The 270,363-nt window shown below is 39.2% G+C and overlaps 5 protein-coding genes and 1 long non-coding RNA gene across 17 annotated transcripts in view; 3 read left to right on the forward strand and 3 right to left on the reverse strand.

Moving 5' to 3' along the window:
• The window catches only part of CPNE4 (copine 4), a 230,188-nt gene extending 230,134 nt beyond the window's left edge, over positions 1-54 (forward strand). For all 3 annotated transcript variants that reach the window (XM_042043748.1, XM_042043746.1, XM_042043747.1), the window contains one exon: positions 1-54. This exon is cut by the window's left edge and continues 555 nt beyond it. The gene's annotated coding sequence lies outside the window, so the exon portion shown is untranslated.
• A 6,203-nt stretch (positions 55-6,257) lies between these two features.
• On the forward strand, positions 6,258-32,819 carry MRPL3 (mitochondrial ribosomal protein L3). 2 transcript variants are annotated; one of them, XM_042043989.1, is made up of 10 exons: positions 6,258-6,382; positions 8,153-8,331; positions 9,193-9,284; positions 10,077-10,175; positions 14,050-14,149; positions 16,016-16,076; positions 21,812-21,920; positions 23,615-23,692; positions 24,706-24,783; positions 32,210-32,819. In XM_042043989.1, the coding sequence occupies exons 1-10, from the start codon at positions 6,306-6,308 to the stop codon at positions 32,357-32,359; spliced, it is 1,023 nt and encodes a 340-aa protein (XP_041899923.1). In that variant the 5' UTR covers positions 6,258-6,305; the 3' UTR covers positions 32,360-32,819. The 2 variants fall into 2 exon arrangements, with proteins under 2 accessions (XP_041899923.1, XP_041899924.1); XM_042043990.1 differs by lacking the exon at positions 6,258-6,382 and adding an exon at positions 6,624-6,694.
• Positions 32,820-84,995: 52,176 nt separating this feature from the next.
• Positions 84,996-167,773, reverse strand: NEK11 (NIMA related kinase 11). The gene is given in 16 exon segments (XM_042044119.1): positions 84,996-86,284; positions 104,485-104,545; positions 109,892-110,016; positions 125,963-126,098; positions 126,959-127,052; positions 128,666-128,785; positions 132,445-132,530; positions 133,035-133,113; positions 133,194-133,343; positions 140,228-140,354; positions 140,807-140,871; positions 145,934-145,981; positions 145,983-146,041; positions 151,089-151,254; positions 164,334-164,589; positions 167,687-167,773. Coding segments are annotated over 15 exon segments (1,857 nt in total). The 5' UTR covers positions 164,504-164,589; positions 167,687-167,773; the 3' UTR covers positions 84,996-85,913.
• A 271-nt stretch (positions 167,774-168,044) lies between these two features.
• Positions 168,045-173,182, forward strand: ASTE1 (asteroid homolog 1). Its single transcript, XM_042044118.1, has 4 exons — positions 168,045-169,417; positions 171,016-171,226; positions 172,249-172,444; positions 172,697-173,182. The coding sequence occupies exons 1-4, from the start codon at positions 168,104-168,106 to the stop codon at positions 172,989-172,991; spliced, it is 2,016 nt and encodes a 671-aa protein (XP_041900052.1). The 5' UTR covers positions 168,045-168,103; the 3' UTR covers positions 172,992-173,182.
• A 3,892-nt stretch (positions 173,183-177,074) lies between these two features.
• ATP2C1 (ATPase secretory pathway Ca2+ transporting 1) lies at positions 177,075-239,559 on the reverse strand. 8 transcript variants are annotated; one of them, XM_042044112.1, is made up of 28 exons: positions 222,010-222,105; positions 221,024-221,174; positions 207,328-207,438; positions 206,294-206,410; positions 204,654-204,743; positions 201,862-201,897; positions 200,915-200,976; positions 200,446-200,554; positions 198,511-198,666; positions 197,881-197,949; positions 197,085-197,160; positions 196,510-196,576; positions 195,323-195,447; positions 193,983-194,080; positions 192,412-192,507; positions 192,214-192,303; positions 191,391-191,495; positions 189,519-189,675; positions 188,073-188,243; positions 186,985-187,082; positions 185,397-185,447; positions 184,454-184,620; positions 182,837-182,905; positions 181,032-181,148; positions 180,444-180,591; positions 179,718-179,813; positions 178,791-178,932; positions 177,075-177,904 (listed from the first exon to the last, which is right to left on the reverse strand). In XM_042044112.1, exons 2-28 carry the CDS (start codon positions 221,027-221,029, stop codon positions 177,768-177,770), a joined length of 2,766 nt encoding a protein of 921 aa, XP_041900046.1. In that variant the 5' UTR covers positions 221,030-221,174; positions 222,010-222,105; the 3' UTR covers positions 177,075-177,767. The 8 variants fall into 8 exon arrangements, with proteins under 8 accessions (XP_041900046.1, XP_041900051.1, XP_041900050.1 ...); XM_042044117.1 differs by having other exon boundaries at positions 207,328-207,457; XM_042044116.1 differs by having other exon boundaries at positions 220,946-221,174.
• Positions 239,560-259,308: 19,749 nt separating this feature from the next.
• On the reverse strand, positions 259,309-270,190 carry LOC121671861. 2 transcript variants are annotated; one of them, XR_006018644.1, is made up of 3 exons: positions 269,693-270,190; positions 266,029-266,230; positions 259,309-260,292 (listed from the first exon to the last, which is right to left on the reverse strand). It is a non-coding gene; the product is annotated as an uncharacterized LOC121671861 (long non-coding RNA). The 2 variants fall into 2 exon arrangements; XR_006018643.1 differs by lacking the exon at positions 259,309-260,292 and adding an exon at positions 265,247-265,370.
• Positions 270,191-270,363: the final 173 nt, after the last annotated feature.

Here is a 270,363-nt window from a genome sequence, read left to right on the forward strand (position 1 = left end):
AACTGTATTTTGCATGTTTAAAATAAAAACAACACAGTTTTGCAGTTGTCTTTATTTCTCTCTCTGCCAAAAGGCTGCCTGCTTTCAACTTCCATATTCCAAGGAAAGGGTAATGAAGTGTTTCAAGAGATACCTGACCTGAAGCATGGGCATTTCTAATGTTAGCACATTATAGCATGGGCACCAAACAAGCCCACTCAGTCTGTGGCCTGAGTAGTAACTTTTCCAAAGCCTGACAAACCCAGCTGTCACAAAGTGTTCCGACCATAGCTGTAAACAGATCTGGCTTGGAGAGCATGATCCATCAGGATTGCATGTCTTAAAACATGCCTACTTAATCCCAACAGTCTGGCTGGCTTTCAAACAGGATGTATTTTGGCTATCCAAATTTATAATTTCTTCTGTTTGGGAATTCTTACTTTGTTTCATTTGTGTTTTTTAATCTCACATGCAGTATGTGTGTGGCACATTTTCCAAAAGAAATTTTGCACTGCCTGATTTTGTGACAAGCAGTCATTTGTAACTTCATCCTCACACAGATCACCTGTGTGTGATTGAAGAACTGGTTTTTTTTACCAAAAGAATATTGAAGCCACCTTTCTAAAAAAAAAAAAGAAAAAGAAGAAGACACACAAGAATGGAATGGTGGTGTATTGCACTTTGCATTGAAATATTTATGTATATAAATGAAGAAATTAGATCGATGTTACTTTTTGTGTTCGAATTTTGGCTGCTTCTTTTGCTAAAAAACAATTGTGAAGAATGGAGACTTGTTAGAAACTAAGGAGAAAATTTGACAAAAAGTAATCTGTGTGTGATTGTCCAAAAGGCACAGCTTTGGATGAGTTGTGCTCCCACTGACTTGAAAGCATTCTTGTTGCTAGTTCCTGAAGAAGCTGTTTGGGGCCAGTGCTGAATATTTCGGAAACCCTCCCCTGTGAGCAAGGGGTTTTGGTTTAGAAATACATATTTTTAAATGAGTTTGCTGCTAATGTAGTAGTCTAGCTCCCTGATTCTTCTTTAGAAGTAACTTCCATAGGATCAGCTTTGATTGATGATTTTGTACTCTTAAAGGAAGGCAGTGGGATAGCCAAGATGCATGGGGCTGTCTCCCCAGCACATTCAGTTCTGCCCCATCTCTATCCTGCACTGCCATCATTCACACTTGCTTGTAAAGATTTCTTCAGCGAATCAGACACTGAGCAGCAGCCACTATTACTTGGTCATGGGTATAAATTGTCTGGAGATGTCCAAATTGATAGATCTCAAATCCACATTTCCATGAAATGGCTGACTCTTCATTTGAGAGCTTACTCTGTCAGGCTGCACATCTCTCCCTGTGTGGGTGTATTTCATCCAGAAGCTACTGTGATCTCCCCTTACATGTCATACACCACTCTGCCAATGAATCTTAATTCTTACATACCACACCTCTAGTTTCTTATTCCCACTTCCCCCCCTATTTTCTTTCCTTCCCTATTCTCAGAAGGAGTGTTTTCTAGCTGTTAAAACACAGGACTGAAAAACCAATGGCTCCTTGTTCTTTTCTCCTCCAGTATCTCATTTTGTTTTCTTGGCCAAGTTTTTTAAATTTTCTGCACCTCAGATTTTTCATCTGTAAAATGAAGGTCACTGTCATGTATCATACATATCTCACAATAGTACTGGGGGCTTTAATACTTGAGAAGTGATTTGAGATCCTTCCTCAGAGGCATGATGGTGCTCTCGCCATCTAAAGAGTATTACATTACCCTGGGACCAGCATTTAGGGATGTAATGTGCAGTTGAGAAGTTCAGCCTTTTCTTTATCATTTGCCAGACTGAATAAAAAAAATAAAAGAAGAAAAGAAAGCTTTCAGCAAGAAAAATTAGGAATCACATAAATCGTTCTTCTGGTACATGTGATCTTTGACTAAACTGATTTTTGAAGTGTTTATGGTTACACAGAATGGGGCAGTTACAGCTCTTCATTACCAGAGGTGTTACAAGGTGCTTCTGTAATGTAGCATCATGGAAAATGCAGAAAGCAACAGGTTATTGTATGCTGAGCTATAAGAACCATCAGTCATTTTCATGTGTGTAGGTGGCCTATATAAGTGTCTCTAGAACCCCAGCTGCTGCAGATCTTTCTGTTTACTTTACACAAGCCTGATTATAAATGCTGTCTACTTAAAAACAAATCATTATCAGTGGTTGATATAAGTCAGCAATTCTGTAGCAGCCCTCAAGTATTTGGAAAGATACCTTCATGGTATTGAAAAATCAATTGGAGATCTTCAGTATGTACAGATCTCAGCATGTAAAACAAACACATAATAGTGTGGTGAGTTGGTGTAGGATGCACAGAAGACAAAACTGGCCATATGGTAAAAGCTTTCTAATGAGGCTTTGGATGTTACTTTCATTGCTCCAAGCCACTCTCTGCAATAAAATACTAGGGACTTTGTGCAGGGTAACATCATTAAGTATATGAATATATCTCTGAAATGGGGTATTTTTCTCCTATTTTATCTACTTAAGGTTTTAGCTAGGCCATTCTGCCTTTAGGCTGAACTGCCATCAATTTCTCCTGCAGATTTTTTAATGCAAATTTAAATTTCTAGTGCCTTTCAATGGATCATTTTAAATTCTGAAAACTCCTTTAAAATAAATTACATCTTGTCTTTTTGAGATAACCAATGATCTAAAATATATTCTCTGCCAACTACAACCCTGCCTTCCTTTTTATCTCAAATCCAATTCAAAACCCAAAAAAATCACAGAAAACTCAAAGAGATTCATAATCCCTATTAGCCCAAAACACATTAACATCTATAATTCTTGAGCCAGATACTGGGATGAGTTGTATTTTTAGTTTGTAAGGGAAACTAAGTCTCTAGAGGTTTTAAAAAGGACTAATACACTGCTAAGTGTTTATTACCCTAAGGTAAAACCATGGTGAACAATGTAGTGTTCTACTTTTTTTCTCTTTTTTTGATGGAAGGGTCTACAGGTATGAAAGGGAAATTATAATAATAGTATTACTTTAAAATATCTTTTCTCTTAGTCTCCAGATATCAAAGGCACATAACTTAAGACAGCTAAAGGGTTTACAGTTTGGTATCTTAGAGACCTGCTGTGGGTCGTGGGGAGCAGTGGTCTAAGCCAAGGCTTGCTGCAGGTTGCCAAGGTGATATTCCAACAAATACACAGGGAAGGCCCCAGTTCTGTGCAGATCTGCTTGACAGAAGCCCTGCAGCTCTGCAATATTCAACTGCATCCCTTGGGTTTACCCACACACCAAATACTGTGATAGAACAGCACGTGGCTAAAGTGAGCCTCATTATTGTATTGCCCTAGGGTCTTTGCTGGTGAGCTAAAGAGAGCTCCCTCCTTCAGTCTGGTTCTTGGCTGCTAACACAGGTCATGGCTAACTCCCAGAAAGAACTCAACTCATTATTCAGATTGACATTCCTCACCTGGGATTATGGGTCTTGCAGTCACACCTGCTATGTAAATCTTACCCTATGTGCAGTCTTTCCAGCATGAAGGAGTTACTAGACAAACTCCCCCTACCCCTGAGTAGCATGGACATTTCAGTCACAAAGTATTGCTACATTTATATTCACTGGGGTTTTTTTTTCTTGTTAATGGGAAGGATGAGCTGGAAGATTCCTGGGGTAAGTTTACACTTCTCAGGTTATTTTTTTCCCTTTTATTTGCAGAAGTGCCATTTTGCCACAAGAAAAATAGAGTTTATAGCACCACCTGTTCTCCTTCACACAGAGGTCTTATTTGTACCTGCAGTCCTGAGCTGAGGAGCTGCACTATGCCACAGACAATTTCAGCAATTAGAGAGCTATATGAGTGATAACAGTCACCCCAGCTGCATGTTTGCTTGCAGCATTCACTGCAAATCATCAGCTGGCTGCACTCCCACCCCCTCGTTTTTGTTTTTTCCATTTTCACTGCAAAGTTGGGGAGACCCTCCAAACAGATCAGGTGAAACTCAGGTGACCTTTCCTGTGAAGGCTGCCAGTTCAAAAGTGGTGTTTCCACTTATTGCAGTTCTGAGTACTACCCAAGGCAGCAGACTGGTGGGAAAGGTTATTTTGTAATAGGTGCTCTACCTTTCTGTTCCTTTCCTCCAAAAGAAGTGGTAGTCATTTCCACTGCTGTGCAGAAAGCCTTTTACTGCTGTGTTCAGGAGGCACTTGAATTCTTGTCGCACTGATTAGAGCAGGCAGTTTGCCATCTGACTGCATCCAGTTGCAGCCATCTTGCTACACCCACTCCCCCTTACACACACACACCTGATGAGTTCATGCCTCTTTAGCACCATGACAAGCTGCATGCACCTAAAAAAACAAAAAAAACCAACCAACCAACCAACCAAAAAGGTTGATTTTGCATCATGATAAAAAGGGAAAAAGTACAGCACTGAAACTTTTCTCTCAAAAATGTGTGCCCCCGTTTATTACTTCCAAGTTACTGGTGCATGAAATCCTGTGTCACCTCAGCTGTGCAGGATGCTACATGAGAAAAGCATCATTCTGTAGCAACAAGGCTCACTAGGATCAAGGGAGCCCTCTTGTCTGATTGGGAGCATGATCTTCCTATGTGCCTTGGTTCCACATCTCTGAAATGGGGACAAACAGAATTTTGCTACTTCCTGGGGACTGTGGTAGGGTTAGCACCACTGTAGGGTTGCCACAGTATTCAGAAATTGGGACATAACACCTTTATCATTTTTAGACCCTTTCTTCCTCCTGGTATAGCGGTCTCTGTCAGAACAGCAGCATAAGCTACCAATGGACCCCATTAGAAAACACATCTGCATGAAATTTAGCAACATCCCTGTTGCTGTTCTTGATGCCAGGGAGAGAGCAAAAAGATGCAGTGATGTCTGTGATAGCGGAGATTAACCCGCTTCAGAGAGGCAATGTCAGTTGGACTGTAAACTTGGGAGATGCATTTCTGAACACAGTGTGGCTCGTTCCTAAAAGGGCAAGAAGTAAACACAGGACAAGGAGTGTGTGTGAAAGCTACTGGTAATTTTCTGGATCACAGTTTTGGGTGTGAACACCAAAACCACCCAGTTATAAGCCTCAAGGGCAACACCCACACATATGTACCTCAGTGGTGGAGAAGATGGAGTAGTGGGGTAAAGAGAAGCAAGGACAGATTCCAGCTGACCATGCTGAAAGCTCATGTGTCTTTATAAAAAGAGATTTCCGCCAACACCAAAAGGGAATCTTTGCTATCCTATCTACTGCACTCTCGGCTGTGCTGGTTGCCTGCTCAGAAAAGGAAAAAAAGGGTGAATCAATTCTGAATACTGATGAAAGCCAGACCTCCCTAAAGCCAGAATGTCATAGGTACCATCCCTGTGCCAGGCTGCCCAGAACCCTCTGCCTGACCCACCTACTTTACCGTAACCTTCCCTGGCTACACTATTAAATACAATTCCCATAAACGCTGTCCTCCCGCCCAGCCACTCGCTCACAGCCCCTAATCATAGAGCCATGGGATCATCCAGGTTGGGAAAGGCCTCTAAGATCATCGAGTCCACCCATTATCCCAGCATTGCCAGGGCCATCACGAAACCCCGTCCTTAAATGCCCCATCTACACGTTTTTTGAACACTCACAGGGACAGTGATCCCACCACGTTCTCTGGGCAGCCTGTTCCAATGCTTAACCACCCTTTCCGTGACTAAATTTTCCCCAATACCCGATCTAATCTTCCTCTGCCACAACTTGAGGCCGTTTCCTCTCGTCCTGTCGCTCATTTTCCTGGGAGAAAAGACCTGACGTGGTTAAACCCTGCGCCCCGCACAGGTTTGACACAGCAGAGTCGCTTCTTCCCAGACACCACCACATCCCCGAAGGCATCTGTTCAACACCCGCAGGAAGGTTTTGAGTCCATCGTCCCGCAACCCTGTGTGCCTAAGTAGTGTTTGCCAGCGATAAACCCCACCAGCCGCTGGCATTTTCCCGTTTTAGACACGTGTGCGTTGGATTTTACTGGCTGGCGGCTGGAACACAGGCAGAGGAGGGATGGAAAGGCTGCGGGGGGGGAAAGGCTGTCCATGGCTATTTGTGCATGTCCTCGCCCTTGGGTGAGCTATTCCCCCCGAGTCAGAGTAGCTCAATCGGTCACGGGTGCTGCAGCCCCAGCCTTTGGGGTGATTCGGGAGTTTTTATGTCGACTCTTGAGCTTGGCGCCCGCGGGGCCGGAACTGTCTGTGCGGGGCAGCACGGAAGGTTTCCAGCGGCGGACGCGGCAGGGCCGGAAGGCGGCGGCGGCTCCGCCGGGGTGGCGGCATGGCGGGCTGGGGGCGGCTGGCCCGGCTCGGCGGGCGCCTCTGGGCGGCGGCAGCGGCGCCGGCTCCCGGACACAGGTAGCGACACGGCTGGGAGGGGAAGGGGCTGCTGCGGGGGAAAGGGGGGGGAAGAAGAGGAGGCAGGAAGAGCGGGGAGCAGAGTGTGGCTTGGCCCGTGTTGCAGCCCCGAGCAAATAGAATCGTGGAATGGCCTGGGTTGGAAGGGGACTTTGAAGAGAATCTAGTTCCAACCCCCCTGCTGGGGGAAGGGACGCCTTCAGCTAGACCAGGTTGCTCAGAGCTGCATCCATCGTGGCCTTGAACGCTGCCAGGGATGGGGCATCCGCAGCTTCTCTGGGCAACCTGTTCCTGTGCCTCACCACCCTCACGGTAAAGAATTTCTTCCTAATATCTAATCTAAGCCTACTGCCTTTCGGTTTGAACCCATTCCCCCTTGTCCTGTCACTACATGCTCTTGTAAGTAGTTTAGCCTCGTCTTTCTCGTAAATTCCCTTCAGGTACTGGAAGGTGAGGGGCACCTCAGCGGCCCTTGTCCCTCGGCGGCCTCTCCCTGCCCCTGGGCGCCGTCTCTGGTCGCCCTTGGAGTGGCCTCTGTGTGCGGCCTGGAAGCTTTGCTCGTGCAGAGGTGGTGGTGCCATGGGTAATGCTGGGCCACTCCAGCCGTAGAAAGTAGCCCCAGCCTTAGAAATAGCCCCAGCCTGCGTGGGAGTTATGGCAGGACAGGAGTGTTCGCCTCCAAAGCATCTTCGCAGCATTGTGATCGACTTGACCTGCCGTGCTTTGGGTCATCTTGGCCTGCTGGCCACGTGCATTCACTACCTGTATTATTAAATACCCTTTTGTTGGCCTTGCAGAGGACTGGAGAGCATTCAAGCCTTTTTTAGCCCTCGTAAAATTTATGGCAGGACACTGAGCTGTTTAGCAGTGTTGTTGGGGCTGGAAGGGAGCTGCGGAGCCAAGTTCCAAGCTGAGTTCTTTCTCACAATGTGGCCAGCCCTGAGGTTGGTCAGGGCATTGTGGTTTTGGGACTTGAAAGCCTCCAAGGACTGAATCAGCACAGTCCCTCTAGACCTCAGTGCCACTGTTTGATTGTCTTCAGGCTGAACATTGTTTCCTTATGTGAAATCTGAATTCCCCTTTTCGGTTTTATACCACTTCTCATTCTCCTGGCATGCACCTCAGTGAGCATGGCCTGCCTTGATCTTGTCAGTAGCTTTCTCACAAATTATTCCATGCCACTTCTGAATGGGACTGTGCATTTCTGCTTTTGAATTTCATTGGGTTCCGTGTTGGCCAGAGGGACACCCTTGAGCATCATCCACTGCTCCCTTCAAACTTATGAAGGGAGCACTCATCCTCTCTTAGAGGCCACTGATAAACATATTAAACAGGACAAGTCCTTGAATAGACTCTTGAAGAAATCTGCTTGTAACTGGTCTTCTAGTAGAGTCCAAACCATCAGCTGTGACTCCTTCAGCCCAGTGATCCAGCCAGGTTTTTGCTCACCTGATAGCCTACCTATCCATGCCATAACATCCCATCTTGGATAGAAGGATGCCACAAGAGATTGTTTTAAAAGGTCTTGCTAGAGTTAAGATAAACAGTACCTACTGTTATCTCTTTATTCATGGATCTAGCTGGGGGGTTTTTTTATCTTAAAATGAGTGGTTGGTTGCTTTGTTGTTGCTTTCTCCCCTTCTGTATAATTCAGAATACTTAGTCAAATGACAAATAATTAGGTGCTTTATAAATTAGATGTAACGTACATGTTATGAGACATTTTTTGTACTGATAAGATGCTTAAAACCTTTTCCCACCACTGGAAAGGGGGCAGCTGGGCTTTGTGGTCAGACACATCAACAGCTCTACATGGTGGCATGAGCATCTTTCTGAAGAGAATGTGGAGTTCCTCAAGAAGGCAACTGCAGAGGAGTACAAAGCTCAGACAGCCAGCAAGCTGTGCCCTCTGAAGGATGAGGCATGGCCACTGAATGAGTGGACACCAGGTGAGAAAGTATCTCTTCTGAAATACCAGATTCATGCTGAAATTATTATTGTTGTTGCATTCAGTAACACCAGGATTGTGTCTTGTGAAGTATTCTCCTTTTGGCTTTCACATCAATCATTCAATACATCTCCTAGTAAATAAGTAAATGTAATATGTCAGTTCTCTAAAAAGCATTTAAAATACTACAAGGTGTTAAGAACCTTTTAAGAGCTTTTAGTTCTTAAGTTTGGTCTTTTAGTCCAGCATTTGGCCTGTCCCACTGCTGTACAACAACAAGTTAATAGATTAAGAACTCGTCAAAAAAGTCTCCTTGGAATATAAAGTATATGAACTTGAAAATGTTCTTGTTAATATTGCTGGACTCTAAAGAAAAAGTGTTGTATATAATACATCCCACTTCTGGTCTGTGATTATAAGTTCTTATGGGCTAGAGCACAGTATTTAGTTTTTGAGCTTTCAAAAGGGTCACATCATTTGTGTGGCAGACTTGACGGGTTGCCTTTGCAAAGACTGGGGTGGGAGGAACCTCCTACAGTTAACTTTTCAATAGTTAGAGCCAATATTAGAGCCAAGTATTTCAATATTAGAGCCAATTAGTTGGCTCTAATACATGGACATTGTATTTCTGAAAAAAAACCAAGCCAAAAGTAGTTGCATTTTCTATCAAACACAGCTGAAACAGATGGAACTTTACTGCTGGTGGGATTAAAAACCCCCCACCTACCCGCAGGGACTTATTGGTGTTTTCTCTCCTTCACCTCCTTAGGAAAGATCAGAGGTAATGGGACTTTGCAGATTATTAGATGAACTCTTTCAATTATTAAGTGTGAATTTGCATCCATGTTGTTTTGATTTACAGATTCCATCAGAGTTGGTGTTGTTGCAGTAAAACTGGGAATGATGCCAATATGGACCAAATCAGGAGAAAAACGTGCTGTCACACTACTTAAGGTGAAATAAATCATCATGAATTTCATCTCCTATACTGTATTCAGATTGTAAACCAGGTGTTTCAAGCAAAAGTGAAACTTAGTACTTGTACAGAGTAGGAAGTCCTGAAAGAAAGTAAAGATTTCTTTCACTCCTGTTTAGTACCCCATGCCCATTCTGTTTATATATGAACTTTCTAGGAGTGGTCTGCCTGCTGCCTCAGCTATTCGAAGGCTGCAGAGCTGTGAGTGGTGTTACCTAGGTGATGCAACAAATCTGGGGTTAACTATCCCACTTCAGTTCTTTTATTTTTCTACCTGCAGGCATGTTGGGATTAGTTTCACCTTGGTTTCTGAGCCTTTGTAGCTCTGAAGCTGCTTCTTCATATTCTTTGGCAGCTGCTGTTGTGATGAAGCCTTTTGCTGACTGGTTGCTGCCATATGAGGAGCCACTGCTGTGAAGGCCATCAGGTTTACAGGGCAAAGGAGCAGGAGTCTAAAATGTGGGCTCTTACTGTATGCTTTGCATGCTTACAATAGGGATTTTGCAGATCTTGCATGCAAAAGGTGATTATAAAAGTTTATTCAATTTCTAGAGCACTTCTAGAGAAATTAGTTTGCATTCTACTGGGTTTTTTTCTAAAATAAGCCTTCAGTTCATTGGAAAAGCAATGTCAATGGTAAAAACGTAACACTCTCCTACTTATAGGCTGTATCTTCTGTTATGAAAACAGAGACTGACTTCCTTTATTACTGTTGCCTTTAAGTGTACACATCTGCTTATACTCAAGCAAACACTTTTTCTTTTCTTTAGGTTCAAGATTGCCATGTTTTAAGATATGTTTCAAAGGAAGAGTCAGGTGGAAAAACAGCTAAGCTGCTTGTTGGAGGCAAAAATGCATCTCCTTTTTCTGTAAGTGAACCACTTTGGGTATTGTGCTTGTTGTTTCTGTTGTGATTACAATACAAAAGTAGCATAAGTAGACTTCTCTGAAAGATGAATTGGCAGACAAGCGTGCTTTGGAACTGATCTTTTGTCATGTTCACCTTTGCCTTTTCCTAATGCTAGTGTAAAGTCTTGGTTAAGAGAATAGCAAGAAGAACTTTTTGAAAGTTTTGCCTCTTAATTCTCCAGGAAAGCTGTGGGTTTAGGAATTTGCTTTGATGTGCAGTGTCCCATGCTGGTGAAAGGGTTTGAAGGACCATTAGCAGTGTAGAAATGCGTGTTCACCGTGTCTGTGAAGATGCAGTTGAGATGAGGACTGCAAGATGCACACTTTAAGGGCCTGTTGTAAACTTACCCAGCATCATCAGTTGTTTACAAGACTATGTACTCTAGCTTACTCTTCTGTACTGTCTTTTTAGCTGTAGTGCTATTTTTTCCCCAGGTCTGTTGACATTGTTGAATTTGCCCATAGTTCTGCTAATAAGTAAGTTTAAGACTTAGATAGCTTCATGATTGTAGCTCATCACCAGCCATATCAAAACCACCCACTTGTTTAGACATCCCAGTTGCTTGATGTGGAATTCCCAGATACCTTCAGTAGCTGAGATTGTCTAGCAGAGCTGTCATTCCTCAGGATGAGTTATAGATCAAGCAGGAACAAAGCATTCCCCCAAAGGATTGCAGTTTCTGTGATGCATTCTTTTTGTAAAATACAATTTTTCACTTCTTGCAGTGTCCTGACATTCATTTGTCTGATTTAGGCCAGTAAAAAAATCCCAGGGCTTGTGACTGCTAAGCAGATCATCTCAGTTCGTGATTGTGGCTTTTTGAGGACATAGATTTCCCTTTTTCAAACAGATGGTTGTCCAGGGCCTCAAAATTAATCTGTGTACTTGTTTCTGCTTTAGTAGAGGTGAGAGAAGAAGGACGTTTTTTCATTTGATGGATGTGTTGGCTTTTTTAATATATTCTACTGATTTTGAACAGGCTTATACTTCAAGGTACCATTCTTTTTTCGGTGGGTTTATGCCACATTTCGCTATTACAGCTTGTACTTTTCAGGTGTCTATCCTGTCACTTCAGTCCATTTCCACTTTCCAGGTATGACATTCTTCCTGGAAAAATGACAGCTGTGTTTTTTCTTTCCTGTTACTTTGGTCTAAGACATACAAGAGTCATGGGAATAATAATTTTCAAGTTGTATTTTGCCCATTAGACTCCTTAGAGTTGATCTGTTCATGAAGATGATGTTACCAGTACTCCAGTATGTTGTCAGAGTAGAAACATGCCAGAAGTAAAGAGGCATAAAGAAAACTTCTTTTTAAACAGCCACTATGAACTAAGAAAACTTCTTCAAAACAGAACTACCTGAAAAGTCAACTCAAGAGTGTTTTAGTAGTGTGAGTTATGTTAAAGACTTTCTTTGGGCATAACTTTTCCCACATTAGCTCCTATTAATTTGGTTGAGCTTAGACTCATTTTAGTAAAGGAATTAATTAAATATCCTTTGAGTAATCTTTGGTGAGGTCCTGGCGTGAGACTGAACTGTGTATTATTATTATTATACTGAGTTCTGTATTATTATTTTTGATACCATCATTGTATAAACTAGATAATTCCTAAGGAAGAATTTGGCATGCTGATTCTAAGCAGTTTTACTTGTTAAGGTGCTAACAAGTGATGTATTTCTGTGGTTCAGCTGCAAGATTGGATCATTGTTTTCCTATGTTTATCAGCCTTTTTATGTGTTTCTTTTCTCTCTGAATTGTCAGAAGTGAGAATTAAAAGAAAGGTGAATGATATTGTCTTGTATTAGCATAAGCAATTTCTCTTTTGTTAATTCCTCCTAGGAACATCTGTCTTCCTCAGATTCCTCACAGCTAGTGATTTTTAATTAAGTCAATCAAAAGATTCCTTCAGTAATTTTGCTAACAAAGAATTTCCTGTATTTCTTTGGAGTGTCAAATTGCTTTAAAAACCGATAAGGAGTATTGCATTTTTAACAGCTTTATTTTTCCTTTCTTTCTTGATGTATGTCACTCTGTTATAGGTGAACAGATTTTTCATGACTTTTTAATTCAAAATTATGCTCAAAAGTACGGTTCTGTCAGTACATAAACTTTTTTTTTTTCCAAAAATATTTTATAGACTTCCTATAATACTGGAAGATATTGTTGGTGTTTTTAAAAATTAAGAGCATCTGAGAATTCACTCAGTGTTCTCCTCTTCAGTATTGCTTTTTAGGAAGGGTTTGTAAAGACTGCAGTGTTTTGTTTGTAAAAATACACCTCTCTGACTTGACTGTTTGAAGAGGAGGTGCTGTTACAGTAGAAAAGTGCAAGGCTACAGCCTAGAGTAGGACTCTTGAGATGTAAGTGAATTTTACCCTTTGACTTCACAGCTTTTCTTCAGCTGTGGTAGCTGTTTCCAGCCACCCATGCTGAGCACAGGGCTCCCCTTGGTGTAGCTAAAGGCAGCAGTTTTACATAACTGGAAATAAAGGACTGATATACAGGCACTTACTAGAAAGGCCATCTCTTTATTTTTCATTCTCACATATGGTTCTGCAGATTAATACAGTTGCTCCACTGATCCCTCAAATATTTGTGGTCTTAGGAAAGATTTTTTTATGTAGTCGATTTTGGTTTTTTAAAGGTATTTGATGTATTTTGTACTGTGACCTCAAGTTAACAAACGTCTTGAAAAACACTTCACTCTCAAAGACAGATTCATAAACTTAAATTTTCTGGGTTTTCTAATCAGGGATCCCCTCATCATCTTGCTTCCTCATTCTTCATAAAACTTCCTCTGTTCTTTTAATACTTTTCAACAAATGTTTGAAAACTAAAGAAAGGACTGCATGCAGATTTTCAAAACTGTGTTTTCAAATAAGTAACTAAGTAACATTTTTAAGTTGTTCACACTATTTGGTCTTAAAATACACAAAATAATTTTTGAGAGAGAGGGAACTGCACAGAAGTTTGGAGAGAAGCAAACCTCAGAGATGAGATTATCCAAGTGTGACAGAATTGTTAGATGCTTAAATTGCTTTCTACCGGAATTCATTTGAAGGAAAATCAGCTGCATCACTCTTTTTCCTGTGGCCACAATTTTCCTGCATCACTGTTTCTGTTGCTTGGTTTCATCTCAGTGGTCTGATGTTCTGTGAGACGTCTTGTTTAAAACTGCTGAGAATAGTTTTAAGTACTTTTAAATTTGTCAGACTCATCTGAAAAGAAGATCCCTGCTTTAGTAAGTCAGCAGTGGTTTGACACTGAGTGTACTTGCTATATCTTAAAAATACTTGGATCATAAACTTGTTGTCATTAATTTTTCTTTTTTTGCCCAGAGACTGAAAATTTTCTTCTGTGGAAATTTAAGCATTTCTAGAAGTTTCTGCAAGAAGAGAATTTGTTTCTATGGTTTTCTTAGTTAAATAAATTCTATTTGTTGTGGTGTGGAACTAAGTCATCAGAAGCTTTGAAAAAGAGAACAAACTTTTAAATTACTACAAAACTCCTTGTAAGCCATGAAAAGAAAGTAGTATCTTTTATCTACATTCTAAATGACTGGTTTCCCTTTCCTGATCTTTGATATCTTCACATATTTCTTGTTTATATTAGGTATATGTAGGGTAACTACTTGAGAGAAAATAAAAGACAGACACAGGAGTTTTAAAATAAATTTTATGGAGAGATAAAACGCAAGCCTCAAGATGAAATTCTGGTATGATATATCTGTTTCTCTGAATGATGTTGACGGTCTGTAATCATTTTCTGTGCTAGGTTGATCCTTGGGTATTTTAAGATGCCTTCTTTTTTATGGCTGCTTTTTGTTACAGAAACCAGAGTCTGCACATGAAATTTTTAAAGAAGCTGGAGTGCCACGGAAGCAGAAAGTTACAACATTTAATGTAACAGATGATGCCATAATTAAGCCAGGTAATCTTTTTGAGTTACCAGGTATTATGTGCACAATCCTTTAACATCTGCCACTTGTAGACCTAAAGGAAGTTACGATGTGTATTTCAGTTTTGTTTTTTATAGAAGTTGCTGAATTCTTTGTCATTAAGCACAAGCAAACTTTTTTCATAGGGAAAATTAGAAAATGGGTTTTACTTTTTAGTTGATGAGATGTAGGCTTTTTCCTGGATACTGTGTTTCCATTGATTAGTAAATTAGTCCAATCCAAATTTACTGATCTGAACATTGAGTTAAGAAGTAAATGTATGTAACCTTGACTGACTTGTTGGGCATAAATATGGATACAGTTACAGGAAGTTCTGTGTTTATCCTAATGAGAGAGACACAAAATTTTGTGGTAGTGTTTCTCAGGACCCTGAAATAGCAGGTTTTTTTTTTCTTCTTGCTGCATTCAAAACTAGGACGATGGCTGCTTTTTCTGACAGGTTGCAAAATAAAACATACTGAAACATGTTTTATAACAAACATTCTCACTAAAGAGCAGTATTGGAAGTCTGGAGATCAAATGAAAAGCTTTAAGTTTCTGAGGTTTTATTAGGTAGTGTATTATGTTGCTTTTATTTTGTGGTTTTTGGTAGTTGCAGGTATTTTCTGAAGACTTATATAGAGTAGGAAATTCTAATGTAGTGCCATTAGTGGAGCTTTTTGCAAGACCTTTTTAAGACAGTGCAGATAAAAATCAAATCTGACATAAAGAGGTAGTCTGGACTGATAAATGGAAGCAATAGCTTGAGATAAAGCAGAATTGCAAGTTTTTGATAAACTGGTTTTGCAGGGTGTGTATTTTGTACATAACATCCTTTATGTGCATGGGTTTGTGTCAGTTGACAGTTATCCCAATGTGTGGATTGTGTAAATATAATATGAAATAATGTGGGGGTTTTTATGCTTGAGACTTTCGAGAGGTTTACATCATTTCAGTTTGCATTCATACAGATCTGAGAAAACATGAGAGCAATTGAAAAAACATGAAGCAATTAGAATTTCTTTTTTTTTAAATGGATGTATAACAGACTAAAATAGAAACTGAAATATGCAGCCACATGGATCTTCAGATTAAAGTTCATTTATAATGAACTAAGTCGCCAGATTTGCTTTGTTGGGTTTTTTTAAGGTGGTAAATGAAAGAATATTACACTTGGATGAAAAAAAAACCACTGAAGACAAAACAAATCTAAAATTAATATTTTGATACTGCAAGTACTTAAGGAATTAGTGTAATTATAGTGAGGTGAGTGATGTCACTGACCTACAGTAGCACTGTTTCTGCTAAAGGTTAGTGTGCAGACAATTTCCCAGTGGATGAAGCTGTACTTTTGCCACAGTCTTTAGTTTGGAAACACTTCATCTTAATAGAAGCATTGCAAAATTTTATTTATTCTTTTATTCTTAACCCCATTTTTTAAAGTAAGTGGGGGGGGTTGTGGTTTTTTTGGTTTGATTTATTTTTTAAAAAACCTTGTGAAGTGCTAGTAGTTCTAAGTGCAGCATAATCTGTTTTCTTGCTAAGCATGTGTATTATGAGTCTTAACTAATTAGACACTGGGTTTTGGTGGTGTATGAAGGGCAGTGTATCTGACTAAAGCCTTGACCCTTCCTTCCTACTTATCTGAAATTGGATTAGGACCTGAGAAGTGTGCTTAAATAGTAAATACAAAGCATCTATTTCAGTCAGTGAGGTTCATAAAGAAGAACAAATAAGATGTAAATAACAAGTTTTGTTTCCTTTCCTGTGACTGTAATGTACCCTGGAGGATAATGACTGGCTAGTGGTTTGAGGATTTCAGCACTTAGTTGAACATGATCTCTGCTCTTCTTTTGCAGGTACTCCTTTGTATGCGGCTCACTTCCGCCCCGGGCAGTTTGTGGATGTTACTGCAAAAACGTAGGTTCCTGGGGATTTAATGTGTGTTAAATCTACTTTGGTTTGAACCCATGGCTCACAAAAGCTGAAGTACAATTACAAGAGTGGTGACAGGAAATTGACACCCATTCACTCATTGGGTCAAAAATATGAAAGTATCTTTCTTGATGAGGCTTACTCTTGATTTTGAACAAGGCAGGTAGACAACTAATACTATTAAGGGTCAGGTTCTGCCACATGTGTTGTCTCTCACATCCACTTGATTAGCACAGGCAGAGATCTATAATGCAGTATCTCTGGTATGTGAAAATGGAGAATAAATGCTGAAAGGCATCAGTTCCCAAAAAGACTGCTTGATTTTAATTTGGTGAAGAGATGTGAAGAGAGATGTGGACTGAAAGGAAAGCAAAAAGATAGTCAATACATTTAGCAGTGTAACAGAGCTGTCACATTCTTTTTTCTCCTTTTCTGTCATATTCCAGCTCATGTCCTTGCCAGCAGTGGCTAATGATCTTTAATGTGGGAGGAATGATTTCCTCTCAAACCACTGCAAATGCCAAATTAGAGCTCAAGCAGTAGAGGGTATCAAAAGAAAAACTGGCATCTTGTGGCAAAGATATGGTCATGGCTCTTGAAGTACATCTGTGATTTCCCTTGACCAAGGGAACTCCTGTCTGCATATTCCAGTGTCGTGATACAAAGATAATATTTTCCATTACATGCTTTATTTTCTCTGCAATGGAGATAGTACTGCAATCATCTCACATATGTGTGAGACTCATGTCCAGTACTACTCACAGGGTTTTGTATATAAGGGGAAAACAGCCATATCAATAGAGCTGAGTATGCAATTCTAATACTCCTTACTACTTTTATGAGGGCACCCTATTGAGAAAAGCAGTTCAAGGAATTGACTGGAATTAGTATTTTTTCCATGTCAGACTTTCTTATGCAATACTTAAATCTGGCAATTATTCATTCTGCTTCTAAGTTGCATTCAGTGAGCATCCTGTAAGAGACCATAGCTTGTTTGCAAAACAAAGCCCATGATCATTAGGAATACAGAGTGAATTGCAGCCTTCCAGTACCTGAAGGGAGCCTGTAAGAAAGATGGAGAAAGACTATTTACAAAAGCATGTAGTGACAGGATAAGTGGCTTCAAACTGAAAGTAGCTTTAGGTTAGGTATTAGGAAGAAATTCTTTACTGTGAGGGTGGTGAGGAACATCAGAAATTTTGTCACTGCCAAGAAAAACGCCAACAGTAGTTTTGTTGGAAACGGGCTAGAATTGAGTGGTGATTCTGGAGTGTTCATGGCTTATTTAAGTTTTGCTCAGTTGACAGGGTAATCTGAGGCTGAATCTGAGCACTCCATTTGCCTGAAATGATTTGACTAAGTAGTTGGAATACTTTTCCCTTGTAGCATCTAAATAATGGTCTTTTAAATTAACTGCATTTGAAGAGTTACTTGCAAAATAAATCGTTGCTTAATTAGAGTGCTTTATTTGAGCAGCTTTCCAAATGAAAGTTGTCTCATTAGGTACTGGCATTTTACTTGTATCAAACCTGGAAAATGAGGGTTTTTACAGAATTGGGTGATTGACCTGAACATCTGCTTTCCTGCTGGTGAGACCAGAACAACTGTAATTAAACTCTATTTTTAACTCTACAGAAAGATTGTTTTCCTTTCATTTAACTCTTGTGTGTCTTAGTTTTTCATATCATCATTGCTGCCTGTGATTCCTTTCTGGGAATCAGGTAATGCTTCACTCAGTGAACCCAAGTAAGCTAAGTCACTAAATGGCATCTGTTGAAGAGCAGGGGCATTACGCGTTTCAAATCTAGCTTTATAAGTCTTGTGCATGTGGCGTTTTGTGTTCAGATATGGTGTCTCATGGTACTGTTAGAACAAAAGCACACAGCCCTTGATTCAAACCAAGACAACAAGTAGAAGATTTCTTAGCATGGTATCACAACAGGATAAGTTGGGTGTCAAACATTCTACTTCTGTGTAGGTTCTTGGTTATCATATTTCAGATACTGTAGATAACTTGATTTTCTCTGAGTGGATTTTAGTTACTTATTCTGTGAAGTTAATATATAGTACTGGATTAACATTCCACTTTGACAGATCTTAATGTTTTTTGAAAAGTTCAACTGGCTGATGTTGAGTTTCAATAATTATTTTTCTTTTATTGGTGGCACTCACTGAATGTATTACACCTAGTAATTTTTTAAAAGGGCAAAGGGGGCAATTAAACAACCTGAAATTAAATGAGTGATATTAATAGCTGACACCTGGTGTCTGTTCAGAAATCAACAGGAATATAATCTTACATAATATTCATTATTTTTGTCAGAATAAAAAAAGTTTAAGAAAACTGTAAACTGTATAAACCCTTCTCTGATTTTCCATAATATGTCTTGAACAGCATGCATCTTAAGTTCTCTTCCTAGTTTAAATAAGATACATACTAGCTTCAAAAGCACTTTGCATTTCATTCAACGGGAAGAATGTAAAATCTTTGCATTAGAACTACAGATAAATTTTGAATCATGGAAAATTTACTCAAATTTTTTTGCATATAGTGGAGAAATCCACCACTTGTCTGAAAACAGATCTTATTCACATCAACTTAGGCTGTAAAAACACTGAAACACTGTTCTTTAGAATAGTTGAGGTATATTGGATCAACTGCGTAGTTGGCCAGTTCTAAATTTTATTATAAACCAGATATTAGTAGTTCCTTACTTTATTTGAAACTTTACATTCGATCTGGATAATGGTGTAGTTCTTATTCTGATTCCAGCTTTATTCCAGATAGAGCATGAGTCGAGTAAGAAATATACACTGTGCAATTGTTTTTCTTCTTGGCATATATTTAAAGAACATTACACTTTTTTTCCTTTTTTTTAATCAAAAGCGCCAAAATGAAATAAACCTGTAGCTGCTTCTTATTTAGTTATTTCAGTCATGATGGCTGTGTCATATTGAGTAGAAAATTAATGTCAGAAAGTCATAAGGTAAAACGCCCTTGTAGGTAATTGAGTGCTTTTTACAAGCAAAAAGTTAAACTAATCTGAAACATTATTGAACTAATACAGGGAAAAAGCCTTGATAGGTAGTAAAGAATTGCACATTATAAAATACTCTAAATTTCAGCATTGCAATATCTTTCCTTGACTTTAGGCAGAATATTTCAGAGGCTGAAGATTCGTTTTCATATTCCAGATTAACAGATGCAAGAGGACTTTCAGGTTTACCAGAGTGCTCTTTTTTTAGTCTGGTCACACGTTCTATAAATTTGCTAAGGCTTTGATATTGTAAAATCTGATTCTTTGTTCACAGAAAATATGTATGTAATTGGAAAGACCAAGAAGCAACTGAGCATTCTCTATTGCATGAATCATTTAACACTAGCAACTCTTTATCTTGTGATATAATCACTTCTTTTTGAAAATATCTTATAATATTTGATGTATTAAACTCTTTTTTTCAAAATACATCTCTTGCATGTATAAAGTATTTGTGTTTTAAATTTTTAAAAGCCAAATTTACAGTATTATAAATTGTTCATGATAAAAAATGAGCAATCTGAGTGAAATGTTGGTTTCACGACATCAGAGATATATTCTTTGTGACTAAGGTTGACAGTAGTGTTTACTTTTGAAATGGTAGCTTTCTGTGGTTGTGTGGTTTTCTCTGAATTGCAAGGACATTTCTGCAGGTAAAGAATTTTTCATGCTCCATCATTTACCTGCTCACTCTGGTGACTGCACAGCTGCTGTTATGCAACCTGCTTGCAGCTGGTTTTGGAGACTTTGCTAAGTCCATCTTCTAGCTAGAGATGGCAGAAGTAGTCTACTTGGAAAACATGGCCACTAATAGGTAGTTTTATAGAGAAAAATAGCATTTTGGCAGAACAGATAGGAGTTTTCCTATAGCTTAGTTTCTGCATGTATTCCGTAGTTACTGATCCCTAGCAATATGAAAACACAAGTTTTGAGCCTCTCTTAAAAGTGTATTTTTCAAACCATTTTTTACAACTATTGCTGTTTACTACTGCAAGGTTTTAAAATAAGCTGATTCTCTCAGAAACTGGTGCTACAAAGCCTTGCATCCTTTGGATTCCTGTCTTGTTTTCCTGATCCCAGGTAACCCAGGTCCTCCCTCCTGCAGGTGCCTTCATTCAGCTTCCTCCCATGGCCCCGACCCCCTTCATATCCTCATGTCCCACCACTGTCTCCTGGCCTGGAAGGGCTTGTCTTGCTGGTGACAACCACTTGCATCCCTGGCCAGCTGTCAGGTCAAAGGAAGATACCACTACTTTAATTAAGTTTTAGCTTTTCCTTAGCCGTAGGTAAGGAGCAAAAAGTAGTCAGGGGCTTCTAACCAGTAACTTCTTTATTCAAACAATTACACATGTTTCTTTGCCAAATTTAACTGGGATTGACCCCTGGGTTCTGAGCAGGGAAGGGAAGACCAGGAGACAGACACCGTGGTTGCACAGCTCTTGTTCTGTTGCAGTTCTGTAGCTTTAGAGAGTCTTTAAGGCTGTTTTTGACTGTGGTTTGATGTGTTCAAGGCAACCAGGACAGGAGTTAGAGGAGAGTTATTCAAGTGGGAAGACAAAAGTTTTCATGAATGTTGGTGTTGTCTGTGTTTGTATGTTCTCTAGTTTTTCATGGCAGGGAGCAGGGAGTCGGCCAAGTGCAGTTCCTGCGTAGAGCGTGCTCTGTGCATGCTCATACCCAGCTTTATCTTAGATGCAAAGTGCCTATATATTTTTATTTTTAATGTAAAGTGCATTAGCAGAGAAAGGATTTCTGTAAATCAGAGGAAAAGGATCCTCTTGCTAAATCAATCACAGGATATTCTGAGTTGGAAGGGACCCACAAGGATCATAAGGTCCAACTCTTTAAGTGAAATGTCCTTACAGGGATGGAACTCACAACCTTGGTGTTAGTAGCACTCGCTCTAACCAACTGAGCTAATTTCAGGTTAAATTAAATAATCAGTGCAGCCATAAACAGTGTGGTCAGACTTCTCCTTTTGGACACAGACAATGCCAGTTTAACACACACTTTATTTGGCTTTTCCTTTGTGCAGTGATAAGGTGATTTTTACTATTGAGTCTGTTCCTGCAGTAAAAAAGAGAATTCCAAAGCCAGTAATGTTGTCATGTGGCTCAAAGATGAAGGTCGTGGACTCTGAAAATATATTTGATTTGTTAATGTGTTTTAGACATTATTTGTTAGATGAGTACGGATCACAGGAATTACATGTTGTCACTATACACAAAGCTGTTCTCAAGAGATGAGTTTGTTGTAATATGGAAAAGAAATGTTCCTTCTAGCTGTCTCTTTCCTGTCTCAATGCTTAGGCCTGACATTAAGTTGTGGTATATGGTATTATTTGGGTTTTTGATTGGGTTGGTTGTTTGTTCTGCTGCTCACCCGGTGAAAGGTTTGTTACAGTAACTTTTATTGAGGACAGTCACTGCAAGGAGCATTTTATGTTAGTCTTCTTGCCTATTTGACTCTCTTCTAGTGCTTCATATTCTGTAAAGCAATCTTCAAGCATTGTGCTAAAATATGTTTATGGTAGAAAATACAGATTTTATTTAAGTATATTATTCCCTAAGCTAAGCATTGTTAAAGGTAAAAAATCATGAGCCTGACAGAAATTATTGGTTATTGCTAGAAACTTTATGTCTGACTAACCCAGGTTTATTTCTTAATTATTTTCATTTTCAGAATTGGTAAAGGATTTCAAGGTGTCATGAAAAGGTGGGGATTTAAAGGTCAGCCTGCAAGCCATGGCCAGACAAAAACTCACAGACGACCTGGAGCAATATCTACCAATGTGAGGATTCTCATTTCCCATTAAAACATTCTTCAGTGTTTTTAGAACAGCTTACTAAAGCTGAACAAATGTACAATAGCTAGCTGCTACATTTACTCTGTGCTAGCAGGGAATCCCAGCAGCAAAGGAGGTTCAGAAACCTGTATAAGGAACAATGCTGTTCTCTTAGGCCTCGATTTATGAATATTCTGTATTGATGGTGAGTACACGTATTTTAACTGAGCAAATTGGCATATTTTGTAATATAGTGAGAGGAATAGTCTTAATACTTCAAAGAGAATTCTAAGAAGCTTTTATCACAGCATTTATAGATTGGAAAGGATTTGCTCGTTATTTTATACTGCAACTATTGTACTGTTCTTTGGAACCCTGGTTCCTTTTATCACCTTGCCTGGCATGTGTAGCTGCCTAATGAACTGATCCCCATAATTTAGTAGGGAATTATTCCCAGAAGTGTGTAAGCTTCTATGCATTTCTAAGCAGAGTACAGAGTCACATTTTTACATTTCAAACTATAAATAATATTAGTATAAAAGCTCTTTGAGCAGGCTAATTTCGGACTTTGTCTTATAAAGGCTGTACAATATTTAGACGGAGCTAAGAGGAATTTTTTGTGAGCTAATTAAGATCAACTGAGTCATAGTACTGAACTGTCTGTAAATTTTTTAGAGAAATTAAAATACAAAAAGAGATTAATAATGCTCAAGAGAATAGTAAAAGCAAAAAGGCAATGGTCAGTGAAGTTCAAGTAATTGAGAATGTAAAAGCATGCATTACTCATTTATAGTCCTCAGTTTCAGCTGTAAAAGAGTTCTACACCTAGCACTTGTTTTGACTGAAAAATGTAAATATTTGAACACTAAATGCTATTTTAGCAGATGGTATTAATCATTACAAAATAACCCCTCTTTACTCTTCTTTAAAGTAGAATTTCCTAAGCAATAATGCTGGATGTAATTTCACAAAGTATATAGAATGAAAAATGGTATTGGAAATAGGTATGATGGGAAGGAAACAAGGTGAAATGATGCAATAGGGGAAAAACAATGCCTTGATGGTACTTTCCCATCTATGGTTGGCCATCTCAGACATTTTTGTAATCCAGGACTGTTGAGTACAGAATCCTCTCCCTAGAACTGCATTGCAGCTGATTTCGTAAAATCATGATTTTTCACAAGTATTAAAAAAATCCGAAAACATTAATGAATAACAGAGAGATGCAAGATACAAATCCCTTGCTAGCAGTGGAGAATTGAAAATTATTGCACTTTTCCTACCTTTTTTCCCCTTTGTTGCCTAGTTTATACCCAGCCAGTCAAAAATGTGATTCAGAAACTAAGGAATAGCAGAGAAAGGAATTAGAATTTCCATTCTCAAGAATACATGTGTTAAAAAAGATCTGATTGACATCAGTGTAAAAACTCATGGATTAGGGGAGGAGGGAAGCTACAGTGTGTGTGCATCTGTAGATATAAAAAATTTGTGATTGAGGTCAAGTATTTCAGAACACATGTAGAGTAAAACCTAACCTCCAGCAGGAGGTATTTAAAATGCTTCTCAGGTTTCGATTTTTTTGATATTACATGTTTTCAACATTGGAAATATCAGCATATTTTCTCTGGTGCTCCTCCTCAGTTGGTAAGTGTACTACCTCTTGCAGTTAACGTGGTGGTTTTGGCCTTGTTTTTGTCTAGAAAGCTGCCAAAGTTTATCGTGGAAAGAAAATGCCTGGTAAAATGGGTAACATCTACAGGACATCTTTTGGATTAAAGGTGAGTTCTGAGTATACCAGTGTGTGTATAAGGTGGTGGCATTGCCAAGCAGTGGTGTCCTGTCTGTCACCTCTGCCAGGATAATGACAGCAGCTGCTTGAAATAAGCAAGCTGGAGAGACCAGAGCAGAAAATGTGTTCTCCTGTCTTCACATGGGTTACAAATAACTTACCTGAACATCCTTTGCATTTGTGGTACCCTGAGAACTGGGATTTCAGGTGATGCTTCTGCAACTAGTGTGTGTTTCATTATGTCCCTTGACTTCTGCCTTTGAAGAGGCAGAACAATCAGGCTTTTGGTGACTTCAGTTAATGTTTTCATGCCTATTCCACTTGTTCATACCCAACCCAAATCTGGGTTGTTTGAAGCTCCAACTTGATCATGGTCTTTCATGTGCAAAAAGGGGGTTATAGTTTCTCTCCAGATTCAAATTTGTACAGAGCTGCAGCTCCTGGTCTATTAAAGCTACTCTTCTCTGTCTCTGAAGGCAGTTTGTCCAAAAAGCATGTTGACCTCTAATTTACAAAAAAAGTGCTGCTTCTGTTCTCTGTTTACTACAACTAATTTTTTGTAGCAGAAAATATGTGTGTTCAGTTGAGCACCTGATTGAGTTAAGAAATTAACATACAGTCACAGGAACATTTTCATGAGGACATGTATTTTATTTTGTCACCTGTGATGGTTTTCAATTTTTCGTGGTTTTCACCATGTTGCTGTTAGAGGGAAAAGACACATGGAAGCTTTGGTTGGTGTTGCACTGAACAAAGAGCTGCTTTACCAAATACAGCCTGATCACCAGCCCTTTGAAAGTTTTCAGCCCCTTGCATTAGGAGGTTCTGCACTCCAAGTGGCATGTGAGTGAATTTTGTGGCAAGTTTAGTCTGCAGAACATTTTCTTTCCCCAGAGTACCACAGCTAATTAATTAGTTTGGGCTTTGTTGTACTACTGTTTATAAAACTGGGAGTAGTCTCTAAACAGGGCTCAATGTCTGATTTTTTTTTCTGTTTCCTAGGTGTGGAGGATCAATACAAAACATGACATTATTTATGTAAATGGATCTGTTCCAGGTCACACCAATTGTCTGGTGAAGGTATGTTTGCTAGTTTTAATACTGGGATTAGTGACTCTTAAGCTCTCTACAACTCAATTTACAAATGGCAGAACACTGGTAGGGTGCAATTTCATTTCTTCTGAGGAATTTTGTACTGTCAAATTAAAGGAGAGTGGAATCAGTTCCATGAAAGAGAGTGATCAGTAGGGGCAGTGGCTCACGCTCTAAACCACTTTTTAGCTGTGCACTGAGGTTGTGCATCCATGTACCTTATCTTACACCAGCACAGTTGCTGAAACCCTGTGGTAAGTGTTTCCAGGCTATGTCCATCCCCTTTGAATGCTAACATGAGCCAGTAGCACAGTGGTGAGATTTCCAAAATATTATTTAAGGGTTGTATTCATGAGCAGAGATACACAGCAAGTCATGCTTTAGAGGTTATTTAAAGCATTCCCATACCCAGTAGCAGTTACCTTCCCAAGAAGCGGTTGAGGTACAGGAAGAGACAGCTGGAGTTCACAATAAAGGTCTGAGTTCCCTTTGAAATCAGTAAAAATGTGTCACTGTTATTTTCTGTGGCAGTTTACAGAATTAATTTCAAATTTTATGGAGATTGTTTCAGTTTTCCATAGACAGTCCTGAAACAATGAAGAGTCTAGTTCTTACAATGTAAATAATTAGCATCAAAGCAAGGAAAGTGCTTTTTAAGGGTCATTTTCAAAAAGATTTTTCTTTCTAATTAGGTATATTCTACACATGTGCAAGCACCACTTACTTGGAGGAAGTTGTTTCCTTTCTGACTGAACAGAGTACAGGGTATCAAATGTCTTTGCTATGAAGGACTATAAAGATTTTAATTTACATGTACCTGTGTATCTAATAGATAGTTTTAAATCCTTGGAAGCATTGTAGGGATTTAAATGATTCAGGACTTGAAAAGTTAGAGTTCATCAAGTTCAGATGTTTCCAAAGAGTTTGTCGTCTTCTATTTCATTATGGACATCCAGTTTCTGTTTCTTAACTGTGGAGCAGAACTTCACAGCTACTGAGCTTTACATACAGCAATCCTACTTGTCAAATAGCTGTTCTACCCACAGAAGAATTGTTTAATTTGTTTCTGTCACTGCAAATAAGGCCTTTTTTCCTGAGCGAGGTGTCTCTAAACTGTTTTTATTGTAATGTCCCACCCAAGCCTGGAGAGTACATTGTGTGTTTCTCTTCCAAGGTAGTGAATATTGGTTAAGAGATGTCCGGGAGATGTAATTTTCAGGACAACTTCTGCAAAATTACTGGGCCTGACATCAATTACATAGAATTAAGAGTGTAGTTTGGCTGGCTTTTCATCCACAGATTGGACTGAATGACCTTTTCTTCAACTGTGTTCAAAGTATTTTTTCTAATCCTGAGGCATGAACCTGATTGCTCTATGTCAGTCTGAAATTTAATTAAGTGGGAATTTATTTTAGGATGTTAGTTTTAAATTATAATGTAGGTGTACAAGCAGTATAATGTAGCTGAAAAAATGAGAAATGTTTGATGCCCAGACTGAATTCTTTGATCTTAATAGTTCTTTTTAAGCAAGTTATCCTGGTCATGCTGTTAAAATCCACACTTGGTGGCAAATGCTGGTACATCTCACATGTTTTATGTGTAAGGATACAACATCTTATGAAGCCTGTGAACACCATACCTGTTTCTACCAGATTATAACTTTTATTCTAACTAGACTCAATAAACTGATTTTTTTTATTTCTGATTTTAAGTGAGTTAAGAAAACAAACATTTATTACACGCCTGTAATATAAATTGTTTTTAAAAACAAAGCTCTGTGTGTTAATAATGCGCATTCTTATGTATACCATGAAGATCTCATTCAAACAAATCGTTCTTCACTTGCTGATCAGACACTGCACACTGTGCTTGGAGAAGAACATACATGGGAAGAATGAGGCTTTTCTTCTCTTAGAGCTCCTTTCTTAAGATAATAGAGTATATGAAAAATCTTGACCAAAGTGCTCCAGACTCAAATTTTCATGACATTTAATAATAAATAGCACTGTTTGAGATAAAGACTAAGCAGTAGGTATTATTGCTATTAACAAATAGGTTTCCAAAAATTGCTTCCACTCTTATTTGGAGATTGGAGGCAGTATGTAGGAAGCAACAGTTCATTCCAGTTCCTTGAGCTGGTGGATCCATTCTGTGGCTTTTTCCTTTTAAGCCATATGAATTACATTACATTCATTTTTTTCCCTTATTTTTACAAATATATCTCCAAAGAGTAGAAAAAACTTAGTTATAAAATCGGGCAAAGCTATACTATTTGGTTCTCTAATTTCTGGGGGCTTTTTTCTCCATTTAATCTTGCTCTATCATCTGTGTTGCTTTTAGCTTGCCTAGTGCCTTTCTTCCAGGATGTTTTCTTGTTTGCTTATAGACATCGACTTTCAATATATTGTTGTATGTTTGTTTGGGTCTGTAGTTGGGGAGAGGAATTATGGGATATTAACAGTCGTACTTACTGTTCATTCCACTGAATACCTGCCTGTAATTAAGTAGGACTAATGTCTAGGGAATTTGAATCCATCTGTCTTTGAGCTCCAGAGTGAAATATTGCATAACACTTTCCTCTTTGTGTGTCTCCAAGAGGAAAGCATTTGTGTTCAGTGCCCACTCTGTGTTGCTTGGTAACCATTAAAACCACAGTGCACCTTTAAAGCATATATTTATTTATATTGTATTTTTGGAAACTTCGTGATCAGCACTGCATTCAGACAGAGATGAAGGACTTAAATTTTTCAAGTTTTCTTTTCAGCAGAATAAAATTGCAGAATACTAGGATTGATGGATTTGTGGTTTTCATTAGAATCAGCTTTCATTTGATATTGCACACTGAAGTATGCAGGTAAATAACTGACATACTTAATGTTTCTAGCTAACTGGAAAACTAATGAAAAAAGCTCACTTTAGCATGGATGTCTTTCTCAGTTGCAAGGTCTGATAAAATTAAGAAACCTTAGCAGTGTGGTGGAGTGCACAGAGTTCTTCTGTTACAAGGGTAACATTGCAGAGTAAGCATTTGTAAGTTTGTGTGTTGGGCCTGTCAAGATAGCCTACCTCAGGTAACACCTGTTTCTTTCTGGGGTATCTTCTTAGATCACAGGGCCTATAGTTACCATCTGTAATAGTTTTCTCTTTCAAAAGGTTGTGGCTCTGGATTGCTCTCCCAAGTATATTACCAAAAAGTTCTCTTTCCTGTCATTCAAGAGAGATGCACAGGACTTAACTCCCTTTTTAAGTAGGTGCCTTTTAGTGGAGGGGGTACTGTAATATGCTATATTATCATTCAGGATGTTATAGTTTATCTCTGATAGTGTTTTATACCTGCCCTAATTTTAAGGCACCTGATTTTTTTAGGACATTGAGCATTGATCACTTTGAGTGTATCATTTGTAGTGAAGACAGAAATTCTGGCAAGTCTTGTAGCCCATAGGAGTTGCTTTGCAAGTCAGATACTGAACTGGCCTGTTTGTATGCTAGACCTGAGTTAAATTGAAGTATACAAGTTGCTTTAGTATGATGTTCCACTTGATCTAGTAACTTAGGTCTTGAGATTGCTTATTTTTGTTTGGCTCCTTTTTATTTGGTTTTTTTGGTGTGTTTTTTTTTTTTTTAAGAGAAGTCTGTAGTGATTTGCATTCTTCTTATTTTATTTCACAATTCCCAGTATGACTGTACTATGTTTCTAGCTGTTGATGCCTGGCTTGGGTGTACTCTGCTAAAGTTGAGGACACACAGAAATAGTGTGATTCCTTCAGTTCTTTCATATTCTATGTCCTATGCCTTGGGCCTCATTGATAGAGTTATGTGGAGGTTTGGGGATTTTTTGTATGGTTGGGTTATTTTTTAAGAAAAAATAAGGCTGGTCAGAAATGGATATAATTCTAGGGTTCAATTTTCATGTCTAGCTTCAAAAATAGCAGAGAAGCTGAGTTAGCTGATGTATGACACCTGTGGAGCTTATTTCTAATCATTTTCTATATTTAAACACATTTTTCTGTTTAGCAAATAGCTTGCATTCTTTGCTGTGGCTGTTAACACAGCCTGAAACCCTGTAAAACTACAGATATGAGTTGTGACTTAAGCATCAGTTTTTAACTTTTGTTTAAGACCACATTAAGCTTTTTGTGGTGATAGATTTCTGAGTTTGTATTTGTTTATGCTACCCATTATGCTGTCAGTATAGGGGACATACATAAGTGCAGTTTTATTAATTGTCTGCAAAACCCTTCATGACTGTTACAAGGATTTAGTGACAAAATCCCGACCAGCTCCAATTTCAGCTTTCTCTAGAATTTTTTGTAATAAAATGACCTGTCAGAGAATATCCTGTAGTGTATATGCCATCATCTGTACATACCATCTATCTGTAGTACAGTCTACTGTAATACACAGTGCTATTAATATAGCAGTTGAGTAAGCCAAGCATTTGTTATATGAGTTATACTGCAAATGCTTTTATGGATTGCAGTAACAGTTTGGACTATGAGCTTGATTCCTGCTGTGGGTAAGAGCTAAATTCACTGTATTTTAATAACACAGCATGAAAATTTAACTCCTTTATTAGGGATGTTCTCAGAAGGTTACTAGGAGGACAGGAAGAGATGTGCTGGGTCACCTGCACTTCTTTTCTGTGTACATGCTTATACAGACAAGTGTAGCTGCTGCTGCTGCACACCATTGAATCCTTTTATACTGTCGTGAAATGATGGTTCAGGAATCTGAGGTAATAGATACAGGAAACCTTTGGTATGCTGGGCCTTTCATAAATGTAAAGGGAGTAATTAAATAATCCTTTTGAGAAGACAGATATACCATATTTTAGTTGCTAATCAATACTTTCAGGTGTAGAATGAAGTTGAGTTCTTTGTTTAAATAGGAATGATAATACCTGGTAATAAAATAATAATATCTAACTTTTCTAAATTTCAAGGAGAAAGGGGTTCATTGAGTGTGATAGTGATACTCTAAGATAGCACTTTTTGACTTAAAATTGCATTTGAAAGCCATGAATGTAGAAGAAGATGGAAAAAGAGCAGTAGTTTCACCAGTCAAAAGAAATACTGCATCAATTATACCAATGAAAAGAAAGAGCATATCAGAAGAAAACTGTTTTAATATCAGATGTGGCCTGTGCTTCTGGGATCTGTCAAGCTTCTGAGGAGTTTGGAAGGGGCAAAATGAAAACAGTAGTGTACTCCTCTGAGAACAACAATGATCTGTTGGAGATGTTTCATGAGAATCTTAGAACTATTTTAAGAATTCTCCATATCACACTTGAGATACTATCTCCAAAATGCCCCTTAGCATTAATACGTATTTCATACAAGGTTAAGTCTGGACAGAAATCTGAAATTCGTTTAGGTAAACTAATGCAGGACTAAGATTAGACTGTTGGATTTGCCTTGAGTTTAAGAGCAGATGTTCTAACTGCTAAATCCTGTCATAAGAAATTGTTTTAAGAAGAAATGGAAAAAAAAATAGGGGGAAAACAAACATGTCAATTCCTTTCATTTTCCGGGTATCCAGAACTGCCTGCAATGACACAGCCTGTATGTAACAGCACATACTAGTTCATGAGGAAAATAATCAAAAATAACAAAAACTAGACGTGAAAAACATTTAAATAAGATATACATGAAATAAGTAAGTTGTCATAAATAAAATAATTTATTTTAATCTTCCTAATACTAACTCATGTAGGGACCATGAGGGGTTTTGCTGCTGTTGACAGAGAAGTTTATGGTGCATAATAGGATTAGAGAGTAAAGGAGAAATTAGCAAGGGAAATAATAGATAACCAGTGAAGCAATTAAAACGTGTTTTCATATGGTAAAAGAAACGGCCGCGGCACGTTGAAAGGGAAGGATAACATCTCTGAAAATGCCATCCTTCAGGTGGCATTGCTGAAGCTGTCTGACTGTTTCTTCTGAACTCACTGCTGCTGGAACTGTTGCAGCAAAGGTCTGTGGACTTGGACGTCAGCCTAGTTCATTCCATCCAGATACGCAGTGTAAATTGGGAACTGCAGGTCTGGCAGTTCACGAGTCCGTAGAGAACACCTCTGTAGAAGGGAAGTGATCTACTTGGAAAGCTACTTAGCCATCCTAACCAGTGCAACATGTTGAGCCCTTCATACCCTCATTCTTAGCAAAAGGTTTTCTTTTGTTTATCAAGCCTGCCCTTAGAAAACTATTGGAATGTCAAATTTATTGTTCATGCCATCTGCAGGAATCCTCATGGACTTTGGGAAAGGTTCAAGTAATAACAGATATGCATGTGGTAAATATAGTGCTGTCAGAAGAGAGCATTCCGTGGGCATAAAATTGTTTTATTTAATTTTTGGCATAAATCACAATTGTCCTATGTGAGGTCTTTGTCCAGCTAAGTAAGAACAAGAGTCCTGTTCTTTAAAAGCCCACCAAAAACTAAGAGGAAGAGCTTATCTTCCCTCTGCTAAAATTTTGTCTAATCTATTTGCACTTTTTTTTTTTTTAATCCACTTGAGTATAGTGCCTGAAAGGGATTATTACAGCTCAGGAGGAGGAAGATCGTATGTAACAATATAGAAAAGAAGAATTTAATTTTAAATCAAATTTCATTGCTGAAGAATTTGTAGCTCTTTTTTTATTCAGAGATACCAGCCTTCTATCTGCTACCGCAGACAAACTGCTTTTTGCTGATAATTCTAGCTACTAATTTGCTTCGGAGATTGGAGTTTCAGGGGCTAGATTTTAAATCTTTCCACATGTAGAGAGGTCACTAAAGGAATTTCTCTGTGGCTCCACAGTTCTTGCAAATGAACTGTCTTAAAGGCTCATGTTCGACAAACTTAGGTACTGATTCCCGAGTGAAGAACTTCAGATGTTTAACTCTGCAGTCACTGAATAGCTCTGCAATAGCCACAGGGATTGAATACAGCACATGCACATATCTTTGCAAAATTAGTTGCTGTAATTAGTTTGCATCACACCTACAAATGCGTGTCTTGTTTGTTGAAGAGGTGATTACACTGCATAATGTAACTTGGAATGTCATACTGTGGGAAATAAGCACTGCTTAAACAAGCTGTACTTCTATTTTAATAACGTTTTAAAATATTGAGCAGTGAATTCATACGAGTAGGTTTTGATTCACTGCAATGACAAATTCTCTTTGGATTTTTTTTTTTAGTTTTGCTGATATTGAAAATCTTTTTAATGATGAGTACAAAAGGTTAAATTCAATAGCTAGGGTTGATGTTAAAGTAACTGATATTATACCTGGAATTCTTTAAATAAATGCAGTGTGAATGCTGTTGGATTTTTTCTTATGCATGCAAGCTGAGTTCTTTAAATTCTAGTGTATCACTGTCTGAAAACCTGTAAGATTTATTAACCCTACTCTCTCCCTTCCTGCTTTTTAGGTCAGAGATAGCAAGTTGCCTACTTACAAGGACTGCAATAAAAACCCTCCATTCCCTACCTTTTTTGCTGATGGAGATGAAGAACTGCCAGAAGACCTTTTTGATGAGGAGATTTTCCAGTTCAAAGATCCATCTGTCACACTCACATAATGGTCTTCGCATCTTTGAAAACACTTCCGTTATTTTCATGAACATTGTGATGATGTATAAAAGTAAGCCTATGAATTGCAGTCTGGCCGACTGACTTAAACACTTCAGGTATTGCCATTTTGGTCAAGTAATCAGATTTCCCACTGTCAGTCTCAAACCTGTACTTAAAGCAACAGGTAAGTCTGAGGGACAGGTTGTAAAGCACACCAAACTGTGTGTCTTCAGTGACCTTTTGTCCTCTGCCTCAGGCTGTGAAAACCTACACAATCCTGAAAAACTGTTGTTTTGAAGATGGTTCCAGTTCATTTTCTGAACGTGACAAATTCTGTTTCTCTTTTATGTGAAGTATACTGGGCAACTGTGATCAATCAGAAAAAGGTTCCAAATCTGCCTTGGCATCTGAGGTGGGGGGGGGGGATCCATGAAGACTTAATCCAAAATAAAACAAGAAAATGCTTGAGCATTGTTTTGCAGAGTGAGCTTGTTTTGATTCCTTCTTTTCTCCAGAGCTTTTTTTCTTCCTTTTGCTTTTGTGTTGTGTTGAGTTTAATGTAGCAGATACCAGATTTTCTAGAGGGAGGGTGATGGTGGCCATGTGTAGGGTGAGGGGGTGTCACGTGGGAAACATTCAGGTAACAAAGCAGCACTAAGACTGCAGGGGCCACCTGTTTGTTGCCTTTGCTAACAGCTTGTTCTGAGCTTCACAGAGGATCCCTTGAATGCTCTCTGGAGAAGTCTCTCTGCATCTACCATGGTCTCTGTAATGGATTCTTACAGTGTTACAGGAAAGCTATTTCAAAGAAAAGAGGCCAGATGTTAGGAGTTTGTCTTTATGATAGTGTTTGCTTTTTTCTTCTACCCCACCTTTCAGTAGTAGCTGGGATCATTATGCCCCTTCTACTTCTCATTTTGCGTGATTAACTATTTATAAGATTGATCTTTTGTGTTCTGTAAATCCTCTCACGTACAGAAGTACCTGCATAACTGTCAGTGCCATCAGGACATTCACAAGCCCTGCAGTAGTTCAAGAATTTGCATACACTGTTACCAGTAATACCCTGGCAGTGCTGTCTACTCATCTTTGCAGCTTCATCACAAGATGTGAGCTCAAAGGAAGCCACAGGTTTGTGGAAGCACATTAAGGTGAATTCTGTATCAGATAATATCCCAGTGGGGGAATATCAATGAAGTACTTCAATTCCTGTTTCTTTGGTAAGAGAACTTTTCCCTTTCTGGCATAAAAAAGTGAAATTCCAATGATCTGATCATGTTATTCCAGGGAATGACTTCAGTCATTCAGGGAATGCTGTGGTTAATGTTGTCTTCCATTTGTTCAGTTTTAAAGTTTCTGTTGAAGCCAACATTCTGTCACAGTAGTCTCTGCAGTTGTGCTTTTGAAATGCATGCTGGGTGTGAGCTGTATGTTTTTTTCCAGGTGCTGCTTATTCAGGTCTCATTTTTGTTGAGGTATGCAGGGGAAACCTTTTCCATCTTTGTTTATAAGAGTGCTTGAACACCAAAGACAAGAGCTTTCATAGCTCAACTGCAGACTCATGTCCCAAGGTATTTTCTGCAGAGCAGATTCAGAATGAGATGGGCAATACCTGCTGATGTGAGCTCAGAGTAGTGCAACACAGGTTGGAACATAAACATCCATTACACCTGTTCTTCCAGCAGGTATTAGAAGGCTTATGGTGTTTTAAGTTTTCTTATGGTCCCTATCTCTGTTTTCTGCTCTTCTGAGTTAGGAGGGGACTTTGAGCAGAAGAAAGCCAGGCTTTCTTGAATTTAGTTCAAGGAGCAAAATTGTTCATAAGTGTAATGACACCAAATGCTTTAAGCCCACCTACAAGTTTGTTCTTAGAAAAGGCTAAGAGTGTTTATTGAACTATTTTTAGACATTACCAAAGGTCCTGGTGCTGGGTATTTATTCTTCAATGTGGCTGAAGGTTGTGGCTAATGGAGATACTTTTAAGCTTCAGGTAAGAGACAAAGTTAGGCAAATACCAAGTCCTGGTGTCTCAGATGAGCCAACAGTTTCTCATGCAAAAGGATGTGTTAATTTTTTTCCAAAGGCAAACCAGGGGCTCTGTTGCAAGTAGATGTATCTGTGTGTTTTGTTGCTATGGCTGAGTAATGACAGTTTAGAGCGATCAGGCAACATTTGCTCAGGCAAGCAACAACAGCAACACAAATAAGTTCTTATTCCATATTACCTGTAGATTATTAAATAAGAAGGAGCTGAACATGTTACCTGGAGTCTGAATCCTATAGGACAACATCCTACCCAATGTTGGGGTCTGTTCTGCTGCCCAAGGAAGTAATTGCTGGCAAGCTCTGCCACCAGTGCCGTAACTTGTGAATGCTGCTACAAAGTCTCCCTGGAGATTTATTCTCTCCAGGCTGGACAACCCCAGCTCTCTCAGCCTGTCTTCATAGCAGATGTGCTCCAGCATCTGATCACCTTTGTGGCCTTTTTCTGGACTCACTCTAGGGGTTAAGTCCATGCCCTTGTGCTGTGGGTGAGGCACTGAGCTGGAGTTGGCATGTGCAGGTGGTCATTAACCCCCTCCTTATGCTGTTTTGTTTGGGTTAGTGGGGTGTTTTTAACATCACGGCCGTGCTGCTTTGGAGGAGGATGTAGGGTTAAGCTTTAGCTGTATCTGCGGCTTCATGGCGTGACTGCTTTGAAAAATAAATACTCTTCAATAATAACCCCTCTCAGTGGTTCTGTAATAGTACATGAATAAACAGTGTCAAGCTTACAATATAAGTTGAAGGTAAAAAGACAGCAGGAAGAGGAAATCAAAACACTCATGTATCACTTGACAACATAATTGCAGCCATTGGTGATAAACAAGGAGTTTGTTTCTCTTGAAATACCATACTTTCAAATCATTGCTCTGTCATTATGTGAGACCGATAAACATTTTCATTTGCTATTTTCACTTCATGTGGAAAATTGTGGTTTGCTCTGTTAGCATTTAAGAAATATTATTCTAGTAAACCGAAGGAGTGACAAGAGCTTATGTGTAAAATTCCACCTTCCTTACTGTTTCCTTGCTGAATTCTAGAAGTTCTGGAGGACTTCCATGATCCTAGAGGCCTTTGCCAGCCTTGAAGACTCTGTGATTGAAAGAAAACTGATGAGGATGTAAACTGTGAGGGGGCTGATGAATGTAACCCAAACCCCTGTCAGAGGCTTCCCACTGGCAGCCTGGTGCCAGCACCATGCCTGTGAGCTCCAGCATGGGCTTCCCTGGAATGCCCAAGTGAGTACTACACAAAGGAAGTTGCTGGCCCTATCCTAGGGTGCTTCATAAAATCTGACTAACAGAGGGGCCTAATAACCACAGTGAGGACAGTGGTGGGGTTCATTAATTTTAGGATTGCTGTGTCTTGTAGCTATGGCTTGGCTTGGATCATTCTTCTGATTTATGTCATTTCCCCCTCCCCTTGAGATTTCGTGTGAGAATGTCTTGGTTTCATAACTAAACATTATTTGTACACAGTGTCTTCCAATAATTAGCTCCTCTGCCCTTCAGTGCACAGGTAGTGTTTATTAATTGCATTTAATGAGCATCTCTCACCTGCAGCAAATTGCCCTGCTCTGTTGCACACCTTAGCATGTAGCATAGCTTAGTGTGATTTATTTGTGTAACAGCTTGATGGCACTTAACAGCTGTAAGAACATGCAGGAATGCTGACCTTGGCCTTGGGTGTTTACTGGTTTTGGAGACAGCATGCAGCTTCTGGTGGAGGAATTTGATTACACGTAACCTTAATGTTATCACGCCAGAAAAAGAATTCCTTTCAATGGGTGCAGCTCTGCTGTGTCTGAAGTGTGGCAGCAGAACAGGTGGCAGTTTTTCCTGAGGAATGTGCACAGCCAAGTTGTGGTGTCAGGTAGGAAAGGGGTACCTTAGGACTGGTAGCCTCCAAATTAATGCAGCCTGCTGACTTTTACCTCATGAAGTACCCCCAGAAACACGTGGGGTGTGAACTGGAGAAGACCAGCACGCTGGTCCAGTCCCCTGCCCTTCTGTCCATGCATCTTCCTTGCATCTCTCCCCTTGTTTCCCAGAAGTGTGTGTGTGGTAAGTGGGAATGTGGCACTGGAGTGGGCATCAAGAAAGATTTCCAGCAGCATCAATGTCCGTGATAACATCCTAGTTCTCCCTCATTCCAGTAAGGTATTACATATGGTGTGCCACCTTTATGCATTGTTGATATGCCATAGAATCATTTCTGTTGGAATACCAAAGACCTGAGCTGCGTTCTTGCTTTTTGATCCAAGTGGCACCTACTGCCCATGAATTGAAAATCACTGCTTGGGAATAATTCCATTTGGGGCTTAAATTAGTAATCACTTTCATGGCAGTAACTTTGAGCACTACAAGTGAACCCAGAAGAGAAAGTCAGCTGAGAAAATGAGTGCAGTTTTTAGTGTGAACACAGAAAATGGCTTGAATTATTTGCTGTAATGTAATGAGTGAATGCTGGAGATTGGGCCCTCTGCTGTGGTACTTCCTGCTGCTTCTCAAATTCCTGTGTGTAAAATCTTCTGGCATAAGATGTACATATTGAAGTCAAATTATGCACAAATCCAGATTTGGGGTTTTGGAAGAGGCAGGATTGCAAGGGGGGGTGTTAACAAAAAATTGACTTAAACCAATTTCATATCAACCAAGTTGTGCTGTATAATTTGCGTCACATTTCCCTGGGTGACACAGTCATACAGTCAGCTAAGTCAAGTTTTCATCTGTTTTCATCTCCTTCCTCACTTCCTTTCTAAGTAGTAGAAAACCTTTAAAAATGTGGGTTTTATTCAGGCACTCAAAACAAAACCTTGAAGAGGGTCCCTTGGCAACTTGCTGCTCTATTGAAAAGCAGAATGACTCATCATTCATAGTCAAGAGTCATTTTATAGAAGTTCCTTTTTTATTTCTAAAAGATCAAGAGGAAAGATCAAAATTGCTGAATCAGAGTCTTTTCTGCACATGGCCTCTCTTGAAGTGATGTTCCACAGATTCTCACCATATCCTGCCTGAAATCTTTTGTTGCTCCATGCGGTAGTGAGCAAAAATTACAGTTTTGGTGCCTCAGTCCTGCTTAATATACATCTACCCAGCACCACACAAAATATGCATGAAAATTTGGCAGTGGGCAATTAGAGTTTTACTACATGGTACATATTTCAAAATCATGGTGCCTTTATTTGCAGCAAGCAAGAAAGGCATTTTTGTCTACTGGTTTGTTCTAAAATTGCACCACCTCTTTCCAAAGGGAGCTACTTCTCTGGAGTTACCATGTTCTTCCTTAGGCTAGCCTGAAATTTTCCTTTGTTGGAATATTTCCTTTCTTTTAGAGCTGCATATGAGAAATAACTTGATAGGAAAGAAACATTTTATTTCACTTCCCTCATCTTTCATTTCCCTTGATCACGAGTTGAGAGAGAAATGGTTTCCCTGTATGGCACTTAAAGGGAAAATCAATTGTTTTCTGTGAAATTGCCAGTTGGTTTCTAACCTGCTACTTCACCGCTACAGAGCAAGGTGCCGTGAAATGTCCTTCGGCTCTTTGTCACACAATCTTGGATCCATATAGCCGTGGCTGTGAGCCCAAAGGTTATCATCCTGCAGGCACAGCAAGCACCAGAGGCAGAATGTTTCAAGCCTTGTTATTTGAAGCTATTGGACCCTTTAATGGTGTGGCTGCTGAATCCTGCCTGTTAGGAGCTGCGCTGAGGGCACTCACCCACCCCCACCTTACACACACTGTGGAAAGAGTTTGGGGGAGGATTTGTCTCCTCATGCTACTGAAAAGCCAAGGAGCTCTTTTGGAAGCACAGTTTGCTGAGTGCCCTACACAGTGGCTGTTGGAGCTGTGAACTATTACCAGCTCTGAGTTAGCAGCTGAATAACCCAAGCACTGCAGTGTGTACACTGCGTGTGTACGTGCCTGTCCTCCAGTGCTTGCTGGTTGTTACTTCTGATCAGGAGACTCAGTGACAGGCTTTCAAGCATCACCTGTTTACAGTTCAGTGCAACTGCTCCAGTTGGTGAAACAGTCTGTTCTCTGCACTCCTTGAAGGAAGAAAAAGAATCAAATGGAGTCCTGAAACCTCAGTGTAGTCACATAAGCAAAAGCATTGGCCTTCTCCCCTATTATGCATCCCCCCAGTCAGATTTAGCATGTTTACTGATGCCCAAAATATGTGCTTTCATGTGAACACAAAGCTTGCTCTTGTCTGAAATGCAGACTGTACCAGAAATACCAGGTGGTGTCATCTGTTCTTATTGAAGCCAGTGCTTAACTGGTCATCTTCTATGAATCACTTAATGAGCTTTATTTAAAAGCAATTGCATGTTTTCAAGCACAGAGAGATTTTGACCAAACAATTTCATAGTAATTAATCATCAGGTTAAAATAATTGCTGTATAAATATGAAAGTATCTCATCTGTTAATTCACATGTAAGAAACCTAATGCATTACTATTGCCCAGTTCTTCACTTACAAAGTGTTTTTGAAACCAGACTCTTACCTTTCCAAATGCTATTAATGTGTGTTTAGATTTATAGTAGTAGGTAGCTGCTTCAAGAGAGCACAAGTCTGAGATGTCAGTAGGCTGCAAGATTCATCCCACAGACTGTGGACTTTAGATGAAACTTGACACAGGACAAGAGTGTGTGAGGTCCTGGAGAAGAAGGCACTGTTCAGAAAGGGGTTTGGAGGAGAAGAGAGTAAACGCCTGACAGCTGAGGCCTGGGCACATTGTTAGAGCTGTGCTGCACCGAGGGCAACACCTAAAAACTGATGGAGAGAGAGGAACGACGAGGGAGTGAGGAGGAAGATGTATGTAAGGAGTGCAAGCAGCCCAGCAGCACAGGGCATGGTGTGGAGATGTACAACTGAGGAAAGAGGCACTGAGGAATTTGCAGAGAAGCAATTCTGACAGTTCTGACAGGAGAGACATGGCTTCATGCTGCAGGTTGGTGGGAACAAGGGAAGAGGCTGTAAAACCAGGATGGATGTGGGTAGCAAACCTAGGAAGTGTTTGTAGCTGAGGACTGCATTGAAAGGATCCAGCTTGGGCATCATCTGAGAGAGTGACCTGACAAAATCAGATAGATGAACTCTCAGGAGAGCAAGGTTGGAGGGAGGTGGGGGAGATAAAGATGCCCCGCACACTTGGTGATTCTGCTTTAACCCAGCTGAAAAGATAAGCAACTCTCTTGAAATAAGAAATTCAGGCGCGTAATCTTCAGAAGAGGAATCCAGGCACTGAATTATTTCCTGAGGAAAGTGCCTGCCGGTTGCCTGCAGCTAGGCTTTCATTCCCTGATTAAGGGCAGAATTTAAATTTAAGCCCCATCCTTAGCTGTCTTAAGTAATCCCCTGCTTGCTGTGCCTGCTGCTGTGCACTCTTGGTACTGAAAATATTTTGCAAGGGGCCAGCAGGATGTACAGACCTCACATTTTGAAATGCAAGGATGATCTATGCTGAGGAGTCCATCAACCTCTGCCTCTGTGTTCTCCTTTCATCTCCCTGTGGCAGTGGCCTGCCAGTCATTTAATAACAAACTTTATTACTGCCAGTGACTTGCTGGGTGTGTCATGGCTGGTGAACTTGGTGCAACAGCCAGCAAGAAGCAGAGAAATAGGGTGCAATACATTAGATTGGTGGAGGAAAAGAAAGTTTTGTGGAAGGAGTTGCACAGAGAAAAAACTTCATCCTGCATCTGGTATGTACCCAAAAGTAGCTACAGTGAAATATTGGAGGTTCACTTGGAATTTAACGTGTGCCTGACAGGATCTGTGACTGATCACATCTGTGCCTTCCTGGCAGTTCGTATCCAGCACAGGTTGTGTTAACATCTCCAGAAAGCTGTTGACAGACAAAATTCTAAAAGGTGATAATATCTTCAAAACAGCTCAGCTTTCTTCTCTTTTTTTTCTTTTTTTTTTCTTCCTTGTTTTAATGGTTTTTCTTTTTTTCCATTATTTTTCCTTTTTTTCAGTTTTTTTTTTTTCTTTTTTTTTCTTTCCTTCTTTTTTTTTCCTTCAGTACCTCACTCTAACTGCCAGCCAGGTCAGTGATCCCTGTTGTCAGGCACTGCAGGTTTGGTGTGACAGCAACAGTGCTTGGGTTCTGTTCAGCACATGGAATTCTAGCATTTTTTCTCCTGTGAGAAGCAGAAGATGCTTGGCTACTTCGTTGCAGAGCTGGAAGATAGATTTTATTTCACATTAATGCAACCTGCTTGTCCTCAGCTGCCTTTTTCCCACTCTGCTTCATTCAGTTTTACTTTGTGTTTAAAATAGGAAACAGCAGGGCAGGATCTGACCATTTTTGGACTTTGCGGGTTCAAGTATTCAAAAGCCAAGCTTAAACTGATCAACCTTGGAGGATTTTACAGGCTAGACATTGGATTTTGTAAAATCTAGCTCCAGGTTCACTGACTAAGTAACCATATTCAAAATTAACTAAAATTTACCTTGTACATATAATTTCTCATTTCTTATAGTATCAGTGCAAAGACACACTTTTAAAAAAAATCCTTGTACGTAGAAATATACATTTTTGCGTGTTCTTCTGAAAAGTCAGACCAAGGGAGCCTGCATGAAAGGATTGAATGTGGATGTACCATCTCCACAGCAAGAGTAAAGCAAAGGAAGGTGGAGGGCAGGCTTTTCCAAGGCAGCTCTTCACCTGAGGGACTGGCATAAGTGGCAGTGACTGGGAAATCAGTGACTGTAAGACATGGCTTATACAGGAGGACTGCAGGAGCACATGTACTTCCAGCTCCAGAGAATGTGTGCTCCTCTCCAGCCAAACACTTTCCTGTCACCAGGAGGTGACAGCAGGGTTATGCTTTCAACCTCAAAACAGATCCCAGTGCAACCTGGGGTAAGCCCTCCAGACACAAATGTCTCACATCCTGGAAGGGCCGCCCTGCTGTGGCACAGGAAAGCCTTTGGACCAAAATAACATCAGACTGGCACCTGTCACTAGTGGGGTTCCACAGGGCTCCATCTTAGGCCCTGTGCTTTTCAACATCTTCATAAATGTCTTGGATGCAGAACTGGAAGGGATACTAAGTTTGGAGGTGATACAAAATTGGGAGGATATGTGAACTGCCTTGAGGCCCTGCAGAGAGACCTCACCAAATTAGAGATGGGCAATCACCAACTGTATGAATTTTAACAAGGGAAAGTACCAGATTCTGCACCTGGGTTGGGGCAACCCTGAGTGTACGGACAGACTGGGGAATGAGAGGCTGGAGAGCAGCACTGCAGAAAGGGGCCTGGGGGTCCTGGTCATTGACAAGTTGAACATGAGCCAGCAGTGCCCTGGCAGCCAGGAGGGCCAACCCTGTCCTGGGGGCATCAGGCACAGCATCACCAGCCAGGCAAGGGAGGGGATTGTCCCACTCTGCTCTGCACTGGGGCGGCCTCACCTCGAGTGCTGGGGGCAATTTTGGGTGACACAATGTAAAAAAGTTATTAAACTGTTAGTGTGTCCAGAGGAGGGCAACGAAAATGGTTAAGGGCCTTGAGGGGAAACCATATGAGGAGTGGCTGGGGTCACTTGGTCTGTTCAGCCTGGAGAAGACTTAGGGGAGATCTCACTGCAGTTACAACTTCCTTGTGAGGGGAAGAGAAGGGGCAGGCACTGATCTCTTCTCTCTGCTGACCAGTGACAGGATCTGAGGGAATGGCCTGAAGTTGTGTCAGGGGAGGTTTAGGTTGAATATTAAAAAGATGTTCTTCACCCAGAGGGTGGTCAGGCACTGAACAGGCTCTCTGGGGAAGCAGTCGCAGCACCAAGCCTGACGGAGTTCAAGAAGCATTTGGACAATGCTCTCAGGCACATGGTGTGACTCCTGGGGATGATCCTGTGCAGAACCAGAAGATGGACTCAATGATCTTTGTGGTTTTCTTCCAACTCAGCATATTCTGTGATAGATAGATAGATAGATAGATAGAATGAAAGAAAGAAAGAAAAGAAAGAAAGAGTTTTGCTGATAATATATTGCTAACAAAAGAATGAGACCCATGTATGTACTTCGCATGGACAGATGCAGTTCAGCTCTGCTGTGTGAGCTAAGGCAATGTAGTTTTTAAACGAGTTGCAGTGGCACAGACTGCAAAGCAACAAAGCCAAGCCAGTCCTAAGGGACTTAAAATTACTATTCAGAAAGTCAGAGCAAACTATTTTTCAGTGCCAAAAAATTTCAAGTCATCTAATTATGAGGTGTGCACCACTGGCAGTGACAGTAGGAAAACAAGTGCTTGTTGGAAAATTTTCCTCGCCTCTGTTTTAACCTTCAAGATGAGTTGTATCTTACCCAGTGTTTCAGCATGTGATGATTCAGGTGGGATGTGCATGAGCTGGTATCAGCTCTGCTGCCCCAGCAGTGAAGCTGCTGCCAGTTACTGACTTTATGGGGAGTGCTGACAGCCCTTCCCTGAGCTCAGAACTGTTTCCTGTTCCTCACAGCCCACAAATGGCCCCCACTGCCCCGTGAGCTGTCTCAAGGTTGGCTGGCGCTATCTATTCACCAGCTTCATTAAACAAACAAGTATGTGGCAACCAAACCATTTAGGCTCTTCCAAGATGTTTCTGTGCTGCAGGTCCAGGCCAGTCTGGAGGCTGGTGCTCCCTGTGAATAGAGCAGCTCATCCTGCACTGCCTGTGTTTAGGAAGGCTTGTTCTACTGTCTGTATTCATGCCCTGGATCCAAATTCCTTCAGCAGAGCAGGGAGTGATGCAGTCTTTTGGGACAAGGAAAATCTGACAGATTTTTGCTGATGCTACAGCAGAACCACATCACTGGAGCCATTATAGACTTAGATGGGGAGATTTGCTTGAGTCTTTGAAAGAAACAGAATGCAAAACTATTTTTTTAAAAAAGTAAACTGTTAGCACCTTCTCACCATCTTTCCCTTTTAATTAATCTCATGTTTGCACAAACACTGTGAAATCCAAACAGCATATGAAGTATCTTGTTAAATGCAGCTGGTGTCCAATCCTAGTCCCAGAGTCCCATAAGCATCCCAGGGAAGAAAATGAGAGAGTGGGAGGCAAGCCCTATTTGCAAGCTTCATTATCACAACAAATCTAAATAATCAATCCATTCCTTTTCATTGCAGTTTGACCACACTTGTGTTTCTTATCATGTCTGTATAACTGAGGTGCAAAACAATGTGGAGAGGGTGGCCCTCTGTTTACAAGTATTCACTTTTCATACATCATCTGTTGTTTAGGTTGAATGGGCTTCCCTCACCCAGGGATACCTCTGCCTTTCGAGCTTTTAAGCTAATTTGAGCTATCGGCTCATTGTTTGTTGAGGGTCTTCCCTGGAAATCCTTGTTCTGAGCCTAATATTTCTATTTGGTCTCACCAGTAATCACAGCTGCAGCATCAATACTGAGTGAAAATTGACCTTCTTCACTGTATTTCTGGGGTGGCCTTTGCCTGGAATTGCTGTACTTCTGGGCTGATATTTGCCTGGAAATGCTATGGAAGTCTGTAAGAGAGGAGCCACAGGAGCTGAGCCTCTTTGCTGGTCAGCCCCTCTCTGTGGAACTAACTGAGCTGAACCACTGGTCAGTGAAGAAGGATCCCAAAGGCTGGTGGCTCCTATGGAAAAGCTGCATTCCCCAGGTCCTGATGTTAAACCTATATGAGTTTTGGGCTTGATGAAGCAACCCAATAGAATGGAAATACTGAACAATGTGAAACACTTCATATTCTGCTTGTAGTGACTGATATATTTGCAGTAAGCACCTGAATTTAGTCTCCTATATTCAGTTTTGCTATTTTCCAACTATGGACACCTCACTAGGCATTTAAATGATTTGACTACTTACTTAGATATCTACAATTTAGATGTAAGAAATTTAAGGCAGTCTTGAAAAAATGGTCTGGCCTGCTCTGTTGGACTTAGATCTTTGCATTCTGCTCCTAGAACTCTTGTCTGAGCTGGGATAATGTCCAAAAAATGTGGCATGACAGGTTCAGCATGGACATTAAGGAAGAAACTTCTCCACACTGGAAGTGGTTACTGAGAAACTGTAAGTTAAATGTCTGGTTTAGACCAGTGTCTGAGGAAGAGTCAGAGAGGTGGAACTGCTCTGAGCACCGGTGGTGCTCAGCCAACATTTCTGGGACTCTGAAAACTACCCTAGACTGGCTATATTTCAAATACAGGCAGAAAGCTGATCTTCATGGCTATGAAAGAAACAACACAAATACTTGTTCTACTATGTATTCAGAAAAGAAATATTTTGGTTTTTAGGGAAATGCATTATCAAAATCCTTGCTGTGCATTGTCCATCCCCAACAAGCCAATCTTGCTGTTCCTGACTATAGCTGCAGCTTAATCACTTGCTATGTTTCTTACTGGAGCAAGCCACGTGGTATAATCATGTTTTCAAACATAAACACATTCTGAAAGTTAGCTTTGTTTTTGCCAATAATGTTCAGCAACACTCGAAGGATCTGCCTGTTCCACTGGGTTCTGTCTTCAGGTTTTCATTGGTCCTTCCCCAGCCAGGCTCATTGGATGTGTGAGTGAAGGGGAGCAGTGGTGCTGCTGTGAGTTCCTGCTCTGAGCAGGAGGGACGTGTGTACAGGTTGGGGCAGCTCCTAAGGGGTTTTACACCTGTAGAATTCCCAAGGTGTACAATTCTTTGCTAGATGCCATGAGATATGTCCCTCAAAATGTTACTGATAACTTATCATTTCCTGTGACAGTCCTTAGATAAGCTGTCACCTCTGAGTTGTCAAGTCCTGAGTTGTGTTCAGACTCCAAAGTTTTTGTTCCAAGACACTGCACCAGCTTCTTCCCCCAGGGAGAGCTGTTCTTTCTCCATGGGAGTAGGGCCTGACAGCCCTCACGAACAGTCCTGCTGCACTGCACAGAGTGAGGCTGGATGGCAAAGCCTGGGCCACTGTGAATTGTTGGGATACACCCTTAGCCACCCTGTATTGTGTTAGCACTGGTAACATCTCCAAGTGAGTGTCCCGCGAGAGGGCTCCCATCCCCAGACATTTACCTCTTCAGTGTCTTCAGTGTAGTGTCAGCACACTGGTCCATCTTCTTGACTTCTCCCCCTCACTCCAAATGTTTACTTCTTCCTCTCCTGATGAACCACTTCAGCTTAACATACAGAGGCTGGAGATTTGTTCTCTCTGATTTTCACCCACAGCTGGCTGTGAACTATTTATAGCATCAGTCAAAGTCCATTTTCCCCCCTTTTACACTTGTGAATTAAGCAGAGTTCAAATGCATGTCTGCATGAGAGGTGTGGGAGGCTTTAGAGAGATGAAAATAACAGGAAGGCAGCTGCTGCTTCTTGGCTCCATTGGTGCAGCTCAGCACTCCCCTGTCTGTTGGGGGATGGATCTGGCCACATTAATCAAAATACAGTTAATATTAAAAAACGTGGAGAAACTCTTCTGCCTGGATGCTAAATTTCCATTCATTCTGCAGTTTAGCTTCCTCCACAGGCTGATCAGAAAACAGAAAGCACCATTGTGCTGGTGATTGCTGGGATTCTTCTTAGATGAGCAGAAGAGGGAGAATGCAGTACAATTTAGGCTTTACAATCCAGAGGTGCAGAGGGAGAATTCTCAGTCATTGCTGTGCATATTATTACCAAAGCCACTTTCAAAGTCTCTTTAAAAACCTGCCTTGCCAGGGTGGGGGGCTGGGGAGGTGGGCCTGGAGACGCTGAGATGCCTGTCCCCACAGCTTGTCTGCAGAGTCCAAAGAAAAGTTCAGGTGTGGGGCAGTTTTTGGGCTTGCAGAGCGGACTCAGGCAGCCCTGGAGGATGATGTGGGGACCTGCAGGTTGAGTGCCACAGTGCACCCATTGCCCTGAAGCACAGCAAAATGTCATGCCCTGGTGAGTGGACACTGATTCCCCCTTAGAAAATCTCAGCCAACCTCAGCAGACAGTTTGTGTACTCCCACTAAGGCCGTAAACACTTTGAGTGGGTGTGTTTTCATCCTTGGTTGTTTGTAAAAGCCGTCTGCAGCTTGGCTGCTCTGTAAATAGCAATTACTTTTAGTTCCTGATGAGAAATATACATGGTACAAAGTCCTACAGGAAAATGCACTTCCTGCCAAGTCCAGATGGAGGGTTTGGAAGGGGGTTGCAGAAGTGTGTTACATGGGGCCCTAACGAAGCTCTGAGGGAACACGAAGGATTTGTGCCAAGTGGGATGGACACCTCAGGTGAAGGTGTCAGGAAGACACCTGGTGTGGCTCTGGGGAATGAAGCCTCTCCCTGGCTCTTCTTAGTGCTTGTGTTTGCACCAGGGAAGAGAGGCCAAAGCCTGGGGAATGTTCTGCTCCCGTGGACCTGAACCTCAAACATGCAGTACAAGCTCGTGATGCTCAGCCATGCAAAAGTATCAGCTGGAATCAAGGCAGAGCAGAGAGGAAAGTCTGGCTGTGCCTAAGGAGACATCCTGTGAGGCCACCTGGGACTGGTGCTATGATGTGTCCCTGTGTCAGGGCTGGTGTGTGCCAGGTGTGCCTTTTTACTCCAGACACTGAGTGGGTGGGACCATGGAGCTGATGGTCCCTGCTCCTCTCCACCCCCACACATATAACCTTGATTTGCTGTGTCTTGTGCTGCTGCCAGGCCTTTTATTAGCACTAGATGAGAGGTGGGCATATGACTAAATGGTCTCATTTTTGCATAGTACAGAAATATTGATGAGCAAGAGGCTTATCAACACATAATTAAAACACAGATGATTTATGCCTCCTCACTGACCTGGTGCGGTAAAACAGTAACTTCTTCTATGTGTTGTGCAACCTTACACACTGGAACAGGTAATAAATTGGTAGTAAACTATGGCTGTATTCAAAGCTTGATCCTAAAAACATTTTTGCTGCATGAATTAGTCGGAAATTGCACTGTAAAGAATTTTCTGAAGAGACGTTTTTAATTGTCTCTGTTACTTCAGTCATTGCTAGTAAACGCCCTGCTTAATTATGAATGCTTCATGTCCTCCCAAGGATTTCATCTTTTCCTCTTCTCCCTTCAGGAGCCACCTTCTTCTGTGATGCCTTAAAGGAAGAAATGCTCTGTGGGATCGTTGCAAGGTTTTTGCCAGGCTCCTTTAGATGAGAGTGGGGTTTCACCCATCTATCTCAGAACAAGCAACTGCCACCCTTGTGCACTGCAAATGCCTAAAAACTGTCCATTGTCAGTGGAGGGCTCCGGATGCAGATGTACCTGGGGAAGTCAGCTGTGGGGTGTCTGCTGAGATGGATGATGTTCCCTTCACATATTTAACTGGGACCTGCTTCGTGTGGGGATTGATTTCACTGCATCCTTTGGTGGCAATTCAGTCTGGCTTGTGATCAGAGCTGAAGTTAGAGCCATTGACAGTTGTGACATTCGAAAAGGCTGCAGTGAAAACTCTTTAAATGGTATTGGGTCACTGAGAAAGGACAGAGTTTGTGTCGGTGCAGATGCAGCCCTTTAAGGAGCTCGGGTGTTTTTAAATAGGCTTCTGCCTCTTTTTTTTGCAAATGGCATTTGATCCCACTCATGTGGAGACAGCTGGGAAAACACAGCTGAAAGAGACTATAAAGATATCTTTCCCAGAGCCCTGTTGTAGGAACACACCCATTCAGGACAGAAGGTCAAAGAAACTCACTTTGCTGAAGAGGCTCATTTAGATGAGCATGAAGACAGACTGATGACCACTGGCCTGAAGGGTTGTCTTTAAGAGAGTTCTGTTGTATAGGGCTGTGGTTCAAAGACTATATTAATCCATATAACGTCTCTGAAGATAGTAGGGTTTGTGTTTCCATCCCGCTCTTATGCATTTCAGAGATTTTTTTTATAGTGAGGATGAAGTTTTGGAGGCTGTTGTGTGTCACGCCCCCCCCCCATCCACCCCCTATCCCCCTCAAAAACAGAGATGTTACTATTTTTCATTGAGTGACAACTTTTTTTTCTACAAGACTTGAAATAATTATTTATTTCTGGTATTTCTGAATTCTGTCTGGCTAGGTTTCTTCCATGCATCCGTTGTTATGGTTGTATGCAAAAATCATTGAGAATTATGTCTGCCTCATGCTCTTGTTTTTCATTCATGTCACTAATAATGGCATGGGTTCTGAGCACAGTGGCTCAGTGTTTAGAGTCAGCTGTGTCAGATAATGCACATATTTTCTTCCTTAAAAGAAAAATATTTTTGTTTGTCTAAGTTCATTGAGTCAAATTAAAAAAATATTACCTTACAGCCTTCAGTGCCTCTGCCTTCCTCTCATTAGAGTCAGTAAATACTTCTCTCTGATTCCTGGAGCCTTTGCATTAGGCCATTATAGAGAATGGGACTTCTTGAAACAGAAGAAATTTTTCCATTCTCATAATTTACAGTCACAAACTTTCTGGATGTGATCATCAGTTGTTTTAAAGCCAGTTCCAAGAAGAGCAGTTCCGAGATTCACATAATTGTGTTTGGTTTGGTTTGGTTTTTTATTTCATGATGATGTATTTTTCAAGGCAAGGTTTGTTTTCACCCTGGAGTACAGTAACGCTCCCACTTGAAGGCTGCCAGGATCAGCAGTGATCCTTGTAGAAGTGACCCAACTGCACAGAGAGCCCATAAACCAGTTTAGAGGAAAAGAGGCTTCAGGAATAAAGACGAGTCAGAGAAGGATGTATTCATCATCTTACTGGGGTCACCAACTGCATTGGACCACAATATGTCAAAGGATGATTTGCACCAGTCCATGTTAACTCCAGTGAAACAAAACCCTCCTGGTTTGCCTTGTTCTCTCTGGCGCCCTCACACTCCCCAGATCTTGTGCCTTCATTTGGCCTAGGATATCCGCAAAATGAGATGAGTCTGAGATTCATTATGGTCAAGGATCTGTCATGCTCTGGCTTGATAAAGAGGCATGACTTTAATCAGAAGGGTCAAGGATGATCCCAGTGGTGTGTCTCACAGACCAGAAACATGGGACAAATGAAGGCAGGGTGGGGCAGAAATCCGCTGAGATGCTCTGCCAGGGATGTAGGCCAGAGCAGCTCCTTTGGCAGCTCTAAGCCACAGCCAGGCTTGACTCTCGCAGGACCAGAGGGACAAATCCAGTTCCCTCTCCACTGCCCTTGGCCACCCTTGTGCTTGGCAGGCACACATGAGCACTGAGCCTGCATGAAATGACAGAGGATTGGCACTGCTCAGCAGCCTGGGATGGTGTGTTAACAAACCCAGGCACATTAGAGGAAGGGCTCAACATTTTCCTGGGGAGCACTGAAATTCAAACAATTGCTTTTAGGTAGTCCTTTTCAGAGAGCCCAGCTGGGAAGACCACCTGCCTTCCCTGGGCCATTGTCAAAAGATGGCAAACTATCTTGAAGCGCCTCCCCGCCGCAGGTGGCTGCTCAGCTGGGTCCTCCACAAGCCTTTTGATGTGTTGGGGAATCAAAGGGAGAGACACAAAGAATAGGCAGAAGTCATACATATGAATGTGCACATACATAGACAGTAACCTTTCCTCCTCTGATTACCCTGGCAATAAATGCTTGTGACATCAATACTTTATGATTACGAACCCGCGCTCTTACCAAGTGCTGCTTTGGAACTGCAGGTGGGGGGAGAGGAATTAATAACCTTAGTCTAAGATACTTTAAAGGACAACTCAACTTCTATAAAGTTACAGAAGTTGGAGTGAACACCATGCATATAAGCCATTAGTTCTGGAGGAAGTTTCACATAATACATGAATTTTTTTTATGTGGCTGCTCTTGGTTGCATGTTCTGCTTCATGCAAAATAGCACCACAAAGCACTTATGAGTGTGTGTTTGTGTTTACGTGTGTGTATGTGTGTATCTACACATCTGTATGTCATATGCTTGTTTCATATGTATTTTACATATGTATATATAAATACATATAAAATATGCCCCCGTTATATATATATATTTATATATGCACACGTACAGAATGCAGAAGTGCTAGGTTGAAGTGCTAGGGTGGTTTAACATTCACAGCTATTTTTGGTTGAGTAAATAGGAGCAGGAAACATTTCTAGCATCTGAGTTCTTGCCAGCTGTTAAGATTTAGCCAAGAGGAAGAGGTGTGTGTAAGTTTCGAAAATAGATTAATTAACGTCATATTTTTACTCCAAAATTAGGACTGATTTGGTTAATTTTTCCACTCTTCTACATTTTATGCCTTACAGTAAGATTTGCTTCCAAAACCTGGCATGTTTTCTGCAGCTCTGATTGAGATGTTGAAGATGCAGTTCAGTGGATGCAGGTGCAGATGGGGCCACAAGGACAGACAGAGGGATGGAGACATCATGGGCGAGGAGAAGAAGGGCCCTTTTAGAGGAGATATACTTGTTCTCTAGAACTTATGCCAGAAGGGAGGAAATAATCACCAGGAAAGAAAAATGGGTTTAAGATGGTCGGGGATAAATTTTAGCCTGAAAAAGTATGAAGGAGTAGACTGTTTTAACACACAACTTTTTTAGGTTATGAAGCCCACCTGGCCGTGTGCAACACCTACCAGGGCTATGCAGACTCTTCCCAAACTGCATTCACAGCTACCCAATGCAGTATAAATGACAGGGATTTAGCATATCAAAAGGTTAAAAAGCTGAGAGGGGGATGCCTTCATATAGAGAACTTGATGAAATCGAACCACAGAGCTTGGGACTCTTCGGGCTCTCCTAGGAGCAGAAAATGCCATCAGCTTCTGAGACCATTTTAGCTTTGACTGGCTGCCCAGGTGTAGAATCATACAATGGCTTGAGTTGGAAAGGACCTTAAAGATCATCTAGTTCCAACCTCTCCGTCACGGACAGGAACACCTTCCACTAGACCAGGTTGCTCAGGGCCCCATCCAACCTAGTCCTGAACACTTTCAGGGGTGGGGCATCCACAGCTTCTCTGGGAAGAATGTACTTTCTTATCCTACCAAAGAGGATATTGCCCTTTAAAATGGTATGGTACATCATTCCTCTGAAGCTGGAGAATCTCTGCAAGGGAAGATCTTATGTTTTAAAATAGGGCATTTGATCAATTTGTAAAGAATCAAAACTGAATATCAGATGACCATTATAAAATCTCCTAAAAGTCCTTAGAAGGGCGGGGTGCCTGAAGGCTTTCTTATTAAGCATGAAACATCCCATGGCCTTGGTTACAGCAGATCCCAGGCAAGTTATCCCCTGCTATTAGTTTGAACTAGAGGGGCTCTAAAAATCTTCCCCTGTATCAGCTACTGGGAGAGCACAGGGTCCCTTCTTCACGGCCATGGCCCTGCTTATATAGGCTCCTCTTATATAGTCTCTGAAGCTGGTCCCAGTCCCACTTATGGTCAGCAAAGGAGTCCCTGAGCCATGGAAAGTCAGTGGCTCAGGCAGGCAGGATCTGCTAGTGGTGCCTTCACAGGCAGCAGCTACAGAGCACAGGGCTGCCCCGAGCACCAGGCATGCTGAGGAGGGATTTACTGCAGGCAGGCTATCTGAAGAGGGAGACCTTCCCACTGTGGGGAAAAGAGACCCTCTGGCACTTGGGCTGTCTTCCAAACAGTGGAACACTCCGTCTAGTGAAGCTGGGAGTCCAGCCAAAGGGTTTGGAGGAGGGGGAACCTCTGGGATTTTTGTTAGATATTGCACAAAACTATAAATACTACACTTAAATTAAACATCATCATCAACTGCAATAAAGAAGCAATTGGGAGAGTCACTGAGTTGCATTTACAAAGAAACCCGACCTTTAAAAAGACTCATTAATAACGTGATTTATTCCAATATTTATATAAAGCAGTTAACAGAATAGTTCTTGAGTAATGTGCTGTGAAGAAGCAGATACAGAAAAAGATTTGGAGCAGCAAAGATACAAGATGCATCTTATTGTGCAGTATTACATTTAAATTATCTTAACCCTGGGAGAGGAAAGAGAACAAGAACTCAGAGCAATAAAATATTAAAGATTTGAGAGACAATGTTGTAGGCAGCAGGTTTTGTAGTCATTGCTATCAAAAGATAGACAGTGAGCTCTGGGAAAAAAAATCTGTTTGGCTGTGAAGAAATGCCGGGCAATTGTCTGTCAGTTTTAGCTGAGGAAATTAGCAAATGACTCACGGGCTGCAAGCAGTGGGGAGCAGGGGGAGCCTCATCCATCATCTCCAGAGCAGCCTTCACTTTCATACACTCTCTGCTGTTGTTTAACTGAAGGACCATGTGAAGTGAAATGCAAAAGGTCATAAATAAAATGTTTCAGGAAGGTAGAGGTTTAACCCAAGCAGTTGCAGCCAAGTGTGATGCTAATGGTTTGAGGGATTTTTGTTATGGCTGATGTTCAGAAAGGATTTCCTGAGAGCCTGGTCCCTGCTACAGGGCTAGAGAGGTTTGGCAGGGTGGGAGTTGCAGGCAGCCAAGCAGAAGGAGACAGTGCAGACAAGCATCAAACAGGACTGAACTCCAGGGAGCTCAGGGGGTTGTCTCTCCTTCCAGAGAAATGAGAATTAGGTACATAATTAATGGAGATGGCACTATAACCTCAGCTGGGAGTTTCCTTGCATTTTTAAGGCCTGAACAGCCCAGCCAAATGCTTCTTACTAAGAAATATGTGATGGGGTGGGATGTGTCGGCTGGATTTTGGAAGAGAAGTGACCCATTGTTTCTGTTGAGATGCAAACCTCTACTCTTACCCAGGCTAGTATGGGGAATATCCTGGACTGGAGGAGGGCAGGGAGGGATGAATAATACCCTAAACTAAAGAATTTTATTAGCTAGAGTGAGTGGAAAAAAATGTTAGTTAGTACTAGACTATAAAAAGCCTGATTCTCCCTTTATAAAACCAGTGCTGTTCTGTTGCAGCTCCATTGACAAAACAGAGTGTAGGTGGACTGGTGAATCAAATCTTGTGTTTATTTGTAAAAACAAACAAATGATAAAATATTTTCTCTGGCAAAGTAGCTATGACAGACTCAATCTCTGAAACTTTGACCATCTTTGTTTATAGGAAACACACCAGCGAGATGAAGCAAGGGCCCTTTTGAACCCTCACACCCTGTAAATGCAGAACAGAAACAGTCAAAAAACCTGTATTTGCTTTCTCATAAAATAACAAATTGGTATGAAATTAATCGTATCTTTTGCTGCCAAAGAATTTTCCAAGTATAAATAGACAGGCAGTCAGGTAAATGTAGTCTCAGACAACATGGCAGCAAATCCTCTATTGAATGGTATCTTAGTTTAGCAATGTTGAAAACTGCAGTTGAAAAGAACATTTTTTCGGCTGAATCTCCTCAGGAAAAAGAGCCCAAAATATGCTTCAAATTATCACCTTTTCTCACAAACCAGCAGTAATTATTCTGTTTCACACCAAGGATGATACACCTGTAGAGGGGATAAAAACACCCCACCAAACCTCAGTCAAAAGATGTGCCAGAGACAACTCCTTTGATAGCAGGCTGCTTTGCTTTTTTCTGCTGTAAAGGATGTAAATGTTATGTTGTCTCCTGAAGTGACTGCTAAATTAACAGGAAAATGTCTGGTTGCCTGTGCATCAGCTTTCCAAATAACCTAAATCCATCTTTTTTATATTTTTTCTTTTGTGTTTCTTATTTATTCCCTTAAACTATGGTGAGACCTCTGAGTAAGAAGTTTATAGATCTCTGGTAGGAAAGGAAAGTGATTATGGGAAAAGCAGTACTTCCCATTTCTCACAGATGATACCCTTCTTGCCCTTTTCACAGAAAACTCTTTTTACAGTAGATCACATTAAAGTCCCCCAAATCAGAGGTAAAGTACATTAGTCTGAGAGCTAAAGTAGAAGCTCAAATGCTCCATGAATCCTATCGATCCAGAATATCTATAATGTGCTTTCTCAGTTCTCTGCCCAGAGCATAATCCACAATTATTTCACAAAACCTCATTGATTTTCCTCTGTTCTCAGCACTCTTCAAAGACTGGGGAGAAAGCCAAGCATAGTGTGGATGGTAGGAGGCCAGGGTCAGCCTGCTGCAGAGAGAGTTGCTGAGAGTGCATTGCGCGCTGCCGCCCTAAAGATGTCCTCCCTTGCAGGAGACTTTCAGACAGGCAGTGTTTAATCCCCAGGTGAGAAGCTTGGGATCCATTTGGCATGGAGAGGGGTGGAAGGTCAGTTCATGGTACGAGGTTGTTTAAGTCAGTTGTGGGAGGAACAGTTGTCTCCTGGCGAGGCCAGGCCTACTGCCCTTCCTGGAACCGTGCACAAGCTGGCAAGGCTGGGATGGGCTCCTCCATCTTCTGGACAAACGCCTTGGCCAGCTGCTGTCTCTTCTCAGATATGGTTGTGGTGGCCGAATCAGGTGACAGCAAGATATGGGAGAGGTCATTCATGCCAGTGTGGACACTACTCAGGAGTGCTTTGCAGCATGCAGAGACCTCTTCTGCCCCATATCCTCAGCCTTCAACCAACCAGTGCATCACTGAATTGTAGTGAAACAGAGAATTTTAAAAGAAACATAAAGTTTTAGTTAGAAGGTTAGCTGAGCTGAATTTAATTAAAATAGAAGTGAGTTTAGGTTTGGCTAGAATTAATTAAAGGTTAATAGTTAGAAGACCTGGACCTGAAATGAGTTTTCAAGATGTGAGTAACTGATTACTAAATAACTGATTACCTGTCACTTTTATGTTTGTTTAGCTGTGCTTAGAAGGAGAAACAGAAACATTGATAAATAGATTTAGGGAACGTAAACAATTGTGAATTTCCTCCCTATCTGAGAACCTATTTAAGGTCACACAAAGAGGAATTGGGAGATCAACAAAAGTAATTGGAATTGTTAAAACCCAGGAAGGCAGAAAGATCAAATTGAGGATGACTACTTATGCTTCGTCTTATGAGACCACTCCCCTAATAAAAAGACCACCAACTCAATTCAGAGAACATACTACACATGCTTGATGACATTTAAGCTAATTTCCATACGAAGCAGAGAATGGGAGGTGTTAAGGTTATAAATATGCACTTGTATTTTGGTTATTCATAGCTTTTGTAGACAAATAAACTCTGTTATTGGCTTGTACCTTTGCACTGCGTATTAGAGAGCTAACCTGCGCAGCTGCCCGGCGCTGGAATAAACATACACTTTCTAACTCTAAACTGTTAGAGAGTCTTTGTCTGTCTCATTTGGGTATCGATATTAGATCCCTACCCATATTTTGGTAAATCAGTAGAATCATTTAATTTGGAGAAGACCTCTAGGATCATGAAGTCCAACCATTAACCCAGCACTGACAAGTCCACCACTAAACTGTGTCCCTAAGCACCACATCCACAGGTCTGTTAAACCATTGTCTCTTAAGTCCAGGGTTGGTGACTCAGCATCGACATTGCCTCCCTTCCCTGTACCCCAGTGTTGCATCATTCCCTTCCAGCCCAAGCACCAGTCTGACTTGACTTGTCACAGCACTCATTCTCTTTTGACTCACAGCTGTCATTCCCTTTGGCCACCTGCAATAACCTCATCTCATGCTCCTTGCAGTGGATCCTTAGATGTTGTCCAGAGATAAGCAAAGGGGGAAAAAGCCATGGAATAGGTTTAGGTCAGAAAGGTGAGGCATGGTAGGAGGTGGCAGTACAGATCTCTTCAGAGAGGCTGGAAACACCTTCTTTGGAGGACATAATCTGGAAGCCTGATTTAAGGAACCTGAGGAACACCTATTCCAAGGCCAGGCTGGCTCTTAGATAGCTGCAAGCCCCAAGACACACGTTGCTTAGCCAGACTCAAGTCTCATTCCTGGCCAGACAACACTTCCTTGGAGCTAGTAACTGTTCACTGCACCTGGACAGATGGGTCCTGTGGGTTGCACTCTCCTAGGATGGGCATAATTTCTTGAAACTTGCAGGTGGTCACCTGCTGACTCTTCAGAGGCAGAACATGGATGTTATTTGATAAATGCAGGCAGGGTACTGGCAGGTGGAAGGAGGCGCTTGGAAATTACTGTAAACACAAAGTGATGAACAAGTATGAAAAATGCTCGGGAGACTCTGGGAGGAGTATGGAATTCACACCTGACCCCATTGTGGGGGTGAATGAATAATTCCAGCACAGTGGGGCATGAGTCTGGTGGCAGGAGAGGCTCTTTCTTTCCAGGCTCTTCTGACTCAGGATCAGCCTGCTGCTGCCCAGGGACCATCCTTTAAAGGCCTTTAAAGGCATTGCCTTTGGGCATCACTCGTCTCTGAGTGAAACAAGTCACAGTGTTTCTCTAACACTGCCAGAAATGCAAAGCAGGTGCTGTAAGTCAACAAAATGCTAATTCCCCAAAGGTTAATTAAACTGAGCAGGACTTGTAGATGAAATGCAACAGCTGACTGCTGCAATTAACTCGGGCATCATGGTTAGCATTAGGTGGCATTCCAGTGAGGGGGAGCTCCTCAGATGAGTTATTTTGGCACTTGAGGGGGGGCTCCTTTATATATCAGTCATTTTGTTCTTGCCTGCCTTCAGGAGGTGGAAATTAGTGACACCCAATTCAGTCAACTGAGGAAAAAAACCGTGTTGCTTCTCTTCAGCCTCTCAGAACAGGCACTTGTAAACACTGAGTTATAAATTAGGAGGCTCCATTTAAAGTCAGTTTTCTAACCTAAATGCAACAGGTAAGTCCTGTGTATTACTGCCTGACCTTCCAGGTGAAGCTGGAGAGAGCAGACTGAAGAACAGTTTTGTGAGCCTGGGGAGGCTGAGGCCAAAGGCGGGCTTTGCAGACAGCAACAGGGAACACAGAGGAGGGTGGGGGTTTTACCCTTAAGATATTGTCACAGTCCCAACACAGGTGTTCCATGTTGTTTTCCACAAACAAAACTGGAGGCAAAGAGCTGGAGGTTGTAACTTCCCGAGGTCCACACCAGCTCCTGCAGGCAGCTTTGAACTGACTTTTGGGGGCCTGTTGAGACCAGATGAATAGTTACTCTCCCCAGGAGGTACCTACCACATAATAACATCCAAAAAAATCTTCCACTTTCTGCTTTTTTAATGCAAATTTGAAATACAGAAATAAATTTTTTTTATAGAGCTATGTGGAACAATTACTTAACAGCTGCATGCAGTTACTGCATCGGATGATGTGACATTTCAAAACAAAGAAGTAATATGATTTTACAGGTATAACAGAAAAACAAAATTCTTTTTCTCTTAAAATACAAAATTTAAACTCATGAGTTTAAAACACCTCTCTTTCCACCCTCCTTTTTTTATTTTTTTATTTAGGTAGAATTTCCTTATAAAACACAGACAATGTTTGGTCTTTCAATTCAAGTCACACCAGTTTTGGGCCATCTGGAGACAATGGTATTAAAAAAAAAATAAAACTAATAAGTAATCACATGAGCAAAAGTATGAAGCCTGTACAAAGACCTTGTGCCTTGAGGTAAAGACCTCTTTTCTCTAGGATGAGCAGAGTTTAGATAGCAGCCTGGAACATCCAGGAGCATTCTTTGTTGCTTTTTTCCACTCTTTTTTTTTAGAAATATAACTAGTGGAAACTTCCTTTCTGAAACTTCATCCTGCCAAGTACAATTAACATTGACCAGTGGCTCCAAAAGTTGCTGATGAGCACTCAGATGGGTCTGTTGGGTTCAGATTAGTTCCTTAGGCTAATGCACAGCACAGTTTTCAAGGTAAGGTTGTAAGAAAGGCTGTGGCAAAAGGCAGGGGGTAAATGTGTAAATAAACAGTATATAATGCGTGTCTTGGAATCAAGGGCTGAAAAGAAGAAAAGTTTTTCCTTTCCTATTTCATCACCCAACAAGCTTTTGTATGGTCTGGAGGTTTCCTTCTTCATCAGGGCTTTTCCCCTTGAAAAAGATTTCTCCATGATTCTGATGTCTGTTTTTGTGCTCTCTCTCTTTCTGGACTTCATTCCCTTGATGTCTGGCAAGGTTGGTGTACAGCCAGACTGTCCTGAGGTGGTCGTATCATGAGAGAAAGGGATGATTAGCATGGGGAAAGGGAGATGCCTGGCTGGAGGATGTTGGAAGAGTGAGAATGAAGCCTTTCTAAACACAAAAGACAGTAACACTACTCTGATTCCTATGACTTTTAACTGGACAACAGGAGGGCTCTTTCCGTGCTTTTTACAGCCCATCACCCCATGAAAATCATCATAGGCTCTGAAGTCCTCAACTTTGATGCTTTTTATAAAACCTTTGTGCTATGGTTGCTATGAGCAGCTATCATTGAGGTGATTAAATGATCACAGTGAGCAGTCTTCACAGAAGTCTGATTCCCAAAAATGTCATTACAGTGTTCAAGACCCCTGCCTTGCCCCCGCATCAGGCCTGACACACAGATCAGTGTGGAGACAGACCAGACTTCTCCAGGAACCAGTTCAAACGGATCCTTGGATCATAAGAAGACATCACACACTCAATAACCGTCACTCCAGCCTCTCCTGCTAATCTCTCTCCTTCAGCATAGCCAGGCAAGAATGCAAAGAGATTCAGCCTTCATGAGAAGGTGACCTGAGAAAGCTGGTCCAGGCTCTCCGCTTGTAAATTAACTCTCTGTTCTGGTGCATCCAGCAGTTTGTTTAGCTCAGCCAAAGGCCTGGTAGGTCCTGAGATCCCAACAAACAGCCTTCAGTGGTTTGTTTTCTCCATTTAATTTGCTCTCTGGTATCATATTTCCCTTGAATCATATTTTCCTTTGGGCATATTTTGTTCTGAAAAAAATCTGGAATTACTCATATCTACCTGGGGGAAGCAGGGCAAGGACGGATATAGGATGTTATAGAGATGCATTCATACTTATTCTATGTATTTTCCCTAGAAAAAAGTAACTCAGTGTCTGCATTCCTGAATGGCCTCCCAAAGACCCGCAGATATCCATTTCAGCCAATTTATGTCCACTGTCTTCCTATGGATGTGGTCTGATGTCTTTATTAGCCAAACATATTCAGCTCCTGATTATGAAAGCTTAATAAGTAAATAAATAATGTACTCTTTATTTTTAGATTTATCTATTAACACTCTACATAGCTCAAATGGTATATGGATGCCCAAGAGTACAAAACATTCATAAGCCTTATTCCTCTGCTTTTTGATAATCCCATTTCCTCCTGCTGAGAACATTTTCATCCTTGTGATTGCTTTTATGTAGCCACATTCTCTTGCATGAAAGCAGATACCACAAACAGTATTTGAGGAGGCTGAAGGACCAGTGATGTGAAAATTGCTTCAGTGTTAATTCTGTTTTCTAAATAAAGGCACGTTTTTTCCAGAGTACAAGGACAAGACAGCAGAAGCTGAAAGGTACTGATGCTTTTCTTCTTTTGCATCAGCTTCTGCAGTATATACTTGGAACTGCTGTGAGGAGACATTTTTATGTCAAGAAGGTTCATGTATAGGCATTTTACCTATAGGCCATTTCATCCTTCTAGATGGTGAGGAAAGAAATAATGACTGTTTACATATATAGGGACATGAAGAGAGAGAGAGAGAGACATGCATACATGCACTGCAAAATGAGGTCTTTTTAAAAAGCACATAGCTTTAGTGTCCTTGAATTGATACCTTCTGTCTTTTCAGAAGAAAGGCTTGTTCTGGGCAAGAGGCATGATGTTTATTATCATCCTTCTGTCATGTGCTAATCCTATTCCCATTCCCAGGTGGGGTTTTTCTGAGGTTGTCCTTACAGCCAAGTGGCATTGACTTGCTGCTGCTGTATTGCAGTGTATAGCAGCGATGTCATTGCTGTCATCCATTATTATTTTTTATTTATTTATTTGATACAGTGTCTGTTAATATGGAAACTTTGTGTTTCTGTCCACTTGCTAAATGTCTCTACTGACACCAAGTTTTCCATGCCAGGATGCAAGATGCATTTTGATAAGATCTCCTTTCTGTGCCATGGTCCTGATGGACGGAACAGTCTCTGCATTTTGATGTGGATAATAAATAAATCTGCCTGGGGGAAAAGGAAACACAAGTGAGAGCCCATAATGTAACACTACTGCCAAAATTCTAACGCTATTTCCCAGTACACATGGAGATGAATTACAGGTAAAAGCAAAGGGCTGTGTTGTCACTTCCATAGACTTTGAGCAATAATTTTTGAAACTTGAACAGCATTTTAAAAGCAACTTGAACAATGGTTTACAAAAGTCTTACAATGTTTTACCATTTTCCTTTAAGAGCCTCTGCAAGAACCAGTCTAGTCCATAACCCACCCACAGGAGTCTGCCACAGTAAAATCAGGAAGGGAGAAGTGTGGTGGTCCTTTTAGGTGCCAGGTAAGCATTGCATGTAACCCTCTCTTTTAGTATGCTCTGCCTCCCCTTGCCTCCTAATTTTCTCTCTTTCTTGCTCATGTCATGACTTGGTGACAACACAGTCCTTCAGGAACAAGTTTGCCATGGATACAAGATCCCACCACCCTCACACAAGGCCATTGAGGTGGAATTCAGACACTCTCAGGCCGAAACTGTTGAATTGGATAGTACAAAGTCCTATTAGGAAAGGCAAGAATTCTTGTGGGACCCAAAAATGGGGAAGTTTCCTGGCTCCATGAAGAAATTTTCACTGTATGATAAATCCCATGGGCTAAAAATCTAGGACAAGTTAAGCCTTTGAGCTTTCTCCTTGTAGTCATAATGTTCCTGAAAATGCTGGTTTAAGATAGCAGTTGGAGTTCATGAGATGGGAGAAAATAGTCCCTGTGTCCTGGGGAAAGGAAGTTGTGTAGAAGAGGTACAGAAAAAGTCACTGTATAATATCTAAATGAGTATGTCCTTGACCACTGCATTCTAATTTCCTATGGCATATAACACTTTCCTATAACTCTCTCATAACTTTCTCCTCTGAGGATATCTAATGTTTAAAATAGAGACAGTAGGCTTGGACCTGAAGGAAATTTTGCAGGCCAAGTGGTTGTGTGCTTTTTCAAACTATATTACCTGATTTACTGATAAAAGGAGCTCACCTTTACCTATTTCCACGACTATTTTCTGTCTGTTTTCATGCAACCTGTAGAAAGTTAATGTTAAGCTTTCTGAACAGCTACCAAATCTTTTGGAAACTGAGACTCACACTCACATCATCAAAAGTTATCAAAGGGGGAAGACTGAGCACAGCTGTGCAAGACTTCATTTGGAACCCAAATTAAAAACCATTTAAATCTGGGACAGAAGCTCTCAGAGTTTTCTGACCCAACGGATTTAATATCACAGAAGAAGAGGTGATTCCAGCTGAAACACTCCAAAAATGCTTATATAATCTTCCAGCTCTTAGTGCATGTCATCTTGGCTCCCTCAAGTGGCTGGTCCCCGAGAGTGGACACTTCCCTCCTGTTCCACAGCACAACCGTGCTTCTCACAGCACAGGGGCTTGAGGTCTCTGCTTCAGGGACCACGGCATCAGGCCCTGCTAAAGGGTAGCATGTGCTTGTGTGCAGCCATGGTGTGTAAGAAATTGGTATCCAGCTCACCATAGTTTTCTGGTCTAATCATCCAAGAAAAGACTGATGGGAGCAGGACAGTTTATATGTTTTTTCATGTCGTTTTTCTTTTCCTTGACATCCTCTAGAGGACTGCCTTGGCAGAAGTACTTTTCTCTAAATCCAAAGACAGATCCTAATGGTTTTCCTGCTGATTGTGGTAAGCCTTCATTAGCTATACTATATGAGGTCTGCTCTAAAAAAGGCTGGCTGGGGACCCATGAGACCACATCCTGACTGCAACCTCCTGAAGTTCAGCAAAAACAAATGCAGAATCCTCTCCTTGGGGCAGTCCTGCAGCTGGGGTTGACTGTGAGGAGCTCTGTGGTAGAGGAGCAGATGAATGTGAGGCATTGCAAAAAAAAAGAAAAATTAAGGCACAGACTGCAGCAAGGCAGAGTTTGGACAGAGGAAGGAAAAAATTCACCATGAGAGAGGTCAATTGCTGGAGCACAGATTTTTCACTAACTGTCAGGACAAGGCCCTGAGTGATCAGCTCGTTGACTGACTTTCGTTATCCCTGCTATGGATTGAAGTGGGACCAGATGATTCCAAGTTTTCTGGCCTCTGTTATTCTATAATTGATGAAACACATGCAGGGTCTGAATTTTTCTGTTGTTCACTGCAGGATTGCTTCAAAAGTACTTACACACCTTGGTGCAGACCCTGACACCCAGCCAGCCCACACCCAGGCTCAACCCTGCTCTTGATCTCCCTCCCTTCTCTCTGCCATGCTGTGCAGGGAGTCAAGCTTTATTCTAAGTTCTGCAGCTATGTTTTGACCAAAAATACACCTAACCTCCAGTGGCTGAGGCCACGAAGTTTTACCTTATCTTTTTCAGGAAGTTCCAATGTGAGAAGGATGGAGGTGGGTCACCTCTGCCCTGGTAAGCAGGAAAGCTCTTTGTCTCACACTTCTTGTGAGATACACCTCCGAATTTGTCTCCTTTTGAAAAGAAAACCTTCATATGTCACCTTTAATTTAGTAGGTCTTTTCTCAAAAAGAGGCCTCATCCTACAGCTGCTTGTCAGCCACAATTTATCTTCTCTGTTTTAAGTTTTCCATGTCCTTACAGGCAGAGGTTTTCTGCATTTCTTCAAGGACATATAAAGATTTCTCATCAATGAGATATATGTTGCTTTAGTCTCATGAAATAGGAATGCAGCTTCCTCTGTTCAGTTTGAAGATCAGATGAATAGTAACAGAAATGGGTACCTAAAGCAAGGAGAAAACTGTAATACAAATGCTGAATCTGAACTTAATTTCCCCTTTCCATATGATGCAGTTAGACTTCCTGAGCATTTACTAAATAGCCAATGTGCAATGTCACAACAAGCTCCTGGGCTTCAGCATGCCATTTTACATGTGCACAACTCCCCAAGATCTTTTTAAGAAATGGCTTCCCACTTCATTTAGAAAACACAGTAGATGCTGCAACAGGTGCTGAACAGACCAGTGAGTTTTTTCTTTTGTCACTTTTTTTTTTTGCTGGATGAGAACTAGGTATAGACTGAAAATATGTGATGTGCTTCTTTAATCAGTGTGGGAGTTGTCCTGCTTTGGTTCAAATTCTAGTTCAAATCAGCAGTGAAATTTGAAAGAAAATATCCTGATCTTCTTCACTTCCTATGCATTGCTTTGCATCATGGCATGATTACAGAGCGCACAAACTGGAATTTTTTCAGATGAAAGTAAACTGGAAGATGGGGGATGTCCCTAATGAGTTCCAACCTTCATTGATGTGACCAGACAGGAACTCTTCCAAGGTAAAGTAATCTGATGGATGGTGCCAACTTTGGTCCTTGGTACCGGTTCCATCACTCTGCAGATCTACTCCTCTTGCACTGCATTATGCGTTAATGTAGACAGCTCTTTGTGCACTGAATTTCTCCTTTTGGCTCCTTGTGCACAACAGAGTTGTCATGACAAGCTGGATAGCAGCTTACTCAAATAGTGAAGGTGAAAGGTTTTATATAATCTTTTACCTCTCTACTCTTAGGATACACGTGTATGTCACGGCTGTGCGTGGGAGCTGCAGATGGAGTTTATTAGAGAAGCCCTGCCATTGAGTTATGAGGCGCAGAAAGGATCCCCCCCTTGCTTTCTAAGCTTCTCAGAGAGGCATCTGGGTGCAGCTGGATCCCATCTTAGCCCCAGACTTTGTCAGTGGTTTAAATTACTTGATCCAGAAGAATTAAGGATGGCAAATGAGATATATTTATAAAAAGTGAATTATTTATTGTGACTAATGATTAGATAAGAAGATCTTAATCAGAATTAATTAGTGCACAGCATAAAAGCTAAAACTACTAGTAGTGCATAGTATAGGATAGTGCACTATACAAAAGCCATTATATTAAAGCAGACAAAAAGAAACCATTTTTAAAATAGATGTTGATGTAACTCACCCATGCCAATGACCATGGGCTTAATTTCTTTCACCCAGCCTTGAGGGTTATCCTTGGGGGGTGTCCCCTACCCAAAGGAGGAATCTCCACACACTCCAAGGAGGAATATGTTAGAAGAACCAAACCGTATGAGAGTGGACTGGACTGTTATAGAATAAAGTGATTGACTGCCAGTCTCATATCTCTGGTTGCCTCACTATCAGAATATTGATTTGGGGTTGGTGAACCAGACTCATTTTAGCATAATTCAACACCAAAACAAGCACATGATGCCCCCTCTCAGCCAACCACTGGTAGTTTCCAAAACAGGGCTTTGTTTGAGTTGTTTAATCACAATCCAGGAGTCCTGCTACAATATGCTAATACACCAGTAGGATTAGAAATGGAATGAAGATACTCAGGTCCTGCACTTTTAAGGAATTAGGTGGTAAGACCAGGATATTTTCAGACATCAATTTATGCTCTTGTACATTTTGAGACCTCTGATCAAATTGACATGGTATTATTTCAATCCATTATCTGTGGGGAGTTGCAGCGTGTTTGCTGAGAACTTGCACTACCAGTGACATATGCTGAATTTATAATACTCAGCCATTTGGAATATCTAAAGTAATAAAATCATTTTGCCCCAAACACCTGGCTTTGGGGTTTGGTGTCTGGTTTTAGACTTCTAAGAGGAAAAACACTGGTCAGCACCCCCTTAGTAGCCTTCCCTTGGTCTCTGTGTGAAAAGCATCAAAACAGAATAATGCAGGTAAAGGCTGGGACTGGGCTCTACCATTGTGAGTAAGAAAGCTGAGGGACATTTTACTCCCAAACCTTGGACAAGCCTGCCTGGGACAGTGTGGCCCCACAGCTACATGCTGCAGCCTGGTCTCAGGTGTCCAGCAGATTTCTGTGTACCTGCAGTGGAGAGTGATGGCCCCCATCAACCAGTGTCCCATGGGCATGCAAGTGCTGCAGGGAATTGTCTCCAGGCTTTGCTGGTGCAGAAGTTAACCAGCCACCTGCCCAATCCAACCAACACTTCACCGTTGCTAATTAATCAGTTAATAAAGCACTTTTCTGCTCTTTGAGGTGTGATCAAATTTCCACGGACACACAGTACTGACTCCCTGGAAAGACCAAAGACAGACTAATGTTGCAAGGAGCCTTGACTTGCCTGGATAGGGGCTCAAAATCTTTCTTGAGAAGTCAGGAAATTGCCATGGTTATCCTCTGAAAACACTTCCCAGCCAAAGTGTCATCCCAACAGGCAGCCCATGACGGAGAGCCTGAGCATGTAGCACTGAGCGCAGTCATGCAGGAAAACGGATAAAGTTGGATTACATCTTTAAAGCGGCTCAATATTCCTCTTGTGTTTGTCATGAGATTAAATTCCTGCCATTTCTCACCCCATTTGTGTCTTTGTGGTGAGAACAAAGCAAAGATCAGCTCCCACTCTGCCAAATAAGTCTTACAGGGTTTTGCGTGGGAATAGGCGAGCGTATATATCTTTGCTTTGTTTAAAGTGCCATCTCAGTTATTTATTTCTGAATGTCTTCTTTTTCATTACCTACTCCCTATTCCAACATGAAAAGAACTGGTTTACCTCTCAGCTCATCCCCTATTCCCATCACTGTGGTGAAAGGACAGCTGGTTGTTCAATCATCTTGCTAATGCCACCAGGCAGACCACGCTCTGCTCTGTTTTGGTGGGCCAAAAGAAATTTATTACTCTTTCAAAACTGCTCAACACATGGGCTAACAGAAGGTCACTCCAGACATTATTCTAATGCATAAAAACATGAATGCTAGAGATACCATCAAGTCCACACAGACCTACTGTGCAGCAGTAGCTTTTGACAGTGAACGGAACACAAACCATGCAAGACCATACGTGAGAGAAATGCCTCCATTTTTGACCTCCTGGAAACTCGGTTGTGGCTTATTCCTGAAACCATTTAACTGCCTTAGACTTGAGTGGGCTCCTCAATACATATCTGTGACATCTGGAACAGTTGCTGACATCAGTAAAAAGAAGGAGAGCAACAAACATGTGCAAGTGTGCACCCAGGATCCCAGGGAAGAGAAAGACTGGCAGCAGTGGAGACAGTGGTGAGATGGAGGAGAGGTAAGGCCTGATTTGGAGTGTAAGCATACGAACCCTCCAGTGCACAGCTTGGGTGGCAGTGAGGGGTGCATGGCTCTGCTGGGGGTGCCTGTTTTATATAAAATACTGATGGTGGGATATTGGATATGAGAGCAGAGAACTGGTCACCATGGTGACCTGAGAGGCAAAATCAAGAAGCAAAAGAATTAACTTAGTAAAGCAGCCCAATTAATGTGGAAAGCCACAGCACTGCCACTACAGTCACATGGTACAGTTCTGTGAAGCCCTGTGAGAATCAGGGTGCCCTGAGGGCTGGGGAATTGTCCAGTCTTCCCTGTGAGATAGATACAGGGGGAGCTTAGCTCCTCACAGGGTGGCAGATACCTTTGGGTTTTTTCCCCCCATGCAGGTGGGTCCCCCTTCTCTCCATCCTCAAGAGACAGACTGAAGGACAGGGACTGAGCAAAGACGTTAAAATTGCAACCAGTCTTCCTGAGAGCAGGGCTAGAGGGAAGAGGCCCCAGGGACAGTCTATAACAAAAAATTACTGAGAAATACCCAGAGACTGTATAAAAACCTCCTGAAAGCTGAGTCAGTCCAAATTACAAATCCTTGTTCCCCATCATAACCAAGAATATCAATATTTGTGCTGCAAATGCAAATTTCTGAATGCAAAGCAGAAGGAAAACCAGTAGATCTTTGCAATGTGCTGAAACACATTTTTCTTCCATCATAAATGTATGGGTGTTTTCAGTGGAGTTTCAGATGGAAGCAGAGCCTGGCCTAGGCCTGGCACATGTAAAGAGCCACGTCTCATTAAAATGCACACTGGGTACAATTAAACAACAATGATGTTAATGAATATATATGTGGTACCTGGGATTTTAGGCAGACTCCCTCTCCAGCTCAGGAGCTTGTCCTAAATTCACTGTGCACATACATCAACTGGTTGTGGAAGCCTGGGAGAAAGACACATTGCCTTCCTGCAAAACAGCGCTGTGGACTGTGCCTCATGCCTTACAGTGCTGAAACATGAAGGCAATGGGATCACAAATACCCTGCTACAACCATTAACAACCCTCATTAAAAGCTGAACAATGAAAAATGAACAGTTTAGTGCAGCAGCATGAGTACAGCTCAGAGATGTTAGCATCGAGGAATGAAAAAGGAAGAGGAAGTGCCCTTCATCAAAAGGCTGATATGCGTACTTTTAGGAAAAGGAGATCGAGGTTGAGATGCACATAAAAGTTACATAAATGCAGAACTAGCCAAGCTTCCATGTAGAGAAGAGGGGATAAATGCACTTTATTAAGTTGTTTCTAAAATTGGAGTAGATGAGATAAGCCTTGAAGGAGACACTCATTTAAGATTGATGTGGAGTAAGTGCAGAGAGATAGCTGTTGAAAGGACTGCCGTAGACCAGTTCTCCAAGTTGTCACTCACTGACACTTCCCAGTGTTTTCTAATAAAAATAATCTGTTAAAATCAGACTCTGGAGACAGCTTGTCTTTGGCTGCTGGTGTAATTTCTCACAATTGTTTCACATAGTAAATGCTTTTGGAATAAGTCAGGGATTGTTTGAAGAAGAGGCAGCTTTAAGGCAGATTTTTAAGTTACTGTTATTTATACTGGAAAAGCACTTTATAGTGCTTTAAAACAGAAAAAAAAACTGGCTACAAGGAAATTGCAACCAGCTAGTTAGAGCCATTAAAGTTGCTGATAGATAGTCCTTCTGCAGAGATATGCGCAGTACAATATGGCCGCGGAGAGGCACAGCCTTGTGCTTGCATGGGATCACATCAGTCCTGGAGACAATGAAATGGTTATAAGCCCACAGGATAAACCAACAAACAGGAACTGCAAAGTACTGTGCAGCCCTGATGCCAACACGCTGCTGAAATCCTTACTGACACAATCACTGTGAGGTTTATTTCCTAGGGCAATGAAGGCTACATCAAGCAGGAGAGGACAGAGACCATGAGCAGCCTGGCTGACATAGGAGTCATCTTTAACTTTTCCACATTAGTCGTGATTTTGACTTCTTCTAAGCCCTCTTCCTGCCTTTCGTAACCTTCAAATGATTGCCAGCAGGGTTCAACTGCAGAAATACTTTCTGCAGAAATACTTTCTGCTGTAGAACTGTGCAACAACAGTCTCTATTAAAAATAAAAAGAAATACTAATATTTTGATAAGGTTGATATAAACCTCACTCAGCTATCTGGAAGAAATTCTGCTGTTTTTCACTAAAGAAAAATGCTCATCATCTGTGAAAATATTATGGTCAATTCTAAATGAGGCTTGTAGGTGCTTCCACAAAGTGCAGTAGGTTTCCTTGCTGCTGTCGCACAGGACACTTAAGGAAGCTTTTATGTGCATTTTGCTAAGGGACTTGTTCATTATGGGCCATCCTCAGCAGCAGCAGGATGGCCTGGCTAATGCAGCTCTAGCTGCTGCTGCAGGACGTGGGAGGTGTGAGCTTACTTCAGACCAGTGCAAACCCTAAAAGCCAAAAGAAGGTAAAGGACAGCCTGGACATCCTTTGCTTGGGGATTCCCCTTGGAGAGAGGGAGGGGCTGTGTGAGTTGGCCAGCAGGAATTCACTTCTATAAATTTCCAATTGGTCTGCAAGCTTATATTCCAGTTATTAAGTGACTCTCTATGGACAGACGATGGTACCCAGGTGTGAATCATGCACCTTTCCTCTAACAGGAGACATCCATGACTCCCACCCACAGCCTGCCTCTCCAGGATCCGCTTTCCCAATAGTCTCTTCGTCCCCACTTGTCATGGATGTATCTTTTGTATGGCGCACATGATGTTTGCAATGTGCTTTGTGTGGACAAAAAAGAGCTATATAAATGCAAATTTAATGTATTCATTTATCTATACTGAAGGTTGCACTGAAGGCCAGGTGGATTACACCCACAGCATCTGCCAGTCAGCTCTTAGTGTGAACCACTTTAGGAACAAAAACTTCCCATAGAATTTGTTAAACACGATACTCTTTTGTTAGCCCTTGCAGACTATTTTAATCAAATTACACTTCTCCAGGTGTTTTCCATCCAGCTGGGCCCACTAGCTGCTGCGTTCAAGGACCCTGATTCACTACTACCTGCATCATTTGCTGACCTTGCTACGAGACCACAGTGGCAGTATAACAAGGGCCGTCCATCTAGCACAGCCCCCACTACTCACAGCTCATTGCTGAGATCCCCAGGAGCTGAATCCTTGCCCTGAAACTTTAACAATCTGCAACAAGAGCAAGTCCTTCATCACTCACTCTGGTTTTACCCAGAGTCCCTTCATTATTTCTTTTATTCCCTCTGAAAGTGTACGGCTGTCCCCAGCATTGCTCTCATTATCCCTCTGTGAACACTGGAAAAAGAACATATTTACATTTCTTGATGTGCTTCATATTCCTGTCGTCACTGTCTCCCTGAGCCTGCCCTGACCTTTGCAATGACATTTTCAGCAACTCTATTCCCAACACTTTGTTGCTATTTCCTGTGCAATCTTGGCTTCATTTTTCCTGTTCTATTTTTGTTACTATTTTCTTCTTTTATACTCTCCTGTATAGAGCGCTGGCCATAGTGATGGCCTGGTGGCCCTTCCAGACATCACTTGCTCCCTGCCACAAGCCTCAGTGTGGTCTGTAATGCTGCTGGGTACTGAGTACAGGGAAATTAGGGTCTGCTATGAGTGAGGCTCAGCACATGGAAGGAAGTTTGGTTTGTGTAACTTGGGAGAGCTCAGCTATTCCACTGCTGGGATGTACGTGCCACTGGCCTCATGCAGGGATGGGATGTCAAGGGAAAGACTAAGCTTACAACTGCTGGCATCAGTAACGCTGTTGTTTCAGCCTCAGGCTAAACCCAGCTGCAAGATCTGAAGCTGTGTGCACCTGTGTCCCCTCAGCTTGTCACACCTCTGTGCTTCTGTGTCTCAGGGCCCACAGTGCTGCACACACTTCAGACCCCCAGGGAGCCTATGAGATGCAGGAATACACTTTCCTTTAGGCTATTTGGGAAAAATCATTTGCAGTTGTTGTGGACATCTGGTTTGGTTTTGAGGCTCAAACTCTCAAACCATGTCAAGTCCTTGTATGGATTTGTCTGTTGAGTCAGTATGTGGTGGAGACAGACCTTCAGTTGCCATAAAAAAAAAAGTAAAGCTTCAGCGAGGGCATTGGATTGACATTGGCATAGCTGACAGTGCACAAGAAGAGAGTTTATTATATTCCTGAGAATGAAAGATACATTCTCTGGAAAGCAGATAGAAAACCTACCAGTTACTTATTAGGACATCCTTACCACCACAGTCTTTCAGTCATCCCTTCTCCTTTACCAGTGTAACAGAACTGATGTGGTTCAGGATGGCACCTATTCATTATTTTCCTTATCTATTTTCCCCTTTCTTTCTTTTTTCCTGGCAGGCATTGTTTAACCAGCAGTGCTGCTGGAGAAAATTGGTACTCTAGTTTTGTACTATCAGTGAATGAGTTCCTCACAGCTCAGAAAGAATGAATGCTACTCTTGCAAAGGTCTCTCCAAATCCCTGAAAGAGACACCCTTAATCTCTGGGAGCACCTTGGGGAAGCAGCCCGAGAAAGACAAACGTGGAACAATGCAGTTAGCAGCCTCACTGCAGCAAGGGAGGACCCAGCTAAGTACCTTGGCTAAAGCAGCACCAGGGTTACAGTGAGGAAGAGTGAGGAGAGCAGGAACAATATAATTTAATCTAGGCAAGCTGAATAGCAAAGTCTGATGCTTTTCCATTGCTGAAAGCTGATATTATGGTGACACAGATAAAGGGACAAGCCATTTCTTCCTTGAAACCAAACAAAATGCTTTTGGTTTCTGATGATTTTTGTAGCCTCACAACTTATTCTCTGTTTTCAGGAATAGATGGAGTGCAACAATGCTGGTAACAGTTCATACATCTGATTGCTGCTATGGAGGGAAAGGGGTTGAAGGACACAGGGAATTTGCTAAACAGTTCCTTGGAAAACAGATCAAATAAATCCAACAGACATAATGCCTTCACCTAAGAGTACCGTGCCATCCTGCCCAAGCACTTTGTCTTTAATTATGTCACTGCTTTTATCATCAGTGGGAATGCAAATCTCCCTCTGGATTAGTGAGGGAGCTTTGTGCTGACCATGTACCAACATCCACACATGGCTGCCACACACAGAGCAGACACTTCACACCAGCTTGATTTGGTGAGATCCTTTCAGCTTTCCATGCCAGCTCCAGTCTGGCATCACCATTTCCTCCAAAGTCTCCCTTCTCCAGAACTCCCTAGGGGGAAAACACAGAGAACGTGCCTGTTAACATCTGCTCAAGCAGAGAGGGATGCTTGAGAATGACCAGCAAACAGCCTTGGGATGTACTTTGCTGTCCCAAACAGAGGGGTGCTGGTAAAGCAAGGAGCCGCTGACAGAGTCATGTTGCACAAGTCAGTACAGGTCTTGTAACTCAATAGAGTGAATCTTAATTTCTTCATCTAGATTAGTGCAAGAAAGCAGAGGGAAGCCAACCTCTGCCCTAACAGCTGCCTCACCAAAAGAAAATACAGTAAAAATTGCTTAAACTCTAGCTCTACCTTAGAAAATAGTTGCAAAGGTTACTGCTTACCTATCTTGCTAGAGCTTTGCTGTCCCCTTTAACAAAACATTAATTAAGCTGTTTTCTCTTTGCAAGTGGAGAACATAAACTCACCAAGTAGTAAATCTTTTCCTTGTTTCCAGCTCATTCTGTTAAGTTTGAGTGCAGCCCTTTTTGTTGCCAGTTGAATTCTGGCAGATGGGTTACACTTGGAAAGTGAGGTTTCCAGGACTGAGCAGCAGCTGAAGTAGGAGTGTGAATGCTGAGATCTGGAATTGGGCAGTAAATCTTTTGTAAGCTGTCATCCTTAAAGATTGCTTATTTCTTTATGCAGCAGTGCGAGGAGCTGCAAATGTGTTGCTGTTTCCTGGAGACCACACACAGAGCATGTACTCTGCCCAACTAGCCAAATCCAAGCAGAAGGTCCTACAGGCTTGTTAAAGCTTGCTTAGATGAATTACCAGGCTTTATGGAGCTGTTTTTCAGCTGCGCTTTCCAGCTGCCTGTTACTCAGCTACAAGAGAGCCCAGCAGCACAGCTATGGAAATCAGACCTGCTTGCTGGGTGTGCTCAGCAGTGCATTGATCTACTGTAATAAGAACATGCAAACCAGGGCATGCACTGCCATCCCATGAAAGACTTGAGAGAGCACTAAGTGTCCTAAAATAGATAGTTTTTGCTAATTCTGGGTAATTAGACAATGTGTGAGTGCCACACCTCTGTGGACAAGTGAAAGTATCAGCAGTGAAGTGTAGCACTTTGCAGAGCTGCTCCAACATACCTGTGGCAAAAAAGCTGCTGCATCTGCAGTGTATTCATATCAATACCTCAACAAATCCTTCCTAGGGTCTGTGACCAGTGTGGCAGTGGAGCAGTGCCGGTGCTGCAGCGCTCTCGGATTTCCTATCCTATCCTATCCTATCCTAATGAAGCTGTAACTACGTTTCTTTCCAACCGTGGCTTATACTTCTCATGAAAACGAAGCAAAGGAACAAGAAGAAAGAATTAGCACTTCCCAGTTCTGCAGTCTGAAACAGGAGGGGATAGTACATAATTTGGTGGGTCGGGCACTTGCTTTCTGGAGTCATTTTGCTTTTCTCAGAGAAGGTTGTAAATGTGCTGCCTCAAATCCAGGTATCAGTGCTGGGACAGATATTTCTAGGATTTACTCTACAAAGAGCCTCCTTGCTTGGGCTGTCAGGAAAGAATGCCTATTGCCTTTCTGTGGACAAGAATGCTGGAGCTGCAAAGGGGCTGGAATGCCCATGGTTCAAGAAGGGGCAGGTAACAGACAAGTAGCCCGGTCCGGGCTGCCTCCAGTAGCCTAATGTACATATAGAGTACAGACAGCAAACACTTGCAATGCTTAAGTTATAATTTCCAGGCACTGCTCACTTCCCACATATCCCTGTGTCCTACCTCTTTGATCTGGTTGTTTTCATCTGTGGCTTCAGAAGATGCTCAGACTGTGCCAGGGGTTAGTGACAACTTCAGCTCCCAGAACCTGGACAAGACCTTGTCTCAAGGAATAGCCATGAACTATGGATGGACTTAGAGCTTTTCAAATTTGCCCATGAGCAAAAGTGTATTCTGACAAGCTATTGTAAGTAACTGTTCTGGCCTCCACAATGGATGCTCCATCCTTTCTCCGTTGCATCTGTAAGGAGCAAGGGACAGTTGTAGATAGTAGCTGGTCTGAATTACTGGAACTAAGACATCAGAAGAAACAATGTCTTAATCTGAATAGGCTCAATTTAATCAGTCAATAGAAATTATTTTAAGCAGGTAATTAAAAGAAGTAATAAGAAAGTAATAGGAAGGGCATATCTGAATCAGGTTTGTGGCTTTGAAATGCTTTTCAAAGTCTGAGTCATGCCCAGTGCGGAGGTACCAGAGATATTGTAGTTAGCAAGGGAACTCTGTCTGACAGCTTGTCAGGGGGCAGCTACTGAGAAGTCTTTCTGCATTCACTCAGCTGAGACCCACCTGCCTCTCTCCTCAGTTCTGCACAAGCACAGACACATCTTCCTGCCCCAGCTGGGAATTGCTCTTCTCCAGGGTATCTGCATCTCTGTGGAATCACATTGTCGCGTGCTGTCACCTCTGCATGCCCTCCCTTCATGACATGAGTTGAGGCTTGAATGCTCCTCAGCATGTGGGCCTCCCAAGGGAGGGGACCTGCATGCAGGGATGCTAAAGTGAAGGAGAAGGAGGAAACACTTTCTTGCACCACTGTCATTTCAACTTCAAAAACTTCTGAGTCTAAGTCTCTGGGGAATGGAGCCAATTAAACAGCAATCTGGAAAGCCTAGCAAGCATCTCCTTTCAATGGAAGTCCTTCTCTGAGTGACATGAGCTGTGTGGGGGAAGACTAAACAGACAGGAGCAGCAGCAAGTTGTTTCTAACTGAATAACTTCAGTGCTTCATATTTTGGTGCATTGTCATTGAAATGCAATCAATTTTTCAGAAGCAAATACACTGAAACTAGAGAAGACTTTGATTTCTACTTTGCAATCAAATTTGGCAACACCTCTGAACATATTTTTCCCTGATTACCTAGAGGACACTGTAGCAGAATTCAGAAAGATAGTCTGTATCTTTTTGCTTGGAAAAGATGGGCAGTCACTTGGTTGACACTCTCAGTGGGATACTTCGTAGGAGTACACCTCTTCAATCAACTAACATTCACCCAAGCATTTTCAAACACAGAAAAGACCCTGCTGATGAGAATAACTGCTTCTAGCTATGTGTTTTATGCAGCTTGTGTTGCTGCATAAAAAACATACCTGCAGAGCTTCCTGGGAAACCAGAAAGGATACTACAGGCTACTACTGTGATACACACGTTACAATGTGCAGATCCTTTTATTTCACCTACTGAGCTCTGCACTGAGTCAAGTGACTGGAACTTTGTAGCTGCCACTATTCATACTCGTATCAGTGGAGGGCTAAGAGCCTGTTTGCCAAGTTTTGATTTTCAGACCAGCAGAGGCTTAGAATCAATGTCTTCTCTTTTCCCTATGTTTAAACACGCCGACCTGAACATGTCTGGAGACCTTGTCAGCTACAGGTTTTGTTATGTGCTTTATCTCGAATTCCTTCATTACCACCTCATGTTCTTGCCATCTCTCCTCACTGACGAGAGCAGTCACATTTGTCTGATTGTACAGCCAGCACCTTTGACTTTCTCAATTGCCAACATCACTTTTCTGACTCCCCCGCCTCTTCAACCTTGTGCACTAATTGCTGTCATGCAATAACAGTACAGTGCTTCTCTGGGAGATGAGTGGTGCACGTGGGCTTACCTGTGCTGAAGTATCCTGCTGGTTTGCCCTCTTGCCACATCACTTCTTGTTCATTATGGACATTTTACCACCTGTCATAAATTGTTTTTTCACCTCTACACCCTTCAGAGACAGCTCTGCTGCCAAACAGGTACACTGCTGGTGATCCAGCCTCTGAGTAAAGCAAAGCTTATTTAATGAGAATAACATCTCAGAGCACACTGTTTATCCACGGTGCCTTTTCCCTAATTTCCCTTAACAAAGGAGCTGATATTTCATTGACAACCATTTGCTGAAGAACTCAAGCTTCACCCTCACACTGGCAAACCTTAAAACAAAAGAGTCCTTCAAACAGCCTTACAGTCAGCCTGCTGCCAGATCAGGGGCTTTATTCTGAATTCAGTTCAAATTCCTCATGGTGCCAATACAATGAAAGGCACTTGGCTTATTAACATGAAAAGAATCATCCCTACTTCAGTATATCTTATTATCCCGGGAAGGGAATTCAGGCAGTCTGCTCCATTATGTTTGATGGCTGATATTGTACTTGTCAGACCCAGTGTAAACTCAGACACATTTAGCAATACTCAGATATTAAAGAAGGGCCAACACTGTGAAATCTCTTATTCACATTTGATTTGCTGGGTAGGATGAGGAAAATCACTTTCTCCCCAGTGCTTTCCTGTGCCCTGCTCTGGCTGAAATCAAATGACTTAAGGCATGACCCTAGTGCCAACAGCTATCAGAAACATGAGGTCAGCCACATCAGCCCTCTCTGAATTTACAGAGGCTGGCATGTTTATAGTGTTATTGGTACTCAAAAGACTTGAATTGCTGTTTAGTTTGAAAGAGAACTTAAACCATTGACATACACTTACAGGGATAGCAGCACTCCCTTCTCTTTTCAGAAATGTGTCTCTTTTTCAGGGCTTCATACCTGATTAAGGGAGGTATCCTCAACCCCGGCTGGGTTTGAGGTCTACAATTCTCTTCAAGACATTTTGCCTCTTCCCCTCTTTATCCTGTGCTCATCTGGAATTTCTGCCTTTCTCTTCATGCATCCCATTCCAAGAAGCAGTTTTCTAATACATCTTCACCCACAACATTCTTGGAAACAACCATCTACTGAGCCCAGGGAAGGCTGTGTGGTCCAAGTGGAATGAAGCATTCTTTCCCACCCAATCCAGCACAGACAGAGCTGTGGAATGGTCAGAAGCAGTGACTGAGAAGCCACTGCTCTATCTGGACGGCCAGTAAAAAGCCACAAATCCAAGAGTGAGAGCTCTTCCTGAAAATAAAACTCACCCCCAAATGAGGTTTTTGTCTTGCTTTTACAATTAATGTTGAGGACAGTGGGTTTAAATGGGTGTTGAAAGGCCACATTGGGTGGACATGGTGTGCTGCTTTCAGGTCTCGATACCTGCAGGCTAATCAGTGCAAGGCCAGTTCCCACTGGGAGCACACACATCTACCCAGGAGGACTGCTGTGCTGGCTCCTGAGCAACGAGCCAGGAAAGAAGCAAGTCTGCTGACATACAGAACATAATTGGAGACCCTGAGCCTAGCTGCTCGCTCATTAATCAAGACAGATTCAGAATGTACCTGGCTCCTTCTGCCTGCTCCTAGTCTATAATTAGCAACTCGCGCTTAGGTAGCAGCACCCCTAAATTGCTTCCCATCTTTGGTGACAGTAACTTGTATCTGAGAGAAGGATATGACAAGGGACAAGGAATAGGGATAAAGGAATACAATAAGGCAGAAACCATTAGCACTAAGCAACAATAACACTTCATATCTCAGTACTAGCTCTGTCTTCATTTGTATGAGTCTCTGCTGCCTTGTTGGAATTATGGACAGATGTTAGCAGTGGGAATGCAGGCTCCTTTTACACAATAGTACCAACTTTGAGGTTTTACCCTTTGGAAAAAGCCTGACAGCTGCTGGAATGGCCCTGGACCAGGGTGCTGGGCTGCACAGACCAGCTCAGGGCTGTTAAGCAGCGGTCCACCCTATGTCACCATCTAAAACTGTGAGCTTGACTGTCCTTGCTCTGTGATCCAACAAAATCACACCACCTGCACCCTTGGGGACCTATTTCCCTTGGTCATCTCCTTTCACTGACTCTGCAATGAGACATCCTGGCAGAAACAGGATCATGTTCTGCCTTAGGGGCACTGCCAGTGTAGCATTGCCCATGTGAGGCCCAGCCATAGCACCTGCAGTTCTTACAGGCGGAGATGGGACTGAGACTCTGCTTTTGGCCCACGATCCTATTGCTACTCGTCCTGACCAGATTCCATCACCATGGACCTGAGGTGTGGTCCACACAAGAAGGTTTGTGGCTCTTCTAGTTAGTGACTGCACAAGGAAGAGTATCTTCCTGCTCTTGGGCAACTTTAAATGAGCTGGTGCTGTACCGTGGGGAAATGGAAATGTTCATAGGTGTCAGAATGCCACTCATTATAATTCATGGGAATTGTCATTAAATCAACACATCCTCAGGTTCTGCAAATCCCTGAATCTGTTGCTGCAAAAGAAAAAGTCAAATCTGTATAGGCTTTTTGATTGCAAATGAGTATATTGAAAGTGTGCTTTCCTCTCTGAGAAATCAAAGCCTGTCTGATTGAAGCTCATTTTCACACAATCAGCTGATGCAGCTCACACTTTAGACATTTTCAAATTCTTTTTACTTTTCTAGAAAAATACATAAATCTTGAAGAAAAGTGTTTTTCTTCAAAGTCATCTGTCCAGGCTTTTAGTCTCTTACATTTTTTGCTGCAAAACTTAATTTAGTAAGAAGAAAAAAATTGTAGATTTTCTCAGATAACAATAATGGGATGACCTTTCTCCTGTTTCTTCTGAATATAATACAGTAATAAAAAAAGTGTTTTGATGGCAAAGAATTAGATTCAGGTGTTGATAATACTAAAATACTGTAGATTTTTTTTGTAAGAATAATGCCTAAATTATGCTTCCCATTTTTCTTAGCCTTACAGATATTTAATTTTGTAGCAAGAATTCTGAAAACCTGACCCTTCTTTTGACAGCTGAAAAAACTTGGCTTTTCTGACTTGTCTCTCTGATGTTTTGCTTTGTAGAGTCTCTTTAGCCAGAAGAGTGGTTGTGTCGTGCTGTGAAGTATTGCTTGATGCTCACCTTTCTTTCCTAGGAAGAATCTTGTTTGCAATTATTTCAAAAGCTCAAAACTAATTTAAAATGTAGGTAGCACTGGAAAGCATAAGGGAGGGAAAGCAAAAAGAGGGGATGTGACAGAAATATAGTTCTGGTGTCTATTAAGAGGAGTCTGCTAATAAATAAATAGAAAGTGTAACAATTGATCCAAAGTGTCAGAACAATTTTACCTATAAGCTTTATGCCTGTCAGGAATTTTAGAGAAAATTTTCTAAGATGTTACAGGGATGTAGACACCCAGTACACACTTAGAAAAAAGCTTCTTAGAGTCAAATGCAGAGAGAAAGAGAGAAAGAGAGAAAGAGAGAAAGAAAGAAAGAAAGAAAGAAAGAAAGAGAAAGAAAGAAAGAAAGAAAGAAAGAAAGAAAGAAAGAAAGTAAGTTTGATTTCATTATGAAAACATTGGCGTACAAAACGTTTCACTAAGAGCTACCATAAACTCCAGCAGAGCAGAAGCCAAAAGAGAAGCTGCACAAGAGAGACCTGTCAGATTAGTGCCTGGTGACAAAATGTGTGACATGGAAAGAGAAAGAGAGAAACAAAAGGGTCGAATTAGAGACATCAACATCTGGCCAGAGTTTTCTGTTGGTTCAGGTTAAAATAACCCACAAATGCACGCCCTTCAGAGCTGAAGAGTGAAATTATGTGAGTTTCTCCCCAAAACCATGTTTTCTGCCCTTTAGCTCTTTTTAATCTGTGTACATTTTAATTAAATTCATCTTTCGACTATATAAATCTGTATTAATTTATTTCAGCTGATTGGACCACCAGGCTGAGGCACCGTCTCAGTGGCTGGAGATCTTCTCAAACTTCTGAATGCCTGTTGCTTCAAAGGTGGGGCTTCCATCTCTGGAGACCTACCTCTTTTATGAGGAAAGAGTTCTGTGCTTTGTTTTGCTCTGTACAACAGCCCAGTTCTCCCTGTTTCCCTGGCAATTGTGCAGCAGTGAGGCTGGCATTCACAGCTACGCACATGTTTAAATGCTTGATGGTTTAGGGCTCATTTGGTCTACTTTCAGTGGGGCCTTTCTGCTGTCTACTGCTCGAAGTAATGCACATTCACTCAATGCAGTCGAAAATAATCTGAGCAGACATCAGAAAGGGCACAGTGCTAAGGAGCAACCTCTGAAAAGCCCATCTGCACTGACCCAGTGATGTGGATTGTTTTATCCATACAGCGGTAATTAACCAATATTTATTGATTTAATAAAATCAGTAAGTTTAATTACATCACTGATACCAAATAATCCATTTTTTCTGCCAGATCATGCTGAAAACAACTTCAATTTTTAACAATTGTAAAAGCAAACTTTTTATCCAAAGAGGTGGCAGGCACACAGCAGTGCTGGTTTCTCTCATCATAGTATTATTGTGGTTTTTCCACAAATGCCTGGGTGTCTCTCAGGTGTTACTTTTTAATTATCTACCCTCATTACATGTAGTGTTTGCTCCTTTTTCATTTTATAGCACAAAGCCAGAAAGAAGGCAATTAAAATTCAATAATGGTGCAGTGAGTGCTTAGACACTCATTAAGTAGTCATTAGGTAGTCTGGAGACTCATTGTCTTTACAAGGGTTTGCTCTCCATGAATCTCCTCTCTGCAGTATTAGTTCAAAACAGCAAGCACAACGTGAATGTGAATGCAGAGGATCCCTGAGTTTCCAGGCCCGCCTGGGATGCAGCAAAGCCCGGGGGCTCCTCCAGCAGCACCAGGGAGATGCTCAGGGCTAGGGCTGCTCTGGCTGCCTCCATTCCCACTGTGCTACCTGGAAGTGATCCCTGTTCTCCTCAGGTGATGGAAGGATCATTCCAACCCCCTTGTTTAAGCTGGTTGGAATACCACCCTCTCCCAAAAACACAGTCCCCAGTTGCCAAGACAGTTTGTAGAAGGACATGCATGGGTAGCTGGCAAAATTAGGCCTCTAGGGAGTCAGGAGCATTTGCTGCCAGCATCAGGAGCCAAGCTCCTGTCAAAGAGCATTCAAAACAAGCAGGCTTCATTTTGAGGTGGGGAAAAAACCACAACTCACCGGCAGAGACAGGATGGCAAAAGTATGCCACTGACTGCCAGATACCTAAAGGCATCAGTAAAATAATGCTCACACTCAAAAATTGTCTTACAAAACAAGAGAAGCAGACTCTCTTGATTTAAAGGATTGCCTCTGGACATTAAATAACAGCATCTGTTCTCCAGACTCTGGGCACCTTGAGTTTGCTTTCCTTTCTGTCCTTGAGTAGGGGTGGAAAGAGGACAAGACAAGACAACTGCGACAGTTCAAGCTAGGAGGATTCCGTGGCAGTTCTAAGGAGCATTTCCCCGGAACTCACTGAGAGCAGAGGGAGCAAACTCCAATGCATTATTTAAGACCACTGTCACACTGCTGACCCCTTATAGATGCAGATCAATAAAGCAGCCTCTGCCAGAAAGAGACTTCCATATGAAAAAGCCTGAAATAGAACTCATATTAGAGACGCTGAGAGCAAATAACACAGCCCAAAGGAATATCCACAATGCCATGGTACAATAAGGCAGTCCCTGAGGGGTCAGCAGATGGCAGTGGAGAGAGGAGAGCAATTTACAGATTCCCAGCTTCTTCATAGCACTTAGTCACCTCTAGGGCATAAAGCTGTGGCACAGAATCACCTCATTGATAGTCCATCACACACACACACTTCCATGCACAGTCACAGAGTCATATTTCATTAAATAATGGTTTTCTGTATTAAAATCCATTTCACAACGCTGCACCCTCCTTTATGCCTTGCCTTATCCCAGTACCCACAAGCCACAGCTGACTGCCTGGCACAATGTCAGGTGAGGATCAAGAGGAGTGCTCCCCTTGTTTGGCTTCCTGTTGCACTTTGCTGCACAAGCTCAGGTTACTTCTCTGAACCTTCTTCCACTCATATTCCTGCTGGACAATTCAGCTGGGAGGCCTGGGAGGTTGGGATTGCCTTGGAACTGTTTTGTACAGTGCCTGGTGCAGTAGCTGATCAAAACATTCAGGCTTTTTTCTGCTCAAGGTGCATTCAGCTGTGTATTTACCTGCTTGTAAGAATTTTCTGGAGCAGCTGGCTCTTTTGTTTATCGAGAGAAAACATATTCTTGAAGGTTTGGTGAGATGGTGAGGTGCATCAGGATATATACACGTCCATATACATACAAATATGTTTGTGTGTGCATGCATAGATGTAGAGGGAGATGGCTGATAGTTCATGACAGAGCCACAATTCACTTCTCTGTGTAGATACATGTACATAGATACAACATTCTCAGGCTCCCTAAGACAGACTGAAGTTTCTAAATGTTAAAATTGATCAATACTTAGGACAGCTAATTAGTACAAAGCAGTAATCTTCTCTATCATTTGTCATTTTTCTTCAGAGGTATTTTGTCTTATTGTTGCACACCACTGCTTTTGTACTTTGATTACAGCTACCTGTGGAATAAAAAAATGACAACAAAACCAAGCCCATTTCATCTACAGGATGATAATCACAGTGCGTGTATTTCTTGCACATTGCAAAACATCAGGAATCCCTGGCCAGGTGTCATCAAGTGGAATAGAAAATATTCACCCAAGAGGTGTGCTTTTAAAGCAGCTGACTAAATGTCTGTTTTCCTCAGCTGATCTTTCTGCTGGAAGTTTTCCCATGACCTGGTTTCTGCTTTCTGACCTGATGGGGAAGTGACTAACTGCACAGTATGGGAATACTGAAAGTCAGGAGGCTGAAGTTAACCATTCATGAACAACTGAGGACTGAAACCTGTCTGCAGAGCTAACATAGCAAATTATCTGTACATACTAACTAACTTTCCAGCCATGACGGCCATATTCCAGTCTAGATAAAAGAAAAATGGACCCATAATTGTATGGAAACAGAAGCATTTGCACAGTCTTCTCTTGCTGGGACCATTGGTCCTGAGTGATGTCCAGGTTTCCTGTTAGGTTTTCATTCTTAGTCTCATTTTAGATAATTCAGTGGCCTTCAGAAAACCATTCACTGTCCCTTTATTCCCCCAACCATAAAAAAGTGACAAAAATAAGTAGGACTGGATATGGTAACTAAGTATATGAGGAGAAGGTATAAGAGGAAGGAACTACAACCCTCTTCATCCTCTTCCATCCCTTCCCCACCCTCTGTGCCTGATCAGTCTGTACATAAATACGTCTGCCTTTGCTGTTAACCAGCTCTTCTTACGTTCATCTATCCAGCACATCTGGATAGCTATTATCAAGGCAGACATATTCCTGAACAGGAATGATCATCAGCCAAATGGGCATCTGGAGACCATATTTTCATTAGACTTCTACTTACTACCAATAATCATATACAGAAAACTTTCTGCTGCACTTCTCCCTCCTGAAAAACAAGAGTATTCAGTGGAGACAGGCTAAAGAGTTTTCAGGTTAGGCTGTGTTGTGCACACATATTACAAACAAAATATGAAAGATGATTGTGCCTCTGTGCATAATGATTCTGTCTCCAAACAAATCTCCTGTTTGAGCCTTTCTTCTCTTGCCCACTTAATTCCCTCATGCAACAGTGGTTGCACCTATAGATTAGTCTGAGCTGACTTATAGCAAAGATGAAAGGTCAGCCTTTGCATTATCCATTTGGCCACTTTGCTGCCTCCTACCTTTTTTTTCACCCGTGTATCTTCTTGATGCTCCATTGCTCTGGTTATATGTGGAGCTGAAGATCCAGCAGCAGTCAGGGGTGAGCTCCTGCTGTGCCAGCTGCAGATTTGTGGTTTGGCTGTGAGAGCACCTCGGAGCTGGTCATCACAAGGCAGCAGTCACAAAGCCAGGTCCTGGAGGAAGAAAGGTCCTTTCCTGCAGGCAAGATTTTCAGGCACTGGAAGCCTTTAATTCACCTTACAAAGAGGGGATTCTGATGCTTTCTAGAAATTATCTGGCAGAACAATCACCTCTAAGAAAGGATTTCCTTTTTGTTTGCTGTGAAAAATAGAATTGATCTACCTCCTAATCCAGCTGTCAACAAGAAACTGACAGTTGCACTTCTTATCAGAAAACTCAGATGTTGTTTCTCCCTTTATAGTTCAAGCACCTTTATACCAGATTTAAGGCCTCAAAGCATTTAAAAAATACTCACCCCACTTCCTTTGTTTTCAGTATCTCTTCATCAAGCAATTAATCTTGTAGCATTTTTAAGAGAATCAATAAAAAAGGCAGCAAGGTTGCCTCATGTTTGCAAAGCTTTTGGTACAAATCTGTAGGTTAAATGGGACTTTTTATGAGGATCTATTAATGCCTTTACATTTATTTCCTCACATTTACTTCCAGCAGTTCTGTTGCTTTTTTATTAATGAAGATCCACAATATCAACATCTTCCTCCTTCCTTTTAGATTTCTACTAATGACCACCAGCAATGGGATTTTGCAAGTTAAACAGTGACGTAAAAATTTCTGTCAAATCCATGGGATGTATTTCTGTGCTTTTACTACAGCTCAAAGACGAAAATTTCCTGCTGTGTTTAACATGTATACTACATTGGCTAACTGTGGTATGATTCATTTAAAAAAACCACAAAACAAAACAAAGTATGGTTTAAAGCATATAAGCAGTAAACCAGTAACCTCCAGATCCTCACGTGCCTTGAAGGTCATTCCCTGCAGAGAGCAGAAAGCAACTAAGTAAGCCTAAAAGGCACTGTGAGTTCTTTTTTTCTGTGCAACAAATGAAAGAAAATACTGCTCATCAGAGAGCAACCACTTCCCTGAAGTCAATCTGAGTGACTAAATCATGTTTTTCAGGTTTTAAAGGTTTCCCTTTAATGATCTTCCGAGTCCTTGACTGACTTAAAGAGCCTGACCCATTCTTACCCAGGTATTTTTTTCTTTCAAGCTGCATGGAAAAAAGCCTGAAATAGTCTTTGTCACTAATAAAAAAGGAATTGACTGCTTACAGAGGCTGTTTTTGAAGTTTTTGTGATAAATCACCTTGAACTGCAGCAGAAGTAAATGAAGGAGTGAAGATTATCTTCTTCTGACATTATTCTCACTGTGTCAGTTACTCATTGTTTGCTTTTGGACTTTATAGTCCCTGCAACATTCAAGCACTCCTCCTGTATCTTGGACTTCAGCACTTCCGTTTTAAAATGGTCTTCAGTTTTGTGCAAAAAATATCTAATCAGGTACTCATACACAACATTGAGAAGGATGGGAAGTGTAGGTCAAGAAGAAATAATAGGGAAGAGACTGAAACCTGACAAACAATATGTTTCCCTACCTCAGTGAACACCATAGTGGATTTTAGTCTCTGGCTTGTAACATGCATTCCAAATAAAAGCTGAAGCTAGAAAAAACTGAAACATACCAGAATCTCTTACTACTTTGAGCTGGAAGTATAGTGCCACATCATCTGTAGCTGGGCATGCTCTTTGCTTCCTCAGCTTATGCTGCTGCTAGAATAGATTTAGATGACTCTACCTGCCTTTTGCTTTGAGTCTCTTAACACACGTCATAAAGATGGATCAGTAGAACTGCTTAATTGACCATAAATACTGGTACACTTCACTGTAAATAACTCATCTCAGGTCAAATAGAAATTTTTTTTTATATTCATAATATGAATTTCTTTTAATTTATTTAACACAGTCCCCAAGTCGTTTAAGAGTTGTGGTGGAAAAGCAGGAAGCATAAGGATTATGAATGGCTTAATGCCTAAAATTCATTTGGTCTACAATTCCTTTTAGATTCCTTTACCAATTGTATGACTTTGTTAACCTTTAGTCATATGCACAGATGGAGGAAGAAGCTCAGAATGCAAAATAAGGAAGGAAGAGGTGGAAGGGAAACATCAGGTATATAATCAGAGCCTGATACACAGCTGAAATCAGCAGGAGTGGGATGCATATGAAGAAGGGAGCATAAACACTAGAAAAGAACTGTAACGGTAACAATGTGCAAGGCAGGAAAAAAATCAGTTTATTTTTTCCATTTTTGAAGGATGAATTTAATCTAAAACTCTTTCTACAGGTACAGTGTGCAACCAGACATGCTTCTTCCATTATGAATATACACACCTATCTCTGTGTATGTGAGCATGCATATATGTATATAAATATGCACATATGTATGTATTTCCACAGTTCCTTTGAAATTTAAACAGATTAAATGCAGCCCTTTTGAATAATCAATAATAAGGCAAATAGGGGATGAGTGGCCATAAATATATATATATATGTTTAAGGGTAAATCTGCCAAATTACAAAAATTATGGGCTTAAATATCATGAGGACCAGTTAGCACAGAAATCAACAGCAGCTGGAGTCTAATCCTGCTTCATTCCATCAGAGGCAGCTTTGCCAGTGATGCTCTGAGTGTGAACTGGCATCCAGACACGGCCCAGAACACCCCTCCTTATGTTTTAAGTGGTAGAAAAAGGGGACTCTGGTAACTGTGAATCCTCCCCTCCACTGTCACAAACATCTGTTCTTCTTCCTGCCCCTGTAATCTGTGCCATATTTACCCACTTCTCACTGCTGTGTGGACTCTCAAATGGTGCTTACCCACATGCTTAGGTACTACATTACCTTCAGCAGTGTCCCCCAAACACCACCTGTACTTGCCTGCTGGCCTGAAGGAGGCCCCTTCCCCCTCTGTGCCATTTCCAGCTGCTGCTGACACACTGTTACAGCTGAAGATGTGGCTCGGAAGCCTGTAGCTGTTCCTCGAAGTACAGCAGCTGATCCACTTCAAAGCAATCACTTGCTCTAGACACCAGTTTCTCCAAACACCTCCTGATCTCCTCCTCACTGGCATTCTGCTGTCTCGCTTGCTTGAGACAGCTGTACACAGCCTCAAATGCCTCCACTCCCAGCTTCTCAATGGCAGATCTGGGGATAAATATTATAGAAAAGGTCAAGTAAAAGTTAATTCATGTTAAATATTAACACAAGCATTAACTAGTACAGATTTCTTCTAAATGTTGTAGGTTTGATTAAAACGAACCTACATGATGCACCTTGTTTGTCTGACAGTAAAATGAACTAAAGTTTCCTGGAGAATTTCTCCATGATTGTTTGCCATACCAGGAGCCCAAGAGTAAAAACCTGGCCATAGTAAAGTCATGGGAAGCATGGTCATCGTCTTTGTTGCAGTCCAAGAATCCTCTCCACACTGAGTCTGACAGACTCTTTTATCTACAGCAAGTCTGGTAAACAGACACGTATTACTGCCTCTGGATTTCATCAAAACCAAAAGGAGCAACCCCAGTCAGCCAAACACCAGTAGCATTTTATGTGAGCACACTTTCTTATTCATTGTTTTATTTTAGCTTCTATGAAATACAAGAAAACCATTGTACAAGCTCAGCATGAGCTAACTTGACACTTTTTTATTTTCTACAGTGCTCTCCTTTTATCAGAACACAGATCTGTAACTCAGTGACAAAATACACATTCACAGCACACACTCTTAATGTTGATTTATAAAAAAGATCCATTTGAAAATGGCAAGACAATGAACAGCATTTCTTCCTCCTAAAGGAAAAACATCTTTAAATTCATTTATCACAAGTAACACAAAATTTTTCACTCAGTGATGGCTTCATATTTTGAGGAAAATACCTGGGTAATTTTCCTTCAGTGTATCAGACTATCTGTCTGCTCCTCATGCTTCTGACACAGGATTTGTTTTCTTTCACTAAACTTTTACATGTTAGAGTAGTTGAGATTTGGTCATCTTTTAGACAAAAAGGAGGTTCTTGGAAGGGAACCATGTCATATGGTGCCTGCAGTAGGCTCCTCAGCCAATGCCTGAGGCAGCAGGAGCTGGGACACCCTCAGCTTGTGGCTGTACCAAGGATGAGCTGTACAGGGACAGAGAAGGGGATCGGACGTGTTCTAAGCATTAAGGCTTAGAACTTCAGTAAGTGTGCACGTAGGTTCAGAGGGAGCAGGCACACTTCCCATAGTAGTTTAAAAGGTTAAACCTGCCTCCCAACAACAACATCACAAACTGCAGTTGTAGTTTTTCGTTGTTTTGCACTGATTTTGCTACATGTCTAACACCAGGGCAAGGTCAACTGTTCTCACCCAATAGCAGAATCAGCCTAACAGTGTAGCTGCTTTCCATCAGTGGTCATCCTGTTACTGCTGAGGAATAACATCATAATGAAATGTCAGCCAGTAAGAGTTCCATACTATGTAAATTCCTCAATTCCTAGGAAAACATTGCAAAGAATTTTACTTTATTGCTTCTCAAACTTGTCCCATCCTACTTGCTCTCTGCTTTTCTAGCACCTCAGTCATGCCCAGGTGTGATCCTCCTTAGGCTTCAGGTCACCCCTCCTGCTGGTTCCTGACACAGAGGCAGATGAGGAACCTGGGGCAGAGAAAGCCAGGACCCAGGATCAGAAGTCACAGGGCCAAACTGGAATCTCTACAGGTCCAGACCTGACTCAGTCCTGCTTCCTGTAACTAGAAACTGCCTTTTTCTTTTCTACCAAGAATGTAGTTTAGGAGAAAATAAAAACTGTTGGAAATAATTAATTCTCAGACACTGGAAGCCTAGGTATTGGATTACCACTGAAAACTAAAATAATGACCAAAAAATTGACAAATAATGTACATTTCTTAGAAAAAAATCATAAAAATATCACCATTTCTCTCCAACAGTTAAAAATCAATACATGAGAAGCTATCCTGAAACCACTGCTACTTCATCAGTGCCTTTAATGACTCCTGTCTCCCTCTTAGACAAGTATGTTTAATTTTTTGGCAGTCCTGTCTATTTAAAGATGAAAAATTAAGCAAACATGTACCCTGGGAGTACTGCTTCTGCTAATAAATGTGACCTGCAGATTCGAATCTTCTCTGTTCAGCTTGGCAGAGCATGCAAATCAGCTAATCTGTATAATAGCTGATACAATAGAATTAAGGGGGAAATGTTCATAGGTTGAAAATTACAGGGTAGGTAACAAAAATTATAACCTGCTTTTACAAAAGAAGACATCAGGGTCTGTTTGGACTTGAGAGCTGCATTAATACAACTCTGCTACCACATCATGCCTCACAGAGGCAGAAGTGTGGGATCTCAGAGAGTAAATGTCAAAGAGGCATCACTGAGTGAATCGATCATCCTGATGGAGGGAGGAGGGAAAGCGCTTCCTGGAAAGCAAGGTTTGTCCATTATGGCCCTGGTCCTGTGCTAGGGGATATTTGTCCATCCATGTAAAATCCCATAGAGGCACAATTACAGACTGCTATTTCACATGAAATAGGGGATACCTGCACTAATGTTTTGAAAAGAATAAAAGCCTTACCATGAAATGTGCTGTGAGAACAAGTGCAGAACTCCCATTTACAGTCATGTGGCCATCCATCTTTTCTGATTTACTGGCATTTACTCTCTTTGTGCCATCCTATAGCTTACTCACCTGTAAACTCACTATGAGTCATCATCACTTTCTCAGCCAAGATGACACGAGCAAAGAGGATACCTGACATCTGGGATTTCATTACTGTGACAAAAATTGTGGGCCACACCTCCATCCCACACTGCCCTAAATGGTTTTTCAGTGTGCTGAAATCAAAGCAGTTACATTGGGCTCCACCAATCAAGAGTCTGGCTTCAGCTGACACACAGCAATGTGCTTCAATGTTGTATCTCAGATTGTTCTTTCATTTCTTTGTTACAGAGTCTTAGATAGGCAGAGGGATTCATGGAGCTCAGCTTCCCTCACTCCTGGCTGCAGAGAGCAGCCCCAGTACGCCAGGCAGAGGAGGCACAGGGCTGGAGGCATGCTGTGACCACTAACACGCTGGCTGCACAGCAGATATTTCCAGTGTGGGGACTCTGTCACCCATGGAAGCTGTGGCCTGAAAAAAAATGCCTCTTGTTGCCAGCTCTTGTGCAGCACACAACACATGGCTGAGAAAATTAACTGCAACAAGACCCAAAGGCCATATTGATATTTGATTTGTGGATAAGGATGGAGCATGGATGTAAAATAGAGACTTGGTTCTATCAAGGACAAGGCACTTCTGAGCATGTGAGACGCAGTAAAGAATATCAGCAAAATCATAGGCACTGCTGGAAGTAGAGGGGAGCTAAATTGGACCCTTGAGAACTGCAATTTTTAGACACAGGGTGTCTAAAACCATTCCAAGTCATTTAGTGGATCTGGGCCTAAATGAATTTATCAGGCTATCTGGTGATTCGCAGTTGATTTCCTACGCAACAAGGCAAAATTGCTAAAATTTGACAATTTAATAATGTTGTGTTCTCAACTGACTGAGGAAATTGTAAATCTTTCCCTGGGTGAATGAAGAATTCTCTATTATCCCATGGGTCTTTATTTTGACTATTCTGCTACCAGCTACATATTAACATCTCCTTTCTGGCTTGGAGATCAATTACAATCCACCTACCTTTACGCCACACTGACAAAAGCCACAAAACAAGATTAATGCTGAGGTTTGTGCTCCTGCATGGGCATTAGCAGCTGGGTTAATACCTCTCAACAACTTGTCGTGACCTGCCTTGAAGGGTAACTATGACACAAAGCAGCAGCGAAGGGGTTTTTCAGCTTCTCACTTTCCAATGCCATTCAGCATGATGGCAACTATAATTTAAAGCCATCCTGGTTTCACTGGTGCCTTCAGGGAGCTGCCTGTGGTCTGTGCAAGGAGGGGCTTTGCCCAAGCCACTACTGAACACACCATGAAGTCCCTTGGGATCAGGCACCAGCAATAACATCTCACACTGCCATAACAGGCAACAAACACACTGCTCCTAAGACAAACGCAGAAAACTCAGTTATTTCAAAATGCTAGTTACTCATGTCTACATCAGTGTAAACCTTAATAAAGAAACTTTCTGGACATGGAATACCCATTCCAGTGGGCATTTATTTATCCTCTTGAATGCAGCCAGGCCACCTGCATCCACCACCAATGAGCACATTGTAAAGCAGAGAGCAAATCTGTGGTTTTTGGGCTCATGGGGCATAAAAGCAAGTGAAGGGATCTTTGAAAGAAAAATTTCAGTTGATGCCTCTAAGTCCTGTTTTTCCTAACTCAAGGGAATCCCCATGGAGTCCAGCAGTATTACTTAGGATTCTCATCAACACATCCAACAATGATTTGTCTCTGAGTTAATACTATTTCCAAGCATCAATTTATTAACCCTATATTTCTCTTTAAAACAATACTATCATGCCACTTTGCAGCTAACCAGAAGTGATATGAATCTTAGTGAAAAAGATTGTTACATTTGTCTCCTGAGATGACTCTGCAAAAGAATCAGGAAATTACATATCCTTAGTCTCATATAAAATATTGTTTTCTAACTGTACCACAAAATCTTAGGACATCTGCTACAGCATCTCATGGTTCAGTAAACAAACAGGTTTATCTCAGTCAGAACACAAAAGATCTCTGTCCTCTCGAGTTATATTTCTGTCATTCAGTTTGCTGGCCTTACTTGCTATGAATGATTAAAACTTTGACTCTTGAAAGAAATGGCTCTGGGTTCAAATCTTTATTTGCAGTAAAACGTCTCTGTTGCTGTTTAAAGACCCTTTGAGATCTGCTAGGAGAAGAGTATAATAAGTTCCATGATTCAGGTTTTAGGAACTTATTTCTAAAGGTAGGGCCTTTCTAGTTCTGACAGCTGTTCAATCTTGGAAATGTGAAAAAAATGGCTAAGTCTAAGAAAAGGCCTTATTGGAAAAAAAAAAGGTAATGGAAAGTATTATTATATAAAAGCTAGTAAGAAAAGAAATATGAATTGTTAATATTAACCCCCACCTTCACCTTCAAGCCTCAATGGACTTTGACCTTCCTCATATTACTGCTGAATGAAAATTTCTTCACTTGAAGACACAATGATAATTTTCATAATTCATCCTTAATTACTTCATAATTCCTGAATTAAAGCACCTTAATTTGATTGCAAACAAAACTCTCTGATGTCCTACTTCAAAGACCTGCAAAATCTAAACCATATTTAGAACATGTTTTCCCATGAGCTAAGAAGGATCTTATTATTAAAAGATGTAGACACACAGGTGAAGAAATATAAACAATAGTATTCTCCATGCACCTCATTTTCAGAGATAAATTAATTTATAAAATGGGAATTGAAGCTGACATCTGCGCTTGGAAGAAGTATTAATTAGAATTTAGAGCTGCTAGTTGAATTCTAGCTACTATCAATTTAGAAGATGCTTTATCATACGATAAAATGTGCGGTTTTTAGTTTTTCCCACAGAAGGAAACAAATTACAACAAAACACAGTCATTTAAATCAAACCTGAGTATTGCAATTGTAAAGTCTATCTATATTCAGAAATTTACTACCAATACTAAAAATAAGAGAGGAAACATACTTGCTTCTATAGAGCTATTCTTCATGAGGTAGGGTGGGTGAAAATTACACTGTGCCTGTGAAGAATTACCCAAAACACACTTCAGTTGCAATAGCTGGGCTGCAGTAGCTTTATACACAGTCTGAGATTTCCTAGCCTGGCTATAATTATTTAAAAAACATCCTGATTTTTAATAGTGTCATGGCATACAAAGAGTCTTTGAAAAGTCATCCGTTTAATTCCTTCAGCATCACTGATCAAGATCAAGCAGAAACTCATGGCACATTTAACACATGCCTGATGTTATTTGCTTTGTTTATCAATGCATTTGTTTTATACAGGTATGTTTGATGAGCAGCACAATATACAGCTACTTCTTGAATGTGGGCATGCAAGGATACAGTAGTCACCTCTGAAAAGTCAATAATTATACACAGATCTTGTAATAATTTAGGAATATTACTGCATTCTCCTTTGTTCAGCTGTGTGGTTATACAGTTAATGATGATTTCCTTTTACATGGCCTGATATTGGGAGGGAGTCTCTCCCAATTTAGGATTTCACACCAAAATTACAGTTATAAAACTAACAATTTGCCTATCAGAGAAAGGAAAAGGTACTTATGCATTTCAATGAAACAATCAGAATACTAATTACTATATATATGTTTTCTCAAGCCAAGCTTTGTCTTTAGCCATATTGTATTAAGTGTTACCACTGGATGTAAAACAATGCATTTCTGAGTTAGCAATTAGCCATTCTCATTAAAAGGTTGTCAACGTATCAGGTCCTTCAATGGAGAAATTAATGTAATCAGCTGGTATGGAGATGGACAAATCTTGATAGAAATATCACAAACACCACAGTAATTTACTCACAAAATTTCCAGCTTGGCTTGTGCACTGTACAGCCACAGAGGGAGGTGAAGCAGCATTCAAGCTCTGAGCTATGACAAACACCCATACAAGATTACAGCAAAAGTAAAATTACTCTTACACAATCCAATCAAAAAGGCATTTTAAAAGCTGAAAAAAACCCCACCTCCTGTGGAATGTGAGATGCCCAATTATGGCAAATATATAAGCATGTGTATACATATACATAAAAATATACACTAATGTATACACAAAAAAAACTCCCAAATCTGTTTGCATAAAACTTTATGGAAACAGTTTTTTGAACATCAACCATTTGGGCTTAGCTCACATCTAAATCCACCCAAGGGGGCCTGAAGCTAGGTGGATTAAGTCCACAACTTCTTTCAAGTCTCTTTTCACATCTGTAGCCCTTTAAAAAGTTCCTAGCACAAAACAGGACTAAGGAAAATTCATGTCTTGGCAGAGCCATACAATTCCATGATGACACCATACTACAGAGAAAGAAAGAAAAGCAATTACCAACTATGGACAGTAGATCTGTGATTTTCAGAAAGGCCTAGAAAGATTTATGCATTCAGTTTCTTCTGGATCTGCATTAAAATAACACAAGCTTCACAGACCTGTTTAGGCACTTAAAGAGGTAGATAGAAGTCTAGTACTTTTATTTTTTCCTAAAAAGAAAACATTTATTGTCTCCCAAAACAGAGCCCTGGTCATTCCTCCATCAAATCTCTTGGAAAATTCCCTACCTATATTTCCCTCAAGTCGACTTCCCAAGGTTGCAATGCTGCTTCTAGTAAACACTGTCAAAGTTCTTTGAGTGGTTCTGTTTTGAAAACAGACTTTATAATTAATGCTGCATGAAAGCATTTTCACATTTGCAAACTATTGACAAAATCAAGGTACTGGAAATCTGAACAGCCTGATCTATGCATTGGGTATGCACAGCAGGAGAAACTAGGGAAACCATGAACATGTTTTGTGCAAAACAAAAAGAAGTATAAGTCAAACTCTGAATGTTTTGAGTGTTTGGGGCCACTTGACATTTTAAAATGAGTGAGTCTATTCTTAAAAGTTCAGGTGTTTTGCTACTGAAATGCAATTTTCAAAGTGAATAAAAACTCCCTCCAGTGCTAAAGCAATTATAATACTACTGTCCACTTAAAAAAAAGTTCTTAAAAATTCAGAATAACAGAATGACTCATGGATCTATGACATACAGCTCAGCAGAGAAGATGAAAAAATCTGAGTTTTCTTTATCTAAGTAAATTCACAAAATATTACATATTGGTTTAAGGGTAGGACATGAGGTTCAAGTAATGTGCAAAATGGGCAAAAAATGAGCATCCCAAGAAAATGCATCAAACTTTAATTGTGCCCCAATACTCACTCACTCTAACTGCCAAGTTTGTTCTCATTGTTCATTTCAAAGTGCACCATAACAAATGTAAAGATGCTAAGAACTGCTGAAATTATGGGGTTGGCAGGTGATGTGCTCTTCCCATCCTCAGATGCAGGAGGAGCAGCATAAGAGACAAAGCCCATTTTTGTCATGGAAAGGGGAAGAGTATGGACAGTGGGAAGAAGCTGAATGAAGACCCATGGAAAATGCCTGAGGAATTAGACCATCAGGTCCAACTTCAGCCTTGAGGGGTACTGCTGCTTCTGCTGCAGAGGACTCCTAAACTTCTGAGCAGTAGCCACTGTCTCACTCACCTTAATTTCTTCTTAGGCAGGAGGAGCCCAGGATTCACCTGTTCCCACTTTCTCTCTCAGTCATTGCCTTGGGACAGCAATCACTCCTGAGCCAGGAGCATTCACTCACGTCTCCCTGACAGAAGCCAAGAATCAATATCCCAGCTTGGTCACACACAGGAAGGGTTCAATCTTCCAGTGTTCCTGCTGAGTTTACTGTAGTCTCACTTGCTTGTAAAGCAAACAGCAAACCCAAAATACTTTCTTCCAATTTGGGTCTGGAAGGTAACAGTGCAATTATCTTAAAGTAGATTTTCAGTAAAAGAAAGAGAAACTCATGGACTAAGATGTTTAATGTGTTTCCATAATGAACTCATTGGGCTCATCTGAGACTGGCCTTTAAAATGAGGTGTAAGAAACTGTGACAAGTAGGATGAATATGTAAACAAAATTTTGGCTTAGCGCATGGGATGCAGAAAACTATAGTCATGCTGTAAGATGTCTTGGGATCACCAGACAGAAATTATTACCTGAAAAAGGAGTGTTGGACAGAACACAGTAGTGTGTGTAAGAGGAAATTCAATGCTCAGAACCATTTAAGGATCAATACCTTCAGGAGTACTCTATTCATCTGCAAAAAACAGATAGTGGTAGCTCAGACAGTGCCAAAAAATTTCCTTACCAAATATGTCTTTTGTCTGTGAGAAGACATCATATTCCTCAAGCATGTTTACATCATGACACCTTCAATGTGACAGTCAATGACAATCAAAAGGTCACTGAGAAGTTTTTTAATCTCTTAAAAACCAATTACCTTTTCTGTATTTGTTGCTTTTGTCTTCACTAAGGATCCCCTCAAAGATGTCAATAACAAAACCAGTTTCACTTGGCTCAGAAAGATCTACTCCACATATATCGAAATACTACATCAAGTAAACAATTTCTTTACTGTAAGAATTTTTTTTTAATTGTACACATAAATGTACAAAAAGCCTTCTATACTTCAAACATTTTAGGACTACTTATCTCAAAGAACATCCAGTGCCTACTGAATGACCTCAAAACAACCTTTCTTTCTGAAATTTTAAGATAAATGGTGCATTTGATGGCAGCATCACAAGCACAAGAAGCATATATACATACTGCTCCTGAGTCTAAGCCAGTAGTGTTGCAAGCATTCACAGGACCAGAATAAAAATATCACCCAATGCCTTTTCTTCGTGATTTCTGAAAGACTGCTTTACTTACACTCAGCAGGAGATGATGAAGTCTTTTGCTTGTTCATGGTATGCTGCTGCGCGTAAGACTTTGGGGACTGACTAAGAGGTGCTTACTGCTGGGTTAAAGGATTTTAATTTACTTAAAATTTGGGGCATAAAAGCCTTTTCCTTTTACTGCCACACATTTTATTGAATTCTAAAGTGCATATTAAAGTTCATGGCTATTAAAATGACTGATTGTAGATATTCGTGGATATCTCCACAAAGGAGCACGAAATGATCTGTACTAAGTTTTTTGTATGGACCTTGGGGGAAAAAAATTAATTGCTGCTACTACAATTTAATCTGACAGGAAAAATGCTTTGGCTTGAGGAGTTGCTTCTGAAGAACAGCATGGTTCTCTTCTGAGATGCAGAGTTGGAAAGTCTCTGTGGGGGAACATCAGTGAACAGTCATTCGTTTGTCTTCATGGATCCCTCCATGAAGGTAACTTGGCTCTGGATAGCATGTGACAATAACGCTTCTCACACCTGGCATGCACCAAGTTACCCAGTAACATCAAGGATGGGAAGCACCAAGAGAATTAGCTTGTGGGCTGGACAGAAAACACCAGGATATGGCTCCTCCCATTTTCTGCATCTAACATGATTCCTCAGTTTCAAAGCCCAATATGAGGAATAAGAATCTTGTAGCTCTGGTTTCTGTATTTGGTTGACCTCTCACTGCTGGCATGCAGGGCTGGGAAGGAGCATAATGATAACCTTTGTGGGAGCTAGTTCAAAAAATGGAGATTTCTTATCGACACTGCAGATCCCAATATCGAAATGTTTAGCACTGGAATGGAAATTTTTGTGGAGGGAATGAATTCTGCTTGAAAGGTAAAGTTTAATCTCTGCTGTTATAAACTTTATAATGAATTCTGATACCAAATATAACAAACTAGAAATTGTTGTCACTGGAGTAGGTGAATTTATCATGACTTTTACTGAGAGGACAGCAATTCACATTGATGCTGGATGTGATCAGCTGGAACAGAGAGTGCAATGGTAATTGGAAAGAAAAAGTCTGGGGAAAGAGTCAGGGGCTGTAGTGAAGAAAAAGCCATTTCTTTCCACCTAAAATGGGAGGAGACCAAGCACTGCTACCTACAATATTCAAGAATATCAGTGGCTTCCTTCTGTATTCCCATAAAGATTTTTAGCACAGCTTCCCTCTCACATGAGTATCCTTGTCAAATCCTGCCTAAGAATATAGAAGAAGCCTCCTAAATTGCTGCTCTGATACACAGCAAGTCAAAGAAGGCACTTAGTGCAGTACACTGCAGTAACTCAAGCATGACACATAACATCTTGTCAAGTGACTGTCTTGCTACAGTTGTTTGCAAGCCCACATTATTCACGTGTCAATTGGAAATGGCTAAAAGGCACTTTTGCTGTTAGACTCTGTGTTATTTTAGATGAATCTACCATTTTATCAGAGCTATTGATACTTTCTTCCAGTAAGGTCATCTGTAATGTTTGGGCACGAAGTTTCTTTATGAGCAGTTCATGACATAGGAGTCTCCCTCATCAGAATCTATTGCTCCTAACATCTAAAAATGGTGCAAATCCCAAGCCTTCATAGTCCTCTTTCTACAGTGACTTGGCACCCAAACAGATTTTACTGCACCTCCACATTACTTCCCCTGCTCTGCTCTTCTCTTTCCTTATAGGAACTCCAGCTACTCAGTTTCTGTAAGACAAATCCCTCACATTGTCTCCCTCTTCAGAAGCTGTCATGTGGAAGATCACCCCCAGAAGTCTGCATCTACCTGAGTAAAACTGAATAGTACAAGTCTAAACTATATTAGCCTTGCTTATGTGGCACTGTTGTGTGGATGACATTCAACAAACACATCATATGAAGTTTGCCAAGGGATGAGCAGAGAAGCTGTGGCTTTCTGTATTGATTCACATCCAGATGTGCTTCCTTCTCACCACTGAAAACCCCACTGTGCCTGGTGTGCAGATTGGCCACGGGTCAGAGTTTGCAGCGATCTCCTTGACTACCTACATGCTGGATACTGTGCTCACTCACTTGTTCCTTAAAACTTTATCTTTCAAGCAATTAAGTCCTTTCTCACCTTTACATAGTCAGAAAATGAAAAAGTCACCCTATCTCTTGGAGGAAGGAGAAAAACGTGAGTCACAACAAACTGTGAAAACCATGAAGCTGCACTGGAAAAACAGAATTTGAAAGAAGTGATCTAATCATACCTCAGCCCTAAAAGCAATGACTATGAAGTTCAAATATTTTAAGTTTTATCCAGCAACCATGAGAACACAAGGTGAAATCTAAGTTTAGTGGGCATTTTGACTAAAAACCTCACCTTGCAAGTAGCTGGCACAAAACAATGCATTACTTTATTTTTGTAAGTATTTTCCATGAAAAGAGAACGGAAAGCAATACGAGTGGAAGGCTATGAGACCTGGGACTGGTTGCACAATAAAAGCTAAGCCATGAAGTGAAACCCTGGGAGCTGTTGCATCTTGAAATACCATAAAACCAAACAACTCCTATCTGGAGTAAATGTGGTTGGTATTTTCCTGAAATACATGGTGATTTGTTTTAAACAGTGATTGTTATCAATGCTGTTGGAATTGTACTCATTTTCTTTAGAGGACTCAAATAACTATTAGCATCTACTGTTTGAACTTATTTGCATTCCAATAACATGCACCACATTATTGGCACTGTCCACCTACACAAGAGAAAAATGCCCTTTTTTAAAGAGTTTATAATCTGAGAACAGTTATAACACTATGGTTATCAGATCAGCACCTAAATTAGGATGCAATAAATCTTGGAAGGCCAGAAATACTGACTCAAGATAAGGGCTCAAGATACTTTAACCAGTACGTTCTAGAAAGGAAACACAGATCTTTGTTTTATTAAGACACTGAAACCTTTATAAATAAAGCTGGGGTTTCAGCAATGCTGAAAACAAGTAGACAATAAGTTTCAAAGGGAACTGCCCATGTAAATTCCTCTGTCTCATTTGAAAATCCCAGCCAAGAGCAGCAATGTTGTCTGCTTTAAAACATCATATCACCACGGGAAACAGACTCATTCACTTTTCATTCCACGCAAGAATGAAGTGTGGGTGAGGGAGCAAATGTGGTGGTAATGTGTATGTCTGCAGGTGATTTATGGGCATGTGCTGTGCTAATAAAGAAAGTGAAATTCAGAGTGACACCGAGAGCAATTAAGGCAAACTAGAGACTGGAATGATCAGAAGTGAGGGTCAACTTTCATCCTCTCTAGAGGTAAGTAGGCAAATCTGTAAACACCTTATCATCCATTTCTTCTTGTTGATGGGATTTTGGGGTTTTATTTGCTGTGCTTTGCAGTTTTTCAAATCCGTATTCTTTGCCTGCACATTGGTAACGCATAAATATGCCACTTACTCCCTCATGCGTTTCAGCTTGGTCTCAGCCATTGCACTGTTGAGGGCTCTGAATCCCTGGGGCACCCCTGGAGACACTCCGGTGACAGTCGTCGAGCCTACAAATCAATGCACAGACACACAACCTTTTTCACCTTCATCCCCTGAGCTCTATTGCAGAATCAAGGGCAGTCAGAAGGAGGAAGACTATTCCTGTTTCTCACAAGGCAGTGCCATATTAATTAAAGATGAATGAGATTATTAAATGCACATTAAGGGCAACTTCTTTCTGAGGGACAAGTAGGTTTATAGCTTAAAGACACCAGAATTGTAAGAACAATTTTCCTTCTGTATGATACACAAAGAATTACAACAGAAAGGACAATCACTTGAGGAAGTGCTGGGACAGATTAACATCCAATAACATTAAATTTGTTTAGGTAATATGCATTTTCTTCCATTGTTTTTGTATTCATTTTTAAGAGCAAGAACATTCTTTCTAACAGGCAAGTCTCTCCTTTAGCTTCATCATTACTGTAAACTGGAAGTATTTAACTTACGACATCACCTCTCCTTCAGATAAAGCTACTCTTTTTATGTATGAATATATATATATATATAAACAGAATATATATATATATAAACATACCTGTACATGTAAGTACATATACATGTGTGAGAAATATACATGTGCATAAACACACATGCCCACTCTTTCTGTTTGCAGGCCTTGTGAGCTGTTGCAATATTTCAGGACCTAGGGCTCACATACCACTGAGGTACTCATCCACAGGAACACAGAATTGCTGAATCACAAAGGACTGTCAGGGTTATCAGCTCAAATATGCTGCAATTTCATGTAGTCATTCCATCATACAAGTCTGTGGTTTTCCTAAGAAATTTATGTACTTTTTGCTCTGACCGCTCCCATTGAAAGACAATTTCAAAGCCTCACTGGGAGCTGGTGGCTAAAATCTCCCCTCTTATTTCCTGACAAAACTTCTTTATCAAGCAGTTCATGCTCATTTTCCTTCTGTGCCAGTTCTTTTCTTTGGCTTACACAGTTCTTTCCTTCCCTTTTGCATACTCCTTTCATTTCTTTATAATTGGAAAAAGAGATCCTATTTCAGCTTTCCATTTGTTAAGCTAAACAAAGCAGCTATTTTAGCTTCTTCTTGCAAATTGTTTGGCATTAGGATTTCAATTCCCAAAAGAGGAGAAGATGCATCAGGGTGGGACTACATCCTGTGTAAATGTGTGGTCTGTGGCACACAGGACTCAAATTCTCAACAGGCGTGGGAGGGCTCTGCATAGGATAGGAACAAACCAAAAGTCAAACATGTTAACACAGTGCCTCATCTAAATGAACACACACTCCCCTCCTAGCAGGGGTTTTTAACTCGTACACAGCTGGGGTTTGGCTGAGTTTGGATTGCACTAACAGAGATCACATGCAGCCAGAGGGAGCTTGCAGCTACCCTCCCTCTATGAGCTGGTATAGACACCCCCAGAGAACACCAAATGCTCTGGAATGTGCAATCCAAGCTCTCCCAATAGATCCTATATCTTACATGATTCTAGACCTTGACCACATACATTTGAATACTGAGACTAAAACTTTCCATTGTGAGTGATCCTACTGAATCACTCACAGTGAGTATCTGCTGGATTCAGAAGTATCCACAGAAGAAATGGATTCCTGATTCTGTTAGCTGGACGGACAAACAATTGCACATTTAAAAACATTTTCCTAGCTTATCTTTACACCTAATGGCTAGGAGTTGTCTGGTGCCTAAGTATTACAACTCAGGTATAGTTAATGCAGTTTGAAAGATGAAAAATGGCAAGCCCAGTTCTTACTGGCAACCAATTATTTCATCCATTAATGCAAAAAACATTTCCTGATCATTTCCTGTAACAGTACACATGTATATCCATATGTTTTTACATGGATTCTGTAAGCATTCAAATCCTTTAGCAGCACTGGAAAATTCAGCTATCCTCAGGATAGCCCTGAGGAAACTCCAGGTGCTGTACAAAGCAATGCTCATGACTTACTGGGTTGCACGTTCCTCTCTCAGTTGGCACAGCATTAAGGTCCAGATGTAGGGCTGTGGTGCTTTGAAACCAATTAAAAATTGATGCCCTGAGCACCGAGCACCAGTGGCCTAAGGAAAATACAAACCTTGCAGTCTCTTAAGAAACAGTATGTTTAACCACAGGCACCAGATAAATTCTGGCATTGCTATTATTACAGGATATATCACTGTAGTAAGAGCTCAGCATATTTTTTCTGTTTAGTGAATTCAGTATATTTATTACTACAATATTTCCTTCTCCTCTGACATTTCATTATTAAAGACATCCTTCTTGTTTGTTTTGTTTTGGGGTTTTTTTTTCCCCCTGGGATTTCTGGCTAAATAATTCCTATTTTGTCTACTTTACACATTGGCAGTTGGCCAAGAAAAACTTCATCTCTACATGCAAACTCTCTATCTTCCTCTCCATTTAATATGATTGTCTGGCTACTGCAAGGCAGCATGGACTGAAGATTGTAGGATGCTGCAAAGGTGTGGTTAGTCATTAAAAAAATGAATTCTCAGTAAAGACTGCTAAGAGCTTGACACACTGGTGCTACAGCACACCTCAACAAATTTTGTTGGGCTGATTCATAACCATTCCAACTTCTATATCAAGGGTATTTTCTTAGAAGCAGCTACTTCATTGATAATATATTTTGCACCCAGCTTCAGGCAGTTTGTTTACCCACATATGAACACACAAAAAGGAACCATGCCTCTTCAAAAAGTTACCAGATAATTATTTGCATTTTTTATCCAGTATATCATTCTTGATCCGTTAAACAAAATCAAATGAAACAACAAGAGCAGTGGCTTTTCAAAACCAGGTATTGTGGCTTTCTAAATGTATTTGAATGTCTCCAAGTGTCTAACCCAGTATTGCACAGAACAACACAGGGCAAAGGGCAAAAGATCTTTGTTCTCTCAGGTGATAGAGCATCAGTTTGAGGTTTTCACTGAGGATCTGTAGGGAAAGGAATTTATTCACAGGTGCATTATCTGGTAAGAGTTTTCATAAATTATGGCCCAAAGGCATTCCTACAAACATTTCTGCTAATGACCAAAGAATTGGTGACACACATCTACTGCATTTCTTTGTAAGCCATTGTGTGTTGTGAAGCTGTTATCTCCACTGAGTCACAAACTTCTGTCTGTATTTCAGATTTCTTTTCTTTAGCTTTCACTGCTACGCATGAGATCCTTCAATGCCTTTTTGTACAAGATATAAAAGGTTAGAATCAGATGTGTTTTCCTGATCCATAAATGACACAAAGTGACCCAACTACCCCTAACCTTCTCTTCCTTTATGCCAAGCAAATTTAGTAAATTGTAAAATGAGTTTTTCAAACTCCCTTTTCCTTTGCGGCTCTTTTCTGGGATCTTCCTAATTTTTCAGTTTATCAGCATAGCCTCTCTTATTTCAAATGCGCTCCACACGGAGCTGTATAGCCAACACAAAAGCAACTGCGTACCACACTAAAGCTCTGGTATTCGGAGTGACTCTGTGGAACTTCTTGAGGAGAAAACTCAGTTGCCTCCCAAGTCCTTTTATAAACACTGAGGTTTATACTAAACAAATTCCACCTGATGAAAAACAATGCATATTTATTGCACCCTTTTTATCACAGCCTTTGCTGACATAAAAAAAAGTTCTATTTTTTAGAACTACCAACCACTTGAAACAACTCGTAATTTTTCGTAATACTTTAACAATGAAGGACGCTACAAGAAATTCTGTTCTGGCCAGATTCCTGCTTCTATTTCCCTATTATTGACATGAAATTCAGGAGTACCCATTATAATTTTGTTGTAGCTCTGTAGCCCAGTAATATGGTATTGCTACTGCTTGCACCAGCCCACACATCTGGAACTGAGTCTGCAAGGCTTCAGGCTTTGTCTGATCTTGTCTTGCCTTGACAGAAATTTTGATTTAATTGCTTAGGCTATAGCAGCAGTTCTTCTAATTACTGTGTAGTGAGCTATTTTGTTTTGTTTCCACTTATTCTTGTATCATATAAGCTTTATTTTTAGATGGATGTATTTCTTTGGAGAAAATCATACCTAATTACTACCTTAGCTTGGAGAAAGGCTATAGGTTTCAGCACAGACTGGTTGGATATTTTTTTAATGATAAAAGTACAATTTAATTCTTTAATATTACAATTTTTAAAAGGCTTCTTCTTGTCCTTAATATTGAATGAAAAAGATTAAGATAAGGGAGTTTCTAATACTAAGATTGTTTTTAAAACAGCACTGTTTGGCTAATATTCTTGTTTGTTCTCAGCAGCCTTCAAGGCAATTCCTCTCTTTAATTAAAATAACAAAATATCAAAGCACAGAGCAAAATTTTCTCCTTATTTTAACTTCTGCAAACCCACTGCAGACAATGATGCTGCATATGCATAAATGAGTGCAGAATTTGGAGACAGGGGGTTCTCTGAAATGTGAAGAGAAATTGGATGTAAGTGTTCCTTCCTTCAGTCCTGAGGGTCTCCCTGACATGGGACCCAGGTGACCAGTGGCTACAAAACTATGATGGCCACAGCTTTGACTACTTCCTTTCATCCCTCCTCTTTGGCTCTCTCTTCCCATCTGTCCATGCTCACAAGCAAGGGTGAAACAGAGCTCAGCACTGGAAGAATCTCCAGAAGGAGAACTTCCTAGGATTCTCCTGTGTTGTGGTTTTAGAATACCGAGTCAGGTTTATCCTGACTGAACGAATGCAAACAAAGCAACTAAATGAGACTGCAGTTCCCATGGGAGCCTTTGGGAACGTAGCTGGCCTTTCATGCAGCTCACACTCAGGCTGCTGCTGGCACAGTCCCACCCAGTGGCCTCCGAGGACAGCGACTATGGCAGCCACAGTAAATATCTTCTTTCATATAAGTTTTCTTTTTAGCTTTTAAGTAGACCACAGGAACCCAGGCTTTCAAACTCTAAATTTATAGACAATATTTTGCCAGAGATTTCAGGATTAAATTACAACCTTAAATTCTCACTGTTTTCTTTGTACCTATAATGAGATACTGTAATATAAATTAAGTATTATTCAAATCTTGATCATAATTTTTAAAAAATTAAATATTTTAACACATTTTATCTTATTGTTACCAGGACTTAAAACTATAAAATAGCTTATATATCCTCAAATATTTTCCTCTGGAGAAAAAATGACAGTAGCCAAGTTTTTGTTAACATTTTACACTTCTGACTATCATGCTATATGGCTTTATTTTTTTCAAAGCACTTAACTGCTTATGCCTTTTCTTTTGGTATAATTATACTTCTCTGCAGTAGATTAAGGAAATAATTTTCAAGGAGATCACATTTTTTGAGTTATTTTGTTGCAAAATGGAAATAGTTGGACTGTGATGCATACAAACTGCTAATACCTGCTGCTATCTAAAGAAGAGATATCACCTTACCCAATGAGCTGTTATTCAGGACACTCTCCAAATACTTAACCATTGCCTCCATATCACTGTCCTGTGAACAAATGAAATAGGAATAGCATTAGTGTGAGCACAAACTTAAATAGAAATGCTATGTACCAGAGGTACAATCCCACAAGCACAGAGGATATCACACCAGTAAGTGTCAAGACTAGACTTTAATGAAGTTACATTGCCCAGGACTTTTTCTATGTTTTCTTCTCCTAAAACATCAGGCCTTGGAATGATGTTGTAACCAAACAATTATTTAAGTCAGATTCCTTGTAGATACACAAGTGTTTAGAATAACTGTGCATAAGTTTAAAGGAGATATATTTACTGTAGAGGGTGGTGTGCAGTGTCTGAAAATACACCAGCATTTTATCATCAGTTAGTCCTGGAATATCTAAGACAATATTACATTGAAAAAGGCAATTATATACTTTTTAACTATGCCAAGCTTTTTTATGCTTATGATAGCTGCCCACAGTAAATTAATACTTATCCTTTGTGTAATTGCATCTACTTGCATGTCTAATAACAACAACTAATTGAAAAATTTTTAATTAAGAAGAGATTTTAACATTTTTATATTTCAAGTGTTCTCTTACCAAACAGATGGCTAACAGTGTTTCCATTATATCTTTCATATGAAATGCTGTTTGTGTACACAGATGAAATTTAAAGTTCTGGCCATTATGCGTTGATAGCTGTCCAGGAAGCACATCACAATTTAATGAAAGTCCAAGAAAAACTTGGACTCTGACTGTGTAGAAGCTGCTGCCATATCACATTTGACAACACAGCTTTCTCGACTATTTAAAACTGACAGTCAAAATCTTGACATTGCTAGAAAACATGTCAAAAATACACATTTAAAAAAAATATTCAGCACTCTATGCCTTTAAGACTTAAAACAATGGAATAAAAAGAAACAATATTGACGTCCACTTCTACAATGGACAATCTGCTTTATGTTCTGTGATCTTACTAAAAATGCTCATTCTAAATTTCTCAAACTTAGGAACTGCCAGCAGGCCTAAACAGGACAGCAGTAATTGTTGGCAATGACTGGGACCTTCTGGTGCAAGTGGGAGCTGTTATGGATGAGCATAAACTAACTATTCTTCACCCCAAGTTGTTTCATGGGCTTATATTTGAAACAGGCTCTGCTACTTTAGCTGAGGTTTGCAAGGTGGGAATCAGCTTCTTGGTTGGCGATTGCAATAGGTAACCCCTAAGCTCATAGGTTTGAAGGAGCCTCTTTGCCCTTTTGAAGCAGTCTGTGGGGTCCTGATTTGATCAAGTCAGCACAAGGGTTTCCAGTTCTGCAGCCAGGAAATGCTAGAGAATGCAATGTTAATACATATAGTACATTTTATATATTGAATTAAGATAGACTTAGTATTATAGATATAATTTCTCTGTACTTCTGAAAAAAAGAACCATTAGGGCTTCATTAAAAAGTTATTAGATCTTTTTCATTCAAAACTAAAAATTTATATTGATTTTCTGTTAATATTACTTTGTAATTATTTTTACTTTCATTGTCACTTACAGTTAACCACAAATCTACAGACAGATAGACAAAAGCATAGTAAATAACCATATACAACATTATTGCTTTAATAAAACCCTTTTTTTCCCCTTTTTTTAGAGGATAAAGTCTGTAATTCCCAAACCTTTGACTTCTCACAACAGGACATCGTATTTACTCCAATTGTAACAACAAAACTATCTTTTTCTCATTGTGCTGTAAGGCAAAAGATATATTTTCACCTCTTTCATGACTCCTGTCTTTTCCCCACTTGGGTTTAGCACTGGAAGAGGATTTAGCTGTTTCATTTAATATATTTCTTTAATCCTTCTCTTTTTTCTGCAGAGAAAGAAAAGCACTACAGAATGGAGAAATATGCCCAGAAGAGAGGCACTCCTTTGCATAAGGGCCATTGTGGGTGAATGCTTGCACATTTCGGATTCAGAACAAACAACCCCATTTCTAACAGCCACAAGCCATGCCGAGGCATGTGTTAGGAATCCAGTGGAGCATCTTTGGGGTCACAGCACACAGACCACTCAGAGCTGCTGGAGCTATGATAATTTATGCCAGCTGATTGTCTGGCTTGACAATCTCGGAAGCAACTTGGAATTTGAAAATAGGAACCAACTGCATCACAGTAGCAGACTTTGTCATAATGAAGAGGGTGAATTTGTTATTATGGTTGCTGACAAAAACCACTAAGAGAATGGCGATGAACTGCAGTAAGGAGCATCCACTAGCATCTCAGCTAAATCAAAGCCAATGGAAGCTTCATTACACACTAATTTTTCAGTTTCAAGTTTCAAGATCAAACCTCTGTTAAGCATCACATATCAAAATGTTTTTAAAAACAGTTTGTCATTCTCTTTCATGATTTCCCCCAATAAGAAATTGTTTCTCCTAGTTAAAAAAAACATGTGGAAAAGAGCCACTGGCTTGAAGAGGTGGAGGTCTGGAAAAGTAATTGGCAAATTGTTCCTTGAAATCTGTCAATGTGCATTTCTGCTCCAAAAAAAAGGAACAAAGGACACTAAACTCCAGTGCTGGACAATGTAGCTGAAATCAGATAGGCTGTATTGAAAGGTATCAACATGAGAAAAAAAGCTGTCTCAACTCCCATCCTAAACCTTTAAAATTACATTGTTTCAGTGCCTAACTCTACCTTCCTAAATGGTCTTATAGCCCACAAGGCCACTACTTCTCAGACCATCTTGACATCTGTGGAAGCCTAATATAGCTTCAATAAACACCTCATATCCCTTTCTACACTTGCACCTTAATATGTTTTTCAGTTGGATGACTTTTCTGACCCCATGCTACTGCAATGAACGTTGGAATTTTTTTTAATCCTTGTTTGAAATAATGGGGTCACCAGAGAGCACCACCAGATGCAGCACTTCTGCACTCTCTGCACAAAAGTAACTAGAAAAGCAATCTTGGAATCGGAAATTTGAGAGATTTGCAGAAATTAGCTTGCAAGTCCTTTCTGTGTTGCAGTGGAATGATTTCTTTTTTAGGACACACCTTCAAGAGCTTGATTTAAGGTATCTTTGAAGAAAGGGTTTAAGAGTATGAATCCCACCACAGAAATTGAAGTAGGATTTTTGGTATTAAGTGAATGACTGCAGAAGCAAACCTTTGCTATTCTGGTAGGATTTGAAGCTTATTATTAATACTGAGCATGATCCCACCTACCTCTGAGTGGGATTCATCTCACATAACTGTTGACATCCAGAAGAGAGATGTTGTGTGCATGTTAATAATTGTAGATCCCTTTATAATCACCAAAGAGGGACTTCTCTGAATATTCCATCCAACCTGCATTAGATGTATGCTCCCTAAAAATGCTTGCTTACTTCCCCTCACAGTACTGCCCTTCTGTTTGAGTTCAGACACAGGTGTTCAGATTCGCACAACTACGTTCATTCTGCTTTGACCTCAGACTTACTGCAGAATTTTTCACTTGAGAAAGCAAAAATTGCCTATTTTCACTTCCCAAGAAACAGAAAAGGTAATTGTGTCAATACCCAGAAACACACTTAATGAATATCTTAACGTGCTGGGGTCAACATGAGAAAAGCACAGATAATTAGCTTCTTTGATAGAGGAAGCACCAAAAGGCAAACGGTCACGGGGCTCCATCCCAGTCAGTCTGTGCAGGCCAGTTCACAGAGGGTCAGTGCTCTGTGTGCTGGTAAAGCAAAGCCTCAGGGCCACTGGGACTGGACAGAGACAACGGGGTGCCAGTGGGATGGCTCTTCCAGCCCACCATGCTGGTTCTTGTCATCACAGAATTATTAGTCACTGCAGCGTGAGGGACTGTGGCTGCTCACATCCGAATGCCAACACATAATTTATTCTGCATTACAGAGAAATCTATTTTTATCTTCTGCCCTTCATTAATTCTAAGCAGCTGTCTGCCTGTACAAAAACACTACTGATTGACACTTAACGATACCATCAATGAAAGCTGAATGAAAATTTCAAAAGGCATTCTAAAAAAGAAAAATTCTCTCAGAGTCTGATGAAAATGAGCAGTAATTTCATTTTCAAGAGTATCTTGTGGTAGACTTTCTGGGCAATGGTTTCTTTGTATGTCTATGTGTTGTAGGTAAGCATAAACCCAGCAAACTGAAAAAAAAAATTGTCTAAGATATTCCACTGTTTTACAATTGACTAATAATTTTCTTTAGACCACTACTGTACAAATTGCTCCCGAATTTTAAGGCATCACGCGTGTTTAATTTGAAAGCTAGGAGGACATTTTTAGATTGAATGAAGCTGTTTCTGAGTAAACTTCAAGTTTTACTTGCAGGACAATGTCAGGATTCCCTGCTACTGTGATAGAAGTAGAGCTCTGATTTCTCACACTTTATTTTTGCCTTAAGAACTATGTCTCAAAGAAGCTATTAGTTCAAATTTTTCAAAAACCACAAGCTATTTATAGTTTAGTGAAGAGTACTAGTCTAGTTGGCCAGTTCCCTGAAATGCACAAGATACCACACCCTGTTCTGCCAACTTTGCACATGATCACAGAATAAAGTAAATGTTCCTAGGCAGAACCAGATAGAGCCACTGTAGGTCATGCTTGAAACTGGTGGCCCATGAGAAAAATTAATAGATCCTGAATGCCTTAGGAAGATCCATTTTCAGAACTGCCTCAGGTACTTAAGTTTATTGATTTCACTGAGACTTGATCACTGGAGACAAGATTCATCTCAGCTCATTCTGATCAGATCTAAATTAGGTGCCTTCTCCAATAATCTTCAACCTTCACACTCCAATCCCTGACTTTCTTGTGGCAGCCTCAACTGATAAAGCCACTTTAAGCCTTTCAACAATAAGTTTTCTCTTCACTGACACTTTCTGTGATGTGGGAAAGTCTACAGATTTGCTGGTCAAGTCTTGCAGCTGTTTAGGCTCATAGTTCATCACACTGTCCTAGAAAATATGTCTAATATAGGGAGGAACTAGAGGTGTCTATCTTTGCCTGGGAATTAGAGCTGGAACTTAGATCTTATGCCTGAAGTATAACCTCAGCTTTAATTTAATTTAAATCACAGCTAGCATTTGAGAGGATCCCACTCTGAGGGTTTTAGAGTCACAAGGATGTTTTCTGACAATGATTTACCTTAAGGCATTCATGGGAGTGTTATTTTTAATCTTGAAGGAATGCAAAAATCTTTCTTATCAATATCTTATAGTACACATATAATTAATTCATGCTATTGATATATACACACACCCCTAACAACAACAAAAAAAAATTCAGCAATGTCAGTAGGACAAATTCTGGGAACCCAGTTTTCTCATGGAAAATGACCATCAAGTGTATACTGTGTTCCCAATGGTCACATATACCTGGTGATTTGTCTTAGAGACCATCCATGACAATTCTGCATCTTCCTCCTCTTCACTGTCTTCTGAACAGGATTCAAACTCATCTTTATAATATTCTTCTGCAATTTCTGGATCTTCAGGGATCTCTAAAGGCAATTATGAGTTTATAGCACATATAGAGAAAAAATGTATGATCTGAAACAGATATAAATGAACTTTATAGCACCAATGTTATGTCAATAGCAATGAATTCTGTAATCGAAAGCAAAAGATAGGTTCCCAGATTAAAACGTTTGTCTTTGATGATAAGCAGTGTTAAAGCTGTCTCTGGCAAAGGGAAAATCCTCATAATATGTGAATTAATGAACTTAAAGGATCTATATTGATATTGCATTGAAATCTCTAAACCATACAATAAATCAGGCTGGAAGTGACTTTATGGGATCATTTAGTCAAAGCAGGGCCAGTATTTAATTGAATCCAGCTTTTGTGAGCTGAAATTATAACTCAGTTTTGTTTTCTCTAACACACATAACCTGAGGTGAGTAAGACTGCTAATCTAAAATGGAAAATAATATGTATCAGGTACATGTTTAAAAGATATGAGAAATTAAATCTATATATTTTTCCAAACTTTCTGGAAGCAAAGCTATAATAAAATAAAAGAAACTAATATAAAGTCAAGATATGCATACTTTGATGTCATGCTCTCTCAGTTTATTACTATCAAAAGTTTTAGTAACAGCAGTGAGTGCAATATTAATATAGCCAATGAGCCCATGAAGTATAATAATTGGTATTAAAACTCAACACATTCATCACAGCTTGAAAGACACTCCAGCCACTCTGTACTGGCAGAAATCCTTTAGCATCCCAGACTCTGCATGAAAGAATTAGTGAAACAGCTTGAAGTCTGATTGCATCTCCTTCAGGGAGATATTATTACAAAAAATCTTAGATGAAGACAAAAAATATTTAATGTTCAGCTGTCATAAATCATCATCATAACTTTAACTAATGCTAATTCCACTCTCCTCATTTAAGTCTGCCCCTTTAGAGAAATATGAACTATCTTAAATTTTACTGTATTGAAATAAATTAAATTCAAACAATATGACATAAAAATTATTAATAGATTTTTAAATTGTTTCACATGGATAAAAACCCAAAAGGATTCAAACAGGGGAACACAATTAAAATCCATTAAAAGACATTTGAGTTTGGGCAGGAACAATAATTCTAATCTTTAAGGTGGAAGAAAGAGAACTCAGGAAAAACGTGAAGCTGTACCTATCTGCAGCATTAAGTGATTAAGCTTTCCTGTCGAGATATAAGCTCTACTATCAACTGTCTCCAAAGTAATTTCAAAAATACTTCATTTTTTTATAAACCTGATTTTGCTCCAAAATGCTGACACATTTTCACTCAGGTTTCTGTTTTAAGATGTTTATGGAAGCTTCATAAAAGCCCCAAGCTCCACTGTCACAATTTCTAATCCTAATCCTTCCTGTTTCTATTTTCAGCTTTCTTAGTTTGAAAAAACAAACAAGCAAGCAAACAAACAACAAATCAATACGTGAGCTTCCAAAAGAACACCCCCAACCCAAAAATGTTTTCTCACAAAAGAAAGCATTTATTTTTGTGTTTAATTGCTTGAGTTATACAAAGCGCCATTTGACAGAAAAGTCTAACACTTCATTAAAAAAGAAATCTTAAATATCATCCTTTCTACATGGAAAGAACACTACAAAATTAAGACGCATCTCCTTTTCCATGTGAGGCCAACATCAATTTTTCTTTCATGCAGAGAGGCTGTCATCCTAGTGATTAGGATAATTTTATTAGGTTCATCTGCATTCTGTCCTTGTGCATTCAGATACATACAAAACAGCCCATTTATTATGCTGTAATACAAACATCAGACTACGCTGATGTTTTCTGAGTCATCTTTTCCTCCCACATTCTGCATTTGTTTACTGCTGTACTAAAAATGCAAGCCTTCCCTTTCCAACCAAACAAGGTATCAAAATCAGTCTTTTTACCCATAATTTTAACTTCAAAATGTCTGCTCTGGCTACTGTAAGCTCTATACTTTGTGAGCAGCCCACGACCATACAAAACTGGTGATGCCCCTGAACTATACAGAGAGGCTGGCAGTGGCTGTATCCTACTTCCATGCCAGCTTTTGCATCCTTGTTGGAATTATTCACTTCATCATTTGTGAAATTGGTTTGACAGCTGTTCATAGACAGCCATTTAATCCAAGTTTAGTAATCTAATTTGAAATGCTAGTTCAGATGCTAGAGGTGTTCCAGGCTACGCAAGTTTACTGGTCCCAATTCAGAAACTATTCCAAGTGGCATTTCTGAAAGAAGACAGCATTTCCAGTGGATGGAAATTTGGGATTTACCTAATACAAGCTCTTAAAACATTTTGGTTGTATGACTAGTATCTTTAAAGAAGGAGTCTTCAAAACATCTACACATTTATTTAAACTGTTTCCATATAACAATTCTTTGAGTCCTACCAAAGTAGACTCAACTCCCAGTCCTCCATGTATTACAGATGCACAAGACATCTCTGGTTCTCTGCACAATTATGTGAGTACAGAACAGCTTATTGAGCTGAGACCCAGGATCAGACGAATTTCAAAAACAGATAAGGTGGATTTGGCACAGCAGATACCATAAATCAACATGGCAAGCTGAACCTCTGCTGGCCTGGTAAAGTCCAAGTGCAGATAGCTTGAGCGAGTTGGTATTTTCAGCTCAGGGCAGGCACTGTCAGGGGAGTTCAGGCCCCATAAACTTCCATTTCCATGTTGGCAGTCCATCCTCTAGGGTATTTGCTACCTGAGTTTTCCCATGATTCCATGTGATTTTCATATACACCTCCAATTTCCACAAACCAGGTGACAAAAGGCTGGTTACTGCCCCCATTTCTGAACATTACTGGTGAAGTTCCACACTTAGTAATGTAGCACAGAAGAAAATTCTTTGATTTGTGCTTTCAGAGAAGTATTTTTAATAAAAATGTTTGTCTTTGGGCTAGGCTGTTTGACCTCTGTTTGACCACTGCAAAGCCTAACATGGACTCCAGTGGTAGGACCTTGACCCTGTTCTTTGTTCTAACAAATAAAATAGATATTAAGCCTATTTGTGCCTGGCAGGTACTTGGGTAAAGAAGTGGTGCTAATGAGGGCAATGCCAAGTCTATTGTGTTGAAAGAGGAAATAAAGCTGCTGCTGTGGAACCCAGGGGATCCTGTCTCTCTTTTGACAGCTGGACTAGCATCCAGCTGAACATCTCTGATACAGCATACTTATATTCTCCATAGGGAGCACAAGGAAAGGTCTCTACAGCTGCTTCTGCTCCCTCACATCCCCATATCTGTCAGCTGGTCTCTAAAAGCACGTTGTGCTTTATCCAGCTGTGTGTATTGCACCAAGGCCAGTCACAATACCTTTTATTTGCTTACAAAGCATTGAATTCAGAACAAACTCAGCTGTTGTTTTGGTATTACTAAATGGCTTAGGTATAGCATTGAGACACTTGATACTTGTTATGAGATATTCAAAAGAAAACAAGCTTTGAATAAAAACATTCCTCTTTAGATCTCTTTCTAAATAATAACATGATGCTAATAGTGGATTGAAGGGTAAAAACCCATTATCTAAAAAAATCATAAAAGCATAGTTATTTCCCAAGAAGACAAGCTAAACAGAAAACAGAGGAATGTGATACTTGTAATATTTTGCTTAAATCCACCAAGAGCTTGTTTCAGGTAGCATGGGAACTCAGCAATAACAATTTTCTCCAAAGAGATGAAAATACTTTTGATAAATATCTTTAATTTTCTTGTGCCTCAAAGTCATACTTGCCATGGTTGCATTGATGTAGTATTCCCACATTCCAGAGCATGCAGAAGACAATAAGTAAGGCCACTTTTATAAAAAAAAAAAAAAAAAAAAAAAAGGAGTAAAAGAAAGAAAACAGAAAACAGAATGGTGTAACATATGTAAATTTTCACCATTTGTATTCACAGTAACAGAGTCACACTTGACTCTTAAGGACTATTGTACTTTTTGGATCCAAAGGCTTCATTACATCTCTGGAAAAAGGCAGGTTTTCTCAGCTGCCACATTCCCATCTTAAGGAAAAAATTGCTACAGTTTCATGTAGTTACACTCCTCTGTCTGCACAGTACCGCACACAGGAAAGTGAGGAGCAAATCGCTGAACTGCTCTGACTCACTCTCATGAGACATAATGGACTCCTAACATGGTGACGTGAACCAGGACACCAGAAAGTGGTGCTGCCACATCTCTGCTACCACAGACTGACACAGAGAACTCAGCAAAGTGAGAGAGAGGGCCAGGACAAAGACATTTGCACTGCCCCCCTTGCAAGGCTTTGTACATGAGCCCTCCTGGGAGCTGAGGCAAGAGCAGGGAAAAATCATTCCTCCGCTTTCTCCTTCTGTGATGCACTGGGCTGCAAGACAACCCACTGGCAGGACCCCATCAGCAACACAAAGGCGCCCCTGATCCTTTCTTTTCTGTGGAAATACATCAGCAAATACCAGTTCGAGCCCACATGAGCAGGAGTTACCTACTGGAGCAAATGCCACAGTGGCACCCAGGCAAGGCACAGCACTGGAGCACCTGGGTGCAAGAAGGGGCTGTGAGAGCAGGGTCCCTTCAGCCCTGAGAAGGGAAGGTAAAGGGGAAACCTTACTGCTGTCTATGACTATCTGACCAGAGGATAAAAGGAAGATGGAACCAGTCTCTTCACAGAGGTGAGTAGTGATAGGACAAGAGACAACAAACATCATCTGGAACATCATAAATTCTAATTTGACACGATGAAAAAAAAAGAGTGTGATCAAATACTGGAACAGAGCTTAAAGAAGCTGCAGTAGCTCAATCAACCCTTGGAGGTGTTCAAAACTTGATCAGACATCCCTGAATAACCTGATCTGAAAAAAATGTCTTTGAGCAGGGGATTGGACTAGACTGCCAGAGGTTCATTCTGCCCTAAATTATTTTATAATGCTGTGGCTATGCGATTCCTCACAAACAGTTTAGAATCACCCCAGATCTATTTATGTGTGTGCACATATTTAATATACACACTAAACAAGCTAAGTAGAAACTTAGGAGCTGGCAAAAGGAGCTGGTGCACAGGGCTGGGCAGCTCTCTTCAGAATTGTTCATCAGTTATCACAGAGGGATGAAACAGAAAGGAACTTCTGCCTTCAAGGTAGAAAACATAAAGAGCTGAAGCACTCTCAGTAGGAGAGAAGTTTGAAACACAGAGATATGTTTCCCTGAGCTACATCATCCTGAATAAGAAATTCTACCACAAAGGAGACCAAGGGCTCTTGTCCCTCTGCAGCTCAGGACAATACTCATATGGTTAGAAAAAATAAAATAACTCCTTTATTGTAATCTAAGACCACTCAGATTGGTTTGGGGGGTTGAGTTGGTTTTTTTTTCCCTGTGCAAGACAAAACCCTTCAACTTTAAAAGTTTCGGTCAAAGAGAATCACCATCCTTTGGTCAGGTATAGATGATACATGCATTTTCAAGCTCTGAAGATTCATTGTTCAGAAAGTCAGTGGAATCTTTTGTCCATCTCTTCTAAACTAGGCTGAAACAGACTCTTAGAACATACATTTAAGAAATCAACTAGGGGATGTACAGGACTTTTGTGCCCATGAAAGTTCTGTACAATCCGTCTGGATAAGCATGAAAGGACTATGTGCAACTTAGACATAAAGTAAAATGAGTTCTTCTATCTGAGAACTGGATATATAACCGAATTTAAATGTTAATACTTTATAATTCTCCTCTTTGCTTTTCAAAAAAAGAAAAAAGCTTCAATTAATTTGTGAGTGTCACTGAGTGAAGAATTACCTATTGTGAAAAGGCTAGAAAAAGAGATACAGAGGATGTAAATCAGAGTGGCCATATGGGAATCACCTACTACTTGATGTTAGAAAGAAAGCAGCAAGTTTCAAAGTGTTTTTCCAAGGAAAAATTATCTTTTTTTAAACCAAAATGAAATTTCCAAGAGAAATGTTTTATTTGAAGGACACAGGGTTTTTTTCCTTAAACCTTCCATCTCCTGGTATTTTATCAATAAGTACAGAGACAAAGCAAGAGAGGAAAAAAGAAGTTCTTAAAAGGAGTGGTTAACAAAACTGAACAGTAACAAGGAACACTTTAACCACATTTTTCCCTGGTTTTCTGAATAATTTGTTGTCTTTTCTTCTGTTTTCCTAGTTGTCATGCATGCAGAAATTGGAGCTCTGGTAGGCAGTGACGATGAAGCCATGCTGCGTTTCAAACATGGTTTAAAGTTCAGCAAATCTAAAAATCTTCCAAATATTCAGAAATCTTTTTAGTAATGATGAGTGAATGAAAAGAAAGAACAACACAGTGATGTAGTCAATAACAGGGAGCACTTAGTGAGTTTTGGAAGCCATTCCCTTTATGCATAAAGAGTCCTTATTATTGTAGAAGTTGCCCTACTATTTGCACTGCTTCCAGCATGAGCAGACCAAGAGACATAAATTGAAGGAAAAGTGACCTTATGTCATCAACTTAGAACTACTTTACTCCCTGAGTTAAACTTTTTTTATCAGTCAAAGTATACTTTCCAATAAAAACTCAGATTTCCTCCTGAATCTGGCAGATACTGACCTTATGACAGTTTCCCTTTCAGTATGACAACAGTGTTGGAGGGAAAAAGTCCATGTGTTAACACAAAATCTGCCCCTTAAGAGACTCACTTCCTTCTCCCTGAGATTTGGTTCAAGAAAGCCATTTTTAAGACTTAAGCTGGGGGCATTTTCACAACTAGAAGTTACAGAAAGAGAAGAAAACAAATGGGAATGGCTCATATCCAAACTTGGTGCAAGCAGTTGTGCACACAAGAGTCTGGATGTAGCTAACATGTAACATGCATTTAATTTGGGTATAAGTAGTAATATAAGTTATATGTTGAAAAAGTAATAACAACAAGCTAATGATTGCAACCAAGAAAAAAGCTATTGAGCCCTTAAACACCTAGATGAAATGAACTTGTGAAAGCACATATTTACAAGATTACAGGGGCACACTTTGCTCTGTGAAGCAGAAAACATAGCAAGAGAATTCGACCAAGATCTTCATTGCTGTCACCTTCTCATTCCCTCCACCTAGTTGTCTGACAGTCACATGCACTGGTAGAATCTGCAAACTAACTCAGCATTTACATCTTTTTTCTGAGAAAATTCTTCCTCACTTGGAATTGCCTCCAGCTTCTTACAACACCATATGACTTGTTTCAGCTCCCCAGAAATGCTCTCTAGTTTGATAAGTAAGCCATAAAACTGTAGCTGGGGCTGGACTGGGAGTCCTTATAAAATGATCTTCAACACCATCCTGTTCACTGATGCTTTGTTTGCAAGCAAAAGCCTGGTGCATCTTTATTTACATCAATTTAACCTTGTGTCTAACGTGCGGTGTAAAGCTAGGTTGCTCTGCACATAGGACAACTTGGAATAAAAACTAACGTCTTTCTAAGGAAGATTTAAAACACTGATATTATCTGAAAGTATCTGCTATAGAATCCAGCATGCAGTATTTTTTTGACTTATACAATCAGTATAAATTTTGACTTAGTGCATTTGCTTCTAATTGCTAAATTCACAGAGTGTTTCATAAATGTTTTTTAACATAATGCCTTAGAAAGAGTAAAGGGAATTCCTGTGCCATTTTTAAACAGAGTTGGCCAGAATAATTTTAACTGTAGTCATTGATCAAGGTGAATTTTGAGATAGGTTCTCTTTATCAATGCCAAACTAAACCAGTATGAAAAATAGGTTAGGAAAAAAGTAGGAGCTATACAGTAACATAATTTGCTCTCCCCACACTTTGAACGTGTTTGGGTTTTTTTACATAACTGCTGTGCAAAGACTTCATTCTGCAAGCTTCCCTCTGTGAATCTGCAAGAGCAAGACTTCTTGTAAGAAGTAAGCTATGAATTTTTGTGAAGCTATGAAAAGATTTTAGTAGCTAGGCATGTTGAAGAGTAGATAGATTTGGAAAAGATTTCCTGAGGAGGTTATGGCTAGAATTCAACTCCTGCTCTCCAAAGGCAATACTTCTAGGGAAGAACTTAAGAACAATAATAATGCTTTAGTCAATGATTAAAAAAAAAAAAAAAAATTGATTAATTTTCCACTTTCTGACTAAAACTTGCAAACTTCATTAAATCTTGCTTTTGCTAGAATAAATCAGATTTAGTATTCTTTTAACTGAATCTGGGACAAGTTGGGCTCAGTGTGAAACCGAGCAAAGAAAACAAGAGACAGATGAGGAGGTCAGAGGAGCATGCTACACCCTCAGATCCTGTGAGAGTCTCAGGAGTTTGTCACCCTATCTTCCAAGGACAAGTGTAGGACTGGTAACTGCAAATGCTAGAACTAAACAAGCGAGTTTCTCGCCACAAGCATCCCACACTATCATGGCAGGAAGTCAGGGAATACGCCTTATGATCCTGGAAGTACGGTAACCACATGAAAGAGGAGACCAATGGGTAAACACAGCAGTACTCACAGCAATGCTGTCTGCTTAATTGAGACAAGATTTCCTGATTACAAAGGATAATGTAACAAGAATAATGCAGAAAAGTGCTTAATGCCACTTATTATAAATACTCTTCTGCTTTATTTTGATTTACCAGACTGAAAAACAAAAGAAGACTTGACTTTCCTTAAAGCCTTTGAGCAGCATGATCACTTGTACGGTCATCTTTTGGAGTGTTACTCAGTTACCCATCAGTATGATTAAGTGCCATTTTACAGGCACCAAAACAAAGGGGTGTGTGCACAGATGCTTAAAGATGTGCTCGGAAATATTACAGGTTTTTAACCTTCCAAGATCTACAAAACTACCTTGAAAATCCTTTAACCAAGCTTGTAAAAATAACAGGCTAGAAAAAAAGCCCATTATTTTACAATGAGTGAACATTTCCTGTTTGAGGGCCAACTGAACTTTGCCCACTTGAAAGTCAAACAATATATCCATAACTTAAAATTAGCCATGGAGACACAGGAATAATGTACACAATTACTGTAACATACTTCACTATTTTGAAACTGTAGTGAAATCAGGGGTTTGCCAGGTGTAATGTTTTCCAAGATATTAAGCTAAGGAATTTAACAAGTTATAATCTTTGCAGTATACAGAAATACAAAGCAATATAATACAGATCAGAGAGATCATACAATATTATTCATATGGCAATAAATTGTTACATTATTTTTCTGTACAAAGATTTTAAATACCACAAGTATTTAACTGAAGCTATTCTCCTCTTTTAACTTGATCCCTTCCCACACACAAATACATCTATTAACTGCAATAGCAATTTATGCAGAGCTGGGACTCTTACAAAAATGGATGTGAACACAAGGGAAGCCCCAGCTGGCAATCCAAAAATGCAGAACATAATATTTTATTAGTGCCCCTTATGTTCAGTGTTGTTTTGCTTTGGCTTTCTTTCATTCCAGGCAACGAAGTGGTACAATGAGGACAAGCCCTTAAAAATATAGATACATATACAATTTCTTGAACACCTTTTAAAAAAAGTAAATCCTCTCCACCCTTGTTTACCATGTCTCATCAGCTGTGAAATGGATATGAATATAAAGTGGCATTTTTAGCCACGAATGCCAGAGCATGGCTTTAAGTTTTCATGCCTGTTAGAGTGTAGCTTGTTGAATTTAACACTCCTTGTGGCTTCTGTAAAAGGTCTGGGCTTTTGGTAGTGCAGATAGCTTTGTACCCAGTATCTTTCAAATGTAAACACTGATCCAAACCAGAAGGATCAACAATGATAGTAAGGAAAGGCTAGTTTTTGTTGCATCTGTAATTGCACTGAACTATCTAGAAGCTAGATACAGCTTATGATTCTGTAGCCAATTTCAAGGCAAGTTCTACTGTAGAAATTGAATCAGAAACCCTGAACCTTTAGCTATTACTGTTGTATAACAGGATTATGCCTTGCTCTTCATGCTATTTTCAGCTGCAAAGATTGAGCTCCTCTACCTAGAGGATCTTCTGTCTGGTAAACTAAGAAATTTCAGATATTCCACACTACTTTCCCACATAGGTGGGTACAACGCATGGTCTGATACAGATTTCTCAGGATTCTTTACAGTAAGTCCCCCTAAGTAGTGTTCCCTAATTTATTAAATATCTCTACAAACCTAGGCAAGTCAAAAGGTATCAAGTCATACAAAGAATTGAGAGGAGCTGTGGTGTACAATCTGGCTTCATTAGAAGACATTGCAACCAAGGTGAAACTACCTGCACTCAAACAATTAATGTGACGCAGTGAGAGATCTGCCATTACCTAGCACACACAGAAAAGCTCAGGTGGTCCATCAGTGAAAATCTAGGGCAAAGATGACCTTCTGCATCTTCAAACGCCAATATCCAGTTCCCTGGAAAAGGGGGTATCTGCTTCTCTGGTTATTCTTTTTGAATCAGAAAAGTGGACTACAAGCTCTCAATCAGGTAAATTAGAAGACAAAGATGACCTATAATTCTGTATTAGGAAGCAATGCATTACTTTTGTGATGGTTCCAGTAGCTTTTTAGAAGGAGGCCACATCATTAAACATTAAACATGTAATGAACCTGCCCAGATGGAACTGCTTCGTTCTAACTGGCAGAGGAAGACACTGATCACATTCATCTGTAACACCAAGGCTGGGTGGAAGGTCATGGATGGTCCTATTATCTTGTTGGTAATTTTTGCTTATGTTTTATAAAAAGAATGATTTTATTCCAGCTGCAGTCATTATCATTAATGGAAATTAGCAGTTTAATATGCAGAGTTCTTTTTCACAGCTTTGTTGGTTTTTTCCTCTTACATGAACTGACCTCTGGTTGCCAGCTCTACAATATAATTTGCCTCACCAGTATTTTCACAAAACCACTATTGAAATATAAGTATATGCACTGAAAACACAATAATCTCCAGAAAAAATGTACATTGGCCTATCTTTCCTAGTCCAAATGGAGATAGCTTCTATAAAAAATTGGTCAAGAGACAGTGGGGGGGTGGGGGGGGGTGTGGCTGTGTGATGTTAAGCAATTTATTGCTAGGTGGCTTTTCTTTTTGATGATAGCAAGAGAAAATTAATAATTTATTTCATAGGTAGCCCTCAGCAAGAACAGGAAATATAGGTTCAAGTTTATCCTGACACATTTTGCATTCCTGTGTCATTGCCATGACTTGCAAAATAACTTGCTTTTTAACATTCAGAAATAATTAAGCAATAAAATGAACTGGAGAAATGAAGCAGAAAACAAAACATCCAAATCAAAATATAAAGGGAATTCAGTTATTAATCATTAGCTATTCCTAACGTCAATCATTACTATTCCATTTTATGGTGCTCCTTGAAAACAAATTAAGTGTACAGATATATACATATATATATGTTCAACACACACACAAATATTTGCATTTAACACTGACAGTGTCTCAGTGCTTCTGTGTACTATCTCTATACAAATCTTATTTCAGCTCTTTTGTCTCTTGCTTGTACTTGGAGAAACTGGAGATGGAAGAGACACAAAGATATCTACAGTAAACCAAAATTGTTCCCAGTAGTACAATATATTCTTAACTGCTCTGTCCACTATAGCATTAAATTATTTGTATGATGACAATTTCATAAACTCCTGGACACATAAGGTGGAGATATAACCATTTTTCAACAAATATTAAACGCAATTATAAAATATCTTTCATAAATATCTCATTATCAAAATATAATTTAAGTTTTGTTTCCAATTAACCAATCTAAAAATTTAATGCAGATTAAAGCTATTGCATAAAAGACTTGCAAATAAGCAAAAACATTTTTCATTTGCTTCTATTTACAAAGGTTTAGTATTCTAAGGAACACATTAGTGGTCTAACTAGCTGAAACAATACAGTAAGAACATTTACTGTTCCAATGATACACTCAACATACTTCAGTTACTTACTTAATATGGCTAATAGTAATCATAGAAGTAATTTTTTTCTAGCTCTTTCTTAGCCACTCCATTGTCTGTCTTTTTACATATAAGGGGAATATTTGTTTAATTTAGACAGTGTGATTAAAGATGAAAAACTGTTAAGAAATTTATTATAGCAACTTCAGAGAAATAGAAGTTTAAAGCACATTTTTAAAACTTCACTATTGCAAGTAATGTAAACCATGCCCATCTCTCTGAAGATCTGCAGTATGAAGAAAAGTAATAGCCAAAACAAAGGAATCCTTTGATCTAGCATGCATGCCAGCTAGAGAGACAAAGTGTCAGAACCAGGATAATATAAGAACAAACACTAGATGACTGAGAAGTGGAATAATGGAAAAGGAGAAAACTCAAAGAACAGAGTTGTGAGTTCAAAACTTAAGAGCATTAAAACCAAAATAATCTATTAAAAATTCTGAGGTAAGAGCTAGGAAGCACCATACGGAAAGAATAAGGACGGAAGGTCCAGGTATGCTACAAGTGACCACAGTTAAAATGAATGAACAATATAGAAGTGTCATGGAGAGGTTTATGCACAGGAGGAGAGAAATACTTAAGCTGCAAGGCAATAAGGCAATGCATCTTAAAAATTCTGGCATGAAACAGCCAGCAGTAAATCTAAGCCAGAAATCAGAAGGTTCATAAAGACTGCAGTATTTGGCCAAGCAGCAGCTTTCTACACAGAGAAGCTGGGGAAATTTACAGAATGCATAAAACAGGTCAAATTCTTTAGGAAAAGAACAGTATGAGTAGATGTCTCTGGCAGTACAGTCTAGACGTAGTAGTCAGATTGAAGCTTGTACTCTTTCCATGGAACAGAAGCAAATGATGGGAAAGTGGTGGGATTGGGGGACAGTGCATTCTCTCTAGCAGAGCACCAACAGGAGCCAAGATAATGTCTCTACAGAGACATTATGTGTGTTACATGCACAGCTTCCTCTCTTAGCTTATTAAAACAAAAATATCATGACTTGCTATTCACATAATTTTTCACTGCTGCCCACTCACAGGTTAAAACTGGATCCCCTTCTTCTCATGCTGAAGTAACAAAAGAGAAGAAAAATTTCAAAGTGATTTCTGTCTGCAAAAGTTCATGTTTCTTTGATTTCCCCTCTCCTCAAGTTCTTTATGTCCTCCTGAGGCATAAAGGATGCTGCAGAACACGTGCCTGAAATCCCAGAAGTGAACAGGCAGAAAGGCAACAGATGCTCAAGGTGCACCAAAGCTGGTGCAGCTTTGCAAGTGCAGTCAGATTTAAAAATCATCAGTCCAACAGGACTCATCAGCATTCTTAGCCTCTTTAGAGAAGAATAAATTTGCACAGTATTGCTGGATGGCATAATAAAGAACATAGTGTTGAAAAACTAAAAATTTTGTTAAAAATTTTGTTTAAAAAAACAGTATTTACATTGCCTGAAGTATTTCTCTTTAGGAATAAGAATCAGGTAATTTCTTTACGTTCTCAAGAACTTGTACCAGCTGTAAACAATCTTGAGGAAGCTTTTCTGTAGTACAATGAATTCATCTCCACATCAAAACCACAGGGTCCAATCACATCTTTCATATTCCAGAAAATAAATGTGCTTGAAGACTAACAAATTGGTCAGCTGTAACAAATTGGTCAGGTGATTTCAAAGGACTCTTTCAAATGTCTCTCAAGTGCACAGGGTTGCTAGTTAGAATAAAACAATGTTCAGAATATCATTGCTGAACACATAAACATGGAGAGAAGCTTAAACTTCTCTGGGAAGTCTGTAGCAGCTGAATCCTTTTGTCATTGCTAAAACTTGTCCACTGTTGAGTCCAAAACCCCAAACTGTCATAGTGGGTTTTGTTTATCTAAGTAAACTGCCTTATTTTTCCCAACTTTCAATTAAATGTAACTACCACTACTAAAACTGAATCAAGATGCCACAGTATTCAAAACTACTTACTAAAGCTAAACCTTGAGCTTTGCATCTGGCACCTTCCACAATGACGTAAAACTGTGATTCATAACGCTTTAAATAACTTTCACTGAAAGAGGAGCGCAAGGTGTTTTATTCTCTATTCCTTTCCTTAATCCTTTAATAGCTTGGTCTTTCAATATTCCAAGCCCTGCTCTTCAATTCAGCTCATGCTGCAAATTTCATAAGGACTGCAGGTTATGAGCCACAGATACTCTCACCTTTCCTCTATACCTGCTGGGTCTGGGATACTATCCCTAGCTTTTCTTGAGAGCATTTTTCAGGTCTGCCACGAAGTAACTTAAAAGTTGCTCCTGCCTTTTATCTCCTTTCTAAACAGTTTTTAGTTATTAGTTGTAAGTAGGGAGTTTGTTAGTCTTGTTTTGACAGGCTAACTTCTTCTGCTAACATAGTCAGGGTCAGCAAGATTCATTAACATGTAAGACAATTGCTAAAACCATTTTATAGCCTTGCTTCCAGTTTTTTTCTTTTATTATTGTATAGCCATTGATCAAGAACAAAATTCTGTTGGAAAATCAATAGCTGGAACAGTTTCTACATTTTCAAATACAAAGGTGAAATTAATAACTTAATAATTAGACATGTAGGATATGCATGGTTGCACTGAAATGCTTAAGGAAAAGAAGAGCATGAATACTGAATAGAGTAAGTAACAGCTTTGACATCAGCTTTAGGAATAACAAGGTATTCACAAAGAAAAGAAGAGAAACTATGTAATTTCTCTTGCCTATCCATAACTCCTTTTTGTCATGAACTCACCACTCCTCCGTCAGAGACTCTGGCACAAGCAATTAAACATGCATTCAGTTTTGTACAATGGACCGACCCAACTTTTGCATCACAGATATAAATGCATCTCATTCCTGTCATAGTCTAACAGCTTAATGACCTCTAAAGGCAGAAAAATTCATTTCTTTCCTTCCAAGCATGTTGTTCTGTTTCTATCTAGGAGTCTTTGTATGCTTCTCCAAGTCCATCTCTCACCCATGTTTACTGCTTTCTCTCAGTCCTCCCTTGCACGTTTCCCCAACCTCCCCCCAGGATGTATTTTTAGCAGCTGGGTTCTCTCCTACACAGGTCATCTCTCCTCACACTGTGAAACAGCAAGCCAACCACACAGACACAAATGAGGGTACATTGAAGGAAAAAAGCACCATTTGCTATTAAAAAAACCCACCACAAGCAAACTGATTCTGATGCCTATTATTTAATGACCTGTACTTTCGCAGATGTATGTAAACCAACACTAAAAGGCATTGTTATTAGAGAAAAGTAGTCTTCCTACTTTAAAGTGTATTCATGCATACTTGCAAGATTCAAATCTGATTTAAAATCTTTCACCATAATAGTGCTTGCACAATGATTTTTAAATATTTAAGAGCAAGACAGTACTCCAGAACATTGTAGGAAAAAACATATAAATCTGATCTTAAAAATATTCTCCTCATTAAACACAAGGTTTCCACTTTTTCAAAAAGCCTGACTATTTTTTTGTCTATATCAGAAAAATACATGTTATATAGTACTTCATATTCTTTAGACAGCAGCTAAGTATTTGAGGACAATGTAGATAAGCAGAGTTTAAAGAGTTTTCATTGGCTTCTCTCATTGTTAAAGATAATGGCATCGAAGTGTACCGAAGGTGCAAATACTTTGAATTCTTGTACTCCTTTTTTCCCTGGAGAGGTAAGTTAGGAAATGCTTTTCTAACGCTAGTCATTTCATGTGTGTAAAGTTTAAGCTATTTCCTTCTAATTCAGTATCTCATTTGGAGGAAGTACATTCATTCACCACTATCTCTGCTCACAGGTCACTCGAACTTTGGGAACACAGACCTCCTGCCGCATAACCTTGCTATACATCAGCTGTACATACATCCACCCAGATTAATTTCCTTCTCTCTTCCCCATTTTTTGACAACTTTACAAATCTGACCACTTTTTAAACTGCAGTTTCCCCACCACATATTAACTACAAGGGACAAATCTTTCTTTCTTGATAGGAATTTTCATTTCAACATCAGATTTTGAATTCTCACCGTGGCCTGTAAGTTCAGACATGCCAAGTTCACTTGTCTCGTTTCCACTTGGTTCATCATGTCCTGTGGACACACAGTCGCATGTAGTGGCTGGCTGAGAATGAATGAGGGGTTTTGAAGTCTGCTCATCAAATTCCTTAGTCAAATGACGAAGCAGCATGGAGAAACAGGAATGGAGCTTTCAGCAGGATCACAACACAATGGTTGCCCTGATCTATGCAATTCCTGGGATTTGTACTAAGCAAATACTAAAATAAAATTCTAACATTTTTGTAAATGATCAGTAGTGACTCAGTCATAAGCAGAAGCAGGTTTAACTTTTTTTTTCTCTAGACACAGTGGGAAATGGAAACCAGAGGATATGCAAAAGAAAAGATAGAATACAAAGCACATAAAAAACTGTTTCTGCGATGCGTTCACCAACTATTTCCAAACTGACCCTAGAATTGGTGCTAGAATTGAACTGGCTCATCTTCTGTTGCAGATAGCTTAAAAGCAAAGGACAATTTATTCTAGGAGTCATTCTAAGCCTTCATTCTTACTAAAACACCGGTTGAAGCATTAACATTCTTAACCAAATGAAAGGAACCCACAGCCATGCCAAATTAGAGTGTTTAAAGGATTACAATTCTAAACATCTTGAAAAGAAATGTATTTTGAACTTCAATGTCATATAGTCAGTAAAAACATTTCAGAGAGCAGCTTCAGATTTAAGAAAGGGTAACTTAAGGGTAAATTAAGAAAGGGTAACTTAAGAAAATAAAACTGCAATGAACAGAGAGCTTGTGGAACCCTATGTGAATAACTGAATGTACTTTGCCTCATCATGGAGCAAGAGGTTCAGCTAAGCAGTCCAGACTTTGATGCACTTTCCAATTATTAGTCTCACTACAGGCCTGTGCCTCTAGTGCTAAAGAAACCATGTGGGAAACAGAAAAGTGTTATACGCTGGGGGTACACATAAATGAGACCTCCAAAACAACAGCCCATACTTACGTGTAGGACATTGACATTCAGCTGCTGAAAATTACGGGACCTGAATTCTTGCATTCTTTTGATATTTTCTTGATATTTTTCTTCTGCCAGCCACCTGTAAATACAGAACACTTGTATTTAGAATGTGATATCAGGGCGTGCACAAAGGGACCTTCTAAAAGCAGATGTGGAAAATCAAATTCTGTACTGAGATTTTCATGTTGCCAAATATTCATGGCATCTACTCAGGTTTTAATGAACACAAAAAGAGATTTCCGACCTTATTTCCAAACACTATAATATTTTACTTTCACAACTTGCATAACATAATTAAGAAATAGTAAATTATTAGTCCCAGTCTTTTCTATTTCTCCCAAAGATCTTAAATACTTTGGGCTTTATTCCACCATGCAGTGCAGGGACCTTTCAGCTGTAGATAGGCATGCAACATTTGTGTTCTATGAACTCTTCCTCTGGGGGACCATAGTTGTTAACTATGGTTTTCTGCGTGGAACCACTTAAGAGGGGTGCTATATTAAGCACTTTTTCCAGCTTCCATTACTATATTCCCCTTCCATCCATCTCTAGATTTGCACTGCTGGAAGCAGATCTCCTGTCTGAGAAGGTACCATTTTTGCATTGTTTCCAAAATTTTCAGCCAGTCAGTTGACAATGATCTAGAGCTCAATGTAAATCCATTTTAAAGATTCATGACTGAGAATAAGGTCTGAATATTAATATTGCCTTCATATTAAAAAACAAATATATTTCATTTTGGTTTTGTGGGAAAGAGAAAACGTGAAAATCTCAACAGAAAACATCAAAATGCAAGGCAATGAAAATGAAAACCAAACTAGAACCATCCTGCAAGTAGTATTATTTCTTAATCTCCATTCATTTTTAAAAAGTGAAAGAGACAGACTTCCTATTTATAAATTTCATATTAGTACAAGAATTGGCCTACCATATTACTGAAAGCACCATGCAGAAGAGGTGTTAAATTTAATACTTTCTATACAGTGGTTTCAGTTCAAGGAGGGGTTTGTTTTCTTAAATGAGAATAAATTTATGTAGCAATGCCAGTCAGACACAAGTGCTCTTCAGACATATTTTCCAAAAGGACATGAAGGTCTTAGCTTTTTCCTTCAAATGTGTCATCAAAACAGTATATTCCGGTTTTTATTAAAAAACCCAAACAAAGCCTTTCAGTTGTTTCTCAGATTCCATCAGAAACTGTACCCAATCTCTTCCAAAAATTTTATTATGTCTCACTTAATAAAAAAACCCATAAATCATAAAGCCTTTACAACAAATCCATTACCCCTTTTTGATCCTTTGACAAGACTATCTATCCTCTGAGCTATTAACTTCTAAAACCTCTGAGGCCAAAACAATTGACAAAAGCTGGATTGTAACTAAACGTCCAACTCCTCAGACTGTGCAATTCTTAACGTAACCAGTCATTCAAAAAAAGGCTCCTATTGTAACACATCTGAAAATCTCTCATATACTTATTTAACCAGAAACATGGTACTCAAAGCACCAGTTTTGGGCTAATGTTCTAATTTTTTTCCTACATAAATAATTTGTGCGATTTATTGTCATCCAAAATCCTCATTGACTTTGAGTAGCTGAAGTCCCGTTTTATTTTTATTTCTACCTTGAATATTCTAATTCTCTCATTAGACTATTGGGTGGGGAAAATTGCATGGTTAAGGCACAACTTACTTCAACTTCTTTGCTTTCTCATCTGCAGCATTTAACTTCCTCAGCTGCATTCGTTCCCGCGGTGTCATTTTCTGTACTTCAGAAAGTTCCTGCAGAGTTTGCAAATGAACTTTCTTCTGCCTGAAATTGAATGCAAGCAAACCTATCTTCATATAAAAATGTAAATATTCAGTATTTTGACTGGATATTGAAACACAGTGACATTTCAAATGGAATAATTAGAAAGCCTCTGGAACTATAGCGGACTAAATAGACTTTAGTTTGGAAAGCAAATGCCTTTTTTAAATTGAAATATTTAAACTTGGATGTATGAAGAACGTGAATCATTTCAGGTGAGGATGGAAAAAGGTAGATTCATCTCCTTAAAAGAATAAATACTGAAGTGCAGTGAAATATTTACCCTGTCAGGCTTCATTATTGGGCATATTCCAAGTACAAAGGCAGTCTTTAAATGAGAGCCATAATACTGCTTGTACATTTCACATTGATTGCTTCAAGCTGTCTAGAACACAAGAGAATATTCATGTGTCTTTAATGACCAATATAATTATCATGTTGTCCCCTTGAATTTCTGGTCCTAATCAATAATAACAGTCCACAGGTAAAATGGTCTCCATAGACGATCTCTGAAAGCTGAGCATGAATTACTGACTTATGTATTTCAGCTGTATTTATCAACAGAGGAGAGCAATATTAGTAGCCCTTTATCTGAAAAAGGACACTAATCTCAGATTTTTATCTCACATACTACAGTAATTAAAAATTAAACCATAGCTTGAAATGTCTTGGCAGTCACATTTCACTTACACAATACATATTCATTATACCAACTATTCATTTCAAATTACTTTTTTGCTCTTATGAGATAAATTCACTTTTGATAATCTCAGAGCCCCGGCTTGTAACCATACAAATTTTAACACTGCTTCTGGACTATCATTTTGAAATCAGGATTTTAATAAATGAGCAGAGATGATTTCATTATGTTTTTCAAATAGTGCAAAGATATGAATATTAGTGTGAAATATGAAAGATTAAGGATGAAGACAAGAAGAGTTCAATTATAAGAATGGAACTAACTCTTCAAGTATGAATAATGTAGACATATTTCTTGTCTGCTGTAAAAAACTCTAATTTAAATTAAAAGAATCTCATGGGAAAAAAAGCAATTTTTCATTCAAGTTGAAACTGAACTTGTACAGCCTTATACTTACTTAAATATTTAAAATTTATTACTGGAATGAGAATAGATTAAAGTAAGCCATCAGAGGCCTTTACTAGAAGAAAATAGACTCAACCTTTTTGCTTTACATGGCAAAAAGAATTCCTGGTGAGAAAAAAGTAAACATAAAGTAGCAATGGTTGAGGAGAACACCGTAACAATTGTTTGTACACTCACTGAGACTAGAGTATTGCTGCATTACAACAGATGTGGGGAATTCACTATGTTTAATTTTTTTCTCCTCCCCTTTTTCCTCTCTGCTATTTTTCAGGTATTTTTAGTTCATTTTGCCTACCTCTTTAGATCTGGGATAGCAGAAATTATCTGGCATTTTGCTTACAAGTACAGGCAGCTAATGTTCTCAGAAGTACAATGAGAGTCATGATAAGATTATGGCTTCTTGCATATTTCAAACACTCGGGCAAAAATAATCACACTGTAGCACAAGTGAGGATAAGTTACAGTAAAACTTCTCCTAGGATTTTTTTTCTCTAATTGATGTCCTGAATTTTAAAACCTCAAGATAAACTGCCATGCATTGCTTCACAATTTATAGGAACTCCGAACCTCTGCACGGAAGCAGACCTTCTATTTCCTTCTAACAATAGTATAAGAGCATGATGTTTGTAGTTAGAACTATTTGCTCTTCCTCTCAGAGACTACAGACTTGCTTTTGAAAAAGCATACTTACAGATTCTGGGATATACATAAATGTCCTTCCCACATGCTAGCTCTGTCAGAAAATTATGTCCATTTGGAAGGCGATGAGACTCAATACATTCAAGCTAATGACAATGGATCAGGTATAGAATACAGTACGTATTTTACAAAAAATACAAAGTGGTTTTATCAGTCTGTTCTAGAAGCATGGGGATATTTGAAGTCTGGATATATATTCTGCAGGTAACAATACTGCTTCCCTAAAGCAGATGCACTGGTTTTGGCACATATAGATCTGAAATCTTGTGCCCACAAGATAAAGGCAAGAATTAAAATCTTCTTGGAGATTCTCATACTCTGTGTTTCAACAAGCATAAAATACTGAATATAATTCAGATAGAGTTGGCATAGTATCTGGAAAAGATTTCAGTGCCCCAAAACTATTACAGTATATCTCTAAGGAGCATCTCTGTAGTTAACTATTTAATTTGAAAAGGAAGGAATCCTCTCAAAGTTAACTGAATTAACTTGAATATATATATATATTGTTTCATTTTACATCCAGGCTTGCAAAGTTCAACAAAGTATTTATACTAAAGGTACCTATTCATACCAAAATGGAAAACTTTGGTCTCACAAAAAGACAGAGACTCATCTGTCAACAAGGGACACCAAGGACAGAAATGACAAGTAGAAACCCAAAACACAATTTGCACAGATGAGAGCCTACAGATACACCACCAGCAGTTAAATTGGATAAAATTGTGTACAAAAGACTTTGCTATGCAGAATTCAACTGTCTGTACTCTGCTTTCTTCCTACCACTGACAGCAAACTACACTTTGTTTGGAAAAGCTGAAGGTGGTGACCTCTCCTGAAGGGATGCTTGCAAGCAGCAGAATTGGCAGCATCTGCAAAGTGATCACAGCTGCAAAACTGTGGGTCGTGTATGAGAGCAGAGGTCACAAAACACAAAGGTAAAAGTCCTATTGCCTCAAAGGCACTGCCAGTTCTGGATTGTTTTAATCTTTATTGCTGTTACCTAATAACTCAGAACAAATTTCAGAGAGCTATTTATTTAGAGGAATCAAGAAACAGGGATGCTCATTGCTTCCTCACAGGATCACAAACTTCTGGTTTTGTGCTTGCTAGCTCCTAACAGAACAAAACCTGTACAGAAAAGTCAGGGATGGGGAGCAAAGGGGAGGGCGAGTTGCCCATGAAACTGCAGAGCTAATTTACAAAGGCAAAGTTAAAATGTCCATGCTGGAATTTGCTTTAAACATTGCAGCATTGTAATTTAATGCAATTAATTAATTTAATATATATTTAGTGCCTAAGAGAGAGCTCATGTGTGAAGACACTGCTGATGTAAGAGTCAAGAAACACCACTACTCTTGATTTCTCACTGTAGTTACAAGATAAAAATAACAGTATCCTACAGAGGTATTAGATGAATATCAGTTTAAGTGTACAAGTTTAAGTGTATATGCTTTTAGTTTGGTGTCATTTAGGAAACATAGCTTTCACATTCAATTTTTAGTAGGTACAGAAACAGCAGCACTATAAATGATGATGACCTAACTAAAATGACAGCTTAAGCCTCCAAAATTTAAAGACAAAGGTCATGATTTGTACACTGAATTAACATAAACATATACTGCACATGCATGTGCAATTTACACAGTCACATAATAAAAAAATTTCATCAGCAAATCTTTTTTACTCCCTAAATCTTAATTATGCATCTCTCTAATATGGCTGCTCTTTTGTATTTCTGGGGAATAGGTTTGTCTGAATATAAAGCACTATGAGATTGACACAAGTGTAAATGACATTATTTGGCAACACTGTAATTTCATATACTACTGCCCATAAAACTGTTAAAAATACTTACATAGCACCAAAAATGGGAGCAGTTTCTTTCCGCCAGTTAAGTGCCTTGTCTTTCACAGTCACATTTGTGAACTTGTACTGTATTTTCTGCAAGGAAGTAAAACAGAAGGGGTATCAAGACTTGATGATAAAATTATCCAGAATCTTCAGCTATTACCCAATACCATCCTAATATAAAAACTGCCCGAGCCGTTTCCTTCCCCCCCTTCTTAGAAAGCAGAATAATACAGGCACTGAAGCCTGGGCAAAAAGAGCAAAAGACAATGGTTTTCACTAAAACTATGACTAACCAGAACAGTTTAGAGATATATACATGCAGGCCCAAGTGATCTACATTTGTTATGCATAAATGTCTGTTTTTCTTATTGCTCATAACACTTAAGAGCGGATACATTCAGCATGTCAAGTGATGAGGGCTTCATTCCTCAGTCATATTTGTACCACAGTTCTGAAAGTCCCTTAGATTAATGTTCCCATGAACAGCTATCAAATTGTTTTTTCCTCAACATGTTTTCCCTGCCTCCATTTTGCCTTTGCAAAATACGTTCTCAAATGGCAAGTGTACTACTGCTACTGCTTTTTCTTACATACCTTGAGTTGTTCATCAATATAAGGGGATTTTAGGATCTCTGATGCTGCTGGTCTCAATGAAGGATTCTTACTTAACATGCTGAAACATTAAAAACCAAAAGGAGTTATTAAGCAATTGTTCAAACTTACTAAAACCTACTAAACAAGAAAATAACATACCTGCATAGCACAGCATTCAGTTTGCTTGTATATCTATCAGGAAGAGAAGGTGTTTCACCTTCCACAATTTTTAACACAACAGATAAAAAATTCTGTCCAGTAAATGCATAGTTCATACAGCCCATCTCATACAAAATGTATCCCAGAGACCTTGAAGAATGAACAAATAGGAATACTATACATAGTATCTTTGAAAGTCACATGCATAGTGACATTACAGTAAGTAAAACCTCAATTGTATGCCCTTTTCTTCTGAGAAGGATATTTCATTATTGTGGTGTCCTTTTCACCTAAAATATTTTTATTCAGATCACAAATTTATAAACAGGATAAATCATCATTCTATTTTCATAAGTACAGGCACAAATTTGTATTCTGTATATAAATATATATAATCATATATATATATTTAAAAATAAAGTAAAATCCAATTATCCTAACTACTTTAAATGATTACTCATCAAATGAGGAATAAAAATTTTAATTAGTGACTGGCTGAGAAAACAGTTTAGCAGTGTTTAGACATAGGTCTGGTTACATTTGTTCTGCAAATTAATTTCTGACACCAAACTGAGGCTAAAATTCAATTTCAAATTAAATAATGCCACTTTCGAAGAACAGAAATGCCTTCCAGTGTGATTTCACTAACTTGGCTACATACTCAAAATAGATTATGAAATGAATTTGTACTCAAAGAAATTTGAAAATTCAGATGAGAGTATCATTATCATATTGCAACGTATAAAACTAGATTTCCCCAAAATTTTATTTGGAGAAGAAAAGAAGAAATCTGAACATGTAGGTCTGGACACGTACCTAAGGACCAGTGTTATTTTAAAACCCTTAAAAACCAGGAGGAGTGACTGCAAACAATTTCAAAAGGCTCTCTGGTTTACCATCACCTTAGTCACCGGTCCTAATGGCCATCATAAAAGGTCACCAAGTTGAACATTTTAAAATAAACACTCTCATAATAATTTTACATAATGACTATTCATAACAGTTTGCACTTCAGTTGAGTTCTGTCTGACAAATGATTTTTTAAAAATAGGGGAGTTGAGTTTTGCAGGCTTTGGAGGATGTTCGGTTTTTTTCTCCAGCCAGTGGTCTGACTTGATCAATGATTGACTTGATCAAGGTCATAGAAAATGCTGGTGAGAGCCAGATACAGGTCGAGGCTCATCTAAGTAACCAGTTTAAATATCTTTATATTTGACTGTGGTATTTACAATTTAATCTGTGATTCCAGAAGAAGTAAGAAAATAAAGCATAATGATATGAAATATGTGTGGGTGAATGGCTTTCAGGAAAGGGGTATAAACATCTTTGAAAGCAAATAATGAATGAAGTTTCAATTATTCATTTTGGTTAAAAAAGACGAATTGTTTTGGTCCATCTGGAAATAAAAGAACAAGAGCAAATAATTTTAAAGCTGAAACCCAGGCTCTACATACGATGCAAATAAGAAGAGAGAGAGTCAGTGGGGGGCTCCACTCACTGGTACTTTCAAGCAAGTATGTGAAAACCATTAGCAGAGCATTTTTGCTAAGAGCCAGCTAAAGAACAACTACTGAGGTAAATACATAATTGCCTAGGTTTTTTAAAGATTATAACTGTCAAACAGCTTGCAAACTTTCAAAATCAATAAACGCTAACACACATGATTATCTGTATTTATGATGTATGTTCAAACTCTGAAACAAGATAATTACTACATGAGAAAATACCTAAAGCAAAAAGAACAACAAAAACCCCCTACACACACAGCATCTGAAAGCATCAAATAAAAACAGAAATCAACCAGAGAGAAGAAAAAAGAAGAAAAATCCCAACCTGACAGACTGTACTATAACTCCTTTTTGCAGAATCAATCTGTTTTGGAAGCTGCTTGATTCTGGCAGCTAGAAATTGTTTAATGAGACATTAGGAACACAGGATTTGACACATCAGGGAAGCTGATTTATTCATTTAGTTTAGTACTCTGACTACACCTGAGGTGGAGAAAGATGAAAAGAATGCCCAGGGCGTTCTGCTGCAGCCAGGGCTGTGAACCGATTACCCAGGGAAGATCCCATCTGTCCCATGAAAGAAAAAAATAGGAAAAAAAGTTAATAAAAATGAGGGAAAAAGAATAAGGTTTTTTTCTGCAGGATCTAAATCTTTGAAATTAAATAAATATCTCCTAAGATGGGAAATGCTGCCCCAGGTGCCGGAGCAAGGCTATTTCTTCCCAAGAGAGCTGCTGGGCTGCAAACACCCAAGGAAGTAACTGACAAGCTTTTGGCCCAAAACTGCTTTTCTCAGTTATGTTTCTAAGTTTCTGGTCTAAGCACCTTGTAAGGAGCAGGAGGAAATTGCTTCCCAATTCCCATAAGCAATCTGCACACGATCCAAACATACAATTTAATTACTTTTATAATCTTAGCCTGCATAAGTGCCAACGTTATAAAATTCTAAAATGGTCATTAAGCCATCCAGCCAGCACATTTGGTTTGACAACTCCCTATATCCATGAATAGGTTTGACAAAGTTCCCAAACAGCAGATAATTTCAGCAGAATTGTGGCATGACCAGTTCACGTTGAAGCTACATACACTCAATTACATCATAAAATGGAGCATCCGGACAGGCTTCAGTGTGTTCTCCCCAGTCTCAACTGACAGTCCCCTAACTTTTCCTTCTTAGGAGAAACCACCCGGAGGTTTTTGGTGTTGCTTACATAAACATTGTCATCGTTTTAACACCTTCTGATCTTTTGTAAAAAATGTTACAGCTCTTCAAAGGTTGTAAGAGCCAAGCTAGCTTTAAATTCAACTCCAAAAGTCAGATAATGTAAATGCATATACCTTCATGGTTTATATCTCTTAATCTGATCTTATCAGAAGGTCTTTACAATTTGTTGGCTTCAGAGTCTGTGAGGAATATGTCTCTGAATTTAATTTCCTCAGCTATTCAACGAGAACTCCCTGCTGCTCTCTCCCCCAGCCCCAGCCCCTCAGCCTCAACATTGCTCCAGTTTTTGATTGTTAATATTAAAGAAAAAGACAAAGTGGGGGAAAAGCACAGACAAGCAAGCACAATAAAATGAAAGCATCAAGATCTGTGGTGTGGGTAACCCAATTTACCCAAACACAACAGACAAATCATCTGTCAAAATCTGACAGTACTTGATGGAAGACAGTACAATGAATTTACACGTGATTGGGACATTGCTTTGTCTCTGAAAGACAGAAAGAAAGTTATTTATATCTCTCTTACAAAGAATTTGTTAAGTCTCTAATGGGAAAAAAAATTGGTTTTCAACTATTATTTCTGTTATAAGTTTTGTTTCTGAGATGATTTATAACATATAATATGCACAAATCCATTGAAAAGTTCCTGGATGAAGTTTACCTTATATGCTCATATCTTTGAAAAGAAGAGAGAAATGTTATTGCTCATAACTATTTCCTTCAGTTTTCTTGACACATGAAGGCAGTGCCATAGCTCTGGAGGCAGGGGAACAACACCAGTCTCACCAGGGAGTGTGTAAGGGCAGGAAGGGACACCAGGACAGCAGCACAGCAGCGCCTCGGGCTCACGCTGTGCTGGGCTCCCAGTGAGCCCCAATTGCACACACACATCACTGACTGATCCCTGACCTGCCCTGGCCTCTCGGGCTCTCTCTGTCTCAGCTTGGCTGCCAGCACTGCTCTGACTCTTCTCTGTCTGCCAGATCCATAGGGGGAAGCACTGATGGGAAGAAGCAGTGGTGAACTCATGGCCCGGCCATCCAGGCTCAGGGATGCTGAGGAAAACACGTGAGCTAGTTTTAATTTGCGTCCTGTGGATTTAGATTTGACATAAAGCGTGCAATAGCAAAGAACTCCAGCCCTGACATTTCAACTGAAGGAAACAGAAATGCTGCCACTTCTCTGAGCCCAGCTGCAGAACTTCCATAGGGAAGAACTGTAAAACACGAAGCGTTTTCCCACCTATTGACCTTGAGCTGTAAAGGACCATACTTCTTGCACCAGCTGCAGCACTGTGAATATTCAAGCCAGTTTTGAAAAGCCAGTTGCAGAACATTTCAGTGAACCTGAAAAGCACAATGTCTCTTTAGAGCACATCCATAATGCAGCATAAATTAAGGTCTTTCCAATGAACCGGACTGAACAGTGAGAGGACCATGATAACAAGGTGAGATAGCACTAACTGTCTTTTCCAGAAGATATTTTACATTATCTTATATTTAACATGGGAACACTTGTAAGTCTGAATTTTTGTGTGTGAATTTTTGAGTCCTGCTAGAGATCAGAAGGACAAGTCTGAAGAGAGAATGTCACTTCAGCTACATATAAAAGACTTGGGCAACTCCTTGAAATTCCTCAGGGATCAACAAACAGTGCTGTTTAACATCTCTGTCAGCAACATGGACAGAGGGACTGAGCATGTCCTCAGCAAGTTTGCTGACAGCAAGCTGTGTGGTATGGTCCACGTGCTGGCAGGAAGGGCTGTCATTCAGAGGGACCTTGGCAGACTTGAGAGGTGGGCCCATGCCAACCTTATGGAGTACAAGGCAAATTGCAATGTCCTGCACTTAGGTCACACATGCAGACTGGGCAGAGAATGGATTGAAAGCAGGCCCGAGGAGAAGGACGTGGGGGATGTTGCTTGATGAAAAGGTCGACATGACTTGGCAACGTGTGCTGACAGCCCAACCACATCTGGGCTGCATCAGAAGCAGTGTGTCCAGCAGGCTGAGGAAGGAGATTCTTCCTTCTACTCTACTCTTCTAAGAGCTCATATGGAATACTGCATCGAAATCTGGGCCCTCAAGATGAGAAGGATGCAGAGCTGTTGAAGCAAGTCCAGAAGAGGTACACAAAGATGATCTGAAGGCTGGAACACCCCTTCCATGAAGACAGGCTGAGAGAGTTGGGTCTGTTCAGCCTGGAGAAGAGAAGGCTCCAGGGAGACCTTACAGCACCTTCCAGTACATAAGGGGGGACTGCAGGAGGGCCAGAGAAGGACTTTTTACAAAGGCATGTAATCATAGGACAAGGGGTAACAGCTTCAAATTGAGAGAGAGTTCAAGGCCATGCTGGATGGGGCTTTGAGCAATCTCATCTAGAGGAAGGTGTCCCTGCCCATGGCAGGGGGGTTGGAACAAGATGATCTTTAAGGGCCCTTCCAACCCCAACCATTCTATGAGTCTTTGATTCTTCATGAGCAACTGAACTTCCTGCATAGTGGCCCAAGGACTTAATCTCACCTGGAGCCTCCAGGGCGGGCTCCCCTGTATGCTCAGGGTCCTCTTGTGTTTTGGCCCCTGTTAAATGGGGACAGTAAAAAAAAAACCAAATAGAATCACCATTAAAAGAGCAAAAGATTAAATGATGAGAGTATCAATCAAACATATGAGTCCTGATGAAAAGAGTTTCCTGGCTCAAAAAAAGAAAGGGTTTGTGGGCTGGGGAACTACTGAGTCAGGGCACACCTCCTCCTTAGTGCCCCTACAGTGAGGGCCAAGAAGCTCCTACTGAAGGCAGTTTCACCCTCAGATGATTGCTCTTGGTAATGCTTTGGAAAGATTACAAAAACCAGAAAGTACAGCAGAACGCTGGTGGCTACTGACTTTGGGATGGGGGACGTTTTTCTGCATTTTTGTAAATTTTGAAAGGGTGATCAACACATCATTTATAAAAAATATTGGACCAAATTCTGTTTGTGTTTACTCTATACAACTTCAATGACCTATGTGGACTGACACTAGTAACCACAAATAGAACTTAAACACGTATTTTACTTTCTATTTGCACTGCAATAAAAGAAATTATTTCTCACAGTAGAAGACCACAAAAGGCAGGATTCCCTGACTATTCATTTGTTCTGACATCTTTTGAAATCTTCTCCCAATATATTTTTATTGACTACATGTATTAACTGATATTTGCTACGGATGAACAAGAGAGAATCTGACATCAAATCCATGAGATGAGATTCCTGACATATCCATTGGCTGGACTGAATATGTCAACTGTGAAAAATGGTTGCTACCATCTGAAAATACAGATGACTGTTCTCCACTTTCAGAAATATATCCTGCAGTCACAAGTATATTTTGAAAAGGCAGAACTGAGAGTAAATTAACAAGCAATCAAAGTATATTCCAGTGGCCAAATGTTTTACAAAGGAACTTCCCTGGTTTGGAATATTTATAAAAAATGAATCTTCTGATATACACACCTACAGGGAAAAAAAACCCAACAGAACACCTCATAAAAGAAACAAAGCCCCTTAAATAAAATACTATGACAAAATCTAAAAACTCAACACTTTTAGCTATTATCTTAAAACATGACATGTTTAAGACAGACATACAAACAAGCCAGATATTTTCCCCATCCAAAAAAATTGTTGTCCATCTTAGCTTGGAAGAGTACCTCATACCTAAAAGTTTCCTAAAGTCTTTCAACAGATCTCAGCTTCTAGACCTGATTCTCTAATCATCACCTCAGAAGTCCTGATCTCAAGAATTTGTGCCATCTAAATGCAGAACTGACACTTCTCTTTCTACCTTTGAGCCTCATAAAAGAGAGTGCCTTTTGTTTCTGTTTTAACACTGCAGTTATTCTCATTTTCAACTCCATTTCCAAATACTTTATTGCTTTTAACATTGGCCCATGTTTTTAAATTTAGATCCTGAGAAGGTCCTTCTATCTTCTCAGCCAGAATCACTCTGCTCATCCACCCAAAGTTTCACAGAAAGTTGCTTCTTTCAACTCATCTCTCTCAACACGAGAAAAAAAGAGATTTCCCTCTTCCTAGAAAAACCTGAACTTTGTCTACAATCATCCTGTATCACATCAGAGACTGGATCTGAATTTTACTCTCCTTTAAAGTCTCAGATAACTGACTAGAAAAAAGCCAACTACAGGCTTCTTAACACAAGTGGCAAGGCCTCAGATTGCAACATTTGATTCAAATGCCTTGAAATAGTTTTAGTGGGGATAAATGCCTAATCCAACCAAAATAGCATTCTAACTACTCACCAAATGTCAGATTTTGTATTATATTCCTGGTGCTTCAGTACTTCTGGACTCATGTAGTATGGTGTCCCAGTAAAAGTAGTTGCAAGATCACATGAACCCATCAAAAGACAAGAAACTCCAAAGTCTCCTAAAAATATTAGTAGAAACAATAATCTATTAATATAAATATATATCTATTCATATAAACTTTTTTTGTTTATTGTTAGACATGATAAAATGACTGTATGTCCAGAAAATTCTGCTAGTATTTAAAAAAAGAGGAAAAACAATTTTCCGTAATTCTTCGAAATAAAAACATATCACGGAACAATCTGGGTTTGAAGAGGCTTCACAAGGTCTTCTGATTCAAACCCCTAGCTCAAAGCAAGTTACATGGGGCTGCTCAGGTGCAGGTCCAGCCAAGCCTGAAGCATCCTCAAAGCTAGAGATTTCACTGCCTCTCCTCTGTCTGACTGTCAAATAAATGTTTGACCACAAATCAAAACGCTATTTCTTTAAATCTCCTTATTGACAAAATGTCTGCTGGACTGTTCTATCACATGAAAATAAATATATCTTTAAAAAGTATGGAAATCTCACCAATTTTAAGAAGATTATCTTTCAAAAATATATTCTTGGTTTCCAAATCCCTGTGAAGTATCCGTCTGGAATAGAAAAGGAAATTCAGCCTCATCCAACTGGAAGCATTCAGAGGCACATATTAAGTATTTTAGGTATTTAACTTCAGCCCTTTTCAGAAAGACCAGCCCACCATTGCTACCATCTAACTCTGCCAGTGACAATCCACAGACGATGGCATTAAGGAGCTTCATATACACACAGAGAGGTGCATTCATGGGCACCCACATGAAGGGTGAGAGCCTAAGCAGGGTAATAAAAATGTACCTGGGGATCCCAGCTTAAGAATACAGATACAGACACAGCATGAGCTGCAGAGGAAGGGAGAAAGGCAAATTTTCCTATCTGACTCGCCTTAAAAGCATTACATCTTATTTTCTGCCAGGAGAACGAGATGCCTCACAAGAGAATAAGGGATGAGAAAAACAGCAATAAGAGCTTCTCAAAGCTAAGAGAAGACTCCTGAAGCAAAAATATTACTTCAAAGACAAATATGTATATAGCCTAAGCTAGTAGTTCAATTTTTTACAGGAACAGTGTGGAAGATGAAAGAATTTTACAAAGACAAAGATGAAAAGAAACAGAACAATGAGCTTTTACAGACTTATTTTTCCATCAGAGTTTGAAAAAAACATCATGAGCTACACACCATGTAAGGATATACAGAATCATCTTAATTTCTATAAATCTTACATGTGTGACAGTAGTTCTGCAGCCCCTTAGGAAAACAAAGTATCTCTGCAGTATACAAAACATATTCTCAACTTATTCTTGTTAATAACACTTCCAAAAGCATTGTTCCCTATAACCTCACCTAAACTAGAATTCCTCCACTTTTGAAATGATTGCCAGCACATAGGATTAGTCATCAGCTCTGCTCAGGAGGAGGTTAGAATAGCATTTGGTACATACTGGCTACAGAAACTGTATTTGGTAACACAAATACAGTTGTCATTCAGCCATTTAGATCATGTAAAGAAAGAAACTGATGCTCTAAGATTCTTGAGACGTGGGCAGGAAAAACAAATATAATACTCAACTTTAATTTTTTTTGAGCAATCCTCAAGTATTATCTCAAATTTGAATTATTAAAGTCTTAGGCATTGACATAGTGAAATTATTTCCAAAATAGTTTCTATATTAAGATTAGAAAATACGCATTCTGCAGCAGAATTTAAATACACAATTTCGTCCACAATTCATTTGAAAATATTTTTTGCAAAAAGAGAAAAAAATATGTAACTCAATATACTCAGTTCAAAAATGGGGAAAAAACCATGAAAAATAATACTAGAATTCATTGCAGTATGTACGTAGACTGGGCATGAAAAAGAAACATTTCTATTTTTATGGGTCAAGAAAAAGAGTTCTTCACATTCTTATAGCAATTTTTTTCACTTCTTTTTCTTTCAAGTTTTTGTCCTGAAAGTAATGCCTTTACTTTCATTAGAAAACGGTTTGCACATTGGGAAAAATGGAAGTTTTATTCAGTATGTCTCCACTCATGTTTATAAAGTATTGTTTATAAATAATTTGTTCTCTATTTGACAACTTCTGTGAGCAATATGCACACACTCATATCAGTAAGGAAATTAAACTGAGGTGATATTTATTATTCTTCCATAAGTATATATATGTATATATATATACACACAAACACAGAGTTTTACAGACATCTTGTTGTGTTAATTTAGATTCATAAGGACTACTCTTAACATTCATCACACAGATCCTTTCAAAGAACTTGCTTTCACTGCATTAACTTATTCTTGCACACTGAGCACTGGTGGGTTTCAATGTTCTTTTAAAAGTACTCCTTTATAGAAACATAACCACAGAATTTCTGAAGCTGAAATTTTCCTGAATATCTATTATTTTAATAACAGGTATCTTGAAGTATAAAAACGATCCAGAAAGCTTTCAGTAGCATATTATTTGAAAAGGAGATGAAAAGATGCTTGGGTCACATTAGTTTGAATTACAATGTAATGCTAATATAATTTTGCAACATATTGATGAAAATGTTATGTATTTTAGTTGCATTACCAATAATTGTAAGATTAATATGACAAAGAAATATTTGGGGTGATTTTTTTGAGTTTTCCATGATGATATCTCTCACTGCAATGCAACTCATTCTGCCATGATATGTCAGAAGATAAACAAGGTACCAGCAGAAATCTTACCTGAAAAGAATACTTTAATACTAGTAAGAAAATAATATCAAGCCTGCACTGTAAATCCAGTTAAAGAAAGAGAGCAACTTTTTTATTGTAGGACGAAACAGACCTATAAAGGCAACATGAATTAACTGGGCTCCAGCAAAACTTCACTTGATGGACACTGAAGCAGTTATTGAGTGGATATTTTGGGTAGAAATTAATACTTAAGGACAGTTTCAAATCTGGGCTGTAAGTATACCCATATCTGTGTTCTGTAGAGTACCTGCTTGTTGTTTCATAGTCATAAAAGAACAAGACAAGCCCTGAGCAGTGGGCAGACTCCTTGAATGAAGCTTTGCCTGCAACAGAACGAGCCACAAGTGAAGGTGAGGGAAGCTGAAGTTATTACTGCTGTGAAATCTTGTGCAGTTAATTTCTCTTTACTCTATCTGAAGAACTCTGCAGAGGAGTAAGAGGTTCTGTGTAAGTCTGAACCCTGTATTATCTGCTGTTTGCATAATGAGTAACCTTATAAAAAGCTGTGTTCACAAATTCTTCACAAAGATTAGCAAAATGATGGGTAACATAATGGTCAGCTGTATTCAAATTGAGGTTAATCAATCAGTGGCCTCATTGTCTGATTGCTGTGGGATTAATTTTGTGCCCTGACATGTGATGGGCTATGTGTATTATGAGAGACTACAGGATGGTTTCATGCTAAAAGCCTCCATCTAGATCAGACCACTGAATTGTGTTGTCTTTCTTTTATTTCTCCCTTTGTTTATAACGAAGACAGATAAGGATTGAATCTGTTTATTTCTAGATAACTTTGTTTTCAAGTTTCAAATTTTTTAAAGAAATCAAGATCAAGTTTCCAGCATAAGAGTTTTCACGAAGAGTGGAAGTTCAATTAAAGTTGTGCAAGAAGGACAAGTGAATAGTCTATATTTAAAACCATAATTTTTGATGCTCTGGAAAAAAAACTCCTGTCCACAGCAGCTGAGATTTCTTAGGAATGGCTTGGGGAAGAACCAACTCACAGGCTGTAAACGCTTCAAGCTTCTAATTCTAGGAATAAGCTTTCTTTGCATTAGAACACAATTCAAACATATACTACAGCTTTTTTCCATGTCAGTAGAGAAGAAATCATGCATGACTCTTCTACACAGAAACAGAGGGCTGTTATTATGTTTTAGGATTTCAAATTTCTGCAGGTAGTTTTAAACTCTTTTAAGCCTAACCTTTTCCATTTAAGCTATTGTTTGACTCTATACTAGTAAGAAAAAGGTTAAATTTTGTAATGTACATACAACAAAAAAACATAAAATACAAATAAATATATAAAAATTAAAACCATCACGTTATTTGTAAGTGTCTGGAGAGGTACTATTAGCTATGATTGAAAAGGAGAAAATGAAATGATGTTTGGAAAATCAAATTGCTTTAAATGAAGAATTAACTGACTTCTCAGGAAACCAAATTTTATATACCTATTTACCAAATTAAGTTTATTTTTAGGATCCTATTTGATTTTAAAGATTTGTTTGAGAACAAGTAGAAGATAAGTAAAATGGAGAGAAGAGTAGAAAAGAGGGACACATGGGAAAAACGAGAGATAAAAGAGGCATAAGGAAATACAGAAAATGAAAGACAAAAAGAATAACTCATAGCATAAAATAAAATAGTTCAGTTGGAAGGGGCCTACAATGACCATGAGTCCAAATGCAATGTTTATATTATTATTCTGCATTATTCTGCACAAAGCATCTTCTAAACACATATGTTAAAGAAAGGATTTCTCCAAAAGGGGACTTTCCAGGGTACCAAAACTTTTAATGATAAGTTGTTAAATTGAAGTTCAAGATGTCAGGATTTTTATTTCCATCTCCCTCTGTCCTTTTGGTCTGAGGTGAATGCTGAAGAGGCAAAGCATCCCAAGAGAGTTCTCTTCATGTCCTCCCATCACTGGAAGGGCAGCATGTCATGTACAAGTCCTAAATAAATTGGCATTTAGGAACAAAAATGCCCTTGCATCTTGGACAGCAATTCACTCTGCCCTTTTCCATCACAGTCTGACAGTTGAAAAAACTCATTAGGCATCCATTAGTTTAGGTCAAACACATCCCACACACTTAACTTCAGGTCAACTCAGGAACGGTCGTTCTTGATGACAGGTGACTTCTCTACCTACTGCTCGGTTTCACCTAAAATTCAGGCAAACAAATTTTATCCAAGCTCTGCAAAGGATGATGCAGAAAAGGGACCAGACAAGCACTGTACATGTCCAGCGCACTGGCAACAAGGGAAATCTTCCCATTACTGCAGTCAGCCTGCCAAATCACACTGCAGACAAGAGCTACACTCGTGGAGATGACGAGGTAGGCAACCATCTATATACACTACCCCTCCAATCATGTGTGATCTCCTCATATCTGGATGACCTGCAGTCATTTTTTAAGTTAATCTTTGATGTGCTGTTAAAAGTGCTGTCTCTTTTCAAAGAATGCATGTAAGTAACTCCACTAATTTTACTGGGTGTCCATCAAGCCTATCTATTGGATGCTTCACAGTAAATACGTGCAGGGCATGCTTCTTGACTCCCCTTTAAAAAGATGACTTAGTTTTAACATTTTAATCCATTTTCTTCTAACAATATTGAACTATTTCTACTGTGCTCCATACTCCATTTGGCTCTTTTAAAAAAGTGTGTCTAATGCTGGAAGACATCTACCATTGTCCTGCTAAAAGATAGAATGTACAATGTTCCTGCAGGATAGGTAATTAATTACACTTGAGGTATCTGACATATACTAACTACAATAGTTTGGTGAACAGAACTTTCATTTCTGTTTGAGTACCTCCAACTAGTCAGTAAGTCCATTCACTCCCCTCCCAAGCTAAATGTTCTCATATCAAATGACTGTACCTTTCATGCATATAGTCGACTCCGAGTAACAACTGTATGAACCAGTCTTTGAGTGAACATCTTCCCAGAATCTTTGTGCTCTTGAATTTTAAAGTCTAGATCTCCACCCTGAAAAATATCACAATATATTTGTACATTTAAAGTAAGTTTTCAAAATGCTATGTCCCTCATCATAGTACAGGACCCCACTTCCTTAGACCTTCAGGCATCCTATCATGTAGGTCTGTAAAATCAACATATGCATGTGAATTCTGAACTCTGCCAGCACCAAAAGCATACACAAGTGAGGACCAAAATGGTGTTAACCAGTCTGGCTTCATAGTTTTCTCTTAATGTTACACAAGATCAGCAAAGTTTTCAACTGCTCTTACTTCATGTCACCCAACTTCAGCATCTGAGCTGGTCACCCTCAAACTTTACGGTCAACACAAAGGAACGCACACCTGTATAGTGCAATTATCTCTGCCATCCAGTTGTCTGCCTTAGAAGGGATGGATCATGTTGTAGAAACACTATTTCCCTGCAAAGATTTATGATGAGGGCCTACATTGACTGGCTAGTATATAGACACCCAGGTAAGTAAAATTAATCTGTCCCAATTGGTCTAAATAAGTTAATGAATTTGAGAAAAGCATTTCCACTCCAGTCAAACATTGCACAGTCAAGAGACACTCTTTTATTATGTTATAATAACCATGTCAGCATCAAAGAAACCATGTTGTTCTCTTAAGAATTAAAATACAGTCTCTTTAATTATGATACTTTGCCCTCTTTCAAACTCACTTTTGCCAGAAACAAAGCAGACTTAAAGCCTCAAGAATATGTAGCATGTGTTATTGTGATACTCCATTAAAATAACAATTGATCTTGAAGTAGCACTAGGAATGGAACAATGTAGAATGGACACACAGTAGAGAGTGCCAATAAAATAGAAAATATATTCAGAAAAAGACTACTTGAAAACTGTAATCCAGATAGCTGGAAATACCAGTTGCACAACAACGTGATGAAAGAGGATTTTGAGGAGACTTCCAGGAAAGCCATTCTTTTTGCTCAAAAATACACAGATGGTGGTCAGCTGATTGTTTATCCAGTTTATAAAATAAATTCATTTTGTCTACAAGAATGCACACATATTAATGGTAAGCAATATGTTGAGGTAACTAACCCCAGAGCAAAGGGACTGTGAGTCTGACTACACTCTAGTGACTGATTACCTTACATCAGGAGAGCTTATTTGCCATAAATCATTACTTTTACATTGTACATTCTACATAAAATCAGAAGATTTATGTGCCATATACAAGAAACTATTTCACCTGTACGACTGTACCAGTATCATTTCCCATCATCAACCCTTTATTCCTCTGCACTGTTGACTCTCACCATTTTATGATGTCTTCAGCATTTCTTGTTTTTCTGTTCCAAACACCACAGTGCCTCATACTGCTGCTACAAAATAAGCAGATTCTGTCCTTGCAGATCTATACATTCATGTGCTTCTGACATGAGTTTACAGTAATTTCTATGGCCTTTCTGGTTCTAAGTTACAACATTCAGAAGTCAGTGTGTTAAAACAAAGCAAAACTGTTTTGTCATCTATCAAAAATGTTCCCTGACAATGTCCTGCAATTTTTTAATTGAAATGTCTGAATCATCTCATTCACTAGGGAAGGGAATATGGGTTCAGCTCTCCATCTGCTGCCCTGCTGCAGTCCAGAGAGAAGCTCTTCTGGGAACTTGGAACTCTCAGTAGCTGCTTGCCTTTTGCAACTCCAAATGTTCAGCAGCTTCCCCCTGGTTGCTTGCAGCAGAGAAGAGGAAGGAAAGAAAAATTGGTGCCGGGTACTCCATTGCATGGCAACCAGATGGGCTGTGCCTGAATCTACTCACGCACCTCAAAAACAGTGAGTCATTATTATAAAATAAACTGTTCCAGACAGATGCCCCAGACCATCCAGAGCCCAGGACTGAGGGGGTGCTCAAATGTGTCAGCTGGCTGCTGGCCTCAAGGGACTGTGTACTATCCAGGTGAGGACAGATGAAGTGCAGCAGGCTCCAACCCCCATTTCTCCCTGTCCCAATGTGTGCCCTCTCACAATAAGACATTGCTATGAAAAATGCAAACAAAAGTGTAGGACCTACAGAGTTAGGGCAGTGAATACTCTGAAGCTGAGGGACAATTCCTGCAAGAGGTCTAAGGAGAACAAAAGCAGCTGAATAAAGCACTACATGTGCCCTCACATAACTGCATAGTTTTTACCTTCAGGAAGGGAAGAGTGGTCTCAATATCCTACAATTAATTTAACCTTGAGTCTAAAAAAAGGAAAACAAAAACACATCATAAAAGATTGCTGAAATACTGCTGCTGTGAAACTCTGAAAAAATTTGTTGACCCAATTTAACATTTTGCAAGGTCAGTATAATGAAATTCATGAGGAATTCAACAATTTAACAAATTAGGTACATATGGAGTTTCCAAGCTGCAGTTTCTGTTTAAATATCAAGAGTATCAAACACACCAGTAAATTATTTAAAACAGCTTAGCATCTAGAGCTGATAACGTGAACAGGCATTGACTGCTTTAGTTATTCCTTTTGCTCAGATTTCCTTAGCATATGTGTACTCACACCACAGCTGAGACCGCAGTCAAGAGACATAAATAATTGTCTGGGGTAAAGTACAACCAGTTCTGCCTTATAAAATATTACAATGATGTCACTTTTAAAGTAACTGCCTTGTAAAAACTGTATTTTATTGAAGTCAAATTTATATCACAAAATGAAATCCAAGGTTCATTAAGGCATCTTTGTTTGAAATCAGTGTTAGTTGATAATGTTTATATTACCCACAAGATCTTGAACTGAGGAAAGTGTCTAAGAAGCTCAACAAGTACGATAAAACAGAACACATAGACTTATTTTCTATAAGTTTGATTAAATTTAGTTGTAATAAAAGAAGTCAAGCTGAGCAACGGAGACCAATGCTCTCTGTTTTTCTTTCACAGGACAAGGTATAGCACAGGGCAGCTGCACTGGAGGCTCCCTCTATGCTACTCATGCAAGAATGAACAAAGCACAGTGGCTAATGAATAAGTCACAGTACTTTGGAGAAAACAGAATAAAGCTCAGGGGGGTAGTTCCGTTCCCATGCCAACTTAATGTGTGCTCTTTGTTTTGAGTCTGCCCAAGAGTACCAATTACTGCCAATCTGGTAATTATTCTATGCATGAAAAACTGAATGCACTAGACCTCCAAACAAGGATCAGGTAGCACTACATTTTTCTCATTCTCAATTTAAGCATGATTTAAACAGGCATCTTTTAGGTCAAAAAACCTAAATCCCATCACATACAAAGGCAGGTTATAAATAAGTAAATACAAAAGTATACCTTCTGGAAATACTCCCCCTAAAATAGAAAAGAAACTGTATAGCAATGTGTGCAACTTTGCTTTGTACTTGTCTGAATAGTCGATGAAATATATTGTAATGGCTTAAATGCAACGCTACCACAGAACATGTCCTTTGGGAAAAAGTCAGAAGCACATCCTATTGGGCCAAGTATCATCCTGACCTCACCTAGCAGATTCAAAACTGAAAAGATTTAGTGCATAACCAGTGAACCCATTTCCTCTTCCTTCATTTGCCTTGCTCTAATACATTGTTTGAGGATGTGACTCCCAGATCATAGGGTAACTCTGTATCAAAACATTTTCACGCAGGGTAGTTAATACCACCTGCATAAAAACCCCTAAAACTCCAAGGAGTCATGCTTGCGATTACTATCATTTTATTCTTTTATTCACCTATAACTTGATGCCAAATGAACAAAAATTTTTTTCAAAAGAGAGTAAAAAGCAGTGGATAGATAAAAGATGCTATAGTGCTGCTGAAATAGGTTCCTTTATTCCTACATGTTTAACTGATCTGGTATTGGGCCACTTTGTACTGCTAGTAGAGAGAAAATTATGAGTGCATGGTAATGGCTGGACTAGATCAGAATAATCCTTCAGTTCTGAGCTCTGGATTTCCTTGAAGATTTGACAGTATTTTCAAACCCCAGCTGTCAGACATTCAGGGAATGGTACAAAAAGCTCCTGCATGGGTGTTAAAATAGTATATGAACAAATACTTAGATTGTATCACAGAATTGAACATTTCAGATTTAATTTTTAAATATCCCAGCAAAAAATACGCATTTTACTGTCATCAAATAAAGCTTCTACGGAAGAAATAACTGACAGGAATGGTACTTGTTTAATTATTCCCATGAAAGCTACATTCTTGAAGAAATTTGATTAGTTAAATCAAATCTGATTTGTGGACAGGTAACCCAGTAGTCTAAGTTCATTATCTTCCAAAGCATTTCAGCATGTCTAGCAGAGCACAACTAAAGAGTTTGCTTCACAGTTTCATTAAAAGATCACTTTATGTACGACAGATTTTTTTTGAAAGAGCACATCTATATTTAATACAAAGTAGGCACTTGTTTTATATAAACTACTAAAAAACTGGCTTCAATATGTTTAAATTCTTATTTGAAAGCTTTAAGACAGATTTCAGCAGTATGTTCTTAAACCAAATGCTGGAGTCAAAAAATGAATGGTAACTATATCCTGATTTAATATTTGTTATATCCACTACACTCTGGTCTTTGACTCACACTGGTTTTCATTTTATAAAGCCAATGCTGCTGCCAAACTCATCATCCATGTGATCAGGCTTAAGCTTCTTGTAATTATCTCCAAATCACAAGTGAGTTTTCCCTTCCTCATTTATACCAGATTTTATACCGTGCCCCCACACCCCCAATCTCAATCTCTCTCACCTATCAGTAGCACACAAGTGGTCCAACCTTTCTGAGTTCTCCCACAGATCCAGCACTGTGTCTGCATTTAAGCCTTTCTTGTAACACTTGTAATACCAAATGAACTTGCACTTAAAATTACCTATTTCTTCTTCTGTGGTTTGTTCATCTGTGAGTCTCACAGGAGCAGATAAAACTCCTTATCTGAAAGGAACACACCTAACAAGTAGAAGGTGATGCCACAAGCAACAAATAAAGACTAAAGTTCAAACTAAAACATTTTATAAAATGGCTTCTTAGAAGACCCCATTTTAATACACACATTCTGTCAAATTTCTTCAGTCTCACCTCACAATATTCAGTGATAATGCAGAAACTATCTCGCTCCACAAAGCTTGCATAAAATTTGACAATGGCTGGATGGTTTAATTTGGAAAGTAGTTGTGCTTCCAGATTTGCTTCAACTGTTTCATTAGGCTTTAGGTTTCCAACAGAGATTTCCTTTAGGACCTTTCTAGAGGAAAAAAAAGAGAAATATTTATATTAATAAAACCAGAAAAATATAAAAATACGTAACATTCAAAACCCCATCAAAATTTCCTTATATGAAAAATAGTAACATTGACCAAATATTGGCAACATCAAATGATGAGGCAAATACGGGTAAACAAAGAGAATGCATTAAAAATCAAACAAATATGCTCGTCGCCATATATACTAAGAAACATATTAAAAATACTGTTTTGAAATATTTCTCCCACTAATTACCTACTGCACTGTTTTCTTTACAACATGTTTTCAGTGCCATGGATTACTGCGTAATAACAAACATAAATAAAAAATGAAATCTAAGTGATTTCAAACCCACCCAGAGCATAGGGTCAAGACTCATATATGAAATAAGGAGTAGCAAGAAACTGCATTTGCAGCTTCTGCCCAAGTCTCTCCAAGGAGGCATGAGAAAAATCACAGAGAATAATATTTTTGTGGCTGTTTTTCTGGTGATAAACTCAGGCTGTCCATTTTTTTTTCTAAAGATCAGCCTGTCCTTCACCTGAGCACATAAGTGAAAAGTACAAATCTAGATTTGGGGCTGGAAACTAATTATACTGTTTCAATGAATTCTAGTCCTTTAGTATTTAACGTTTATTTAGGGAGACCCTAAATCCCCTGGAAAAGGCGGGAAAAATGTAGGGATTCTTCATATTCTTCAACCTTAATACATGAATGTGCCATAGGAGAATTTGTAGTTCAGAATTATCTCTATACAGAAGTTGGAATAGGGCAGTTTACTGTTAACTTGACCTGGAAAAAACCCTCAGTGCAGGGCACTATAACAAAGCATATTTTGCCAAGATCTTCCTGATTAAAAGTTGAAAAAAGACAACACAACACATTCCATTTCAATTTACTTTACCAGTCACTGAAAAAGAGATCATAATTATTTTCTGAAGGAGATATTGAAGACTATTAGAGAATATAATGGTTTTTTACTGAAACAAAGTAATGAATTTCCCCAAACTTTTGAATACATGAAAGGCAAGTTTCAGATTGAAGGGATGCTTCCACAGTGCTTTTGGTAATTTCCCCATTCAATTGAGCATGGTTGTAATGCTACAGGAGTTAAACATGACAGTGATAAAACTACAATAATTCACATAATATAAGGGGAAAAAAAAGCTGTGTTTCTTCATGAGAAAACTTTTTCCTAAATCTGAACAATCTGTTTCTGACTAGAAATGTATGAATTTTCATATAAACTTGCCTAATCCCCATCAGGAATTGTGACGAAAAAAACATGCCCTTTGATCTGTTTGCATCTCTGCAGACAAGCTTCATGGATTGCAGACAGGCAATACCTACTGCAATCTCCTCATCTTCAGCTGACGTGGGTCATTACTCCTTCCTTCATAAAAATCATGTCACAGAACTGACAAACAGGATGAGTCCTTGTTAAAGACCACTTAATACAAGTTTCTTGTATACCCAAGACAGCAATAAAAGCCTGATGTTTTGATGTGCAGGGATAGCTTGTCATCTTAGTCACTCAGTGATCTTAATGCTGTCATCAGCTGTCAGACAAGATGACAGGTGTTTTTCATATTTAAATTAATTCCCAGAAGAAGAAATAAGAAAATATACTTTTTGTAAATAAGGTATTGGTTTTCTGCAACACAATTCTAATTCATACCCACAGCAGGAAGATGTTTGCTTCTAGAAAGAAAACTTTTGTATGCAATCAAGATCAGGTACATCTGCATGTCTCTGGTATATGTGTGTACTGTGTCTGTATGTAGATAAGGTTTGATTTTACTGCATTAAATATGAAAAACGTAACTAGACTTCACACTTTCTGCAAAGCTTTTGATAATATCTTAGCAAATACACTTAAAAATTCAAAATATGTACTAAAAATACCTTTGTGTTAACTAAGTATTGACAAAGAAGTTATGTCAGATTCTCAGAAGCCTCACAGAGAAAACGGAGAAGTCTCCAGATCTGAAGTGGCTCTTTTCTGTTAACTTTAGAAGAAAAACAAGGAAGATAAAAGTCTTTGGCCTAGATAGAAATTCATCTATACAAATTAACTATACTTTTCAATACATAAAACACCTAAAGACTGCTTAAATTCACCCTACCCCATTTCAGTATTTACACAAGTAAATTCTATCCAAACAGGCAGCTAAAATAGGCACATTTTGTGATTTATAGAGCTCCTAAGATAACTCAAATTTGGCATCCCTGGTGATGTCAAATAGGCTGACAGACCCACAAATAAAAGGTTAGTAATGATAAGAAAACAACAAACCTTTCTTAGCTAAACCATGCTGACTGCATCTCCTCTCTACCAATAAAATCCAGCTCTACATTTTGAAGGAGACAAAGTGTTTCTGTTTCTATGATCCAACCTGCATTTTATGGTTAGCTTATAATAAAGAGTGACCCATCATTGCTCATAATTCAGACATGGTACTTGCAGATCATCTGCTGAAAATCTGCCTGCATTGTGTTACTTAACTAATTTTTGTAAACTGAGTTATTTTATACAAACCTTTTGAAGAGCATTACATGAATGTTTATTCTGGATATTGGGAATAATAGCCTCTCTTGTTAAGATTTTATCAAGACTCCATCTGGAGTATACAGATCCACCTGAAAGTCAAGTTTTTTCAAAAAATCTGCCTCTGTATTTTCTGCTACTTAGGTTCAAGTATTAAGCGGGATTTAAAAGGTCTAAAGCTGTTTGCATGAACTAATAAATCTCAGATTTACTGTATGAACAGAGAAAATAGAGATCTAGGTGGCAATATGGAAAACCAGGTAAACCCACTAAAATGTGGATATCTTCCAAATACAATACTTAACTACCCCTTCTGATATAATGCTGAATGAGGTATGCTAATTTAAATTTAAATATTATTATAGATTTCACTTAGTGTAAAATACAGACACATAAGCAGATCATAGAATTGTTTAGATTGGAAATGACCTTTAAGATCATCAAGTCCAACCACAAACCTCACACTGCCAAGTCCACCACTAGACCATGTATCTAAAGATAAAATGTCAGTGAACCCACAATTAGAAAATCTTATTATAGAAGTGCTAGCAGATATCTTAAATACAGAACAGCAGCCTCCAGATTTTAACTGTGTGGAAAAGAACTTCAGCCTTGCATTCAATCAATAATAGAAACACACTTCGAACTTTATCTTGAACTGACGACAACTGAAAGAGCCTTGTAGTGAAAGCATTCATATCTGAAGAGTGAAAAAATCCAACTGTCACCATGTACATCCACCCTGGAGGAAGCTGGGTCTGGGATAGGTAACAACATCCATCCCTTCAGGGTTGGAAAATGACACGAGAGATGAGCCCACTCCCCAAAATACAGAAAGCAACATCCCAGCCTCCGCAGGCTCAACAGGCCCACACCCCTCAAGAGGCCTTAACAGGCCCACACCCCTTCCCTGGGAATGCTTTCTCTGGGAACACCTTCTGATTTTCATTAGCATATGCTGGCTTGTGTTGTCACACTTTGAAAAGCAGCCAAGTTGGTACATTGGGTCTGAAAGCACAATAACAGGTAGCAAGTGGGGCTAAAGAGAGCAAGACTCAAAGAAAGAGAAAAACAAACATGAAGTGGAACCCTCCAGAATATGGGCACGCAGAGGGAATCCCTTTTTGAGCTTTACTAATGACTGACAATACACCACAGCAGTGTTTATCTCAGTCTATTTGCAGTGATCTAAAATTGAATGTTTTACAACCCATCTGGTATTTGTTTACATCGGTGACATACTTTGCTGTTATATAATTTGGTTTATTGGATCAGATGCAATTCTTAAAAGGCAGTATTTCTCAAAATGCATTCTGTTTATTGAGTAAACTGCAACATGAATTATTGTCTAGGTACATTTGCTTGCTGAGAAGGAAGTAAAAGAAATAGAACTCTTTAAGGTCAAGAATAAATAGGTCTGATAAAATAGCAGAAAAATTGTGATCTGGGAATGTATTATCAAAATTTGAAGTTTTTAATTAAACTGAAACTTCATTTTACACAGGCAGGTTTTCAGTTAACCGCAGTTAATTAAAATTTCATTTAGGTTTTGAGTTGCCAATATGGAGAGTTGTAACCCATAACCCATAACCATGTGCTGTATTTCTATCCATGCTGACCTTTGTAGGACTATGACTTCACCCTGATAACTCCTCAGTACAAGGATCAGGTGCAATTCTGTAAAAATGCATCACCTCTTACTGGGTCTGTAACTGGATCTGAAACTGGTCACAAACAATAAAATTAAAGGAGTGCCTGTCTAATTAGTGATGCCTTCTACTCATCAAATGGCAAGCAGAGAAGGTACAGCACTACAAATGGGGACCAAAATGAAGAAGATGTGACAACCTTCATGCAGAAAGTTTGTACAAAGCTCCTGCACAATGGAAACGGTCTGGGAAATTTGGTAACAAAGGCACCTACAGACAGGGTAAAGTCACCCACCATTACTGCTTCTTCTTTCCTGCAGTTTACAGCTTAGCAACAAAAATTCAGATAGCCATTCTTTACATTTTATCCATCATATTTGGAACATCAATGTCTGCATGGTCAGATAATTTAAAGACATTCATCTATCTGTTAGAGAAAGAGGAAGCTGGTGCAACCATGAAATACAAAAAGTCAGCATACACAAATCAGTCCTACCTAGAAGAATACTTGGGTTTATCTAAGGAAAGAGACACAGTAAATTAAGAGCACTTGATTTCTATGGGAAAATCAAGAGGATTACCACACTTACAGTGAAAAGCAAACAGTGAATGCTGTTTGGTATTCCTCCTTACATATACAAACTTACTCACTATCCAAAGCATTTCAGACCCAAGTAGGACTATGTAACTTCTAAAATCAAATCTTGGGTTCCCACACCCACTACGAATTTATTAGTCAAGCCATAACCCCTTTTCAATCCTAAGTATCGCTGCACAGCTTCTTAAATCAAATGCTGCACTTTTTTCATCATCCCCCTGGACATTATTGACTTACTAGTAATGCCAGAACAGTTATCAGCAAGTTGTTTTTTCTGTTCTCCAAACAACTTATTCACACTGTTCATGAACATTCACAGACACTGAGAACTAATCCCTGAGCTAATCACTACGAATTCAATCGCTATATGAGCACTGTAATATCTGCAGATGGATTAAATATAATTTCATTTTCTGAATAACCACTTTAACTAATTTAACCTCACTTTAATGTCTTTGAATGGCAATGAGATTTCTTAAATTTGCAAGTGAAATGCATGATTCACTTTCCATTTCCATCAGCAAGTCACAATTATAGCACTTACAAATATTTTTCAAGATGCCAAACTTTCAAATGCTCTAACATATGCACTAACACTGAACAGGGCAGCTCATAGTGAAAACAGTTTATGGTTATTTGAAAATTATGAGTTCCTAATTAGTATCCCAAAAAATGTAGAATATATTTTCTGGAACGTGAAAAAGAATACTGTTGAAATAAGTTAGCTTTAAGGAAAACAGTTTGTATCATTTTCCTCTGCACTGAGCAAACTCTTGTATATACAAAGGGGCATCATTTAAATGAAATGAAAAGCCGTATGTGCCAATTTTGGAAAAAATCAGTAATTATAAAGCAAAGCAGAGCAATTGTGTTATCTTCCACAGAATTGAACAAGTGATTAAATGAAATTATTTATTTAGATATTAAAATGCATTTATTGTGAATAATTCTTTGGGATATTTTGGGTTGCCATCTACATTGATTAAAAATGACAGAATAAAAGTAAGCATTGATTAATAAAGGATGAATTTTTCTCTAAAGACATATTTTTGAAATTAGAACCTTTTTCCTAGAGAGAAATGGAAAAATAAAATCATAAATACATTTATAGTCTACTCATATGTTTCAGCTCTAAATCAAATACTACTAGACTGTGATTGAAGTGAAGAAATTTGTGTCTTAACAGGAAAATTACTAAAAATTGTTATGAGGTACTGACTAATACCTGTGTACTTATATTTAGCAATGCCTTGTGGTTTCATGTTGCATTATCCCCCTCTACTGTTCATCCAACCTTTTTCCTACAGCCCAGTCTTGCTGAAGAATGCAATGAAGCATTGTGCTGCCCCTAGCCTAAATGGGATTTTTGAGGAATACGACAAGGACTAAATAATTTGTTTATTCTCTATATCTTTGAAGACTTCCATCAAAAAATGAATCTTCTAAACCAGGCATTTCTCCATTGTGATTTCATTACACAGACTTAATGTACTTTACAGCTAACTGCTCTCTGCTAATTAACATTCCCTTTCAAACAAGAGGAGACACCATTACAGAACTAAAGACTGAATGCAGCATTTTGTCTTCAAGCTTTTTAATATGATTAAGCATCTCATAATTACCATGTTATAACTCTTCTACCTGCAGCCTTGGGCTAGAGCATCTACCAAAAAGAAATTTCCTTCTGTAGGAATTAGTTTGAATTTTGAAATTAATTGTAATTTGAAATTTTGAAGAAAGACCTTCATATCACCTGATCTATATTCATCAGTTCATAGAAAACAGACTAGTTGTGAAGGGAAACCAGATGTATTAAAAGTTGCAATAAGAATGCATTCCATAGAAATTCAACTAAAACACTTGTTAATGACAAATTTAATTGGTTCTCTTCTGAATTTAAATATATTTGTAAGCAGAATTATTCACTGTTGCAAGGATATTTATGTCAACAGTATTGTCCCTTCAGTGGAATTAACTCCCAAAAGTAATTTAAACAGTAATTGCTGCAACTTTAATGAGAAAATTCACTCTCCCTACATGTCTCTTTCCTTCAGGAATCTCCTTCAGTGTTTATTTCTGATATGCATTTAAGTATCTATGATACCAAAAAAAAAAAAAAAAGAAAGGAGTGTAGAAAAAGATAAAAGCATGGTTTATGGTTTATAACTTTACAAAAGCATGTTACTAAAATAGTCTATAATCAAAGGCAAAGGGAATCAAGCAATGCTGAGGAAATTAATTGCATATAACATCCATTGTTAGATAAAAATCGTTTAATACTTTTAAGCTCTCCTGAGTGTGATACTCTGCTCTTAACAATCAGTGAAACACATGCAATTAAAAAATTAAGCAACTACCCAACAACATTGAAAAGTTGTTTCAGAACACGTGAAGGGCACACTGTGGATGTAAGAGAAACAACAGCTAGGAATTACAGTTACTAGTAAGTCACACCAGCACAACAACAAAATAAAACAAAACAAAACAGAAAAAAAATAGGGGAAAACATTGTCCAGCAAATCCAGAATTTATTCCACTCACTGCAGCATTTTTCTCATTACAATGTACTGAATGCAACAAATAACTGGAGGCTTACTCCGCATGGAAGAAGTTCAAACCACCCTGATGCAGACTTAAGAGGAAACACCTTGCCAACAAGGGTAGCCCATAAGAAGATACAGTAGACAGGCATATTCAAGTATTTCAAAAACCTATAGTATCTTTGAGGCAGGTGGCCACAGTTCAACCTAAAGTAATAATACTCCACCTCTCCCCATTTTCTTATTAAGGCTAGCTTACAAATGCATGAAAACTAAACATCAATTTCAGCAAAATGAGACAGAAGTGATCTCAAGGTATTTGCTTAATTACAAAATCATCAAATTCTGTCTCCCCTGTGCACCTCAAAGAACGGTAATTCACCAGTAATGCCTTAAGTACAGATCTCCACCCAATGTTGGAAACGTTACTTGAAAACAATTCTCAAAACAATGAACTCAGCCACCAGCACTGCTCACTGCCTGCACGTCTAATCAGAATGTGATGAGTGCTGCAGCACGGAGCTCCTAGGAGCTTGGCTCTGTGGGGGATGAGATTTATTGTAAAACCAAGCAGTATTTCCTTTAAGGCGTGCTGCCTCCCACTTACACACGTTAAAGACCTAGTTAGAATCCTCCCTGGTCAAATGGACAAATCCCAATGAAAATGAGAAAGTAGGCTACTTAGTTTAAGAAAGGTGTATCAAAAGGGGAGCAGTAAAAAAAGAAAAAAGAAAAACCAATAACAATACCACCAAAGCTGATAAAGGTGACTTAGGAGATGTAAAAGTTGTATCAGACATCGCTGCGGAGGGTTTCACAGACACCTGTGTTACACAAGCCGAATGAAGGGTCTTGACCTGTTCCAGTGTGGATCTTTTGATTCCAAAGAAGACACAGAATGCCGAGGTTTATGCTTTTGATTATGAGGTAACTAGAAATTTTAATACAGTAATTGCCTGTGCAAAGGACTGCAGCATGGCTGTGACTTTAAATTGCCAAATCCATCACCAGCATGGGCAGGGTAAAATCTTACATCTCTGCTCCAATGCCAAGCTACCCTGCAGCCCCTACTAGAGCCTTATCCAACATAGGAACTTCCTAAACTTTCTTACATTGAGCTGGAGGAACCCGACTGTGCCATGCTGGGCTGCAGGAAAAGCTGGGCACTGACAGGGATGCAGGAGGTAGAGACTAAAGCACCTTCCCACATGGTCTGCAGTGAAATCTGCTTTGGGTGAATCCGAGGTTATCAAATTTGTCTTTGAATCAGGATCATATTGGCCTGCACTAGAAACTATCTGAAACCATTGTGGCCATAGCTGAGACTGCCTGCTAAAACTTGAAGCAAAACATTCACAGTTTCACTCCCTGGCAACCTCCATTGCAGGTGTACTCTTAACTGAAGCATGAGAGCATCAGCCACTCTCACAGAGGCTTCAGCAAGGAAATTGCTTAGACACTTATCTCTAGGCCTTGAATTCTGTAACACTGCTCACAGAATCCAAAAGTTATGCTTGGTCACTCAAGTGGAAAGCTCATGAAGGCTCACTTCTCAAACTGTTATCGCTAAATCCACAAGGTATGCTTTCATGGTCTCTTATTTGGGCCAAGCATGACCGTACTCCTCAGCAAGCATGGCAGTTCTGCTGACACACAAGGTAGCTGTGTGTCACAAAGCACCATGAAGCAGAGGCACACATGACTGAACCAAGCCAAAAATGGTTCTTTAAGAAAAACTTAAAAGTAAGCCACAATCAGGAAGGTCCTACAGGAAATGCACTTTTGATCAGTTTTCAAGCAGATAATGAATATCTGTTCACAAATCTAAAATGTCCTAATAAATTCCAGTTTTAATTTCTAGTAATTATTATAAAATGAAGAAGAATAAAGGAAAGCAGTGTAATTAGATGAATGTGCACACAACAAGTGGCAGGGAGCAATTTGTTACTGTTTTGATCAATTCACCATCAAATGACCATTCGCTTGGAATTCCTTCAGAGAAGCAAAGAGGCAGCAAACACAGGGACTTGACAACACAGCAATCTGCTGATGGTCACTTGGATATTCATAAGTTACAAATCTCTTCTACCTTTAGATTTTATATCATTTGTTATAAGAAGTCATAAATAATTGAAAGTCACATGATAAATTATTCAGCTAAGCGCACAGTTTCCAAGGAATCCTAGCATGGGTCTGGATTAAAGCTATAATGCAAGTCAGATGCAGAAGTTGAGCTGACACCCCACAGTTACCACACAGTGGAGTGGTCCAGGGAGTTTGGCACTCGGCAGCATGTCCTTTCCACCACAGGGACACGTAAATGCCTTGTGAATATTTATGAACTGGAAGTCCCTATTGCCTACTGTGTACTTCAGCTGCTTGCCCATACATGGTTATGAATCAGCGACACTTAACCCAGAGCTTCCCTTGGCACAATAGATTAGGACATTAATTTTCTTTAAGTGATGGCACTGTCCTTCAAGACTACTGCTGAACTTCAATCTCTCCTGTAAAAGACTTTGTCTTCAACCGTAATTACCTGTTATAATTAACTCATAATATACTCAGGGGGACTAGCATAGAAGTGACTGCAGGAATATTATTTAGTTGTAAAAATGCTGGTACAATCCTGTTACTTTCTTTATACAAACCAAGTTTTCTGTTTTGGGTAGCTTTAGGTCCATAATGTGCAGGAACAAATAAATATCAAATAACCCACAAACCAAGACATTCTGTGTAAACTGGAACTAAGAAGCTTGCTTTGTACAGATGTATCTCTTGTGCTTAACTGGCTTTAGGGTCTAAGATTTAAATTCTGATTCTAGTTTCTTCCAAAAGAAGGGGGGAAATTGATAATCTCTCTCCTGTATAGATGGTTTAGTACATGAGAAACTTCGCTTATAGTGAAGAACATCCCAGATTCTGACCTTTCTCTCTATGAGGGCATTCTTTTTGTTCTCTACTCTGCTGCTTTCATGTAAATTGCAGGGACTTCTATCTGAGTTATTTAACTCTGTCATACTCGATGAGAATCATCCAACAAAAATTCTTGCACCAGAAAATACAGTTTACAAAAAAAATACAGTTAGAAAGTTAAAGCAACAGGCAAGGAATGTATCATACAATGCAAGACTCAAGAGGGAGTTAAAGGGACCTACATATGCTACTATACTTGTGGTACTTCATAACCTTATTGTTTATGGAGTATGCAGGTCAACCATATGATACTGATCTAGTATGATCTCAGAAAGTCAGTAATCCTGATCCCATCCATACAAAGAACTGGAGAGGAGCATGAAGCTGGCATGTACCTCTTAGAGAAGCAGGCACTGCTAGCCTGAGCAGCCCTGAGAGTTTTATGTGAAATAAGTCTGTTAATTTGAGGTATGCCCCAAATAATCAACTCTCTCTCCTTCCCAGCTAAAGCAACTCTGTGTACAACACTTCACTCACAATAGGTATGATCCTTGAGAGGTAACAAAATACAAGGCACAACCTAAAACTGTTTCTAGAATCATACGAAAGTTTTGCTTGAAATACATGATAACCACTGTTAGTCTCTGCAATAACTCATTCTGTAGACATTGCACTAATGGAAAATCGAAAAAGATATCCCTGAACAGCTTCTGTATCAATATGTCACTTTTCTTGGGAATTTGTATTTCTATGATTTATTCCTATGCTCTTTCAGAGTGCTTCAGACTATAGCAATTTTCAGGAAATTATCTGTGTCTGAGTTTACACTGTACATAATATTTCTCTCAGCATGTTCTAGATCATCTCTGAAACAATAAAAATAGAATTCTAATTCTGCTGAGGTCACAGTTGTGTTGTTTGTGGGTTTTTTTCCACTGAAATGCCTTCAGAGCTGTATTAAGATCATTCTTTTTAAAAAGTAAGAATCATAACCACGTAAATTTTCATTTAAAAGTATATATAACATAAGCAGCAACCCATAGGGTTCCATATGAGATTATCTGAAAGCAGCACAGAGTATGTGACTTCTAGCATATTTTACCACCTTAAGAAACCAGTATTTCTAAATCCTACCATTATGCTACCATTCTATACCACTCTATACCATTATGCTACCCGGTTTTTTGTGCTCAACTGGGACAGTATTTTTGTCATCCATTAGTATATAAGAGGTAGAAATCTGGGGGGATCCCCTCGTTAATTCATGCTTGAGGCATGGAAGGAATGAACTGTGATAGGCGAGCACCCCCTCGTGATGGAAGGCTTAAATACAGCACTGCACATCTTACAGCACTTGGGCTGGTTAAATACTGGTGCGTTTTTATTGTACTGTGGTCACAAAAAGAGACTGATAAAAAAATTTAAAATAAAACCAAAAATATGTCATTTGATAGTCAGTCTCTGTCCTGAAGATAGCAGAGGACACACGCAGGCTCTACCCTAACAAAATGCAGGCATGAAATGCTGCAGGCAGTGAATGGTTGTTCAAGGCAGTCACTCAAAATTCTCAAGAAAAAAATAAAAACAGCCACGTAAAAGCTTAAGGCATGGTGCTTGTTTTTGAGGTTTGGCAGGTTGTGCTATAGCAGCAACTGTGTGAAGACCCACATTTCACTATACTGGTAATATTTTAAGAATGAGTTCAGTAACAGCTGATTCTGAAGTGTCTTAGAAGCTCAGGTAGTTCCTGTCACCCCATTTGCATGATAGACTATCTTAACATTAAAAAAAAAAAAGAAAAATATTGTTTATTGATTTAAACAAAATATTTCATTAAAGAACTTTTTTTTAAGAAAAGTGTAGCTAAGGCTATGAGAGAGCCAAAACCCTTTAAGCCATGTGAAAAAAGCTAAGAGCTTAGTGGACCCTAACCTTAATCTAAGGAGATGAAGAGATGTAAATTGATATAGAAGGAAAACAAGTGACAGATTTATGCCTTGGCTGCACACTTATTAAAGCAATATTGCCAATAATGCATGGCCATAAGTAGCAAAAGTGAGGCACAAATGAATCAGAAAAAGCTCCTTAATCATCTAAGTGCTCATTAATGTGTCTACCAAAAAGGACCAATAGACTCCCCTATTTAAAGGAATTATGTATTTCTGGCTGAAGGGCATATTGATTAAATGTGAGCCTTACAATTTTTTTTTTTGATAAAACAAAGATTTTTCTAGTTAAATTTCATGTGGTGTAAGTATCGAGGTAGACGAACACAGTTCTACACAACAGGAAGTCCAGCCACAAACCCAACATCAAACCCACATACAGGAATGTGAACACTCTGAAAATGATTTTTTGTCATTGTGGCTTCAGATTCCCAAAGGATTTATCTATAAGACTTGTCCAAATTCAGGCAGGTTAAAAAAAAAAAAAAATCAAGATTTGCTGGCAATTAAAAAAAAAATCAAACCTTCTTCCAGTTAGGTATACAGCAAATAAAAAGGTGTTTACTGGAATTTCTGTAACTCTTCCTTTTCAGGTTTTATTTAGATAACTCATGTATAAAAAATAGGTCATCAAATACTGTACAGTTTCTTTTGAGACCTCTACAACAATCTGAGTCCTTACAGTAACACAGAATCAATTCCTGAAGGCATCCAATTAAGTGTTATCAAAAAAAGTCTGCTTCTATCTTACATTGTCACTGAAGCTAGGCAGTTAAGGCTGCAACATAACACCAACTGAGAGATGAGACACAAAGAAAATATCTACAATGCAAGAAATATGTTCCCAACATTTTTATTTAAAGCGTGTGAAGGGTTTACTTACAATTCTTCTCCTTGTTTTGCTTTTCTGTCATTAACCAAGTACACACTTCCAAAGCTTCCATTGCCAAGTTTCCTCTGAATAGTGTATCTTCTTGCAATCACAGCATCTGAGCAAGCAGAATTAAATCTGCCAACAGTGACATGCTTAGCAGTTTCTTGAAATTTCAGCATTTCTCTGTGCAACAAAAACTACACAAATTTCTCTAGGATGTAGCTTTCAAATCCTTTTATTCTTCCATGGCTGTTCACAGAAATCACTTGAAACAGAAAAATATTGATTTGTCAATGTATTGCTCTTATTAAACTTTTCATTTAATTCTGTGGCAGTGTTTACAGTACCCAGCTTGCAGCAAACACAAATTAAGTCGAATCATTAGCTGCTAAACTGCGGGCAGCAGACTTGATAAACAAACTTCAGATAATGTAGATGTGACATAGTCAGTCTTCCTCTAAATCAGCCTTAAATTAATTCTCTGAACTGATAGCACAGTTCCCCCAGATATGGCACTCTTCCTCACCACCTGTCTTTATACCACCACAGTACCTGACACCAAAAATATCTGCATTTCAGGACACAAGTTTCAAGATTTTTGTACATATTGAAGCATAACCTCCACCCATAATTTGAATTCTCTCCCATCAACAACTACAAAGCTGTTTTCTCTGCTCTTTCATTTACCCCTCAGATTTCACCATCTGTTCCAGTGCTGACCTCACAGCCTCTCTGTGACTCACTACTAGTATCTTCTGAAAATTAGTTTCACGGAAAAACTGCAAGACTTTCAATAAAACCCAACTCTTCCAAAACTTCATTTCTCCTTCACTGTGTCCTTTCATGACTCACCTTTCCAACCTTTCCAACAATTTATATTTGGTTTAGAATTCTTGCCTAACAGAGGTCTTAATTCTGCAAACATAAGGACTGCAAAGGCCAAGCTCTAGCATTTCTGTTTTTCAATAGCTCAACATGAGTATAGAATAACTTTGTTTACTCAACCTTCCTCATTCCAAATGAAAAAGGGTAGACTGCACATAATAAAACAATATTGCTTGCATTACCTTGTCTTTATATAATGCTATGTCCACATTTTGCTTGAAGAGCCTTTGGAGCAAGTAAAGGTCCTGTGAGATCAGTGCTACTACTGCTACCATCCCTCGGCACTGCAGAGCAGCGGGCCCACACTGGCCTTGCTCACCACACCATTTCAAGGTCAAGGCAAGCACACAAACAGGATTTTTCTTGTGGTGGTTGTGGTTTTGGGAGAGCAAAGACAAACTGCCTAATTTTAAAAGCTGTACAACTTTAGATTCCAAGTCACTGGCTTCTCTTCCAAATGAATGCAGAGCCTAAATTAAGATTACAGATTTGTATCTTGCAACAACAAACTCTGTGTGTGTGTGTGTGTGTGTGTGCAGGCACAAGAACCTATTTTAATACCCATCAACTGAGCTGCTGTTACACTGTACCAAAAAGCCTGACATTGCACTGCCATCATGTTATGAAACACAGATAAACTTTAATTACTACAGGACATCTTAAATCCTGCATGTTTTTTAATCTAAAGGACTCCTAATGCTGTTCCTTTATTCTCTTCCAGCAATACTGACAAAAATTTTGAAATGTAAATGCTAAGGAAAGAGTGTCAGCTAGAAAATTATTTCTCTGTAACTCCAAATCTGTCTGAAGGAGCCTAAAAGGATCATGCTGAGGTGTGGAGGAGGGGAGGGCAGAAAGATGAACTCCATAAAATATTATATTGCCAATTCTAGAAAGTTTACATAATTTTCATTTACTGTTCTATTCTCCTAATTGCTGTTTTATGCATACCTTCATAAATTCCTTTAGAAAAAACTACACTTAGAAAACCTGCTGAGCTATCTATACCCTTTTTTTCTTTCTGAGGTCACTTAACACAGCTCACATCTTCATACTTACTTGGGCCTAGGAATGTGTGACAATCCTTCACACACAAAACCATGCTTAAGATCAAGAAGCTGAGTTTAATTTCTGTGCTTTATTTCTAATAATGCCTCTCACCTCTTACTCCCTATGCTTCAAATACCCTCTCTATATAATAAGAGTAATAATTATCATGGAACTTAGTGAAATGCTTTAGTATCTACTGCTGAATAGTGATAGAAGGCAGGGGCCAGTGATTGCCATTGTGGCATCACAGGTGCATTTTAATGGCACAGAAGAGGTGGAATGTTGAGCACTGCACCCGAAAGAAATGCCCCATAAGAGCCAATAGGCCTTAAAGACTGATTCAGCCATAAGACTGATGGATTCTTCAAGAAGTATATGAACCTCTCCTACTTCACTCAAACCCTTAGCCCAACCCCCCCGTGTTCCTTTCCTGCCAGTGTCCATCTCCCACTGAGCAAGTATTTCCCAAGCAGCAACATCAATTGTTTCTTTAAAGTTCAGAACAACTAGAGGTAACATAAAGCAGTCAAGTCTCCAGCTCTCTTTTCCCAAAAAAAAAATCTCTGTGTACCCTATCCAGTAACTTTGGTAAAGAGTTTCCTTTGTCCCATCCACCATTCCCAAGTCCCATCCCAGAGCCAGGCAGACTGTTGATGCCAAGCAAACTAATGCAATTACATTGTCTGGATCACTTTTTAAAAAATATTTTCTTCCTTGGCTAGAGTTAGATCTTCCCTTTTGTGTTGCAAACTAAAGGAAAGTTGCTGGTTCATAGTTCCACTTACCCATGCTAAGCACAAACCATCTCAACTCCTTCCCTGGCCTTTCTTAGTTTCTGTAAGATTAACCTTCATGTTTCTTTAGCAACAGCTAACATACTCTGACACTTTCTGCTTCCAAGCTAACCACTTCTTTGCCAATCAAGACCATTTTCCAAATCTTTTATGTTTTCTTTTTATTCCTTAAGAACGTTTGCCACCCTCCACTCACTGCAACACAAATTCCAAAGTCTTTATATTTAAGCTCTAAATAGCCTCAGTATTTACTACCTTGATTTTTTTCCTGCCGATGACTTCACTGGCCTGCTCCTTTAAGTATTTTGAAAATTCAAAAAATGATATTTTCCTTGATTTTTGCCTTCATGAAAAAAAAAATACTAACTTTTTAACACTGTCTCCATTATTATTTTCTGCAACATCTTTATAAACTTACCCAAGGGTAAGTTTATTTCATCATTTCACTTAGCTCAGTTTTTTAGTGCTCCTAGAGCAATGACAGCTAAGATTTCATTATCAGTGTCGGTAGCAAAGGAATTTGAGGATGGTGGTAAAACGGGGTCAAATGTACTCGACTATTATATTTAGTATCTCCCTAACGCACATTCGGGAAGCCGAGATTCCCTTGGATAATCTCAGGGATGTTATTACCTCGTTACAAGACTGTAAGACCCAAAACGCAAGTTAGCACCCGGATACCCTCACAGCAAGGGGCGAGGGCGGGGTCCGCGTTCCTCACCCCTGCGGCACAGGCGGGACTCCCCGGGAGCCGGCAGTGCCCCACGTCCTCGCCGCTTCCTGCCGCTCCAGCGCCCGTCCCGCCGGCGGGGACTGTGGCGCCTCAGGGTCCCGCGTGTCCCCCCGGGACGGCCTGGGGCAGGCCGGGCGCTGGCAGAGCGGGAGCGGCCGCGGGCTCGCAGCGCTCCCGGCACGGACCGCGCTCTTCGCGGCCGCGTCTCCAGGAGACGGCGCGCGCGCGCCGGAGCGCCGGCGGGCGGGAGGAGCGAAGGGAAGCGGATCCGGGAGCGGAGGGCTCCGCGTGTCGCTGCTAGCGCTGCTTCCGGCGCCATGGGCGTCCAGGGGCTGACGGGCTTCGTGGAGGAGCGAGGGGTGTTCTTCACCGAGCTGCGGGTGCGGGACACCAAGCTGGTCATCGACGGCAGCAGCCTCTACCACCGCCTCTGCTTCGCCCCCGACGCCGACTTCCGACGCGGCGGCGACTACGGCGCCTTCGCCGCGGCCGTGCGCGACTTCTTCGGCGCCCTGCAGGCTTGCGCCATCGCGCCCTTCGTGGTGCTGGACGGCGGGCGCGGCGCCGAGGACAGGAAGCTGCCCACGCTGCGGGGCCGCGCTGCCGAGCAGCTGCGGGCGGCCCACGGGCTGTCCCGCGGCGCCGGCGGCTGCCTGGTACCGCTGCTGACCCGCGAGGCCTTCGTGCAAGCGCTGGGCCGGCTCGACGTGCCCTTCGTGCAGTGCTTCGCCGAGGCCGACCGGGAGATCGCCGGGCTGGCCAACCGCTGGGGCTGCCCCGTCCTCTCACTCGACAGCGACTTCTGCGTGTTCGACCTGGAGGGCGGCTACTGCCCGCTGTCCCACTTCCAGTGGCAGAGCGTGCGCGCCTCCGCCGGGCCGCAGGGATGCTACGTGCCCGCGCGCTGCTTCTCCGCGGAGAGGTTCTGCAGGCACTTCGGGCACCTGAGCAAGGGCCTGCTCCCGCTCTTTGCCGTCATGAACGGGAACGACTACATCGGCCTGGAAGCGCTGGAGGCGTTCTTCAGCAAGGTGCGCCTGCCGCGGGGCTGCGCGGCAGGGAAGGGCGGGAAGCACCTCCGCCTCCAGGGACTGCTGAACTGGCTGGCTCAGTTCGCGGAGCCCGCCGAGGCCGTCGACAATGTGCTGAAATACCTTAAGAAACACCAGAGAGAAGAAATACGGGAGCTTCTGTGCACTTCGATGGAAGATTATGCTCCGTCTGACGTGAATCTGGAGGACTTCTTTCGGAATGGGAGCTATGAATGCGAGGCTGCCAGGAAAGCAGACGTACCAGAGTGGGTACTTGATGCTTTTGCAAAAGGTAAGCTGGCCCCATTCATCGTCAACGCCCTGATACTTAGAAGTACCTTCCTCCGCGTTCAGGTGGAGAACATGCAGAGACCCAGTGCTCATAGCACAGCTTTGCCCATCCGACAAGTTATCTATGGACTGCTTCTGAGAGTATCTCACAGTACTGAAGATGCTTCTTCAAGTAAGCAGACCAACGAGCTGCCCATTGTATGTGAATTTGACAGATGCCAAAAGACAGTTAAAAAAACATTTGTTCAAGCAGCAAGCCTACCTCCAGATTTTTGTGATGATCGTTTTCCTTTGGACAAGTTAATGGAGGTAAATGGTTGTCACGACAGATCACAGTTAACAGTGTTTCACGAGTGACACAAAAATAGTTGGGACTCACGTTTGTCAGCTGGCCGCTAAATGTGATGTCTGAACTAAGCCGCCTCAGTAAGTAACTACCTAATACAGAGGTACCTGTGATATTTAAGAAGCTACATCAGGTTGTCTTCGTTTCCTTTCCTTACTGCCCCCCTCCAAGTGTACCAAGACAAATGATATGAGAAGTTGTAGTGTGCATATGCAATACTCCCTGCATTTTCCATTCGAAGCCCTTATTTCATCCTATGTATTTTGTTACACTTATATTTGCATTTTATGGGAAGGAACTCAGTTTCATGTAATTTAGGAAAATCCAGTTTTAACACTACAAAACCTAATTTGTATTTCATCAAGCTGTGGAATGTTTCAGAGCAGTGTTCTGAAACAAAATCTGACCCATGCCTTTTTACTAGAAGTCATTATTTTGCGTGTGAATGTTGCAGCTGCCCATCAGTTTTACCTGTCCCAAGTATGTTCCTGCTAACATGAACCTCTGCTGCTTGCCAGACAGAGCAGAACGGCACCTGAAAAACACAGGAAAGTTGCACTTGGTTAGTTTCAGTCACCATTGTAGCACTTCTATGAAAATTCTAATGATTAAGACTGTAACTCTTACCATAATGGGAAGTTATCTCCCATTCTCGAAGATGCATAACTAAGGTTTTGTATGCAGTAATTTCTGCAACATCTAGAAATACAATCCGTGTCTTTTAATTCTGCATTTTTAAGGCATGTGCTCTATCCATTCTGGCGTTCAGATCGACTGTTACCACATTTCTCTCTGTGGGCAGTGCTGAATGTTTTTTGCTGGTTGCTACTTTGTAAAGGAACCGAATCTATCACTGCTACACCCATTAAATGCTACAGATCGCTATGGGTCCAAAGTACAGGTTACTTTACATAGATTGTTGGTACACGCCTTTTAAACACTATGCAACACTTAAGAGTTTGAGAAATCATGTTTCAGGTTAAGAGACGTTAATGACACCTTACTTCAAGCTTGGTGTGTGTGCTGTTTGTTTAATGAATTTGAGCTTCACTACTACAGCAGTTTTCCTTAGTAAATATATGGGAATTATCAATTGAACAAAAGGTTAGAAGAAGAAACGTTCTGCGTTTAAAGTGCTCTAGGCAAAACTGACTTCAGTTTCTCTTCTGCTATGGGGATGTCTGCCTAAGAGTAGGCAAAACAATCCTAATCAAGGTTTACAAAGCACTCAAATGGCAGCTGAACAGCCTGCTGCAATTCTGCATGCATGAAGTTATGGACAAAGTTTACAACACCACTTTCTGGAAGTTAAATGGCACAGCAAAGAGGGAACATGTGCTAGGAATTAATTACTTTTATCTTTCTACCTGACGTTTAACTGTGTCATTTTTAAAGTTTTAAGTAGTATTTAAAAAAAATTCCTGTTCAGAATATCTATGAAACTTAAATAATTTTTTATCAAAAACCTAAAGTGCTAACTAGTGTAACCAGGAACTTGCCTTTTAGAAATTGCTCACAACAAATCAAGTCTCTTACCTCCAATTTTTAAATTTCTTTTCAGGTGCCCATGTCATGCCGTCAGATGCTTTTGCTGGAGACTCTGGGAGTGAAAATGAGTTTCTTAGAACCTATCCCAAGTCACTTAAAACTCCCTATTGCTGTAACATGTTACTGGATATGTTGTTCAGAACCAAAAGTTAAGCTGAACCAATTAAAGGCTCTCCTTCTAATGATAGTTTCTGGAGAACTGCAGAGGATAACCGATGATCCAGGTATGTCTCCAAGGAATACAGTTTTAGGTATTCAGCGCCTACAAAAATCCAGACCATAATTCATTTTCCAACACTTATGGTGAGTTGTCCAAATTTCGAGAAATTAGGATTGATTTACAGTATATCCTGAGGTGTCATACTCATTGCATTGATATGCACAAAGAAAAAGTGCTAACCATCAATTTAACATTTTATATGGGTAAAACAGTACTTTTCCACCTTTTAAAATATTAATGTGCATTTATAAGTGGTTTCTTTACAAATGAAATATTAATTTAGATATAAAAGTTACAAAAAATAACCTTAACATACTCAAAAAACTAGTATTGGAGCATTCCAGTATTTTTTTCTTATTGAGTTTTTCTAAAATAATTTGTACTTAAAAATGCTGAGTTGCCCAGGCACATTTTTTCTTTCATTTGAAAGTATTAAATAATCACAGAAATTGCTTCAGTAATATTTATACCTGTTAGGGTTATGGACATTTCCTCCAGGAGTCCTTCATTTGATGGCAAAGACAATGCATGCCAGGGTTATACAGTTTCTTCAGGTTCTGGTTTATAGAAACCAGACTGACAAGGTTTCCAAGTAGGTTTTAGTGAGATGGAAAGCTTGTTTGGATTTGATCACACAGAATCAATCAGGTTGGAAAAGACCTCTGAGATCATGAGTCCAACCCATGACTGAACAAAAACCAACTGTGTCAACCAGACCATGGCACTGAGTGCCACACCCAGTCTTTCCTTAAACATCTCCAGGAATGGTGACTCCACCACCTCCTTGGGCAGCCCATTCCAGTGTCTAATCACCCTTTCTGTGAAGGAATTCCTCCTAATGTCCAACCCAGACCTCCTCTGGTGCAACTTAAAGGCCATTTCTCCTTGCCCTATCGATTGTTACCTTGGGAGAAGAGACCACCCCACCTGCCTACACCCTCCTTTCAGGGACTCTATAGATTGCAGGTATCTTTTGTACTGTTCACAGAACATTTATTTCCATGTTATTTTTTATTTATAACCTAGACTCCACAGTTGTACCTGCTGAAGATGACAGTGTTGCATATAACGAATTTCTAAAATGGAAGGAAAAGAAATTGCAAAATAACGACTTTGATTTAGATGCTGCACACAGTTTTTGCCAGTGGCAGTGCTGTCTTCAGATGGGGTTGTATCTCAACCAGCTACTTGGTACTCCTCTCTCTGAGCCAGACCTAAGTAGGTAAGTTTTTTCAGAGATCTGCTTTCCACACATTCCCAAGATGGAATGTGTTAAGATGTTTCATTTTCCCTGTCAAACTCCTTTGGCCAGTGCTACATTAGAACTCCCTTCTTTAAAGAAAAATACTCTTAGCATAGGTGTCCCTTAGGAGTTGACTGTTGGATACTGTATGTTTTTTTCATTAAGCAACATGTCTCTGTGCCTGTCCGGTTGAGGTGCAATTCTAAATGCAGATTCTCTCCTTTTGAGCAGGCTTTACACTGGGACCCTTGTGCACAGATTGTATCAAGAGCTTAAATCAGCACCTCCAGTGGAAAATCTGTTTATTTTATCTCCAAAAATGTCTCAGCTTTATCTGGTTTTGTTAAATACAGTGGAGTCAACTGTATCTCCAGACTTCTTTCAGAAGATGACCAAGACCAGATCAGAGTCCTGCAAAAAGAAGAAAGCATCTAATAAGAAAAAAACAGCCATCCACTGTGCTATGCCAGAAACTCAGCATTTATGCAGTGCTAATAGGTTTGCATCACTGGAAGTGGATGACTGAAAGCATTATTCTTGGAATAACATCTAATGCCATGCTGATGAAAGAAGTATCATTAAAATATGTGACTGTATTGGAATTTGCTCAACTATTTTCACACAAGTTCCTGATTCAATCTTTACCAAAAATCTTGCTTCAGGGGATTTTTTAAATTTACATTTTTGTAACTTATATTTGTATAAAAGAAATGCTGTGCAAAAGTTGTGGTGTTTTGTTTTTCTTTAGAGGTATCAGTCTAATTGAAAATGAGAGCAAAGTTGCTCACCATTATTTTCCCGAACATTCATACTTGATTCTGCCTCATCTCCCTGAACACTTTCCATTTTAAAAAAATCCAATTTTAAAGTTCATGTTTGAGGAAGACAGTGGTCACAGTCTAACAGTTGAGATTAAAATGGAAATTGACAATTTAAAAATACTGTAAAGTCAGTCTTTACTGGTAGAGTACTTGCACTTGCAGGGAGAGGTAGCTTTACTCAGTGACAACTAAGTTGTTCTTGCAGTATTATAGGTTCTGTTGATACTTGGGGAGAATTTCAGATTTTATTTCTCCCCCTTCCCCCTGTGATGTGTTTAAAGAAGGAGTGAGATGTACACACAAAGCTGTCACATGGGAGCAAGTTCCTACAGGTTTGGTAATTTTGAGTAGTTCTCACAGTAATTGTGTACAATCCTCTGCTATTAACAAGCTGTCGTCATTCTTACTATTCTTTCTACAACAGCTATACTAAAAACCAGACCTGTTTTGACTTCTCCTATGTACACTAATTACTTGATAAACCCTTGATATCAATATGGTAATACTGAAAACCAATTTATAATTTTTTTTAAATCCTACATCATCAGTATTTCTCAGTCCTTTGCATTAGCAAACTTTACAGCATAGTCAATTTACATAAATGCTTTTCTTACAAAACTATTGGTTTTCCAGTGTCTCGCCCATGTAAAATATAGTTACATTTGGGCTTTTTCTTCTCAAGAATCCACATACCTTTTCTTGCATTTAGGAAAATCATGATTTCCACCTCTAATCATCGAAGTTTTACCCATAACTTAACCAGAATTCAAGCTTGATTCCTGCATTGTGTGCTCATGTTTTCAGTCCTACTTATGCTCCCTATCACCTCTCTTTCCATGGAAGTAACTCAGCATATCTTGGGATTTAGAGGAAAGATCTCCTATACCATACAGCTGAGTCTTGATACTGCACTAATATAGTCAGTGAGAAAAGAATAGATCTATAAGATGTTACATTAATGAGAACTCTAGTTTTGAGATACTATGCCTGTCGTAGCAAAATTTAACATTTTTTCCAGTACAAAAGCTGCTCCTTACTGAACTACCAGCAGATGGCACATACACCCAACCACAGCACAAGCCAGAACTTCACAACCCATTCCTCAATAGGCTTTACGTATAGCAGCCTACGGCATCACATTTCCATCAGATGACTTTTAAATAAAAGTTGAAAGGGGTTAGATTTAAAGTTACTGATTTTACTAACTAAAACTGAAAGTCTTAATTGTCCAAATCATCCTCTTCTCCATTATGATCCCACATGTTTTATTTTTCCAAGCTTGTAATCCCTAGAGTTTTTAATCATCAGAAATAGTCACATGTAAAGTCAGTCTTAAATATAAAAATACAGGCATGTTTGATTCCACTGTTAGTGCTGGTGAGAAGAGAGCTCTTAATTTACTCTGAATACCATATCAGAAAACTGCTGGAGTTCATAAAAATTCTTGAGACTTGATAAGAAGTGGTATCTTCAATCAGATCATTCAGAAGACTGGAATAAGGTCAAATATTCCACTTCTGGATAAAAACACTGCTATGACCACATGGCATTTTGCGAATACCTTTGGGAACACTGACTCAATTATTAAAAATTACTGTAGTGGAAATGTGTTCCCAATGCAGGACTCAGCCGTTCTTTATTGCTGATGATACGACACACATCTCATTGCAAAACCCAGTCCCGTAGGCTGAAGAAAATAATTACTGATTCTAGAGTTACCATGCAGAATTTAAAGTGTTACAGTTTTCCTTTTTAACTCATTATAGGTCATCCATCTTCTCTGCAGGAAAACTAAAAAATAAAGGACCTTTACTTATTAATACCAAAACATTCTTTATTCCATGTTTCAGTAAAAGCAAGTAAATTCCTTGGTTGTTGCCTATTTCCACCCCATAAGAAATGCCTCTTAATTTTTGTGGAAAGTTCCCACTATTGATTCAACTGCTCTGGAGAAAAATCACTCAAACCTGCTCTAAGGTGGTAATGAATCACAAGAGAAGCCAAAATAATGACAATGGAATTCAGTTCAAGTATTTTTTTATATATAATGACATTGAACTGGATTTTATTACCTTTTAGTATTTCGTCTTCCATTGGAAAACACAGCACCAAAACTTCTGGCATATTTAAAGTGAACTACGTTCCACCGTGCAATATGGCAAAATTGTCCTTAAGAGACTGAAATTTTACTTCTTGTCTAGACTGACATACCTTACTCAGAAAGTGGGACTTGTGCTGGGAAAGGGGCACTTGATAACATTTGTTTAAAGATTTGGCAGTGACACTTCCAAGCTAAAATGACAATTTAGCATTCATCTGTACTTACTTGTACTTACCTAGATTTCTGGGACTCCAAGACCAAGAGCAGAGCACAAAGCAGTCAAATCCCATGGAAGAATATAAACCACAAATTAAGACTTACTACATGAAAGGTAGAGTTGCTGTCCTTTCTCAAAATCAGCGTCTGAGATTCTTCATCAGCATGCACTGTCAGCTTTTACTATCTGTCTTTATTAATGAACACTAAGGATTTTATTAATGAAGTGTTCTGAAATGGTATTGAAATAGTGAACACACTACAATATTGAACAGCTACAGCCCCACTTGCCAAAGACAGTAATTATTCAACAACTGCCAAATCTGTTCAACTTCTGAAAGGCAGAACTGATGTAAGTCAGAAACTTTTACTTCAAGACACGAGAGCATTTCTGTAAGAGGTCATGTTGTTCAGGCCCTCCCAGCTCAGTGGTAACAACCCCAGGAAGAGATGAGGGCCAAGAGCTGCGGGATCTTTGTCTTTTACACAGTCACATCTCCAGCATATTGGTAGTCCAGGTATTATGGGCATACTGAGGGTCAGGCAGAGCAGTGAATGAATAAAGCAGACTCAATGTGCACTCATGCCGTCTGCAGCCCCATTTCCTGGCAAAGCCTAGGAATCCCACAGGCAAAAAGAAGAAAACAATTCAAGTAACATTAGCAGAGAAATTCATACTGCTCTTTTGAGCATGGCATGTGGGGCAAGTCACAATGGCAAGTGCAGAAATATCCCAGTGTCTGTTCATGACAATTCCTCCTCAAATGGCAGGATAACCACCGTGACAGCATGGGCCAGAACCAATGCCACTGCCACACTTTCAGGCAACAGTGAGTAAAGATGCACATGCACATGTTTACAAGTGAAAGAGATACCACCGTGTCTTTGACTCCCCCCAGAGATCTTAAGACATCCTCTTTTCAAAATCCTTTATGTGATAGTTCCCTGCATTTCCTGAAAGGATGATGACACTGATGACACTCTCTTCTCTGATGAGGTGACACTGATGACAACAGGGCAAGACTATTTTGAGGAAAAACACTATTTCCAATTAGTGAATATTAGAGTATTCAGACATTGTAATGTATTTCAAATACTTCTAACATATCAAGACACAAACCTATTATAATGCTTTTCTAACCCCAAAAGTAATTCTGTAGGTTAAAATGTAAAGTTACCCTACCAGTAAAAAGGGGTTTTTAATAAACAGGAAGGAAGGAAGGAAGGAGGAAGGAAAACGAAGCTTCTTTGACAGAGGGATGCTGACGATTATTGCATTAATTTTCTAATTCAGTACACCACAAATAATTTCCGTAACTACTGTCTTATAACCACTCAAATGGTCTAACAGTCATAAGCTAAAGTAAATATGGAACAAGACATGAAACAAAGCCTGTATCTACAATTATATCAAAACAAGCTCGTTCATTTGGTGTCAATGCCAGTTTCTTTTAAAACAGAGACGACACACTTATAAGAAAAGCAAACATTTACTTCAAATTGCAGTATAGGCTTTTCAATCACAGAAAAAGAAAAGAAAAACAGTGATCCGACAGCGGTCACATCCTGTGCAAAAAAAACCAAATTTGGGATACAAAAAAACTGTAGCACAAGGTACTTGAGCCGCTTACACATTGCAGGATAAAGTAAATAAATACAGTAGCTAGAATATGGCACTCTTGTGACAGACTCTAAACCCAGTGGAATGCCTCTGAAATATTTTTATCCTTGTATTAGTAGCAAAGTCCCACCACCATAAAAGTAGAATAGTACAATGCTTTAAATAAAAACAAACTAAAATATTTATATCTAAGAGAAGGATTTTACACAGTTATATCTTTTAAGTGCAGAAAATGGGACTTGGGCTTAGATGTTTCTTTAAATTAACCCCTGGCCCCTCCCCCCCCACAATACCATTCAATCTTAAAAGTAAATTTATGTTTGAGGAAAAATGTTACCAAAGTTGCATAATTTCTTTTGTTACTTCCACAGCTGGAAGTTAAATTCTAAACAGTCTTGAAACATGAAGTTCATCATTAGCCAGTGAAACAAAGGACTTGTCAAAAGCCCTCAGGATTTCTTTATCCTTCAGATATTGTTTTGCTTTCTCCAACATCTTTAGACAGCAATCGCTAAGTTTGCAAACACAAGAATGCAATATGCATCATACATCAAGAAAGGACGAAGCTGATGAAGAAGAACTTCCACGTTTCTGGATCTTTTCCTTGCTTCTTTCAAACTTCTTTATTAGCTCAGTCACTATGCACACAGAAGAAGTGAGTCCCAGAAGAAACAGTAAATCTAGAAGAGATAATTAGCCTTCTTTAAAATTGCTATTTAAGGCTGAGGGGACACTTACAAAAGAACAAGACTCACAAGACTTTCAAATTTTCTCCCAGTCATTGGGAAAGTTCAGAAGAAATGAAGCAAGATTCAGTTTTGTGCAGGATCAGAAGATTAACATGCATAGTTTATGAACAAACCATAAGTACAGGCAAGATATTAAAAGTTTTTAAAGTATTTCATAACTTTATTTTCAGCCACATAATTAACTTAATCCTGAAAAAAGAATATTAATATAATCAGAAATTTTGTGCTACAATAAATACATGTATTTCATTACAATCATTCAACTTCAGAAAACCACAAAAGTAATAAATCTAAGTCTTAATGAGGCCAATAGCATTATGTATCTACAGCTTTTTTAAATCCTCGTGTTTATTTACCCTATGACAATGCATTTACCCTATGACAATGCAATGATATTAAAGGATCAGAATTTCTAAATAAGGTGTTTATATTCAGAGAAAAAACTTACAAAACAGCTAAATTAATACTGCTCAAAAACCTACAAAGTCAATAATTCTCTGCCTGCAACAAAATTCATATTAAAAACCCCCAAATAAATAAGCACCTAAAAGTTTAAGAACACACTGAGCAGTTGTGTACCATATGCATTTAAATCATGGTTCCCAAAGAAAACATCTAAAAGCATTAAAAAACAAAAAAACAAACCAATGAAACAAACAAAACCCAAAAAAACCCCTACCCACAAAACAAAAAGTATCAGCAGGCTTTGTATTCCTGTTGTACTCAAACAGCCAGAAAATGCTCTTACAGAATCACCACCCAACACATTTACAAATTAATCCCTAATGCACAGTTTTGAAAAGGGAACTGTTCTTACCCAAGACACTCAGGCTCTCTGTTTGGAAAACCTTCTGAAGTGGAGGAAAGTAAATGACCAATAACTGCCCCATTATAGATCCGAGGACAGCATAGCAGAACATTTTGTTACTGCAAAGTCCAATCTCAAACACAGATTTTGTCTGTAAAAAAAATAATACATTACACCGTACATGTAATCTTAATTATGTAGACAAGAAACTACAATTTCTTTTCATAGTCTTTTAGAAAAATGTAAAATACTACTGTTGACCTCTTAGATAATCCAGAACAAGTTCTTGAACAGGCTAATTGCATTTTCTCCCTGATAAATAGAGTACAAGTCTTGTCTTCATAGTCAACAACTTGCATATTGAGCTCACTTTTCCACAAGTACAGTTCATCAGAAAAAGGTTCCCCCTACACTTTTCCATATCAGAAATAGACAGCAAATTAGACTAAATGTAGTAATGTATACTATCACAAAATTTCAGACTTGTTTCCTTAAAACAAAAAAATACACAGATGATAAAATACAGAAAAGTTTCAGAAATTTTCCTTGGACTTTGGGTTTAGGATTACAAAATATAAAAGCTAAGGCCTTCAAGAAATTTCACATTCTGGTAAGGTTGCTAAACTGACAGAATTTCCAGGAAGAGAAAAAAACAACAAAGTGTACACAGCAATACAAAGGACCATCACACTTCAGCTCTTAGTAACAGCTTTCTTGCTTTTGTCAGGACACCACCACGTAAACAAATTAAGTAATCTATCTTATCTGTAATTTAAGAAATCCTACCCAGTAAATACATGAAACTCTGAGCTTAATAGCAGACGTGAAGTGAATCTGCAGGGAAACACTTGAAACAAACACAGCAAGGTCTTCCCTCAAAGAAAACTCTTGATTGTTGTGTTAATACTGTGTAAATGGACAATATGAATCACTTACCTGAGATCTAGAACTCAAAGCATTGAACATATCAAAAAATACGAAACAGGTGAAAGTCATGGTTGTATCTCGAGGTGTTATTACATTGTCTCTTAACTGCCAACAAAAGAAAATGAAATGGCTTTAGCATGCTTTAAACACTCCACAATTAAACCAAGTCAAGTAAACAAAATTACTACAATAATTTTACAACAAGTTTTACTAGCTAGGAAATGAAAGCAGAAGTAACTTACTTACCCCAAGCTGTTTATTAAATCATACAGCAAATGTTACACACCTGTAACTTATAACAATTTGTAATTCCAAGCTATGATTAAATGACACCTCCTGAGCAACATTTATGCAAGCACATGGAATACCAGGAATTCTATGATGCACTACCAAATGTTCAAACAACATTTTTCTCTACTGGGAAAACAAAGTCAAATGGCTGTTTCATAATAATCTAGCTAGCAGATTTGCATAATTACTTTCTATGGGCCAAAGTTTCCAAAGTAGATTTGGAACCTGTGAAAGTCCATGTAAAAATAGAGATAGGGGAGAAAACTGTATTTCTCATTTCAACAACTATTTTGAAAATCTTCCTCTCTACTATGCTACTATTAAATAAGCATGGCAAAAACTCACAACTAATTTCATATTAATTCTGAATTCCAACTGCTGGTATAAAAAGGATTTCTTTTAAATTAGGTTGTTACTGCTCTAAGTTTTGCACTTTTGTCATACCTCTCTCCAGAAGACAAACAGTGTTCCACAGACAATAATTATTGATGAAACCAGTATTTTAACAATCAGGTTTTTGGTCAGAATGCTGTCCTTCAGATTTCTTGGAGGTTTTCGAATAATGTCTTTATCCACAGGCTCCACCCCAAGGCTTAGAATTAGAAGAACATTTTACATTTTTATCATCATAAAAAGTAATTCACTGCTTCTAATTTAAGGATTCGATTTCCTGAGTTGAAAAAAAGAGGATTTAATTCTAGTTCCTCACCATTTCTCCCTCCACCATCTACTTGCACAGAAGAGGATCAGAGGAAGAACCCAGAGGGAAGCCAGAACCCTGCATGCAAGTTTCATGGGCATATCCATGGATCTTTAGGTAACCTTGCTGCCCCCATATCATTAGATACTAAAGCAAACTAAATAGAATTAACTCAGAACCATACTCAAACATTGAAATTCACAGAGAAAGTTTGCTATTTCAGAAACATTTCACTGAAGTTTAACACTTAACAGTGTCCTTTATGAGCAACCATTGTCCTTATTGAAATAAAAGGACTATAGAACCCAATGGAGTTAAAAGTAAATACTTACCTTTGAGCTGGAGGTCCATCCATAATAATATTGATCCATAAGATCTGCATGGCATTGAGAGGATTAGGAAAGTTCATTAATGTAGCCAGTGAGATTAAAGTCAGTGCTGCTATACTCCTGTTGAAAGAATCCATTTTTGCAACTGTCAGCATGGAACGTTTCTAAAGATCCACTGATAACTGCTTTGTAATCAACACTTCAACTGTTTAAGAGTAGATACAGATTTTGAGAGTGTGAATCGTGACCGACGCAAGTCGAACTTTAAGGTAGAGCATGAAATCCTTTAGAATACTCATTCTGACATAGTCCATATTTAAAACAGCATTGTTCTGGCAATAAAAAGGCAGCAAATTTGCATTTAAAAACCTCCCAAACTTTTAGGCAACATTTCAGAATTATCACCCACCATCACTTAATACATTTTTTATGGGGAACTGTGTCCTATGCTTTTCTTGTGCCAAAAGCAAAACTTCTAAATATGGTTTTGAAAAACAAATTGCTTTTCCACTTCTGATGTAAATAAACTCACTGTGCACCTGTCACTGGTTTGCATGGTCAGTCAAAGCAAGGTACTACTCAAGCTCCCTAAAAATACCTACAACCACTCCTCATTACTAGCAAGATGAGAAGCCAGGCCAAAGACTGAAAAACAGATTAGCTGGCTGCAAGCTCGGCATTAGAAACCTCTGTAAACAAGTATGCACTAATTGCTTTCAGTGCACAATTAAGTGGTTTCATAACCAAGAAGAAGAGAGCAAGCTTATAATAATTCCAAATTTAGCACTGTACTGAACCTTATTATGCTCTCCCTGCAAAGAGGGACAGAAAAAACCAAAGGGTGAGTGATTCATCAAAAACCTGAGGCCGCCATTCCCAGGGCTAACAGGCAAGCACACTTTCCTAGAGTATCTACACTGAGTTATTTTTCAGCAGCAGATTTCTAGTCTAGTCTTATACCAGTGCAGGACACTTGGTGAGACTGAAAGTATATGCCACTTCTTACAGTGTTTATGCAAGTAGACAAGTTGGTCTTTCCCGGGTTTTGTTCTGTTGGGAGTTTTTGTTGAGAATTTTGTTTTGTTTTGGGGTGGTTTTGGGTGCTATTTGTTGTTCGTAGGTTGGGGGTTTTTTGGGTTTGTTTTATTTGAGATTTTAAGGGGTTTTTTTGTTTTTTTTTTAATTTCTGCAAAATTCAGACCACTCTGAAATGTCATGAAGGCTTCAAAAAAGTACATGAACAACATGGTGAAGAGAAAAACTATGTCCCTGAATCCAGATCCAATAAGATAAACTCACAAAAATTTTGAAACTAAGGCTTAATAAACTCTTGTCTTCTTGTCTTACATACACATTATAGCTAGCACATGAATCCTGATATGAAAGAAAAGGAAGTCAGCTTCATACAGCTAAGTCATTCCACAAACCAGTACATGGATTTCAAAAAAACTAACCTCCTGATTCCCTGGTCTTCTCCATTTGAATACATGTTCTGGTTAAGGAGAGACCGACTACAAGCTTCCCATTTAAATAGGGACCCAAATGCTGTTTCTCTCTATCCTTTCAGTAATTAACTTTACACATCTTAACAGGAAGAACCGTGACCAGGTTACATGTCTGTTTACCGCACTATCTTCTGGGTCTTTGAAAACAAAACAAGCCACCAAACGCAAAACAATGAAAACTCAAAAGCACAGTAAATCAGCATCCTACTTGAAATTTACAGTATTAACATTAATTTATGCATCTGCTTCATGCTTTGATTCATTCACAAGAAACTTCTGATACTGACGGCTTTTCAAACTTACGTGCTCAGTTGAAATCTAACAAAATTTTTTATGTTATTATAAATTCCTTTACCCTCTTCAATTGCAGACCTGCAATTAAAAACAAAGATAATGTTACTAGACAAATGAATCCACTGCCAAGAAAAACTTAAAACAAACCAAAAAAGCTATTCATTTAACCAGCAATCAAAATAGCAAGAAACAAATGGAGTTGAGATTCTTTTCACTTTGGCAGTCATTGTTTTTCAACTTGACTGTGAGAACCCAAACTATTCTGTGATTGTGAATAACCACAAGTTATTTTTCCAGGTGCTTAACTTTCAAAATGCAATGTTATTAGTAAAATCTCTTTATTCAAAATTCACCACTATCCTTGATAAGAGCTTCTGATTCAAGCCAGATAAAAACAAAAACCACAAAAACCAAAAAGCCAACAAACCCCACATGCACACACTCCTAAAAAACACAGAAATACAGCATGACTTTAGAAGACCATGTATTCTTCCTATACAAGCATGAAATATGTACAGACCATCTTCACAACCCCTAGCATGTGTCACAACTTGCCTATCCATTATCACAATTACTGCAGTGAGAAAGGATTTTCTAATACCCAAATCAAGCCTACTTTCCTGCAAATAAAACTAGTTTCTTTCTTCCATTCCCCCAACAACTAAAGAGCATTCTTTCTCTAACTTAAACAATTAAAAGGGTGGGGAGGAGATGTAAAACTATGGAAGTTCATACTTCTTTTTTTCCTTAGCATTCACCTCTTCTCTCTCTCCTATTGAGAGCTTTCCGGATGAAGTGAGAAAAATGGAATAAAGCATTCCAGCAAAAGCCTCACCAAGTCCACGTAAAGTACTTACTACAAATGTCCTTCCTATCTACTCTCCTGACTATGTTAAAATGATTCCCTTCTCTGTTTTGTTTTTGCACAGCAGCACATTTCTGTTGGCTCTATTAGTGTGACAACCTCAGATCATCCTCTGACATACTGCTGTGTAGGTAGATTTTCTTATACTGTACTTCTTCATTTCACTTCTTCCCCAGGATTAAGTGTTATACTTTGGAACAGAACTGTTCTGAGATTGATGCATAATTTCAAAATGAAGGCTATTTCACCAGACAGCAGTTCAGCTCTGTCAACAATCAGTACCTTCAAAAGTCAGATGAATTAAAGTCAAAATAGGGTAAGTTTACCTAAGCTCTTTTTGAAATACACCAACCAAAAAAATGAACAAGTACAAACAGCTGGTTACCAGAAGCTAATAACCTATTTTCACCTGTGACATCTAAATAATTTGTATTTTTTTCCTTTTCTGAAACCACCACATTTAAGAGTTGAAAACAAATGGAGAGATACGTAATTTTTTTAAATCTTGAGTGGAAGGCTTTGTCATTTTTTCATTAGTTTTATACTTCTGAAGTAAGAAATTGAATGAAATCTACTAATTGCTAATAGACTCACAGTTTCACCTCAGTTATGTTTCCAAATATGCTAATACTCCTGACTGAGCAGAAAACTCTCTTACAGCTGCTACACTTTACAAGTTCAGGGAACTTCTATTGGTTTTAACCCAGGCAACATCTCATAAAAGCTATATAGTACAAGATACGTACATAAAGGCCACCTACATTATTGTCTGAAAATCATCATCCACGAGGATCATATCTGCTGCCTCTTTACAAACATCTGTTCCAGTTTGTCCCATTGCTACACCAATATCTGCAGCCTTCAGAGCAACAGCATCATTCACTCCATCTCCTGTCATAGCTACTACGGCACCATTATTTTGCAGGGACTAAAGAGAGGGAAAAGAACTTAAATCAGGGATTGAAACAACCCATCCTATAAAATTATTCTAGATACAAGGTTTGTGTCACTGCTCCCCCTCCCCCATTTCTTATAATTGCACTGTAATCTCCTAAAGAAAAAAGCAGCTGGTTCTGTTCTAAATAATTTTTATATAAGATTTTGGGTTAAACTTCAGTTGGTATATTCAGAAAGCCTAAATTTTAAAGCTAGGGTATATAAAATCTGCCTTTAGGGGAAAGAAAAAAACTCAAGAGAAAGACAAAAGATATTGTATTTACATATTACCATTGTCACCTTCTTATAAGTCCTGCATGCATCCCTATGGTCTCAGTGTTTTGACTTTTCCTTACCATTACTTTTCTGATTGTTCCAATCTGTACACTGAATATGTCCCTCTGCTACCTTCTTTTGTTAACTTCTGAATAGAGGCACTGCCACAGACATGGCTTGAAATTCATTCCCTTTTATCTCATTTTACGAGTATCAGAAATAGTGTCCTTTCAAGTTCCTAGTCAATTCAACTGCAACGTGACAAAATCTCAATCCCCAGCTCCCTACATAGAAGAAAGCACAATGTTACCTACCTATTCCTTGTGGGCACTACGCATTTTTCTAGGTAATATTTTCAATTATACTTCACTGCCAAATCAGATGCATTTCTGACTTCATCTTGACACACTGTAGCACGTTATAGTTTATGTAAAGGCAGCACAGACAATACCCATAGCAACAGCCCAGCGTTTGAGCCTCTATGAGACGTACCTTTATAATTTTCAATTTATGTCGAGGACTGGCTCTGTAGAAAACTGCAACCTATTAGAAGAACAACGAAGCAGTGATGAAAACTTCAGAAATGTAAAGAATTGTACTGGATTCTATTAAGGTAGAGGTTAAAAAATAGTAACAAAGGCCAACTGTATTCTTGTCAGCTCTGAAGACGAAGCACCAGCGAGCTGTGTTTTTGATTGAGCGAAATCATTAATTCCAGAGAAGTTTCAAAGTGTGTTCTGGTAAACAAAGTTAGTGTTGCTTATTTCAAGATAGAATATGCAATTTAAAAGCCTTCTAAAATAATGAAGCAACTGAGGTATAATGGCTTGCTGCTGACCTTCCTGACTAAATTCATGCAGGCAATTGCCATGCTGACTCTACAATCAACATCCTTTGCCCCTGTCAGCACTAGCGACAAGTTACTCAAGATATTTCAATTTTACTAGTTTATGTAGCATATTATTAGCAAAGTTTTAAAGCTAATTAAAAATTCTGACTTGGAAGGACCAATTTTCAGATTCTTCTTGGTCTCTGGACTTCTCTGTAAATTGAAATTTGAGCACATGGAATTTAATTTTCCATAATTTCCACACAGTTAGCATTTTTCCTTTTCAAGAAGCCTGGCAAAAAGCTAGATTTCTCAACAATCACTTTAGACTGTATACAGCTATTAATCTTATTGGTTGATTTTAATTAATTCCTAATAAGATTTTAAGCAAACATCTAGAAAAGCAACCGGGTCCCAGGACAAACACGTGTAAGTAAATTTGTATCTATTTCAGCCCTTCAGAACAAGTAATACCAAATAAACCAAAAATTACTATCTGCTACACAATTCTTTCTTTTTCTCAGTTTCTGCAAGTCACTAAGAAAAGACAGAAAGCTGACATGAACATTTCTTGGTTGCAAATATTGGCTTTTGGCTTGCTTACACCAGGCTCAGGCATGCTGCAGTCTAATTTTGCAGTCCTTGGCAAACAGAGCAGCATTTCGATGCATGGATTTTGCAACATAGTTAAACCTGAAATTCCATTGCATTTGATTATGTCTTCACATTTATAACTTTGACACTGGTTAATCCATTTAGTTATTTAATAACAAAAAAGTATTAAGCAGTAACTTAATAAATAGACCCTTTCAAAATTCCCAACCAGTGACCTCCAATCGATTAAAATCATTAAAAACACAGACAAGTCCTCTTACAAATTACAAAACAATGGACTGTCTGAACACGCAGACTCTAAGATTATATAAATGAACTGAGTTGCTCAGAAATAAAATGGCCTAATAATACAAAAAGGTGATGTTGACTGAGAGGTGGCAAAATGAAAGTTAAAGGTAAAAGCCAAACTGAACCATTAAAATAGACAGAAGTAATAAACTCCCTAAAAAGATAATTGCCTAAGTCAAAAGAAATAGATTTTCATATTGGTCATATGTCAGACCAAAAGACAGTGATTAGAAGAATATTATTTGTATCTAAGAAATTGCATTTTAGCTTGCAACAGAAAAAAAAGCAATTCTCAGTATGTAAATGTATCCTTTACCACATTTCAGTAAGTAGTACATCAAAACAAACCTTTGGTGTTATTTGAGAAAGCTGCTGAATATCCAAATCATCTATCTCTTCTCCAGAGATTGCCTTTGAATTTTTGGAATACAATCCTAGTCGACTAGCTGTAAAAAAGTAATAAAAAAAACTTACTATAATAATTTACCCTTTTAAGACATTAAGTACCCAATCATTTTTTTTAATCCTAATATTTTCTGCAGCATTTCAGATTTGAAATACCTGGAGCAGAACATCTTATTACATTATTGATTTAGCATGTTGGAGTAAATTATCTGAACTCTTGAGTAACAAAAACATGCTACAAAGTCTATCCTAATCAGATATTTATTTGCTTAGTCTTTTTAGGTCTAAAGGTCTGTAGTTGATTCTGTCAGGTGTCATATAAACAAATAGAGGGGTTCAGTCCTCTCAAAGAATTTACAGTTCAAAAATAACATGACACAAAATGAAAAATAACATGAGGGAGACAAGGGGAAAAAAACCCTCTGATAAAATACGCTGAGTTTGGGGGTATACTTTTCATGTGCACATTCAACTGCTCATTATCCTGTTTGTAGAGAACTCATATTCCAGCTAAAGTGCTTGTACTTTAATGTATTATTTTTTAAAAAGAAGTAGTTTGTTTAAATATTTATTAATAATATTTAAGCTGCAAACTTAACTTGTACGGACAAAACTGGACAGCACTGAAGTGCCACACATCATTACTTCTTGTCACTGGTTATTTTAGTTTATCCCTGTTGTCATGAGACGGGCATCCAGAGCTGAGGGTAGGGAGGGTGGTGGTGGTGATGTAACAGTAAGAATCAGAAATCAAGCATATATAATAAGAAAAGACCATGAAAAAATACAGTTTCAAACAGCTGAAGTCATATATTAATCAAATTAGGAAAACTACTATTCAAGCTGAAGCCAAAGTATCACTTCAGGCTAGGGTCCTGGGTTTTTTGGGTCTTTTTCCCTGCTAATTCCACTGTGGCATACATTAACCCAAAATACAGAACTCACAAACGATAGAGATTTAATACCCACACTTCATAACAACTAGCTAAGCAGAAAACAAGAAAATATGAAAGGAAATCAACTATTCATACCAATGGCAACTGCAGTTTCCTGTGAATCTCCAGTAACCATTTTTATTGCAACTCCTGAGGTGATAAGTGTAGTAACAGCTTCTTTCACACCCGTCCGTGGAGGATCGATTATTCCCACAAGCCCCAGAAAAGTCAGCTGTCCTAACTCAGGACCAGAAGCTAAGGCCAAAACTTTAAGAAGACAAAGAAATAAAAATGTTAAGATTTGAAATTAACATCAGCATTTAGAACAACTGTTGCAAACTAACAGGCCAGCATAAAGCAAAGAGCTGGAATTGATATTTTCCTTTTTTTAAACCTTGGTAGTAGCAATGCTGAGCATTAATAGCCTACCTATGTACACTCTTGTCTTCTAAAGAATTTCATACCAAACAGTCATATTCCAGCTTTTAAAGATAACTTTCCTATTTATTCTCATCTGAAAGTGTTTATACTTTCACTGTGTGGAAAGAGAACCACATCTAGCTTTGTGATTTCTCTGTGCATTTCTTTTATGCAAGAGGATGAAACGGAGGATCAGTTAATGTATTTATTTTCTGCTTTGGGTTTTTTTTTTTCCTTTTGAGAGGCAGATTTCATTGAGTACGTGCTGAATATTTTCTGGAATGTCTTTTAAAGTATGATTCTTAATTCGAATATATTTAAATGTTATTAGAATTGCAAGGAAAAAGCAAGTTTGCTTTGTTCACAACATTATCCTTCATTTTTTTGTTTGAGGGACAGAACAAATGACTGTTCAAATAAAACAGCAAAGAGATACCACTCCTAGCACATCCTCTCAGCTTCGAATTATTTGCATCTTAGGAATTTCCTGAGCCACAGTGTACCCCTCCCTTAAAAAAAAAAAATTTAAAACAATTAAAAAGTTGTCCATGGACTTAGCAGCTTAGAGGTCTCTTTACAAAGGCCAAAGAAAGCCAGTCATGTATAATCCTGGCCCATAATCAACTCCTGTCAATCATCTTGTGGAAAATATTTTGTTTCATCTAAAATTCTACACAGGTTGTTAACACAGAAGATAATTCTAAGGGCATCTCCTGGCCTGCAATCAGTTGTGCTAGCCTAACTCATGAAGGTGGCAGGAGGCAAAGTAATGGACAAATAAACACATTCACATTAAAAAAAAAACCCCACAAGCATGTATAATAAGGTATGGAAGTTAAGTAGCAATGTACTGTTCAGTTGTGGTCACATGCAAGAGATGACAGGAAGCAACACTGCCCTTTCTCACCCTGTGTAGTTTAATCATGTTATTATGCAGCACTAAAAGCTAAACAACACAGTGGCACTTACTGAACAAAAAAACCCAACCAACCAACCAACAAAAAAGATCCTATTGTTTTGGGTTGCTCTTGTTTGGTGGTGGTGGTGGTTTGGGTTCTTTTTTTAACAACAATCAGTGCCATTTAAATGAAATTGTTATTTTGAGAGACGGAACAGCCTTACCCCTAAGTCCCGCAGAACCCATAGACATCTTCTCTTGCTGGTATTGCTCTCTCTGCTGCTGCACCAGAGGTAGGCTCTGTCCCTTACAGTTATATGATGTACAGTACCTAATGACTTGCTCATAAGCACCTTTCATAAAGCAAACCTCAGGTTTGTCCTAAGAGAAAAAAGAGCTGTTGTGTGCACGTGTGTGTATGCGTAAGTGCACACACACAAGTACATACACATGGACACGTAAGAATGACAGATGTGTACTTCTGTTAAGAATCTTAACAGAACCTGAGAGCATAATGCAAATCAAACTTACACTTCTAAACATAAAAATCTCTTCTTTTGAGCATTTCTAGACTGTACATTCAACAGTGGTAAAGTCAACAGAGCAAAGCTAATAATCAGTATCTCATTTCAGTAGACATCAGACACACACACTGCAAGTCACAGTTCACAGACTAAAGAGGCCATGCAAAGGACAGAAATTCAACCTATAGAGGACATTAGACCTAAAGGACCTTAAGTTCATCGTCAGACCAGCTGCACAGGTCATTAAACAACCCCTCCATCCTTGTACAAGGCCTAATAACTCTAATATTTTCTAGATAGCCATCTAGCCTTGATATGATGATATCACAGGACTTAAGAGTCCACCCACCTACCTCAAACATTTAACTCCAATGCTAAATCAACTCATTCCTTCCCATCCCTCCCCTTCCATTAAGAACTGCTACCTCAGCTCAATTTCCACTCACTGATCACTCATCTTCTCTACAGTTGAACTAAAAAACTCTTTTTTTAATATATCTGTTTTCTTCCTGTGAAGTTATTTATATGCAGTCAAGTTACTTCAATCTTTCATGATAGGCTTAAGTGATGAGAGTTCAGTTTCTAAATCCACTGTGTTTTCTTAGTCTTCAAATAATTTACGCTCCCTTTAAATCTATTATCAATTTTCCACCATTCTTTTAAAATTTCTGATTCAAAAACACAGACACAGTAAGTCTTTTCATGGTTTAAAATCTTATACCAATTTCTGCTCACCATTCTTTACACAGACATTGATAATAAACAATATAACCCATATAGCTAAAAAGAGACAAATGCTTTCTTTCCAAAGCAAAGATTTTACTGTGATACTGGAACACCATAAGCAAGCCTGGTTTTGGTCCGAAGTACTAGAAGATTTTTCATAAACTCAATATAGAAGATTTTTCATAAATCCAATGTGTTGTTGCACATGTTGTCTAGAACGCTCCCGTTATCAGACTGGCAGTGATTATGTCAATATTCTTAACAAAAACATTCATATGGATCTAAATGAAACATGAATGCAAGTATGTACATGAAAGTACCAGACGACAGAAAAAGAGGTTAGAGTGGTTCTTATCGGTAATCCATGCCAGTGTTGACATCAATAAAATTTGTCAACACTGGGGATGTGATGTCTGCATCAAAAACAGAAACCTCATCTTTCCAAACAAAAGAAATTTTACTATTGAACATCAATGCATATTCTTGCTCTTAAATCATTATGTAACCACGCTGCACTGGAACAGCAGAAGATTGGCAGAATTGCTTTAGATGTTTGAGAAGGGAGAAGAAGGAAGAAAAAATAGCCAAGTATACATTCAAAGTCTCAGCTTTCACAATACTTAAAATAATTTCCCAGCATGCCTTTTATGGAAATTATTTCTTGTGATTCCTTCTCTCTACTTCAGAGCTTGAAACTAAAGCTGCGGCTACTACCAAACCATATTTCCAGGACTGTGCACAACTGCCAGTCTTCCAAAACTTCTGAAGCAAAAAATGAAGATATTAAACAAGGTAGATAACCATTCTACAGAGCCAGTGCTCAAGTAAACAGTGATTGAAGTTTACCTGCTGTGTTCTGTGAATGCATTTAACAGCCATCCATTTCTGTTCTGAGCTGAAGGGATATTCAGCTTTCCTTATGTAGTCTTCCTGGACTCCATCTAAACCCATCTGTATAAAACAGAAGTACCACCACAATGTCAGGACCTTTTCTTTTCAAATAGGTACAATCTGTGTTGACTTGTTGAATCACCTCAGTTAGCAAACGTCACTTAATTAAAGAACAATTCCATCTCCAAAGTTGCTTTTGAGCACACTACTCCAATTTAGATAGACTTCTGACAAACTAGCACTGAAAGCACCCAGAAATTTCTTTCAGGCTTCAGCATGAGCCTTGCTACATTTCACAGTAGCTGTAATGGGTGTGTCACAGCATTACAAAAAAGGAACAACAACCCCTCCTCCCTCCCCAAAAGAAAAAAACCCGAACATTTCAGCACAGTGTCCACAATTCAAAAGCCCTGCACTTAAAAGGCACTATAAATGCTGCAGTCACCAATACATCAGTTATCAACTTCCCACTGCTACTGATGTGAAATGGGAAAGAGACAGCACAGTCAGTATTCAACAGGTAAATTAGTTTGTGGCAGGTAAAAAGACAGTACTAAGTACAGAAAGATGAAAATAGAGATTTTACTCCACTCAAAAATATTTTTTTTCTGATCCTTCAGAACGCCCGAGATTTACAAGAAAGAAACATACGAGATGAGCAGTTGCAATACAAATCTAGAAGATCCAAACCAGAAGAAAATGAGAAAAACAAAACCACAACTTATTTCTACACATTTCCCACCTGCCATAAATCCAAAAAGCACCATCAAGTACACACCTTCATAGCAAGTGCAATTAAAGCCCCTTCTGTTGGCTTCCCCATCAACGTGTTGTTTCTAATCAAGGCATCATTGCACACACAACCAGCCTAAAAGATGAGGAAGGAAAGGAGAGAAAACAGAACACGAAGTAAGTGCCATACAAAGTGCTCATGCTAATCACCATTAAAACTCACCTTTCTTTGCCAAGATCTTACCTCCACAATTTTGCTAATGGATGGGTTGTTATAACCATGAATAACTTCACCATCGAGCATCACTTCTCCAAACCTGTTATAACCTACTCCAGTAACCTGCAAGACAAGCAGCCAGAGGCAGAATGCAACGCAGTGTTGACCAGGTTAACTGCTCTCAGCTTTTTACTATAAGCTACAGAAGAATTTCAAAAGGTCATTCATAATGGCTGCTTTTACTCAGTGTGCATGAATTCTTCTCACTCAGCTTCTAATGCAGCAACACTTTGAGTTCAATAAAATATATTAGAGACTAATTTCTTTAAAAAGCATCAAATTTTTTACTTAGCATAAATAAATGTAGTATGTGTTGTTTCTTTACAGTATTAGGCATGCTTTCTTTTGCTTTCTAACTTTTTCCTCCTATTTGTCTCTACCCTGATTAGTAATGCATACCCTGCATACCCCCTGCAGGGGAATGGAATTACAGAGCAGAGTCCTACTTCCATCGAGTTATTAAAAAAAAAAAAAAAAAAAAAAAAAAAGAAAAAAAAGAAACAGTTGAACTGCCTCTCAGTTTAGACCTCAAAGAGGTGTTAAAACCAGTAAAATTGTATTTTTGGCGCATAAAACCCAGGCATCCCACTAGGATCCTAAAAAAGTCTTCATATCTACAGCATTAACAGCTAATATATTTCACAGCCATTTTAAGTTCTCTTTCCATTAGGAAAAAGGAGCTGATTTGACCCAGATGCAATTGTGCTAGTAGCAGAATTCATATAGAATTCTAAAAATAAAAACCCAAATACGAGGATATATAAGCAAATACAGGTAAATAATAGGAAACAATAAGAAAAAATGTCAGTATTTTTGCTTACAAAATAAAGTTACAGGACCATCTGTTAACTGTATTGTGGAAACAAAACCCTGATCAAGGAGTTTGAGAACTTAATAACTTGATTAAAACACTCCTATGAACCCACATCCAGTTTCACACCTCACTTCTTTTCCATTCCTGCTGCTTTTGCTTCTCTTTTGTGCATTTACATCATCAGTCTTTCCAGAAACTCCCTAATCTCAACAATCACTGCTTGATGTCCTGCTCCTACTTGCAAGTCCATCCATTATAAAAAAGCAAGAATGACAGTACATATTCAGTAAAAACAGGTCACACAATAAACTGTCTTTTAGCCAAAAAGTTGTGTATCTCCATTTTAAATGTTTGTAACATGTAAATTTTGGGGGATTTTTTTTCACCTGAAACAGCAAAATAGCCTCAACTTTCTGTAGTGAAGAAAAACACAATCTCTCAGCTTGTCTATCTTAGCCTCTGTCTCTTATTGTGTGTGACCTACAGTCACCAAAAGTTTTAAGAACTTAACATACTATATAAAAAAATTCTTCTGTAACCAGAGAAGGCTTGGATAGCACAGCTCAAAGGCTTCATACTAAATGAACTGAGGGACAGGAGTTTGGTGCAACAAATTTATGCTTTCCTAATTGATGCTTTACCTGCAGTATAGTCCAGCATGTTTCAGCTGATACACACAACGAAGTCAGAAGGTAAATGCAAGTCTAAATGTCACACTACATACCTCAGCATGCTGCCCATCAGAAGTAAAAATATGGGTAACAGTCATTTCATTCTTTGTCAGAGTTCCAGTTTTATCTGAACAAATGACGTTGCAACAACCTGAAATAACAAATAAACATTTATAAGACAAGATTTATAATTCTTGTTTAGAACAACGTAACTAACAAAGACAAAAGTATTCAAGCCAAGCAAATTTCTAGAAGTACTGCAGCTGTCTATGAATAACAACAAGTGACATTTAACAAAAGACAGCAAATTTTCAACTATTAATGAACAGTTGTACAAGGCTTTTTGTGAGTTTGCACAATAAATTAAAAAAACCACAAACTAATTAAAATCCCAAATTTACAACTCATCCAAAATGTGTCCATTCAATACCTCTCCTTTATTTTATTCTGCTGTATCTCAAACTACAGATTTGAGATTAACTAAGATTACTGAAATCTCAGTTGTGATTCCTGGTGAGGAAAAAAACTAAGAGCCTGAAAAAGTACAACATCTAGCTAACACTAGCCACAACATCCCTATCACACAAGTGTGACTTACTAATAAACCTGCGAACTTTAATGAGCTTGAAAAGATTATAAAAATGTGAAATTCGTATATGCCTTTTTAACTCTGGCATGGAGATTCTGGGAGAGTGTTGCAGCATCTTGACATTTCTGGACATGACAGCAGGAACTGTACAAGCAACAAAAAACCTTGCAACACTAATGAAACTCAGCTAGAGGCATTGGGAAAAAAATTTCGCAATCCTCAAATGCAAAAAGGAAATCAGATGCAGCAGAATTATTTAACTTAGTATTTCTATTTCTTTTCTGTGTTCTGTGCTTTACATGTTTTATGACTCAACCTGCATACAGATCTTTTTTGAGCTTTAAAGTTTTTAAATGATTTTATGTTCTAATATGAGCAGTGTAACATCCTGAGGGTGCACTATGATTACAAAACTTCTTCTAATATTTGAACCTGGATTTGATTTCAACTGTCAATATCACTCCTAAATTCATACCAAAAAGTTTTCATTTAAAAAACATTTTACAAGTCTTATTTAACAAGAACACCTTACAGCAAACAATCTGTTTAGTGAATTGCTAGCACGGCATGCTATTAACCGGCAGATTTTTTATTTCAGTTCAAAAAAAGTAGTTAGAAGGCCCACAGAAACATCTACCTGAATTGCTCCTGTGTAACACACATTCAGTTTAGGAATGTTTTTAAGATGCTGCCACATTGCTAACAAAATAAGAATACCTGCTTTGTTTTCCTCATTAGTCATCAATATTTCTGTAGATCTCCTAACATTTGCATCAAAAACACTCTAAGTTAGTCTAGTCATACCTAAAGTTTCAACAATAGGCAGCTTTTTTACAATAGCCCGTTTCTTCACCATTCTCATCACACCAAGGGCCAGTGTCACCGTTACCACAATTGGGAGTCCTTCAGGGATTGCAGCTACAGCCAAACTGTAATGAAAGTAAATACACAAATCTTGCTTTGGCATGTCATACAGGAATACACAGTAGTGATGAATTTACAGTTCAGAACATTGTTTCTGTAGCTGACTGGTCACCGAGATTAAAACAGAAACGAAGGAGCTGCCATGTGATTCTAGGTGTATAGCATTCATTATAAGACAGCAGCAAATGAAATAAGTTAGATCATTTCTACTCATTATTTATGCAAAAGTATGAAGAAATGTTGGGGAGAGGGAGAAATCAATTGTACATCTGTTTTGCCTACACAAAACACTAATTAGGGCTGCACAAAGCAGCCCAGATTGTGAAGAATAAGCGTAGTCAGCACTAAACAGAACTGGGAAATGCCACCACTGATCCACAACTGCTACTGCCAGATCATGATGTGGCACCAAATTAAGTGAGGGAATGGCACTGAAGGTCATTTAAAAAACAAACAAATAAAAAACCTGATGACAGTGTAAACAAGATCACAATTCATTAGGCAATGCTCAAAGATGCAGTTCCTGGGTTTCTTTTCTCCCCTCCACAAATGCATAATTCTTCAGAGTCTGATCCTGTCACTTAAAGAAACCCTTCTGCCTTATGCACTGTCCATGTAATCAGCAACCCAACAACTTTTCTAGGAGTATGGAGTTAGACCATCTAAATTCAGTGCTGTTCTCAGCAAACACACTGGGATTAAGTTTCCATAACATAGTAGAAGATGAGTTATTGAACTACATGACACAAGGCTTGCAGTAATTTTGTTTTGTCATATGCCTTATAAAATTACAGCTACTTTATTTACCCAGCAACTAAAATCCAAACTGTACAACTCTATTGCCTGTTTGCAGATGTTCCACAAGACACTCAGAAATCACCATATGAATGTAAATTTTAAGAGACTAACAGGAACATACTGCATCATTAAAAATATGTATGAATTTGCTTTTCTGTTTTTATTTTTAATAACTCAGATGAAGTTAAGAGCAGTGTGTGCAACCATATTACAAAATCGATCACTAGCTTTAATGCATGATCTACACTATTTAAAAACATAAATCTTACCTCACACCAATTGTGAACATATCAAGGATATGCTTTCCTTGCAACCAGCCAACTAGCATAATAACTCCTATAAATAAAATAGACAGGGGGATAAATGTAAAATCAGCATGTACTGTAGCCTCATGGGCACAAGAAAAAAATCAAATAACCAGAACAAAGCTTACTATTGTGCTACCTATAAAAATCTATTATTTATTTCACTATCAAAGCATGATTCCATTAGTATGACAAAGATTAAGAAAGTATCAGCCAGTCAAGTTGCCCAATCGTATCTAAGCAAGCTACTCACTTATGCACCCCTTGAATCAGAATCCAAGACACATTGCAATTTAAAAGGAAGCATTTAGAGGACAAAAAGTCAGTAAAGTACATTTTCAGGAAGAAGCAAGTAAACACCCTTATGATTAGAGTTATGTCACTTCATGTAATTTTCAGATGACTAGTGACATGAACTCAAAGTGACCAATGAAATCAAGAGCCAAGAGATTTTTAGAGATTTAGTCTTCCATTTCCTAGGCCTACACATTAGTTTAATTAGATAATCTTCTGCAATTATTTTACATAAATTATCTTACCTATTATAACAAAGGAATACAAGGAAAGCTGTTTTCCCAAGAGATCCATGCTCTTCTGCAGAGGTGTCTTTGGAGCCTTGATGAATGGCAAACATGCAGCAGTTAACAAATGGACTGCATCACATTTTACTTCACAGACGCAAAATTCAAGATAGGCAGTAAATAAGATGCAGTTATACCCTATGTTTCAATACATTTACTTTAGGAAAACAGACTATTCTTTCATAAAATTCAATGAGATTCAAAAATACTTCAATGAAATGCAATATTTATTAGAAATACTCTTCAGGAGCTCTGTGATATCTGCAACAAATCTAACATAAAAGGTCTTATCAAAAGTTTCATTATAAAGACCTTTTAAAAAAAGTTGGCCCATCATGCCAACTACAAGCCACCGCACTTCCTCCAAAACTGAAAAGCTCTTGGTACCAAGAATAAAACTGATTTTCAAAATAGAGGCATTAGAGCCCTGGAAGGCCAATTATATCTCAGAAGGAATGCTTTTACTTATCTACAGAAAATTCAGTTTAGCAAAACAGAAAGCTATGTAAATATTTAGACAGGTTCAGAGTATTATTTTCACAGTTAGTATCTTTAGGTCAGCTACAGATATTTTGTTGCACTGCATTCAATTACTACCTTCATATCCAAGAGCTAAGATTTGCTTCACTAGAGGGAAGGAAAATATTGAAAGCAATGTATGTTTAACTAAGCTCCTATGGAATAAATTCAAGGTTTTAATGAATGAAACACACACTTTCAAATTATGTCTTTGCTTTTAAATATCTTCTCTTACCTCTTCTGCTTGCATCATTTTGAAAACCTCCCCAAATTCAGAGTTTTCTCCTGTTCCAATAACTATCCCCTAAAAAAGTCAAAAAACAACACAAAGATAAAGCCAATTCAAATATGAAGTTTTAATGTTAGTGGTTGTTATTGACAGATTTTACTCCAATCATGGGCAAATGCCATTTAGCCCAATAATACTTTTAACTTGGTTTATAAAATTAGTTCTTGTCACAAGTAGGGAATTTTTCCTAAAAACCCTTTTGTGTCAGTGAAACAAATTGTTATTCTGTGCACTGCTGAAGTACTTACTAACTACCAGTAACAAAACTCAAAATTGCTAACATCTAACACTAGCCAGAACCATATTTTCTGTTTCACATTTTCAAACATGTGAATGTAGCTCTAGAAACAAAACATCACAGCCTAGACAGAGGAGTTTCACATCATCTGGTCCCTATAAATATGAGCTCTCATGGCTATAGTTTTCTTATTGAACTAGTGTATTAAAAAGCACCAGTGACAAAAGCTCTGCAAAGTATCACACTAATCACCAAGAGGTAATAAACTTTAAAAGTAAGAACTGCCTTCAAATTGTTGAAACATGAAATGTATTCTTCTCTATCAATAATGATTTTACCTTTGCTTTTCCACATCTGACCAATGTCCCCATGAAAGCAATATTGCTCCTAGAAGTAAGGTCTCCATTGGTTGCTGCTGGCTGAGGAATTGTAGATTTAGAGCAAGGAGCTGTCTCACCTGTGAGACTGGATTCATCAATAGAAAGGTCCACAGCCTTTGAAAACAAAATACGCAAAAGCATGACAGTATTTTGTAAGTAGTTGGAAGTGTAAGTGCAAGTTTCACAATTTTGACCATTAAAATATGACCAATTTATTCATATGATAAGGAAGTCAATATTTTTAAGATCAACAAAGCAACAAGCACTCCTACAAAGTTCTCACCAGAGTCAAAAACGGAAGAAGATGCCACTTTGCTACTGTTCAAATTTAGCCATGAGCTCTGAAATGTTTGCCACCACTACCAAAAGGAATTGTGTTTTAAAGTCTACACTGTTATAGGTATGTTAGTTTTTGATTCAATACTCTGGCTTTAGAGAAAATGATCTGAAAACTTAATGGACCACTCATTAACACACATTAAACCTAGGCCAGAAAAGATACGCAAATTCATTCTGAAAAACAAGGTTGTCCCCACAAAATTAGAGCAGTGAAGAAAAGTTTTCACATATACAAATGCCTTCACAAAGTAAATAGTGCCTAGTTATCACTTCTACTGTTTTCTAGGATGTCAATGAGAATATGCAGAAGAAATCTGGTTTTCTCTCTGAAAAGATGATCTCCATATAATTTCTTTTTAAAACCCACTACCTTGTAGCAATGCCCAGTAGACACAAGAGGAAAATAAGATGACATGCTCTTTTTTCAAATGATATGCAAGAGTGGTTTACAATGGAAAAAGTTCTCATCTAGTGAAGGGCTGCAGACAGCTGAGAAACTTCTAATTCCATTTCTGCTTTCCTTTGTAAGAGGGCTGAGCCTGCTGCTATCACAGCGTGGTATCAGATATGAGCAAGAAAGTAGGTGCTGCTGCAACAGCAGTTTCGTAACAATGCAGGGACGATAAAATTGCCAAGGGAAGCAGAGAGTGTTTGCAGTCATAAAAAATAAACCCACTTAAGTACCAACTACACCACAGGGGCTAACAACACAATCCAAACAAATTTGTCAGTAGTGCCACAAATTTGTCTCAGAAACTAGTTAATTTAGAATTTGTCTATGAAATGAACACTGATTAATTAACTATCAACTGTGGATAACCTGGACATACAGATTTTTATATCCAGAAATAACTTTAACGGGATAGATAGTCCAGATACTGAGCAAACAGAGGATGCCAAATCTGGTAGAAAAATGGCATTTTTCAACTAAAACCATCAAAACATGACAGATGAATACATATACACATTCCACTTCATTTTTAGAGAATGTTAAAGTACTGTTATAGTGCAATTGCTTCAATTCAAGCAATTCCAGCAGTGCTAATACCACATATTAGGTATTTAGTAAACTAGAAGATATAACAACACACACTGATGAAAAAGTGTCACAGAGAAAAGATTACACCAGCACAATTTCACAAGTTTTTCTAATGTTCCACTACTGGAGAACATTGGAACTACAACCTAAGATTTAACGCAAATAAAGACAAAACCGCCTGCAACCAGATGCCAAAATATCTTAGGATTCAGATTGAAAACAATGTTTCTACATGTTTAACAATGAGAGGGAAAAAAATTAAAATCTTCAAGAATGCATTAGTACATCCAATTAAAAAATCCTTTCTTCTCATGTCCTACAGTAAAAAATTACATACATTGGTTAAGGATGTATGTGATATTTGCAAAGTAATTATTTCAAATTTTCTATCAAGATAGTTGTGAACTCCAAACAAGAACACTTACTGCACTTCAGTATCCAGTGGCTATCTTCCCTTGCCCTCTGTCCCACAAGAACTAAAGTTATTAAATATTAAAACAAAGTTAGGAATATACCTCAAATAATCGTAGATCAGCTGGGACTCTGTCTCCCACTGACAGGCAGACTGTATCACCTGGAACTAAATCTCTTGCAAGTGTGTGTTCCACCCGACCTTCTCGCACACTGTAGGCACAAAGAGCAGTGAGGGTGACTTCTCTGGCATTGTGGCTGAGAAAAGCATTCACAGCATTGACTGCACATTGCAATGTTACACATTTCAGAAAAATATTTCCAATTTGCTGCTTGTTTCTTAGAGGTTACATATCAGTAACATCACTGGAAGGGTTCAGACAGGCAACCACATGGTGTAGTTTTTTTAGGCTCATAAAACAATCTTTAAAATGAGCAAGAGCAAAGTGTGTTCTGTGTCAGCATAAGAACTTGATAGAAATTAACTAAATTCAGAAAAGTCTTTCCCATTTACTCATTTCAGACTAAAATTCTTATGATTTACTTTAGGACTCAAAGGACAAAATTACATACCAGTGGCATTCTGGAGGCACTAGTTTACTAAGCTCTTCAAGAGATTTTTCTGATCTGTACTCCTGCAGAGACATTTTTTCAAAAATAAAGCAGGTAATAGTTTTAGAACAGGGAAAACTTACACAACATAAAATACAGCTACTGAAATTTATTTAATTAATAAAGTTGTACTAAGTAATATTCCAAACAGATAAGAGATGATTTTCAACAGTTCTATATTAGATAGGTTAAAAAACAAACATGGTCCAAACACTGAAAAATTTACAGATTTGCCTACATGCATTTCTTCTGAAAAAATAGCAGAGGTCCTTTGCATTTTCCTTCAGTATCTTCAGGTCTTTGTAACACTTGCTAAAATGCTTCTAAACTCAGGGATCAGACACATTATTGAATGCTCCAGTTTAACAAATTAGTACCAAAGATACTGTCTTCATGCTCTTAGCCCCTGGAGAACCAAGGTAACACAACTCATCTTTTACTCGGTAAAGAGATTACAAAATTAAGGTAATTAAAGATATAAAGCACAAACACACAAAGCAATTTTGGTTTACGCACACCCTGACTAAAGCTGTGCATTTACAGAATGAAAACACCTTTTTTATTACTTGCAAAATGAAGACAATCTTTTTTTCCATTTCTGCACAAAATTAAAGCAAGAGCCACATTTTCAAAACCTATTCTATGAAGTTAGATATTTAAGTACTCCTACACTGTTTATTACAAGGGCTTCCTTACAAGTACTCTTACTGTTGAGTATAATACTGATACAGATGCATAAATGTCAACATGGGTAAAGCAGGACAAACCGTGCACTTCGGAAAAGGCAAAGACTTGGATGAAAGCACATAACCATTCATAGCACAGTGCACCAAGACAACTACTCCAGTCTTTTTAATAAAAGAGTTTACATAAAAGCAGTAATCTTATTTGGACAACAGCTGTCTTACCTGAACGAAGGCAACTGTAACAACAATGACTATTGCCTGCAAGAGAACAGAAGTGGGTGAGATAAAAGCATTCCAAATGACGGTGAAAGTAAGCAATCCTATTTGGTTTTGCTCAGTCACAGTTGTTACTACATATTAACAAGGTGATTTGGAAACAAACTAATTTTCTTACGCTCAAAATCACTCGGTATATCTTGGATCTGTCATAAAAGCAATGCCATTATCTATTTGCACCTGCTTCAGTGATGTCCAAGAATGCAATAAACTGATTTTACTAAAAATCAGATTAATAAGTAGAGCAAACTTGAAAAACTGCCTCTGCCTCCTGTGTCTAAACAGTGAGTAAGAGACAGCAGTGGAAAGCGACCCACAACACAAACAGAAAAACTGACTGGTGTTCTCTGTGACCAGAACAAAGGTATGTTAACTGCTACAGGGCACCACAGATGTGGTTTCATTCGACTACCCCGGTAACAAAAAGACTAGGAACCAGCTGAAGTCTTGATAAGAGGAAGCAAGCTGAAGAACCAGTCTGGAGCCATAAAACATCCTAGCAAGAACAAGAGGAGGATGAGCCTCAGAAACTCTGCTCAAGAAACCCACAGTGAAACAGGACACTGGGCACAACCCAAATAGACAGGATGTCAGAGACCCCAAACAAAAAAGCTAAGTAGTATTGCTCGTTAGGAAGAATCCAAGGTAAGTATTAAGGCCTCAAGAGCAGCCTTCATAGTCCCCTCTTATCACACACAATTCTAGTTGCAACACTTCAACATAAATATCATGGGGCTTCTAAGCATGAGATGTGAAAGTGAGTGAACGAAATAAATCTATTCCAGGAAATAACAAAGATCAGTTCGTTGTAAAGCAAGCCTCATCTCCTTCAATACACTCTCAAATTGAGTTTTGCTACATTAACTGAATTTGTTCCTCAAGCTGAGTTGTTACACTGATTTCTTACAGAACCATAACACAACATCCATTAATTAAGCTTTTCAAGTACACACAGCAACTACTAAAAATAACCAGGACATTACCATTTTGCAAGTGAAAAACTCTCTTGAACTCTTAAATAAAACCACCTTACTTGTGATACTAACATTAGCCTCACCAACTGAATATGAGGAAGTAACTATATATATTCCATCTTTCCATGGAACATTTCCACCACAGCTACTTGGTTTTTTGGAGGTAATATTATTGCATTATACAGACCATGCCACCTGAAAAAGTTCTGCATTCCTAGCCTCACATCAGTCTCTCAGCTTGTGCCTGTGTGTAATGGCTTGCACCAAGAAACCAATATCCTCTAAATGGAAAGTATTTAATGATTTTATTTTTCTTTTAATCTTCATCAGTTCCCAGTCCAGATCAAGAAGTTTTATGTTCATAGCTACAGAGCTAAAAGGATGGCAAAAGCAGCTCAAGATAGCAGTGCCACCAAAAGTAATATATGTCATTGATCCCTAGTAGCAAATGAGTTTTGTTCTCAGAGCCAAGGCTCTGACATGCATAGCCATAGAAAAACTGCACTATCATCTGAAAATGAAGTAAAACAAATATCCACTTGGTGAGAAAGTGGGCATTATTGATAATAACAAGACTAAATGGTTCAAGTAAGTCAGAAGTTAGACAAAACCCACAACTGATAACTTTAACTCAATCACACTTTTTCTCCATATTTTAAGATACTTCTACCAATGTTCACAAGGCTATTAAAAGATTTCTTCCCAGGCTGTAACACAGAATGCAGAAATTACTGCTCTCTTACACTAACTGCCTTTATTTTTTCTCCTTGCCTTGCTCAAGAGAGTTAAGAAATAGGATTAAGGGCACTAACCAAGGGGAAAAAAACATGAAATAATTCAACTTTCAGCCACAATAAATTTCATAATACAACAATTTACCTACATCCAACTTAGGAACACAACAAACTATTCCAAACTAACACTACACACAAATTCAAAATTGCAAGTTTTATCCCTAATAAGCCACACAGTTTATCTTTCAAAGACAACTATTCTTTATAAAAAATTAGAGGGGTTAGGAGGAAACCTCCAGTTACCCTAAGTTATGTACAAAAATAAAGTCAACACAGAAAGTGCAGAGGTAAGACAAAACAGAAAGAAAACCAGCTAGAACTCGCCTCTACTTATACAGAAATCATGGTTTTCAGTCACCACCTATTACCCCTAAAAGGTCAAAGGGATTACAGTTTTCTTCTCTGTGCCAGTTGCAATGACAAACAGTTGTGAGTACTGTACTTGGCTCACTAATTTAGCACCCTATTTAACTGGAACCTTCTACAAAAAATTTATTATTTCAGCTTCTATCTTTTCTATGTGATTTTTAGACAGTTCAGGTTTCACTTCTTCATGTTCTAAAGATTGCATCTTTCAAGTGAATTCACAGAAGGCTTATGTTGGCTTCAGCTTGGAATTAAAGGAAAATTTAAGATTAAAATTACACAAAATACGCCACAAACTGCTTCTCTGAACAAATGCCTAAAGACAGGCATTTTAACCAATAGAAGAGTAAAGATGCAAGCAGGAGCCATAAAATTACTCATTGAGGTATTTTGATATGTACTGCTGCTATCAATCAAGGAAAAGAAAAACAAAAAAACCAAAATCCAGTCACAAACTAAACTGATTTAATGATAACACACAAATCAAACTCATTAACTGTAACCAAGTGATCCCACCCCACACCGGCATTGACGTGACACTGAACACACATGTGGTCACACATTCCCAACTACTCCCAATGAAGACAGAATTTTAGTTCCTTACCACAGTGATACTGACAGCATCATCAAACTGATGCATTACAACACTGATGACTGCAGATGCCAGGAGAAGCATAATAAGGGGGTTTTTAAACTGAAATGAAACAGAAGATAATTCAGCTACACTCTTGACAGAAAGGCCATTTTATCTACCCCTCAAAGCACATCAGATCTATTTCTGAAGCATAATATTCTATTATTAAAATACTTATAACCTACCTGTGCAAAGAAAATCTAACTCCACAGTTCAGATGCTTACTTGAGGCTTACTTGAGGCATTTTCTTTTAAATATCAAAGACCTTGAATAGACTGTATTCAATATGTAACAGGAAGAAAATGTTTTTTACATTTCTTGATTCACATTTTAAATGCAAAAACAATAATCTCCTATAACTGTTTATACTGTATTTAAACATACAAAAAGAAGCCTGAAATACATTCAAAATGTCTTTGAGGTAAAAGACTGATGCTGTTCCAGCAACTGATCACTATTAAGAGAGGAATATATTTCTTAACTTTCAATTCATTTCTTGTTTTACAAGATAAAAGTTTTCCTTTTGGATCATATGATTTCCTCAGATTTTTAAGGCTAACACAATAAAAGAACTTCCTTCTATGACAGCTGGTTGCTAACATGGTGATTTTTTTGAGAAACACTACAAAAAAGAACATTCCTACAATTCAATCAAAGAACCTTCTAAAAGTAGATCTGATAAGCACACTCAAAGCAAGTATGTATCTTAATAAATTCAATCTAAAATAGGTCTGGGTAATATGCCTCAGAAGTGTTCTGATGTATCTGACTAATTGACCCTACACATGGGAAAATAAAGCATTAATGCCAGAGCACAGCCAGTATAGGATGTGTTCTCACCACTACCATCATCCAAGCACTAAACGTCTTTTTAACCTCTCGCAAGGAACGCAGACTCAACCACAGAGTGCTGCTTCAGGGTTGCACTGCTGCACAGCCAAGGTGCAGGAAACACTGACCAAAAGGTTTAACATTACAAATTCATTAGAAAAATCTTCTGTGTAAATGTCTTGTATAGCTGGGGGGTGGGAGGGGTAGGCAGAAGAAAGTAGTGACACTTTCACATCAGATCTGTATGTATGTATTTGAGATATATCACACTCGTAAGAAACAAATTCACACTTGACTCTTGCCAGTTCTGCTCAACACCAGAATCAAGGCTGGTCCCACCTCCACCCTCAGTTCAAAGGCAGCGCTTTTGCTTTTTGAAATTTCCTATCAAGTTATTCACATTTCACATTCCGTTTAAATATTTACCAACGGTCATATGCGTTGTTCTCTCACCTTGGTACAATTCAGGACCAAGTTTGACTACAGGGAAGTTTATTCTGCTTTTCTAGACCTCAGGCTAGTTATGAATGGCACCCTTTGGATAGCTATGAACATACATTTAAGAACAATCAAACACTATGACACTTATAGGTACATGCCTAAATAAAAGCTTTTTCAATAGCTAAATTAGATACAAATTATACAAGTTCTAGTTTCCCACTCTACTACACTTTTCCCACTTTTATCAAAATATATTCATGTACACAAAAGCTAAGTAAAACAAAATAAACAGCAAAACTACTGCAAACCAAAAAGCAGAAAGGACAAAAATCTTCACCTGGGATATATATTTTTTCCACAGTGGTTCATCTTCACTAATATCGAATTCATTCCATCCATGGAATGCCCGTCTATGACAAACTTCACAGTTTTTTAAGCCATTCTGAAGATTAGCCTATTAAAATATGCAAAGAATAAAACAGTCAGCAAATACACTGAAAAGCTAGTGTAAATTCCCACACCCAAATACACAGCCTTAGATCATACTAATTTGGGCAACATCAGAAAGACAAGTTTGGTACTAATGTTTGTATGACAACAAAAGCTAACTAACTACTATTTTAAAACTCTATTTGGCAGTATTTAAGAGATTCAACCAAAAATTCACAGCACTACAGAAACAGATGTTGCTTCACATCTCTAAATGACTGCTGATCTTCCCTGCACAAAACTCCACAACAGACCAAACTGTGGGCATCCTTCAGACTCTAGAGGGTTATGTCAGGAGTTCAGTGACTCAGCCAAGTGACAGCAATAGCTTCAAAGGCTTGAGTTTTCAGTGACCAACATTTATCATGGTGTACTCCTCAAGCAGTCAAGCATATAGAAAATGAAAAAAGATCATCTATCATGAAAATTAACCCAGATTGAATGGTTCATAAATCTGTCAACGAGTAGCTTTCTCAATCCTGTTTCTAGACTTAAGATGGAGGCTACCAAAATAAATTAAGAATATTAAGGATTCCTTAGAGAAATGGAAGCAATAAAAAAAGAAAAACCCAGCACAGAATTTTATAGCAAGATGGACTCTCAGATTTTATTAATAAAGTCACAATTTTCAAAGCAGACAAATCCAAATATTTTCAAGTTGAATCTCACTCCCCCTGCAAATGTCCAAATTTTTTTTTTATATTAAGAGATTAGAGCATTTCTAGCAACAATTTAAAAACCAACTTGCTTTTAGAAGCAGCTAATACCTAATATCAAACAGCATGATAATGCATCAACTTTCAATTACAAGATCTGTCCTTAAGAAATATCAAACTTATTGTTTGGTAATATCAGTGCATTCTATATGAAAAAATTACTTACTTGCAGAATACTTGCTACTTCATCAACTGGCAATTCACTTGCTTTTTTTGAAGACAGTACAGGAATCATTGTCTCATTGTCACCATCAGGGATTTTTTGAAGACGTGCAACCTAGAAACAAAACCAAAGTCTGAAGGGAAGGAGAGTGCTAATGTTTAGTTTCAAACAACACATGCCAGAGCAATTAAGTATTAATACCATTCAAAGGTAGTTTTTTTATAAACATTGCACTTAAATAATCTACAATTCAGCTTATTTTCATGCAGTTACCACCTCCAGTAATAAAACATTGGACATGCAAGTGAGAACACTAATTTCTGTAACAACGTGTTCAGTGATGGCAAAGATCCTAACAGTAAAATAGCTTACTAATCCTTTATCATCAATATCTAGTCAGAAAGTCGCTCCAGATAAATTTCACCCCCTGCTCCTACTTTCTACTCATTAATGAAGGTGATCTAAGCAGGCCTATTTACATTTTCTTGTACATAAAGAAAGGAGAATAACCACTAAGAAAACCTCAAACAAGAGTACAGATGCAAGTGAAGCACTAAAACTTGACTACAGCACAAAAGCTTCAAATCAATGCTATAAAAAGTAATGTTTTCTGTAATTTTAGGAAGCTAAAATTTTGTGAACTGCAGAAGAGCGCAATAGCAACATTGATTGCATAGGTCAGCATTGCTTTGATATTTAATGAAACTTCAGAGTTTCTGATTTTTGTTTATATGAGAAGCTGGAGTTTGAAGCTCTTTTTTCCTGCTGACTATCTCACTACACAATTAATACTTCATGCTGCACACACATCCACCCTCCATTAATTGGAAGAGACCTAACATGCAAACATGCAGACCACAGAAATGGTTTTCACATTATACTTGCACAGAATTTCAATTGGTGTGTTTATGGTTTAGGAAATAATTACTGTATTGTATATATCTCCTCTATGGGTGCTGAGACTTAAAATGCAAGTACCTAAAGATGACAACACATTAAAAGATTCCAGCATTTTATGTCCTAAAAGAAGTATGACAATCTTCATTTTCTATACTGCACACTGTTGGCCATGTACTCTACTATTGTAGCTCATTTTCTCTATCACTTCCAAACAACAGTTTAGGGCAGAAAACCATTAAGCCTAAGTGCTCTTCCAAAACAAGCCCACAAACATATGACTTCGACCAAGATGACTCCACATTCTCACAAAAGTGCTGAGCAACCATGCTTTCCCAGTAAGGGCAGGCAGAAATGAACTGACAGCCATTACAAATTTTAGTGCTGAGAAAAATCTTTTTCCCTCTAGCAACTGACATCGCTGCTAAACATAAACAACTCCAACAAAGGATACATAACTGGTCATTTCCCTAATATTATCAATTAAGACTTCAGGAAATCTAATAACACGTTATTTAAGATTATTTTAAGAATTTAAATATCCTTAAACAGAAATGTTAGGGTTCTCTCAGAGATCAGGTTTGTCTTCCAAATAAATCTTCATTAGCACAGAACTACAGTGCAACAACAAAGCTTATTTTGACAACCTTTTTGTGGCACTCAAAAAGCCAGTCATTTTGAATGTATTTCATTCGTATTATCTCCCACATTTATGAAGAATGCTGTACTGTATGTGGTAAAAAAAAAAAATCTACAGAGAAAATCTGATACAGGATCACAAAGATAAAGGCTCAGAAAGTCTTTTTATAACCAGCTCCTTTCACCAGAGCAAAATTACCCATTGTACAATAATTCTGGATGGATCTTCATCTAGTTTCTAAAAACCCCATACAATCTTTGTAGATTAAACTACATTTGTAGCTCAGAAAAGAACAGCTTCAAATATCCAACATTGCCACAAATTAAATTTCAATTCCTTAGCCAATGAGAAACCAACCACTGTTCCCCTCACAAAATATAAAGTGGGCTACATAACAGATTTAGGTCCGAAAAACAGCTGTGCTTGCTATCTGCTGGACCACAATAACTGTATTCAAGCAAATGATTTTTTGCCTTTACTATGCATTACTTCCACAAAACAAGATAAACTACTTCTTCAATACTGTTGGCAAGTGCTCTCTACAGTCCTTTGCACTGCTGCCCAGATCTGCACAGCAGAGATCTGGGCCTCCGCAACACCTTTTAAGGTATCCAACAGAAGCTATTCCCAGAACCACAGCGCTCTGCACTAAAGGAGACAACCCACATACAGCAAGATTTCTTTCCATCCTATGCGGCAATTAATTTTCTGTCATTCATCAGTTGATACCTTAAAATAGTTCAGTATTTCATTGCAGGCCAAGTTTTTATATGGATAAAGAAAATGCGGGCTAAGACGTTATACTGGCCAATGCTAGATACCAGATAGGCAGCACGACCATTGAAGCTTCTATGTCTACAGCTTTCCATTCCCCATTTGCAGCTAATTCCACCAAGGAACAAAGCAGCAGGATGGTGAATAACAAAAATAAATCACTGCCTCAGGAAGGGCTTTTCTTGGACCACTTCCAAGGTACACACCATCATTTCTAGGCCAAGAAATATGCATCAATCATACAATCATGGAACTGTGACCAAAGGATGTTTATCAAAATAAATACAAATTTGTCTGGAAGGCTTACACTACCAGAAATTCAGACTTCGGTTCTGTTTCCACTGAAGAAAAATTTAGTTAACTAGTTAAGAGTGGTGTGTTACTCTTTCTTCTTCCTCATAGGCTATAAGAGCCTGCCTAGCTTCCTTCTACTGTAATCAATATGAAGTACCAACAACTCATCTCTACCATTGTTTTTCTCAGTTTAGCAAAATGAGTCTATTATCCATCAGTAGGGCTCACTGACATCAATATACTTTTACAATTATTTTCAAGGGGAACTTCAGCTCTTCTTGCTCAGAGAATGCAAATGGTAGGATCCACATTCACCAAGAGCAGTCTAAAAATTTAGAACACTCTCATAGCAAAGTCTATTTTCAGACAAACTGGTGACCAAAACACTTTGGCTAATTAGCTAATATAAAGCCCTGCAAATGTTACATAAAGCTACTCAACTGACCTGCAAGTACGAAATACAAATGTAGTAGAGAAATAAATCTATAGAGAACAGCAAAAAGTGAAAAAAATCCTAGATGTTCACAAAACAATGAAATTTAAGTTCAGGTACTGAAACAAATTCTGATTCCTTCTGAATCTTCAGGTCCACCGGAACAACTCACTAAGGCTGCCTGAATCTGTCCCATCAGTCCTTGTAAAAGTGAACCCCTTTCATGCCAATTCAAGTACTACAAAGACCTTTCAACTTGTTTGTAATGATCTGCCTGTAAGATTATTATTGTGTGAGCAGTCAGTGATCCACATCAGGTACTTGATTATCATGGATACCATGTGATCGTTACTGAGTCATGCTGTGTCCAATCAATAGCACAATTAATGAATGTCCACATAATCAATGTGTAACTAATCAATGTGCATTTCATTTTAAGTATGTGAACAGTATGCTTTCACACTTGAAATATTATATGCACCTTGCTCAGGAACTGCCGTTTTAATAATGAGGTTAGGATATTAGAGCACGTTCTCCACGGGACACTTCAAAGCCCTCATTCCAGGCCCAACTACTATCAGTGATGGATGATTCTGTACTGTAAAACCCCATAACAGTACTAATGAACAATGAGCAAACGAGACCTACAGTGTGCCATGCCCTGACCAGAGAGCCTTCCAAAGATGTATCATCTCAGGATTCCCAGCATCAGAAAGGACATATGATTTTACACCTTGCTATTGCCTTTTTCCCAGTTATTAGTAGTGATCTGCCTTTCAAGTGTTCATGCCTTTCTTACTGGGATCCCAAAAGAATCAAGATTTCCTCACCCTCTGTAAGAATTAGGATTCATTTTTTATCTACCTTCCCCACAATGAAAAAAACAGTAGTGTTCAACAACATAATAAAAGGTATTTCACTGAACACCAGACTGAAACTTACAAGCTTCCCATTTCCTGAATTTTCTATATGATCAAACCATGTGTGATATATACTGAAAGGTTTAAAAAACTCAGATCATGAGAAGCATGTTCTTCTCCAAGTCTGTACAATTTGGAGCCAGGATAACAGGTGCATAGGGGCAACACAGATCAACTTCTGCAGACACCTGTGCACACAGTAAGATACTTAAATACCAAGCACTTACCTCTCCTGAACTGTCTGGAACCCTGAAAGCACACAGGACTAGATATCAACTAGATGTCAATGGGCACAGAGGTCTGTGCATCTCTCCCTGTAGATGTACACAGACTTTGGACATAGTTCCCACTAGGCAAAGACTCTTGGCTGTGGAAGGAATCTCGAAGAAAAAGACTCCACCCAGAATGGAAGTAACACTTTTTTCTGTCAGTTTCATCAGATATGAAGAATAAGTGCAAAAATCCTCTCCCACTCATTAGGACATTGTGGCCATAGGTTTTGGAGATGCAAATTTTTAACTGTCTTCTCTCAAGCATAACTACCTCATCTATGTTAAGCATCATCAAGCTCTCTGTTTCAATAGATCATTGCTCAGCATCACAACTGTGATTCTACTGAGTCACTAGCTAACAATGACCCTAAAAATATCTATTTCACTAGATGTTTATGCCATCTTTCCCTCCCCCTTTTGTAGAGAAGGCAAGATGCTTCTGGAACCTCAATACAGGTCCCAGCCACAGAACCATGGCCAAGTGATGACAAGACACAAAAAGCCAGGCGCGCGCACACACAAAAAAAGTCATTAGGCACACTTAATAGAGTAAATCCTAGAACAACTGTACAGCCAGAAGCAAACCCCTGAAGCACAGCAGGATTCAAAAAGTGGAGGTAAGGCAGAGAGGAGCAAACAAAGAGCCCTCAGACCATTTTGAAACCAGCAATTCTCAACATGATTATGACTATGAGTCAATTTTATCAGTGAAATTACACCAGATTTTAACAGGAATTAAATCTCCAGAGAAATTCACCAGTTATGCTAGCAGAACAAGCAGGCAGAAGCAGCTGAGTGTGGCAAATAGAGATTTAATAAAATAAAGAAAACTCAGTGCCATCAAGGTCACAAACTATAAATGCAGTTAGTCTACAAATTTACCTTAAGTAAACTCTGATTTTTAATGTCTTATTCTTGGCTTTTGAACTAATTTATCTACATCTTAATTATGTGCATAAAATTCGAAGTTACCTTGAGGAAGGCCTCATCTTTACAAACTACCCTAATTAATACAGTTGTTTGTACCTCATATGTGATTTAATCATGAAGACCAACTGTAATTGATCCTCAACCAGCAACTTCTCAAATGAGCCTCAAAACACTGTAAATTTAGATATGATAAATACTCAAGTACAGTGACTGACCAAAAAAAGCCCTGTAACAGAAGGCTTGGAGGAGATGAGCAAGGGTGAAGCACCTATGAAGCTCAGGAAACAATGCAGGGTGTGACAACTACAGCTGTTACAAAGAGGCTGACTTGACCTCTACACAGTGGGACTGGAGGGTGGCCTTTGCTTTGGATAAATACCTCAGTCAGCTGAGTGGATCAACTGGTATCAATATTTCTCCCCAGTTTCATCAAAAGAATGCTAATGTCTGAGTTTGCATCCCCTCCCATGCTGGTCAGGCTCACATGTCCTCACATGCACTGAACCACTGACAAAATTTCAGGAGCACCATATGGGGTCTCAACCCACATGATCCTTGCTGGAGATGAGGGATGCCCAGCATCACAATGGTGCAGATATTATAGAGACAGGAAATGGGAATCACACTGGTATTGTGATTGAACTGTGTACTGCAATTTCTACATTTTGCTAATTACAAACTATACTTACAAAATATACTGAAAACATAATATGAATGTGTCATTCTCCTAAATCAAAAAACCCACATAACATCAAGTATCTTCAAACACACATTTGATATCACAGAATCAATTAGGTTGGAAAAGACCTCTGAGATCAGGGCCCAACCTACGACCAAACACCACTATGTTGACTAGACCACAGAACTGAGTGCCACATCCAGTCTTTCCTTAAACACCTCCAGGGACAGTGACTCCACCACCTCCCTGGACAGTCCATTCCAATGCATAATCACCCTTTCTGTGAAGAAATTCCTCCTGATGTCCAGCCTAAACCTTCCCTGGACACCACTTGAGGCTGTGTCCTCTTGTCCTGTCATGAGTTGCCTGAGAGAAGAGACCAAGCCACACCTGGCTACACCCTAATTTCAGGTAGTTCTAGAGGGCAGTAAGGTCTCCCCTGAGCATCCTTTTCTCCAGGCTAAACAACCCCAGCTCCCTCAGCTGCTCCTCATAGGACTTATGCTTCAGACCCTTCACCAGCTTTGTTGCCCTAATATTCAGTGTTGCACCCTCCTTAGGTGGATTATCTAAAAAAACCTGGTCAGAGAGCACTGAACTCTGACACATATCTCTGTGGGAAATAATGCTGTGTTTTTTAGAACAAGAAGTGCCAACACTTATTAGACACAAACATCCACGACCGATTTGCAAAAAGAGTACTTTACTTGTCACTGCAAAGAACTGTCCCTTCCCACCCCACAAAAGACTGAAGTCTGCAAACTAAGAAGCCTCTTGTTTTCTACCAGGCACTATTTGCCCAGAAATACTTTTTGAAGGCTTTGAAGTTACTGCCTACTGTCTTTTTTTGAATGTACTCCTCTGGAAAAGCGTGATGATTTTTCACTTCTGGGGAAACAGCTGCAGCAACCCTGTATTCTAACAGTCAAAAAAAATTTGCTCCTACTCAACAGTATTTTAGTTAAAACATTTACCAGGAGCCCTCACATCAAAGGAAGTTCACACAGAAAAGTTCTGACCCTAAAAAAAGCCAGAAGGAAAGAGAAACACTAAATTGCATTAATGAGTTCTCCTTGCAGAGTAATTTTATTCTGAGGAGGGAAGTCACATAGTTTCAGCCCCTTGCTATTGTGTGTAATTTCATAATACTTTATAGAAAATGGGCAATAGACATCATCCATTTACCAAAGAAATATAAAGACCCAAATTATGAGAACAACCAGCTAAGCTGCCCTGTAAGCCTGAAAAATCCCCTGCCTCATATTCCAGTACACCACTTCAGCAGTGCTTGGGACTTTCACTATGGCAATGAAACAACCATAATGCAAAACCATGCTCCTTGATACACAACACTACGGCATTTCTGATCAACTAAGAAACAGAAATCGAATACTGGCACTGACCATTTTAAATCTCAAGGTTTGTCCTAGCTTGAAAGTCGTAAAATATTTAAGCAATGTATCCCCAACCCCATCTACTTCAGGCAGTGTAATAAAGAGTAAGATGCTCCACTTAACATGCAATTTATTAACTCTACAATAGTCTATAAAGCTCAAGAACTATTTTCAGGTCCTAAAAATACTTTCCAAGAACACTCTCTGAGAAACATGTCTCCACAACCTGGAATGCATTTTACTCTTTCAGGATGTTTCCTCATGTCTTCTTTAATTTAAAAAACAGAAAGTAGGACATGTAGTTCAACTGAGGCTACCAGTAAAGAGTAAAGATGGGCAGTTTGCTGTAATCATTGTATACACCATGTGGTTATCTTGCAAACCTTGTGAGTGACAACTGCTGCTCTCTAGCTAGAGAAAACATTTCACAAAAATAACCATACTTTAACCTGACTCCAGTGCTGTGCACTGTCAGAATGATGGCAACAAAAAACCCAACTAAACCTCCAACATCACTTTATCTTCCTTTACCTTATTTAATGTAGAATACAGTGGAAACTTAAGAATGCCAAACACGCTTTCTATTTCATTTCTACGAAAGATTTACCATTTAGAGCATTTATGCATACTCTGGAGGATATACAATGGTGAGTTTAAAGCCTCAGTGCTGAAAGCCTGGAGGTGGCATCAGCTTTACCAAGAAGGCATTGACGAACACATCAGACCCATCTATAGTTCGTTGGCCAAAATATTCAGTTTTTGATGTCCCTGTTCAAAGAAACCCTTGGACACTGGAAAAGTCTGCTTGAACATTTCTTACATTTGTCATTACTTATTAATCAGAAGAACAAAAAAAAATAAACAATCCTAAGCACACTCTAAAACGATCAAATCAATGCTAGTGCCTCGATGAAAGCAAAGTTTACATATAACAGAACTGGATCAGTTCAGGAACTCATTGCCCAAGGAAGAGAGTACTGCTGGCCGTCCCACATTTGACTCTAACCAGCTCCTGCTTCAGCTGAAATCCTGATTCACGGGAAGCCCTTTAGAAGTTACAGGCCAAAAAGACTTTGGGTCTAAGTATCAGTCATTTATCTTGCCAGAGAGTCACCAACTTTCTAGAAAGGAACATTTAAGCTTAGAAATAAGATCATATGGCTGCTCTCCAACAGTCTGCTTGTATCTCATAACACTCTGAAGTGCTGAGCTTCTCTGAATCAAGGATGGCACTTGAATGGCAAACACTAAAATAAAGAACTTTATCACCCTGTGATATGCTACTAATGTATCCATGACATGCAGAATTTAGTTGCCATATAATGGTATTAAGCAAAACCACAAATATTTTCTCAGTATTTGTTTAAAATAATGAAGCTTCAAGACCCCATAGCTGATTATATCCTTGACAGCTATGCAGTCACTTCATAATGCAACAAAATTAATTTCTAAGTAAAAAAATACTGAACTTACTGTTTACAACACTTCTCAGGACCAAGCTAGTGTCAGTGTCAATTTAAATGCAAACATAACTCACTGCATAATTACTCTACTTATGGTAATAAGCTTTCTTATGATTACTATCAAGAAAGCAGCAACACTGTATTCACAAAGCTTTTTTTTTGTGAATTATGTATGCAGAAAAAAGTGCTGCTGAAAATTTATGACTTAAAAATATTTTAAAAGCCTTTGTAAAAGATTCTGTAGATGGCATCTGCTAACCCATTATCCATTTTATCCTTTCTAATTGTTTAGAGCAGAATGTTTACAAAACAAATAACTAGAAACAGATGCTTGCCCAAATTTATACCTTGATTACTGTATTTTATTTTCCCTCTCTTCCCTGCATTGTAACTTTATCATTCCTTCTAGCTTCTATAGACCACACTGCAAATGTCAATTTTATCACCCAGTGTCAATTAGGTATCATCTCAACTCTTCCACCCAATCAAAACTAAAAATCTATTTATTAACTTATGCCACTCCTGCAAAATTCTGCCGTGGTCTGTGGGTGAATTGATACTGAATGGAACCTATGATTACATAAGGAACTGAGTCAAGCTAACAGGTCTCACTTATCTGTCCCTCACCTTCTTCAACATTACCTGAATACTTCATGAACCCATTCCATTTTCCCACTCAACAGAAAGCTGCCCAACAAGGGCAAGGGGAAGGAAGGGCTGGGCTAACCTTCTGCCAAGCCAGCAAGACAGAGAAACTCAACAACGAGAGTCAACGCAACACTAGCGCAGGAACACGAGTCAGAGCAGGATCTTCTTTCAGCAATAAGGAGACCCTTTTATTCAGTCCTACAGAAACGCACCCCAAGATGCTTGAAATCACCGTGTATTTGTCACTCATCACCAAAAAATATCCAAGTGAAAATGTTTGTTTCTCTTTTGTTGAATTAGCTGCCCTAAGAACTGTCTGCATTTTCCTTACAGCAATGCTTCTCCTGACTCACCACGAGATTATGCCACAGATTCTTCAAGTAAAGAAGTTACAAAGGGAGCAAAATAACTACACATACATTCTGCAACATCTGAACTCACACTGCCACCACGTTAAATCACTTCTAGGTTATTATACATTAACATTTCCAACTTACCTGCGTGGGAAAAAAGGGGAAAGAAAAGGCGAAAACTATCTAATGCTCCATCAACCAAACAGATTAAAAGATGAGTCTGACTGTTCATTTATAAAGGAAATACATGTTCCTAATGCAAGGCTGAGCTATATTAATTTAGCAGTTATTTAAATTATCGAAGTACTGTTTAAATATAGGAATGAAATTGGTCTTTAGTGAAGACTCACACTTCTTTTTAAAAAAAAAGAGAAAAATTCGCTTCTCTCACCTTAGCCCCCAAGTTAAAAAAATGTGACTTCTGCCAACATAAGTGTAAAGTATTGGTTTCTAGCTATCTGCAAGCTGCAGATAGTAAAAAACTGTGATCAATGAATATCAAATTTCTTGTTTCACCTATTATTTTGTTAAGAAATCATCTACATTCCAAAAGGAATTTGAACTGCTGTGATAACACCAAGTCCATTTCAGAATCTCCAACATTTTCCATCGCAAATTTCAATCTGATTATTTTGGATATTACTTAATGAACAACTGATGATGCCACTCTGGAACCATTTAATTTGTTTTCAAGCCACTGCTGCTGCAGGCATCCCTTCCCCCTCTGCTGTCTGTTGCATGTACACACGCTCCACCCCTTCCTCAGTACTTACGGCTGCCTAATCCATGATGAGCCAGTCCAGGGTGCTAAAACTCATTGCCCCCAAAACCTATTCACTGATCTTCAATCTGATAGTTTAGCAAGTAAGCCCATTTTCATCATTAAAAAAAAACCCACCAAAACCAAAACCACCACCCATGAAACTCAGTAGGAAATTCAACTGCACTACAAGCACAAGACAAATTATTAATTTGTCAGGATTTTATGAACAACTAAAGTACCTTTTTCTAAGAAACAAAACAGTCTTCACTTTTATCTCCCTACTCATGCAATCATCAAAATTATCCTGAAATTACTACAGACTATAGGCTGAAGTTAACCACCATCTTTGAAGATTAGCTAAAGTTAACTAGGACTCAAAACAATGAGGATTAAGGAGGATTTCTGAATCACCACACAATGTTTTATCACATGCAGCAAGTCTGGTCTGAATTTTTGTACCAACCTTCCATATGATTTTGGGATAATCTTTTCTGCAGGAAAATGTTACTTTGACCTCTTCCATTAGGCTCTTAACAATATGAAAACAAATACTGCCTAAGGTCTTGATAACAAAACAATGCTCCTATTTAACAATTCGTTTTTGTAGTCATGGTCTGACCTCAAAGAAGCTCAAAGTCTAGGAAACCTGAATTATTCTTTATTTTTCTGCTAAAAGGCAGAAATTACAAAATTATGTTCTGTCCATACAAGATTTCCCTAACTGCCTACAGTTTAAGAAAAAGCTCCTCCAATGGAAAGAAGTCACTAAACTCCATCTTTCCAAATGGAAATACAAACATCATTCCTCTAACTCATAGTTTTATGATCAAGCAGAAATCTCCCTATGATGGGAAATTCTCTCTTCCTCATTACCATGAGAAACACGAATTTTTGCGGAAGTTCAATCAACCCAACACAAGAAACAGGAACCACAAAGTCTCAGGACAAAACATTAACTAGCCTAGACATAAACACACAATACTGTTTATGAGTACTGAATTAACACAGCAAAACATCCGTTTTCTAAACCATCTCACCACTTCCCAATCTTGAACATTCATTCAAATACAGGAGGGAAAAAAAAAACCAACAACAACAATCTGCTATCTCTTGCTCAATATCTAAACCTAAGAGACCTTTCAAACACATACTTGAAGGAAAAAAAAAAGCTTAAAAATATTCTAAATGCAATCTTTGTTCTACAAGATTACAAAGATTATTCAGCTGTCACCAGGAGAAAATACATTAAGGAGCCTCAAGAGTGCTGAAAAGTTCCAATACAAAAGCTGTTGTGTCTAGCTGCCTCAAAATGTCAAGTTTTAGAAAAAGAAGGGCTCAGAAATACCAAGAACACCAAAACAGACAGTACACAGTTGTAAATATCCATGCCCATCTCAATTAATTATGAGATGTAGGGGTGTGGGAGAAGAAATGGAGGAGAAGAAGTCATTCATGTGTTCAGAGAACCACTTCAGTCTTTTTATCACACATCATTTTCTCCTACTCCCATAAGCTTACCCCATTTTGAAAACCCTCAATAAACCACAACCTTTATTTCTGCCTTTGAAATATGCATTTGATCATATTTTAAAGTATTTTCCCCAAGATAAAGCCTTTTAATATTATTTCTATCATACAAATATAACTAATTTTTATGCATAGTTTATTTATTCCATAAGAAATGCCATCTTTGTGCATTTGGAAGAATAAGCCACACTATCACACACAACTCGACTGCACACTACATCTATGATATACTATTTATTTGATAACAGAAGTGTAAGGCATTAAAAGTCTTTCTGCCATTTGGGTTTTGGCACACAGATACCTTTTTTCCCCTTAGTGTAATTCTATTCATCGGTATTATCCCTGCTTGCCTTCCCCCGCTCCCGGGCGTTGCCCATTCAAAACCCTTTCACTTGCAACAGTGACTGAAATGCAAAGGCACCGACCCCACTTCTGTCAGCTATCCAGCCTCTAAAAACAAAGACCAATCTCCTAGAGGTGCTCTGTGCACTTCAAAAATTCCTGCCACCTAACAAGGTCCACGTTCTTTTTCACAAATATCCAGTTGGAAGACATGATGAATAGAATTTAAAATATTCTAACATGATTTTAAAGTTAGAAAAAAGTTCTGAAATGCCAGATGAAAGCAACCCATATAGTTTTCAACATGTGTTGCACTTCACAATTACCACAACGTTACAGTCATCCACGACAACTGTATTTCAGAACAGAACAATATCCAACCATAAAAAATAACCTAAGTCTACCCCACAGTCTCAATTCAGTTCTTCATTCAAGTCAAAGTATTAAAAAAGCAGCCCTCTTTTGGGGTGGGAGGAAAAGGAGCACCTAACATCTCATGTAACAACCTACAGCAAAGGAAATCCAGTAGCCACCTAAATCCCCACCAACGTTCAAAGAAAAGTGATGACCTAAGGTGGGGGTAATCAGTGGTTCTTTTCCTACATGTATAATAATAAAAATAATAAATTTCAGAGATTTTCAACATAAAGAGTCACATAGAAAGAGAAACAAGCAAAAAGGAAAAAAAAAATCAATTAAGTTCACAGTCACTGTCACAATGCAAAGGGGCTTTCAAGGTTCCCAGAGCATAAACTGAAGGCTGACACTAAAAAATTGAAGTAATTCCCCAGATTAAGTAATTTCCAAACTAGACAAGAAGGAGAACGCAAAATAGAACAACTTCTTTCAGTACTCAAAACTTCAGCATCACTTTTTAATTAAATACTGTCCAAGAGAGCAATTTGAGTAATTTTCGAGAACGTATAAATACACAAAATATTTCAAAGTAAAATGCAGCTAATACTTCACAATTTCATCCTGAAATAGATGTTTAAGAGAATCATATCATCTAAGCAAATACCAAGCAACTAATGCCAAGAAGCTTCTGTCTAAATAAAATGTTTCTATTACAAACATATAAAGCATTAAAACGCACAATAGATGTTTTAAGTAGCTGTCAAGAGAGAATAAAATCTCTCTGACAATTAGTTCTACAAGCAGCAGCAGAAATAAAGAAAAACGATGATGCTACAAATCTTAAATCTCAAAATGCAGACCAAAATCCCTACCACAAGATTAACACACGAGAGCAACCCTGCGAACCCCTGGAACGGTAAAACATACACACGCACCAGTAGGAGTTGTCACCAAATTGCATGCAAAAATCCTCTTAGCTCCAATGAAGTCAGTGAGTCTGATGAGACCTTTACCTTCATTTTCCATCGAAATTGTACTTGAGTCGATAGTTACAAAAGTCTTTAGCAACAGCAGCGCTGGAGCGGGAGCGGAAAGGTGAAGAGAGAAATGCCCCAAGATCCCAGGCAATCACAGTGCTCCCTTTGCCCCCACCTGCAGCAACATCTGCAAGAGAAACCAACGCTAAAAGAGGAAAAAATTACAAAAAAAGAAACAAAACTAAACCCGTATGAACTGCCTAGCGCAGAGCAGCTCACGCACACAGAGGGAGCCCGCAGAGCTGTCAGAGACCACCGAGGATGAGGATTAGGATTAGCCGCCCAGCAGCTACAGCAACACGGAGGCAGCGCCGCCGCTCTCCCCTCGCCACCAGCGCCTCCAACAGCCTCGTCCCGCCCGGGGAGGGGCGTTCGCTCCTAAAAATAAACCCTCACCCCAAGTAACCCCCCCTTCCCCGCTCTGCCCGCACCCCGCATCCTCGGCGCCAGGCGGGAGACCGGGAAGCGGCGAAGGAAAGCGCTGCCTGCCCGAGGCGACCCCCGCCCGCAGCCCCCTTCGGCCGCCCCGGCCCCGCCCGCACCGTAGCGCAGGCCGCGGGGCAGCGCGGGGGAGGCGGCTGTGGCAGCGCAGAGAGGCGCAAGCGGCAGCTCCGGCACGGCCGCCGCCCCGGCCCCGCCGCCCGGCCGCGCCTCTCACCTCCGTGCGCCGGGGCGGCGCGGCCGCATCCCCGCTCCGCTCACTTCCGCGGGCAGAGGCGGCGGACGGGGCGGGGCGCCGCGGCGGAAGGGCGGGCGGAGCCCACACACGCCCACCGCCCACGCCCCCGCTGGCAGCGCCCGCTCCCCCCTGGCAGCCGCGCGGGGGGTGCTCTGTGCCCCGGAGCGGCTTCCCGGGGCAGCTCTGCAGGCTGCGGGAGCCGAGCCGCGCCGCGGCTGAAAATAAACGCGTGTGAGCGCCCCGCCCCTGCAGGGAGCCATGGAGGCGCCCGGCCGGTGCCCACCTCGCCTCTGCCCGGGCAGCAGCCGCACGGTGCCGCGAGAAGGCGGATCCGAGAGCGGCGTTGAGCGGCCGGCGCGGGGAGCGAGGAGCACCGGGCTGTGCTGAGGGGCCCGGCCCGTGCCCTCGGCCCCGCCGGGCCCGGCGCCAGCGCCAGGAGCCAAACCCGGCCCTCCTGGCGTGGGAAAACAACCCCGTCATTCCCGCTCGCCTCAGAGTGCTGCTCTGCTGCCCTCCCATGAAAACCGGGGTCACGCACATGGAGTAGAATCAGAATCATCAAGGCTTGGGAGAGACCTTGCAGATGATCCAGTCCAACTGTGCACGCAGCACTACCACTGAGACCCCTAAACCATAACACTCAGTGCCAAATCCAGACGCCTCTTGAACACTTCCAGGGGTGGTGGCTGCACCACCTCCCTTGATGGCAGCCTATTCCAATGCCTGATCATTCTAAAAGTGATTTTTTTTTCCCCTAATAATGGGAATCTCCCCCGTGCCATCTTAAGGCCTTAGGTAGCTCCTCTTAGAGTTACAGTACAGTCAGTCTAGGCTGGTAGCCCTGGTTGGTTGTGCACCACCGCATTATCATATTCTTGTAAATGTTAGCAGAAAAAAAAAATCGACTCAGTGCAAAATCTTAAACACATCAGGTAACTACTTTTAAAGGTAGGTTTTAGCTACCAATCATGAAACCACCAACCCTAATAACTAGTTGAATTCTGGGGGGAAAAAAATGCTTTATCAACTCAATTATGCTTATCTAGACACCAAAGGAATATTATTCGAAACTACTGTTGTGATGCTGAGCTCTTCATCTGGGGAAGTTTTTAAGTAAAAGTAACTTCCACTGAGATGATTAATTTTAATTTATGATGTACACTACTAGTAAGAACAAAATGCCTTTCAACTTTCAAGGTCAAAATCTAATGAAGATGTGCTAATTGTAGGCTTTACATCCCGTTTCTAAAGGAACAGTGACAACATGGTCTGAAAAAAGCACTTGCATTGACATCTCATGATTAACAACCTGTCACTTTGGCTTTGTTTTTCTTAAGCAGCAGAAGAAACCAAACTCAGTCTTTGTCAGTTCATAAGCAGCATTTAACAGAACTGAATTTTAACATTTCAAATAAATCTCACAACTCATAATAGCATGCCTCTTGAAGCTAAAGAGCATCCTTGCTTCTTTTGAAGCTCTTGAAGATAATTTTGAGTGCTAATGTAATATAGATTTGTCAATATATTTTGAGAGGTAAAGAAGAGTTAGAAGTGCTGCCCTAAAGTAAAGGCTCCAGATATTTGCATTCAGGAAATTAAGATGACAACAGACAGGTTAATAGTTTGAGATTACCTAGTACATAATTTCTGACCTGTCCCATAAAGTTAACATGTTACTTGAGGGTCTCCATGGTTACTCTGTGAAGTATCCCACTACAAGTGGCAGTGACTCTCTTCCAAGACAGCACTTCTGTTAACTTGTATGTAAGGCAAACTAAGAACCATTCCAAGATACTCATGACATGCTCACAGTTATAATGCCACAATTTCAACACAAAACTGATGCACCCAACAAGAAAAACATTTAGTTACTTTGTTAAAACAGGCAGCTCTTGCTTTCAATATCATATGTTATCATTAAATATTAAAAACTTAGGTAAATGTTTCAGGAAGGAAAAAACCAAGGCCTGTAGGTCCTAATACTGTTTGCATCCACGACATGTTTCGACTTCTTTACATCGTGAAAAGTTTTGGGGAGAAGGTTGGGAGTTCCTGAACATTACTGAGCTTGTTCACAATTGAGACCTAAATATCTGTGACAAAGTCTGCATACTAAGAAACTAAGAACTGTGTTCACGTATCTCACAAGAAGAGAAGTCAAAAGCAAGTCCTACTCTACAGCAACACCTAAAAAAGTTTCATCTTTGAGGCTTAATCTCTTTCACACTATGTACATCTGCCAATATTACAGCCTGTGATGGTGCCAGGCAGCTGGAAAGCATCTCTTCAGCATTATACAAGGACTATATCCATCCTTGAAAATTATATTACAGTTTCTGCCATATTCCACACCTGCAAACAGTGGCTGTTTAATAGACAATGCTCAAAGTATTTTATTTACAACTGCTGCTAAATATTGTTTCTTCAAAAATCCCATCCTTAATGTGAGCTTGATACACAAGAGGATTAGGACAGCCTTAATATCTTCAGGAAGCCTCATTAAAGTGTGTGGCAAAGGCATTATTTGGCAAACCAAAGCACATTATTAAAATATGATTGCAGAGATAAGTCTGAAATTTAAAAAAAGGCTTTGCTTACAGTAACCTGTTGTAGCCAGTTGTACTCACAAATTACAATAATATTTGTTTTACTTCTTTTAATCTTGAAAAAAAATCTTGCAATAAAATTTTCCTCTGAATTTCCAATGAGCAAACATGTCTAGCACAAACAGAATAATTCCAGTGAAAATACATATACAAACCAGAAAAAGATACAAAAACAGTCCTTAAATGTCACAGTTAGGAATCTCTTTAAAAAAAACAGTACTTGAAAGGATATGCAATACTGATAGGTTTTGGGGGGAAAAAAGACTGAACAGTGGTGGTTGATAGCTCAGCATTTTCTCTTTCTAGTTCACAGTCTGGAAAATACTTCATAAAAGCAAGCAAACCTTCTGGAAAATGTTTTGCATTCAGGAGAGTGAAGTTTCAGGAGCATACAATGGCAACTTAAGCAGCCCCCTGCCCCAGGCGTTCTCCTTCTCTTGCTGTGTTGCCAGGTTTCAGTGCCACACAGCACCACCTTAGCATTCTGCATCAACAAAAAAGAGTTCCTGCTGCCCAACCACCACCACACCACCACTCCATCCCCTCCCTGTCCTTTTCCCCACAGAATTCTCATCATTTACCTCCTATCAATGGCCAAGTCAGACTTTGCCTTCTGTGAAGGGCTGTCAGCAGCAGGCAGCCACTAGATTATTTCAGACCCACAACCACAAACTGACCCACAGCTAAGTTCATGTGGGAACTGATTCATGTCTGGAATAACCCAGCACATCAGTGAATACAGACTTCTCTAATTAAATCAGAAGTGGTTGTTCTGGCACAGCCAAGGTGCTGGAACAGGTATGGGGTGCATGAATAGGCACTGCTGCTTTCAGTACTCTTTATGGTCCCTTAGGCTTTTAGGGCTAAGAAATTGGTTGTCTATGTTTTGTTTACATGTTGGTTTTTTTAATAGGCAGCTGTAAAAAAACATACATAGCTTCTGTGTGCTGAATCTAGAAGCAACCCAAAAGGCTGTTCTTAGCTGTTTTTCTATTTCTTCAGAACAATTAAAGGCCTCTGGGAAGCTTGGAAAAATTAAAAAGTAGTAAATACATTAAATTCCAGGAAGTGCCATCAATCAGTTGGAAGCAAAGAAGGGAGAATTCAGTCTAATGGCATTAAACAGATAGGCTTTAACCTGCAGCTTGTTTATATGCAAGCTGAACTTCAGGTTTGGTTTAGTCTTTGGGATCTCAATCAATTCATCTTCATCTCAATAGCTCCCTTGTGCTACAGCACTACCAAAACAGTAAAATGTGTTTTAAACATAACAAGGATACCTATAACTGCATTGTTCACAGATTAGAGACTTATTACACAGAATCCTGTTGAAGTCACTTTTCAGACCATAACAGCCCTTGAAATACTTGTTGCTCTGAGCAAGTGAGCTTCCAGATCCTTTTAAAGTATCCTTTTATAGTATCCTTCTGAAGATGCATTTGTTTAGAGTCTGTCAGTGTTGAGTGTTACTGAAATCTATTACAAATTTTGTTAATCTCATGAGAATTTATTTATACATTATAACAAGAGACATTTTTCTGATAGTACTTTAATAAGGACAAAGCTTTCTATGGCGCTTCAGTTTGGGTCAGAAAGGGTTCATATATGTTCCTTCTGTCAAAACAGGTTTCTCCACTGCTCGCTTGCTTTGCTTTAGGTATAATTCAAACAGCCCTCAATACACTGAGCATAAATTAGCTTTCATGGTAGAAAATAATTGGCTTCTGGTAAGATGGATTTCCATTTGATTTAATCTCATTTTTTGTTGTCTTTCATCTGGAAGTCAAAAAGTCACCAGTGCTTTTACAGTCCTCTACAGAGTACTTATATGACTGGAGTGGGGACAGGGGAGGAATGACACTGGACCTTCTAATTTACACACTTTAAATGACACATCATTTGTAAAGCCTGTGTTGCAAATTTCATCTCCACATCCTTTCCATCCATGCTGTTCAACAGCAGATAGAAGCAGATAGAAGCAATCACCTCATCTCCAAATAGAATTCTCCAGAGGAAAACCCAAGGCAATTCCAGCTAAAGTTCAGATGTTTGTGAGTGTGTGTATGTATGTATAAAAACAGTTCAAGTTTAAAAGAAGAAAAATGATACCGTTTTCCCAAAGGAAATAAGTGCTCATTTAATTTTATAATTCTGAGCATGTTAAGACGTAAGAAACATAACTACATTTTCAAATTACCTTAACTCAGCCCTGTCTTGACACTGTGCAATTATGCTAATTAAAGAACTTTGGTTTGTGGTAGTCTTAAATTTTGTTTCACTGATTTTCAAACCACTTGAATTTAACCCTGTCATCCCATCCCTAAGTAGCATCCCTACCAATATCATACATTCAGAGAAGGGGTGCAGCACCACAGCAGTTTAAATTGACATAAAATCAGGCTTCTGTGATTGCCTTTTTGCTTGTGCCAAGTTCTGTATGGCCCTGACACTCTCCTCTCTTAGTAACCCAGCTCAGGAGGACTGATCTAGCCAGGAAGAAAGCCTACCTCAAAAAAGGCTCTACTGCTGAACTCCCAGAACTAGTGCAGGAAGGCAGTGTGGAACAGTCACAGGACTAAAACCTTTTATCAGTTTGAACTGTTGTGAATGTATACTCAGAGCATTCAAGAAAATCAGGTTTAATCTATCCTTCAGGGAAAGACTAAATTAATTCACTTTTCTGACCATAGCTCTCAATTTATCTCAAACCTGCATTAAATCTTCCATACTTTTCTTCTCTCATACCTTCCTTCTCATCCACATATTCAATACTCACCTGCTATTTCTTCCTTCAGCTGCACCATTCTGAAATAGTTAAAAATATTGTACTAGTTTGAAAACAAACCAGTGGGAGGCACTAAGTCAGAATAACAATTTAATGGAAATTAAAGAAAAGGGGAAAAAAAAGGTAAAAGAAAACACTGTCAAACTGACAGAGTCAAGGTACAACCTGACACCCTGTTAGGCAGGGTGGTGGTAGCAGTCTGGTAGAATGGTGGCTGCAGTCCTCTGAAGCGGTGATCCTGTAGTAAAACAGTCTGCTCTTCCTCAGGAAGTCCAATGGTGGCTGTGTAGCTCCTGTCCTCTGGAAATCCAGTGGGAAGCCGGTGTCTCTGGTGTTCAGCCTCAGATTATATCCACGATGGGATGCTTGGTTCCTCCCTCTGGGCGGAGCATCTCACAATGGGGTAACGAGTCATGAGGCCAAGTGTTGATTAGGCTCATTAACAGGAGAATAGTCCGGAGGGAGTTATCTCTGAGTCAGGCGGCAGGACAATGATGGGCAATTAACAGAAAGATAGTCTGGGGGGAGGAGGCAAGGAAACACTGCCCCACCTGGTTTCAACGGCTCCTGAGGATGGTAATAGAATACACTGCAACCCAGGACAAATATTAGTTGTGCATTTTCCAGAGAGGTTTCCCTTCCCTTTATTTAAGACACACAGAGCTCTTCAGCTGTTTCTGTTTTACCCTCAGTGACTGTTTTCAAAGCTGACTGCTCCAGTAAAAGTTTCACTACTAATGTGGAAGCTCTCTCAAGTGCCTCTATCCTATTTACTGGAGGCTTCACATTTCCAGAGACATTTTGTGAAGTAAAGATCTAGTTTCACATTGCCTGTTAAAGACAGCCAAGAAACATGTGCTCTATAATTGGAATATGCGGTGAAGCAAGCTACTATTGGAAGTCTTGGCTGAGGCAGGCAAAATGCCTTTGTTAGGATGTCTGCTACAGGACAAAGGCTCCACTCCTCTGCATTGCCAGCTGCAGCTACCATCCTGTTGTGGTCTGAATACAGCAGAAGGTGGAAAACTCTTCCCTAGTAAATGTTTATGTCTTTCTGAAGGAGTACTGCAATTTATTACATGGCAAAGAAGGCACCCCATTTACTTGTAAATTATTTCAGTTACATTATAGCAAGATGTCTGTGGTGGAGAATAAAGACATTTTGACAATGAAACTATAAACAGCTAAAAGAAACCAGAAACAGCAAAGTACTTTCATTTGAGTTGATTCAAGGCTAATGTGCCAAGAATTTCAGGAATGCTGCATATATTACAGACAAGTAAGCTTGCCAAGTCTCTCTTGGAAATTCTTCCCCAGGACCATGGGTGAGAGCAAAACAGGGTAAAGGTAATACTCAGTAAGGAGCTGGCAGTTAATAAACAGATGTTTACTTAGTTACAGCATTTCAGCTTCTGGCAAGAATAAGATGATTTGTTTGATAACACACTTAAGCATAATATGATGGGCTGTGAAATTTTATTCAGACTCAGAGCCAAAGAATGTTATCAAGTGAAAGCATGTGGCAGCTTTTCAGGTTGGGAGGAATTTGTTACAAACTTTTGTTTTATGGGAGAGCCCATATACCTTTTTATTTTCAGTATTAATAAAACTTGTATGTAAATGGAAGTCAAATATACAGAGGATATTTTCCTCCCTCATGTCTTAAAAAGAGTGGTCTGAGGTCACATTTTTAAAGCTGGTAAAGGTTACTGATAAAAGCAATTAATGTAGTGTGCTTCTATTACAACTATGTGCTCTATCATAAAGACCCCTAACTTTAAGATAGGCCCAGCTGGTTAATTGAAAGACTAAATATGTATTCAGATGCTTTCTTTCTTCTTCAAAGTCAACAAAAAGGCTGCAGGGGGAGGAATAAAAACTACACGCACAGGTTATGTAACATTTAGAAACTTAGTAAAATACCCAAATTTAACAAGGTTATTCTGACCTCATCCCCTATCCAGCTACACAAGCTTGTGCTGGGACGAAGTGGAGGTGGGAACAAGTGTTCAGGAGTGTTTCCATACCACTGCTAATCAATATCAAACTTCAGCACTAGGGAATTAAAAAGCAAACACACGCTTCACAGAAGGCTCCTGTCTGCCTTGAAAAGAGGTGCTAAAATATTACCCAGCAACATCACCATCTTTAGTAGCCTAACTCTAAATAATAGATTACGTATTCAGTCCATGCATCACCAAAGGTTGCATACAGCCCCAGCTGAAAGTGACAGGAGTGGATATGGGAGGGACAAACCCTACAGCTATATTATATAAATTGGGAGAGTATATTCTAGCAGGCTGTCGCAATGGGAAGGTTAAAAGGGCCCTGAGGTGTGCCTCGGTCTCCCAATAATTCAGCAGCTAACATCAGCTGCGTTCTGTGCATCTGCAACAAGCCAAGAAGCACCAGAGGAGGGTTTAATTTAAAAAGAGTCAAAACTCGTATCGTAGGCCCTCCTCCCCACCCTCAGGCTAGTGGGGACATTCAGTACAATTCAGCATGACAACTGCCTATCCAGAAGGAAGAATAAAATAACCCATTTCTCATTCAGGAAAAAAATTTGGCAGTTCCCATTCCATCTTTGAGGGCCTCCAGCCTAATCCAGATCTGTTGAGGAGTTGTGAGGATACAACTCTATAAATAGAGTACAGAAACTGGTAGTGATAAATAGCAAAAATCTTGTTTCCTATTTGAAGTTCAGCTTAAAGTAAATTTTAACCCTGAATTTCCTATATACTATTTTAAAACTTGACCAGAATGTTTTGACATCTAATGAGAGACATGATTTCTATCCTATATCTTTCATATGTCATACAATATATTTAAGGTCAGAAGATTATCTTAAGTTGTATTAAGATACTGTTATGAGAACATACTTATCACATCACATGAAATATATTGTACATTTTATATTTCTATTATTCCTATTATAGCTATGATTTACTTAATCATAAACCTGTTTATCATTAGTTTACCTATTATTAGGTTATGTCAAATAATATATCTATCCAGCCATATATCTATGACTTACTTAATATGCTGAAATAGAAACATACCAAGATGTAAATGTCTCTGATTCATCAGTCGTTCACCTGTGGAAAATCATCCATCCAGGGAAAAAACAAAACAAAACAATCATTGGAAGCATTGTAGTAGCAACGTGGATTAATCAGAAATTGCTTATGTGTGTATGCATTGAGAACCAAAATCTTGATTTTGCTTCCCTTGAAGTTGCAAAACAGGACTCCTGGATTATGTTCTTCAGTAGATACAGATTTCAGTAAACCAGGTGATTTTAAGAATTCATCTTCCATATCTCCCACAATTTTCACTCCCAATTGTTTTCTCTTTTTCAAAAGTTGATCTTTGGTTTTTAATGGCCTCACATCTTCAACATTTATGTACAGTGTGATGCTGTTTTTCACTTCCAGGGACAGATTATAAAGGATGCAGAATAAACTAACCTTAGTGTTGCAGTTTTTCCTGTTTATATATTCTGTTTTATCCTAAACCATAGCCTCACTGTGACATCTAAAGAGAGAGAACTAGGTTTGAATAAATTAAGCTTTGCAGCAATTAAGCTGTTACATCCTACAGAGTGTAATCAAGATACTGCTCCTAGGGTCAAAGCATAAAGAATGCAGAACTGTAGCAGAGAAACTGAAAATCGGTGAAGAAAAATAAAGTCCATTTTCAGACTTGCCAAAACCTCTAAAACAGCATTTCCTTTTGCAGTTTGTGGCAAAAGGAATACCACCATTTGCCCCACCAAGCCCTAGGCCACCTAAAGAAGTACATCCACACTGAAGAAAAAAACAAGTGACTTCATTTTTGCATCTCTGCACACAATGGCTTCTGATCCCAATGGGAACTTCTTAGCAAATATTTTCTGATGAGTCTCAGATTTATTGCAGGTATGCAAGCTTCACAAGCACTTCTCTTTAAACAGAACTCTTTTCTTTTTTTGATATATTTAAATGATTTTGAAGCAGCTTAGTCATTGGCGACAGCAATTCCAAGCAATCTTTTAAATAGCTGTGGCATGACATCCTGTCCTTCCATGTGAAATTAGCCCTGCTCAAACACAGAGCTCTTTGCAGCACTGTAACTGAAGGAGCAGCTACACGAAATTTGGTCAGGTTTAAAAGTTTCTAGCAGCAAGGCCAGCACTTCTGAGTCCTAGATATAGGATGGCTGCAAATATTTTTTTATTTTAGCCCTCAATGAAAATGCCATGTGTTACTATGAAAGACAGCCACTATTATTAAGACTGCTTTTACTAATTCAGGTTCCCCACTTTGTCTTCAGGGCTGGGCTTAGGCTGTAGCTGCCTAAAACTTACTTCCTGTGGATGCAAAGCAAGTACCATAGAGAGGCTTGACATGGCAAGAATGCCAGAGGAAGGTTACAACCCAAAGCCTAATGCCTGTAACACTGCTGTGTTTAAGCTTTTGTAGTTCCTGGGCTTTAATATTGTATTGTTTGATATCGTGGAACGGTGCCATTATATCAAAGAAGTTTGCCTGTGCTGAAAAAGGCTTCTAATCCTTTTAGTTGCATAGAAAATCTGGAAAGCATGAACCTCAAAACTTGAATAGAAAGGCCAAATGAAATTTCTCTGAAAAGAAATCAAAATTTGAAAGGCTAAATCATTTTTGTAATTGTTGCAATTGACAGTCCTGGAATTTCAAACATTCAAAAGCATTTTCACCTAGCCCTTTTTAATGCCTCTTGAGCAGTTTCAGCTCTGACTATTTTTAAAATATGGTAAAAAACTAGCGCTGCTGTGTTTCTGTCTAATTTCCTGGGGAGAAATGTAAATAAATACATGTGTTACTGAGCGCACATGAGCACAGTACCTCTTAACTGTGGGGCAGGTTCGGTACATCTGATGGTGCAAGAAGCTGATTTGACAGGGCACAGCTGAGGAAATTCAGTTAAGAAAACAGAAATCAGGCATCTGTTTTGTTTGACTGTCTCAGAACTTTAAATGCTCCCTAAGCTTTGTTGGGTTCCTTGTCTTTCCATGACATTAGAAATGCTAACATGAAGGCTCCAAAAAGTAAAACTAATCCATCTGTATCTGGCAGACATATTCTTATATGAAAAAGAGAGGAAACAGGAGAATAAGACAGATTTTTTTTTTTTAGTTACAAATAATTTGTTTCATTTGTACTCAAATAAAGCTTCAGTAATTGAATATATCTTAGTTCTCGAATCTTTTCTCTTGGCGTTAATCCTTGACATACTTGTGTTTACATGTACTGTTCTACCAGTTATTTAAATAAAGCTGTAAAAGTTGAGCTTAAGGATTAAAGAGAGAATAAGCTTTCTACTGCACAGCCTATTCTGTTAAGGTTTTTGTTTCACTGGATTTGAGAAGTGGCAGTCTACCTGCCGCACTCCCCTCCCTTCCCCAGCAACGGCTGTCAGCAACAACCATTCATTCATGATACTGCCTAAGTGAAGAACTGTAGAAACACAGAATTGTTTGGGTTGGAAGGGACCTTAAACATCATCTTGTTCCAACTTCCCTGGGCAGGGACACCTTTCACTGGACCAGGTTGCTCAGGGCCCCATCCAACTTGGCCACATCTGATTGATGCAATATCTATGTCACAAAAATGCCTAAATTAAAAACAGTATTTCAGGAAATGTAATACAATTTAAAATGTCAATGATGTAAGATTTCTTCAGAAGATCATATCAAACTTAGACTCCAAAAATAGGTAAGCATTGACCATATAGATTAATACATTTTCAACATATTAAAATAAGAATTTGAATAAACCATTAGGCAAGAGCTGCCACAGTCCATCAGCAGCTAGATAAGTTCTATGATTTCTGTTTGGAAAACAGCTCCTTTTTGCTTTTGTGAAAAAGGCAGAAGCTCAGTGCCTTAGAATTAGGATCCTTGCTTAGCCTAGTGGTTTCTCCAAGTGGTTTGTATTAGTTGCTGGCTTCTTATGGCAACACCAAAACCTGCTCATCTTAAAAAGTGTCTATATAGATAGACATCACATATGCTTGAAAACTTGTCTAGTCATGTCTGATAAAAAGCAGTGGAGACCCAGCCTGTGGTTGAAATATAAGATGGTAATTCAACACAGAGGTTTATCTGAAGAGGCAAAACATTCAAGCTTTGATGCCACTGATCATAATTCAAGCAGAAATTCTACTTTGGGTAAAAAAACAAGAACCTGCAAATCCTTGGAAAACTTCATACAGTCCTGACAGGAATTTCTATATGACTACAGGAGGAAGTCTAGTGCAAAGACAAATCAGACCACATGGGGATTTGTTCTGATGCAGTCTCTCAAATGTTGATCTAAATGAGCTTAGGAGAAGCTAATGTGACAAAGAAGATACCTGATCTACCCATCTCTATCAGAAGACCTAGAGTTTTCCAAATGATTTTGTGAACTGTAAGGAACAGTTAAATCATAGTAATTGTTTTGACACAATGGATTTAAGCATAAAATATTAAACAACATAATATCCATCAGCCCCAGAGAATCAAAATGTTTTAGATTCTGGACATACAGCATCCCAGGGATACACAGCACTCAGAGCTTTTTATGCTTCAGAACACGAATAAGAGAAATGAGGGAAAAATTTTCATTAGAAAAATGAGTCAAGTCTCTGTTTAACCACAAAAATCAGAGTGCCTTAGTCATTCAAAGCAAGCAGCATTTTCAAAGTGTCATCTCAAATTTAACATATACATTAGTTTTTGCATACCAAAAAATAAAAATACCACTGTTATTAAGCAAACTTAACTAGACATGATAAAGCCATTACAATGAACTTTTCATTAATAGCTATACAGATTTCTTAGCTGTCCTAGTAGAGAAGTACTATGTCATCTGTAATACCCATATATTTCATAGATAACTTACGCTGTAAACCTGAGGCACCTACACTTGTATCTTGAGATACAGAAACCTTTAGAAAAGCAAAACAAAGCCAGAGTTCCTCTCTCTTTTCTTTCTTGTTTTTTTGTAAGCTAGTAGTAGCACTTGAACTATCACAGCCATAATACAAGCATTATCACTGTTACAACACTAGCAACCACAGATCCCATCTCTCCAGAGAGAGACGTCTCTTCACACTAAGAGACAGCATCACTTCCAGCTAGAGGTTAACCTCTGTGCAATGGGAGGTATTCATCTCAGAGCAGAGATGAAGTGCCAGCTATTTCAGCAAAAGCTGCCAGATCTTTTACTGGATAAAGTCATGTCCCGTTCAGACCCTTTAGCTGCATCCACAGTATCTCATCTCCAGGCCAACTAACTAGATGTCTGAAGTCTTTCCCACTTGGAAAAGCTGATTCTTGCAAAAGTCCCAGATTGTCACCTGAAATGTGTACTTAAAATGCCTGTAGTCCTGTAATTTCAAAAACTGTGTGTCAAACATATGTCCAATTCAGTTACATTAATGTTGCTTGGTGTACAACAACTGCATTTACGGACAAAGTTGAACAGTGAAAATTTGATTCAACTAATGTAGATTTTAAAGCTGTAAGGAATTATTTCTTCATTTCAGTCTGACTGTATATGTAACAGAGAACTTCCACCTGTAAACTGTGCACAAGGACTATAACCTCTATTTCATCTGTATAAAGTGTTTTATAAGCACTTCTAACCACAATTTCAGAGTATGGACTGACAACAGATAAATTGTTCTAGATGTTAAATACAGATTGAAAGGTGGTACCTTATATCCTATTTGCATGCAACCTGTGAGCTTTTTTCTCCTTGACTAAAAACCCATCCTTTGTGAACACTGTCTTCCTCAAAGATAGTGTTAATTCCTCAATTACTTTGAGATAAGACCTTGACTTGAACATAGTTGCCATTTTTGAGGAAAGCAAAAGATAAGGCAAAAGAACAATGCACTAAACAAGCAAGCATCTGATACTCTCTGTTAGGAGAACATCCTCACAAGAGGATCTGTATTCTGTTCCTACTCAGACCTTAGAAGGACCTACAAATCGTGCCCATCACAGTTAGAACAGAGATTTGAAGGAAACACAGCTTACTGCAACTCGGCATAGATGCTATTATCCAATTCAATTCTCAATTCAATCACTGCTTTCTAAATTAATTTGATTAGTGAACTTGAGGAAGACAAATATGTTTTAATGGCAATAGCTCTCTCATGAATAGGGGAGTGTCCTGCCTGGTCTCCAGCAGGCTGGTGTCCTCTGGTTGACTGACTTGTAAACTGACTGAGCTTCAGCAATCAACCACTACCAGGGATACGAGTCAAGGATGTTCTCAGTTATGTTCTCCAGGACAGGCTTTGGGAATTATTCTTTTGAATATTTGAGAGGTGCAAGCGCTGATGGGAGCTTTTCCAGTGCACAAAGTACTGCTGATTGTTCTCCCCTGCGTGATCTCTTTGATGTAATGCTGCTCTTAAAGGCAGTTTTAATAGGATGCTTCCCCTCTTACCAACCAGCCTCATTTTCATTAAGTGTGGGTGTTTCACATCTTTGAGACTCTCTATCCATGAGTTCTGCAGTTACTGGGGGAAAGGGACAGATACAGCTCACTTCCTTCAGAAAAGAGGCTAAAAAGGGTTCTGCCAAAGCAGCTCTTTTAATTGTTAAAGACACATACTCTCAATGCCAAGCACAATGTACAAATCACTCTGTGCTGCCTCAGTTCAGAACTCCCAAAGCTCACTTGGCGGTTTCCCTAAAGGACAAAGCCTCATCAGTTAATTTTCCTGCATAGAACTTCATTGATGGCATCACTCTTATGCATGAACTATTAGCTAGAGAAATTATTTTAGCATTCATCTTTTTGGCTGGTGTGTAGCTGAGCAATAATTCTAAAGCAGCATTGGCTGGAAAGGATGTAAGAAATGTCTGTTTACTGCTGGGATTCAGGAGGAAAGATGGTGGTTTCTCATCATAAAATGATGGTCCCTCCATTTGCTTTAGCATTGGTCACATGCTCTTTGGAAACTGATTGTGAATGAAAAAAGCATCCTGTAATTTCTTCCATGAAAAGATTTTATCTGAGTCCAGCTGGAATTTTCAACAGGAAGTCTAAGTTTTATGGCCATGTTTTGGAAAGAGGTAACCTTACAATACTCTTGAAAAGTAATTTCCTCAAATGTTAATGAGATATACTCTAACTAGCAACAAAGGCAAAAGAAAATCATTTCTTGCTTTGCCAAATGAATTGAAAAATGACTTCAAGGAAAGGAGATAATCCTGCCAGCATAAACACCATTAAATAAGCCACATACATGCCTTCTATTGTTTTTTATCTAAGCAGAGAGGCCTCTTAAACATATTGAAACAATAGGCCTCTTATGTTTGACAAGAAAATAAGTGGCATGTTTCATTTCCTACTCAGACTGAATTAATATTGAAAACCTCATACATTCCAAGAATTTAATCATAATCATTTTAATGGAAAAATTCAATGTATAGAATTAGGTAAGAATTACTCTTAAAAAAAATACATATCCCCCTAAGAAATAGCTATAGAGGTCTAGATAAAAGCCTTATTTAGCCAGAATTACCTCCTAAACTCAACTATGCTGTTAAAATGTCACTTGCTCTCAAAGAAACTCCACCATGTAGTCACAAAACACATTTTCATACCATTTCTATAAGACTTGTTAAAAAGCTTTCAGATTTCTGTGCTTTAAAACATTCAAGTTTGAATTAAAAATAAGGAAAAAATCTCAAAGATCAAAAATAATTCCATTATTGGATCATACTGATACTCCCTGAAGTCCAAGCTCCTGGACCTTCAGTAAGGAATGATTCCAGAAGGTGATCCAAGAAAGGAAACATTTAATACACTGCCAGTGTTGAAATAGTCTTCTTAAACCATATTGTATACCTGAAGTGACCAAATTTATCCTTCTTAGTATAAGTCTGGATGTTCTTATCTGTACACATGTCCTTCTTATAATCTGTTTATATCTTGGACTTCATGAAAATCTGTGGTAATTTCCAGAATCTGTTGTTTCTGAACAATAAACTACAGCTTTAGTTTTTACTGAAATATTTGATGTCTAATGTTCTTACTGATGATCAGTTTCTAAGCAACTGGTAAACAGGATTTTTTACTTGTCAGTTTCCAGAGGAAATTGCAACTCATTAAAGTGAGCTTGCAAAGCTAACCTCAGATTGTAGCCATTACACTTATTTTAATGTTGTATTTCATTTCTAATGTTTGATCAGAGAACAAGTCTCCAAGGATGCATAACTTTTCTGGAACATCACAGTGAACAGCAGTTCTTCAACAAGCCTCATTACATTCAGTGCACAATATCAAGCAATGTAAAGACAATGAATAGTAGCACCACATTCAGTTCATTTTATATTGATAAAGCTTTGTGTCTTGGGACTAACATGCTAATAACGACATCAATGCTTGTTTTGATTAAATGGATTTCTTCCAGCAGTGGAAGCAGCAGTGCCAGAAGTATATTGCACTAAAGATATTCACATCCTTGTGCAAGCAGAATGATTAAATTTAGCATCAAGTTACAGGTTGCTCTCTAATTCAATCTCTAATTCTCTCATTCAACTCCACCAATGAATGTTTAAGTTACAACTGGCCTGTGCATCCTCTGAAGTTCAGCTGTCAGGACAAATCTTGAACAACTCAAAAGTTATTAGCCAACTAGCCCTGCAGCATCCTTTGCTTGTGATTTTTGCCTCTGTGACTGGACAAGCATCACTATGTGCATCAGACAAAATCTATCAGAACAGAACATGACAATAGCATAGTTAGCATGTGCTAAGCTCTCTGTGGCTTTAATTTAATGCCCACTGAGATCAGTAAAGGGTGAATAGGGAAAAAACAACAAAAACCCTCGAAGAAAAAAGCATTTATCTACTGACAACATCTATTAAAAGACATTCAGTCAGTATTAAGCAAACCATCCCAAAGACTTACCCCGCTAAATAAAAGAATGTGATCCTCAGAAATAAAGAGCTTATTTTCAACACCATGCAGGGCAGCTTCCAGAGCAAAACTGCACTCTGTGTTTGGAGAGTCAAAGCAGCAAGTGTTACTATGTGGTATCAGCCCTGCCAACATCTGACAAACCCAAGGAGAATGAACACAATGTTTCTTTAAGCATGTAGTGCTTGAGCTGTTAGCCATTGTAAAAACATTAGGAGCAAGAAAAAGAAAATAATGAACATTACTGTACCAAAACAGGAAAAGCAGATTTCCCTCCCACCCACCCCCCACCAGTTACAGCCCTGGTACTTTTTTTTCCAAAATATATCATGGCAAAGGTATGTGTCTTTCTTTGCCTGATGACCTCTGATTTGGCGAAGTATGCTATTCAGCACCATTTAGCGCAGAGAGAACATATAAGTTTAACTGTTTCAAAGGAATGCAGAATTTCAGCTCTTTTTATAGAGTTCTTCTGAATGCTCATCACACAGCTTAATATCCGGGACATATTGGATGAAAAGGAACAGTAACTCATCAGAGATGGCCTCATTCCAGACTCACCCCTTCTCCCTCCGCCCATGCTAAACAGCTTCCATTTCCCTGTGAAACAGCAACAGCCTCAGATTACAATTCAGATCTCCTAAGGATATTCATGTTGCATTTAAGTCAAGAAATCATGATCTATCAAAACATTTAAGAAATCAGGTTACAAGCACTACTGCCAAGAATGCAACATTTTATTTAACACAGATTTACGTGACACAGGGCCCAAGTACTGACCAGTGCCTACACCTGACCTCAGAAGAATGGAAACCTCTTAGCAAAGGTAAAGCCCTTATAGAACAGAGAACAGCACAGCATAAAGCTCATGGCTAAGAGAAGAGTTAAAAGAGGGAAAGTCTGGTTTATTTTATATACCTATTTAGGAATTAATTTTGTCAAATATACCCACCTTAGCATAGCAAGCAGATTCAAGACTATCTTGAATATAAGGAAGTTTAACCATTATTTTACCCAGCTAGTATGGAGATGAGTGGTTCAAGATGAGCTGGAATTACACTGAAAAGAACTCATGACAGCAGTGAAATATGGACTTCTGTGATCCTCAAGAGGCAGGCAATGACTACTTAAGGCTTCATGGTCTCAGACCCCAATCACTTTAATTGTCCAGTAATTTCCTCAGAATCAAAAATTATTTGTTCTCAGAGCAAATTGTTTCAAATTCATAGTGCTGTCATAAAATCCTAAATAGCACCATTACTCACAGTTACTGACATTTAAAAAGCAGTGCAGCTAAACTTCTGATCCTCCCCTTTAAGATATAGCTAGGTCACTCCCCAAGGTTACAAATTAAGTTGTTGGGTTTTTTAATTTGCTTTTACCTTTTCTTGAATCCTCTTGGCTTTCACTGTCGATACAAGTTTCCAAACTGCATGAATAGGAAGCTTTATAAAACAGGAGAAGACAGACTTATGCAGCAGATTATCCATAATTTAGGCAATTTCTCTTACTTCTTTCCTGTCTGGAGTTCTGAATGCATGTTTTCTGCCTCTTCCCAAAGACTAGTAGTCCTCGACTGTTGCACAATCCTTTTCTGCAGAGCAACTGGTGAAAATCAAAACATCAGATGCAGAGCCTCCAACAAATGACTAGTGTTAAAGTGCCACAAGGGCAGTGCAAACTGCAAGAACTGAGGGGCAGTCCTACCAAATGCAAATCATTTCCCTGGCAGCCTGCTCGAACAGCTCTACTTCGGGTGAGAACGTTCTGCTGCAAAAATCAAATAAGAGTAACTAGGTCCTGATTTTTCCTACCCCTCCTAATGCCTAATGCCTCTTCAAGCTTGTTCAGCTGCAGTAAAGAGGCTAGGGAACTGCTGCTTCCAGCACATTCACCCCTCCTCCTCAAGCTGTATTTCACCGACTGCACTGTCTGGTTTCACTTTTGTTTCACACACAATCCTGTTATGTGGATTTCAGTCAGATTAATGCTTTCTTTCATTCCCCACTTTCTAAACTGGAACTGCAAGGCACCAGTTACAGAGCCTAACAGTGCAAGCTCAGATAAAGCTTAGCTTGCAGCTGGGGGCTTTGCCTTGAATCTTACCTGCAAACTCATTTCCTTTCGAGTCATTACATTTGTCTTTATGACCCCTTCTCTACTTTGCACCTTTGATCAGCAGACAAGTATTTGTCTGCTTTTGTAGTGGATGGAAAAAGCAGAAAAGCACATTTCCAACGATTATCATCCTAAGTTCTTGAGTTTCAGAGTTATGGAAGTTCGGGTGGATGTCTCTCTTTTGTTGTGGCTGACATTTTATGTAGAAAAGTCACAGGGCTGGGTTCTTATTACAGTGAAGCAATTTAGTCCTCGCTATAACTCCCCAGCTACTAACTGCAAGTTTTTTAAGTCTTTCCCAAGGTGTGTTTCTGTGTGTAATAAATTATTTTAAGGTCACTCCCAACCCAGGCCATTCTATAATTCTATTATTTAGATCTTGGCTAATACTACAGAATTTATCCTGAAACTATTAAATACAGCTGCTAAAGACTAACCAGGCAGAGAATGTTATGTGCCTCCTGTGCATCAACATTTGTGGGAGGCAAAAGAAATAATTTCTTTACCTTGTCAGCACAGTTTGTAGAAAGTGATCCACATGGTAGGGAAATAAAATTGCTTTGCAGGACTCTTCTCCCACTCCTCCTTTCTAGGTCTCACAGCTACAAAAAAAAAAAAAAAAATCTTTCAATGGATTCAGGAAAGAATCCAAGACAGATTTACATATTTGTTTTCAGTGTTAACTCATCCCACACTACTTGCACATATCCCTCCCTTCAGGTTTGCTGCTTGACACAGGCAACCATTCTGACATTTCATGCTTGGAAATGTGCCTTCAACAAATCCTTTTTGTGTTCCTAAATGACTGTTTTGCTGCTTATACTTCAGCCCATCTGCTTGGATGGCACCAGGCCTGCTTACAAGGTGATCTTCCTGTCTCACTTCCTATCGAGAGAGATGCCAGCCAATTTTGGGCTCTCGGCACAATACCTCTCCTGCCCTCACTTTGGTACAAAGCCCTGCTGAGTCAGAAACACTGCTCCTGTGCTTTATAAAATTTGTTGGCACTTGTGTGGCTCTGACCACCTGAGCAGCAGAGGAAGAAAACTGGAGTTGTCAGCACTGTAAATTGCCAAGTACACTCGCTACTGTGAAGCCGGGCGGAATGTTACAAAGATCAGTGACACATCGTAGCATGGGAATTTTAATTGCTCTGCAAAGCCAGGATCACCACAAGCAGAAGGACAAGAATAGTAAAACCAAAAACTCAAGCCACAGGCATAAAAGAGTCAAATAGGGGAAAACACTGTGCTCCACCTTGCTGTAGTGGTTGCTTTAAAATGACATATATTAGGACGTATATTTTCTTTGTATAACCTCAGACTTTTACCTAAAATCACAGTGTTATGGTTTATGCCATTCACTGCAAAATCATACCAGGTTGAAAATGCTTCTTTGCAAAGTTGTGAAGTGCATGACCAAGCTCTTTCAGAAGAATGAAGCACCCTTGGCTTGTTTCAGCTTAGCCAAACAACAGTGTTTCAGCAGGCACTTGTACACTCACCCCCTTCTATGCTGCATATGGGTGCTTAGGGAGCACAAAGGGAGACATCTGCAGTAATCCAGATGGATGGAACCTCAGAAGTGTAGGACAACACCACCTGGTTGCGCCATACCTTGGCAAATATCAGAATTCTACATTTCCTTGATTAGCACCTAAATTCTTTATTGAAAAAGAGACAAAGATTTCTTAATTAGGAAATACTTGCATTGTCAAGAGTAAGTCAGTGGTACATATCACAAATGTTCTCCCTCCTTCCACCCGCTTTAAGAAAAGCAGTAACAAGCCAAAGAAAGCAATGACAAGCTTTCAACATACAATATCAGCTGTCAGAATGTTTTAGTTTAGGGGTTTTAGTGAAAAAGTCTCCTTTCTCTGGTGTAAAATAATGTGACAAAATCTCCAAACATGCGTTCTGACACCTGAAAGAACAGTTTCTTGTTGTACCCTGTGTTTTTATCAAAGAAATCCCCTCACTTCTCATGCCATATATTTAAAAGAAAACGAAAGAAATTTAAACATTTTGACTCTACCTAGGAATGAATCAAATTTATACTAAACTAATGATACGTAATGTGCTCAGAAAACAGCAAACGACAGAGACTAAACTCCTCAGCTCTGGCCTGGCAACTATCCAGTATCAACAGGAATAGCACTAACCTATTTGTTCAACTAATTTCTGGGCTATCAGTCAAGGTGAATTGAACATCTCCAACACAGCACTTCGACAACACCTGCCCTGTATTATAAGCTTCTCTAGTGACAGTAATAAAATATATCACTAGCAGCCAAAATCCACAAACAACATCCAGATCCAGTGTAAAAGTAGCAAATAATTCTCTTTTCATTGAGTGAAAAAAACCCACACCAAAACAGAGATATATATGCATCTACATAGGTGTATGTGTACAACTATATAGATGCAGGTACCACATACATATACACACAATGTCCCCACCCTGAAAACACATTTAAGGAGCTGATCAACAAACATAGACTTTGTCCTACTCAGTGCAAGCTGCTGGCAGCAGGACAGGCAACGATGTGTAATTCTTGCTCATTGTGAGCTGTTTAATTGTCTTCTCCTACCATCTTGGCATCTCAACCAGAGACCTTCACATTCTAAAGCCTTTCATTGCAAACTTCCTCTATCCCGAGGAAGCCATGGCATTTGGGTCCTTGAAGCATATCCTATATGCATAAAGCAAGTATTGCATTTTGGTTTTGTGTACTGTCAGAATGAGAATTTGCTTCTTCCCCCATCTCCCCCCACCTCATTGCTTTGATAAATAATAGTAACTCCAGCAGAGCTGTTAGTCCAACATTTTCAACTAATCTAATTTTCTGTATTTTTGAGAAGGATTTATTAGTTCAATTCTAGTTAAAACTTGATCCAATTCCTTTTTTTTTTTTTATTTTGAATGATGCAAACTCTATCTTTGATATGCATCACTAATTTAGATTTTCTAGGATTATAGTGCTTCAATTTTAGTTCCATGTCCAGTCACAGTATCCCTAGTCCAAAAAAGACATGATTGTACTGGAGCATGTCCAGAAAAGAGCCATTAAGATAATTAAGGGACTGGAACATCTATTATGGGAGGAGAAACTGAGAGAGCTGGGACTGTTTAGTCAGGAGAAGGGCAGGCTCAGGGGGATCTTCTTCATATGCATAAACACCTGAGAGGCTGAAATGAAGGCAGAGGAGCCTGACTTCTCAGCAGTGCCCTGTGAAAGGGCTGGAGGAAATGGGCAGGAACTGAAAAGCAGAAAGTTCCACCTAAGTATAATTACTTGTTTATTAAACACTGTTATAGCGATGAAGCATTGAAACCTGCTGCTAAAAGGGTTGTGGCGTCTTCAACTTTGGACATGTTCAAAGCCTTGCAATCAGTCCTGAGCAGTCTGCTCTTTCTGACTTTGCTTTGAGCATGGTATTGTACTACATGATCTCCAAGGAGTCCCTTCCAACCTCAGCTATTCTATAATTCTGTGCAATTATAAGCTATTACTATAAAAAACCCCTAAGGATAAGCAAATGGCATCATTAATTCTGCGTAAAAGTAAGTGCTTTTTAAAGAAAGAAGATAAGCTTAAAGAAATGTCACCAGTAAACTGATTCCCAAATATATAGATTCATTGCTGGTGCAGTGCCAAAATATAATATTTCATTTCATTGCAAGAAAATTTGCCTGAGTTTCCAGAATGCTTCTCAAACATAATACAGCACTCTTGTGTAGAGGCATTCCCACAGACATCAAACAACTACATACACTACAAGTCTGGTTGCCAATAGCTTACTTGAAACTGTTGGACCAGATAACTGGTCCATAATTCCTCCTAGATGCTGAAGTATTTTCAGACTTTTTTCTACCTCTCCCAAACATGCATGAAGCAGTTTGCTTCCCCCTTTTCTTCCTTATTTCCCAAGAATACAAAGTCATGGGGACCAACTGGCTGCAATGGTACTTCTGCTTTGCCAGGGCTTCAATCTAGATGATGTCACTCTTAGAGAAGAGGGACCCCAGGTGTGAAATAAGGCTCAAAAGCCAGCACTCATTTCTCAAAACTTCTTCCCTTGGATACACTATTCATGTTCAGACAATTTACCCTGCCCAGTCAGATGATATTGTCAAATATTCAGTTTTGCAGGAACAGGAAAGAACAGGTTGATAAGATGGTAGACAGAGGCTGAGACGTCTACGCTTGTGTCCTGCTGCGTTTTCCTCGACCAAAGCGGTTTCCTCCCATTGCACTGTACCAAGTAAAGGAATGCATCAGAAGTCAATGGATCATATGCAGAGTGTGTGATCAGGTGTCACAATGCTGAGAGGTCGGCTGCCAGTGGAACACACTGTGCTCACGTGCCTCTCAGAGGCTGTGTGCACAGATTTATCAGCCCAGCATTGCTTTCAGAAACTTAATTCCTTTACCATCCAACCTGGAGTTCACAATCAAAGGGTTAATTTCACATGGATAACAGGTTGAAGATTTACACCCATTTTGCCACACTAGGAACACAGAAGAGATATTCTTATGGCCACTGTCCTACAAACGACCTGCCTTTTACTCTCTGTACAGCCAGGAAAGCTATTTGTCTTTTTAAAGCTCCACAGTATTGGGATTTGGGCCCCATTTGTTACCCACTCTCTTAGTTCTTTGTGTTAATGAGCTCTAATCAGCAGCCTTCCATTTTATAAAGTGTCACCCTCTAGTGCATTGTTTAAATTTATCTAAATTAAAATCTCACCCTATTTAAAATTTGCCTCTTGCTCTAAAATCTCTTGATCAATCATTCTGTAGCTTCAGTCTAACCTCTACAAATTTGATCAATGCGTGCTTCATTTTGTCTTCCAGATTGTTTAATAGAAACCTTAATTAGTGCTTTCATTAATTAATACCAGACCCAATACTGATTCAGAGATATCCCATTTGATAGCTCCCTCACCACAGGTGTTTCATTGTTAATTACCCTGACATTGTAGCCCAGGCAATTCTGTATTCACATTACAGGTTTATGAAGCCAAGAAGAGCTTTTTTCCTACAGAATTCTTCCTGAAAGAGCTTCCCACACATAGCAACAAGAAGCCATGGTAGAGTTAGATAACAGAAATCCACTGTGTTTTCACTTGTCTACTAAACACATAATATACTGCAGCTTATTAACTTAGTCTGAACAAAAAAGTTCAACTAATTATTCACATATGTCTCAAAGGAGCACAAAAACCTCTTCTCCACTGCACTGATGGACTGTGGGTTAGTTTTAGGGCGCTTGATGGAGCAGTGGGGCTAGAAAGGCTGGGCTGAAGTTCACTGCTTGTGAATCTGGCAGCCAGCTGAGCTTTTTCACACATCTGTCATCCAAGGTTCAACTCATTACGTCACCACAGTCTCATCTGTCTAGCACAGTTCATCTTCCTATAGCATTGTTGCACTATACTCAAGTTTGCCTTCAAACACAGGAAAGTAGCCCATCCAAAAACCCACTCAGCTCCTAGCCAGCAGAAAATGCCTGAAGGGTGGAAGAAGGGGGCTTTTACTCGTTAGTTTTCCTTTTTTCAGACACACAACTCTTTCAGCTCCAAAGAGGACTCATCTGAAGAGTTTCCATATCTTACTCAGAAGAGCCCTAAGCAAAAGTACTTTCACTGGAGGTTTGCTTAAGGTGGAGAACACTTACACTACAGTCCAGGTCCTAAACGAGTGCACTTATTTAAGGCATGGTCAGAGACACACAAGGTCCGATTCCTGAGAAAACCCTCCCTTATTCAAGTACAAGTTTTACAGAAATTGCATTGTGGACACCAAGGACTAGATACGCAGGTGTACTTAGGCATACAAGACTCATACTTGCTAGGAGCCCCGTAAGAGACTGGAGGAAAACAGGAAAGTCTTTCTCAAACTGATTCCAGCAATTCACCTTCAAACACTTAGCATTAGCTTTTCAGAATATTCCCCTCATAAGACTAGTGAAAGATAACATGGAAATCCAATATGCGTTCTGCCAGACTTGGCATACATCTTTCTCCTTGAAATTAAGGAGTCTCTTCACTAAAGTGGAAGTAGCCCCTTCTAGCAATTTAACTTTACTCCTCAAACTTGTTGAACAATTTATTCTCCTATATTTTCTTATGGCTTCATACCTATGCAAAACATTTTCTTTCTAAATGTAACTATCATTCTCAAGATAATTCAACAGTTGAGAAATAAAAATAACTAACCTTTTTTCACCATCTTCTCATGGTCTATAACTCTCTTCCTTTTCCAAGGCCCTTCCAAATGTTCCCCTAGGAACATTTCTCTTATATGAGTACTACACACCACAGAGGAAAGGAAAAGAACTGCAATACTGGCTTTTATCATGGCTCACCTTAGGTTCCCTTCCTCTCACTTGAAGAGACCTAGCCTAGTATATGATTTAAGGAGAGTACTGCTAGGTAATTCTAGATTTTTTTTGTTGTTGTTCTTGTCTCTGTGAAGATCTCATATTTGAGGCATGTGAGTTAAGCAAGCAAGGAGAGGAGATGGTGTGAGTGCATGAAATGTGCCTTACCCTACAGTGGAGAATGTGAATCCTGCCACTGACAGGGTGTAAAGGATCTAATTGAAAGCATATATGTCATTTGAAAGCTGGTGGAGAGTATAGACAAATTGCTGAGCACCTGAAACTCCACGTGCAATTAATAATTCTGCTGCTTATCATCTTCTGAAAAAAACCCATACCCTGCTTTATAAGAGATTCCATTTTAAAATATCTGTCTCTCAGGGCAGTTCATTTATCTATTGATCAGATTAAAAGAAGAATGTGTTGGAAACCTACATACAACTAAAAGGAAGAATCAGCATGATAGTTTAGAATAAAAGCTTGCCCAACAGGCTCTGAATTTCATGTTGCGAAACTGGCAAACATGACTTGAAGAATGGTATTTGAAAGTAAAAAGACATTCAGAAAATGGATTCTGAAAAATTATGTCTGGTTTAGACTTTATCTGTTTATATATCAAAGGACACTCTTCCTAGTAGCTACATGTCAATCTCTTCTTTCTGCCTTGTACACACTCCAAAAATTATTTTAGGATTGAATTATCTGTCAGTTTTGGATAGCCTGGATCTCTAGTGCAGAGATATACAGTCACTTTAAAGCCATCAAGAAGAAGCTATTGCTCACATTATGCACAGATGATCAAAAAAGTGTGCCTAGAGAATAAGAGAGGGCTGTATTTTTTTCTGTTTTACAAACTAAGGATGTGTCTAACTGAGAGCACCCATAGCCAGATTTATCATCATCTCACTAAAACCAGCTGCAGGAATGCAAAGACACGAGACAGACAATGGTCATGAATAGTCCTACAAAAGCTTTTATATGAAGGACTGAAAAGATGCAAACTGTTTAGAGTTGGCAGGAGATAGACACAGGGAAATGAAAGTGCGGAAGAACAAGATACAGCACATCTGAAACACAGGAAGGAAGTCTGGTTTTTAAATAGATTTTCTTTTGAATAAAATAGGAAGCGATTAAAATGTGGAATTTTTTTTTCTGCATGCCATCTCAGAGGTCAAATGTTACTGAGATTCAAAGGAAGATTGAACAAGTAAGTGTATAATAGGAACATTCATTAGGAAGGGTGCAGGCTGGGATATCAAACTGTATGCTTCAGGGCAAAGATCCCTCATCTAAGGAATTAGAAACCAGACTTTTATAAGCAGTTATCCTGGCAGGCAGGGTAACAATTGTTAATTCATTTATAATGCCTTTGACCTAAAACACAACGGGAGGATATAGATGCAAAAAGGAAATAGAAACAGAATTAGTAAACATACAAATGAATCAACACGTAGTGACTTAGAAAGAAAATCCCCAACTTACTCCTTCGAAGAAGGAAAGGGATGAAACATCAGTTGATCAGCCAGAGAGAAACAACGTGAGGTTCTGAGGTTAGGCCCAATGAGGTGGAACTGTGAAAAGGCAGGAAAAGTGCTCCAAATGTGTGAGTAAAAGAGCATCACAGTTATAGAGAGGGTGAAACAGAGATGTGACTTACTGAAGAAAGGAATAAACGGATTTTTTATTAAAACAAAAATTACGGTGAATCAAATCACAGAGCAGATGCAATATTAAATGTTTAAAAGTTTTGTTAATATAAGTTGATGGTTTACCAGGGAGGAAATTTGTCTAAATGATTTGCTATATGTATTTTCTCCTCCTGAGCCTGAACATGGTTCAATTCTAGCAGAGGCAGAAGGTAACACAGAAATGATCATTCCCCAACAGACTGAAACTTGTTGACAGGAAAGGGTGATGAAACCTGAATTACGTGTTTTGTGCACAGAAATGATAATTTGTCAAGGCTGTTTGACACTGGCTTCCTCTGCCAGTGAATTCTCAAAGAAGGAAGGCAGGAAGAGAAAACCTGTAACCGATTTTCTGTCTCATGGGGCAAATTAGATGAACAGATTCCAGTTGCAGAGTCTGCTGTGTTACTAACTTCTCTCAACTCTGAACACTGCATATGTTGATACACAACCTGTTGGTAGCTGAGTGATCTTCATTATCCTAGCTTATGACTACAAGGGAGCCATAAGCCATGTTTCAGCCCAGGCCATTTTATTATCTTTGTCTGTTTGAAGTCAAAAGGACCCTCTGACAAACTTCTAGAAACCCCAGGCAAAACATGTCTGAGTCACTTTACAATTATTACTGAAGTTTGTTGAGCAGCCATGCCCATAAATACCCTTAACCTTTGTGCTTAGCATGGCAACCTTCAACTTTATAAATTCTTGTAAGAGAATCTCTGTAAAGATGTAACCGAATTATAAGATCATGGTGCTGTATTATCAAGCATATAACTGTCAGACCTATTACTTTTTCTCCCAGTGTGGGGGACCACATGTGCTAGATTCACTTGACAAAAGGCAAGCAGCTAGGGAGTGGGGTGTGTGACTGCTGAAGGGTATGCCTGTGCCTCACAGCTAAAGGTGCATAAAACCAGAGGTCAACAAAACACCAACCTTTCATCACCTGCAATGGATCACAGACTGGGTCAACAACCTGGTCATGGCACCCCAGAGTGGGTTACTGGTGTGGCACAGCAATGGAGTGAGCTCTCAGGGTAAGAGGTGGGTAGCTGTGAGCCACGGAGGATCTGTGAGCTGGGAGGGCATGGCCCCACCAGCCAGTGCTCATCCCACTGGCCTCATGGAGGGAGCAGGGCAGGCTGGAAGGGGATAGCCAGGCACAGCAAGTCCGTGGGTGATGAGGTAGCTCTGGGGTTAGGCTGGGAAGCCAATTCATGGGTCAGGGGCAGTCCATCAGAAGGGTCCACAGCCAAGCATGGGCATGACCATGATGCAGCTGCAATGTAGGCTGGTTGGGACCCAAGGAGCCAGAGCCTGAGTTTAAAACCAGATCCTGGGTGAATAGCAGGTGAGGAGAGACCTCACTGAGTCCTACCAACCAGCAGCACTGAGTCCCTAAGACCAGCAGCTCTGTCACAGGGCACTAGAGTGGCCCTGAGCCCTGGCAGCCAAACCCCCATCAGGGGTAGAGGGTGCCCTCAGGGCCCTCACATGAGTTGAGAGACTGTCCTCACACATTTCTGCCAAACAGAAGGAGTATTGTTGCCTTCTTATACCACAAGTTACAGTTCTGGGGGTTCTCTTTGCAGGTCTCACTGTTTGCCTGAAGTGGTTCACAAGAGCAGCCGCACCGAGTCGGAGGATGTGTCCCCTGGGACCTGCTTCCTGCAAGAGCTTTTAGCAGATGCACACACAACTGACTTGAGAGCAGAGCAGGAACACAGCATTGCTTCCCCCACGTACTTTCGTCAGCTTCCAGCAATCTCCAGGTCATGGAGATCCTGCATCAGGAGGGGTCTCTTTAGGTGTGTGTAGTGGTTTGGCCAGATTAATTATTTGTGCATGAATTTCTCTAATTCCTCTAAGAGTCCATAAAAACTGCTGGTGCCTGTAGCATCCTGTAGCAATGAGCTCCCCTTCTTATCATTCCTCTGCTGTCGAATTCCTTTATGAATCACTCTAAAAAGCAGAAACTATAAATTTCTGTAGCTAAATTACTGCTGAATTCTTACTGGTAACTGAGAACAGACCTTGATCTGGGGTAGGTCTAGAAGTATCAGTTGCTTTGAATGATTTGATACTACTGTGCTCACATGCAAATATAAAATTTGGGGCTTAGAGATATTAGGAAAACTACTCTTGGGAAAAAATGAATACAGTGTGTTTCACTTACGTAAAATCTGGCAGCCGAAGTGTTGAGCAGATTAAAAAAGGAAAGTAAAGGGGCATGTTAGTAAAAAATTTATTGCATAGAGACACCTCCAGAGACTACATGAGCAGAGCAATCACACTCTCAGTGCCATTTATCAGCAAGAGAAGACTCGGCGTTCCCACTGTAACCTTGTGTTTCTATGGAGAACGCCTTCTTCGGCTTTCTCCCCGTTTTGATCGATACAATACACCAAATATGCTCAAATGCTGTTTCCAGACTCAGTCGAGGTTCCCTGATAGAGAAACAGTACACAATTTGCCAGTCAGAAAAGAAAATTGCCTTACAGTCACTGTATTTGGGATGTTCAGTGCAGCATATAACTGGGAAATGCTCACTAACTCTATGGATTATGGGGAAATTTGAAAAATAATACTGCAGAGCTGGGACAGATCAAGAGATCAGCAGAATGGTATCATCCACTGATGATGTCGAACACAGGGACTTTTCCCCATGTCTCTGCAATGGGAGTGGGCAATGGGATGAGGATGCTCTGCTGTTATACCTTAGTTGTATTGCCTTTTGAAGTGCAGGAAAGCTTGTAATACCAAGAAAAAGTATTCAGGGATGGAGCATGAGAGCTTGTTGGCAAAGTTAGCTGGGAGTAAATGCCACAAGGCCCACCTTAAGGCCTCAAATGCTGCACATTCCCAGCCCACCCCGAGCTGCTGGAAGCACCTTCAGGCTGTTGCTTCTCCCCAACAGCAGCTTATCTTGTAAGAGATGATACCCACTTCCCTATCTGATGCAGAAAGCTGATGCCAGGTGCTCTGCTGGTTTAAAACACTGAAGAAAAAGGAAGCCTCTATTTTCCTTATGATTCCATTTCAGGTGTTCTCTGTCAAGACTCATCTCAAGGGCTTCCTGTACACAGAACATTGCTCTTGAGATTTTGAGCTGCTATGATTTTTGAGTGGGAGAATGAAGAGTTGCATTTCATACTCTCTGGAGATCATTTTAAGACAGGGTTTCTAGTGGAATTAGTGGTGTCACAACTGGAGTTAGCAGGGCATCTCACCCCTCTCTTCCCCCATTTTTCTATTTAAAACCCATCTTCAGCACATAGGTCACTCAATTTGCCTATAGATGCTTACAGTGTATGTGTAAGACATTACTATTCTCCTTGCATTTGTTTTTCCATGGCATTCCATGAAATAACATGATGTCATTACCCTGGGATTTACTACTGTTCTGTTTTGCTTCTCATATCTCTCCATTCCAGAGTGCAGGAAGCTAACCTCCTGCTCTGTTGTCTCAATGCAATTTCCCTTATCACCTCATGGGATATCTTCTTCGTAAGCCTTGGACTCTGCTTTAAATAACAATTTCAGACTGACTTTACAAAAAGCGCACTGTACTCCCCTCTGTCAATGCAATGATAGATTCTGTAAATAAATGTATTATGACACAAATCACAAAAAAAAAAAAAAATATTAACAGTGCCAAAAAATAACATTTGTGTAGACTGTCAATTAACCACCTGGGAAGCCTGCATATAGGAAACATCTGCATTTATTTTTACTGTATCAGAATATCATTCAACAGTACTGGGCTATTTCATTCCATCGATGAAATGAGTGCACAGAGTGCCTATTAATGGAAATAAAGTAAATGTACTGTATGAGATAGGAGAAGATTGTGTGGATAGAAACAAGCACTTTTAGGGAAAAGGAAGGCAGCATTTGTGCCTGGGGGTTTTTTTTGCCTAAGATGGAGTGTTTGTGCATAATTTATCTGATGTATTTGCAAGGAACTGTCTACTCATGAGATATGAATCTCAGGCAGCTGAAAATACAGACCAAATCTCACTCAAGGGTAAGAAGTTCTTTAAGTCCCAGTACCCACTCAGTCTCATCACGGCCACTGCGATGAAATGAACATCACTGTTCTGTGAAGTGGATTTTGTCACCACTGATTCATTGCATAGTGATGATTGAACAGTCATATATAAAAACTCTTCCTGCCCACTGCCCTAGATTCTAGCTTTTAACTATGAAAGGTAACTGAGCTGCAAAATTACCTCATGTATTTTGTCCAGTGGTAGTTACATACATACAGGTCACATATAAGTGGCGTAGAAGTAGATAAACAGGTAACATAAGGAGTGTTTACCACAAGCATTTTCTGAAAACCAAGCCTTACTTCCATTCTTAGATTCAGCTGTGATCCTCTCTTCCAAAAGCTGAAGGGACACTAGAAGGGAAGACAGGTATTTTACAAGAGCATGGCACATCTTACATCTTGGCTGCAAATAAAAGGCTTTACTTTGTACACCTCCTGCAAATGTCTGCAATGGCTGGACTCAATCTTGAAGGTGTTTTCCAACTTAAACAATTCTGTGTAAATCCACAGTACCTCCAATAATGTCGTGAGGGATGCCATTTAGGAGCATGGCCATAAATTCACAGGAACACACTTGTCACTCTTGCAATATTCTTTTCTACGTCACAAAACTCTGATAAAAAAGGTCATTTACAATATTACCCTTTTTTGTCCCTCAAAAGCATATGTATTTCCAGAACTGAAGAACTCCTCAGTATCTTTTAAGTTCAAAATGGCCAGAATGAACAACAATCAGCAGCACTCCCATGCTCTTTCAGCCAAAGGACAATTCAAACGTTCTACCCTAAATATCATTTATTTATTAATATCAACTGTCCCACTGAATGACTTTTGTTGGTTAAACGCAGCAAAGAAAGACTGTCTTGTAGTGCAATGTGTCCTGAGTAAACATTGTCAAGAGAGCAATTCTGACTGAAATGAAAAACAGGAATTCCCACGCACTAGAAAAATAATTTCCTAGGTAAATCATGGGCATACAGTCTCTACTATCAAGAAAGCCACTCTGAAATTACATTTCTCCCTCTTCAGCATAAAATTCCAATTGTACTGATAATAATGGAAATGCCTTTATCAATTTTGATAGAAGGTTTTCAACCCAGTCTTTTTAAAGGAATAGCACCAGGAATTAGTCGCGAATAGCATTTACAAAGTTATAGCCTTTCTTTGGATCTTGCAGACGGGTGGGAAGTGTTTTACCCTCACTTCACCTGCAACCCACAGTGTTGAGTTTTTGATGGGACACCCTTCCTTCTTGGACCAGGGTAAGAGAGCAGAGGAGACTGCTGTTCTGCTAAGTTCTTTATTTCATAGTCTCACAGCTTTCTTGAAGGCAGAGTTCAAGGGGGTTACATGATAGGGCCAAGCAGCAACAGCAGCAGCAGGCAAAGAGCAGGCAGAAAACAGCTTCTTCTTCTAATTCTAGTTTCTTCTATTATCTAATTCTTTTCTTAGAGAAGTGTGGATTATATTTGTTAACTGACCAGTAAGATTAACAAACGATTCTAGTTTTTCTTTTCTTAACCTATCCTGGTCTAATTCTAACAGTTGTAAGTCTTACACAAGTGTTACATAGGTATTACACAGATTTGAGTATACAGTTTCTATCAGCTCTTATTGTTTATGTGAACACTCTATCTAAAAAATGTGAACAGTATAGTTCTATCTATATTTTGTCTAAAATAAAGAATTCTGTGAAAAGGTAACACTGCTGCAGCAAGAACTGTGTTTAAGGTCTCTGCTACAGCTTTTTAATTTTTAAGGCACTTAGCATATATTTCTACTAAAGTTAAAAATCTATATTTCTATTTCACTTTGGTGTGGCTTCATGTATCTCTAGCTTGTCTAAAGGTTTTAATTCAATCCCTGTGCTTTGGCTTTCCTCTGGGCCTGAGTCCAGAGAAGCTTTCACTCCAACACCACAGGTTGTGAGTCGGAATTTCCATCTAGAGCAGCTGAGCCATTGATATAAATTAGCAAATCACAAAATTCATCCCAGCATTAGAAGGCAGGCCTTGTTTCCAGTGAAATTAGTTGCCTTCTAATTTCAGACCAGATTGTGGGACAAGGTCATACCTCTTATCACTGGTGTAACTGCTCCTGAATTAGTCCATCTTCTCAAACTCTCTGACCAATTTAAAGCATTAACCTTCCATTAGGCAAAAGAAGGGATAGGTTGGGCAAACCAATTTCAGTATGTGTCACAGCAAGTTCCCCTAAGGGCTTTATCAGCTGCTTGTTAATGGTTGAGGAAAAGGTTGATAAAAACAGCTGTGCAGAAGATTAAATATATTTCCCATGCTGACATTCATAGTGACTCCGAGTTCACAAACACCTCATAAAGAATTAGTTGTAAGGCAGCATGTATCAAGGCTGTTTTTTATAGCAATTACACTTAATTTGTCAATCAGAACATTTCATCAGAAATAAAACAGGTAGAAGCAAATGAGAATTTATAGACAAATCCCTTGCCTCAAAATTTGCTTTTACAAACATTACACACAGCTACTACAAGAAAGGTCACTGAAATAATGAAATTTGGATGAACAGGCTGCAGACAGCAGCCGTAAACATTTCTGTTTGCCCTGGTAGCTTAACAGTGTAAACAGAGCAGGGGAATGCAGGGGAAAGTTTTGTATCCTCCCTCTTACTGCTTGGAAGTGAATGGTGCAAGTCGAGTGCCAAAGAACAACTACTTGCAAATGACTACATATGAAAGAGTTGTAGAGGAAATGGATAGAAAGGACTTGTAGAAGTTTCCTAGTTGAGTGCTTCTCAACATTTTTTCACCATTGTCTGATCATATCTTAGATGGCACACTTTCCAAACAATTTAAAATCCCTTAATGTTAGTGAAATATACAGCCAAATACAAGCAAACAAATGAATAAAAATGATAGTATAAAAAATGAAAGCATGAATGATCGCATTTCAATGCACTTGTTTAGTTATACAAGAAACCAATTACGACAAAAAAACAAGTAAGATAAATATTTCTTTGCTTAAATTTTGGCTCGTTCTTCAACTGGTAAAGGCTGAGAAACATCGACATAGGCTATTGCTGAGTCCTAAATCTTGTATTATTCCTCCCTGTGATTGTTTGCTCAGTAACCAAAGACTTTCAGGGATGGAAATTATCCATATATATATGGAAATTTCTTCAGCGGCACATGGACCAATCTAGTGGTCAGTTAAGCTGAGTAATCTGTTGGTCAAAATGTGCCTCCTGTGATTCATTCATCCTGCAATTTGCTAAGAAAATTAAAATAAGAATGCTGTCAAAATTAACCATGAAGTACTTGATTGCAGATATCTGGGTTTGAACAGAGACTGGGAAAAGACATGATCATAGACGATTCCTCCACTTGGAATTCCTTCTTCCTTCCCTTCTAACACAGTTCTGGTGCTTTGATTGAAGCACACAGTTAAAGATAGATTGTATCAGGATAGTTTTGAAATATATGTTTGTTCAATTTATGCACATGAATATGAATTAATAATACTTTAACATGCTTCAGCACCAATGGAATCTTAAGGGTTTTTTACTCAAATTTTGTCTGTACATAGGTAATGATCAACTCTTACTCCTCCTTTTGTATAAAAAAGGAAGATAATTTTCTCTCAGGTTAGCTTACACAATAATAAAGATAATAAAATAGCTAGTAATTAGGATAATTAAGAGGCAAACTATTTGATGTGAAAAACATTTTTTCAAATAATCCTCTGAAACACCCGTCAGTGCAACACTTCAAGGCCTAACTAAAAGTTGCTCTGCATTCTATGTAACCTTAGTTAGTGAATTTCAATTAACCAAAAATCCTTCTAAAGCAAACAGTTTAATGTCCTGAGATGCTGATTAACTATATTGGAAATTCCCTCAAGCATTAAATCACTTGGTTATCTGAAATAGTTCTTTGCCATTTTCTGCATACAGGTATTCAAGCATATGATACAGTACAGATGTCAGCTTGTTATTTTACCTAGTAACTCCAGAAATGAGCACTAAATTGGAAGGAATACTGTAGCACAGTTATCTAAAGTTATAGATAAAGAGAACAGAATTTCTATTTTCAAGACCTTGCAGCTCTTAACGATGGTTTTAAATTATTTCTTACTTCTCATGAGAAATGTCTGGCCTACAGAGTTATCATGTTAGCCTTGACACCATGGGCTAATTAGATGCTAAACATAACAGCTCAGAAAGGAAAAAGCCTTCTCCCAACTTTAATACTTAAGAGGATCGTTTGAAGAATTTGTATGGCAAACTGTTCCTGTGCAGGGTGCACAGAGGAAGCCAGAGAAACACCCACTGCAGATAATTTCTACTCAGCAAGAGAGCCAAGCTCTGTGGAAATCAGAACTCTGCCAAAGCGTGGACTGCAATGGTCATGTGCCTCCTTTAGAGAAACTCCTGTGTCAAATAGCAATCTATGACAACTCTGTTGACTTAGCTGAGAAATGTAATCTTCCCTGTCCCAGGAGATGCTGGTGTGAAGCCACTTCCCTGCCTGCTCTTCTGAAAATCAACTAAAATTCCTTCTCTTAGCTATTGCTCAGGTTTCCTTTCCTTTTTTTTAATCAGGAATTTTTAATTATGTTATTTGTGTACAATCACTATAGAAAAAACTTTTAACCAGGACATCTCCATGGACGCTAATTTAGCGCAATTATACTTAGTGAAACTGCTTAACAGGGATATATTCGTTCAGTGATACAGAAGCAAAGTATTACAAGCTCTTAAATCAGTGTGAAATGCCAAACGTCTATCACAAACAGAGATTCTGGTCATAATAAGGAAATAAATACCAAAGACTAATTAAATGCTGTGAGTAATCTCCTTATTGCTGTAGTTTTACTTTGATGGGTACTTTATGTCATGGCAAGTCTTCTCAGAAGCATTTTTGTGCCTCTTTATCAGGATAACTGTTTAATTGAGTTGGCTGTCTACCAGTTCAGAGGATTCTACAGAATTAACACTCAGATTTGTTTAGCTTTAACTAATTAGATGTGCAGGTGTGATGTTCCTGCAGGTCTTTCAGTAAGCTTATGTGTTGAAGAGTACAGGTTAGAGCAATGAAGAAGATGTGTTGCAGATATTATACGTTCCCTAGGGTACCAGGCTGTTTTTCTTCCTTTTATATTTTATATAATTATTACAAATCACAATTGGAAGAAATCTCTGTTTTGTTTACAGTAAATAATTATATATCTATGAACTGGACGTTTAGATTAAAAACAAGAAAACATGAAACTAAGAAAAGAAGTCCACAATAAATAAGGGGAAAGTGGCTAAATCACCACTAAAATTGCCTAGCAGCTAGGATGGCTGTTTCTTTCAGTGATACACCACCAATCCAAATCACTCTAGAAATAAGGCCACAAACTCAATTTCCATCTAGCCCTGCAGGTTATCTGCCACAAAAACCAGAGGAAGAGATGTCTATTTGAGGGAGGGGAAAAAAGTAAGAAGAATAAATTACCTCTAGAAAGGAATTAATGAATATTTAATGATAGCTTTACTTTCAGCAGCCCACATGTAATTTCAAGACCAAAAGCCAAACTTGGCTGTTCGTGTGAGGATTTTTAGGGTGTGCAAGAACAGGATGCTCGTAATCCTTCTTGAAACATCTACACCTGCCCCAGGGAACTCAGGACCATGGATCTTGTACTGGAAGGGTGCGGAGAGAGAGTTTCTACTGCTACGGCCAAAGATTAAGTGGCCATTGTGCAAGAGAACCCTGACTGTGTCATTGTCCCCCATCTCCATGTCCACCCTCCCCACGCTCGCTACAGCACCAGGAAAAAGGCATGGATCTGAGTCCTTTCCTGCCAAGTTTTCTTCCCTGCCTCAGCAACCCTCAGGTTTTGTGAAGGTGTATTTCAGATAACGAAAAGGATTGGGAGAAAGGAGTACACCATCTGTTTTGTGCTTCTTGAACTTCAGAATTATTTTCTTCCATCGTGATGGTTTTTTTGGTTTCCTCTTTTTGCCCACTAAGCTCCTGCAGTGAGAATATGAAATTTCCTTCCTACACAGGAACGTTTAGCATTTTTGGGAGTAAACATACAGGCCCAGCTCTGCATCACTCAATGAGGCTTTTAAGGTACAACTGTCTTCATCAGATAACAGGCTGTTATTGTTGGTTACATCATAGAAATAATTTTTTTAAGCATGTCAAGACTAGAAAATAACCAGCTTTAGCTACAAAGTCATATTTTTGTGTGTTACTGTCTTCAGATGAGGAATAGGATTGTTTTGTGGCTTAGGAGTTGTCTGTATTCTCTTTGTACCTTTTGTCTTTCTTCCCTTGTTTTGCCATGGCTTCTTTAGGACCCACGTTGAGCCAGACTGTACCTGAGAAGAACTTTACTCCTTGGCACATCACTTCCAGGAGCTGTAAAAATGTAAGAGCACTGCTGGAAATCTCTCACTTTCTGAAATACATAGCAAACTGCAGGCATTACTTGAGTAAAAAAGATTCCAGCCTTCCTGTAGTGGTTGGACATGGGGCAATGGTGTTAAACTGAAAGAAGGACAATTTAGATTGGATAAAAGGAAGACATTTTTAATGATGAGGGTGGGGAGGCACTGAGAAATGTTTCTGAGAGAAGCTGTGGATGCCTCGTCATTGGAAATGCTCAAGGCCATGTTGGATGGGCTCTGAGCCACCCCGTTTGATGAAAGGTGTCCTTGTCCATGGCAGAGGGTTGGACTAGATGATCTTTAAATGTTTCTTTCAACAAGACATTCTGTGATTCTTGTCATTCAAATCATATTTCAGAATACTTCCAGTATGAAAATGCCCCAAGAAACAGAAGACCACGACTTTCCTGTCTAATACAAAATCATGTAAATTTGCTACTAAAATAGGAAGGCTGTGTACAAAAGATCAGCCTGGAATCCTAATATAAAATATATAGGATCTCCTGAATATTTTGTCTGCTGAGTTTCTGAACTCTCTGCCAGGCTGTTAATAATGAAAAGGATCTGAAATTATGAACATGGTTCATGTTTTCAAGAAAATGTGATTTATTATTTACAAGAAGATCTATCAAATAAGATGTCAAATGATGGGTGGTTTTGTCCATACCGACAGGCTGCTGAATGTATATACACCAGTTTCATACTTCAGTTTATCCTGATTCAATTTCATTCATAATTGACAACTGCATTTGCCTTTTAATATTTGCAATAAAATACCGTGCAAACAAAATTTGTGAGTATACGTGCAGCAAATCTTGTATCAACACTGACTGGCTGCCAGATTTGGAATCAATTCACTGATTACTTTGAGAGCGATTAATGTGAGTGCTTAATTTAAATCCCTGATTTAAAAACATTTATGGAAAGAGAATTGACAGCCTAAATAGCACTTCAAAGTGCTACAACTGTTCCTGCCATGGGTTCTGCTTTTGTGAAGTGTGGGGGTACGTTTTTGTTCAGGTACAACATGCCATAAGGTGATGATGTTCAGATGCCAAATTTCTCAGCCCTTCTAGCAATAAGAAATTATAACTGTTAACAGGTTTTCTGAGGAAAAACTGGAAGAAAATCCACTTTTTTCTTAAAACTGAAAGGAACACTAAATAATGGCTGAATAGGGTACCAGGATTAAATATTTGACTATACTCACACTTGGAATTTCAGTCTGTTTTATGTACTCCTAGCTAGGACATGACAAGCAAAATTGAATTCTGGGTTTAGATAGTAAAACAAGTCCCCATAGAGAATCCAACAGTTTCCTGGTGTAACTATTAATTCAGCTAGAAGCTTTTCTCAGCACTGTCATGTCAGACCTGGTGCTTTTCTTCTCTGCATATTTCTGTCCTCTGTGGATGGGAAACCCACAGTCCAGGTCCAGCCATGGCTTTCCCAGCTGTCTGCTGTGCAGTTCCCCAGGAGCAGTGCAGAAGGAATCCGATGTAATGAACCAACCAATAGCCAAATGTCAGAGCTGACACTGGAAAGGAGGGGTTCTTGACACTAGACCTGGTTTTGAAAGATGTTATGAAAAAAAGATGTCATAACATCAAAAAATACTCTCTTGAATTGATTATGAAGGAAAGAACCCTAGAAGATCAAATGAATTAAATTATTTCTTTTTATTAGGACACAGTTGCATGCTCCTTCTTCAACAGACTGAATACATCCTCTTGCATATTTGAACTCATCCAGCTTTGGTTGTTTGCCATGAGATACTGCCTTCTGATCCTTCTAAGGCTCTTCCTTTCTCAAAGTCAAAATCACAGCAGCATTTTAATAGCTAAAATAAATTACTGAACGCTCTCATATCTTAATTTATGTGCATATACAATCATTGTTTAGTTGACCCTTTCATCTGCTTAAATCTGCCTGGACATGGTGGAAACAGACAGATTTCAATGGGAAATGAGAAATGTGCCCAACTGTATTATGGATTTTTCTCTTCTGCAGCTCCTTTTGGAAAGATTTATTAGTTAAACCCAACACGTGTGTACCACTGTCTATTAAGATCCAACATTACTGTTTTGCCCAGGCAGAATTCCCAGATATTTGGAAGGTACACAGTTCAGAACTGATGTTTCTCCCTGGCAACTTTATTTTTGTGAACTACTTTTGCAGCCTATAGCAAATTCCCTTCTATTTCTTATGGGCATATGCAACATGAATAACAGTACAAATTTGTTGTGCTGCTCTGCCTATACCTGTCTAGGCAGGAAAATAAAACTGCCTCTTTTTCCTATTCACTACTTCAGGCTGCCAATAAAAATGAAAAATCACAGTAACCACCCACCACGATTAGAAGAGATTTTCATTGTTTGATAGCAGTCAAGCAACACAGAGCTGACCTAAAGTGCTCAACATTGACATGGATTATATTCAAATTAAAAATTGATGGGAGAAACCCTCCAGACCTCCTCATTAGCTCTTCCAAAGCAGCTCCACTTTATTTTAGAGTGAATTGAGCCCTGCGGAGTTGGTATGTAGAATTAGAGAGAATGGATTCTGGCCTTTTATTGCCTTTTGTCAATGGAAAAAAATTATAGTCATACTTGACTAGTAGGCACACGCAATAGTGCAATTTTGTGGACTTATTCACTGTTCTTCAGGAACACAAAAAGCACAGGTTTGGAAAGAAAAGGAAAGGAAAGAAATGGAAAGAAAAGGAAAGAGAAATTGCTCTGCAAAAACTTTTTCTTCATCTTCTGAAATAAGTTCATGGCAATCTATCTTCATTTAAACTGTAAGGGATCTGGCTTGGGTCCTGGAATAGACTCTGGTTCCTTTTAAAACAGGGAAATAGCTTCTAAATACATTGAGCTGCTTTTTAGAATTTATGAAGTAGAACACAAATCTAAGAGCTGGCAACATTTAGTGGTAATGAGGCAATTCTTACATGAGAGAGTTCATTACAGGATCAACTCATGTTATTTTCCAGCAGCTGGAAAACAGAATGTTTCACAGGCTGGGAATGAAAAATCTCACTTTAAAATTAGCTTGTGTATACCCTAATACACAATTAGTATAAGATAGAAGCATAGCAGAATTCATCCTGCTGCTTCTAATGCAATGGGCTTTTTACTGAAGGAAGAACGGGTGTTTCACTGAAGGAAGAAAAAATGTTTTCTTCGTACAATGCTGTTGTGCCAGCTGACCAGCAGCACATGGTGGAGAGTGGGTCTTGGCTGTGCTTTGCCCCTCTGCAAGTATTTTGAGATAATCAACATTGCTCTTCTATGAGGCAGAATCTGTCCCTATAGCCAAAAAGCACAAAGACAAGGAGCGTGCCTGGCTCTGTGGTGCAAAGAAAAAGAATTTTCTTACACAGGCACATTTCCTAATAATCTGCTATAACTCTCGAAGTGGTCTTTCCTACTGTATTGTTGCCATCAGATGGCTTCACAGCAGAAGTATGGCCCAAGAGGAGCCTGAAGTCTCCTCCCAGTCTCAGAGCTGGAGCAAGCACTGAGCAGTGTAGATGCAATTCCTACCCACCAGTTCAGTCTTACTACTCTTTCACCACTCAGATTTTGACCAGAATGAGTTGCAATAGTGCTGTTTTTCAAAATGAATGTATTGGCCAGACAGTGTGTGCTACTACAGTAGAAAATTCAGCTGTTTAGCTCCTCCTTTTTCTTTTTTTTCTTTTTCTGGTGGTCTGCAGTGGGCATGCTGAGAGATTCTCTAAATGACCCAGGGTTGCAAACACAATCACCCCAAAATGGGAAATATTTTCCCTGTAAGTTGCACTCTGCTGCTGTTTGAAGTATTTTCAAAAGATGCTAAGACAACTGTTTCACTTCACTTGTTATCCCCAAGTGTCCCCAAGTTTAAAAGATACTTAAATCAGTTGAAAACAACAGGACAACAAAACATCCCACTCATCCTTTCTAAAGGGTGCAGAAGCCCAGAGAACAGCTGGAACTTAAGCTCTCAAGAGGAATCCAGTCATCCCAAGTCAGTCGTAGTTCCTCAGCTGTACTTACTGAGCTGGCTCCCACAGTCAGTACTGGTGCAGAAGGGGGTGGTGGAGACCAAGGACAAAAACTGCTTCCCCAGAACTCAGTTCCCCAGCTGGCTGAGGCAGCTGGCTTTCATCACTATTTGCCTCCTCCCCAGTCAGGCATTATGCAAGGCTCAAACATGCCTTAGGAGTGAGGCCACAGAAAACACAGTTCGGGAATCAGGAGAGGTTGGGGAAGGGATGAAGATGGACTGAAACCTATGTTTAAAAGAAGGACATCTTTAAGAAGCTTATTTTCTTGCAGAGTCTTGCTAACCTTACATTAGCAGCCTGATGGAAGTCAGTCAGTAAGCAGGCTGGGCACAAACAGCAGTGTGAGTCAATGCCAGCAGTTATCACCATAATTCTTTGTCTTGGAAAAAAATTAATTATAGAGACCTACACAAGTTAGGTAAAAAGCAGTATTTTTTTAAACATGTGGATTGCAGTGCCAAAAGTCAAGGAAGCTTGAAAACTCTTGACTGGAGGGCTGAGAAATCATGAAGTGCAATGTCAGACTATTGAACCAAGATACTTTTTGCTTCAGACAGAAAATGCAAAAACAGCAACCAAAAAACAAGAGCAAAAACAAACAACTAAAAAAAAAAAAGCTGGCAGAAAAAGAACCAGGTATCTCAGCTGCAAAGAAGGCCAAACTGTGAGCTAGAAACAGATTGCCAAAGGAAGCCACCCAAGCAAGTCAGCCAAGTATTTATTTTGATTTATACCAATGCTTGGCCCAAAGCCTCAAACACTTTAAAATATACTCCTTGAACAGTAGGAGTATGAGTGAAATTGCAACTTCACCTTCACTTCAGCTTCAGATTAATTTTATAGCAACTTAAAATTATTGTCGACCTTTAAAGAGCAATTACTAATGGTTTGAATTTCTGAGACAAGGGAATAAGCTCTGAATGAGACATGAAGGGAGAGAGACAGAAATAAAATATACTCCAATAAACCAATACCAGTAGCTTTCCTGGTAAGAGTTTTTTGTTATTGAGACAAAGAGGCTGCAGTTCTTGGCCTACACCTTGCCCAGGATGTATAGGTTTGCAGCAAGTTTCTCACTGAATTTTTGCCTCCCTCTACAAGAATTCAAACTAGCTGGAAGTAGCAATTTCTGACCTGAAATCCAATCTACAGGTCTAAGAGCCTATCATGTTGCCATGGCTCAGTGAGAGCCAAAAAGAATTTCACTGTTGTTTGCAAACAGATTGATATGGCTGAAAGTCAGGGTACGCTCTTCTGTGCTGTAGAAGATACAATTTATCACTCTTGGACCCAATTTTACCCTAATTATAGGCAACTGAGAACTTTGCAGTGAAGTCAGTGGGCAGAAATCAGACCTCTTACTGTAGGCTGACAGTCAAATAACAATCTGCTACATAGCAGGATGTGATTTACCCTGCATGCTAAAAAATTATTTTTAAATAGCTCTATAATATCAGGGATTCTTCGGAAATAGAGGACCAGTGGATTAAGATGCATAAATGACAATGCATTAGTATGAAAAGAGCCAAGATTGTTTGGTGAACACCCTCCTACTCCTGGATGCATTAGAGATGCATTTCTTGAAGCAGTGAACAGAAAACAGCATGAAGGAGTAAAGCCCAAAATGGGGGAAAGGAAGCAGGAGAAGGAAGTTCTCCAAAGATTAATCTGCTATTATATTTTCAAGATCCCTTTGTTATCACCAGCTTAATTATAACTGGATTTGCCTTGCTTTTTCTTACTCTCTTGCTGCAGCCAGAACTGGCAGCGACATTGCAATCCTTGAAGTAAGTGCTGATAAAAGGAAAATCCACCGGGAAGCCCGGTGCATTGCTTTCCAGACGCTTTGAGTGCAAGGAGTGAAGCTGTGGTTAATTACCTGCCTCCAGCCACTCCTTAAAAGCCGAAGAGCTTTTCTTTGTATGGCTACAGTAGCCATGGCAGCTGCTCATTTATTAGTAGCAGCACACATTAGAGCAGGCTGGGTAACAAGACTGTGTGCAAGGTGAAGATGGCAAATTTCTATTAAAAAAAAAAAGAGGCCAATAATCTGTTTACTAAGAGTAGGTAATGGCGGTGCCAATCAAAACCTGAAACTGTCACGCATTTCACCATTAGGGAAGAATGACTAACAACTGAAAATTGCACTGATGTATGTAATTATGTTCTGATCTAACTACCCCTGGCATCTAATAATAGATCCCCCACTAAAGATGGGCCTGAGTCCACCATTTTTCTCTCAAATTTGAAAAACCAAAATCTTTGACAGTATTAGTTGTATTCAGACCAGGATTTAGAGCTAAACACAATCTGACTGCAGCAAGACAGAGATTCTAGCAGTGAATTTTCCTGATATTTTACTGTTTCAGTGGGGATGGGCAAGAGTGGAGAAGAAAGGGCACTGTTTGATATCACAGTATAAACATTACTGCTTCTGCCTCTGCCAGAAAGTTGTCACTGAAAGAATAAGGTGCAACTGTTTTTAATGCTGTATGTCCACATGAGGAGATCATGAAGAGCAGGGATTCTGTTCTCAGTCCTTTTTCCTGGGGAAAACCCAGGATTACTGTGGCTGCTCTCACACACGGGCCTGGAGGACAATACTACCCAGTTACTGGACTGATCATAACTATTTCATTGTCCTCTCTCCTGACATTCCCATAACTAACACCACTGACCAGCCAGATATTCCCAGCCCTGCATCACCTCCCCAGATGTTGCCATCCCAATTCTTCTGACAGTTGTGTGCCAGGCAAGCTTAACACCTGACCTTTCTCAGTAGGCTTTCTCCAAAGCTTACCTGTTCCCAAAGAGCTCACTCTCACATCATCATCTCCCTTGCAAGGGAGGAATCACATAATTTCATCCAGATTTCACAGCAACTAGCACCTACTAGCTGGTTTTTGCTGGGAAATTTAATGTTCAACTCTAGTTCTGTGCTATCGTTTGCCTCTACAATTCCAGCAAATGAGGACATGAATTTGCAACATGATACTCAGCCTTTTGTCAGCAGATGCTTTGAACAGTCTCCTCTATGTCTTGGTAAAATTATTTCCTACTGAGACAGGAACAAGTGGGGCATGGGAAACCAAAGCCCTGGAAATGGTGAGTTACAATTGTTTTGGGAAGGCATCCACTTTCCATAAAACCTGCCCATCTAAAACATGTTTCCTAATTGTGATGGCCACTCTGTTACACCCTCCCAAATTCTCATCAGCACACAAAATAAACAGATGAAACACACAAACCTCTCAGCTTCCAGCAGAGGCCTGCTTCCTTGGAAACACTTGGCATTTCTGAGGGGACACAGCCAAGACCGAATCTGGATCTGGCAGACAGCAGCTCATTTAGCACAGGGCTGGTATCTTCATTGAAGAACATGGTAAATCTGTGCCCAAGAGCACAGTTTGGGATTTGTACCCCAGATTTCAAAGGAAGACTAACTAGTCTCTGTATAAAATAAAATGAAATAAAATAAAATTTAAAAATCAAATAAAATAAACCAAACAAAACCATAATAAACAAAACAAAGGAAAAAAATAAAATTAAATTAAAATTAAATTACACTAATTTAATTAAATATATGTTTGGCATTGGAGCTTAGGCTAAACGAAAACTAAAATACAAGATAATAAAAAGCATGAGGTGTTTGGCGCTGCAGCTGACTTAGTCCAACAAAAGATGACCATTAGCTGACTTGTGGCTAATACAGAAGAGCCATTTCTCAGTCTCAGGCAGAGGAATCAAACATAGGAAAGGGAAAATTTACACAGTTTAGTTCCTGAGATTAAAGAGTTACCCAAATTTCATTTGACGCTCAAAGCAGGGCAACATTTTCCTCAGTGAATTTCCATTGTTCTGTAAAAGAAAAAAAGCAAAGCACTCTTCCTGCTCCACCCTCCCTGAAAGGGGATGGTTATGAGAACTATCCACAGCTTGCAGGTATGTTTAAGGCTTAGCTTTTTAAGGTATGTAATAGAGCTCACCCCTACAATTTCCAGCTTTCTCTTTTTAATTCCCAAAGTTAAAAGTAGCTGCAGACACAGAAGAAAACTGCACCAGTATAACCCAGTGGTGGGCATGTATGCTAGTGCAATTTAACTTACTGTGTGGCAGAAATACTGAACTTGGTCTGAATGAAACATTAATAGAAGATTGTGTATGAAAGTATCACACATGACTGGATGCTTCTGAGTACATGGTGTGGGAGTGCAAGGGACTGACATCTACAACACAATGTGTTAGTGACTGAAATCAACTTTGTTTAAATACCATTTTCCCCTTCCATATGGTCTGTTGTTGAGTTTTGTGAAATTAATTTTGTACATGCTACTTTGGTAGAAGGATCCAGGAGCAAGTGATTCTCATTCCAAAACAATTAGCACATGACTAGGGAACAAATCTGTCAGTACATCAGCCTGCAGACTAAACTTGAGGCAGTTCTTCTGCCTTAGGTACTTTTAAAGAAACTGTTCTATAAACCATTTCTCTCACCCATTTAAGTCCCTGGGATCAGTGCCATATTGCAAGCAGTGAAGTCTTGCTAAATCAGCAGGACAGACTGTCACAAGACGTGATAGCACAGAATGGTACTGCAGAATGTTTTAAAATGTACACACAGACTAATCAGGGGAGATATGGACAGATCTTGAATCCCTTTGCAAATTAGTAATTTAAAAAGCACCATTCCTAGAAAGTCAACTGACATATTAATGAACCATTTTTAAAGGAAAAAATTGCCCAAAATGCTGGCATAGAGAATCATAAGAAATTAAAACCTTCCAAGCCCTTTTCCATAAAATATACAAATTTGAGCATTTCAGAAGCTTTGTTCTTATTCCAAGATGCTTTAGATTAAAGATTCATTAAATCTCCTTTCTTCTTTCAAAGCAGTTTTGGTTTCACATGACATAAACATTTCCATAAGCCCTGGAATGAATGAATAGGGACAAATTCTTGGTGCAAGAGCATTAGAGATCCATAGGACACACCACTGAGCCCAATCAGTTTCCAGGCAATTTCCAGTCCTCACCCATGATTTAAAGGAGACTTCTGACAGCTCTTTGCTTTTCTGTTTCTAAGCTCAGCTCTGCAGAAGCATCAGAGTTCTGACATTTTCCAGAAATGATGAAAGGCACTGCATTTGCATAGATACCCAAGGATGTTTGCTTTAGAAAGGAAACAGATTTGGAAGTCAAGGAAAAAGATGACAATGTATTCGGCAGCTTACATAATTTCTGTTAACTTCAGCATGGTCAACACCTAAAGCTAAGTGTCTATTTTAACTTCATATATACTTCTGAAGAAATGCTGACCAAAGATGCCACAGTGAAATTATAAGTTTTCCTTTCTATTTGTTTTTGATTTGGAGGAGCACCTAAACAGTATGTGACCTAGGAAGAGGAGGAGTTAAGGAGAAGAGCATATATACACTTCACTCTTTGTGTCCATTTTATTGCTCTGAAGCCACAAATGCACCTTCTCTATTTGTTGCAGCCAGTTTAGCTTAACTCCAATTACAGAGCATGAAAATGTGCTGTTGTATCTCCCTCAGCACCTGTGCCCACAGATGCTGTACACCTGGCAGTACTGTGAAGCCTAATATCCTGACACAGGTGGCTGAAAAACTGTCTTGAAGCATGACCCTGGCCCATCACAACCGCAGGCACAGGCAATAAATATGTCTTAGCTCAGAGACAGCAGCTAATGGCTCAGCTCCGAGCAAAGTCTGCCTGAGGCAGCTACAAAGAACCCTGGCTATGAAAAAGCCCTACCCTCTTTTGGAAATGGAACCTACCTCCTATGATCAAAGGCAGGAGAGCACAGCTAAGCTGCAGGGGCTGACAGATGGAACTGAGAAAATCTTTCTGCTTTAAATCCATTTCCTTTTTCCATTAGAGAGAGCAACACCTGTGTAACTGTTTTGCAGACAAGTCCATGGAGATTTTCCAATTACCTTTTTAGAACTTACAAGACAATCAACATCCAACTTAGCCAGACTTTTAGCAGCCACTCAATTTTCTCCTTACACAGCTTTCTCCACCCATGTTATGCCCAAAAATGAGGGAATGAAGTTTTAGGTGATTAGGAAGGATCATAACAGGGTACCATTAGCATACTGTCTGTTTCAAAGTCAAAAAGGAAGCACAATAGTCACCACTCCACATTCCCTTCCCTACCCACTACGACAGGAGTTAAACAGCGCTGTTTACAGTGTTACAGCACGAAGCCAACCTGCCAAGCTTCTAGCAGAGCAGAAAACTGAGTTATTTGCCTTCTCTTCCAAATTCCCCTGGGCAGCACTTGATGCCTACCCTGCCAGCACTCCAGGTAAAGGTATTGTGAATGGAAGTTATGTCCAGATCATGGGATTCCAAAGGGAAAAAACTGCATGACAGTTATGACCCTAGAAGGAACTGTGCCTAGGCACCAGTCTAATGCCAGAAGGTTCCCTATTTCTCGCTCTCCTCACCCTGATCCTAGTCCTAACCATAACCCCAGGCCTGGGCTAAGATTTCTACCCTGGGACAGGCTAACTCTCCAGGTGTCCATTACTGATGTGAGAGTCCTGCTGGCAAGAAACCCTCACTAGCACAACCCAAACCACTTTGAAGACTGTATGATTAAGTGACCTCACACATGGCTGGTGGCAATCTTGTATTCAGGAAAGGTTTGAGCATACAGGCACTGGTCTATGAGACCCAAATATCACATCTTTAGTAATGTATCATAGGTAGCAAAGAAAGAACAGGGCAAAGGGAAAAGGCAAAGGAAAGAATGAACAAACTGCCCTGGGCTTGTCCTTGGTCTCAAGCACTTTCAGATTAAACTGTGAGAAAGGCAATGATTTTGTTTACCACGAAAAGCCTTTTTCCTCGTATTTCAGATATACCAAACCCTGTCAGGACAGACCTAGTAGTGAAGCCACATGGAAAAGCGTTCCTCCTACAGGCACCCAGTGCTAAGCACCAGGAGATGGAAGCATGGCAGCTGTTTTCCTGTTTTCCGAGAAAAGGTCCTGACTGATGCTCCTGAGGCCCGTTCCACCAGCACCCCCCATCTCCCGCAGGCACCTTCCGACCCGCACTGCTTGAGCCAGCTCAGCACCAGGCTCACAGGAGACGCTGCACTCCCACAGCTCTTCCTTAACATGGCTAAACAAATAGACAAAAGCAACTTAAAGCCGGCCTGAACACATCACTTAAACGCTACAGCCCTATCTTCTTCCCATTGCAGAGCACAAAACAAGAAGAAACTCCTCCAGGGAACGGAGCCAGAAGGGAAAAAAAAAAAAAAAGTTCATCAGGAGGCCACGAGACCAGGTCGCGGGAAGAGTCGGAATGGTGTCACCGCGCAGGCACCACCGCAGACTCCCGGGGACAGCCCGGGTGCCGCCGGCCGGGCGCAGGATGTGAGCTCACGGCGCCGCCCCTTCCCCGCCCGGCCCGCGGTGCCGGTTCCGCCGCCCCGAGTCCCGCCCCGAGTCCCGCCTCGCTCCCTCTCGCCGCCTCCGGGGCCGGGGGTCCCGGCTCCGCCTGGGCCGGTGAGTGCTGCGGGGGGACCCGCGCCCCTGGGGCCGGCCC

Source organism: Corvus kubaryi, unplaced genomic scaffold, assembly GCF_017639235.1.
Source record: "Corvus kubaryi isolate FWS band 111438036 unplaced genomic scaffold, C.kubaryi_AGA036_p1.0 37398, whole genome shotgun sequence".
Classification (NCBI taxonomy): Eukaryota; Metazoa; Chordata; class Aves; order Passeriformes; family Corvidae; genus Corvus; species Corvus kubaryi.

What these genes read in the sequence shown, in the direction of transcription:
- MRPL3 (XM_042043989.1), top strand. Translation starts at nt 6,306, where the DNA reads ATGGCGGGCTGGGGGCGGCTGGCCCGGCTCGGCGGGCGCCTCTGGGCG. An exon ending in TGATGCCATAATTAAGCCAG is followed by an intron (nt 14,150 to 16,015) that starts GTAATCTTTTTG and finishes CTTCTTTTGCAG; the next exon opens with GTACTCCTTTGTATGCGGCT. An exon ending in CTGGAGCAATATCTACCAAT is followed by an intron (nt 21,921 to 23,614) that starts GTGAGGATTCTC and finishes GTTTTTGTCTAG; the next exon opens with AAAGCTGCCAAAGTTTATCG.
- ASTE1 (XM_042044118.1), top strand. Translation starts at nt 168,104, where the DNA reads ATGGGCGTCCAGGGGCTGACGGGCTTCGTGGAGGAGCGAGGGGTGTTC. An exon ending in CTTTGGACAAGTTAATGGAG is followed by an intron (nt 169,418 to 171,015) that starts GTAAATGGTTGT and finishes ATTTCTTTTCAG; the next exon opens with GTGCCCATGTCATGCCGTCA. An exon ending in TCTGAGCCAGACCTAAGTAG is followed by an intron (nt 172,445 to 172,696) that starts GTAAGTTTTTTC and finishes CCTTTTGAGCAG; the next exon opens with GCTTTACACTGGGACCCTTG.
- ATP2C1 (XM_042044111.1), bottom strand. Translation starts at nt 239,550, where the DNA reads ATGGATAATCTGCTGCATAAGTCTGTCTTCTCCTGTTTTATAAAGCTT. An exon ending in AAGTAGCAAGTATTCTGCAA is followed by an intron (nt 206,411 to 207,327) that starts GTAAGTAATTTT and finishes ATATTTTAATAG; the next exon opens with GCTAATCTTCAGAATGGCTT. An exon ending in CCATTAGCAAAATTGTGGAG is followed by an intron (nt 192,304 to 192,411) that starts GTAAGATCTTGG and finishes CTCATCTTTTAG; the next exon opens with GCTGGTTGTGTGTGCAATGA.